Raw genomic sequence first — 270417 nt, forward strand, 5'->3', positions numbered from 1 at the left:
TGCTTCTGGATTTGCCTTTGCCTGTCTGTGTGCCTCCTGCCCGTCGTCTGCCGAAGCTGTGGGTTCACTGCCGCGCCACGCTGCTCTGGCACACAGCAGAGTCACGGCCTCATTTGCACCAGCATCTTTCCGCACTCTCAGCCCCACGACTCGGAGCCACACAGCACCTGTACCTTACTCCAGCAACACCACCGGCAAGGAAAACCAGGGGCCGAGCTCACCAGGCTTTCTCTATCACCAAGGGAGTGGGGGGGAAGCAGCAGCTACGAAGGGCCCTGATGCTACAATTTTAGTCACCAGCTGCTACCTCAAACCAAATCCCCTTCAACCTTATCCCATCCTCACCACCGCCACCACTCCTCTCTCGCTCCTCCCTATGCCCTTGTCCTCGGCGGCTCCCCTCACCTCCCTGGCCAGTATATGGATAGAAGCTCCCTGTTTCAGCTCATACAAGAGCAGGTAAGCGAGCAAGCAGGCAGCGGCAGAGGTTTCTATGGTTACGGGCTCCCGGCCACCTCTACTGTCTATCCAGGGATTGAGTCGCGGAGGCTGGGGTTGAGAGGTTGATGTCAGGATTGATAGCAAGGGGCTGTTTGCGCGGTGGGGGAATGAGAGCGTGAGGCGACGAGACGGATGCAAGCATCATGGAGCCGCGTGTGCCCCGAGAATGTGAGGTCAGATCATGAGCCACAGCCACTGAGGGGGGCCATCATGTCATGGTTATTGGAAAGGGGGGAGGGGGGGCGTGTGTGAAACTGGATGGATGGATTTATAAGATGAATGGATGTATAGATGGATTGTTTGGTGCATTATCTATTTTTCTTCATCCTTCAAATGAAGCAAAAATCCCTAAGATCCTGGTTAATTGTAACTGCTGCATTAGCAGCATTTTGCAGCAATCACGCTGTATGCACATGGATTTGTGTGTCTGCTGCACCTGTGAATTTTTTTCCTTGTGATTCTCCTTGTTTTTTCCTCTTTACCACATGCCCCACATCATATCATCTCAGGGTCACGCAAACAAAGAATTTGCGAAATTATTCAGCTCTTTCACGTCCATGGGGCAGTGAAACATCTTTTTCCTCTAAAATAATGGCTATTATTTTGACTTTAAACTTGTGTCTTTTTTTCCCAGCACTGCTGTGAAAAGCACAGCGTCAGTGGCCATATTTAGGGTTGTGACAAATGTTTCTCCTGACATCTGGTTTCTTAAGAGTCCTCTACCCAAACCGACTCTTTCACTGTCCAATCAGATGTGTGTGTTTGCATTGAGCTTGGTCTACCATCTCCAAAATTTACAAGGGTTAGGGCAAAAAAACAGACTTGAAGGCAGATTCTGCCCAAGTAAGCACGAGTATATTTGGCCTGTGCTCCCTGGAGAATTGTGTCGAGGGTGTGTGTGTTTGGAGTATACATTTCCAGCTCTATGTCTTGTCTTGTCTTTAACTCCAGGTTTTAATGTGTCATGTGTTTTCGATGATTAACCGCCCTACTGGGGGTTTGGGCTGACTGACAGATAGATTGGCCAATCATTCAGGCGAGGGTCAGCAATTGATTACCTGCTATAGGGTTAAGGGGTCGCGAGTGGCCCATCTGCAACACATTGATCAACAGACCTGAGAGCCTTAGGCAGGTGTGTGTGTGTGTGTGTGTGTGCGATCATGTCCACACAGTTGCATTTTTATGAATGTGTGTGTGTGTATTTTTTATAGCAAGTAGAGGAATCCCTTGTGGGTGGAGTGAGAAGATACTCTGTGGTCACACTAGTGAGTCACTTACTGTACAAACACATAAGTGATAACAGCCATTTGCTGATACTTCACCAACACATATTCTTTCACAGACACATTTTTAATGCGGTCTCAAAGAGGCTGACTCAACTGTGTCAATATAATTTTTCGATTTGTAGCAAGTCCTCGGGCTGGAGATGAAGCCAATATTTCCACACTTTAAATGCTTGCCTGCTTTATTGATTGTAGGGCTTACCCTGCTCATGCCTGTATGTTCATATAGACAGTTTGCAAGGCCACAGTCGAGCAAAATGCGGTCCTATTAAGCTGAGGTCTAGACCAAATCACTCACACTGGCTGATGACAGGCTTTTTTTTCTACCTCTGGGACTCCATACGGCAGCCTTTGATTTAGAAAAGGGCTCTCTAATTAAACTAGAATGAAGTCAAACCTGCCAAAAGATTTTGGACTGTGAACAAGAAAGCCTGTTTTTTAACAAAACCTTCTGCCCGCCTAAACATTGGGCACATTTATTCTCTTCCTTATCCAGGATTTTTTTTTTTTTTTTTTGGAGCTCTGCCCTCCAGGTTGAAACTGTCACATTCACTGAAGGCTTCCCACAACAACCAGAGTGTCCCAGCGGCCACTAAGCAAAGCCACAAAACACCTGGTGGTCAAGTGCTTTGCTTAAGGGCATCTTAGTGTGGCCTTTTTGTTAAGAGAAAGGGATTACTCAGTCACTGTCAATGCTTAGATGTTCAGAGTGTAGGGGGTAAAGGTGCAAACTTACACCTTTTTTATATTGAAAATATATATATATAGATACACTTTATACATTTAAGGTGTGACTGGCCCAGCATTTCTTCAAAAACACATTAGATTGTTGGCAACTTTGATGCTAAAAAGAAAAGTTTGAGGTGCTTCATACACTGCAGGTCTAAAGAAGAATGGGCTATTGCAGCCCTGTCATACTGGACCACATGAAAATGCTGCAGGGGGAGAAAGAGAAAGCAACAGTGGCAACATTAGTGAGTTTATTAGTCTTTGTCTGCAGGAGGTTGCAATGCTGAGCTCAGGCTATTTCGGGCCTATGCGGGCTCACATATGCTCATGATCAGAATGCACACACACACACACACACACACACACACACACACACACACACACACACACACACACACACACACACACACAGACGCACTTGATAGTCCCTGACTTGCACCCTGATAATCTTTCTATCCCAGTGCCTCTGATAAGGCGACTGGATCGGTCAGCAGCACTCAGCCACTAACACTACAGGTCATATGTCCACCATGTGTCATTCCAGTCTTATCTGGCTTATTTATATCTCTCTCTCATAAGGACTTGGGTTTGTGATTACTATTCTGACATATTGAGAATAAGGCTGTTATATGATGTCCCCTTTCATAATTTTCTCACACTAGTTTGCATTGAGCTGTGTTTGAAAATGCCTCTGGCTGTTCTGTGTTTAAACGCCAGGAAGTGTATTTTGATGGTTGTTTGCGTCAAGGAAAGACATCCCTTGGTGTTTCTCTTTAGTGTAGTCTCCTCTAAAGATAGAGAGAGGGGAGTTTGGACAGCTTGGATCTTATGGCCTTCACCATAGCAGTGCCACAGTGGTAAAGTGTGAGCGTAATGATAATAATGATGATAATGGTTGTAACAGCAGGCCAGAACGTGCACTGTGGTAATTACAGAGTCAGTGGCCCGGTTGTTGGCGAGTCCTGAGGGCAGCCGATATGATTCAAAGGTTTCTTTTAATCTGATGCCATGCAAATGAATCTGTCCTGTAAATGCCTCTGCACACATGCACTTCCCTGTTCAAGCCTGACAGGCTGGTTCACAGAGACCAAAGAAGTCTGTAGTATTGGCTGTGTGCCATTGGCTTTTAAAAAATGACTAACAAAGTGATTTATCAAGTATAAAAAATTGTTGCAGACTAATTGTAAACTGTAAAAAAACAAAACAGGAATAGCCTGATAAATCAGTCAAAGTTTCGCAACAACTAAGGTGAATGCATTCCATATGGCCGTGTGTCAGTCTTCTTCAGGTGAGACACCCACTGGCGTGTACCGATATCATGGCTGGAGGGCTAAATCTTGAGCCTGTGTGGAACATGCTGATAAGTGGGTGGTGGGCTGGGGTCAGTAGCAGTCGCTGCGCTGAAGGTAATAGAGGTCCCCGGGGGTTAAACACTGAGATGGTTCACCTGCTGATGGCATTGCACTCCTCTTTGCCCTCATCCTCCTCCTCCTTCAACCCGTCTATATATTCTCATTCTGTGTCCTATCCGTCTATCATCTCCTCCCCGTTGCCCTTCAGCCAACCCAAGTTTGGCTGCTCTCTCTGCCTTAACACCTCCACCTTCCATATTCAATGGCCCGCCCTCCCTTTACCCTGCCCTTTTCCATGCCTTTGTCTAATCACCGCCTCATTCTTCTCTCATCGCTCTCTTTCCATCCATTTGTATTCTATCTTTCCTTTTTCTCTGAACCCTTTTCCGTCCTATTATCGCCTCTTCCTCTTCCCCCCCTTTGTGTCTTTTCTTTCGCCCAATATGTCGGGGCGGGGGAAAAAGGATGGCTGGCGGGGGGATGCAAGAAAGGGATGACACACAGGCGACCGGTAACCATGGCAACGCATGCAGCTTGTCAAAGTGTCGCCTTCGCCCGTGTTGGATTGCTTCCAACTGCTTCCCTCTCAGCGCCTTTTCCCCTCCTTCTTCCAACCCTCTTTTTCCTGTCTGTCTCTCCCCCTCTTGTCCGTGCATAAGTCTGCCTGTGAAGAAAGAGAAAAAAAGGCTTTTCTTGCCAACACTCATTCATCTCACTATACCCCATCTCGCTAATTGATAACCCTAATTGGCTACAAGAACCTACCCTCCACCTCCTTTTATCCCCAGACGGTCACCCCCCCCCCCCCCCCCCCCCCCCCCCATGCTCCTGTTCTTCCTGAATAAGGTCAGATGATGGAGGGAATAGTATCCATGCACTTATGACAGCTCAGCTTCAACACTCGGGTTTGGCGTAAACGTGAACACAGCCATATACAGCATGCCTCTGTTGCTGCCGCTGTATGCGTAGTGATGTGCTGACATATGGAGGCTGACAGTAATCAGACGTCCCCGGTGTGGCTCTCTGTTCCCCCTGTCAGCCCGGGCTGAGCCAGGAGCACATTAAAATCTGATCTATCTCCCCTCTATATGGCAAGTGAATGCAGAGCACTGGAGTGTGTCACAACCCTCTTATGGGAAGGAGAAGAAAAGGACTCGCTGGCAGACTGCTGGGTTATGCAGACGAACAAAATAGCAGACAGTGGGAAGGCATTTTTATTCTCTACGGGTCTTTGTTTCATCTCTGTCGCCTCTCGGCCCGTCTCTGTTCTCCTCACCCCTCTTTCCCTACTTTCTCCTCCTCCTACTACTATTCCATGTTTCCATATCTTCCATTCCATCACATAACCACCATGCTCCTCCCTCTCTCCTTTTTCCACCTCTTCACTCTGGTGTCTGTTTTTGGAAAGGGGGGCGTGTCATCCCTGTACCTTACACACGACAAACGCTGGCCATTTCTGCACTAGTTTGCTCATGGGGCCCTCAAGAGGGAGAACGTAGGCTGTGTGTTTCAACAAACGTCCATGGAACACACAGTTAAGGGGATTATCTAAAAATAGACCTGGGGCCCTTTTTTTGTTTCCCAACTTGGTTCATTTTCTTTCACAAATTTGGTTTTGTGTGCGTTCCCTACCTATCGCGTTGACAGATTTTACTGAGATCCCTGACAGGGAGTGACCAAAAAGGAGATATCAAGTATTGTATGGATGTTAAACAATGTATAAAATAATCGATTTTGTGCTGTCGAGTCATGTTCGTCCACGTATAGCACTGTGAAATTATCATAACAAACAAATTCCTTTCACTACATCGACCAGCAGTGGGAATTCAAGCATCATCCAAACTAACCCCTTAGTTCCTGCCTTCACTGTGCACTCCCAGGTGAATTAGCACGTGTTTTCAGTTAATTAAAAAAAAGCGGATTAAACAGAGTAAAGGGGATGTTTGTGTTCAGCTAAAAACTGCAAAATTACCGCAAAATACATCCTGAATACAGTTTGTCAGCGAGGAGCTGTAGTAAAGGTTACAGTCTCAACTGATTCCCAGCTTAATCTTAGTTGAACAGTGCTTCAAGCTTTCGGCCTCCTGCAGCAGATACAGCGTAGCAGCCATGAAACACATGTGTCTAACCGTGTCAGAGCAGGCCAGGTTCAAACCCAGACGGGATTGTTCTCGTGGAGTCATGACATGGGGCAAACCATGATCCAGCAGCACTGACTCCACCCTGACGCAACATCTGAAAGCTCACGCTCCTCCCTGGAGCAACAAGAGGGATGTTGGTTTACTATCTGAAACCTAATGAGGCGACGTTAGCATTCAGGAAACAGTCAAAATGGGAAGCAGCAAGGGCTCTTCCCATGTGGTCTCTTTGTACTGCTGCAGTTTGTCCTCAGGCACATTTTCACAAGCGCAGTCAGATGTACTAACTAAGGAGAGCTGGCATGAGGAATTAATGCTCCATTGCAGAGCCGTTTGAATGCATTTTAGGAGGAGAAGGTATCAGAGGAAGAAAAGCAAGTCATAAGGAGGTGAAGCTCCCGCCCTAAAAAACCCACATTACTTAAACCAAGCGTATATGCACACCCTATACTTTACAAGCCATTTTTAACCAAGTGCTTTCTTAAGGCAGCTACATTTTTATGACACTCTTCCACTTAAATCAATTATGTGGAGCGGCACTGGCATCATACATCAGCAGTAATAACCAACAAGGCTGTTGGTCTCTGTGAGTGGGTGTTGATTAAATATATAAAACTAAAGTCATTTTAAAAAGCTGAAATGTGACCAAGGATGGACACAAAGTAAAATGAATTATCCAACCAGAAACAATGCCTGATAAGTCAACCTCATTTAAAGCTGAAGGCTTTCTTTTCTTTCTTTTTTGTTCCCAGGGAAACTGCGGGTCACTGCAGTTATTACTGTAGAATGACATGCCAGTCTTTCCTCTCTCTGTCCCCTCTGCTCCTAACAACAGCAACAACAACAACAACAACCATTCTCATTTTTGCCCTGAGACTCTTGCTACTTTAATGAGGTTAAATGAGGCTTTTCCTGAAGGCAGGTCTTGTTCTTTCAAAGGCAGTATAGAGGCAAATAGGCAAGACAGCTTACTTGATACCGGCGTCACTTTTTGAAACGTACATGCCCTCAGTCCTGCAGCTTTCATTTGTCTTTACCCATTGTGTTTCTGTGAAAACGTCTCAGCCGTCTGTTACTGTTGCTTCTCCCTCAGGGCAAGCTGACACTTCATCTCTGGCAGCGCTGCTAATGAAAAAAATCAGGATGCATGACCATAACATCTTTAGTACAAATATTATCAGTGATGCTGTTTATTGTATTTTATTTAATCCAATAAATACTGACAGTGGGCTGCTTTTTTTCTTTCTTTTAGCTGGACCCAGAGAACACCGGTTTCATCGCAGTGGAGAACTTCACCAGCTTGGTGGAGCACCATGAGCTGCAGTTGGATCCGTCCAAACTGGACATGCTGTTAGCCCTGGTCCAGAGCAATGAAGAGGGACAGGTGTGCTACCAGGAGCTCATCGAGCTGGTGAGTGGGTAAACCAGACAGCACATTACATCCACACATCTGGTGGACGCAGAGGGAGTCATGTCCTTCAGCACAGACACCAAATGTTTTACACACACACACACACACACACACACACACACACACACACACACAATTTTGTCGGATTTTCAGAAAGGTTAAAGAATTGATTCAGACAGTCAGTATTCTCTGCAGTGGCCAAAATTGATCAGGTCGTTGTCCTGCTAAAGGAGGATCAATCTTTCCAGTGAATGTGTCAGTAAATCCAGACTCTTAACCCCATAAGCCGTGCAGACCAACTACTAGAAATACGAGCACACCATGCTGACACAGCCAAAGCGTTGAAGCAATATCATACCTTTCAAAACACACTTATATGTAATGGCAACAAGACCGATTTGGTGCAACAATGTGTTATTTGGTGATGTGAGGACCTTACTGTATATACCATTGTTAACATCAGCTGTAGATGCCTTCATTTATGGCAGTTTTGGTCTTCTGCCTCTGATTTGAATGTGAAGCCAGTCTCGTTATTCTCTACCTTCTTTACCCATCTGTATTTACAATCATGCTCCTGATAGAAATTCCTATAGAGCTTTGTATGTGACCGGCTGATTCTCTCTATCTTTTTGCTCTTCGCTTTCGCTCCCCATGGAGTTGTGCTGCCCACGGTTTGTCATGAAAGCCGCATGAGGCCACTCCATTTGGAATGGATTTTGTTTGGTGTTTTTTTTTTTCCTAAGCCATGTAATGTTCCCCCTTTTTGAACCTGCCTCCTCAAACCCTGTTATCTCATTTCCTTTTTGTTCATTCTACAACACTTGTGAGCATACGTTAGGTGTGGAGATAAAAAAAAAACAATCTTACCTCGCCTCCTACAGCATCTTGGAAACACTTTAAAAAATTGCCCATCAGCCAAATGTAAATTGCCTTCGATTAGCCCAGCGTTGCTAGTAGCAGGCAGTAATCTGAGGTAATTTGACAACGCCCAGCCTCCCACTGATATCGACCCTTGGGTCTGGTTTTTAAAGATTGGTATGATACAGGCATGTGAAGTGCCACAGACGATATCCACACCGTTCTGAACATGCATACAATTTGCATATATATACCACCACTTTGGAACATTTTATTATTAATTAATGCAGCCACCCACTTGCTGTCTGCCTGCCGCGCTACTCCCCTCTCCCTTATTTATACACTCTGTCTCAACCACAGACAGACACTCATTCATACACATGAGAGCTGCCAGTTCAGATTTGCTGACTAATTTGGAGAATATGCTAACCTTGATGTGAATCTGGCCCTCCCGTCGTGTAGTGCCTATGCGTGATCACTGCAGTTCTGCAGGATTGAGCTCAGGGAAAGTGGGGGAAAAGTGCCGCATGTAGCATGACATTTTCAGGAGCAGGACGCCAATGAATACCTCCAGCCTCCTTTCTCTCTAATACGCTCTGACTTTTTGAAATTATTTTCACATTATTTTCTCCGGTTTTCTTCTTCCCCTTCCTTTTTGTCTGACCCTCACACTCCATCTCCATTCACCTCTCTGCATCTCGGGCAGATTTATAAGTAGCACTCTGCAATGTTTGTTTGGATTTGGAGAGTTCAGTTTCTGCCATTATACCATTGCCAGAACCCAAAGTCTGGTGTCTGTATTGATTTGTGGTCTGGCGTCAATGGCAGATGTGACTCCCCCGCTCTTTATTAGAAATGGACATGCCTGTGTGTCTTTTTCCATATGTCTGTAGTGTATTCGTGTTCAGTCCATGTCTTTTAAATTATTTCAGCCCACACGCTGTTCACAATTCCTCTCAGCTGTGCCTCCAACTGGTGTGTACACAAATGTTTCTGATTTGCTCTACATTCACTCAGTGCAGCCGTGAATCCATTCCTCTTCTCTCGACCTTGGTGGGAGTAAATGTTTGAATCACACCATCAGCAACCGTTTTTCTGTGTGGGTGTGGGTGTGTACAAATTCTTGTTCAACCATGTACCTTACATGTACATGGTGATCTTAGCTGGAGAATTCCATCAGTTCAGCCAGAGGGGTGAATAAGTAAAGCTCTACTAAAACCTCTCTTGGGGATATGTACACCCACACATACACTAAAGTGCACACACACACTCTCGTCATCATACATACACACTCAAAGAGCCACATAATCCAGCACACATTTTTCAAGCATTTTTTTCAATGCTGAGGTGTCAAAGTTCACACTGATGGGCGTTTTTTTGGAGGGGGGTGGGTGGGTTCTGTAATAGAAGAGTATCCGTCAATGAATTGACGGTAAACCTAGGTCAACCTGAAGTTGGATATATTCCTATGTGTGTAATTGCACGTATTGATCTATTTAGCGAGGGTCCTCTGATGCTATCACTCACAAGCTGTGTAATTGAAGAAGTGTGTCATTGGGTGGTAATTTGGCTAATGTTCAACACAGGTCCAAAATGGTTGCCATGGTTAATTACAAGGGGTGGAGGTTGTATTTGAGTTTATGGAGGGGGGTTCTTTTTGTTCCGATTGAAGGATTTTGCTTTGAGCCTAATTTTTCCCCTTCTTCCTGAGGTTTGTGCTTATATTTTGTTCGGGAAGACCTCAGGGAGGTATAGCCAGAGAAACACTTATTTCATGTTTTCAAATGTTGTGCTTTAAACTTGGCGAGTCCTTTGTCACACTTGAAACAGTGTTGTAACAAAGAGAGTACTCATAGAGACCAGGAATTAAATGTCTAGAGATACTTTTTAAAGTTTTCATTTTAAGTGCAGACACTGCATCTGTGGTAACTGATGCTACCTATCAATACCACACCTCACAACAGGCTTTCTGTTTTGAGATACAGTAGGTAGGCAACTCAAAGTGATGCACTTTGCTTAAGTGTCCTGAAGTGAATTTTTTTCACCCCCTCTCTCTGCATCTTCTCTAGTTTTAGCACCACAATGATTAAACCATGAAGGAAGGCTGTGTCCGCAAACTGCTGAGGGGGGAAAAAGGTGGACTCTCATTTTAAAAGGATTTGGGCAAGAAAATAGAGTATCTGGGTCAGGGTAGAGTTTGTGTATATGTGTGTGTGAGAGAGAGAGAGAACAAGGGGGGAGGGTGGGGGGGATTTTGGTCTTCTGAATGACTCACAAATTAAATAATAATAAATTACTATTATGCTCATGGTGAATCACTATACTACTGTGTGCTTAGTTAATGGGCGGAGTCCTCTTATATTCTGGTATAAAGGATTCAAATCATAGTCATTTATGGCTGTTCTTGTACATGAAGTTCGGATGCCCGAATGGCCTTTAAACCATAAATCAGTATTGTTACTAATTATTATTGAGCTTTGAGGTATTGACCATGTAGCGTGGCTAATTAATCCATCAAGGACAATTGACTAGAGCTGAGAGCAGCACGTACAGTTGGCAACAAGCAGCTATCAAAAGGAGGAGGAAGGACCCTTGCTGTTTGGCGTACACACAAACACACACACACACACACACACACACACACACTGCTGTCTCTCTGGCCCATTCAACCGTCCCTAAAGGGCAATACTATCTTTATCTGTGTGCTCTTACCGAAAGCATCAATTATTCCCTGGCAGACGTTGCCTCGTCAGGGAACTTCCACCGTTACTGATGCACAAGTCACAGGTTTCCCACCCTCCATTTCTTTTTACGTGGTGTTGTGTGATATTTTTTTTCTCAGTGCACCTTGTCCCGTTGCCCGCCCTCTACGTGTTTATCTCAAGTTTTTTGGCTGCCCGTGCGTGCCTTATTTTGTGTTCGCCGTCTCTCCCCCTGTCGCCACCTCAAAAGATCATGTAATGCTCACTTTAAAAGGCGGCAGTCCTGTGTGTCTCAGAAGGCCAGGCAGAGTGACATCTAAAGCTTTGTCCTCGTCTCCCAGGAATAATCTTTTCACAGAGGCGGTTGGAACGAGAGAGGATACGGCTCAAGTTGGAAAGGTGTGAAGTCTTGTCATCAGGAAAACACAGATAAAAAGAAACCTTTATGGAGAGAAGAAAGCTAACGGCAAAAAAAAACACAATTATATGCATTTAAATCCCTTAAAGCTCCCATATTATACACTTTTCGGTTCTATTATACACCATATTATATGGTCTTAGTGGTCCCTAATACGTTTTTCTTTAATTGTTTGCTGAAAAAAACTTTCAGATAATTTATTGTACTATGCTGATGTTCAGCTAATCTCACAATGGCCTATTTTTAAAAAAAGAGTTGCAGGTCCCCTCGTAAATATACAATCTTTGAGCTCCCCCCGCCCCCTGTCCGGAAGCGAAGCCAGATACGCCTCGCCCTCTGTCTGTCAGGGCCGTGGACCAATAAGAAATAGGGGTGTGGGCTGCACAGTGGAAGCTTCTGGCTTTACGGTTTGTGAGGTCAGAAAAGGGGATAATTCTGACTGGAGTGTTTTTGGGGGGAGGGGTGGGGGTTTCAGAAAAGGGGAGAGTGAGAAAAGGAGAGATTGTTATTTTTTTTGATATTTTGGCAGTCTCTAGGCACACCGTGGACGCATGGATATGTTGGAACACATTTAAAAAGTGCATTTAGCATAATATGGGACCTTTAAGCTATCTCTATTCCCCGTACCTCTGTTATATAAACACATCCTCCTCTTTTTTCATTGTCTTCCTAACAATATGAATACATTTGAAATGAGTAAGGAGATGTCTCGCCTTCACTGTCAATTGGTGGCCTCCAGAATCTGTGATATGAGCGTAGCCAGGCACACATATCATCTCTTAATTCCCCCCTTCTCTGCCTTCTAATGTGTCTCTTCTCCTCTTCTTCTTCTTCTTCTTCTTTTTCCCCCTCCCGCCTCAAGTATAGAATAATTGCATTTTCCAGGCCTGATTTCCATACTAAATATGCATCCCCTCCATCTGTGGGAGAGCCAGCAGGCCAGCTCGACGTCATTGTGGTTATCACTGTGCAACAGGCCCTCGCACCCTCGCCATACAACCACCAGTGTCATAATTACCCACAGTTAGGCTAGTTACCTCGTCCTGCTCTGCCGATTTCCAACAGGGAATAGCACTTTTTAATCTTTTTCCTATTTTTTGAGTGATTTCCAATAAGAGGAAACGAAAAGGCAGCTGCTCATTTTGTGAAGCAATCTGTTAATTATTTCTTTGTTACTTCCTCATTTGTAAATAGTTCTCCAGTTTATTTAGCTCATTAGCTTTTATAGCTATAGTATTGACCCGCGGTTTCTTTCACTGTGGCCCCTGCTGTTTCTACATATAATGAGCACGCAATAAGCAGCAGGACCCGGCTAATGAATTACAAATGGTATACTTTAATGATGGGTTGCACTTCCTACGGGCCCCCTCTTGAGGTTTCAGTACATGTCATATGAAGCTGTCACATCATACATGTCTGAGGTTACTGTTATGATAAAGCGTTGCATAAGGTCTTCTGTTGCAGCTTTACACTGTTAACAGTAGCAGCTGCTGCCTACATACTCTCTTTCTTCCTTCACTGCTTTTCCTGGAAACTATTTTTTTGTGTCACATTACATGACAACGCATACTTTTTTAAATGTACTGCATTTATAGATAATTGCTTGGTCAGCCAGTTTTCTTCAAAGGAGCTGAGTTGTTCAAGCTACACTGGAGACTTGTGCATCTGGCATTGCCATGTAAAGTTTACCTGCAAAGCATGTGCCTTTTTTGTCTTTAAGGGACTGCAGATAATGAGTCCAAAGCCTAAAATATACTTGCTGTTTAACCACGTACGACGCGTGTTACTCATAGTTAAGGGACGAGTAATCATGTCATGTGATCATGCACATGTGTGTGCGTAGTTAAAAGCAAGAATTGTTGGGGGCTTAAAGGAGCCCAGTCAGACGGTATTTTAAGGGGCAATTTTGGTGAAAAAATGAAGTATGTTATCCTGATCGTTCTTGCCAATGCTACCAACATAGTGGCATTTGGATAGTTTTCATCCTAAGCCTCTGTTAAAGAACTTATCAAGAGACAGTCCCGATGGCCTGTAGGCTGCTACAGAGCTCCTGCTCGCTAAGCAAACCTGGAGTCTGCGATAACATAAATACACACACAAACACACCGGCTCTCTTTTTCCACAGAATGGTTCTTCTTAGCAAAGATTTGTTTTTCAATGGCAAAATCACTTCAGCAGCCCATTTGTTATGAGGTTTGGGCTGCAATCAGCCCTGCAGACAGTCACACTTATTTTCTCTACATCAAAAAACACTGGTACATTAGTTAGGTTTATTATCAGCAATAAATATCCATCTGCACTTTTACCCTCAAAAGTAATCACCAGTTGTTTATACATGTATCATGACTTTAATTATTATTATTTCAACTGCTGATAAAAAGACAACACATGCAGCTAAAAGAAACATGTCATGTATATGTGGAACCTTGAGGTAGCAAATAAGTTGAAGTAAAGAAAGAAATCAAGTTATATAAAGTTTTAAGTAATTCAAAAAAGTATCCATTCATTGAATTCAACAATGTGCAAGAAGGGCAACAAGAATACATCTATAAATAGCATTCGTAACTAAATTGGAACTACATAGTTCATTGAAGCACATCGACCATCAAAGCATTGTCACCCTTTGTCCTGACTATCTGACCATAAAAGTAGAACTCTTATAAACCATCATACTATTATCCCTCATGAAATCAGTACTTGCTGGCTCCTGATCTACATTGATTAGTCACACTGATGAGCATTCCTCAGCATCCTCTTAGCATAAAGAATCTTATAGATTTAATTGCCAAAATGAAACATTTCAGCAGCAGGCGATGTTGAGATGTGTTCGCCCTGGTAAGGTGTCCTCTAGCTGAGGACAGTCATTCTAGTGAAACAACTCCAGATGGAGTCTTTTTTTAAAAAGACAACAAGGAGCGAAAAAAAACAGCAAGTGAATGCTAAGCTGTCTGCTGTTTCTTTGAAGTGTCAATAAATTAGTCTGTCAGCTGAAAAAACAATCCTGTTTCATATATTCTTAAAGCATTACTTTAACATTGGGAAATATGCTTATTTGCTCTCTAGAAAACGTTATACCACTTGGTCCACTAAATATAAGGCTATAGCTATCAGCTTGTATAAACGATAAGATGTGGTTTCACAGGGATTATGTCCCAATTATGTGGAAACTTTTCAGCTGTTTCTCCCGTTTCCATGTATTATGCTAAGCTAAGCGAACCAGTTCTTGGTGGTGGCTTAATTTTTTAGGATGAAGACATGAGAGTGGTTTCAATCCTCACATCTAACTCTCGGCAAGAAGGTCAATACGTTTATTTCCCAAAAATGTTGAGATATTCCTTCAAATCAAGTTAAGATATGTCCAATCATGGCAACTCCACACATATAAAGACTAAACGGATGGATTAGTTTTAGCGACCATCTGTTTTATTTTGGAAAATGAACCTCACCGTTTCTTTAAGATCCACCAGATTTTGCGCTGAACTCTTGAGGCTTATACATTCATGTTTTTTTTTCACCTCTTTTTTCCCCCAGATGAGCAGTAAGCGCTCCAGCAGTTTCCGACGGGCCATCGCCAATGGCCGGCGCACACTGCAGAGGGAGATCCTGCTGGACGAGACGGGGCTGGGTCTGTACAAACGGTTTGTCCGCTACGTGGCCTACGAGATCCTGCCCTGCGAGACAGACCGACGCTGGTACTTCCACCAGAACCGCCTGTGTCCCCCGCCTGTCTTTATCGCCATCGTCACCATAGTACAGGTGAGATGTAGGAGATGACGCCATCAACTGAACTGAACATTGACTATTATAGGCTACTGACGCAGCCCACAGATTTTTTTAAATAACCATAAAATGTGTGGCCGCAATCATTTACTTGAGCGTGTGCTACTAACCCACCACAACACAGACTTTAGACTGTTCCTTTGCCTCAGTTATTCGCTTCAGAGCCACCGCAAAGATTTTTTATGCCTTGATCACACACTTTTTACTGTTAGCTCAATGTGAGCTGGTAACCCATTTGGGAGTCAGCAGCGGCTTAGTGGGTCCATTTAATGCCCTTCCTCCGAGCCGAAACCTTCAGTCAAACTGCATGCAGGGATTTTCTTATTTTTTAGACACTGACTTTTGATCTTGGAAAGCTGGTTAGTAAGCACTTCGGCCACAACAGTAGCATTAAATGACAATTTTTTTTCATTTATGAAAAAAAAGAAAGAAAAAAAAAAGAGCCAGTGTTGAATGGTCAGGGATTAAGCGGTGAAAATAACCTACGGGCTCTTAACAAATCTTTTCCCCTGAAATCATCATAATTCCGAGGAGAGAAAGCCAAGTGCCCGCATAATGCCTCCAAACGGCACTGAATGGTCTGTAATGACAATGAGGATGTGATAATAATGGCTCGCATTTATTTTAATTCACAGAGACAATGAGACATTATTCTGTGAATAGACATTAATGGGATTGAACCAGATGGAGTGTTTTTTTTTTTCTTCTTCTCCTCCTGGCATCAACTGAGGAATACAGAAAGAGAAGAAAAACGTCATGTGTCTTTCATAAAGCTCAGCTCTTTTGGGGGGTTTAAGCATGTAATGGGTATATGATAAGTTAGCTGTGGTTTCTGTTGCAGATCATCGTGTTCATGTGCTACGGCATCATGCTAAACAAGTGGGTGCTGCAGACCTACCAGCCCGACTTCATGAAGAGCCCTCTGGTCTATCATCCCGGCCACCGCGCGCAAGTGTGGCGCTTCTTCAGCTACATGTTCATGCACGTTGGGTAAGTTGACCAAGCCCTCCACTTCCCAAAAGTTTTTTTTTTTTTTTTTCAGGAGCGCTTCAGATCAAATCTTGTTTGGTTGTTGCAGATGATTAACCTAGGGAACAAATGTGGTTTGCTGTCATGTGAATGTTGAAATCCATCTCTCTTCTTAGTTTGGAGCAGCTGGGGTTCAACGCTTTACTGCAGCTGATGATTGGCGTTCCTTTAGAGATGGTCCACGGCATCTTACGAATAAGCCTGCTCTACATGGCAGGAGTGCTTGCCGGTGAGTGTCCTTTTTTACTATACGAACCGGTGATTTCCTTAATAGGGACAGTTTTTTTTTTATTGTACACTTTGAATTAAAGCTTCTCCAAATGTAAAGGTTAACCACTCAAACCTTTTCTCATTACTATTGTTTTAAAAACATATTCAAGGAGGAAATAAGATGTTTCAATACTCAAGTAGCTGGTGACGTTACAGCTCCACTTTTTAATACAAAACAAAACAAATACAATTATAGTTAGAATTCTTAGCTTTTGTTCACTTTTACGGTGAAGTACAGTACGGTTTACTTTTATATTTACATTAGTTCATGTATTGTATACACGTGTTTATTTTCAGTGTTAGCAGTTTTAGTTAAATTGCATTCTTATAACAGATATTCACAGTCATGTTTAGCTCAAAAGTGTCAATGTGAACACATGTACCGACGTAGCAGTAGTAGTAGAGTTTAGAAATTCCAAGCAAATGTTCAGTTTTGCAATATGGACAGGTCGTTCAATTTCTAACACCATGACACGAAGAGAAAAGGCTGTTTGTGTGTACGTGTTTGTGTGTTTTTGTCAGTTCACAGGGGTATCTGTACTGACCTAGTTTGTTTGTGGTTACTGTTTACAGTCTATTCATCAGAAAAAGAAAAAATCTGTATTGTTGGCACCGTTGCCATTTATCATGAGAAAGGGTCTTGTATTGCGTTTCCTATTTACCGTTATTTTCAGCATCTCAAGCAACTCTGAATTCGGTAGCATCTTGTCCTCCAGTTGACATCCATTAGTCTGTTTGATAGTTTCTATAAAGCTCGGCCCTGCTGGTGGTCTAAACATTTGTCAAGAAGATGCAAGCGGCCAAACCAAACGCAGCGCTCAGAGGTCGAGTCTCAAGCCTTTGTTGACAAGAAAACCTCATTAACTTTCATCCTCCTTCAATCCAGTGTGGAGATTGGAAAATGTTAAATCCACACTGATTGCTGGATGTGGTTTGTGAAGTTTTTTTTTTTGCTGTTAAGGCGTATTTATAAAAGTCATATCGACGCCGCTGCTTAAACCACTCTTCCTTTTCATCTTCACTGTAAACAAATTCCATCTCCGATTTCGTAAATCTCTGGCTAACCCTTATTTGATTACTGTCGACAGCAATAGACTATAGTGAGTTGTATTTATTCATTTTCAGTAACTTTTTTTTAAAAGGTTTTTAGGCTTCCTTCTCAGTGTGAATAAAGTTTGCAAATTTCTTCTCCCGTCCTCTCTCTGCACATACAGCACTACAATGGAGTTAAAGCTGATCAACACGCTTTCGTACTCTGTATCATTCAGACCCGAACTCCTTTACACACACACACACACACACTTGCATACACACACACACTCTCTTAGCACTCATGAGTTATTGTGGCTTTGATTTATTTGAGCCATGATGACAGAGAGAGAGAGTGAAAGAGAGAGGGAGTAGCGCACGGTTTCTCTCTGAGGAATAGGCCTAAGAGCAGTTTGAGATGCTGTTTAGAGATTTAACTTGTAGCCTAAATCAAAGAGGAGTAGAAAATCAGCCAGAAGTTATTATTCGTTCCCTCCGATCAAAAAATGTAACTTGTGTAGTTCGAGATGAAGCCGAGTGTAAGTGTCTGGAATTAAATTAGAATTTTACTGCAGAATCTAACTCGTATAAACACAAAATAATTAAAAAAAAATAATGCAAAACAATCAAAGAAATATTTTCATATACATACCACCTTTCAGCCATCCAGTCTTCCTTTCTCTGAGCTACTTAAAATGTGTTTCAGAGATTCACGTCCACACACTTTTAACAGTTTTTTCCTCAGTCTTTGTAAACCTACAACTGCTTGTGAATGTTGAAATGTGCCCAGTGTTTATGATTACTTGGTCAAATTAGTTTTTGTTTTTTTCTTCGTTTCCACATTTTGTTGCCCATGGCTGTCCCATGTTTATATTCATGCAGCCTTATTCCACCTCACAACCTCAGTCATGTTGGTTGTTGCTATTGGCTACCATGTTGCTTGTTATTCCTGTGTGAAAGCGGAGCTTTCATTTTAGGCTTCACTCACTTTATTTATGGAACAACGTACTACAGGTATTGGGCCTTTTTTCATGCATGTACCTCAACAAACTGCAAGGGGTTCCACACCGCAGGGCTGGCTTACAAAGCCAAAAGAAAGATTTGGCCTCAAATAGTGCACGAGAATGTTCTCACAGATATACAGTATATACATACAGCATATATATATACTGTATACATCTCACATAAATGAACAGTACACACATTCATTTTCAAGGAAAAACAAGTATTAAAATTAAAAATAAAAGATACATTAGTTTCAAAAGGTTTCTGGGTATTTTAGGTTAACATCTGTATACCTTGTATCTGGTCTGATTTTGACTCTTTTGCAGTGCTTCTGTATTCAGTACATCCTTGGAAAGTGTATTGCTTGTACATTTTGTCCTCGGATGTGTGCTGACAAAAGGAGTAATTCTGTAATTTTTTCCTGACGGTGCTCTTCAGACCACCAGGGTCCTCGTCCTTGCTCATGAATTACATCTATGGATAGTCAGAACTTCTATGTAAAATGTTGAGTCATGTTCAACATTTCAGCCAGGAGGATTCCTTTACCATCTTTTCGTCTTCTGGCTCTCCTTCCTTTCTGCTAACTGCATTTTCATCTGCTTGGGGACATCAACAGGTGCCAAAGCAACATATTGTTTTTTTTATAACCTCGTATCCCTGCGTGAGCCTCAGGGTGTCTCTCCTCCCTGCAGCCTTACATTTGAGATGATCCCAATCTTCCTGCAGCCTGTGACTAAACAAATACCTGGGTTGAACCATTAACTTTGAATGATAGGATTTTTGCTGAAATATCAACAAATTCTTGGTTATAAAGAAATGTGTGTAATCCTTTTATTGAGAGAAAACAATGGTTGGTGTGTGCCATCATATGTCCATTGATTGTCATCACACTCTCTCTCTTTTCTTTTGGCTGCCTGTTCTATGATTTTAAATGGTTTATTTATTTTAAAGAAATTGGAGAAACAAATCTTTCTAAAGATATTTTTTGGGGGCATTGTTATGCTTTATTGATAGTAAAGCATAAAAATCTTTCTAAAGGGGACAGAGACATACATAGAGTATTCACTTAGCCAAATAAATGATACATTTAATTTGCGATGCTTGTCTCCAGGTGGGCTTTTATAAAAGACTAATGCATACATAGTGTAATAAAAAATACAATAAAATACAAATATATCAAAGTAGACATCATAGAAAAAAAAATAAAATAAATTGTCTAGAAAGAATACAAGAATTCAAATTCCTGAGGCATCTCAAACATTACTGCTGCATGCATGATTATTTCATCAGAAATATTTTTGTCACTGGTTTTAAAGCTCTCTGAACACATGTCAATTGTTCTCAATTTCAATTAGTTGATACATTTTTTTATTTCCAAAAATAGTGAAAAAGGACCCATCACACCATGTCTTACTTAATTAACCAGAAGTCACAAAACCTAAGATCTTCATTTCACAGTGTGATACAAGGTAAAGACGAGCAGCCAGTCTCTCATTTGAGAAGCTTGTAGCCACTGTCCCTGGACTAATAAAAGTAAAAAATAAATCCCATATATGCACCTGAGTGACTGAGCTGTAAAACCCTGAGAGGTTTCACGGTGTCACTGAGCGCCTTAGGAGCCCACTGTTTGAATTATGCAGCAGGTTTTTTATCCCTCCTTGTGTCCGGAAGCCAGTTTACAGAATAAACCGTTTTCGTGTAATAAACTGGCCGGCCCCGTGTCAGAAGGCACTGTGCTCACACTTGCTTATTGCAGTCCTCAGTCAAGAGGAGGAAGAGACATGTGGCCCGGATGTCGATGGCTGCCTGTTAAATAAATAGCAATCAAAATGTGATGAATGACTATGTGTCAGCATAACCTCATCGTTGAAGGCCAGTTGATGTTGTCATTACTTAAAAGTGGCACGACAAGTTGCATGTAATGTTTAATCCTTCAGCCTTTGATTAATGGTGTTTGCTATCAGGCAGGAACGTCAGCGGTGTCAGCTTTCTGCCGCCACCCTGAGACTAGCTGTGTTGCCGGCCCTTTTTTGCCTCATGATTGTTTCTGCGTTCTCGCACACTGATAAAAGCCTATTCTATTTTTAAATGACTCAAGGTCCCCAGCCTTATTTTTTTGCCATTTTCCACTTTCCTGTTCTATAACAGACTTATGCTTTTTAAAAGAGCACTGCACATTTGTAGGCAGGGTAATTATGATTGTATCTGCTGCCAGGGAATAGAGAGCCTTGGTGCGTGGCCAACAGAGACTTTGTCTGTCATCCATTTTGCTGATGTTTAATGTTTGTTTCGGTTGAGGCACACAAGCTGCAAGTTATTCTACTAGAAAATCTCTGAATCCCAAAAAATACAGGTTTGTGGTTGAATCCACAAAATTAAAAGCAATACATTTATTTGATTAGTTGGAACACATGAGAGCTTTATTACTTTTATGTAAAATTTTAACAAACAAAGTGAAGGTTTGGCATTTTCATTTCACAATTATACTGGCTAAAATATATAGACTGGATAGACTGGTGAATCGCATCCCTGAGGCGATTCAAAATAAATCAAGAAATCAAAATAGGACTGCATGTTAGCAAGCTAGACCGATTTTTCAAGTCAATCGTGAAATTATATATGATAACAATACGATAATAATCCTAATAATGGAAATTCACCACAATTAACACATTTTCTTTTTCGTCATGATTTGTGATTTACATCCTCCCACCCCAAGTCCACCTACTATCTTTTCCGCTGAGCTCTCAACTGCATTTCACAGTCTTGTGAATGCAACTGAATTGCATTTGAAAGCTCTGTGAGGCTCAGGAAAAGCTTGTTGAGTTGACATTGAATTCAGATGTTTTGTATATTATGATTATAAATGTGTTTTAAATGTTTTATTAAATTTCCTGATCCGTTATAGTCCAGGAAAAAGTTTGATTGGAGCTCAAAAACACTTTCAGTAAAAGAGCTGTACATTTACAGCTCTGGACAAAAATTAAGAGACCACTCCAAATGTTCAGTGTCTATTGCTTTACTATTTATAGGCATATGTTAGAGTAAAATGAACATTTTGAATTTATTCTAAAAACTTATGACAACATTTCTACCAAATTCCCCCCAAAATATTGTCATTAAGAGCATTTCCATTAAGTAATGTAGAGATGAAGATTGAAGAAAAATCCAGACAGGTCTCTTCATTTTTTCCAGAGCTGTATATACTTTTATGGATAACAGTGTCATACTCACAAGGACATAGAAGAATGTTAGGTGACTGAATGAAATGTGTGTTTAAAAAAAAGAATTGCTTGACTTTGAGCAGACAATCGTCTTCTCGATCAAAGTTGCCACACCTTCACACTGCATCTGCAGCATCAGCAACCAAACTCCGTTAATGAGGGAGAGATTGAGATAAGATGACAACAGAGGGTAGAAAAGGAGAGAAGAAGCAGAGAGCAGAGGGCCTGGATAAATAACACTCGGTGACGGGGGGTGTGACTCCGTCTCTGACTCTTCGACTTTGGCTCTGACTAACTTGATCCAAGGGTGTGGAGATATTTAACGACATGCTGCTGATTTGATTGGCTCAAGGTGAATCTTGGAGGCTTTTTGTAGAGCAGGAAGTGTCCTCCAGCGAGGACCGTGGTAGCTCTGGAGTCATCTCTGCAATTCTATTTTTTTTTTACTCAAAGGCCAATGGTGGCCTGTGCGGTGATTGTCACCCTGTCACCGTGTCGGTATATAAGGTCAATTATTAGTGATTTTCGTACAGCACCGAAGAGTCTGGACCTGTGTTTCTGCTGTACTCCCCCTGGTGCTTAGCTGAACTGAGGATACAGGGTGACCTTGGTGTGCTGCAGAGGCTGCTAGTGTGATTATGGTAATTCCCCACCACCCCACAGTCAACTCTTCCTAGGTGACACCGAGCTCACTTCCTCTACAACAACCCCCTGCGGCCATCACTGATAACAACAGAGCGGATGATGAATATTCCCGCCGTAATGCAGCCTAATTGAAAGTAGCCCATTTGTGTTGAGCAAAGCCCACTGTGTTTGTAGTTCTACATCTACTGCAAATGTGCTAAACCAATCCAAGACTGCAGTAATTGTCAGACGCTCTGTTGGGGTTTGAGAGAAGGCTATTTCTCGTCTCACTCTATATTACGTTTACTTAGGTGGTTAATTTCAAGGTTCTCACATGAAGATGCACCTCCTGCAGACATTGGCCTTTATAACCTTGAGCGAAGAAGTGATTTGATGTCCTTTTTTGTCGGGTTGATGGAAGAATTTTTCAAATTTCCATCCAAGGTCAAGCCATTGTGGTTGTTGGCTGCAAAGCAGTGGCAATTGCAGTTGGATCGTGACAAGAATGAATTTGTTAGTATTACATCCTCATCTTCTTGTGGAATAAACATATTCAGGGGCAATTAGGCATATTTGGATACACACTTGATAATATTCAAACGCTGTCTCTTTGCTTCTGTGGTTATATGCAGGCTCATATGCCCACACACACTCACTCAGATCAGATATGATATACTGCACTCCACTCAATGGTCGGTGCTGTGCTCAGCGGTCTCCTCTCAGCAGCTCTGAGGATGTGACTTGTGGAGACTATTGATTTTTCCTGATGCCCCCTGGGCTCTTAAGCTAGCATAATATTTTCCCCATGTGGCAAATTTGGACAGGGCAGAAAGCCATTAAATAATAAACAGAATCAATCTGTAAGGAAACCAAGGGGCAAGGTGTGTTACAGTGGCCGTGTTGGCCCACTGTGAAACTGAATAGTAATTGTTCCTCCAGGCCAAAGCTTGGCATCAGTGACGCAGCAATCACTTTGTTTTCTGTGTTCCAGGTTTGTGGATGAAGAAAAGAGTGATTAAATCTTGTGTTTCAACTTTGGATCAGAATTCTCATTTATTGAAGATGTCCGTCTTACCTGTCTTGTCTGCATCTTTTGTCGCTTTTTCAGGCTAGTTGACAGTTTGGATGCTCCCCCGCAGCTTGACACTGTAGATAAGTAACATTTAGCACACTCTTTTCCCTCCCCCTTCACATTATCTGGGGGGTTTTGGAGGAGATGGATGGATATGTTAGATTGGAGGAGGACTGATTGCTCCACATTAAGGAGAACATCAGCAACGGAAATCATATTTCAGAGGGGTCTATCTCCTTCCCATGTGGAAAATATCTTTAGTAGAGCTCCCCAAGTCTGACAGCACTATTATACTTTGAAATGGACGCCACTCTATTAAATGACATTTGAAGCGATGAGTTTTTCAAATAGACTGTAAAGAAGACAAAAGACCATGTGACTGATGGACTCCCTCTGGCTGAGTCACCCTGACATTTACGCACTTCGGTCACCTGCTCATATAGCAAAACTCAAGTAAATTGCTTTCCAATATCAAATATTGTCCAAAAATTTGACAAAATGAACAATTTGAAGATGTCACCTGTTAACGAAATCTATTTCTCTATGATTGTATAACATATTAATGCTGTCATTCTATTCACCTCACATTGAACTCTGTTGTACAAACACTGTGGTAAACATGTTTTTCTTAAGAAGTCCTCGTCACACATCAAGATGTGAAACACACAGCACATGTTCAAGGACTTCTTGCACTCGAATCAGTACAATTGTATCACTCAGCCCCAAGGGAGAAATGACTCCCATATTCTGTTATCAGAAGAATAACACCTGTGCTGAGATGATTTTCTGGGAATATCTCTCTCATTAAAAACATTTCTGCTTTCGCCAGCAAAACAAGGGCTGGACACACAAACCGAGTGTATACGCCTACACAATTTTTTGGACCATATAACCTCTGCTATTTCTGTTCAATCTTTGTCTCAATCCATGTATGCTTAACAATGTAAAACTTGTGATGCATTGATTGATTCCCTTGTACGCTGAAACAAGTAAACTTCACCTGCTTTTGAAGAAGCCTGACTCAAATCCTTTTATTCAAACACTTGGGTAAATAATTCTAGTAACATCACCTTTAGCTCTAATTGTGATGGCAGATATTTTGTTATCGGTGCATACATCAGCCGAAAAGATGTCGTAAGTATGTAAAAGTTTATTTTAGAACTGCAAAATGTCTAACTAAGATCATGTCTTTGTCACAAATCTTAAACAAATTTACAGTACAAAAGAAAGGGATCTTGATCCAAAAAGTCTGTTTCACCGTGTCTGTGTAATGTCTGATTAGCAGGTTTTTACTCTAGTGAGAAAAAAAATGTAAGCAAAAGGAACAAACAACAAGCTCATCATAATAAGCCAATACAACAGAAACTAGTACAGTAATTGTTATTTAATAATTCGGCAGCAGAATAAAACAAAAGACAAACATACCCAAACTGTAGCTCTGATTGCATGACTGCAATGTGTATTTTCTGTATCACTATTCCTCACACTTTCACTCTACCAGCCTTTCCATCAGTCTCCCTGGCTTCTTATTTGTGCTTAGTAAATAAATCTGATCAGGCATTTCCCCAGTTTATTAGCCAGCAGAGGCAGCACTGTGACTGCAGGAGTGCTGACTACAGCACATCTCTGTGCAGGGCCACAAGATTTAATGCATACAGGATAGATCTGTCTGACTTAATCATGCCCAAATAGAACAACCCCAACCACAGTATCAACGCACAGAGATTTCCCTCACTGATACTGTGAGCTGAGCCGGAGAAATGCTTTTTCTACACAATCAGAAATTAGCCTATCTTTTATGAAAATGGACGTTTCCGAAATGGTAATCCTAACAGAATCAATGAAAAATTATCCCACAAATTATTTCATGTCCCATGGAACAACATGACAGAATAACTTTGTGTGGTCTTTCCTCATAGCTTATACTTAATAGACTGAATAAATGAATAAAAACACAGCGCTGGGTTGCCAGATTTGCTTGTGCCCATTACTGGCTACGTCACCTGAATGTATCACACATTGTCTTTTAATCGTCCTCTTCAGAGTACTTTATCAGCTGACCAACCAAGAAATGCAACTTAATGCATATTAATGTTCTCTTGATAATATATATTTTTATATTTTCCTGACCAAATCAAAATCAAATCAGTTTTATTTGTATAGCCCAAAATCACAAATACATTTGTCTCAGTGGGCTTTACATTTCATACAATATGATACAATATGACACCCTGCCCTTAAAGCTCACAAATTATACACTTTTCTGTCAATATTATATGGTCTTAGAGGTCCCTAATACGTTTTTCTTTAGTTGTTTGCTGAAAAAACCGTTCAGATCATTTATTGTAGTATGCCTCTATACCTTGATGTTCAGCTAATCTCACGGTGGCCTATTTTTGAAACAGAGCTGCAGCTCCCCTTGTAAATATACAATCTATGAGCTTCCCCCGCTCCTCTCTGGAAGCGACGGGTCCATAGCCTGAAGTAGTAGCCTGTCCACAGTGCCTGTACTGAATGTTAGCACGGAAGCTAACAGCTAAAAATATCACGAAAATCAGTGAAAAAATGAGCTTCAAAGTTAGACTTAAACTCTATTACCTTCCTATGCTTTGTCTGGCTAAAAACGAGGCATTTTCAGACTGCTGTGGAGAATATAAAGAGCTTGTTATGGGCAAAATATCAATGCTTTTCCCGAAGCTAGCTCGGAAGCTAACAGCTAAAAATATCACGAAAATCAGTGAAAAAATTAGCTTCAAAGCTAGACTTCGAATCTATTACCTTCCTATGCTTTGTCTTGCTAAAATCGAGGCTTTGTCAGACTGCTGTGGGGAATATAAACAGCGTGTTATGAGCAAAAGCTGGTTGCTTGTCCCAAAGCTAATAGCTATACACCAGGCAGGCAAAAATACCAATAAAAACAATTATTTTAGTTTCACCGTTTAAAAAAAAGCACAAGTAGCTTCCTATCCGTTGTGTTATTAAAAACGAGGCATTAATAGACTGCTGTGGTTAAGATAAATTAGTGGAGTATGAGCAAAAGCATTCTGTGTTGGTGTATGTAACATTCAGGCTGTACTATGGGCATCTTGTCGCTTAGCAACATGGCTGTCGCTCGGAAAATTTTCCATCGGATCTCGGGGCCGTGGACCAATAAGAAATGGGGTGGGGGGAAGCATGGACATATAAAGAAAATATGGGGATGTGGCTGTGCCGACTGTGACGTAATAGTCGGTGAGAATTCTGACTCGAGTATATTGGGGGAGGGGTGGGGGTTTCAGAAAGGGGGAGAGTGAGAAAAGGAGAGATTGTTATTTGTTTTGATATTTTGGCAGTCTCTAGGCATACCGTGGACCCATTGATATGTTAGAACACATTTAAAAAGTGCATTTAGCATAATATGTGACCTTTAAGGCCAGGACACACCGGCCCGATAATCGCCGTCGTAGAGTCGGGAGGGGGCGGGGACACGAATCTGTTTGGTGTGTGCCGTGAAATCGGTTGTCGTAGATGTCGTCGGGCTTCTCGGTGGCGGGCAGTCTTTCAGTTGGAGCAATTTGATTTGTGGAGGGCTAGCGAATCAGTGAAGCCCGGAAGTGAGGCGGGTAGCACAAACAGCTAACAACAGTTAGCCATCGTTTTAATGTGTTTGTTTGTTTCGTTCAGCGAGTACTCACATGCATCAACCCTTGTTGACTGCTCGACACCATGCTCGACACTCTCTGCTAAAAATGGTGCTCTTTATGGTCCATAAATATAAATACGTATTTCTATCTATGTTTATGGTCTAGAGAGCCATCCCATCATTTCCGGCTTCCGTATTTTTTCGGGCCACAATACAGATTAGCGCCGCCTGCTGTTATGGAGACATTACGTCCCGCGCAAGCGCAGAGCGTACGGAAAGTCAGCAGTCGGTTTGGTGTGTTCTTTGCACTTTTTCGGCCGCGACGGGAAGACTGGAGCTCCCTGTAACGGCAGTCTCCATTTTCGGGTAGTCGGACTGGTGTGTCCTGGCCTTTACACCCTTAGCGGCTGAGAAAAAACTCCCAGTAAAAACCCTTTACCCTTTATTTAAAAAAATTTAAGAAATCTCAGGGAGAGTCGACAAAGTAAGGGATCCCTCTCCCAGGACGGACATACTGCAATAGATGTCATAAGTAGAGAAAATCACGAAGGAATTTGATCATTGACCAGGTGATTACATGGTAATATTAAAGTACAGTGCAAATAGTGTGGATGCAGGAAGACTTCAGATGCTGCCAGAGGATCCACACCGTCTCGTCACCACCAGGGAAAACTAAGGTTTCCAGCGCCGGGATTACATCCCACGTCTCCAGGTGGCATCCTTAACCACTGCAACATCTTCAGCATTGATGGTCCATTCTCAGATGTTACCAGAGGGGGGACCAGATCCACACCGTCTCGTCACGACCAGGGAAAACTGGAAGAGGACAGACAGGCAACCAATGAGCAAAGCAAAAATGTATTTAAAGATTGAACAAGCAAGCGAGTAGAAAGAGTACTATCCTGATGGACGGTGAATCAGTGCTGATGTGAGGCAATAGCAGGCGGGGAGCTTCCGTTCCTAGGACAGCTGATTCTGCACAGAACTCGGAGTCAGTTGAGTAGCATGGAGAGTGCTTGGTAGACAGAGGGAGAGAACCCCCGGGGCATCGCTCAGCCAATCATGGAAGATAGACAGAGGAGAACAAATGTCAGAGAAATGGTATCAGTTATGCAATTAGCGTCGGCAGGACAATTTTTCAGTGGGAGGACAACCGGTACTCAGGCCCAGACAAACTGAGACCGAGGCAGCTCCTCAGGCTGTTGATAATAACGCTATAACAATGTTAAACAATATGAACACAATTAACATTAAATTACATTGATTTACACTCTACCGTTCCCCACCGACACACAATCGGGGCCAGCCCCCCAGACCCAGAGCCTGCCCCCCAGCAACCCGCCCCCAGAGAGCAAGCCCCAGTGTGGCACTAGTCCCGAGGAGGACCGGGGCCATAGATAGAGAATAGACAGTATAGAATAGTGAAATAGCCAAATGCACCGCTGCCACGAGGAGCAACCACAGCCGAAACCCCTGGAGGGGCGGCCCGTACAACCCACTCGGGCCCGCCGGACCGGCCATGCCCAGCCCATGAGGCAAGGCCAGAGGCGCCAAGCACAAGACCAAAGCCTCTGAGCAATATCGTTTTATTAATAATGGTCAGATGACTGTGTAAAGTGAAAGGAGTCGCTTGTTGTTAACCCGTAGACAATAATTACTTGACTATGCATAAACCTCCAGCTCTACAGAGTCTTTCATCTCATTGGTTTCAGACCACAATGGGTTAAGTTTAGGTTACATTTCTCATAAGCAGGCAGCCGTTTCTAGCAAAAAAAAACTCTAAAAAAAACATTGTACATTATAGATTGCAAATACAGTATGTGGTGAATGTAGTGGAGCTTTTAGTAGCTACAGAGACTAATATTCCTTTCAGGTGTTGATGAAACCAAACAGAGCTCATTAAAGAGTGAATATTAGATTTACATTCATTGGGTTGCCTGAGGTATAGCTACATACACCCAAATTAATATTTTTTGTCAGCTAGTTGTGTAAATAGACAAGTGCTAAAATGTCCACCATACCAACATGTCAGTGTTGTGTTATCCTTGTAATGGTCTCCCCCCAAACCCCCCCCCCCCCCCCCCCCCGAAATAATACAGGTTTAACTTTCTAAACGTAAGTAAAACTTTGGCTATTCAAACCGAGAAGTAGTTACTTTAAAGCATATATAAAGACATATCATGAATATGAGAAATGGGCCCCAGAGAAAATTGTGTATTAATATTTGATAGAAAGCAGTGGATACCATAATCTTATAAATTCACCCTTAAGCACGGTGTTGTTTAAGTCAAACTTCTTTGTACTTACTGTGTATTTAAACTACATCATTCACTTTTTCCCAGGGATTTAGATAGATTGTTAATAGCTTCAGTAATCACAGTTGATAGATAGACATATAAAACTCTAGAAAGCAGACATTTAAAATCAACAGGTTAGTTAGTATTTGTGCAGAAGCATATTTTGCAAGAGTAAAGGATTTCTTTCATTGCATCATGTATTGTGCTCTTGCACAGCCTCCACTGGGGTGGCTGCAGAGGCACAGCCTAAGGCACTGTCAAACCCCTGGCTTTGGATCAGCTCTACCATCCCTCTTCTGCCCCTCATCCTTGTGAGATTGAAAGATACAGAGTTGGCCTATACCTTAAGGCCATCCTGGAGTAACAGTCATGGCGTTGAAAGTTTGGTTTGATTTGACAGAGGCTCAGCTCTATGAGCTGCATTGGGGATTATACAGCGCTAGATGCAGACAGAGTATAGCCCTGTAGATTTATACCGAGTGCATCACTTTTACCGTCCACACTGCAGTGCACTTTTGGATGTTGCAAGCTCACAATAACATTTGATTATGTTGATGATGACTTCAGGACAACAACACTAAATAATCTCTGCATGAGATATGGAATGCGTCGGCTTTGGCGCTAAAATAACCGTACACCTCACGTCTTCGCTCCTGCTGAGTGTAAGAATCCTAAATCTTAAATCCCCCAAAGCAGGAGAGCCCACATGACCGGCCTGTTTAATATTCATACTGTATTTTGGATCCTCTCACCAAAGCAGAGCCAGCAGGAGGAGAGTGGTTTGTTTCCTCCCTGTGGAGCCAGTCTCTTCCTTCTAAGCCGGAGGTCTCTGCGTGTCTCCTCGTCTTCATCCACAGATGTTGGTTTCACAACCTTGACAAGTGTCTCCTAGGAGGAGAAGGCATTGTAAACGTTTGATCGATTCACAATGTATAACTTGATGGGAGCGATGCATCGGCAGAGCATACCCACACAACCCTCCGGCTGTGCAGCTCCCTTCAGCTATAAGGAGATACAACTTATTGCTTTTAACTTGCTTTACTGCCCCGAGACTTTGCACCCACAGCCCTCATAACATCATTTCATGTTCGCCACATCGAATGAAAGATATACGGAACAAATATAGTATTGATCTAGAAACTAGGGGATGTTGACTAAATAACTGAACCCTAACCCAATATTTGAGCAATGCTACATAGATAAAAAGATAAGTTAATGAAAGAAAAATGTAAGCTAATATTCACATAAATTAAAAACAATTGTATCACTTAATTGAACTAAATCTTTAAGACCAACTGCAGACCAAAACCACAAATTTACCCCAGACAATATCTCTCATGCATATATAGGCTATATCAATATTTAATCAATATATCTCCCAGCTCCTCTGCATTGAAAGAGTAATATAACTGCAGAAAGGTTGTGAAGCTCCAAAAAAGACTGACAGACGATGATCTCGGATCATTTAAAGGTCACATATTATGCTAAATGCACTTTTTAAATGTGTTCTAACATATCCATGGGTCCACGGTGTGCCTAGAGACTGCCAAAATATAAAAAAAAATAACAATCTCTCCTTTTCTCACTCTCCCCCTTTCTGAAACCCCCACCCCTCCCCCCAATATACTCCAGTCAGAATTCTCCTCGTTTCTGACCTCACAAACTGGAAAGCCAGAAGCTTCCACTGTGCAGCCCACACCCCTATTTCTTATTGGTCCACGGCCCTGACAGACAGTGGGTGAGGCGTATCTGGCTTCGCTTCCGGACAGGGGCGGGGGGAGCTCAAAGATTGTATATTTACGAGGGGAGCTGCAGCTCTTTTTTAAAAAATTGGCCATTGTGAGATTAGCTGAACATCAGCATAGTACAATAAATTATCTGAAAGTTTTTTTCAGCAAACAATTAAAGAAAAACGTATTAGGGACCACTAAGACCATATAATATGGTGTATAATAGTACCGAAAAGTGTATAATATGGGAGCTTTAAGTTTCCAATTTGCTCCAATTTAAGTTTTTTTAATTTTACTTTGAAGAGATCAGAGACCACATAGCCTGCACGCTATGCTGTAGAATTGCAATTTTTCATGGAACCCAAAAAAAAAAAATGGGGCACAGTGAATCTTCTCAAATCTTATGCTGAAGCAACAACCTTCATACGCCCCATAAATCCAAAAAAAATAGCCCATAGGTGTCGAGGAGAGATGAATGACTCAGGAACGCGCGCTCTGATTACCATCTGTCTTACAATGATCGTCACTGCCAGCGCGGGCTGACGAGGCGTTCTTTGAGACACTATTTACTCTGTGCTGTCCCACATCTCACACACACACACACAGACATAATCCAAATGTTACAACATGCATTATAGATCTGAGATCACAACTCTGGCAAACCCCAGCTGTGATTAAAAAGAGGCTGTTTTTTTTTATCAGCCCCTTCCGCTCTCCCTTATCAGCTCATTTGCATAATTGACGCCGTCCCCCAACTGCCACTGATTTCTCCTGCTTTGAATTCACCACAATGGTGGATGTGGCAGCAGGTGAACTGTGCTGCATTCAGGATTACATATTTTTTACAGCTTTTAAACACTGTTAAAACAGCTGCTGGCTAAAGGCTGTACACTGAATTTGTTTAGCATGTCACTGTTATTCTCATTACAGTGAACTGGCCAAACATCACACTGAGATATTCCCTGCAAAGCAATTAAGACAGCGATTTTTAATTGTACCACAATAACTTCTAGTTAGTACCATGCTTCATTTATCTGTTGGCCTCACCATCAGTCATGTGATAGTATGACGATTAGTAGATCACCAAAGATAATAAATATATAAAAGAGGTGAATGTCCACTTCTCAATATAAAGCAGCACATACAGTATGTATCACAACTCTAAACTTCGTTTTAGAATTAGTTCCATTTCTTAACATGAATCAGTTTCTTAACCAAAAATAAAAGCTTGAATTGACTGTAGAACAACCTCAAAAATAAGTTCTACTATTTCTATCTATCTACTTGCATATTCAACCTTTTTCCATTGATGTGTTAAGATGAAACAGTTATAAAAGCTTGAACAATATCCGTTTTAGCTTTCAGTGCCTAAATATCGGCACGCAAAAGCGTTATTGGAGACTTTCTATTCTGCACTGACATTTAACATTCAAACCTTATTCAAATCTACGGGAAAGAAGAAAAAAAAGTTTTTAAATGTTTTAAACAATTCTACTTATACATACGACTGGAGTGGTTGAGGCCCACATAATGCAAAGAGAAAACACTTCAAAAGCCAATGGATCTCAAGAATATAGAAACATTTATTCTTGGATTTCATACACTTTGCCCGTTTTAATTAACTACCAGAGTATGAAGCTGCTAGCTATTTATGGAATCCCAATCAGCAAGCTATTACAGACATATTGTGTGTGATTCAGCCACAAGGAATGCTGTTTATCAGGTGGACTCAAACTGTGTCCCAATCCAACACTACATGCTGTTTCCACACAGATTATGCCATGTACTTGTAATTGTCATAGGACTGTTCTTACATTAAGTATGTAACAGAAAATGATACTATCCAAGCAAACGGATGTTAAAATGTTTATGACAGACTAATGGTTAAAGGACCCTTCATCACGGCTAGAGTCCACCCACACATGTCTTTTCGCTTTACCTAATTAGTGCGCCACTCAAAACTGTGTGGGAGTGTACAGATTTGATTGACGGCTCCCTCAACCTCTCGTTAGTTTTGTTGCACCTCTCAGGGCGAGACAGTTGATGTTGTTATAATCATTATTGGTCCACAGAGTTTGGTGACATCGCATACTTAAATACACACTTCAGCCAGAATAGATGTCTAATTAGCCTGAGCAATTGAAAACACCTGTGTGCACTTAATCAAACAAAAACGTGTGTGCCTTTGTCGCTGTCTCAAACACTACTGGACTTTTCACAACTGTCATTTCAAACAGTGTATTTAGCGACCATCCATATCAGCAATCCGTATCCCAGATTACATTTTTCTCATGGTTATAACGAGAAATCTTCATATAGCCTATATGTTCATAGCGCACAAATTGGAAAATGATCCTTTTCAGCAAGGTTCATCTGTGTTCTCCTGGCTCTACTCTGATCAGACGTCATTTTCAGATGGACTTGTCCTTTAATTGCGGCCTCCTAAAGGAAAATCAAATTAAGAAAAAGAAAAACCTTTTCAGTTCTCCTCCTATTTAATGTAATAAGTCAGTTGCAGTTTAAACTCACTGCTTGCATGCAGGAAGAGTCTAAACAATACAGTGCATATTACATTAAAGTACACGTGCTCGGTTGTGCAAGATGTGAAATAAAAGGTCATGTGAAGGTCGGCTGATGTAGCGCTGTCCCTGTGAACAGAGGGAGATTTTTTTATTCAGAGATTGTTTTTGTTTTGCAATGCTCAGAAGAAGGTGACTTCTGCTGCTACGTGATGAGTAATCTGACTCTCCTTTTTGTTTTTTCTCCTCCTAATCTAAAATGCTGTCCTCTTCCTAACAACACACACACACACACCCTCTTCACTGCATTGCGTGCTCTCTTACGTCTACTCTCCTAATCTATCTGTGGGTCTCTGTCTATGTCCCCTCTGCAGGCTCGCTGACGGTCTCCATCACAGACATGCGTGCTCCGGTTGTGGGGGGCTCTGGGGGGGTCTACGCTCTGTGCTCTGCGCATCTGGCCAATGTCGTTATGGTAACTATCCCCATCACCGCCTCCATTGTTAGATCTGGTTTTCCCATACAGACAAATTGTCAGAGCTGTCCGCACGCTGGGAGACCAAGGCACCACACACTGCCACTAACATCCCTGGGCTTCACTGTTTTAAGTGTTAGGTGTTCTGTTTTTTTGGTACTGGGTTTCCCTGCTACAGTAGCATCACACTGATGTGACGAATTGTTTGTAGTGCCCAGCAGATTTTTGAAAAAGTGCCCTTTATTATACCATCTGACCTCTTTGATCGTCATTTATTTAGCTAAACCATACCACTTTTTTCACTGTTTTCATGTTTAGCATCGATGAATCCAAAGTGAACTGGCGTTTGCTCAAGAGCTTTATCTCCCCCTCCCAGTATTTGTTTGTATAGGTTTCTGTCACAAGGTTTCTATGTGAAATGCCTACCACGTTCTCTTCAACTCTCGAGGCAGTGATACATCTAACGAATCACTTTAACTAATGTCACTGTTTAATGTGGGCACTGGATATGCCAGCTGTCATAGAAAATCAAAGTGTGCTGACGGGCTCAAAGCAAACACAAGAGTAACTGTAACTGTGCGCTCGTAGCAGCTAACAGCTAGACAGTTTATTTGGTCTGTTAGGCTTGATGCCTGTTTGTTGTCGGGGAATCCCTTCAAGGCACCTCTTAGTTCTGCTCTAATTAATTCTTCCTTTATTTCTAGTTTGCCTTTTTGGAAGGAAATTTTGAAACCCTGTCCAACTCTTGACCAAGTAGATTCCTGGCCATCTGCCATGGAGCATCTTTTTACTGTTTGGCTCAACAGACTCTTTCAGGCTCAGTGAGTTTTGGAGCACTGCTGTAAACGTGACTCCCTTGAAGTGCTGCAGCTCCGGCTGAACTCTCAACATACATCTTGGAACCATCTAGCGCATAAATCTAGCGCAAACAAACTTTTGACATTGCACTTGAAATCTCCTTGTTTGTTTATGTAGTTCTTAATGTTGTTAGGAAGACAAAATATAAAAAGTAAAGGCCAGCACTCTTTGAGTTTCTGATTGATCCACCGCACCTCACACACCCACACACACGTCAGCAATTCTGGATTCCACTGTCAGCAGTGTGATAACAAGATGTGTCACTTACAAAAAAGGATTGGCTGCTCTTCAGTTAAAGATTGCCCATTGCTTCATGTGAGAGTGGAGTCACGTCACTGCTGTGTTGACCTCCTCTCCACTTCGCAACATAAATCATTAATTCCTAGAAATATTGTGACAATACCAGCACTGCCACTCCAACGTAATAGTCAAGGCAGGTTTTTATTTATACTACTTCGCTGTCTTAAATTTTGCATGATGTTTCTTCTCACTTCTGTGAGAGAAGTGGAGAAACACACAACCAGGAACGTAGGGAGGGATGTGACTGGAACAATCTTTTATTACAGGGGAGTGAATATGCTCTTCTCGTTCAGGCTGCCATTGTTCGTTTCCTCCCTGGAGAATCAAATGGGGCTATTTATCGGCCCATTCTCCGCTTCTGTTAAATTATCCTAGGCCTAATTAATAAAGTGCCACTGGGTTGGAACCAGTAAGTGAAGAGCAGCTAGGTGTATAATGACGTCCGTGGGTGGTGTAATTGCTGCCTCTTCTCTCATATGAATATGGATTGTATTTCTTTCAGGGTCGCAATATGCCCAGAGGGTAGAAATTGATAATGAACTGATGTTCAAGCTGTACTACGTAACTTTGTAACAGGAATTTCTGGTCTCTTTATTGACTGCTCCGACATGTCTAAATAATTAGCTGAATAGTTATCCAAATTGTGTTTTTTAATTTTTTATTTGTGTTGCTAGTAATATAGTTCCAAACCCTGTCACTTCCTGAGTGCCTGTGTGATTAGGGAGCAGTAGGGGGCAGGCTGTAGACACTCAAAATAGTATTTAGAAGTCTAGTCTAGTGACAGTCAAGTTTAAGTGGAATAGTTATTGTGGACAAAGTGCCAGTGAAAAGTAATATAGAAAAATAACTTAGATGTAATATTGTCATATAGGCTACTATATATAAACAATGGTTGTTGTTGTTGTCATGATTTTTTTTGTGCTGACAAGACACTTTGTTGCAGAACTGGGCCGGGATGCGCTGTCCGTACAAGCTGCTCCGCATGATCCTGGCGCTGGTGTGCAGTAAGTTCTCCAGATTTCCTCCCAAAAGCTGCACGTTTCTGCTCCTGCTGTTGCTGTTTATGTTGAATTCATGGCAAAATGATTATGTAGGGAGTGTTTTATTTCCAGCATATTGTATGTCCCCACGCTTGTTCACAATTCTAGATAGTATCAAGATAGATTGTTTATCATCAGATCTAAAAACCTCTTAAAGGGGGAGGCAACAGACTCCAGCCGTCTTTGTTAATGACCGTGAGAGGCTCCAACAGTTGGACGTGTTGCTTTGTTTAGCAAAGCTTTTGAGTCATACTTCTTGTCCTCTCTCTCCAAACGAGGGCCCATACACTGTGACTTTCATTACTGAGCAATATGTTCCTTCCATCTGTCCCCAGCCTGCCGCCCCCAGAACCGAGAGAGCACAGAGTCTTTGTTGGAATGTAATATTTCTCCTCAGCGTTTTTACAAACAGGGAATTACTAAATAAAATGTGACACGTTTATTGTAGGGGCACCGTGAAGACTGTATTAACATTTATTGTGACTTTATACCTTCCGTGTTGACGACTTATTCAGATGAATAGACTTCTAGTAGATAAACAACAAATGTCAGATCACATCTGAGAGCAGTTTTTCAGAATATATTAAAATCCTTTTTTTTTGTTAGCAGGGACAATGCACAGCTCATTAGCAGTACCAGAGTTAGCTATAAGCTAATTTTCATCTGTAGTCCCTGGGCAGGAAACAGAGGATAACATCTCTGTCAAAAGGGAAACCTAACACAAAAACAATAACATAAAATTTCACAACAGTAAAACACAACAACACAATACGACAATAAAATCACAACATTAGGACACCACAACAACAACAACATCACAACAGTAAGAAACCAAGACAACAGGACATCACAACATTAAGACAACAGTCTATGCATGATGGGTACATGCTTGGGTTAATTTCAGCCATTTAAAACCAGCAAAGGTGTTCCACTCTCTAATCTTGCTTGGTACTGAGTTCCAAGACCTTGTGGCTCTCACTGAAAATGCGGATGTGCCAAACTCAGTGGATCTGTGCTGTACTACACAGTCCCCCTTTTGTGACCTTCTCTTTGTCTGCAGAAGTAGACTTTGATATACTTTAATACAATGCACAGTAAAGCTCCTTCTTTAGGCTTTGGCATAAAGTCAACTCAGTGCCAGTCCCTGTTCTTTATTCTTGGGGAAATAAGCTATATTAGTTTTGATGAGTAAAAATATAACATGATTTAGTCAGAAAGCCAAATAAACTGCAATCAATGGATTGCATATTTATCGTACAAACATGAGAGTTGTGTCAATCTTCACATCCAGGTCTTTAAAGTCGCAGTGTGTAAAGCGAATTTGTGGGTTTTCAGAACATACTAGTAGGTAGTAAATTTAATATAATATTCATTAGTATCTTTTACTTAGTGTAAAATTGCATGAAAAATAAAATAAAACATTTTGCAACCTTTTAGAATGAGAAGTTGCAGATGAAAAATGAGTTGAATCTGTCTTAACGTCTCTCCTCTCTGCTCCACAGTGAGTTCGGAGGTGGGCCGTGCTGTCTGGCTACGCTTCTCACCTCCGCTGCCCTCCTCGGGGCCCCAGCCCAGCTTCATGGCTCACCTGTCGGGGGCCGTGGTGGGTATTAGCATGGGCCTGCTCATCCTGCGCAGCTACGAGGAGAGCCTGCAGAAACAGTGCTCCTGGTGGGTCATTGTCTTCTCCTTCATCACCTTCCTCCTCTTTGCCATCTTCTGGAACATCTTTGCTTATGAGCTGCTGGGGGTGCAGATACCACCTCCTCCCTGATGAAGGCCCCCCCCCATCCCCACCCCTGCATTAGGCTCCAGCTCCACAACATACACACTGACTCCAACCCAAACAAAGGTCTCTTTGACCAAAGTGAACCTTTTTTTCATTTTAAGTTCCACCGAAATGAAATGATATCAAATCATTCAAAACTAAAAGTCCACCAAGAATCCTTTTTTTTTTTTATCTACAGATACTTTGCAGATTCAAAGACATACGTCTCTTTTATTAAAGAGGGATTACAGTAGCAACAAGTACAGGTGAAAGTTCCTCAGATCCATTTTGAGGAGCGTTATGTCTTTTTATATATGTGTTGAGATCTCATCTACATTACCAGCACTAACCTCTCAGTGAGCGTTCATCCCTTTGTGCTCTTTTATCTTTTTCAGAGGCTTTTTGAAAAGTCCTTCCTTTGAGTGCGTCATTCATACATGTATAGGCCTCAAGGTGAGACGGATGTGAGTTTGTGACACAAGCCTCTGGTGAAAAGGAGCTAAATGGAGAGTGGGAGTGTGTATTGTGGTGGTGACAATGCAACACACATTGCCAAGAGAAGGTGTTTTATAAAGGTGAGAGATCAGGATCAGGACCCTTAAACTAACAGGGTTTCTGGGTTTTGCTTAAAGGCACTAAAGAAGGTTACACAGCAGAATCTCTAGTATTGCTGTGCCATAAATCAGCAGAAGGAGAAGAATTTGAGGAACAGCTCATTTTTTCTGGGGGGTGCATTGAAATTCTTTTAAAACACAAGCCAATAAAATATGATTCCCAGAGTTTTAATGTGTCATCCTCATCATCTCAATGTCAGAGGCAACACTGTCATTTTTTCTTTACTGGGTCTTTTAAACATAGATGACATTATAGCTACACTGTGTATACAAACAACCTAGTTCACTCAACATCGACAAGACGTGAAGACCCGAATCGAAAGAGGCCACGTGATGGAAACGGAAAAAAGAAAAAAGGTTTAGGAGAAAAAAAAATTGACAGCTACTGTTCCCTGGACAGTCATCACTTTAGCGAGTGACACAGTGTCAAAACCCTAAACCACCAACTTGCTAGGCGCACCGTGTAAAATATGCCATATCATGCTCTGTGGCTAACAGCGAGACAAGGACACAGACGCGCACGCACGCACACACACACACAAACCCTTCTTTGTCAGCAGCCACCACCTGATTCTGTGGGTCAAAGTGGACAAAACTGAAGAGAATACTGCACACACACACACACACACACACACACACACACACACACACACACACACTGGCCTCTGCCTGTTTTCGCTCTGACAGACTGAACTGGGGAGGGCACGGATGTGTCATCACCTTGACCTCTGACCTTCGTGTCCCAGAGGGCATTGTGGGTCTCCCTGTCGGGCCCGGTCTATACCTCAGTGTCTCATTCTTAGGGACTGTATACTTTTGTAAAGGAATGTACCTATAAAGAAAAAAAAAGTGTTATTAAGTTGTCCCCTGTTTTTTAAGTTGATAGTGGATGTGTATATTGTATAACCTAGAGTATATTTATTTGTATTTTTTTTTTCTCTTTCAAAGGGAAAAAAGTTTCAAATGGTGCAAAATGAATGCTATGATTGTTCTTCTGATAACTCCTGTACGGCTTTGATCCTCTTAAAAAAACAAGTCTATGAGGCAGAATCCCCTGGTTTGTTCGTTTACCGCTGTAGACTCAAGCTCACTTGATTTTATAAATCTTTTAGTGCTTTACAAAATAAGCCATAGAAAGAACTCATTTGAGAGGGCAAAAGCAGAGGATAAAAAGGGTGTTTGTTGTTTTGACACCTGCTGATCAGTAGCTTCAGTGTGTGTGGTCAAAGCATTTCTTCGTTGTGAATATTTTTACAGGTGATTCACCTAACCTGTGAATCTATGGACTATTTGAGATGTGTTCACGTAGCTAGATTCATCTGTACAACTCCGCCAACTTGTTTGCATTCGACACGGCTTTGTTTTTTGCAAGCGCCCACATCTCTTGTAACCTTCCCCCGGCAGCACGCCAACACCCACACCGCAGTTCTTCTTCTGCAAATAACGAATTATGGGCAGGGCTCCTGTCGCATGCTATCTCCCGACGAGTGATTCAAGCTTTTGGAAAACCCGAGGCGAGGATAGCAATTACATTTACTCATGCTATGTTCCATTTTCAAGCCTTTCAATCAATAATTCATTTGAATGTCCACTGGCTGCCTGGCTTTGCCAATTTCTATAGTTTGGTCATAAATACAGTCCTCAGCATTTGCTCCCACATGAAACTGTCAGTAGTAGCAGGACGACTCGGTGTTAAATGAGGGAATCTGTATGAAATAGCCAGAATAAGCCATTTTCAAATGCATCAAAAAGGAGAAGATCAGCCAATACAGTGACAGTAATGGATCTTTGATAGAAACTCTTGTGTGTACTTGGAAATATTATTGCTTGGGATAGCACAGATACATTGATGAATAATGCACACTTGCCCTGTTAGTCTCTAATGGAGATAAAGAGGATGCCAGAGAGGAGGTTAATGTGCATCTTTAACTTAAAATTCATAGGAACCCACAAGGGTTGTAAAAAGAGCTAGTAAATGGCTATTTTTTCTGTAGAACACATTAACTGTGAATATTACCCCTCCTGGAAGAACATGCAGGAGTAAAATCAAAGGCTTGTGAATTTGTGTTGCGCCTTAAATTCGTAAAAAGAAACTAGGCCTATTCTCGACTGAGTTGACAGACAGTGTATAAAGTCTCTTTTTAAGCTGACAGTAGCATCGTCGACAGGATCGAAAATGAGTGTAAGGGGTGTTCAGGAGTAGTTTATTACTTAAATCTCCTGGACCCAAGTCAACCACAGCACCCTCTGAAAAGCTATCACTCCTGCACTCCGCAGCATCTCCTCAAGGAGACGAGTGACAGAGGCCTGACTCAAATCCTCTGGCTGGTGACACATGACAGTTTTAGGGTTTTGGGCAGGAACAACATACAGCATGGCTGTAAAGCAGCAAGTGTTGGTCGCTGGTGTCACAACACCCCCAGTTTCAGCTCTATTGCACCAGAGCCCCAAAACGTTAAGAGCGTAAACAGGACAGAATATCTTCCTTCTTAATAAGTGGATCTGACAGGCTGCATGATGTTAATTAAATTGCCGTCTTTTGAGCAACAGATTTGTTTTCAACAGTGTGAGGAAGGCACAGTGAGGGATGGTGTGAGCTGAATAGGAGCAGATTATTAATGTGATTTGTCATTTTGGGTAATCCGCATAGTTACCTTTGATTGGTTTCCATACAGTCTTGACTGCGGTATAAAATGATTTCTAAAATGTTATTGCCAACTTGAGTCTCACTCAAATACGGACCCTGTTAATGTGACTGCTCCCAGAATGCTGTTCATTTCTGTGCTTGTCTGATCCAAAACACAGCAAAGCTTCTTGTTACCTGTTCCTGTATTTCATCATAGGTGGGCCATTGTTTTTTTTTGCACTTGTGTAGTTATGACATGTTAAACGTGTGCCATATTCTCTACTGCCATGAACATTCTTTGATGCTTTTTTTAACCTCCCTATGCCAATCCATTGTGCTGTTACGCCCAATGCCTTGTTATGTAGTACAGTATATGAGTCCAAGACCGAGCACTGGGAAGAGCTTTGCTCTTAGCTACATGGTATATTCTACATGATGCAAAAAATCCACAAGAGAAAAAAGCTGCAGTGCAAACAACTGAAGTTGAACTATCAAGTAGTCCAGATTGCCTTTTCTTAGTTTGTATTGCTATAAAGCTGACTACTGTAGCTCTAGAGATGCAACAGTCATTGGACCCTTACCAGTAATAAAATATACCACTAGTGGTGTGTTACTGCAGAGACCTGAAATGCTGGTTCAGGAGTTATAGGGCACCATAAAAGTACAGAAGATTTGCCTCAGTTTCCAAATTATACTGGATATTTAACCATTAAAATAGGGTCTGATTTGAAATTTGTTCGAATTAGCCGGTAGATTCAAACGTAATAAATTGTCTGGGAGACGAATAACCTACCGTGCAGACAGAACTATTGTCATAGTTCAACAATTTATCCAGCCATCCATTACACACAAAAAAGTCAGCAGTGTGGATTAGTGAACTATGATTTTTGTCAGCCACAGCTGGAAACAAGCATGAAAGAGTTAGTCTGTCACAGTATTCAGCGTTGGTCCATAGAGACAAGGTTTTATTTTATTGGATTTTAGCAGAGAAACGTAACTTAAGTCTCACTTTCACAGTTTCTAGCTCCGGTTCAGATTCCTTTCATGTTCACTAACACTACCTTAAACCGCTCGAGGTCATGCAAATATCACAGGTGACTTCTTCAAAACTGAGTCGACAAAGAAGAAGAAAAAAGTTCATTGCTGTGCTGCTATTTTATTTCTTATTTTTCTTTAGCTGCTTACTTGTATCAATAAAAATGGTGCCAAGCTTACGAGGTTCAATCTCTCGGACCAGACGAGGGGTAGAAGTAGAACCAACAACAGCGTTTACAAAAAAAGAAGCAGAAGCTATTTTTCTCTCAGTCATGAGAAAACTAAATTTACATTTACATATGGATAATTTATATCAAAAGTCCTCATTAATTATTTCACAATCTATTGTACTTTTTAAATGTTCTGAACGGAACCATTTTATATTGTATATATATGAATATATTTTATTTTATTTTGTACTGTTCATTGTATTTTGCTTTCATTTAGAAACAATATAAATAAAGAACAATACTGTGGCGACATTCTACTGTTGTTTTTTTGGGTGTGTCATCTTTGAGCTGAAAAGGTTTTAGTCTTCTACTATAGTAAACTGAACATTTTGGAAATATGGGTCGGACAAAATATACATAATTTAAGACGTGACCTTTGGTGACCTTGGGCTTTTGATTAATTGAAGAAAGAAATTAGCAGATTGATTAATAATCAAAATGATGGTTAGTTGCAGCCCTGATCACCATTTCACTCAGCCAACTAAAGAAAAACTGAGCTATCTGAGCTTAAAGCTAGCTGAGTGACTGATAACAAGATCTTGAAGATGTGGTTGGAAGTTTTTTTTACATAATACAAAAAGAAATGCTTTCTTTAATATATAAATGTTTTTATTTTGGAAAAATACAAAAAATGGCAATCAAGTGTAATGTTAAAAAAATATGTATATACTGTGCCATGGTTGTAATTATCATCTAGTTCTGAGCTTCTTTGCTGGGGTCTGGTCGGCGTCGGAGCCCCTACCCTCCGTTTTCCTGGCCTTCTTCACATCAACATCCTTTAGAAGTGGGAGCTGCTGCTGTTCAGCTATAGTCATCGCCCACAAACACAGCTCCAGCCTGTGGGGCGTCCAGTCCCGATGGGGATCCGCTGAGAATGAGAGGGTTGGAGGGGGGCAGTCATCAGAGACAAAGTACATTTAGAGTGGCTTTTTTTATGCACATCGACAGAAAAAAACATTTAAGTGTCAAAGTGAAAATGGATTTCTGCAAAGTGATTTAAATTGAAATAAAAAATATATTTAAACTGAAGTATCTTTTTTATTAATAAAAAAATGTCAATAAAGCCACATAAAATCCCCTTTGATTTAATATTGTAAAACAAAAAAAGACATGAAATGTTTCACCTTTTCATAGGAACTGTAATAAAACAGAAGCTAAAAATAAGCTGAATTTAAATGAAGGTGAGAAAGACATTACGGGCCGGTTTCACAGACAGGGCCTAGATTAAGCCAAGAGTAGGCCTGAATGTGGACTAGTTAAACTGGGACGTTTAAGTCACTTTCATGGATATGGTTTAAATTTGGCTTAGTTAGTCTGAGACTATGAAGTCCTGGAGTAAGGTAAGTAAGCCTGATTGTAAACACCTGCCCATGAGCACATGCTGCTGTTCCAACGGTGATCATAAAAACCCGGAGTGGAGCAGAAACACCATTGCTTGTGAGAAAAAACAATGGCAGAGGCTAAAAAAATCCCGTCAATAAACGTTAATGAATTTGAAAAAATCTCTTAAAGAAGAATAGTTTGAAACCATCCGGTTATTGAATCTAAAAGCCATACTGCTGGGACTGAGCAAATAAATAGTTGGGCAGCAATTTGCAACAAATTCAAATCAAATGTTACTAAGAGAACAATACACCAACTTCAGGTTATCTTCATTATTAACAGTATTTCACATCTTTCTCATTTATAATTTTGACATTATATTTAATGATTGTGAAGGAAGTTCTGTTAAAGCCACTACGAGTAACATTGCACGTTGGTGGCCCCTTTGGACAAAAGCGGTAGTATTTTTACGACGCCAGCTGTCGTGAAGCTGTTTTCTAGCTTGTGCCGGGCGTGCGAGATCCAAATGATCAGGAAGCAAGCAATATAGTGCATGTCCGTGTGTTGAAAGTGTGAGGGCACCGGACTCGTTCCAGCTCCGTGAGAGTGGTTAGTGACACAGCATCAACTAATGCCAGTCAGTCCTACACACACCTGATTGCAATGCAGTGTCATCTCTCACGGAGCTGAAAGACTCTGTGTCCTCACACAAAGCGAATGAACGAGAGACGGCAGTTAGTATGGATCACGATGAGCTAATGTGTTTATGTTGTTGTAAATAATGACTATTTCAGATGAATAATGGTCATCTGATGATGCTGGTGAGGCAAAGTAAACTTTGTTTTAGTAGGCTACCGCTCATTCATTTAGGAGTAAACACTGCAGTCTTGTTCACTCCTGTGAAATTGTGTACACGTTGCTTGGCAACACCCTCCCGCCCGCCTATCACTCTGTCTTTTAGCTTTTCGTCATTGAATTCTCTTATTTTTCTTTGATAGTTCAGCCCTGTTATCAGTCATTATGACGACAAATAACTGTCTCAAACAAGGCTCCCGCTCCCCTTCCCTCACCTGGAGGGATAGCCTTCTCAAATCGCGTTCCTGCGCCACACTGAAATCTGCGACCAATACGGATATGTGACCATAGAGCATGCACGCTTGAACCGAAAATCGGACTGGGTGTGCGACCAGACCAAACGCAGTAATAAAAACTATATAAAAACGTCTTTCTTTGCACTGATGGTCTCGTTTGCTGTTAAAGGTAATTTATGATTATGAGAGGAAACATGAGGCTGTTTAAAAGCTATTTAAATGTTACTCGGAGCTGCTTTAAGGTTGGAGGTCAACTCAGGTGGAAGAATATTTCAGGAGACTTTGATGAATTATGAAGCAATACTTATTACAGACTTGGCCAAGGAGAACCGGACTGCAACTCTTGTGATTTGCACTTCAATTCTGCCAGACTCATGCTTAGAGCTGTGTATTAACCTTGCGCTATCTCTAACACCTCCCCGGCTCGGGCACCAAGTGTACCAATGTTTTGGTTCAGAGCTGAACACAGTGAAGCATAACAGAAGGAGATGAGACTTTATCTATACAACTGACCTAAGTGTCTCCTAACAGGCTCCAAGGCTGACCTAGAGTCTGTGAGACAGACACACAAGATAGGCATATATGAACTATTAATCTTTACCATTAATATTACAACTAAAGACCCAAAATTCCCTCACAATGATAACTGCACTGATAGACTCTGGAAAAACCCGAAACTCGCTTTAAAGAAGAGCTTGCCACAACTTTTCAACAAAGGACAAAAAAGATGACGTTGCATGAAAGTTAGCCCGAGTTTTCCATGAACAGAAAATGCAATATCTGAATATCATGACATGAAAATGAAAATTCTACAAGTGGAATTGGACATGAAGTTGGAAGAGAGAGCTATGATTCAAACAAAATACAGTACTGAGACAATTGTGATTACTAATCACAGTGAAGATATAAGTAGAATAAAAGGTGTTCATGTTGTGTTTTGTCATTTTGTTATTCATGTGTGTCAGTATTTTAAATCACAACAACCACATTTGAAAACAGAATTGTTTTAGACTCTCATTTTATTATGCTGAATACATCTTCAATTTAAATGCATCCATCTAATAGGCTCAAGCAAAGTTGTTATTTCCAGTGCATTTTCCATATTGAAAGGGGTCTTAAATGTAAGTTCATCAAATAAATGTTTTGGATAAGACCTATCCACAAGAACTCTTCTGGCTGGCCTCTGCAGTGGGAGTTGGTCTTCATTTAGATATTCCAAATAGTCCATGCTCCCTCACAAACACCACTAAACTGAAGTTAAACCTGCCTCTTTGGAGGATTAATTTAAGATCAAATTTAAACCTAGAGTAGCTCTAGTCGTCCATTTTGCAATTGTCTTTGTTTAATCCAGAATATCTTTAATCTAGGACTATTTTAAACTGAGTCTGTGCAAGTGGCTTTGAATTAATCCAGCTCAACAGCCATTTTAGTCTCGGACTAGGCTTAAGCCTTGTCTGTGAAACCGGCCGTACAAGTTACAGAAAGAACACATGTTTTAATCCTTGATTTATAAAAATGGTATTCTGTGAGTCTGTTTCAAATGTGTGATGCATAAAAACTGAACGCTGCTTCTCCATGTCTTGTTTCAACCCTGGAAACACTGAGCAGAACTATCCCTGCTGATCTCAGAACACTGAAAGAAATGTATTCTCTTCTGAGTGCTCATATTATATTTTGCATTAGCATAAAATAACATTATGTGTTCTGTATTGGAGGGCCCAGTCACCAAAGTGGACCGATGCAGATAATAATAATAATAAACTTTATTTATATAGCACTTTTCAAAACACAGTTACAAAGTGCTGAACAAATAAAAGCACAATTAAAACAAAGAGCATCAAATACATGTGATGTACAGACAATAATGAGCCATATGAAAACAAAAGGATAAAAGACAGGAATAAAAACAAAAGGCAGGCTCAAATAAAATCTAGAAAAGCTCTAAAAGTGGGTTTTGAGGAGAGATTTAAAAATGGGCAGTGACTCAGCCGACCTAATATCCTCAGGCAGGTCGTTTTAGAGCAGGGGTGGCCAACCAGTCAGAGACAAAGAGCCACATTTTTTACTGTGTTACTGCAAAGAGCCACATCGTACACACGGGTACACACAATGGCGATTCCAGGAAATTTTGACTGGGGGTGGCCAAGGTGGGCCACAGAGTTAGTGTGGGGTGGCCATCGCACCCCTGAATGAATAGCATGTGATATGCTGTACAACCAATTCAAAGATGATTTATAATCCCAAATGCCCAAATCATGTTAGTATCCATTGTAATGTTTGTCAGAAAACTAAACCCCTGAAGGGGGGTCTGGGGGCATCCCCCCCCAGAAGATTTTTTTGTGTTTTTAACATGTAATCTAAGCATTCTGGTGCATTCTCGCAAAGATAATAAAGGAAAAAGTCAATATTTATTTCAGCTCAGATGAATAGTAAAATTAGCAAGACAACATAACTTGCTAGCAGCCAGATGCCTAACAACTGGACAGAGGGACGGATGACCACTAGCTTTTGACCAAATATCTTGCTAAAAAAATAAACCTTTATTTATGAAAGTCTGCCCTTGCTAAGAACATGTTACACTCGCTAACTACAAACTTAAATTTTTTTATTCAGATTTCAAAAATTTGCTGGGACACGTGCCTATACACATGCATGGGTGGCACGCATGTCACAAGCACACTTATGCTGTTTTCAAGACCTTTGCTGACCAGAGACCAGTTCTAGTGGCCACAATCCTACCATTAATTTAGTAATTGAAAATTGCAAACTGATCTCATATCAGTGGATTGGAGTGTTTGTGTGATGAACTTGGCAACTACCTATCAAAAAAAGTTAAGAAAAAAAAAATACACATCATCTCTGAACTAGGATACATATCAGGAAAAAAATTTAATAAAAAAAAATAAAATTAAAATAAAAAATAACATTTGAACTGGGGGGGGGGGGGGGGCACTGGGGTGGCCAGTAAGATTTTATGGGGGGGGGGGGGCGTTTTTATTTTCGCGGGGAGCTTGCACATGCATGCACAAGCATTATTTATTAAAAAAAAAAAAAAAAAACAGGGGGCCCTACACTAGGACTTGAAACGGGCCCCCAGATCGTTAAGGCCGCCCCTGTGATAATGACAGGACTGGACTAAAGACGACAGGGCAGTCATTTTCAACAATGAACATTGTGTGCACTGCCTCACACACAAACTCTCAGTTCAACCAAGTCCACAAACAAAAATATAACAATTTAAAATAGCGTTTTTCTCTTACTATGTATGTTGCTTTGTGGGACTTACTTTTAGCATGGAGAGAGCTGAAGTGGCGCTGAAGATTTGAAGCCTTGAAATGCGCAAATGACACCTGGCATATAAGGCAGAATGGCTTGGCATACCGTTCAACAAAAAATATGAACTCTCCCACTCTGTTTTGGAGCGAACTTGACACAAATAGTTTACTCACGGAAAACCTCCCTCCAAGCTGAGCGGGCAGTTTTATGTTGCGTCCGCACCAAACGTTTGCGAACGTTATGTTGCGTCCTCAATTAAACATTTGCGAACAGGCATACACATAGGGCCTACACATTAATAAAATAAAAAATTCAATAATAGACAACATGTAAAACGAACGTAAGAGCCGCATGAAACGTTTGTGAACATGCACACACATAGGCCCACACAAAAAAAAAGTATAAAAAAAAAAAAAAAAAAAATTATAATCACATAATTTGATATGAACTGAAGAGCCGCACGAAGCTGGGCAAAGAGCCGCATGCGGCTCGCGAGCCGCGGGTTGGCCACCCCTGTTTTAGAGCATGGGTGCCCGTATGGAGAAGGCGCTGTCCCCTTTAGTTATGAGCCTGGACACTGGGAGGAACAGCAGGCTACTGCCTGAGGACCTCAGGCTACGAGAAAGCACATAGGGGACTAAAAGGTCTGAGATATAAGCTGGGGCCAAGTCATGTAAAGCCTTAAAAGTAATCAATAAAATATTAAAACCAATCCTAAAACAAACGGGCAGCCAATCTAAAGACGCTAAAACAGGTGTGATATGGTCATATTTTCTAGATTTTGTTAAAAGCCTGGCAGCTGAGTTTTGAACAGTCTGTAGCCTTTTGAGTGTTTTCTGGTTCAGGCAGGTAAAAAGGCTGTTACAATAATCAAGTCGCGAGGAGTTGAAAGCATGTAACAAAGTTTCTGCATCACTAAAATTTAAAATTGATCGAATTTTTGAAAATGAAGATGTGCTTGATGTGCTCCTTACCACCCTCGCACCCCTGTCATCATCTCACCTTTGTTTAGTTCTTCAGTTCTCTCTACCATTCGGTCCAGGTAGAGAGTGTAGTGCTTGGCTGTGTACTGGATGGGCTTCAGTCCCGGTACACTCTCCATGGCTTCGTCGGACATGAATGCTGCCTGTCCTGGAGCCCCCGCCGCCAACACAGCTGGAGCAAAATGGACAGTCAGCCCCAAACAAAGGTGAATGTACAACCAAGTGAATACAAACTATTCAAACAGAGAGCAAGGAGACCCTGACACTCAGTCCACCGGTGTAGGGACGGTTTAACTCTGCGTATTTACTGAGAAGGCAATCAATTGGTGCTTAAAGAGAGAGATTCTCATAGATATTCTAAAGCTTTTCGCTATTGGATAACTACTTTAGAAACAGAATAGAAGCACTGTGCTTGCTTACCTGAAGCAGTGGCTGGGCCTACTCCCTTCAGGGAGCTGAGCTCTGCGATTGCTGCCTGCACATCAGGAAGAAGGCTGAAGGCCTTTCTGGAACATTTCTCCACTGTGTCCTCACTGTTGGAAGCCACCAGCTGCTGCAGTCTCGGCCTGAACTTCCCTCTCTGCAGACAAAGCACACACTCAAGGACACAGCAGAGTCTTCTTTAACAGCTATACTATAAGTTTGCAAGAGCATTCACCTGAGGCAGTCCGAGGCAGTGTTATATTATCTGTGTTGTAGTGTCTAGACGCTACTTACAGTGAGCTTCCACTCCATCAGTTTCACTAGCTCTGACAGAGTGATGTGTTTGTCAGGCTCGACTTGTAATGAGTGTGGGCAGCTCCTCTTGGTACCTGACCCACAGAGACAAACATTTGTGGATCGGTAACCATTAATCTTGTTGTGTTGAGATACAGGGATAACCATAGACAGACTTTTTTTCTATATCTTCATTATTATAAAAGACAAAACTGTAAACACTAATAGGTGAAAATATTTGACAAAACAATCCTGTCTAGACCTCCAACTTGCTTTTTCAGATCTTTTGACTTTATCATGTGGCCTTTTTATCAGCAGATGGAGTTGCCACACCGTTTCTCCAACTCTCACTCATCCAGTGAGCCTGAGTGTGCTTTTATAACTTTTGCCATGAGGAGAAAGGGATTTACCACTTCTCGAGGTTCAGCAGCTTTCCAGGTTTCTTGCCTTTGGTCTTGGCCTCCACAACATCCCAGTACTTCTCATGCACCCCTCTCCACGGGACTGGGTCCTCGCATGTAAAAAGAGCACTCATAACAGCAGCAGACAGCTCACAACACCCCCCTGCACAAACACAGACAAGCATGTTTGAAAAGCGCCTATTTTATATGTTACCCTTAAGCTGCCACACATTGATTAAAACACCAAAAATAAATGCCACACTCACCTTTGATTAGTCACATTAAACGAAACAAAACCACCAAGGGGCCGATTATCTGCAGTAAAATACTGAATGAGTTGTAGTAAATTGTGACGACGCTTCCGTTATTTGACGGCAAATTCCCGCGAGAAGAAAGAGCAAAATACTACTTCCGGTATCGCAAGCAGTAAGCAACAGTTTCAGCAGGTTTGTCAACCTTAAATAGCCTAATCTGTATTTAACTTTGTATGGACACTGTCAGCCATTACGATACATGTTTTTTTATTTTTTTTATTGTCTGACGTACTTTTAAAACTTGTGTCCTGAGGATTTCGTCTTTGCAAAGGCTCTCTGCAGCTATATTAGCGACCTAGCATTAGCATCACATTCCAGTCGTGTTTATGGTGCGAGTTGTGGTTGTACACTACACAGCGAGTTAAGCCATTTACAGCCAACAACGCCAGCACATGAGTCAACACCGCAAGAAAGCGTAGCTCCAATTTAATCGTTTTAGGAGCAAAGTTAACCACAGCCCTAACACGAAATAAACGGTGTAATGTTAGATATCACTGGAAAATGCTATTGAAAGTGTGTTAGCCAGTGCATATGTCAATTGGGTGAGTTGATTCCGTTTGTTTTGTCTTTGAACGCATCATTGTATATTCACGTGATCGCAAAGCAGCGAGGTAGGAGGTGATACACAACGAGGCAGAGTGGAGACAAACAGAATGGAGAATCTGACAGCAATTAAAACTCAAAATAACAATATGTTGAAAAGATGACACCAAAGTAGCCCCCATTAAAACACAATGGTACATCTTCAAGGAGTTTATCTCGTATAAAGGGGTACATAATGTGCAGTTCCATGTAATAGTTTTAAACAGTAAGTGCAAAGAATAGTTTGGTATATCTCATATGCTGTTGCTAAGATTATATTGTTCTTTTAATTCCTCTGTGTTTCAGTACCATTTTATTACTATTTATTATTTATGTATTTACAAGTGTAGTAAAACAACATCTTCAGTTGATAAGATTAATTATATCATCTCAGTTTAAATCCTGAAACCAAGTGTACACCAGTCAGTGTTAATATTACCTGTCGTACATAACATAATGTTTCATTAGATCTTTTTATTTTTATTTTTTTAAATCTATATGGACTGTTTCTGAAAGACATTAACATCTGTCCTAAATGTAACTCCAGACAGTATCGTGCTGTGTGTGTCGGTCACATGCCAATCTCTCACTGGCAAGTTGGCTCTCATGGGAGCACATGAAGAGGACTCTGTGTTGGTGCAGACCTTGACGAGGCTGGCGGTTGTTCATCTAGTAAGTACTACTGCTGCCTAAAGTGTTAAATTGCTATAACACCTATTAAGGGGCTTGAGAGGTGGCATATAAAATATGCCACCTCTCAAGCCCCTTACAGATTACTTATTTTGCTTGACTGCCACCCTCTGGTGTATTGTAGAACTGCCTTAAAAAAATATGACATTGTCTTTCTCGGATATCTTTTGTATCTGTGTTGTAAAAGTAGCAAATTCATTTACCGTTTCACCTGATGCTTTGCGCCTCTTAAATTCTTTCTGAGCTCTAATAAAATCACTGTCGTCTGCTCTAGGAACATGGAGAAGATGTCACGGGTTACCACAGCCCTCAGCAGCAGCGCCGTCAGTGGCCGAACTATGTTCTGCCACTTGGACGCTCCTGCCAACGCCATCAGCGTGTGCCGTGACGCCACACAGGTGGTGGTAGCCGGCCGCAACATCTTCAAGATCTACGCACTGGAGGAGGATCAGTTTGTGGAGAAGCTGAACCTGCGCGTCGGCCGCAAACCCTCCCTCAACTTCAGCTGTGCCGATGTCATGTGGCACCAGATGGAGGAGAACCTGCTGGCCACAGCTGCCACCAACGGGGCGGTGGTCACCTGGAACCTGGGGAAACCTTCTCGTAACAAGCAGGACCAGCTGTTTACTGAGCACAAACGCACCGTCAACAAAGTGTGCTTCCACCCCACTGAGGTGTACATGCTGCTGAGTGGCTCGCAGGATGGGTTCATGAAGTGCTTCGACCTGCGCAAGAAGGAGTCTGTCAGCACTTTCTCAGGTAGAGAGAACACATCATGTGATACACATCAGTGTTTAACTAGTAACTAACTACTGAGTACTTTTCATAATATAAACTTTATCTTAATATGTTTTTACAGTGTTTACATTGAACAAGAAAAAAATCACTAATGTGCTAGACCAGAGGGGTATACTACGAAGCGAGATTAAGGGCTGAGCGAGGTCTGTTGAGTCTAAAGCGGTCTAAAGCCAGAGTTTTCAGTATCACGAAAGGTGGCTCTCTTTTTACCTGGCTAGATCACCGTGGTAACAGAGGCTGCACGGCTAACCTGCTCAGACCAGTTTTTGTTTCAGAGTTTGAGCTTAAATTCGGCTCTTAGAGCGCTGCCCTTCAAGGAAACTACACATTTAGAAATCCCGCGGACCTGACTATATTGTCTGAGCGCTACATTCTCACTGAGGAAACTGTTACATCAAAACTTATTGATCAGTAAGTTAATGAACAAAACAAAGCCGTGACATTAGGCTTACAGAGTGAACTGTAACATCGCGCCGGGGCTTTTTGCCACATGCATACAGTTATTGAAAATGTAAAATAGCCCACACCTATACTGTATGCAGCGCCACTCTATGCTCTCCTCTCAAATGATTTTACCTGGCGATATACACACACTGGCTCTTAATAAAGCGTTCTATAAAATCACAGGTTGCAACATTATTTCACTGTAGGCTTCTTTCTTTTCATCAGTAGCGATTACAGTTGGGACGTGACAGGTGACAGCTGACAGCTGTCACAGTTCGGACATCGTTGCAGACTCGCAGGTTAAGCTTCTCACAGTAGATTCATATTTGTCCGAAAAATCCAGACTACAGGTTTTTTAATGTAGGCCTATTGGTATTTGTAAGATTCAAATAAAAGGCTAATAGTCTAAATCAAAATTGTATTCATTATGATGTGGCCCAAAACTAAATGATTTTCCATAGGCTATTCATTTGGGGACAGTGTCAGACTTAAATTACATTCTTAAGTGTGGGACTATAGGCGTAGTGCTATAAATATAACAAAGTAGCCTATATAGGCCTATATATTAGGCTAAATGGTATAGTGTTTAAATCCGAGTTCAACGTTTCATTGTTTTATAATGTCACGTTACGCACTGCGAGAACGATCGGCAAGATAAATATATAATTTCAATGCTGGCAGCATTCCACTCTCCTTAGCCTATTTGCAGTAAGAGTTTTTTTCGGCTCTCTGTTTTCTGCTGTAATAATTCAGACTGACAAACTCTTCCTCTTGAATGAAGTTGGCGACACACTTTTGTTTTACTCAGCTGCTCACAATCAGTCCGTTTGTGTAAAGTTAGCGGCAAAAGATCAGTCCAATCTGTGCGGAAGCGGAGTCAAATGACGGTCAAACGCCCCCTCTCATGGGGACGCGCACAGAGCCTGAAGCTGAAACCCTCGTTCAACATAAGAGGTTGATAACTGCCTTCGTGATACCGGTTAGCTCTGAGCGAGGGTATGTGTTATGTTGAACCAGATCAAAAAAAGAGAGCCGGGCTCTGTTGAGTTTGCTTTGTAGTATACCCCTCTGGAGTAGTGTTGTTACTGTTTTTATTAGGAAAGGAACTATATGGGTGTTAGACCTACAGTATAAGGGTTTTACAAAGGCTGATGCCGATATTTAGAGAGCAGGTCGGCCGATGCATGATGCCCATATCAAAGTGTTTTGGTTTTGGTTTGTCTTTTAGCATTTGATAACAATTTAACAATTTAAAAACAACAATTTAATAATAAACTCACATTTAAACTCAGATAAACATGTTTTAACTAAATGTAAACAAAGAAAAATATTTGAAAATAAATAATAAAAATAAAGTCTGTTGCACGTAGCCTTCCTGTTGGCTCTGTAAACTATGCCATAAGGGACTTTGGGATTTTTGATCAGCCGTCTGTTATTATTGAAATAGAAACAATACAAGGTATTAATATAATATCAAGGTATTAATATAATATTTGCCTGTAAAAAAGAAAAACATCGCTCGACAGCAGCTACACTGACCTGCTGCCCACAGTGTCTGCAGACATTATAGGCTTATTTTTTTTAATCGGCCTCATGAGCGCAGATATTGGCTAATGCAGATTATCTCAAAAGGCCATTAATCTGTCTATCTCTAGATCTTATCACTTCATAGATTTTTTTGTCCCACTCCCTGTCTTCTAGGTCAGTCAGAGAGCGTGAGGGATGTCCAGTTTAGCATGAAGGATTATTTTACATTTGCTGCATCATTTGAGAATGGCAATGTCCAACTATGGGACATCAGGCGGCCGGACCGCTACGAGCGTATGTTCACCGCCCATACGGGCCCCGTGTTCTGCTGTGACTGGCACCCTGATGACAGGTAAGAGAAAGTGACACAAACCAGCTGAGAAACTGAACGTTCTGTTTTCTAAATGCATCTCGGGTCATATTTTGTCCCTTGCTTGAGTAGCAGATTTAAATTTTTTAAATTTAATTTGTTTAAGTCTTTCTCCCTTTACTTCCGTTTAAGGGGATGGCTGGCCACTGGGGGCAGGGACAAGATGGTGAAAGTGTGGGACATGACCACTAACCGGGCCAAGGAGATCTACTGCGTCCAGACCATCGCCTCAGTGGCTCGTGTCAAGTGGCGGCCTGAGAAGAAATTTCATTTAGCCACCTGTTCCATGATGGTGGACCACAACATCTATGTGTGGGATGTCCGCAGACCTTTCATTCCCTACGCCACCTTCGAGGAACACAAGGATGTGACCACTGGTATTGTGTGGCGCCACCAGCACGACCCTGATTTCCTGCTCTCTGGCTCTAAGGACAGTACGCTCTACCAGCACATGTTCAAGGACGCCACTCGTCCCGTAGACAAAGCCAACCCTGAGGGCCTCTGCTTTGGACTGTTCGGTGACTTGGCCTTCGCAGCCAAGGAGAGTCTGATCAGCAGTGACGTCAACAGAAAGCCTTACCCTGGAGGAGACCGCCGCTACCCTATCTTTTTCTTCAAGAAGCCCGACCCCACAGAACAGTTTGCCCATGTGTCCAGCGCCCTCAGCGTCTTTGAGACGGACTTGGACAGTAACCGCATGGACTGGTTCGTCAAGACGGCACAACTCTACCTCCTGTGCGGGAAGCCCTTTGCTGAGCTGTGTGATCACAATGCCAAAGTGGCCCGGGAGCTCAAAAGACCTCGGGTCAGTCAGATCAATACAGGAACAAATCCGTACTGAGTGCTGGTTTGTTTTTGTTTCTCTGATGTTTTCAATTTAAATTGAGTGATTTTAATTGGCAGATTATGGTAATCATATAATTAATAGACCTTTCACAGCAAAACAGTGATGGATTTCAAAATAAGTCTAACTTTTCTACCCCTAAGGCTGCAACTGATTTATTTGTGTTATCTATTAATCTGCCAATTACTTTCTCGTTTAATTGCTTCGTCTAAAAATGTCATTATGAATCACTAAGAAAGCAAAAAATATATACACATCAGAGAACAGAAACCAGTGAGTTTTGGACATTTTAGATGAGAAAATGTATTCAAATGATAAACTGTTGCTTTTTTTACTTTTCGATTTACTAGTGAATTAATTGACAGTAGCTTTACCTCTAGAATGCTTGTTACACAAGCATACTGTAAAATCTTTTACCGTAAAATGACATTGATATTTTAGCTGTAACCCATCATTTTGTAACATATGACTTCCAGCAGTAAAGTAGTTATGTTTGGCATGTAAATAACAATTTTTTTTTTTCATTCTGTTTTTCTCAAAGGTTTCAACAACATGGACCATGTTGAGAATTATGTTCTCTGACCCAGCAAACCTCTCAACGCCCGTTCTGAACCACAGCCTCAGTAAACTTGGCACCTTGCCTTTGATGAACAGGTAAATTAGCTTTTTAGTGTACATGTATTTACAAAACAGTTATGCCAGTCATCCCCAGGCTGATATCTTATTATGATGAACATTGCGCTTCCAGTTTTGGCCTGAAGGAGATTGGTTCGGGGATGGGGACGGAGAGCAGACTGGAGCGCGGTAAAGGTGAGAGCAGGCAGGACAACATCCACCTGGAGCCTGGGAACTCGCATCTCAGCACAAATAATGAAGGTGAGATTGGCTTTAAGAACTGTTAGTAGCCAATATGTCTGTCAATATGCTCTTGGTATGTAATATAATTCAATATCCAAATATCCTCAGAAAATGAAGAGACGGAAGGCAGCGAGGGCCAGGCCGAGTATATGTTCGGCGATGCTGAGTTAGATGACGACGAACTCTATTCTATGGAGCACGACAATCAAACTGGTCAGTCACATGGCCATGTTTGAGGAAGGCAACAGAGTTACTGCTTTCGTCATGGTAGCTATTTATAACTGCCTCCATGCTCAGCGCTGTCTAATTTTAGCTCCCTGGTTTGTCATAACAGAAGAGCAGGAGTACACGCTGCCCCAAGAGGCCTTCCAGCTGCGCCACGAGATCCTGGATAACCCTTTGGCCCCGGAGCACCTTCAGCAGGACAAGGCCGACTCGCCTCACGTCAGCGGCAACGAGGCCGAGGTCACCTGCCTGACGCCCATAGAGTCCTTCTCTCTCATCTCCATCTCCCAGCCGCTGTTCAGCGCGCACCTGCCCGCCAGCTTCTTCTGTCCCATCGTCAGGGAGATGCTGAGCTACTACGCCGAGCAGGGCGACGTGCAGATGGCCGTGTCTGTGCTCATCGTCTTGGGGGACCGGATCCGTAAAGACATCGATGACCTCACCCAGGTCAGATGGAAATACAAATGGTGGTGTCTTGAAATACAACAATGTTTGCTTTGTTTTCACCATTTTATGAACCAGAACTTTTCTTAGTTTTCTTATCGGCATTCATGAAAAAGCCAAAGGGGAACTAAAAAACTAGGCAGACCACGTAGGAAACCCTGAATGAGTTGTGTTTCCTCTGCAGGAGCACTGGTACATGTCCTACATAGACCTTCTGCAGCGATTCGAGTTGTGGAACGTCTCCAATGAGGTCATTAAGTTGAGTACGTGCAGCGCCATCACCTGCCTGAACCAGACGTCTACAACGCTGCACATCAACTGCAGCAACTGCAAGCGGCCAATGAACAACAAGGGCTGGATTTGTGGCAGGTATGCATTTCCAGTTTACTTAAGTATATACTATATAATTTAAGTATTTTTATGCTTCTTATGTTTGCAATAATTTGTACTTTCAAGTGCTTTTCCATGACAAGGCTGTGTATACCCTCATTTAACTTAACGTCACGATTTCCACACCAATGGAGTAGATTGTGGCATGAAGCAATTAAGTGCTTATAAGAGTGAAAAAGAAAACTATTACTGCAAAAGGTCTGCATGTAACACTTTCAATCTGTGAAATTACTGTAAAACAAATGTTACATTTTCTACAGACTACAGTGCCTCATTGCATTAACAAACTTTATTGAACTAAGTGTACAGTATATTTGTTGTGACCCAATTTTGGAGCCGCATTCATTCTATTTCTGGCCACTAGGGGGCAACAGCTGGCTGCAAAACACAATTTATCCCAAGTTTTCACCAGTTACATATATAATATATGCAGCCTCTTCACAGACAGACAACATGTTAATTTAAATTCTGAGGGGAGCTCTGACTGACTATGCTCCATCTCTCACTCTAGGTGCCACCAGTGTGCCAGTGTGTGCGCAGTGTGTCACCATGTGGTGAAAGGACTGTTTGTGTGGTGTCAGGGCTGCAACCACGGAGGACACCTGGAGCACATAATGAGCTGGCTCAAGAGCAGCGCCCACTGCCCCGCGGGCTGCGGCCACCTGTGTGAGTACACCTGAGCCCATCACAACCACCATTCACACAGCCGGGGCTCTGCGTGAGTGGGAATCAGTCCTCTCGCCGGCCTGGATCTCACACACTGCAGACAGACGGAGATGTCTTCATTCCTCCACACGCGTCTAGATCTTCCGTCATTGTGCAACTAAGAACAGCTCCGTGTGTGTTTTGAAGTGAAACAAATTAAAGGTCTGGCCTGAGGAAGACGTTCATACGTGCCATGCAAGAGCAAACTCAATCATGTGTGAATTCATGTATTTGAAATGGTGAATATTCTGTCACCTACATTTACTAGAAACTAGCTTCACTTCCTGTCAGTGTAAACACAGCTTTTCGGATGTATCACAGTCAGTGTAGAACAAATTCATCTGAGCTACTATTCATTCAGCTGCACATATTCAACGTATATTCAACCTGGCATTTGCCAGCACATCCAGTCTTCTGCTCTGGTTTGCTGAGTGGTTCCAGTGGAGCAGGATAAAAGTCTTGCTCGAGGGCACCTGAGTGAGAGGAAAGTACACTACTTATTCATTTTTTTCCCCAGCCGCACTCGACTCTCATGGGGCACAAATCCCAACTGGCAACCTTCCATCATCTCTAGCCTCTAGTCCGCCAGCTAGGCACAATGAGAGCTGCTCAGAGAAAAACACTAATTTGCTTATTATGCTTTGTACATCACTTCTGGTGAGATACACAACAGACAAGACCAGTGTCCAGAACAACTTCTTCTTCGCTGGATTTTGACTGTTACTATAAGAATCCCTGTTACCTCCTGGCACTGAGCAGCCTGGTGGGACTGGTTGCAGGAATTTACAGTCTACTTGTCAGTTTTACTGGCAGATGTCACGACATGAGTTATTATCACTGAGAGATGGAGAAAATATAATCCGTCCAGTCCCACTACCAACTCTCAACACTGATTGTGTTTATTTTGGTGCATTTACTTGTCTTCCACTCTTGTCTGCCATGAAGTGTGTAAATCATCACTAGAGGATCGCTATCGATGGTAGTCCTGTGCCCCTTGACCTTTTATTAAACTACACTCAAATTTTTGTGACGCAACAAGTATTATAGCTTTCTCAGAGTTCAGAATGCAGACACATTAAAAATCTAAGTGTCCTGTCCTCTCATATAAGAACTGGCCGGCCTGAGGCTTTTCTATCTGGATCAGCTGCTGAAGCCAAACCCAGCCAACACGTGGCCACAGTTGTTGTTAGGCAGCAACTGTCATCACATTGATGTTACCGCCAAGGCCTCCAGGCACAGTGGAGTGTTTCCCAACAATCGGGAAGGGAATCCCTGTTCCCGGGGCTCAGTCTGCATCGAGCTGCCCTGTAGTGTTGGCAATTTAAATATTGACTGAGCAAACATCTGGACCGGCGTGTGGGCAATGCATCACACGTTAAGTCCAGGAGTGAAGTGGAGCAACATTCACTGTTGGATCAAGACACAGGCTAAGAAATCATTTTAGTTAATGTCCTTATATATCCCACACGTCACAGGAGTAATTTAGTCACAAAAAGATCAGTCCAATTTAAAAAGTGTTTTATTGAAAGAAAATTCTTAATTCTCAATATGCATATTGAGTTAATCTAAGCACCGCACATCAGCACATAGTTATGAATAATTTAGCAGTTTTCTGCTATTTACAATCTCAAGAGCAATTTATCCTGATCACCTCTGGGATGAGCAGAGTAAAACATGTTTTCTTAAGCACTGGTGAAATGGCTCTTCCCTGTTATTTATTTTAGACTACATTTAACTGGTACTTTACCATTGAACTCTTGTGTACAACTGACTATGGAATCTCACCTAAAAAGGACTATGCTGCTGTTGGGGATTTCCTTTTTTATTGTTTGGTTAATATTATCCGCATCACCACTCAGCTTTTCACCTGTCTGTTAACACTCAACTGTGGGACTGTGGCAATAAATTTGTTGATATTCTTTTCAAACTGCTTTTGTTACTTATATTTGAAGAAAACAATGGTGATACTGTATATTATAGTGTTACTGTTTATGTACACGTCTGTGAATTTGAAACAAGCAGAAAAAAATGACACCGTATTGAAGTATGTAGTCTCAACATTCAGGCAAAATAGTTTTAATAATTCATGTTCAAACACAACCATGACTTAACATTTTAAGGACCTCATTTCCGGATTTCATGGAAGATGAAAGCCAATGGATCCACTGCATGATCAATAACCATTTGATTGAACCATTGAGTGAAATCTAAAACTGTGCAATCAGGCATTTGTACTTAGAATTCAACAAACTTCTATGTTTCTCTTAAACTGTGGCAATTGGGAAATAGTATTACTTTATTTGTTTAACTGCATCAACAAATAACAATAACAGCACAGTGGATCAAAAAGGTCACATAACATATTGCTGTAATTGATTAACGTTCACACATTTCTCTTCTGGGTTCTTCAGATCTTAAAAATGCATTCAGCAGGACATTCAACAGCATACAAATAACATTTCATTTAAAAAAAAAGTATAATCTGCAGAACTTCTTAACTTTTGATTACTTTTAAGAAACGTCCCTCCTCGGCTGTTGGCAGAAAAAAGACTTCAACCAAATTTCATAGGCGGAAGAGTACAGTTTATAAAGAAACATTCACAGTATTACAGTAGCCTTTGATCCACGATCAGTCCTTCATCTTCTATGTGCATTGTCACAACCCAACTACAGGAGTCCAGTATACACCAGCACAAGCGTGTTAGGGTCAGGTACCGTTCCTGCTTGCTTGTCATTTCCTTGCAGTACCTGCGGTGTCCACGTCTGGCGAGCTCTGGTCCTTCAGCCAATCCCGGAGGAGTGGCAGGTCAGCTGCTTGCTCCGGTAGGGCCGGCCTCGTCTCTGGCCTTCTCTCCCATTTCAGTGAGATTGTTTAGGGTGGTTAGGTCACCCTCCGTCAATTACTGGCCAAAGCCTTTTGGAAAAAAGTAATTTAATTTAATTTATTTCTGAAGCCACAGAGCTTTGCCAGCATTGCAGGTTTGTCAGTTCTTACCTGTAAAGTTTAAGGCCGTTCCCAGCTATCTGAGACTTTTTCAGGGGCACTCAGTCGCCTCAGACTCTGAAGCACCGTTTGCATGGTCCCCGCTGTGGTGATGAAAGAACCAGACACCAGCATTAACGTCAGACTCCTGACGACACAAAACAACTTAAATCCCTTAGCATTACCCCCTCTTACCCAATTCTTCTTCATAGGACTCCAGCTTCTTTGTGAGCTCCACAACACTGGAGCGTGTCAGGCCCTCCCCAGCTGCAAGTAGAAGTTAAATCAGTCAAATCAGATTCCTATTCTTTCACTAAATTTCAAAGTGGCTTTACTGACTCACCTTTAACACTAGTGTCACTGTCTGCTTTATCTTCCACATTCCCATCAGTAGTGAGAAAGGACAGCAGTTGGGTGCAGCAGGCCCTGGACGCTGCCAGTGTGGCGCTCATGTCCTGAGTGAGCCTGTGGTTCTCCACCAACTCACCATGGACCCTCCTCCACGCCATCTTGTCCTCCATCAGACATCCCTCCATCACGGTACGCAGCTCCTTCTCCTGAGACACTTGGCTTTGCAGGCTCTCCGCCTCCTCACAGCGCTGCACAGGGACACAGTTAGTTATGTGGGCAAAGGGCTCACAATGAATGAGAAATATGTGTATGGAAGTTACAGAGTGTATTGCCTATGGAGTAACCTTGTGCAGCTGTATGGCCATCTCCTGCATCTCCGCCTCAAGCTGGTCGGCGTAAGCCTGTTCCAGAGCATCGCTCGGTGGTCGAGCGCTGCTGTGCCACCTGGCAATAGCCGAGGTCATCTTACGCTTGGGTCCAAACAATCTGAAGAGCGAGAACGGATTACGCATTTCATTAGGAAACAAACACTGAATGCTGTAGTGACTGTAAAAGAGGGGTCGGAAGTCTCTCCTTACGTGATCCCTATTTCTTTGAGATCGTTTTCAGTCAGGGTGAGAAATATCCTCAGGTCAATGTCTTGTTCCTCAAGCAAAGGAAGGTACTTAGAAAAGCCAATTTGTTCCAAGAACGCGGCTAGATCCTGAAAGGAAAAGAAGATTTAAGAGCTGGGCAAGAATAAACCAGCCACACACACCATCTCATTCCTGATACACGACAAAAGTAAGCAAACGTAGACATGCCTTTGGACCGGCGTAGGAGGGTGGAAGACCAACAAGTGACCGCATCCCACAGTTCATTGTACCACTGGAATGAGCGGTGTCGTTGCCTCCGTGGCGACTCTTGCCTTTTAAATGATGACTCTTGTTTACTCTGCGAGAGCTGCTCTTTTTGCACTGGTCAGAGTCCTGGTGGAAAAAAGTTTCAATGTGTCACTGCCACAGCTAATTATAATCTGCCGTTTGATCCAAAAAACAGTGGGATTTCTGTGTTCACCTCGTTGCTCTCCACGGAGCCCTCCCATTTGAGACTGATCACTTGAGGCAGGCCTTCGCTGCTGCTGCTGCTGCTCCTCATGGTGGGCATGTCATTGTCAAAGAAAGGACTCTCGTCTGCAGCGTTGTAAAGTGAACTGCTTTGTCTCATCAATGATCGTACCAAGTGCAGTATTTTCTTGTGGTGCATTTCAAAGACAAACTATTTCACGTCACAAAAAAGATACTGGTAACCATCTGGACTCTCACCTCTGCTGCTGTTGCTCTGGCCGTCCAGCTCGTTGATGGGTGAGGTCACATCCCGGTAGCAGATGCCCTCACTCTGTTCGCCGACATCGCGAAACGTCACGTAGCCTGGCGGCACAGCAGGAGGCTCTGTGAGGAGAGAAGTATTATTAACAAACTGCCATCCTGCAAACGATTGTAGTCATGACTGGCTGTCTCAATATACAGTTTTTCAGCACTCTGTCTCAACCAACCTCCTTAAAACACAGATTGATTGGATTTATTTTATTTAGAAACTTTAGTTTAAATGGACTCTTAACGTCTATGTATATAAACAGTTTGGCAGACTGGATGTCTGATGTGACACTACCACACAGTTTGCTGGTGCCTCCTACTCGGAACTTGGCGATGGCCTGTGGCCCATCGTGGATGCTAACGCCTTTAGCTCGGCTACGACTCGGCCTTGTCCTCGGGGGCGCGCTGTCCGAGTCCTCAGAGGAGCTCAGGTCTTCGAAATGTCCTGAGTTAAAAAGGTTGGAACATGCACAAAAAAAAGTGTCAGAAAATTAAATACAAAGAAAGGATAAATGCATATATTTTAAATTGAGCTGTTTAAACAAGTACCTAGTTTGCTCCTTGGAGAGCGGGAGTCAATGAGGCTGACGATCTTGGTGTAGCCGTACAGCATGGCTAGGGCACGGGCGGTCTCTCCTTTAGCGTTGCGGTCGTCTATTTTAACTTTCTGTAAATGATTGAAATGCAACATATGTCAGGACCATAAGGTTTTACCTCATCTTTGTGTAACGTCATCACCCATCCTCTGTAGCGTGCACATTCTTCTGGTCCCGCAGCTCTGTCTTTCAATATAAGAGAGCGTGGACTGTAAACCTACTCACCTGATCGAGCAGATACTGAACGATAATTTCATGTCCAGAAGCAGCGGCCTCCATCAGGGTAGTGAAACCAGTCCCTGGCTCCCTGTGGAAGAAGAGAAAAAGTCATGAAAAACTGTCTGTCAGGAGGGTTGCAGTGTTTTTAGGGATGAATGGAGAAACTCACTTGACATTGGCGTCAGCGTTGTTATCCAGCAGGAACTTGACCATCTGCTGGTGTCCTGTGCTTGTGCAGTGGAACAGAGCGGTCCAGCCTTGAGAGTCCTTAAGCTCCAACTCAGCACCTTGCTTTTGGGATTAGAAAGACATCAAAAAAATCCTTTCATACTCTGCAAAACAAAATAACCATTAATGAAACACCTTATCAAGGAAATAACCAAATAAATTCCATCTTTATGGCAGAGCATCTCTTAAATCCACAGATGCTGAAACTTAAGCTTGTGAATGTGTCTATTTTGATTCCTGATTTGGTAATAAAACTCCTCACTGCTGGGATGTAAGGCGGCTGAAACGTTCCTTGTTTTTGAGAGTAACATAGCAAAAAGCAAACCCTCCTGCATCGCAAAGACATTCATGACATTTGCTTACTGTTGGCCCAATCCTCATGGTTTCACTATGTCACTGTAAAGCTTGAAAACGTTGCATAAGGATTTACAAGTCTAAATGTCTGTCAGCAGCCTTCCTTTTTGTACCTGTAGCAGAAAGTATGCGATGCTTTCATTGCCACAGCTCGCCGCCAGCATCAAGGGGGTCAATCCTTTGGCAGTGGTAGCGTTCACATTCACACCGGCCTCCAGCAGGAGATTTGCAATGTTGTCATGGCCTATGTAAGCGGCGTACATCAGCGGGGTCCATCCTCCGATATTCTTGCCGTCAAGGTCCACCTCACGCCTGAACAGACACAGGATCATAGCCATCAAATAACAAAAGACTTGGACAAAGGAAACACATCCGGTGACACTATTATTATGTGGACACCCACTTTTTGATGCATTCTGCCACCACGTCGTACTGTCCGATGGAGCAGGCCGTGTGGAGGTCCAGAGGGACATTTAGCTCCTCGGGTCGCACCAAGGAGTCGCCCAGCCACAGGGAGAGGCTGGCACCCAGCTGCTCCGATTCACTGGCTTCATCACTTAGCTCAGACATTTCCTGCCTCTTTACCACCGCCACCCTTCGCAAACCTGGCAACAAGAGGGCACCCTCACACTGAGCACCAAATGCAAAGATGAAAAGTTCAGCATTGTAAACCCCTATATATTTATAACTTTTACTAATAAATACATGTTACCTGAATGGCATAACGCAAGAGACGTTCAATGTTGTGGAGTTTAGCTTGCCATAAACAGACATGAAAGCGAAGTAATACTACAATACTATCTTCTCACTTGCAGTTGCTAGCTCAACGTTAGCTTTGCGAGATAATGGTAGCCCTGTATGAACTTTTCCCCACCACACATTCCTAATTAACTATTAATACAAATTAATTCGTCAAACAGTCTAAAAACACCTGGGTGACGTAACATTACACTAGGAAGCCGAATGTCAAAGAGGTTTTAAACTTACAGTGAACAGGACGCGTTAGTTTGTTTTCTCGGCAGCTGAAACTTTTTTTTGTTTGGCGTGTCGCACTCAATTATGCTCGTGTTGAAACAATACCCCGCCTTTTCCTGTTTGAAATGCACTGATCGAATTGATACACTTTTTCAACAACACTCTCTATGAAAATATTTGAGTAGCAACGAATGTGATTATTTGATAGATACTTTCACTTCCTTGTGTCTCTAAATTCATTTAGAAAAAAATCTGAGAATAAGAACAATCACACTTTAGTTAGACTGCTCACAAAAAGACCTGACAGGGTCACAAAAAGTAGTGATAACTTTATTATAAGCCAAATAGATTGGGAGCCACAGATATACGGTAACACTATGATGAAGGAAAACTGTTTACAAAACATGCTCTCAACTAGCAATTGTGTTTGGAGGGGTGACAAGAAAGTCACAATGGAAAGAAAGAATTGCTACCACCCAATTAAGACTTCTATACAAGTATGACACAGGCTCGCTGTAAAACTACAAACAAATAGTAACTAGTTTGTTATAATTTTCCACATTTCTACTTAAAAAAAAAAAACAATGCGAACAAAAACACAAAATGCTGCTTTATTTGGAAATATGGCACAAGCAATCAGCATTTTTTTTTTAAATATCTAAAAAAAAAAAAGGGCATTGTAAGTGTCCGGGCAGATTAAAAATCAGAGGAAATTGAAATGAAACTCCTCCTTTGACGGAGTAAAGACGAAAGATGATGTCTCTCCCTGAGTCTGTGATGTCTGACCCGTTGCTCCAGTCTGCTCCTGGTTCTCCTCCGTCGCTGCTGTCTGGGCTCTGACTTCAGCTCTCCGGTGGAAAACGCACTTCTTTGGGGAATCGGACACGACTTTGACCTGAGATGACGCCATTTCTGTTGGGATAGGAGAAATATGTCAAGTGACGCCGGCACACATTTGAAAATGGATCTACATTGCTGCGGTCCACTCACCGCTCTGAATGAGTGTGAGCTGCCTGCTCTTCTCTTCCTCCATCTTCTTCCTGTAGTCTCCGGTCATGGCTCTCATCACCTGCCTCTTCTTGGCCAGAGGAGCTTTGGCGCTTCGCAGAGTCTTCAGGGCACGAGAGGCTTCCTCCTCTGCAAATACACACACATATGCATTATTTTACCTTCCTTTGTTTTAAAGGTTTATCCTGCTATACTAACATTATATTTTTACTATAGTTTAACATCATACTCTGTTTCGGTGTGCCCTTCTGGGACCTCATTCCTAATTCCAGCTGCTCCATGCACCAGTCCAGCTGTCTGTTCAGCTGATCCTCTACACTCTGAAAGACATTCAGACATCAAATCAGCCAATCAACTAGAACGCACCAAGATTACGTCAAAAAGGAAACAAACATTTCATCACGGACCAGCTCTGTATGCTCTATGCCCAGACCCCCGTCGGCTAAACTGGGCTGCTGCTGTGTCTCTGTGTCATCTGAGGGTTTCTGCTTTCCAGACTTCTTCTTCTTCTTCTTCTTGCAGGCTCCTGACGGTTCAGGCGGAGAGTTGACCTCCTGTAGCGGGGAAGGCGTTTCCTCTTGCCCACCTGTGGAAGAGGTTTCCGGCGTCTCTGTCGTCTCCATGTTTTCCACAGTCGAGGAAGGAGGGATTTGAAAGTTGAAGGCGAAAGCTGATCTGCCCCCCGTAATAGGAACCTGGCTTGCTGCTGGTTCGGGCCTGTTAGATGGTTGGGAGGTTTCCACAGAGTCAGGGAGGAACTCAAACCTGAAGGTGTTGTCACTACGGGTCCAGAGGGGCTTCTCAGTTCCGCCGTCGAGAAAAGCGGAAGAGCTTGGCTTAGGGTCAATATCTGTTGAATGAATACACACACACATACTTTATGGTGATTGTCTACTGGAGGGGGGGGGGGGGGGGGATTAATTGCCTCAAAGCTTACTTTGACTTTGATTGAACTGATGCAAACGACAGTGTAAAAAAAAAACACACAAATTAAAACAAATTAAGCCCACTGTTTATCATTAAAATCAAATTATGAGATTGTATTTCCAGACAAACTACCGCCCCCTCAAATTAATAAATGTAATTTACATTTTATCCCCAGTAGCCTAGTATAACGCACACGTGCTTTCAGAAAGGCTAGTAGGATATAAGCCTAAGCTTATGATGGGAGAGACTTAATAATCATTCTAATATAGCCTACCTATAAAGAGTATACTTTGCTCAGTCATGCTGCTCGTTCTTCCAGTGTTGAAGGCTTCCAGTTGGGAGGCGCAGTTTACTCTGAATTACTGATCCCGACCATGATCCCGTAGCTTCACGGACACGGACATCCGCAGGGAGGTAAGCTCAAGTTTGAGCCTGCTTATTAGTAATTAGTTAATACGTATTATATCTGCATTGTATTTTCTTCGTTTAAATAAAATCGTGTTGTGTTCAGAAACTTACCAAAGGTGTCACTTGATAATTGTTCCGTGTGCTATTTCCCCTCCAACGCTTGTCGTTCCGCCCTAGTCGAGTGAGTAGATTGCTGATAGACCGATTGCTACTATCTCGCATAGCCAGACCACACTAATGGCTACACACCTTTTATATATTATCTATGCTACACACACTTTTCTTTATATGTCCATGATACACACACAACTTGTCCATTTGTATTGAACTAAGTTGTCGATTACTAATTGTTTTTATCATAATTAACTGAAATATGCATAGGCCTACAGACTGATCGGAAGTTTTCCATAGGTAAAAGAGAAACAAAAACCAGGAAAATAGATAAACCAAGGATACACTTGCAAATCAATGTAGCATAAAGCTGTGTTTATTATAGCTGTGAGAAATTAAACATTTAAAACAATTAAGGGGTAATCCATATGTCAACAGTTAGGCTATTAAGGCAAACATGTTCATTATAAAACGGCTCTTCACTGTTTGCTTCAAACTGAATTGAGACCAGATAAACAGGGAAGGGTATTTATGGACGATGAAACTGGACGATTTTGGAGCTAAATATGTATTATATATTTATTTCCATGATAAAATACAATGGGTTTGGCTCATATAATTTTAACAGAATGTGTCCTGTCTGAATAATGGATAAAACGTATCCCATTTCATCTCCTGCCATTGACCACGTTTCTACCCCTCTCATCACTGAAGGCAAATATGCTTTTCTACACATAACAGCACACGTTCAGAAGAACAGCATTGTTCCCTTTGATGAAAAAGGAGGGATTTGATCGGTGGGGAACCATGTTTTTAAGAGATCATTTGATTAAAAGAATAAGGGTGTGGAATCAATAGGTAATTCCCAAACCGTGCCGACTATGATGAAGCCTGGTTCAGGTTCAAGACTGCATAAAAAGGTGCATGATTGAATAAAAAAAATATAAATAAACTCGTCGATGTGCTTCTTTTTCCATTCCACTTCAAATGCAGAGGCAGTGATGCTCTTGTCTACTCCACTAATCACATTCCGTCTGGGATTTCAGTCCTGACCAATCCCGTGGGCTCATGGGCGGGACTTTGAGCACCGCTCCTCTCAGGCTATAAATAGCACCTCCTGTTCCCTCCAATCGTCAGTCAATCCACACGAGAAGAAGCTTCTTTTTCACGGAAACAAACACAAAAGGTAACTTGAAAGCTTTAAAGGTTAATATTGTGTTTTATTCCTAGTCATTGTTAATACTCATCAAGTGTACAGTATACTTTGATTTCCAGGCCGTTAAGCGGTTTTAAAATATGTTTGGACCAACGTTAATCGTCAGACAATTCACAACAAAACAGCGCGCGGTTTAGCAGCAGTTGGCTAATTGTTAGCTTCATTTCAGTTGCTTTATTAATTACAACTTAACTTATCCAACATTAGCATCTTATTAACAATTAATGTTAAATTGATGTTTACTTTACTTTTATGGTTATGGGTTCAATTATCTCAGATGGCAGTGTTACTGTTGATGTAAGCCTCTGGTGGTGCGCTGGCGCCATTTTGCAACCGTCTATGCTATCTTTAAATTGTGTTGCTAACGACAGCAAAGAAACGTGTGTGTCCCCAGCAGCTTAATGGTGGCGGTGCCTGTTTTGGTAAATTAAAACCATCTGCGATTTTACAGATTATGTTGTGTTTTGCATGTTAAGGAGCGTCCTACTGCTAAATTAATTGTCATTAAGATAACGTTGTCTTTCTCTGTACTTGGAAATGTGAGTTGTGAATGTACCAAATACATATATTATTAAATTAAGACGTGTCTCATTAACGAGTGTCGATGGTATAGCAGCAGTGTATACATCACTTGGGCAACATGTTGGTCCTGTAAAGATTAAAATAGAGGGCAGTACTTGATTTAATTATTAATACGATACGATGTTTGTTCCATCTTTTTGTTTGTGTTTATTTTCAAACCAGCAGGAGAACCATGGCTCGTACTAAGCAAACCGCTCGTAAGTCCACCGGAGGAAAGGCGCCTAGGAAGCAGCTGGCCACAAAAGCTGCCAGGAAAAGCGCGCCATCCACCGGCGGCGTGAAGAAGCCCCATAGATACAGGTATATTTCAGTTTATACTAAGGCCTATAATACTAAGCAAAACAATGACACACAAGAATTATTTTTGGCAAACAAGTGAGTTATTTTTCAGTTGGGTTCGCATGTATATTTAAAGAGTAGAGGGAAATTCCTACTGCACTTTTGGTGTAGTTTCCACGACTGGCTTTGAAATATGTAGTGTCAAAATGTGCAATTGTCTCCGTAGGCCAGGAACTGTTGCTCTGCGTGAGATCCGTCGGTACCAGAAATCCACTGAGCTGCTCATCAGGAAGCTGCCCTTCCAGCGCCTTGTTAGGGAAATCGCCCAGGATTTCAAGACGGATCTGCGTTTTCAGAGTGCAGCCATTGGAGCTCTGCAGGTGAGGGAGTGTTTCATATTCTAACACTTTTATATTTGTGGATTCTTGAACAAATATGTAACTTTGATTTTATTCTCTCCATGTAGGAAGCCAGTGAGGCATACTTGGTTGGACTGTTTGAGGACACCAACTTGTGCGCTATCCATGCTAAGAGGGTAACGATCATGCCCAAGGATATTCAGCTGGCCAGGCGAATTCGAGGAGAGCGTGCATAAATGATTGCTTTGATTTTATCTTTTTAGTAGGGGGGTGGGGGGGATTGATGGGGTTTGTTTTGTAAATTTCAATTATTACCAGCATGTGTACCACCTTATGTCATTTTTAGTATCAGGCATGTTTTTTTGTACTTGTCATTTCAATCTTGACTTTCTCACTGTCCTGTTCATTGTAGAATAGTCCTCTGTAAATGCTGAAAAACAAATATTCCACCGCCTTTCTCAGGTTTGAAAATCTATTTTAGAATCTGCATCTTCTAATCCTGTGTGTGCATGTCATAGGATTTCTTATTGTGCTGTAAATAAACTATCCGCTACCTCAAAGTTTTGGTTTGTGGTTCTTCTGATGTGTTGGTGGTCAGTATAAAGGTCCAGTTTGTATAATATTTTGGAACATCTCAAATAAAGTATTTTTTTCCTAAGAATTTGCCTTTTAAACTTGCAGTGTGTAGAATTTTGGGTTTTATTTCCTAGCAGACTTTGTAGAAAATAATTATAATATCCATAAGTATGTGGTGCATAATGGCTGAACACTTTTTTAGAATGTATTTCCCATAGAAAGGGTCTCGTATGTCCATATTTCTCCATACCTAGGCTTAGACCAAGGCCTTGGTGCCGCCATGTTGGAAGCGTCATAGTTGGAATGTCATCAGGTGCATTGTTTATATTTTAGAGTTGTCCTTGAAGGCCTCTAGCTTATTATTCAAAAGGGGTGGGGTTGCATTCTAGAACTTTCTTGATGTCATTACACACTGCACCTTCAACTGAAATTTCCATCAAAATAAACCTAATATAAAAAAAAAAATTGTGGATGTGTTGGAAGATTTAGTATAGAACATGCATATTCTCAACTTGATGTGGTGGATGCCATCTTTAACACGCTTGCTTTGAAGACTACTGTAGCTCATTTGAAGGGTCTTTCACCACTTGATGCCACAATATACAGAATGCGCAGTGCATACTTTTTTCTTGAGTTATTAAAATCTAATCGGCAGTGAGATCCTAAGTAACTTACTGGATCATAATTGCACCTCATACCTCTGTAGCTGGGTCTGTCCAGTCCACTTTAAGTGGATAGTACTGGAAGCACACATTCCGTAGAGACTCCCTGTGACTAGTCTACTTTCATGTACTTGAGTGCAAGTTTGGACTTCTAAAAGTATCCCTATAAGAGATTGTACAGAGACCAAAATGAGATGAAACCAAAGTCAAGTGATTCAAATTAAATCATTTTTAATTAACACATTCTGGTCAAACAGACTGAAAAGACAATGTAATTCATTTTGATGAAAAAAGGCATTTCCGTTGCACAGGACGAAATCAATTCAGCTTCAGTCTTAAAGCAATGGGTTGGTGCCCAGAAATAGACACTAAACGATAAATAAATCTGAAATATATATACACATCTTAAGTCCCACTTTTGTTAACTTTGCTGATTTGGGGCTTCTTCCTCATCACCTGAATGAATGTTGGGTAAATGCTCATGCAGCTGTTTATCCAGCTTCACATCAATGTCTGTCTCGCTTCTCAATGCACACCACAGGATGAAGACGCAGCTTAACAGGCTGATGGGGAGGACCTTCCACCAGGGACGCTTGTACTGGCTCCCCAGGGAGCGGTCAACTTTCCAGGTTTTGTGACTGGCTTTACTGGTGGAGAACTTGATGGGCACATTGTTCACCTCCTCATCTGTGGACTTGGCTGAACTCTGAGAGCTCAAGGACAGAGACCGCACACTGCTCCATCTGCTAAAAAAATTACAAATGCAACAGTTCAGACTTGGCTGAAAATAACATTCCACATTTACTGGAGCAGAGTGAGCAAGTCTCCACTCTCATTGTCACTGTTCTTTTATATTTAGATGTAAAGGGATCAAAAAGTATTTTACATGTTATATACAGATATTTATTTATTTATTGGTATCTAAATATCAATGTATTAGCTTCAGAAGTCCTGTTTTTTTAATACTTTTAAATAATACTAGTCCTTTCAAGTTGGACACAGTGATGATGCAATCTGGAGACAGATCCTGCAGATGTTCCGTTGAAAGTAAATTATAAAGGCAAGGCAAGTTTATTTATATAGCACAATTCAGACACAAGGCCACTCAAAGTGCTTTACAGGGGCAAGATTAGAATACATAAAACACATTATAAAACATTTAAAAGCGAATAAAAGAAGCAAATAAAATAAAAATTGCAGGTTAAAATGGAGACACATTATAAAACATTTAAAAGCTAATAAAAGAAGCAAATAAAATAAAAATTGCAGGTTAAAATGGAAACAAAAAAGTCTTCAGACTCGATTTAAAAGAACTGAGAGTTGCAGCAGACCTCAAGTTTTCTGGGAGTTTGTTCCAGATTTTTGGTGCATAATAACTAAAAGCTGCTTCTCCTTGTTTAGTCCTAACTCTAGGGACTGTAAGTAGACCTGTCACAGACGACCTAAGGGCTCTGGACGGTTCATAACGTATCAGCATATCAGTAATGTATTTTGGCCCTAAACCATTTAGTGCTTTATAAACCAACATCAGTATTTTGAAATCAATTCTTTGAGTGACAGGAAGCCAGTGTAAAGACCTCAGAACTGGGGTAATGTGATCCACTTTTTTTTATAAAAAATAAATCCCTGTGTAAGCCACTGGCCGTAACCAACATTTTTTTCATCAGCCTTGTAAGCAGTTCTAAATCATGATGTAATATAAATATTACAAGAACCCTACGCAAAGTCATGAGGTCACTGTCAGTGAGTGGACCAGCTCCGGAATGAGTCATCATCTGATGACGATATCAAGCCTTGTTGCCCTTAATTCAACCTATATGTTAAATGCGGCTTATCAGAATATTCATTTTAGAAAAATACTATACTTTTGATATAAAAATGGTGCCCTTGTCTGTTTGTATGGGGAGGGGGAGAATGGTTTATTAATAAGCAGCTCTCCAGACTCATCTAAACGCAGACTTTGTACCTATTACACTGATTTTTAAAAGCTATTGAAAGTCTATAACCACAGAAAACGCATTCACAGTGACAACATAGCTTCATTATCTAATTAAAATCAGTAGGTCATAGAATGGTTCTCACACAAACTCACCTTGCACTCGACGTTGCGTGGTGGATAAACGTCCCCCGGCTGAGAGCAGCGCGTGTCAGACCGCTGAAGACTCGAGCTGCTGCTGTTGTAGACATGTCGGACAACTATTCATCTTAGGAGATACGACGCCAGGTCAAAAAAGCCGAGGCTGGGATTTCTTCATGGGGATTTCTTACCAAACGTTAGGTCATGTAAGACAACATTGTGCAACCGTGAATGGTTTCCGGTGCAGCTATTGAACGCTGGTGTGGACAGTTCCACTAAGATGACGAGGGAATTGAATCTACCATGCCATTATAACAAAATCACTGTGATTGTTTTGCAGTGTATGCTACTATTGTCATTAACGTAATGTGCAGATTAAACCTTTAATTTTTTATTTCACAGAAACGCCAATATATTTCACCTATTTCATTGCAGTTCTGGAGCTTTCCATGATGTTGCAAGATTTATTTTTTATTATTTTGTGTTAGATTGTCCTGGAATGAGGAATTGTCTTTTTTTTTGTTACAATATCCTACATGACATTCACTGTATGTATTATTTTAATTTCTTTATATGTCCATGTATTTAATGCATGGAGATTTAAAGCCGCGAGGGTCTATGAAGTCGACGCACCATGCATCGACCAATCACAAAGCAAATAGAGATATCTGTCCAATCACCCTTCATCCGCTCGACTTTACTTCCTGGTTGAGTTCCCATGCTGTTTGCGTTGAACACGAACACTAAAGATCTGCACGTCTTCAACTTTACACAGTTTAAGTAAGTACATTGATTAATAACATCAATAATACAATAAAATAAATGTTTCGGCTTTGATTAAGATTAATTGAGATTTAATGTTTATGTGGTGGCTGGAGAGACAGTACAATATTCGTGTTTTTGGCTGCGGATAAAGTTGAAAATAAAGGTCTTCATGCAGTTAAACCTCTTTTATAACTCCAAGAGTTAAACGGGTAGTTTAGTAAATCATTTATTTCAGTTGTACTTATACTTTATATTTTTTTATTGTATGATCTATATAAAACAGTGTATATGTGTTTATCTTTTCTGTAGTGACGTGCATATGTTTTTGCTTCTTAGGAGTAAATTATCTCATGGCGAAAGACAAATCCATAAAACCAGACACACATGCTTCTAAAAAGAAAAAGTTGAGTTCGGATGCCATTGAGGTTCATGCTGAAGAAATTATGGACACCAAAGTAAAAAAGAAAAAGAGAAAGCTGGACATAGAGGTGAGCAGCCCTTGGACCTGTACCTGTTTTTAGATGACACAATCTGTAATTATTAAAGAAAATAATATTTTTTTTTAAATATAATTCAGGACGCCCCAGTACAGGTACCTGACATGACAGTTGAAGCAGATGATAAAAATCAGAAAAAGGAAAAGAAACGCAAAAAGAAACAAATGGCTGAGCAAACTGAGGTAAGAATGTGAGCTGTTTGACATGTGCATACTTTTATACTGTTGATCTGCGTTGCTTCGTAAAGAAAACGTTTTACTGGTGCTGAGCAAGTCTTGTACATCCCTTACACCAGGGGTGTCAAACTCATTTTGGTTCGAGGGCCACATACAGCCTCTCTGATCTCAGGTGGGCCGGACTAGTAAAATAATGGCAAAATAACTCCAAATCCCTAACTTTGTTTTTCAGTAATATGCTTTATCACTCAGCCTACATTTGTAACCTACATTATCACGGATCACAAGGGATCTCTGTACCCCCCAGGAAATGTCTTAGTAAAGGTTGCTGCCGGCCATGGGAATAGGAGGTGCGGCGCGCAGCGCCGCAGCAAAAATTTTGGGGGTATTTTGCTCAAAGATGCCAATGTGCACTAATGAAATAAACAACTGTTTATTTGAATACACAAATACAACAGGCACTGACCTTACAGTTGTCCAATTTTGTTTACTATATGTACAGGGACACATTTTGTGCAAACATGCAGACTGTACAAAATACAATTAAATAAAAGTGCAACTTCTACTGTTTTGATTTATTTTTAAATACAGAGGTTATTGGTTGTTTTGGAATTCGTTTTTCCCAATTTAAAACATAAAAATAAAGCAGCATTGAAAATTAGGAAATAAATCTTGTAGGTCTACACTAGCATGCTCCTGCTCGTTTTGCGCACACAGAGCCGCAGACACACCACGCTTGCTAGTACATTAATTGTTCAGCACTAAAAATAAAAATAGTTTTATTTTTATAAAAAAGTAATAAAATAAATATACTAAAAATATTTTTTTTTTTTTTTTTTTGGTTTTTACTTTGCCATAAAGCACTGTAGGAAACATTAATAGCGGTGAAGCAGGATTGCCATTTACCATTTCCCACGTTGCTAAAATGTGCTTTTTTATTTAGGCTGCCCCCTAGCGGCAGGAGTGAGCATTTCGGTTATTTCTTTAAAAATTCATAACTCCTCACAGGAATGGGCTAGAGACTTACTTTTTTTTTTGACATACTCAGAAATTTATGCTCTACAGGTCGCGGGCCTGATCAAATCATCTCGCGGGCCGGATCCGGCCCGCGGGCCGTATGTTTGACACCCCTGCCTTACACAAACAGAACATTAGCGTTCCCCCCTGAGGCTCAGTCCTGATAGCGGACCCAGTTTGAATACTATGTCTTTCCCCTCTATGCCCCATTTCATCTCTGTCTCTCTCCACTATAAGGCATTAAAAATGCCCCCCCCCCCCAAAAAAGATCTTTTAATAAAAAAATGCCACAGACCTTGAATAACATTTCATAACAGTTGAATACACCTTTAGATAGAGCTGTACAATCCGAAACCGACAAATATTCTTTCAAGATTCAAGTTATTTTCTATTTTTCAGTAGCAATATTTTTATTTTTATTTTTTAATTTGCAAGAAAAGTTATTTTGTTTTCTAATGTTTAAGAGAACTTTCTACTTTTCATTTCAAGCAAAGCTTTGATTTTAGTTGGAACTATTCAATAAATAACCATACATAGTTAATTGTTGCAAAACTATATAATAGTTCATTAATCTTTATAGACGCAAAATGTTCAATTAATCGTGATATTGATTTGAGGTCAAATCACTTTTCAGTAAATGGTATGCATACACCTTCAATAATTCCACATAAAAATGTCCACAACAGTTGGAGTCCTGGCTTTTACATTGTCAATTAATGAGAACTGTCTTTGCCCTAATGTCACAGATATGTTGTTAACTATTATCTGTGCCATGAACCATGTGCAGTTTGCTTTTACTTGAGGGGAGTATAACTGTTTGTGGAAGGACGTCAGAGGTGAAACGTGTTGACTGGCCTGGTTTGTCACATGTTGCATGGTTACTTGCAGCTGGTACATTGATGAATTTTCCTGAGGGTCGACCTTTGAAGTGGGGTCCATCTATTTTCTGCCCTAGAAAAAGCCTCAGTTTGTCCCAAAAGGTTTCCCCTAGGAAGCTGTAAATGAGCGGGTTCAGGCAGCTGTTGGAAAAGGCCGCCAGCCGGACTGCGTGACCCGTCAGTGGGTAATCCTGCCACAGCGAGCCGCTGTCTGCGTCGCCTCTCAGAAGGTGTACCGTTACGAACGCGTTCTCTGGGAGCCAGCAGAGGAAGAAGACCAACACGGCTGCTGAGATCATCCGCAGGGCTTTCTGCCGACGAGGCCTCTTCTGCTCCCTCTGGCTCCACCTCAGGACCTGTGCTATCCTCCAGTAGCACAGACCCAAGATGCAGAAAGGCAGCAAGAAGCCCAGCGTCACCTCCAGCCACTGAACCTGTGTCAGGTTGGCGAAGCAGAAGTGGAGCTCTCCGGCATGCTGCCTCTGAGCTATGACAAAAGGAAGCAGAGCAAGCATGGACGAGGACAACCAGATGAGGCTGCAGCAGAGTCGTGGGCGCGGCATGCTGCGACCCTTAAGGCCGGTCAGCGCCACAAAGCGGTCGTAGCTCATCCAGGTCAAGAAGAAGACGCTGCTGTACATGTTGCCCTGCTGGAAAAGGTTCATGAAGGTGCAGAGGCCGGGCATGTCGTAGTAGCCTTGCTTTATGTTGAACACCTCGATCAGGGAGTCGGCCACCAGGGCGAGGTCGGCCACAGCCAGGTTCACAAAGTAAAGGTCTGGTGCGGTCAAGCGGCCCCTGTGGTGCAGGTTGACCAATAAGATGAGGACGTTCCCGACGAAGCCGACGGGGAACAGGAAGACGGTGTAGAGGCAGGAGAGGAGGAGGCTGATGTAACGCTGCTGACTCTCTGAAGCTGCCTGTGGAAAATCCACATTGACCGCCCGGGTGTCATTTAGATGAGGGGTGAAGTTAAACTCTGGGATGACTCTGTGTTCCACGTACATGGTCCTGTCCATATTTCACTTTGGTGATGTTTTGGCAGTGGCTAACCATTAGGTCGCCATAGTTAGCAGATATGCAGGGGGTTTTAGTCCCTATGGAGTCTGAGGTGCCATAGGTTTCCTATTTCTTTGGTCTTGGATGTGTAGTGCAGATGGTTCTGGACAGAGAGGAGAAGTGATCAATTATCAATGAATGGCCGACATATAAAACTGAATATATTAAACATTAGTTAATGGGGGAAATAGATTGGGTTAAAGTGCTTTTTCTAGTTTTTCGTGTGAGTGATTAGACCCAACTATAAAAAGTGTCACATATCACTGCTTTAAGATAATCACACAAGATCAGTTAAAACTATGCATAGTTTATTACAATCTTAGAGCTCAGCTCTAAGATTGTAATAAAACTATGCTCTCTCTTGAAAACATTTCAGATTTCCTGCAGTTTCAGAATTTATTTCAGAGTGAAGATTAAGAAAGAATGCTATAAAGTGAAGATGCATCCTTATTTGAGTCTTAACAGTTAATTTTGAGGATATAAAATTTTAAAAGTGGGGTGCTCTAATCTAGGGGTGTAAATCCAACCACAGTGTTCCTCGTTTGAGTCCAAGCGGGGACCTGTTGCATGTTGGTTTTCTGATATCTGTCCTATGTCAACCATCTTATAAAAAGCATACAATTGATGAAAAATGCTTTTACAATTGTGAAAGTTGTTTTGCTACAATTGCTTTAGAAAAACAGTTGATTCATTTACAATTGACAAATACAGTGACTATAGTTTGAAATCCTAAAGATTTAAACAAATCTATTTGTGATTTCATATAAAAAAAGCTTACCTGAAGTTTATTTGCTGTGCATTGCGGACCTCCGATCCTCCTGTATGTACGGTGTTGACTGTGAAAGCAGGTGTAACAGTAAAACTATAGTTGCGTTGTGGTTCCGCCCACCACCTTACACTCAGAAACACAAACGAACAATGCAGGCTCACACACACAGACGCACACAAGTCGCTTCTTTTTTGCCAAACCTGCTTTTCATCATACGCTGGTGGTCATATCGAACATCACTTATTATATGAAATAAATTGTATTAACTGGAACAAGTGGCAGACTTGTCAACACTTGCACCGAAGCGTGAACATGACTATGATTGTAGAATGTTAAAATATATAAATATGGGAGTTGGGGGAATCTTCTTGAAGTCTGACTGAAAAGTTTATTTACACAAAACAAAACAGGGATACAAGGACGGACAGGGATAGTTTTTAACTTAATCTTTGCTTGCCCAAGACTCGAAAAATGGTTTAATTTGTCAGCCATGTTGCTTTTATTTAGGTTTACAGGCACCTGTTTGAGTGTAGAGGATTTACCGAGTTAATGCTGCAGTGCATCACATCTTGCATATAATGATTTACTGCCTGATGAAGGTCTGGTACTGAAGTGTTTCAGCAAATAAACAATGTATTTTGCAAGTCACCGTTTGCCGGAGGCTACTTTCTTTTTTGGATTTACTCTTCACTCTCCTACGCACCTGTCTCAAGAAACGGATGTGCAAAGTTTTTCCCTTATGTAATGATTGTGCGACACATATGAGAGGTCTCTGGTTTTCAGTATTGCCGCTATGATTGCACAAAGTGTGAATCAGGTCTGACATTTAACATTACGCCACACTTATGCAACACAGGCTCCCGTATTACTTTTCCTACTGGTGCCTGGTTTACTGTTGGTACCGATACAAGATGTGGTCTACGCAGGTCGCTTATTCCTAGAAAAGTTGCCCAGCAGTTTCTTGAAACGAGTTGGAAAGTTCAGAGTGTCACTTGTTGGATCTATTAACCACTTTAATAATATGAAGATTATTGACGCTGTTGGCCCTGAACATAGAATATGACTTATGTTCCTGGACTAAATGTTTCCTATGTGGCATTCTGGGGATTGCAGCTGTTTTTCCAGGCATTCGGTCTAAATGGGCTTTTGTGCAAATTGAGTCAAAGTAAACGGAGTCTGTTTTCCAAGAGGAGAGGTGTGTCCAAAAGCAGGTTCAAGAGATTTACAATTTCACTGACCATAGCTCCCTTTTTATTACTTGTTGATTACAACAAACTGCATATCAACATATTGACATAGTAACAATAAGGACTGTACCAGCAGGTTGCACAGTTCTGAAGATTTACAGCATATCTTACTGTATATTTTTTGTAAAAAAGAAACACTTCCATTTTTTATAACAAAAAAGAGGTACAAAATGGTAAAAAAATTATGAAAACGTTGTGCAAACTTTGAATCATAAAAAAAAGAAACTGCATATGTAAAAACATTTGCTTTTGGGAAAAATAAACGGCAAAAGCATTTCAAAAGTTAGCCAAAAAGATATGTATCATTCATCGGTTCTCAAGTCTTTAATTCGTAGCATCAGAAGAGGTCTTTTCTCTCACATATTAGACAGTTATCGTCCTCTATGACTCTATGTCCTGCAGCGTGTCTGTGATCTCGATGTGGGGCGCTATGATGTTCCTGTTGGGCTGCGTGCGCCCCGGGCTTCGACAGCAGTCCCTCAGCTGCCTGAACGCTCCGTGGAGACTCTCCCGACACGGCCTGTGCACCAGCAGCACCAGCAGCAGGCTGGCGCTGCTCCCCGAGAACAGCACCAACTCTGCCACACTCAGAAACACTCGCTCTCGGTGGCTCAGCCCCTCCCTCTCCAGCTGTGCTCCCCTCACCAGCGCCACGCCATAGAAAAGTTGGCAGAAGAATGTTGCCATGGTGACCGTCAGGAAAACAGGACCCTCCTCGGAGCCAGACAGGAAACGCCCTTTAGACTTCCACTGCCGCACGCAGCCGCCTATCACAAGCCCCAGTTGGAGGACGTAGGGAATCAACAAAGCCAGGGTCAACCTTGCAGCTGCGTACGGAACACCAGCACTGACTGGATCCATGAAACAGTTGCCCTCTTCCTTCAGACCGTCTCTGGGTCCGCGGATACCAGCCAGCACTAGAGAAATCAAGACAGAGGTCAGTATCACCAGGGCAACGCAGACGCCGGGCTTCCTCAATAGGGCGTGGGACGGCGGATCCAGGGTTAGGACGTAAGCCATGAGCACCAAGACCAACAGTCCGCAAAGAGAGGCCGTGTTGACGAAGAAAGAGAGCGCGGCACAGCCCAAACCCGTGGTCACCAGGTAGGCCGGCCTGTAGGCCACCGCGTGCAGAGACAGGAGCAGGAGCAGCACCTGGAAGCCGCAGAAGGCCCAGAGAAGGCAGTCGAGCCAGGCCAGCCGTCTCTGCCCTCGGTACGTCTGGATGAAGCTGTAGAGGAGGAAGCAGGCTGAGACAAAGCCCAACGCCGCTAAAAAACTGTAGATATAGTTTGCCCTGGAGATGATGTCATTGGCGGCGATCAGATCTAGCATAGCGGTAGAGGAGACTGTTGAGGTGGAGGTTTCCATGGTTGCAGAAGTGTCTGAAACCGGAGTGGTGGTGTTCATCTCAGTGGTTAACGATGAGTCCATGCTTTGATTAGACTGGAAATGAAAGAGAGAAAACGCCCACTGATGAGATCCTGTCCACTTCAGCATCACGCCCCTCCACATTTCCTCCCATCAACAAAAATCTACAGAACTATCACATCATTGGGGTTCAAATAGAAATACCCTGGTGTCTTTTTTTGAGTGCACAAAATAACTGGAAATACATGGTTTAGAATTATCTTCTTAGAGCTACTAAACTCATTGATTCAGCTGTTTCTTTTAATCCATTTTTACTTCCTCTCAGCCTGTGAATGACTAAATGGTAACGTACTCTTACAAAATGTAGTACATTAAAATAAACAGGATCATAATAGATTTCTAAATACAGATATATATTTACACATCTGGCTAAAAGGGTTTACTTTCTAAAGTTTTTTCTGACTACACGTCGTTAGCCAGTCTTTGTCTGTCCCTTTGAGGAACTCCCTGCTCGGTAAAAACACATGGTTCCACTTACCATTTTTTTTTTTGCTTTCGTCACACCCTCGCTTTCTGTTTTGTATACACCAGCTCGACGCTGCCGATCGTCTCAAAGCTCTGAAGATGATGCCCGTTGCGTGGCCGCAATTGCTCGTTGTGAAGGACTTTTTCTATTCTCTGTGGCCAATACCCTGCAAGCATATTTTCAGAATGACTGCGTGTCCATGTGATCAGAATCTTTCCCTCCCTCCTCTCCCTCCCTCTTTTTTCATCACTGCAGACTGAGGTCCGTTAAATCAGAGGAGAGCATACTGAGGCCCTTGTTTAACTTCCCCTGAGAGTAAAACACAGTTGTGCTGTGGTTACTGGCTGCAGCAGTGAGACTGCTTTAATGTAGTTCTTTATTTCTATTTAAAGTTCATTTTGAAATTGCTTAGTTCAAATCTTTTCTGCAGAAAAATGGGGGGGACCTACAAATTTTCACCTTATTACAAAGTGAAATGTTGTTTTCTCTGCAGTTTCGTAGTCATGAAACTGTTATTAATTTTAAACAGTGCAAGCCTGTGCTATGGATAAACATGTGTGCACCGAATGCAGCTCTAAAGCCACAGTAAACTTCGGCACGCTATGTAAATGTGTGACCTCATAAAGCTGTAGATACAGGAAACGTCCCTCTGTGCTGCAGCGCTACAGGAAGTCATCAAACTGAAAACTTGCATTTCGCTGTCGCCTTTCTTTACACTGTAGATTTGAAGAACAATAAAAGGTCACATTTATTTGTCATACAGAAGAATGTTTGAGGCGAATGGGAGATAAGCTCTGCGCTGACGCAGAAAAACTTGACAGGAAGGGACTGTTAATGTAAACAAATGAATTAAATTATTGTTCTAATCTTATCATCCAATCACAGTCAGTATGGGTTATTTTGTTTTTTTTTATTACTGTTTTACCCGAAAACATAAAATGATAAGGGTCTACAAAGGAAGGTCTGCTGATGTCGATAATTACCCACAAGCCTTTTTGCTTTTGCTTTGGCCTGACAGATTTCAGAACCGCCCCATGGCCTGGAGGGGACACAGGAGCTGGTGGAGGGAGAGGAGGACTTGAGCCCAGAGGAGAAGCGGGTCATGGAGAGGAAGATGAAGAAGATCCTGAAAAAGGAAGAGAAGAAGAGGCTCAAAGCTGAGGGAGAGACTCCAGAGAAAACTGAAGCAACTGGACCCACTGCATCGGGGCAGGCTTTAGATTACCTCACCTGGTAAGAGCCACAACCGGATAGGCCTCTTGTCTGTTCTGTCATCACCCCTTGCATATAAACCCCTAGATCCAAAGCAAAACCCCATGTATGTATCCACTTACCCAGGAAGCAAACAGTAGATGGCTCAAAAACAACTGCACCTGCGTGCAATATTCACATTTACTTTTCAGGTATTTAAGCCATGATATGGATCCAAGACCAAAAGTGTTTCACAAACTGCCCCTCTTTGGCCTGTTGTCCACTGCTTATGGCACTAAATATAACAAAATGTCCTTAGTAACATTTCAGAGCGAAAAACAAAACAAAACAGGGAAACATAATCAGGAACACATGAACAATGTAATACAATGAAATACAGCCCTCAATACATGACTGCTACTTTGGTAAGAGGTATTGCATCAACTCTGGTAATGGATGAGGCTTTTGTATGTGGTGTTGAATATGATGCATACATTGAATTATACCTTAAAGGGATTCCTGACTGATTATGCACATACGGTCCAGTTGACTAGTCATAAGAAGTAAGACCCAGCCTGTAAAAGCAGCTGTATAATATCTTCTGTGGCTCTGAAGGCGCGTCAGACAAAACAAAATTTGGTTCACTTAGTTTGGAAGTTTCTATCAGCCTCAGGCATTATAACACTATGTCACTAAGTCCCTTTTCAAGGTCATGTTTCTGTGATTCTTTCCTGTCCCCTTGTTATGTACCGGTACATCGAAGGACAGAATAAAGTGGACACTAAATGCAACCCAGTATTAACAACACATAAAACAAACCAAACGTAAGATTCAGAAATTTAGTATTTGTTGCAGACTATTGCACTCAGTTTTATGATTTAATTCTGCAACCTCCATGCCTTCAACTCGCGCCTGTGTTTGTCTTTACAGCTGGGCTGAAAACCGTTCTGAGTGGAAGTTCCAGAAGATCAGGCAGACGTGGTTACTGCAACACATGTTCGACTCAGAAAAGGTAAAATAAGCCTGAGAGAGCGCACAATGATAATGATAACTTGTGGGGGTTTTCTCAACTATGGTTTAGGGTGAGGGAGGTGCAAATATTAGAGCTGTGTCTTCCTGTTTGATTAGTTTGAGTTACACCCACTCTGTTCTCCATTCAAAAAGTATAATAGTATGTTTTTTAACACTTATTTTTTATTAGTATTTTGTGAATATAGCATATTTGAGCAGTTACAACCTTTTGTAGAATACAAGAAGATATCTAAAAATTATTTTTAAATGTCACTATTTCTTTAATACCAATCATTATGAACTGCCCTAAAATACATTTAAATAACCTTGCTTGTGCTGCCTAGAATTATTGTTTTCAGAAGTAGAACATATTTAAAATAAATACTTACTCGCTCATTTATTAATTAGAGTATTGAAATGGACATCAATCAGGATTCAAGCAGCGTGATCATTATAAATCTTCATTTTCCGCAGATTCCAGATGAGAAGTACTCTTTGTTGCTGGAGTACCTGGAGGGGCTTCAAGGTGGAGCCCGAGACACCACAGCGAAGAAAGCCTTGGCCCTGGTTGAAGAATCAGGACAGGCACCAGAGGACAAAGCTGTCCAGCAGAGGGCGCACAGAGCCAGAGAAGTCATCCAGCTCCTCACCTGAACCAAGATTGTTGATCTGTGGACTGAATTACCGCCCTGGTCTCGCATAGGAGGATTTAAACTTTATTGTTTTACACATAAATATAATTTGGAATGATTCTTTGGTGAAAGGACCAGTTATGATTACATAACCAGTATTCCTCACGTTATGTTTGTCTAGGTCCCTTTTTCTTTTTTTGTAATGACTATTGTGTATTGCCAGATGACCAAAACCATTTTGTAAAAGATTAAACTTTACAAGTTTTTTTTTACACAGTTGGTGGTTTTAACTACTTTTTTGAACTGTTAATGTTGTAAAACAATTCAGAGGAGGCAGAGTTTCACCATTATAGATGGATGAGTATGTAAATCCCTAGAGATGAAACGGAAAGCTTAAAGACTGTTGGAGCTGAAAGTCTCAGGAATGTTCGCAGTCGAGACATGTTTGTGCGTGTCAAAGCCCCATAATGTGTGAAGTCACTGATGAGATAACTTTTCTTATCCACTTAAAAGTATTAGCATGATACACTTTTTGGTGTAGAGGAATATGGACCCTTACATTAATTAAACCCTCACAAGTTTGTGCTGTGGTTATCACATTGGAACTTATATACTGTTCATAAAAGCCAATGCCCAGTACAGATGTACAGTATGTATAGGAGCAGCTGTTAGAGGATCAGGGATATATAGGACTCCTGCACTAGAGACTAATGTTTTGACTCTTAATTCAGGTTACAACCTTTTCAGGAAGGAAGCAGAGTGTCTATATGTGGGTGTGGGCTGGTGACATCACTTCCTGGATTTATAAAAATACACCCAAATACAGTATGCATAATATTCCAAAGACATTAAAATGTTATTGTATTAAGCCAAGCATAAATAACACCATACCCCTATCTGTTAGAGGTTGACATCACTTTATGCCTTTAGGTTTGAATCTAATGAAAACCAATTATTTGATAAAATGCTTTTTTTGTTATTAATATATTTTTTTAATCCAGTTATATTCCCTGGTCCTTTCTAGAAAAAAGAAGGGCAGAGGATTGCTTGTGATTTAACCTGACATGGTTTGTAGGGACCCGATATTCTCTATTGTAACAAAAAAAGTTTGTTTACCTGCTTAAGACTTAAATGTTGAAACATGATAACATTGAATTTCCGTCTTGAAACACCTTTTTATTTCTCCATATCTGGCGAGTTTACAGAATTCAAATTATTAGGATGAGCCTTTCTGATGAAAGTCCTGGAGAGAGCACTGAATGTCACAACTCCTCTGACAAATCTGAAAAGTTTGTCATCCACAACTGAGTTCAGTTTAGTTTTTTTGTCCATTCTTGAAATGCTTAGTGCCAGCAACACCGCCAAGCATTGTCCAACCAAAATCTTTATAATCCAGTCATGTGCTTTATATATTGAGACGGTGACCTGTTCTGGGAGATATTCACTGTAGATCAATGACGCCAGTGTCTCCCCTTTGGTGTTGATCCTTAACTGTGACACTCGCCGTGCTTTTCACTTCATCTGCGGCACCTAGAAAAGAGAATGCGCAAAACGTCATTATCACCAGTTTAAAAAAATATATATATTAAATGAGTGAATTCAGCATTGTTGATTTCACTAACTTTGCTTTGAATCCAAAGGAATGTTGTGTTGCGTGAGGAGAGCACGCAGTCTCTTAATCTCGTCTCTCTTTTTTTGCAAATCCTGTATGACATTTAAAAAATATATAAAGTTTCTGTCACAAATTTTCAACAGTATTTTCATGATATACATTATTTTGCAGGCTGTGTTATTTCGAAGATAACAAATAGACACACCTCTTCACATATCTGTAAAGGGCTGTGTGTTTCTAAATCAGCTGCGACATCTGGCAGCTTTATCTTCACTTTCTGGCTCTTCAGAAGACCAGCATCCTCAAAAATATCCCTCAGCAGATTATTGTATCCCTGCAACAAACATTCATTGTGTGTTAGTAGACAAATCCATTGAATAAATGACTAAAACTGGAAAATAATGGTAAAATAAGATATATCTTAAAGTACCTTGAAGATGCAAATTACTGTATCATTCTCAAAGCAAATGGAACAAAAGGACCTATACATTTCATTAGTTGTGCTGTTACATCTGCTCCTTACCTGCTCAGTAATGAGACCTTCATAGCGAGCCTGCTCCGCTTCATTCCATTCCCCTTGCAGCTTTTCATTAAGTGTTGGGTACACTAAAAAAATAGGGAATACAAATTATGAAAAAATAATTATTATTAACACTGACTTACCCTGCTGACCTGAGCTGTAAGATTTTATCTTACCTAAAAGAGAATGAGGGTGGCAAACAAGTGGGGTCTCAAAGGTTAGCGAATACACACAAGTACTGGGCTCTGAGACTTGAGCAAGTTTGCTGCTGGCACTGCAGACAAAAATCGCCTACGGAAAAATTAAAAGAAACACCATTTACATGTGTTGTAATGTTCATCTTTGAAATGTAATTGTGACAACGATCCTGGGGGAGTTGTATGTCTGATATGTTGATAAATTAAATGTTGTCTTAATTAAAATGTAATTGATGAGTTCTTTATTTAAAGATCTCCTATTATACTACTTTTCTGGTCTTAATTTCTTGTTAAAAACTGCTATAGAGCAACCTGACACGAATCACATCACAAAAAACCATGTAGATTTTCAGGACACTCTTCCTCTCAACCTAGCGAGCACAGCAGTCTGCTCTACACACTGCCTTGAGCTTCTCCGCCCCTCCCCCCCCCCCCCCCTCCTGCAAACCCCACTCCGTTGTGATGGGTTACCTTCCTTCCGGAACATTTCCAGCAGCGCGCGGGGAGATTTCTGAGAGAGGAAGGTGGGGGCATGGCCGGAGCTTGCCTGAGCAGCATTACCATACATGGAAACATCCGGGGACGTGACGACACGATACCCGGAAATTTTAACAAGTGAATTCTCGACCGGCTGCCCTAGTGTTTAGTGTTCTACATAACCACCCCAGACGGTAAGCAGGGAATACGTCTAAATGCATGTACGTAATTATTTGATACGCTAGTATGGTTAAACATGACTATAAATCATTATAACAACGTTTATAGGTCATAAAAGTCGAAAAGTATCATAGTTCCTCTTTAAGGTTTTTATTCATTTACAACTTAAGTGTTACTTAATTGGTCTTCTATTTAAGAGAAAACACAGACAAGAAGCCAGTGGCCGCTGACCTTTGTTTGTCTGTTTTTGGTCCCACAAGTATCCCCGTCTCTCATCCACATGCCTGAGAAAGTGTTATTTTCCATCTCCCACTCGTTCCAGATCCTGTTAGGCAACACACAACAGGCTGCTTTCACAAAAAAACAAACAGCTTAATGACTAATCATTCACAAAATGATACTTAGCCTTGAGTTGAATGTAAAGCATCCATAAACATTACCCAAGTATCCCGCTGTATGCATTCCATCGAAACGACTGCTCATGTTGGGTGATGTTGTGAAAGGGACAGAATTCATATTTATACCTGCAAAATGACCAGGCACACAAACACTCAGTTACGTTTTTTTTCCACAGATGCTCTGATGTGACACGCATGAATTAACAATCAGCGTTCAAAACTGCACGATATGCAATGCAACATAAAATACTTACGTAGACTCTGTCAAGCTGAAGCATTTTCCAGCAAGCCGATGAAGATGTGCAGGGCCTGGAGGAAAACATTAGTGTTGATGACATGATATGTGGTTGATCGACCCAAAAAAATCACTTGATTTTAGTCAACATCTCCTGGTTAACCCTTTTCCCCCTTCACACTGTTTGATTTACAGTTCAAATGAAACTCGGCTTTTAAATAATGTTAACATCTTTTACCAGACACCGGAGATGGAGGCACTCTAGGCTGTAGTCTGCTTCCCCCAGCCAGAAAGGGATTGTTCAACCTAAACACAGAGAAAACAGTCAGGAAAGAAGCTAGTGTAAACATATGGCAACTATTTTGACAGAGTTCCAGCAGTTAAACGCAAGTTAGATTTAAAACTTTTTTTTAAATGTCATTGTCATTGGCATTTGTAAATGATATGCTACCAATTATTTTGAGGCTTTAAATTGCAATGTCAGGAGCAATTATTGATCCCATGTCTTGTCCCAAAAAAACAAACATTGATTTAAAGTATTTTAACCGACCACCGATTGTGGTCTAATTTTTTAATAAAAGTATTTAATGCCTTTTAAGACATAATAATCTGTAAGAAACCTTGTGACGGGTGTTCTTGGCTTTACGTACCCAAATGTATTTGGCTCTTCAACTATCTTCATTTTACCGGCGAATCCATGGTTCACTGTAAAAAACAAACAAAAAACAGATCGACATTAGACCCAACTCAACTCATACAACGCTAACACACATCTGGTTTGTTATCACTGTGATATAAACTATTACAGTCAGCTCCATATAAAAGCACTTACTGAAAAGACACCCCAAGATCATCCATATCTTAAATAAACGATGAATTCCGTTACAGAAATAGCGCATGGCTGACTTTTAATCGAATGAAATGTGTTACTGAGGAGTTTTCTTCGTTTTCTTCATTGCTACATTTTCCGGCTTTGTTTGTCTTTTCGTCAGGTGACACCCCACGTGATCAAAATAAGATGTGAGCATGCGCTGTTTTACCTTACAGGACTGGCGATGTGCTTTATACACGATTTAAAGTAGCCAAAGCCAAACTAAACTGTATTTTTTAAACTATACAGCTCATACGAGTTGTGTTGGGATAGGGATAGTGTCCTTGTAACGTATGAATGGTGTACCCGTGGATAAAATACGAAGCGTTTACATTGCGCGAGAACAATTCTGTACACATGCTGGTGTCAGTGGAGTAGCTAGCTAGCTTCACGTGAGAGTAAAGCACGTAAATTGTGCTGGTTAGTTTGACTGCAGGCACTAGCTAACTAGCTGTCAAAACATGGGAAGAAAGAAACAGGGCAAGTTTGTGAACCCTGACAACAAGAGCAAAGACAAAAGGCATAAAATGAAGGGGAAATCCTTGGAGGCCTTTACAGACGAAATGCACACTGCTTTTGAAGGTAATATTTCCTTCTCTATTTATTATGATCCAAAATTATACTTCTGCTCTGCATGTGTGCTACAAGACTAATAGTTGACCAAGTATTAAGGATTTACTGTATAAAATGCTAAATTATAAAATTTTAGGAAGGACACAATTACCAAAGTATCCAAAGTAGCAGTACACGATTTAGATGACATTCTTGTATTCCTATTCCTACCTTAATGTTATCCCCTCAAATTATAATGAAATGGTTGATCAAATTCTCTTCTAATGTGCTGATTTAAAATATGAAAGTAAAGTTAGTAAATAGTAATGAAAAACGAAAACCATGCAAATCTTGGTAACTTGTGCTCAAGTGAGAGTAATCGCATGCCCATCTTAATGTGCATTGTTTCCTCTGTCTCTGTGTTTTTCAGCAAGCCACCACCTCGAGGAGGGAGCAGAGGCCCCTCAGGTGAAACTGCCTTGTCCACTTGCCATGTGGGAGTTGGGTCACTGTGATCCCAAACGTTGCACCGGCAGAAAGCTTGTGCGCAAGGGCTTTGTGCGCAACCTGCGCCTTAATCAGAGATTTAATGGCCTCATACTAAGTCCAATGGGAACAAAGTATGTGTCGCCATTGGACAGGTGTGTAAAGCTGTTTCCTCTAAAAAAGCACTGACTAAACTCACTGCTATCCTATATGAAATTAGTACAATTATTGAGTATTAAACCATAGCTAATGTTTTGTTAGAATGTTCTCTAATACATACATTTTTATTGTGATCAAATGATGATCAAATAGTTTGTGATTGACAAACTTTTGTGTGGACTTTTTCACACAGAGAGATTGTGGCTCAAAATGGTTTGGCAGTGATTGATTGCTCCTGGGCCAAACTAGAGGAGACTCCCTTCAATAAGATGGTCGGAACTCATCCCAGGTTACTGCCGTACCTTGTGGCAGCAAACCCTGTCAACTATGGCAAGCCTTGCAAGTTGTCTTGTGTTGAGGCTTTTGCTGCCACATTCTGCATTGTCGGTAAGGCTTTAGTTATGGTTATTCAGGAATATGGTATTGCATCCTGACTGCTTTTAGGTTCCAGTTACAAGTTACGACAGTGAAACTCTAACCTACGGCATCTGATTTTGCAGGTTTTGAAGAGCTGGCCATGCTATTGTTGGAGAAATTCAAGTGGGGGACAGTGTTCCTGGATCTCAATAAAGCTCTGCTGGATCGCTATGCTGCATGCAAGTCAGAGGAAGAAGTGCTCTCTGTAGAAAAAGACTTTCTCTCGTCTAATGCAGAGGAGGATGAGGAGGAGTTTGGTAAGTAAGGAAGAAGAAACAAACAAGGGTCCCTTCCAGTGTTTTTTTCCAGGGTTTAACATATTAAACCAAGACAAGACCAAGGCCACTTTTTTTCTCACTGTAAGCAACAAAAGCATTTTTAAATCAATAAAACCATATCCAAATCACTATTGATTAAATTAATTAACTTATTTAGTTAGTAGCCGAGTGACAAGATTAACAGGAGCCCTGTCGAGACCCAGACAAAACCAAGACTTTAGAAGTTGAGACAAGACAAGACCGAGACCTTTAAAAAAAATGGTCTAACCAGTCTTGAGTACTACAACACTACTCACCAGTCACCACAGCAACATTTTTATTGGAAAAACACTGGTCTCACAACCCTTTTGGGATGGGGAAATCATAGTAATATTTGATGGAAATGAAGTTTAGCATACTTTTACTGGATTTTAATTCATTTGATTTTAGTGTGAATTACTGAACAAACTGGAAATGTGGGCAGTGATTCAAAAGTCTGGAACCAGGGTGATTATTTCCAGCAACTCTGGAGTATTGCCCCAAACACAGTGAATTATGCATTTTTTCTTCCCAACAATTAGCTAATCGTCATCTTGTTCACAGATCCATTTGATGTTAACTCCGGAGTATTATGTGGGAATCCCAACAGACGTCAGTGGTAAGCATAATACTGCTCATGAGGGCATTAAATGTATAATTTCTTTCAGAGTTAGGTAATCCCTCCAATGAACTGTTTGCAAATCTTGTAGTGATGTATTGATAATTGATATAAAATCAATTTTCTTTTTGTTTTCTTAGTCATTTGTCACTTTTAACAACTTTTTTAAGTTTACGGACAGTGACCTACCATCAGCAAAAATCAATAAAACAATATTTTCTGGTAAAATACCCCATTCTTAAGAGTTCCAAGTTAATTTGTTCTTCATTTATGTATGTAGTGCTCCGGAAGATGACGGTTCCAGTGAGGACACGGACACCTCAGAGGATAACGAAGATGGAGCAGAAGATGAAAAAACAGACAGCAACAATGAGTCAACAACCGTAACAAATCATCATGATGATGATAAAGAGGAGGAAGTGACTGAATCAAATTCATGACAATAAAATATATTTCAACAAAGAATATAGCAAAACTTTTTCAACATTCATGCATAAACTTAAAAGCTAATTTCGGCTATCCAGTTTTGTATCCAAAACGTAAACATGTTCAAAACATTGTATGCGTTTATGTAGGCCTATAAATAAAGATATGAATATTTGATTTTGCATATTGAGATTCTGTATTGTCACAGTTTCAGTTGGATACGTGTGGTTTGGTGGATTTAGAGATGATCGATTAATGCACAATTGTGGGGCTGCGTGAATTCAAGCTACTTCCACACAAAAAGTTTAAACTGTTATAAAAGACTTGTTGATACACCTCGCTACAGTTCTTAATTAGTCAAACTTAGACAGACGGACGCAAAGATAGGTTGCAGGCCACGTTTGCAGCGGTATTTGAATATCAACAACAGCAGCCGTCTAACTCAGTTCCTATCAGGAAAATGAAGTCGAGTAGGTTGTAAATGTGGCGAGGGGGGCGGACACAGCGGGACTCTCCTCCGCTGTCCTGCGGTAACATTGTTGTGGAACGACGTCACAGCTCGAAAATGAAGGCGCAGAGGCAGCCATTACTGGAGCTTCTCTAATTATTTTATTCTAAATAAATACTCGCGGAAAACTCCCATGGCAAGAGCTACAAGTCAGCTGGTAAGTTTTGAAACTTTGATGAGAATAACAGCTCGAAGCCGGTGCTGAAAATGTACGATGTGGCGGCTGTTTGACAACAAATAGTTAGGTCGGGCCTTCATGTGAAGCCGCAAAAGACCGTTCAACGTTACGACTCACTAGCAACGCTCGCTAATGTTGGCTAACACAACAGTGTTTGCTACGTCAACCAGTGTTGTACAACACCTGTCTTGATTCATGACTAATGGCTTGACTAATTATTAAGTATTGGTTGAGCATTTATCAGTGCATGATATTAGTTTTACACGATGTGTGAGCATTTCCCCTTGGTCAGTAGCATTATCTGTTGGCTGACGTTAGCTAAACATGTTCGCGCTTTCTGAGCGATGCTCCTGCCTGCTAACAAGCTAACGTTAGCTTTACTGTGCTCCACCTTTGGTTAGAAGATAGCTTTTTAAGGTTAACGTTGTGGAGCTCTGTTGTCAACCCATTAACTTTTCAATTTGGACATTAATGTCGGCGCAGTAACTTTGAACAAGATGAAGTAACGTTATGCTGTGTAAAAATGGTACATAGTGTTGAAGTTACTATATGTTACCTGGCTTGCTAACGTTAGCTAATTGACTGGCTGCTAGCGTCAAGTTTATAACTCGCTGTCAGTGTGGGCCGGCATTATTTGACAAGGCAACAGGAGCTAACCTTAGCCTAGCAGTCGTTAGTTAGCAAAGAAAGTTCGCACAGGCCTGTTGTTACCCGAGTACTCAGGGTTGGGTTAACGTTAGCTGACATTTTCTTACAACCATTACGTGGTTGACCAAAAAGAAATGGTCAGTAGTTAGTTATACGACCAGTTGGCAACCATACAGTCAAGTCCGGATAAGGCAGCTAAATGGCCACACCTTGGTTTGAATGAGAAGAAGCTAGGGCCAACTGAACTAAATAACCTTAACTGAGTGGTAAGCAGCAATCAGCAATGAGTGTCACAGCCTTTCAGTGAGTTAAAAATAATTACTTTGGTACAAACACCCAACAGTTACTTGTATAGAACAACTACTGCCACCTTTGAGTCTTCAACAATCATGTGGTGGGTTTCTCGTCAGTGTTTGATTGCGTTTGCTGCCATGTCAGTGTAATCATGTTCATACACATTTGATGAGTTCAGTGCAGTAGTGGGTGGTAAGTACAGCTGTCACATGAAATCAGTTACTTGGACATAGTTTTTACAACTTTAACACCGAAGGGTGGGACCACCAGGTTCGGAAGCAGCTCTTAAATAGTGGCTGCTTATCAATTCTAGACTTTGCTCCTCAAGTGGTCTCATTGAAATTGTAAATTTAAGTTATGCTTTTCTACCAAGAGTCATAGCTACAGATAATTTATGTCAGCAACCATGGGAAGTGGGTCTCCTCTTTATGATCCCGATATGCCAGGTCTCCTCCAATGTTATACACACATTTTCTTGCATTTGCTCATATTGTAGTGTTGTTGTAAATACAAGACAAAAAAAATCACAGTTCAAAGTGTTGAACAGGATAATATATATATATATAATGTGTGTGTGTGTTTATGCACTTTTTTTCTCTTTATTTTTAATTTTTACTACATTGAAACCTACAACCAAGAAATCAACATAATATAACAAACATGAGTCAAATCACAACAACCATGACAACAACATAACACTATCATTACCATGATCAACAGCAACTATGACAAGAATAATACAAATCACATACAAAAAAATTAAATAAATGTTATTAGGAGCGGATCTCACCGTATATTGTAATATTTTATTCCGGGCATTCTTGATGGCCTAAGATTTCCTGTCATATAAGATTTGCACTGCTTTAGACTAGGATTTTTATTTGAAACAAGAATTACAACTGCATCACCCTGCTGATTGACATTCAAAATGTTCCCTCTCCTTTTCCAGTATGATGTTGTGCCCATTCAGCCCAGCGTTGTCATCTGTTCCTGCTCGCATCCATCAATGGTAAGAAACCACCCCGACTCCTGCTCGCCACTTGCTATCCCAGGCGCAAGCAGTAGCCACTGTCCCAGCATGGAGGGCTCAGCCTCACAAGCCCGTGCTGTAGGAGGGTCTGCAAGCAGCCCGGGTTCAGACCTCCGCACACAGCCGGCTGTCCAGGTGCCTCAGCCACGCAAAAAGAAGCCAGAGGACTTCAGATTTGGCAAAATACTGGGAGAGGGCTCATTCTCAACGGTATGTAACTTGCATTCCACATTGCTTTTGAATTGTACCTGGGTATATGTTGCTACATGTATGCTAGCATTCTTTTGATTAATGTACTTGGATGAGTCATCCTCATTTCATTTCAAGTGAATTGACTAAACAGGCCGTGAGAGCTACTAGATTTTTTTCTCAATTCAAACAAGAAAGTAAGATGTTAATTCTGTTCTTTTATCCTTAGGTTGTCCTCGCAAGAGAGAAGGTAACAGAGAAAGAATATGCAAGTAAGTAATAATTCACTCACCTTTGGTGAATTAACTTTATTTCAAGTTGGAAAAGTTACTTAGTGTGTTTTTACTATTATATCCTGAGATTTCCCTTTCTCTCCTCCAGTTAAGATTTTAGAGAAGCGCCATATTATGAAGGAGAACAAAGCCCAGTACGTGAAAAGAGAACGGGATGTGATGTCAAATCTAGATCACCCATTCTTCGTCAAGCTCTACTTCACATTTCAAGATGATGAGAAGTTGTGTATCCTTTTAACAAGTCCAATTTTTCAAGTCATTTTGTATACTAATAATGTATAGTTTGTGTGTAAAACAAATCTAACATTTATAATAATTGATATCTACTAATTAATGTTCCTTAACCAGGTTCTTTTAGATTTTGGTCTCAGCTACGCTAAGAATGGAGAGCTCCTGAAATACATTCGCAAAATAGGTTCATTTGATGAGACCTGTACTAGATTCTACTCAGCTGAAATAGTTTGTGCTCTACAATACTTACACAATAAGGGGATAATACACAGGTAAGACTTTCTGTTATTTCTGTTCTTTTTATCCTTTTTGCTGTTTTCCTTATCAATTTCAAACCTTTCCCAAACCCATAAATTACAATTTATTTTGTTAATTTCAGAGATCTGAAACCAGAGAATATTCTTCTGAGTGAAGAGATGCACGTCCAGATAACAGATTTTGGGACAGCAAAACAGTTATCATCAGACAGTAAACAAGGTATTTCACAATCCTGATTTGAATTGCACTTGTCAGTATTAAGTATAACAAGTGAAGTGGTCAATGTTGCATTTTGCTGTGAGCACTATGAAGTTATTCATCTTCTTACCATATCTTCTTACCATTTATTTTCATCGTTTGGCAGCGAGAGCAAACTCCTTTGTTGGAACAGCACAGTATGTGTCTCCAGAGCTGCTAACAGAGAAATCAGCCTGCAAGAGGTAATTAGGTTTGGTCATCATTGTGATAAAATTCCTAGTAGTTTTTTTTTTTTTTTTTCCTACTTCACATTTCTGTTTTTCGATTTTAGTTCTGACCTCTGGGCCTTGGGATGTATAATCTATCAACTGGTGGCTGGTTTACCACCGTTCCGAGCTGGGTAAGTACTACTGTGATGTTATCACACCTCAGTTAACCCTTGTTAATTCACAATTCAGTAATGGCTAATCATGTTGAATTGCTATTCCTATTAAATTGTAATGTTATTTTATGTGCCAAAAATGCTAGACGTGAGAATATCCTTGTACCAATAATGTATAGAAAACATTTTAACAATCATTTTCTTAACAGTTTCTCTTTTTTCGTGTGTGTTTCATATGTTGTAGAAATGAGTACCTAATATTCCAGAAGATAATAAAGCTGGAGTATGAATTCCCTGAGAAATTCTTTCCCAAAGCCAAGGATCTCGTCAGACAGCTTTTGGTAGGTCATTAAGCGCCATGATTTATATACATAAGATACATTCAAGTGCTTATCATTTCTGTGGATGTAATGTTATATATTAGTTGTCTGTACTAGTCATGATTATTTACCAGGGCAGTGCTTTTTTGAACTGAATAATTATGAATCTGTTTCTGTTTTCTCCCCTCAGTCACTGGACCCTTCCAAGAGGATTGGTTGTGAAGAGATGGGAGGGTACGACCCTTTGAAGCAACACCCTTTCTTTGACAACGTCTCCTGGAGTGATCTACACATACAAACACCCCCCAAGCTCACCCCCTACCTGCCAGCCATGTCTGAGGATGATGAGGACTGCTATGGAAACGTAAGTATTTTATTACAGTCCAATGATCAATTTTGGTCAATTGTTTCCTTATTTATTGTTAAAGACCTATGTTGGATGTCTTGTTGAACGAGAGACCCCTTTCCTCCAAAACCCTGAACATACCGCTAAACTTCAACCAAACATCTCACCTATCTCATTTCCAATCTCAGTACGATGACCTCCTAAGCCAGTTCAGCAACATGCAGGTGGCCCAGTCCAGCTCGTCACACTCCCTATCACCACATGAATCCCAGCCCCCACAGAGGTCCAGCAGCAACATTGAGCAGTACATCCACGACCTGGATAATAACTCTTTTGAGCTGGACCTGCAGTTCACTGAAGAGGAGAAGCAGCTATTGCTGGACAAACAGACCACTGGAAACCTCTGGTAAACCCCTGCAATGTTTCTTCTTGGATTAATGTCCTGCTCATGACCTACAAAATGTGGAACAAAGTTCAATTATAATTAAAAATATTTTAATGTAAATAACAATCTGGGTGTTAATAAACAATCCTGTTTATTCACACAGGCACCAGTTTGTGGAGAACAACCTGATTCTGAAAATGGGCCCAGTGGATAAACGAAAGGTGTGTAATAAGTAATCCATATATTTTATACTACTACTTTTATGTATTTTATTGTTGTATATTTATTCTATTTATTTTTTTAAATATTTAGGAATTGATATAATTTCATTGTTTCATCTTCTTTATAGATTAGATGTTCTTTGCCAACCAGTTGGGTTTTGTAATGGTTTCAAAGTGAAACGTGAACAGGTTTTCTAGTTAAAGCTCAGCATAAATTATGGTGTTGCTCTGACTGCTAGGATATAGGAAGTAATGGGGAATCTCTGCTGTGATGAGGCAAGTCTCATTGGCCTCATAGCCCCCTCTGTTGGTGAACTAATGTCTTGAGAAATTCTGCATTCCATTGCAGGGTCTATTTGCTAGACGGAGACAGCTGCTTCTCACTGAAGGACCACACCTGTACTACGTGGATCCTGTCAACAAGGTCCTGAAAGGAGAGATTCCATGGTCCCTAGAGCTACGCCCTGAGGCCAAGAACTTCAAAACCTTCTTTGTTCACACGGTACACAACAATTTATTTCTAAAGTCTCTACAGCAGCATGTTGAAACATGTCCAATGTTTTAAATTCGTCCATCTGTTTTCTATTTTAATATAATTTTCTGTGATGTTTGCAGCCTAACCGAACATACTATTTGATGGACCCCAGCGGAAATGCTGACAGATGGTGCAAGAAGATCCAGGAAGTGTGGAGAAAGATCTATCAAAGGCACCAAAATCCTGGCCTATAGGAGCAGCATTCCTCCTGTGGCCACTCCTCTTTAGCTCTGAGGCCAATCACTGAGCAGAGTAACACCCTCTTTAGTGCCCTTCATCACCGCAATGTAAACAAACTCTTAGAGACGCTGGCATCTAGACCTTGTTTGTTTTCCTGAGTAGAACCACGGAAAAAATACAACTTTGGATTCAGGGTTGCTTTGCTTGTTCTTTGTGCTCTCTGTGAGGCTTCTATTGCATTTTTCCATGTATGGATGATAAGACTGCCACCATGCACATCTGCTTTTTGTACATTCTGCAGGGTGGGGGTGGGGAGAAGGGCAAGCTTGTCCTGTAGATTGACAACAAGCTTGGGTACCGCTAGGACTATCTCAAATGCAAGGACTGGTTTCCTGCTTCAATGATACCATAACACAAAATCTAGCTTTTGTGAACCAGAGCCTATCCTGATATCTCAATTAAACCATATCCTAATCCTACATTGTACGTGCAAGCTGTAGTCAGGCCCCACTTCTACTGCATATACTCCATAGTTGTAACAGATACTGTAAACTGATTCAATCTCACATGTTTATCATACTCAAATCCTATATATATATTTTTGTCAGAGCCCAAATGTTCCCACGGTATTTGATTTGTTTTTTTAGTATCTTGGTACTTGCTTATTGCAGTCCAATTAAGGTCTCAATGTAACAAAGCAGAGTGCCGTTCTGCAGTGAGACACGGGTCTGAATCAGTCTGTGTACAAGTGTGAGCCTTCCATTGCCGTTACTGAGGATGTATTGCTAACAGAGGGCGGGTAAACATGCCACTAGCTTGGACTTCCTAATCATAACTTGCTTATCTTTCCTGCATGGCCAGTTTTGTGGCTCAGCCCTGTCCGCTTCTCTCTCTTAGGGCACTGGAGATATAGTTTATTCAAGTTTAAAGGTGGGTATTTTTGACTGCATTGGCAACCATAGCGAATATTATTGGATGATTTGGCTGTTCTGTACCATTCACTGGCTATTTCTTTGTGGTGTGAGTTCTTCAATTTATTTTTCTGTGGGATAGTCGGCTCATCTTTAGTACGTCCTATTGAAAACAAAATCTCATGTGCTGACCACCCCATGCTGAACAGAAAACCTTCATCAACAGAGATACACACACATACTATCATTCTCGGAAGCAATCACAGTAAAGCTGTTGTCCCTGGACAAGATGGCAAACCTGCCTCATCGGGCTCAATGGCCCGTCTTTTTATTTTTGTTTTCATCTGACGTTTGGCCCAATAGAAATTAAAGCGATTGATTTAACTTGTGCTTTTGTTTTAGCAATATGTGTTTTCATAATGCTTTTAATTTTCTGACATATTACCTTAAGGTCCTTTCCAAAGGCCCTCTTCCTTCAGCTGATTCTGTGTGTGCAGTGTGTGACTGGAGTATAGGTGAATAGGACCCTCTGGCCCTGGGGCCCGGGGCTCGATGTGGTTGGATGTCAGTTAAGGATATCTATCTGATCCAAATAACCGATGAAATTGCTGTATCTGTCTACAAAGTTGAGGAAGCACTAGAGAAGTGTTTCCTCTAGTTAGAAAAATTGTTTGAATCAAGTCGATGGCAGTCGGTTACATTGTGTATGGAATACTCTACCTGGCTTGTAACTGACTAGAACTGTGATGTACAGATGATGTATTATTAAAATCTGAAGCAAGTAATGCAATGATATTAGGATACAGTTTTTGTATTTTTATTCTTGTATAAGGTTATTTGATGGCTATTGTTTAGCCTCTAGTTCATTCTGTGTTATTTAAATTCTAATATATGAATCATATTTGGATTGAAGTCATGTTCAGGGGCCATGTTGTGTATGTATTGAGATGTAAAGCCTTTGAATGTGAATAATTATTGTAAACTATAATATTTTACAGCTTTTTTCTTACTATATCATACATTTTCTATTTGCTCAGTGATTTAATCATATTCTGATAATTTAATGAATCTGTTCATTCTCTCTCTGATTATTTGTGCGCTAGGTCAGTAGATGTTGAATGATGAATTTTCCACTTAATGCTTGGTAGTCCAGTAATTAAAGCATGTAGGGGTTTAGGCATACAAATAAAGCCATGTGTCCTGTCTTCTGTTAACAACCACAGTCATGACACATTGAAAGCAGCATTCAGTGGCAATGGCATCTCACATTTTGCAGCATGTAAATAAAGTACCGGCCCATTATCAGTGTTTTTTTGTGTCGTGGCTATTACTTCAATGCAAATATCACAGGAGAAAAAGGTTTGGGATACTTAAAAATGTAAGATGTAATAGCATGTGTGTAAAAAATATATATTTTATATAGGGTGACTGCCACCAATGTAGTGAAATGTTACTTTGTTGCTAGTCTATGTTCTGAAGAATCAATGCTCCATCATCCAGCGAGTACCTCGTAATAATATTTATTTTTATAGCAAATTTCATTCAAGAAATGCAGTTTACACTTTTAAATAGGCATAACATGAACAGACAATATAAGATGATATATAGTAGAAAACGCTGCAAGGACAGCAACGTTTTTTTTAAAGACCAGCTAAATAGAAAGGCAAAAGTATTAAAGGCCTAAGTCAATAAAATAAATATTCGTAAAATATTTAACCTGTGAATACATAAGATAGAAGCCCTAATTGAAAAACAGCATGACTCCGTGTTCAGTATTCACATACGAGGTGCTGCTGGTAAAAGATGTTAAAAATATGTTTTGTGCCTGCCTCTCTTCAGGACGGTTGTTTGTGAAATAATTTATGCAGGTGTCAAAGTGCCGGTGGAGTGGGTTAGTAGGAGTGGCTGAGGCGCTGGCAGCCTGCTTTACATGAACCGTGGACTCCCAAGTTAGTGGCTGCAGCTTCGATATTTCCTGTTAGCCGCACAGCCAGCCGAGCCGACTCAGCCGAGGGCGGAGGAGACGAGGAGAGGGATGGCAGAGAACAGCTCCGAGACGAGCGGCTCCGTTCACCGGAGATGTTTGCCCCATTCTACGCTGGAGAGAAACAACTCCGACGGTGGTGCGGCATCCAAATGGATTCGACTTAACGTCGGCGGGACGTATTTTTTAACAACGAGACAGACGCTGTGTCGAGATCCCAAATCATTTCTGTACAGACTGAGCCAAGCTGACCCCGAGCTCGACTCCGACAAGGTAAATGCTAAACGCTAGTCGAGCTAGTTAGCAATGTAGTTAGGACGAGCGCAGTCAGTTAACAACATGTTATTTCCCTCTAAAATACGATTATTTACCCACTGACTTGTTAAGCAGTTTGGAGTACTAATGACGACACTCGTACGCTTGCCTTCTCACACCCATAGCTTTGTGCAAATCGTTGTTTATACATACTTATTACTAACTCGAATGCTGTGGCTTGCTAGCATTAGCCCGGTAAGCTAACTCTAGCTAGATTCCGACAGTCACCACATGACAAACGATCTAGCTCCTAGCTTGTGTGTGTAGCTGTGCTTTTACCATCAAAGGTTGCCAGGTCTTGCAGGTGCCTCAAGCGTTGTTTAAAGTGTTGCCACTTTAAGTAAAAACGTAGGATATTAACAATTATCTTTTCACAATTTGCTAATTTAAGTTGTTACTTGGGCTGCAAACTTTCGCTATCTGAGGCCGTTACATTGCGTTGCACTCACCGAGGTGTCAAATAGTGACAGTAACCATAATGTTTCTTCGAAACTGGATCGAATTTACATTTGACAACAGCTACAGTAAGGCTATATATTTGACTTTGTTTGAACTCTGTAGATAAAAGTAACTCCATTTTGAGTGACTGAATATACTTAAAATGTAATATAAACTTTGGTGTGTTATTTCACTCTACTTTTAACAATCAAATAAGTGCAGAATAATTTTTAATCTATTACTTGGTTGATTGGATTGTAGCATAATAATAATTAAAGTGCCGTAATGTAAAACATTTTTTTTTTATCATATTGGTATGCTTATGAATCGATATCCATCCATAGGTATTTTCTGGCCCATCCAGTGATTTTAATGTCTGCAAGCTATAATTAATGTACCAAATGACCTACACATATAAGACTTAACTGCTTGATTAAATTTTTTCCCCTTTCCTCTCTTGAGGTTAGTCGGTTACTTGGCTCTGTTTGCTCTGCAGTATTCAGCCTGTGTGCTGGTGGTGAGGTTCTCTTAATGAGTAGCCTACAAAAGTCATTGCCAAGTTGGGTGAGGTGCTGCTGACATCTGAGAGTTTGGGATGAGGTCACTCATCTCCCTGAATCAGTGCTCCAGATGCAGTCTTCCATTTGTCCATCTGCCAGTTTTTAACAGAAGCGTGAGGGCTCTAAGGCCCCCCAGCACTGTCAAACACAATGTATTTAGTGTATGCATACATAGTGTTGCGTGCTCTGCTTTTCAGCAGTCATTTTACTGGCCCATTATTCTTTGTTTTCATATACTTGCCCATTTTAATCTTCATCCCTGCTGCCCCCCTTTTTATGCCAAGTAGAGGCCATGGCTCATCTCCTATTTTCATGCAAATACTTTAATCTGTGAATAATCAGCTTGCTTTTTTGTCAATGTATCCTCCTGTGGTGTGAGCAACGGATCAGTCCATGGCAATCCCTTTACCTAAGTGTGTATCAGCCGTTACTGTACCTCTCTCCTGAAAGCAGTCTAGCTGTTCCCAATACAGCAATGTTTATTATGAGACATTATTCCATTTGTCACTATGATTAAACTGTATATGCATCTGAGCCTTTTTTATTATTTTTTTGCGTCGCACAACCCTGCATGTTTAAAGGAATACTAACACATCAGCAAAGAACTCTGTTTTTGGAGGAACGCAGCACTGTGTTTTCCAGCCCAGGAAATGAGTGGTTCAGTTCGCAGTCACGCAGTCTGATGCGCTTCACCGGGACTCTTGAGTAGAACTGCATTATTCATGTTGTTGACTGGAGCCTGCTTTTGCACATTGGGGTAGTTAAGGGAGAAAGTGGAGAGAGTGCTGTGATGTGCATGGCCGTAATAGCTAATGGTCTTGTATTTGATATGTACAATATTTTAATATTCTGCTCATCCCAGAAGTTTGACAAAATCCCTCTTCCATGCTCACTTATTCTTACATTTAGAAGGACAATGTTACCATGTTTTGTTAGGCTTAAGTGACTACTTCATGAGATCCTAATTAGCTGTCACTCTCAAAATTGTCAATTTTCCTATCATCAGCAACAAGCTAAGATGCACATTAATGGGCAATGGCATCTATCCCTTTGGCAGACTCCTGCACTCAAACTACTCAGCTCATGACCACTCAAGTAGAGACCAAGCTTTCTAGCTTTGAGAGCTGCATCAATTTTTCAAGCGCCCCATCACAAAGGATTCTTGTCCCTCCTTATTCTTTTCATATTCATATATCCATTTGCTGCCCAAATAATTTCTCTCTGCTGCATGTGTGAGAGAAACATGGCTGCATTTCATGCTGGATTCAGGTTGTATGTCATGCCTGAGCACACTGTGGGAGGCAATGTAAATATTTAACGGTGATATCTCGCCTTCCTCCTGCTCTGTCTTCTCGCAGAGGATGCTCAACAGGACACTGCGGAGATCAGGTGCGACTCAAGGCCGATCCCTTCGACTTTAACGGTCTAAAGCAACTTTATTCACAAAAGCCATGCACCTACAGAAGAGCCTCACCTTTTGTGTTGCAGTACATTAAGATGTCAACAGCTGGATTATTGTTCCACATTAAACAGTTTTCAAAGAGACCATTTTTTTTCACTTCCAGCCTATCTTCTTTCTACTGCAATGCACATTTCTCTCTCTGCCTGGAGAAAACTCCAAGTTGCAGTGATTTCCTGGCTTGCCAGCTTAGCTGTGGAGCTAAGTAAGTGCCTCTCATCATGACAGCAAAGCTTTTAGGGGACTTTTAAAAGGAGCTGTTCGTTCACTGCCTGAAGCACTCGCCCGTCATACATTTTTCTGCAAAACTGCACTGATGGTGTTGCCTCGCAGAGTCGAGAAAGGGTTGAAAGGTGTGAGTTTTTATCCCAGCCCTGGTGAAATGTCAAGCAAATCTAATTTAAATAGCAGTGTTGAATAATGAGATAGTTTCAATATAATCAAGCCACGATGTGTGTATTTTTTTAAAGATTAAGGCCCTGCTTTACTTTGCCTTTACTGCTCGTACTCCAGAGGGACTCCTGGCTCCTACTCGACAAGGATCAGACTTCCATTTGGCTCAGTAGCTACAGTCATGTGACTCAGAAGATCTACTCTAACATCTTTAAGAAATAGAATAGTTTCCTCAGTGGGCTTGTACTTCAGCAAAGGCTGAGCAGCGTTTGATAATGCTTTCATTCTTTTTATTCTTGGCCTGAGAATATTGGAAAGGACGTCTGTATGAAATTAAGCAGGCAATATCCCTGCTTCTGTCTGGCTTGAATTAGGTGATGGCAAATTTAAGTGTACACCCTTGTGTACACTTAATTTAAAAATAATTCACAAGAAACTTAAAGACTGACGTTGAGAGTAAATGTGTCTGCAGAAAGCATTATTGGGCACCATGAGCTCAAAGGGTGAGTCTTATCGTGGTATTTCCTGTGGGAGGATATGTATTGTGTGTAGGAGGCAAGTGATAAGGTTAGTACTCTGTACTTCCCTCTACAGTAAAGCCCACCCTTCAGATTAGCTTTTGTTTACCCCAATTTTAGGCTCTAAAGTCTGAATATAAAGTCTGCTTTGACTTGGCTATGGCTTTGTAGTTAAGTTTTTTTTTTTTTTTTTTTTTCCCTCTCCTAGGCCAACCCACAAAATCTACACTGAACTGACCTTTTTCTGATGGTGTTGTAGGCAGTGTTGTTGACACTCGTTATTTTTTTAATTTTTGATTTTTTTTCATCTGGTGTCTTCGTTTTGAAGTGGTTGGCCTTGTCCCTAGAAGTTAATTTGTTTTTATTTAATTAATAAACCTCTAAGGTATGAATGAAAAATTAAGTGCCTGTCACTGTAGTTTAAATTCCCTTCTACACTGTCAAGAAAGACCTGTTCTGTTACCCTTCACAACCTTGTTATTAATAGATAATGAGCTAGTTTTGTTTACCATCACAATCAAACTATTACACATATTTTGAGCTTTCTCAGGCTGCGTTTCAAGTGTTACATACATTTATTCCCTCCTAGATCCTAAGTTTTCGTTGTCTTTTCCTGCCTGTCCACAGTGCATCCCAGCAGCCCTCCACCAATAAAGGAAGTCTTGAATCTTATATTCCCTTGCTGTCTCTGCCCTTGTGTTTGTTACTGGGTGCTCCCAAGCCTGGGGCCCCCAGAGACCAAGCCTTTTGTTTTTTATTAAAGACACTGTCCCCTTTGTGTACATGAGCCCATATCAGAGCACGCATAATCATCTTTCTCTGAACTGGGTCACTCACTGTCACCCGAGTCCCCCACTGATTCCCACAAATAGTATGTTGTGTTTGCTGATGCTGATTGTTTAGTGCATTATAGGGTAACAGTGTAGAGGGAGCCTTAACCATTGAACTACTTGAATGCCCTTAAATTAAGTTGAACAATTTCTAATAACCAAATATTGCACAAAAATCACCTCTTTAACTGAGTTATTTCAATGTTATTTAATTTTTCAAGCTCAGATGGGTATATTTTATACCTGGGCCTCCATAACTTCTTGTCATAACAGTGGTTACAAAGTGGTCCCCTGACAGCACATGACTACTGAGAAAAATGATAAGTGAATGTAAAGTTGAGTAGACCTTTTGTCAAAGCTTTTTGTCCTGTCAAACACTGGTGTTCGCAGTGATACAAGTAATTGTGGGAACAGAACCATCGTTTACCTTTGAACTTATAAACTACCATATATTATAAGCTATAGTCATGTGATGGTCAAGATTCAGGTTTGCAATATTTATTATTTAAATTAATTAATTGATGCGCATCGGGCAAATATGTCCGTCAAGTTCACTTTATCTAAACATACCTTGTGTGTTCAGATACAGATATTACTAATAAATAAAATAAGTAAGTGACTGGACACAAGTCCCGTAATGCACCTTTTCAGCGTTTACTCACCTTAACACATTTGTTTTTTTAAATGTTTAGTGGTTCGTACACTATAAGTGGCTAACTACTGGAAATAAATATACAGTTGGTGCATGGTGGCTTTGACCATGAAGTGAATAATAAACAGAGGGGCAAATCTTTAACTTTCAATGTTAATCATCCATTATGCACATTGCGATTTGAAAGTTGTTCAGCGTTGGTCTTGTCTGTGTCCTCTCCTTCATACAGGCACACCTTTGTTGTGCCTTAAACTTCAGTGACTATGGAAATGTAAGGAACTGAAACAGTGAGACCAGAATAGAGCTCCGAAGGGATATTTTGTGATTTGGGAAAGAGGTCAGCCAGCTAAGAGAGTTCCAAGATTCATTACAAAAGAAAATGCACTGGGACCTTTCCTCATTATTGCAAAGGTTAATGGGATTTTTAGTTGAATCCATGTCTGCACGTGAAGACTAGGTGGCTCGTTTACACCAAGTAGAGCGGGTCGGGTCGGAGCGGCTCAGAGCGTGACAGCTCACTTTTAAGAATCTCGGTGGTGTTTCCACCGCCGACCCTACCCTTACTGGTAGGGCGGGAACAACTGTGGTCAAGCCGGCGGTAGGGCTGGCTCGAATGCCATTTTCCAAGCTTCGAGTATTCGTTGGTTTTTCCGAGCGAATATTCGGATATTCGTTCCAGAAAAACACACCATCAAACCAACATTAATAATGCCAATGTACTCACTGAAACCGAGTGTGTGTGTGAGCCGAGACAGCAAGCTGCGTAGTTTGTTGATGCTTTAATAACTTTCGAATGGTAGTAAAGTCGGAGTTCCTTACTTTTCTCCGTGGAGGCAAACAGCTGTTTTTCCGTTCCAAATCAGCTGTCCTCCACGCCATCGTAACCCATACAGGAGCTTATCAATTCATCAAGGAACATGCATCTTTTCGGCGATTTATAAATCCATACAAAGATCCAATATTGATAGTCTTTTGTGTCCATATTATATCCATTATTGACTGCCTATTCCCATGATGCAAGCAAGTCACGGTTGATGATGGCTGAATGTAAACAAACAGCTGAGCTAAGCTAACGTTAGCATTACGTCAAGCATTAGGCTACATTTCCTTCCGAAATCGCGCTAATGTTGTGGTAGCCTGTAGAGTAGGGCCCGACCGATATTGATTTTTGGGTGCCGATGCCGATTATTTTCTGAGAAAAATTACGATAACGATTAAATCGGACGATTATTATTTTTTAAATCCCATAAATATATATTGAAAAATTTTACTTTTTTGATCCCTTAAATATATATAAATACTTGTTACTGTCAATACGTGTACAGGAACTTTTTATTTATTGAAATATGCATTATCTAAAAAAAAAGTAAGTGTTACAAATATGTCTAAAGTGACATGACGCATTTTTAAACTCAGAACATTAAGCATTTTATGTAACTGCACCCAACCCTCTGGAACTCCCTCCCTCCAAACATCAGCATCTCAGACTAAATAAACTCATTCAAAAGTCAACTCAAAACTCGCCTCTTTAAGAAAGCATAATTACACCGGACTCCACTCCAAACCTTATCTTTAATTTGTCTGTATTTTTTATTTTTTTCTATAAGTATGATTTTCTATATGTTTGATGTAAAGTGTCTTTGAATGACCTCCAATAAAGCACTATATAAATTCTATATAATAACTATAGTAATATCAACTACTATTAACAGTCAAGAGATGACCAATGACTCTGCTATTGGTGTTAGGGGGAACTGTCAAGTGTGAATTAATCTAATGTATTACAACACACCTGCTGCTGCTGTTAATAGGCTGTAAGGCTACCTCTGGGGCAGCAATGCATCTCACTCAGCATGATTGCTGAAAAAAAAAAAATATCATTTTGCCGATTTTCGGAGATGTGCTATAATCGGCCTATTAAATCGGCCGGTCAATATTTCGGTCGGGCCCTACTGTAGAGTTATTAGGAACACAATCTATTCTTCCTCCATCTCTCTCTCCCTTCTGCGCTTGGTGCCGCTTTTAGTTTTGCCTCACTCGGGTAACATCACGTAGCCTACTACAGCTGATATCACCGGTTGGCGTTGAAAGGGCACCGGCCAACTAGGTCAAAGTTCAAATAATTCGATAATATATTTTAAATTAACGTCTAATTTGTATTTTACAATTGTTTTATAACTTGTATATCCAAATATTATTTGCTGACAAAATATACTGCAGTTTGAGCTACCTTTGCAAAAAAAAAAGAATATCCCGAATACTAATTTAACAAACGAATACTCGGATATTCGAATAATTCGGGCCAGCCCTAGCCAGCGGTCTCTCGTTTTTGCTTAGTCAAACCAGCCGCTTCTTTATTTATTCCCCCGTGTTGTTGTGAGCAGAGACGGCTCGGTGCAACTGATAGAGACTGTGAGCGAACAGCGCTGGCTGCAGCAGCTACGTGACTAGCAGTGGGACACAGTGTAACCAACTGATTAATTTATTGACGAGGAAAAACACCACACAATAAACAGTGCTGTGCTCACATTTTCGCCAAAACACAAGACTCTCTTCACTCTTGCCGAGATGACTACACATGGCGGAAATGATTCTTTCGACCAATCAAATGACGGCAGTTTGTAGCTCTGCCTTTTCAGCCCCCTTTCAGGCGGCTAGTACCCCAACGGAGAAGTACTGAGATTAGGAGCGGCTCAGAGCGGTAAGGTGCGCTTAAACCGTACCCTACCCAACTTTTGGCAAATGAAAAGCCAAACTACCCGGACCGAACCGCTCCGATCCGACCCGCTCTTCTCGGTGGGAACGAGGCATAGTGAATGTGCACGTGTTCTTTAGTGTAGACTAGTCTGTATGTTTTGATTTTGGTCATAGCCTGGAGCGTATGACAATACTGCTGTGTTCTTGGGTAAATAATGAAGTGAGCAAATGCTGCTAATTTGCCAAGTTTTCTTCTGAGGACATATGTACACTCGACTGATGCTAAATCAAACATCCTGAAGCATTTGAGGATTAACACAAAATTTGCTCAAGGCGTCTCTTCCCTGCTGAATGTTTTTACTAAACGTCATGCACAGTTGACTCACTCAATGTTGCATAGTGTTAAAACAACGTTTAGTAATAAACTGCTGCCAACTGCAGTAGTTGAAAGAGCTGTTCAAACTATCTTTCATTATATCATGTGTTAGGCCAGCTATGTAACAGTCCATGCTTGGCTAATTGTAGGTTATAAACCAAGGGGCTTTCTCCTGGTCCCTACGGTGGATTCAGCCTTCTGTTCCAACACTTTTTCTGTTCTGCTCTAATTGTTTTAGCATCCTCTACCCCCCATGAGACAAAGACGGTCTAATCACAGTACTTACAGAAATAGGGGTATACCCGGCAGGTGAAGGAATCGGGATCAAACCCAAGGCCTTTGGGAGCAGTGGAGTGATATCCTAAAGCTGTTTTATGTGGGCAGCTCAGTGAGCACATGTCCCCCTTCTACCCCTGTACAGATTATTAGCACAGGAGCAAACCTCTTCATTATTATCCCTCAAGTGTTATTCCCTGATGCACAGATGTTCAGTTTCTCTCTGTGGAAAAATTGTAAATATGTGCGCAATGTGTTCCCTGTAGTGGATGCATTTAATTCAAATTGATATCAGTCTTCTCTATGTGTAGTTTTGATCAGAAATAGGACTATTTTCGAATGTGGAATTCATTAATTCTATTCCTCCCTTGCTTTTCAGGATGAAACTGGTGCCTATCTCATCGACAGAGACCCCACATACTTTGGGCCAGTGCTTAACTACCTGAGACATGGCAAACTGGTGCTCAACAAAGACTTGGCAGAGGAAGGTAAGGTCTCCTTGAAGAAATGTCTTGCAGAGGCTCAGTCCTTGTCACAGTGGACCCGGGTTGGATTCTGTTCTCGGCATTCCCCTCTCTTCCCATTTCATCTTCTGTCTCTCCACAATGTCAATTAAGGATTGAAAATACTTAAACATAATCCTTAAAAAAAAATATATCTTTCAAAGCAAAAACTGTTTTCTGTAGCACTTTAAACACACTCTCGACAAACACTATTTGTCTCCCATATTTAAATTGATTATTGTTGAAAATGTTGTCAAAAATAATGCTTTAATATTTGATCATTAGCATTGGCAATGATTTCAAAGGAAGAAGACACCCCTTTTTAAACACTACCCATATGGCCATTCACAATTTCAGTTTCAACAGAATGCCTGCAATACAAATAACTGAGTGGTCAAAGAAAAGTAGATTCTATCACATGTAAACCCCTGAAGTAGATGCCATTTCTCACAGCTTAACCTAATCTTTAGTATTAGTAGTAGCAGGATACATCTGCCGTAAATCCATAATCCTTCTCCTCTTCTTTATTTCACTGTCTTTAGGTGTGCTGGAAGAAGCAGAATTCTACAACATCACATCATTAATAAAGCTCATCAAGGACAAGATCAGGGAACGCGACTGCAAAACATCACAGGTATATGAAGTTGAATTTTGTATTTGTTTTAATTATATTTCACCTTTTGTTATACAGGCAAGTCATTGAAGCTGTAATCTGCCATTTCTAGTGGCTGAAAATGTAATTGCAGACACTTCTGGACCAGAGTACCTTCCAAAACCAAACATTAATGACAGTATGAAGTCAGTAGATTGACTGCAGAACTCTGGCCCAGGCATGCATGCTGCATTCGATTGTATGTGGAAGACCGGGAACTTCAGACACGGCAATATGTAATATGTGTTCCCTTTCTCTGGTGTGTTTGTCCCTCCTCCCCAGGTCCCGGTGAAGCATGTTTACCGGGTGCTGCAGTGCCAGGAGGAGGAGCTGACACAGATGGTGTCCACTATGTCTGACGGCTGGAAGTTTGAACAGGTAAATCTCTCTCCGCAGGGGTCACAGCAGAAAGTCCTCCTGTCATGTGCTTCACCCACCCCGCTATGCTCACATTGACCCAGAAAATTCCAATCCTCAAGATGGGGATTGGCTAAAAAGGCATCAGCAAATCGCATCTTTCTCATTGTCCACATACATGAACCGGGCATCCCTTCTGTGCTCTGATTGGTTGTTGCAGCTTGTCAGTATAAGTTACGGGAAGGCCCACCAGTCAGAGTTTCTGCTGATTGTGTCAAGGGAGGTGAAGGGAGAGGAGTCTGCTTTGCCAAACAACAGCAGAGAGGTGTGTCCCACAATTTTTTGCCCACGGGCTGGTCATTGCATGGTCCCCATGTTGTCCGCACACACCCTATTCGCCATTGTTTGTCCCAAGTAGACACATAGCCGTTTCCCATATTTTAATGTTCATTTGTATTGCTTGCTTACCAGTGAGGCTAAGAAAACATGGCACAGTTTTCTTCCTATAGTTTGATTTTATTTCACTTCACAATTTGTTCAATGATCTTTATTGTATAAACAGCATCCCAGTGTGTAAGCTTGTCAAAAGCCTTGTTTTTTGCTTTGATGTTGTCACTGTGATTAACTGTGATTTGAAACCGAACACAAATAGAGAAAAGACCATGTTTACATGAGTTTGTGTTAAGAAATAACCACACTTTTGGGTGTCAGGAGTGTGTATTATGTGTGAATAAACCTCCCCGAGACGAGGGATCACTGGATTTCCCATTAGGGCTGAAATCTCTCTAATCTCCTTACACAGGTCAGATGGGGAAACTCTTAGAAACACTCCTTATGCAAAGCCTAAAGCTCAGTCGTCAGCCCAGGAGAGTCTTTTGGAGAGATGAGCGCTAATGACCTAGGTTGCGTTCCGAATCGCATACTCTTTCTTTTTTCTATTCTACATCCGACGATAAAAATAATCTAGTTAGGATGCAGTAGGCATACTATTGGGACATACTTTACTCTCTTATTTCATCATAACATTGCGCCTTGATCTTGCCTCTTGCTTTTATATCCGTCGCATCCCCGTTTGTTTTCATCGTCGATGTGACGTCACTTCACGTGCGCACTGGATTGTGGGTCAGAATCGCCCAAATAGGATGCAGTTTTTAACACTAACAATCTTGGCCGCATGAAGTAGGACATCCGGGTACTTCTAACCATCCTAAATCTGGCCACAAGAATCCGGACATCCTAAATCTTTTTTCTACATACTATATAGTAGAAAGTATGCGATTCGGAACGCAACCTTACTGTCGTCTTTAAAGACTCCATGAACACAGACAATCTGTCAAAAGTGTATTTTAGGCTGAAAGTCTGAAGCTTCTGTGTGTTTTTAGTGTTTAGCACTGTGACATGTGGAATCCATGGCAGCTATATGAGATTATTTGGTCGTACTTTAGCTGCAATGATGCCTAATGGAAGAGAGATCTCGTAACAACAACAAGTCTCCGGCAGCACTGGCTAATGAGGCGGTGCATGTCTGAACATGCACACCTGGGTACAGACAGTGTACATGTAGCCTGCAGTGTACTACGTTTAACATCAGTAGTAAAGGCAGTTATTCAGGAACAGGAGTTGCTCGTGTTATTACCTTATTTTTTTGAAGGTGTGCATGACATTTTTTTATAAAGATGTCGTCCCTTTTTTATTTTTCCTCCTGTGTCTTTGTCGTTTGGTAAATGCTTATTAAAAGATTACGTGTACGTAGGATTATCTCATGCAAATTATTTTCCTGTTGCTTTTGCAAGCAGTAGCTTCACTGATGTCTTCATTTGGTTGAATTTGAGTGGCTTTGCATAAAAGCCTTAGGGCAGACTGGTAAGCCATTCTGCTAAAGCAAGCAAGAGAAGCAGAACACATGAAATGATCACAGAAAGCAGCTCATAGTATTTTGCAGTGATGGTATTGATTTTGATTGATAAGGCAGTCTAAGCACTGCAGAAAACCCTACACAATGTGTCGTATGGTACTGCTAACATTCAAATCAGAGGGCTAAAAAAAGGGAGCTGATGTTGATTAATGAGAGTGAGCTTTGCTTCTTATTTGCCTGGTAGGAGAGACCATACTTTGCGACACTTGATTGCATCGGTTCAGTTCCACATTTTCACTTTAAACCAGCCTGGTCCTATCAAGGCAAATCCACTGATCCCCATTGATTTTAAGCCAGCATGTTTACTTCCTGTGCCTGGGTCCCTGCACTTGTATTCAGTCACTGTCGATGACGTCTTTGTGATGTTTTTGTTTCATTATCTTTACCTTATTTGTTTGTACCACAATGTTTTTTATTTTTGTGTAAATACTTTGAAAACTAAGTTTTCTTTTTGCCCTTTGATGCTCATGGACATTTTTATTTTGGATTTTAATGCTGGAATGTCTGCAGGTCCTGGAATTACTGTTTGCATTGCATTTCACGTTATGTAATCACTTTAACTGACACAGGTAGCTTTAAAGTTTTGAATTGGCTTTTAAGCAGCCTATTTCTGTCTTTTTCGGAACAGGAATGTCCTATTGGCTTAGCAGTGATGGTGTACCACATTATTGTGTAACCAGGACATCCTGAGTTTAAATCTGACTGTGGACCATTGCGTTCCCCATCTCATACTATATTATATAATGTCACCAATTGCTATATATTGAATAAAGATAATTATTCATTAAAACAAACTTCCAAGTGGGAATAGGAAAAGGTTCTCGGCTATGTTTTTAAGTGAAACTTATTTCGTCAAATAAGAATTTTTATATATTATATTGAAAGGGCTTGCAGTGCAGTTGTAGGAGCCTGTAGACTCTCTGTGCTCCTTGATTGGTTGTCAACCTCTTTTTACATAACCCTAATGTCTCCCCGCTTCTGTTTTTCCACCATGAGTAACTCAATTTTTGCCTCTGCTTCGTCAGTCTTAGGCTAATTGTGCTCTGCTCTTGTGTGTCCTTTCAGCTGGTCAGCATAGGCTCCTCTTACAACTATGGAAACGAAGACCAATCCGAGTTCCTGTGTGTGGTCTCAAAGGAGCTGCACAATCAATCATATGGGACAAACAGTGAGCCCAGTGAGAAGGCCAAGGTAAGTGTGTGTGTGTGTGTGTGTGTGTGTGTGTGTGTGTGTGGAGAGGCCCATGTTTGAAAACCATCCATAGCAAACATCTTTGAATGATGGCCTGTGCTGGATGTTTTTAAATGCATTGCATTTATGAACATGCCACCAGGGGACCGAAAGCACCTCTGGTTTATTGATGAGAAACCTCTATGAAAGGAGAACATTGTGAATATTCAGTCGTTGGCTTCAAAAAAAACATCCTGCCTGTATAACCACAAGTGATCAGAGGATAAAGAAGATGAAATGTATAAATTAAAGCAAAGCAGAAGTTAATTCTGACATTTCACTTTGATATCCATGCTGCTGTTTATTAAGATTAAACACTATTGGTGCAATTTTCCAGCAAATGTAAAGAGAGTAGATCCAAACTGGGTCCGTGAGTGACTAATACAGGACGTTACTGTGGAAAGAATAGGTTTTTTGTCATAGTCACTAAATGTATTTGTAAATGTGAATCCCATGTGAACATAACCCATTAGTTCTCATTTTTCTTCTTGTTCTACTTTCCCTCCTTTTCCACCTCCCATTCATTTCAATTATTTTACGCCATGCATCTCTTGTCTTCTGTACTGTCTGCATGCTGCATGTCGCTCAGAGCGAGGACGAAGAGACGGAATATGAAATGAATGACTCTGATTAGTGCTTAGCACTTATGACTCACTGGTGAGCGCTCAAGTGCGCGTAGTCCCTCCGGCCACACCTCCCTAGTATGTTCCTCTCTTTCTTCCCCATGCTTCCTTGATGCAGTTTACACTACTGAAAACCTCTTTTGTATTCAATGTCAACTTGAACTGATAATGTAATAAATCCAAATTAAAGTGATGCAGTATACAAGACAAAGCTAGATTAAAAGCTAGATGGTTCCTGCCTAGGCAGCTCAAATAGCTATTTGAAGGTGAAGCTCTCTTTGAAACCAGATGTAGAGAGCTCCATTTGGTTCAGTAGTGTATATAAGACCCTTGTATTTATTGTCACGCTGACAGCCTTGGTTATGTAGAGCATGCTGAATCATCAGCACCAGCAGTTTGACTCATTGTCCCACATTCAATGACATTTAAAGGGAGGGAGCGGAGTTACTATGCTCCCTTTGTGCATTTTATTGTCAAACAACATAGTAGCAGTTGTAGTGTTGTTTGAAAAGCACAACTGTGTCTTTAAAGCCAAATCAGTGATGCATCCATCAGTCTGCTGTTAAAAATAAAATGTTCAATCTGAAGCACTATGACGCAATGAATTGTCACACCCATTTGATTGCTACAGCTAAAGGCAGTGATGTCAAACAGCAATATTATCATAATCATCTTCTTTTTTTAAAGTTCACATCATAAATTAATATATAATATTTTTAATGAGAGCATCATACTTTTCCACAGCCCAATGTGATGTTTCCAAACAGCCTTTGTCCCGAACCCCAATATACTGTACTTATTTGCTTTCATGTAAAACGGGGAAGCAGCAGACAATCACATTTGAGAACTTGGATCCACAGAATTATTTCAATTTTCATTCAAAATTCCTAATTACTCAATTATTTTATCAAAATATTTGCTGCTTATTTTTCTGTTGATAGATTGACGATAGTATTAGTTCTTAATCAGGGGACGCTTGGATCCTTTATTGACCTGTGGCAGCTGCCACTAGGACATTTGGTATGCCATTTCAACTCTGTGCTTAACAGTATCAAATATCCAATTAAGGTGATAAACAACCCCCAAACAATCTTTAAAATGTGTAATGAACAAGCGACTGACTATTCAATTTTAAACCAAAACTAAAAGGCAAAATAAATAATTATGGTTAACATTTTAATTTGGCAGTTACTGTCATGCAAGAGGTGAATTTTTCCCTTCACCTCTATGGAAATTGAGAATTATTCAGGAACCAAGGTTGATCCCAGCTGACACGCTTTCCTGCTTTTTGAGCTCAGCCAGGATCGGCTCTACAACCACTTACTGCATAGTCTCGGTGCTTTTTCCTCACTTGTGCAAGCATTTTTCTTTTTTCCCTTTCTTTCTCTCTCTGCACCCTATTCAGTGTGTTTGATTCAGCCAGCACATAGAGTAAATGTGCGTGTGCTGCTGGCTAGGAGAGTGTGCACTGTTGCATGAATAAAAACCTATTTGAATACTGAGACAAAGGCAACGGTGCAGTCGGGTATTGAATGACTCTTTGGTAAGATGTTTTTTTTATTCATTATATCATTTCTTCTGGTCTCTGCAGATCCTTCAAGAAAGGGGTTCCCGGATGTGAAGAGGACTCAGTATTATGAGCTCCAGGTGTTATGATGCAAACATATCATCTTTCTGTAAGAATGTTTGGCACAATGGAGATTTTAAAGGAGGGGTGTGCATTTATGTTGTTATCCTTCCATTTTAATTTTTATTTGATGTAAATGTTTGTTTACTGACAATTTGTGCCTTTACGTTTAAACTGGACCTTTTTTTTTTTCGTTTTTAACTTAGCAGCAATTTGTTTCTGTTTTGTTTTTTCTAATTGAAAGTAAGGAATTGCAATCTACATATGTTTGTATGCTATAAAATATGGCCATCATCATATAAGGCCTATGATTCACTCAGGGTCATCTATTGAGTTAATTCTTATATCCTCCAACTCAAGGGTTCTGGAAAGGGATCAGTGTGGTCTTTATAACTCAACGATATCAAACTCAAAATCATGCACAGATGTAAAGAAGGGAATTGTGCATTTATTTAGCGCATGTTAAAAGAGTTAAGCTATTAAATGTGAAATTCAACCCCCACACATACAAACCAATGAAATATATTTTTCGAGGTTTTCAACCAGTGATACTGAGATTTGTGATCATGAGGGTCCCAGGCAAATGACATGCATTTGCAAACATTTAACCTTGTTAAGAAAAAGACATTCCAAGTGTTCACTATCAGAAAAGGAGCGATCACATTCTCAGACCGGGATAAAAACTGCCGGGGATTTGATACTGTAGGTAAAGGAGCTTTAGGGCATTTAACAGGACTTTTATTGATGACGAGGAAGTGACATGCAATGAACGTAAAATGCAAAAGTCCCATTTCCACTGATACTTAGTAGCTTACTTTAGAGATACGGCAGACATATCTGCCTCAAATGGCAACATTACTTATTGTTTGAAGTAAATGTGTTGCTGGTGTTGCTGCTTGTGGCACCATGTATCTTGCAACCTTTAGTAACCCAGTTACCCACAGTTATGGCCTTGTGTTATGTGGTATTTAGTAATTATAAACCATCGATTTGATAATACTTTTTAAGTACTGGAAGCTCCTTTTAACCACATTGAAAATGTTTTTTCAAAGTAATATTTCTGCTTCTCTTCTGCAAAATTAGATTTTAATTCGTTGAAAGAAGTAAAGCGCTCTCTAAATGTTGTGAACTGCAAGTTTATATATCAAGTTTAATCGGTCTGACATTTTTCTTAGCTACTATTTTAGCTTGCGACCTCCTCATGTTCATAAGTCAAAAGTAAACTGCCAAAATATACAGAAGGTGTTTCAAATGTGAATACTGTTTTTCAGTGATATGTTTAAGAACAGCTGTGTCCTCCAATGGTATCCTGTTTCCTGTCAGGAAAAACCTCCTTGGGACAGTGGCATCATTATTTTTCCCACTGACTTGAGTTTTCCTTAACTAGTTAGTTTTGTATGTTTTTAAGTGGGCATCTTGTTGATTTAAGATCTTTTTTGAAGAAGAAGTATTTGTGGTGTGGGAGGTTTGGTGGACTGGAACTGTTTGAAGGCAGAGGTGAAGGATTTTTCTGTTCATATCCAGAGGATTTTGTTTTGATGTAAATAATCCAAATTCAATATTAATATTTAACTCTTAAAACAAAAAAACTGCACGTTTTGTACACTGTATAGAAAACACTACTCCAAGTGGGAGTTGTTTATACTGGATCTTTAAAAGCGAGAGAATCTTGATGATGTTGACTCCTGTTTTGCATTTGTCTGTACAGGACTATAGAGATTTGGGAGTTGGGCTTGAAACGGCTGATGCTGAACGTGGTGTCTTTCACTGAGAAACATGCCTGGAACATGTTTTGATAACCAATAACAAAGCTAACACTTGGCTGGCTATGAAGTATGACTGTTACATTTTTTTTTTAAATTTGCATTGTGAAAGATTCTTCTGAGCATTTTGAATTATGTAGATTTCGTAAACAGCATTACAAGCACCACAGTGGGAAAACAACAGTGCACATTGCTTACAAGCTTGTAATGTTGTTGATGTAAATACTGCATTTTAAAGACTTTCTTATTTCTTTTTTATAGAAAGTTGTTTTCAGTTTTGATGTGTGGTTTTGATAAGTTGGTTATTTCATTCACAAATAATTATTTAGTGTTGCCTTTTTTCCCAATGACCAAAATCCAATGTCTTATTTGTAATGTAAACATTAATCTTAGTGTCAGGAACAAGTAGGCTTTTCTCAATGCTGGCACACTGTACTTATAGACTTGTGACACACAAACCATTTACTCACATGTACACGTATACACTTGACTAAATCATTTTTTATATTGTGGGGGAAACAAGTATGGATGCATGTTTTTGATATGAATATAAACACATATGTATATACATACACAAGGGCTTTTAAAGTGCGAAATTTGACATTTGCAAAGAGGTTTAATCAAGTAGACTGGATTTCCTGCCAGAGCTAGGCTATGTTTACATTTGCTATAGTATTCTGAAGCCTTCCAATTATGTACTGTCTTGCACTCCCTCACACGTCGACCTTTTCGTCTGACTTGTGTGGCCGCACCAATGGCAACTAGCACTCCCCACTCCACATGAACTGATATTCAACGCAGACGTGCTGACTGATGAGATATTGAGCGTTGCAGACAATCTTTGCTTCCTGCCCTCTCTGACGGCAGAGACGCTCATTTTTAAAAGGATAAAACATACCTGTGTTGGCTCTGAGCAAAGGTTTATTTAGGTCCTCTTGAGACTTTTTTTATGTGATATTTAAAGTGTTTTTGTTTAGATTTGCTTGTAACCTCCATATGAATAATGCTGCTCAACTTAAGCAGCTACATTACCCTTTTTAATTGCCCTTCACACAAACAAGTTGTCTGGTTGAGAGTTTGGCATTGATAATCATTTCATGTGATGGACAAACTTATCAAATCTGTAGCCTAATACTTATAAGTGCCCAGTTTGTTTTGCATTCAAGTCATTAGCCATAGACCACTGTAATGCATGGTTGATAATGATCACACTTGTAATCTGAGGGAATGAATGTCATTTTTCCTCACACCGATGAAAAAGGTTCTCATATCACTACATAGATCACTTCTATACGATCTTATGCAATGTTTAAAAATATACACATTAAGTATGAGGTTCAGGGGATAGATCTGTATGGTCTTGCATTAGGTAAACTCAATAAAAAAAAAATTCAAGACTGTGTACATTTTTTTTATTTCTTGAGTACACTGGCACCGCTGAGATCATTTTAACTTCTTGCTTTTTCATACCAAATAGTAGGCCAGGCCTATACACACTTGCTTTATATATTTAGCGTAGTTGTAATATAACACCAAGCCTAGTACATCACACAAGCGGCCTTGCACCTCAAGACAGCAATAAATGTGGGTAGGCAAGTCATGACATCAAATCTAAAATGGATAAATAGCGACCTCTTGTGTCCGCTCGTGTCACGTCCCCAAATCACGTAACTATGGCATAGTTGCCTGGAAAGTGCCTGTTTAAATCTAGACTTTTTTTTATTTATTTTTTACCTTTTCACACGGCATAATAAAACATGTGGAAAATGTGTGTTTCACAGCCAAGCATGTCAAGTCAGGTTAAGCTTAGCTCTTGTACTGGTAATGTGAGATCTGTCAAACGTTATCGTTTGGGTTAACGTGCTTTGGTCTGAACGAAGATGTTGTATTAGAGAAGATAGATATCCGTCTGTTTGCTGGAATGGGAAAACTCGCGCCTCAGCCTTTGTAATGTATAAAAGAGATTGCTATAAACGGTTTAATTGCACCGATAGTCCCAATTATAACCATAATACGTTTTATTTTCTGAACAGGTAACATTACACAGCGGCAAAACGCTTGAGAGAAGAGCAACAACCGCAAAGCGACGATGATTTACACACCAACAACTTAAAGGTGCTTGTGGACCCTTACTTGCCAACAGCATACGTTTTACAGCTAGAATTAAATGGAAAATAAAAAACACAATCTTATAAAATCACTTGACTGAAACGTCTGCAGTAAAAAGCACTTTAAAAGGAAAACCGCTGAAAGGTATAAGGCGCAGCCTTATCTTCCTGGGGTATTTAGGCAAAGACGGAAGTAAAGGACGGATGCCTTTTTCGCTACACTGTCTCTGTCTTGAGTCGGAGCGGGTGTTTTTTCAGGAGGGAAACTTTGCAAGGTTTAACAGGATTTGAGCACGATTAATACATTTTGCTTAATTACCAGAGCCAGTGCAGCCACACTGAAAGGTAGGAGCACGCCTCGATTAAGCAACGTGTTCATTTTGTCGTGTATTAGGATATTTTGCCCGCTTCAGTTTGCGCCATTTTCGCTAGTTTGGTAAGGCACAAATGTGCGCCTTTAGCCCTGGCGTTCTTTGTCCCTTATTTTTAATGGATTTTGATGTGGTTTATTCCTGTAGAATATATCGCATATTTTTTTCCCATTCCAGAACATATTTTATTCAGCGTTAGAGGGAGATCAGTGATCACTTATCCCATCCAAATTGTGTCCAAATCAAGTGCAATTGCGCATATTTGTGCTGCATCAGGCCGTGTCCGACGCTAACAGCGCCAGCGCCTTTACAATACAGCCTGGTTCTGGCGCACATGAGTTAGCACACCAAGCTAACCGGTTAGCTAAATAAAATAGCTTTGATAGTCAGCTCCTGGACCGTTTGCGCAAAGACAGCAAGTTTAAAGTGAAACCTCAGCTGAAATGAAACTTGAATAGTTTTCCGTGGCCCTTAAGTTTAACGTCAACCGAAAGAGTAGGATAAGCTCTTTTTTTGTAGACATGTATCACCAACGGCTAACTTTGCTAGCCTCCTTAGCTTACCAGACATGTCGGGTTGAAAGACAGTTGGAAACATTGTTGCAAGGCTAATGGGAACTGGTTAACATTTCGTCTTAAATTGGCGTTAAAATGGAAAGTATATCGCCACTGCCTTAAAGTAAACTCAGTTAATGTTGCGTGGACATTTAACAGTTACTGTGGCTTACCTTCGTTGCTATAGAGATCACCAAGCATGCCAAAGGAGGGTCTTAATTGGAGCAGCTCCTAATTAGCTGAGAAGCAGAGTGGAAACAGAGGAGTAATATTAAACAATAATTGAATCCAGGTGGTTTAACTGATTAACCCAGCTTTCATCTATACACCTTTTTTGTTTTATCGTGCACATTTATCATACATTGGGCTTTCTACATGTATAGTGTCCTGTTTACAACTTGTAATACTGTTATAGGCTATTAATGTTACTTCCAATCACTTTACAGATGGCAGGTCACCGTCACTCACTAGAATCCTGTCGAAAGAGCCCACCCCCTTGTATTTAACAGGTCTCCACAAATCAAAACATTTGAAACTGAGCCTACGTTTTGTTCTCTCTAAGAGCTTAACGCATGCATCTTGTCATATCACTGACGTCTTTTCAAAATGTAGAAGGTTATTGTGCTTACATCACAGAAACTCCTAAACAAAATTAGGTCTGCAAAAAAGTCTTAAAAGCCATTGAATTAATGTATAAAAAATTAGGCCTTAATTGGTTTTAAAATGTCTCATCAATCTTACACAAGTCTTAAAAATAAGACGTGATAATTATTTTATAAATGGTTTTCTCTTTGGCACTGTAAATTAAATAAATTAGTAGCATCTTTGTATTTGTAATAATTCAACATACACCTTTAGTATTAAGATCAGGCAGATTAGCATTATCTGATGTTTGGAAATTATTTTAATTAAATTAAATAATACATCCTCTCTGGTTATGGTAAATCTAATTTCATTCTCTATGGCATTTATATATATAAAAAAAGGTTGTTCTGTTTAAAGCTAAATCGGTAATTGTTTTGGTGTGATTGTTGTTTACTATACAATTTGTTTTATTTATATATATATATTTTTTTTTTTGCAATGATGTATTCGAAAGCTAAGTAAAAGCACCCAATCCTAATATTCTCTTTTGTTTCTTTAATTTTTGCCACATCCAACCTGTTGTTGAGCATGGTTTCATATAATTGACTTGAAATTCTCTCTCATTGCCAGGAGTCCTCAAATCATGTCAGGCATTGCATTGAGCCGGCTTGCCCAGGAGCGCAAGGCATGGCGGAAGGACCATCCTTTCGTAAGTAGTACTGTACTGTTCTGGCTTATTTGAGAGGGTTTATATCTGATCTTTTGTCTAACTCCAAAGTGTTAACTGTTATTCTCCTATTCTTTTTTTTTTATAATTATTATTCTTTTTCAGGGATTTGTTGCTGTACCAACAAAAAATCCAGATGGAACCATGAATCTCATGAATTGGGAATGTGCTATTCCTGGCAAGAAGGGGGTAAAATGTTTCATAGTTTGTTTGCATACAGAACATATTTGCTTTACATCATGACCACTGCTGAAAGGGCTACAGTGAGCTTTAAAACAGTGGCATTTCTGTTGCAGATGCAAAAGAGCAATTATGGTTTAAGATGAGCTGTATTACTTGATACATTTATTGATGTTTATAATTTCAAATTGGTCCATTGCATTTAAAAAAAAAGTACTTGGCCAAGTAAGGGATTAAATAAAGTGTTTAATACTTGGGTAATTACTAGTGATGGCATGAACAGGGATTCCTTAACCTGCTTTTAAAGGCATACTAGGTTATTCTGGAGAATATTTGTTGACAAATGCTTTTTGTCAAAATCGGTGAATATCTCCTCAAAATCTGCTACCTGTCTGCGCTGGGAAAAAATTCTGGTGTTAATACAGAGCCTTTTTAAAATGGATCTTTCAATAATAACAATGTTATGAGTCATATTTGGTGGATACCTTCTGTTAAGATGTTGAGATGTTGATCCAATATGTTGTGTGTCTCCTCAGACTCCGTGGGAAGGCGGCCTTTTCAAACTGCGCATGTTGTTCAAAGATGACTATCCTTCTTCTCCTCCAAAATGTGAGTAATGGTGTTTCTAGCCCCTTTTACACAGCCAGTGAAAGCCGGGAAAATGCCGGCCTCTCCGCCGTTCACCCTTCTGTATAAATGATACCATTGCGGAACGGGGGACGAGAGGCGCAACAGATTGTTCCGGGAATTTTACTACCTTGGGGGGGTAGTAAAATTGCAGACACAATCTGTTCCGCCTCTCTGTATAAATGTGTCTGCTTGTTGTTGCGGAACAGGGGGGCGTTTGACGTTCCATAGCCTACGTTCTAAACATGCGACCATGGCAGCAGTTGAAGGACGTGTGTTTAACATTAACCACGGCGGCCTGATGTCCCGTAAATATCACCAAATAAAAGGAACGGCGTATAATCTAGCTGGTCATAAGGTCCGCTGGTCAATCAAAACCCCCACGCTTCATTTTCCAGAGTTTATGAGTGTATTTCTGCCCGGGGGAAGTTAAACAATGAAGTAGGAAAGCTAGGCCAGGCTTAGCTAGGCTGCGACCGGATCGCCGGCGCTATTATTATCCTGAAGTCTGAGCATATATCCACACTTTATTTCTGTCTACAGTAACGTGACATCACACACTGTGTATATGTGTCAGTGTGGCAGAGCACTGCCCTCACAAAGAGACTCGCTCACAGCTAACCAGTCACAAACACACACACCCACACACACAGGTGAAGCAGTGAGCGGAGTGATTTGTCAGTTTGGTTAACAGTCCCAGTGATGTTGGACTCGGTGCGAGATCAACCGGCACATCACAGGGACAGTAAAGGACGGCCATCTAACTGCAAGCCCCAGCACTTCTGCTCTCAATTCCCCCGGCCAGTGTTGTTTAAAGCAGCTGACCGGTGCGGCGCTAAATGTCTACGTCACACCTGACGCTGCTTACAGGCACCACTCTTTCATTCCGGAATGTGGAACGCTGTGTAAAATGGCACACCGATGCGCAAGCAAAGCCGGCATATAGGTGTGCAGTTGTTCCGTCAATGTGCCGCTATCTCTTTGTAAAAGGGGCTACTGAGACCCGTGATTACTACTTTTGGAAAAAGACCAGATCTTTATTTCTATTTATTAAAGAGGACCTATTATACTACTTTTCTGGTCTTAATTTCTTGTTTTACACTGCTATAGAGCAACCTGACACGAATCACATCACAAAAAACTATGTAGATTTTCGGGAAGCTCTTTCTCTTATTTTGGTGATCCAGCACGTCCTGTCAACACTTGAGTGTGTGTGCTTCGGCAATCTCCGCTCCCTCCGCCTGTGCATCGGCCATCTCCGCTACCCTCCCCCCCCCTCCTGCAAACCCCACTCCGTTGTGATTGGTTACCTTCCTTCCGGAACACTTTCAGTGGCGGGAAGCGCGAGCATGGACCTATAAGGGCGCGAGGCAGACGCGAACAGGGAAGTGACAGCATTACCTTACATGGAAACATCCGCGTGGTGACTTCACGAAGTTACATGCGACGTCACGAAGTTACAAAGGGTAGACCGCTTTGAACACGTGACTTCTCGACTGGCTAGAATAGTGTTTAGTGCTCGGCACAGACACCCCAGACGGTCAGCAGGGAATACGTCGAAATGCATGCAAGTCATTATTTGATAATTTAGTATGGTTAAGCATGACTATGAATCATCATAACAACGATTATAGGTCATAAAAGTCAAAAAGCATCATAGGTCCTCTTTAAAAAAAAAAAAAATTAAGAAAATAAAAAAGCATAGAATAAAACACTTTTCTTCATTGCAACTAGACAGTAATGCAAATAGGCCGAACTCTTATGTGTTCACCACAGACTATTCCTCACACGGACATTCCTCTGCCCCGCTACTTTGCTCTCGCTGGCGTCTCCCAAATGCTCTGGTTCGGCCCGTGGCATAGCGGGTCATCCTTGCTGCTGCAAAATGCTCATAGTTAATCTTATAACCGAAACGAAAGCTTCTCTCTGAAAAAGTGTGAGGGGTGCGGCGATGCGCTTATCTTGGTCTGTGAGCAGCCGGTTAGCAGTGCTTCACTTGGTTAAACATTGTGACATGACACAGTGAGACCTCGCTGGTGTGAGCCGCTGTGCAGAAAAACTCTGTGGCTAAAATGATAACCGGGGATTCCTCCAGGTTAACGTTATCAAGGGGAAAGGCTTCCGTGATCCGATTGCTTGTCCCGAGGCCTGGATGCACAGAACCATGTCCCTAAACTGACTTCGTGACTAGGAACTGTACAGTGAAACAGCCGCCTCCCTCGTTAGTTTCAGTCTACTGCCTACAATGTTATTATAACCACCACCTGCGCATGGACAGCGTTTAAATAGAGCCTCTTATTTGTATTACCATAAGGGCTTCGATGTAAATTATGAAATCTGAACATTACGGCGGCAGTGGTGGTGCGTAAAGGGACAGCGCAGTTGGCATCTCTCCTCAGCTGCAGAAAAGCCACAGTAAAAGTCGATAGCTCTGCCGATTCATGCCTCTGATAGTCGACTTGCAAAATACTGAGTCGAGGCTTTGAGCTTTCAGTGCAGGGGATGTTGAGTGATTTCCCGTGCCCCTCTTTTCTTTCAACACATCGTTCTCTCTCCCAGCGCACAAACGCTTGTCCCGGCCACTTCCGAGTGCACAGCCAGTGTTCCACCTGAAAAACCAGGAGAGAAACAAAAGATGGACACAGGCCATTAGGCTGAATGATCGCTCTGGTAACAGTCATTACTGGATGCCAAATATTAGACCCCGAGTATAAGACGACCCGACTTTTTACAGCCTTTTTCCAGGGAAACTCACTACATCAATATACAGAAAAAAATCAAATTTTTCGGGCATATTTCGAATGGTAGAATTATTCGTGATTAATCCACAGCTGCCCTGATTTAATTCTGATTTAAAAATTGTAATCGTTTGACAGACCATATATATTTATATACATACACACACACACACACACACAATGTTTTGCCCATACACGTAGTATAAAACTACATATTGAATTTGAACCATGCAACTGAAAATTTGTGGAGGGGTAGGCTAGTAATTCATAAGGAAGTAGTTTGCGGATGGCTTTTATACATGATTTTAACCTGAAGAAGTTGAATTTTGGGCAGTGTTATGAACAGTTGACCTGCAGAAGTCGTGGTCTAACAGAGGGATATTCAAGAGATGAAGGCCTGATCCGTCTTTGCGGTGTGGTAGGCAGTGTTTATAGTGTTCCCAATATGCAGTGGACTCTCGGTATTGTCTCGTCTTGATAAAATGTTAAGTAGGCTTGACGGCAGTTTGCCCACCACGCACTTGGCTATCGTACATTGTAATGGATGAGAGCTTTATCCATGTTGTTCTCATACGGGGAGCTACTCAATTTTTTCCTTGTGTAGCCTCACCGAATACCACAGCAGTCGGCCTGTGACGGTGGAAAGTGCACCCACTTGTCGCTCCCCCTGTCGGAACACCCGCCCCTCTTTTTCTGTCCACTCGCCTCATTACAAATATTTATGCGCGTTCATTGACTCCCGTCTGGGTCAACACAGGTGAATACCGAGTATTATAAACAATGCCTACACTGCCTTTGTATTACAACTCTTGTATGCATATTTCAGCAAACCATAATGCAGTCTACAAAAACACAGTGAACTGTGTGGCCCGGGCCGGCCAGTGACTGGCCAATCAACTTTCCCCGCATATGATTTTACTGGCCATGGGTTATGTTGAACCCTTGTATCATTTCTGAAAGCTCTGAGCTGGCTAAGTGTGACGTCCAGTTGAAATTTGTTAAATTAATCATAAATGTCCTCTGTTTTAGTATAATGTCATAAAGACGCAGCATCATTTATAACTAGTGCTGTCAGTTTAACGCGTTATTAACGGCGTTAACGCAAACCCATTTTAACGGCGTCAATTTTTTTATCCCGCGATTACCGCTCGTCATAGCCTAGCACACGTGGTTTTTTCACATGCTGTTGCATCAACTAATAATGTTAGAACAACTGAAACACCACAAACTATACATATGGCTCGCATTTAAGTTACTGTCAATTCAAACAGAACATGTCCTACAGCATAATTTCACATTAAAATCATTTAACTGGCAAAACGGCAAAACGTCAAGTCAATTCTGACTTTTATTTTGAAGCAGAAACCGGAACCTAGCACTTCCTAGCTCAGCTGCGCGAACTTCACTAGTCTTCCGTGTGTGAGTCTGGGACTTCGCGGAAAAGAACAGAAAAGAAAGCCTGTCATTTGCAAAAGTCCTACTCCAGGGTTCGACATAACGTATAGCCCGATGGCCCGGGGCCAGTAAAATCATATGCAGGGCAAGTTGATTGGCCAGTCACTGTCCCGCCCGGGCCAGTGACTGGCCAATCACAGTTCAGTATCTTTTTGTAGACTACATCATGGTTCATTGAAATGCGCGTTGAGAGTCGGAATGAAAGCAGTGTTTATTTAAGACTCAATATAATAAACCTAATATAAAATATATTTTTTAATGAAAGGCCAGTGGACAACCGATGCGTGGGTGTTTTGACAGGCGGGGCAACAAGCGGTTGCACTCTCGCTCCGTTGGCAGAGCTGCCTACCGTCCGCCTGCGAGTCGACAAATCAATCGACTTGCTTTGCCCCCTTTCTTTCTTCCCACAGCAGAGGTTGAGGTGCAGAAAATGATAACTGCGCTTTTCCTTTATCTGCCGCCGTAATGTTACAGTATTTTCATCCAAGCCCCAATGGTAATACAAATGAGAGGCGTTATTTAAACGCTGTGAATGCGTCTCCGGTGATTGTGTCGGTTGTAGACAGAAACGAATGGAGGGACTCCGCTCACTGTACAGTATAGTCGCGCAGTTTGGCACTGTTTTTTTAGGCTCGAGACATTCAATCAGATCGCGGAAGTCTTTCCCATTGAAATCGCTAACGGGGAGAATATCCCCGGTTATTATTTTAGCCACAAACCACAGTTCATCTGCGCGGCGGCTCACTCGCTGGCGAGATCACACGGTGAAACGCTGCTGTGATCGGACGAAGGCATTGTGTGTTTCTAAGGTGATTTAACGTCATAGTCTTAGACGAGCGTTTAACTTATGCTGCATATTTTGCACTGCATTGTTTTTTATCAATAGTTTGAAAAAATGGTCCCACACCGGACTCTTATGTGAAGCTGACACTTCATGGAGAAGTGACACTCCTGCAGCGCGCTCACGACCAGACGTGAACTCACATACACGGTGAAATCTCCCATTAAAAAAACGGCATAACCCACTGATTTTCGGATTTCTATTCTATTTTTAAAGTCAACTTGAGCGCAAGTGGAAAACCGGTCATTCGGTCGACACATTCACATCCCTAATGCATATAGAGAAAGTAATAAAAACAGCCTACCACACCACAAAGAATGATCAGACCTTCATCTCTTATTTTTTTTTATGTTTGATCATGACTTCTGCAAGTGAACTATTCATTAAACTGCCCAAATTCAAGAATAAAAACAACCATCAAACTACTGGACTTTAAAATACTGGCCGACTCTTTCAACATACTTTTAGTTGTAGGCTTCTAATTCAACATGTTTGCCTGGTTTTATATTATGTATGCGCAATATCAACATTTCATATAATTAACTAAAAGAAAAATAACCAAATCTAAAGGGAATATCTATACTGTTACAGAATAGATATTCCCTTTAGATCTGGTTATCTTTCTTTATTTTTCTAATACAGGTATTATAATTATTGACACTAAATTATGAAGAAAAAAAAAGTGTGTGCAGGGCCAGTGAAAATATACAAGGGGCCAGTAAAACTCGGATCCACTGGCCCGACGGGCCAGTAGGAAAAAAAAGTTATGTTGAACCCTGTACTCATAACCCTGCACGCGCACCAAAACCCCCATGAATGTTAGTGGCAGCCGCCAGTCATTAATTTTCACTTTAATTTTCGCTACGAAGGGCGACTGCCTCGGCTGCAGCAGCGCCATGGCAACCACCTGTGTCCACTCCACACACAGTCTGAAATAAGCCGTAGATGAAAGAGTCCCAAAACATTTAGGCCTACAACAACCAGTTTAATTTAGCCTTAATACTAATTTGTTTTATATACCCTATGTTGTTTTATGGTTTGGTTTTTAAATTAAAAAAATAAGTTCCAATTATGTTTGTGAATGGTGTTATATTCGGTGGGGGGGATTACATTGTTATTTGCACTGAATTGCAAATTGATATTTTAGAAGAAATACACTGAATTACAATGGTGTAGACTCTACTTGTAATTCAGTGTATTTCTTCTAAATATCATAATTAGAATGGGTGTGATAATAGCATTTAAATGAGAAAAAATAATGGTACAAAAAAAAATCAAGGGATATTCAGGCTAGAATAGATAAAAATGCGATTAATCACGAGTTAACTATGACATTAATGCGATTAATCGCAATTAAATATTTTAATCGTTTGACAGCACTAGTTATAACCGATGGATAACTCTACGGGAGTCTACGAAAGGGTTACTATAGTAATCTGAAGGCAACGTAGATCAAATGCTAACCTGTGTTGAAGATTTCTTACTACAGATGAGCAGTGCTGTTTGTGATTGGTTGAATAAATTGTGTTGATCCCTTCACAGTAGTAGCAAACAGTACATTTTCCTCACATCATATGTGTTAGAAGTCTTTTTAAGGAATAAACACTGCAAAGGCATCTAAAAGCAATTATGAGATGTAATCAAAACATTATCCCAGACCGTAGCAATCACAACGAGCAGTGCAAATTAGGGGTGTGAACGTTTACAAAAATGTCTAAAACTTTTTCGTGTACATGTTTAATATGGGGGGGGGGTCGTTTTTTTGCCAATGCTGTTGGAGTGACAGTGTGCAGTGAGAAAGACGGAGAGAGATCTTGATTACATAATTTTGATTTTTGACTTCAAAGTGATCATAACTAGCCTAGTGATCTCCCGCTTGGCCATTGGGCTCACAAGCCGACCAGATGATCGGACCAGCTGTTTGAGACGGAGATGTAAACAAAAGTGAAACTGAAGGAGGAGGAGCAGTTAAATTAATAAATATTGTAGCCAAACACAATGTGTTGCGTTATCTGCTTTAGTAGCCTGCAGTACCTCACATCGCCTACCACTCCTGGAAATAATAATATTAATTTGACAAACTTTAAAACGTGCACACCCCTAGTGCAAATACGCTGGATAAGTCATTTCTGGCTAACAAAGTAAAGCTTGTCAAAATACGATGTATCCACCCCTGTTGTGCTTAAGGCTAGCCTGGTGGAAAAGGTGTGTGTGTATAAGGGCTCTTGGTCATTTCATACATTCATTGCAGGAGATTATTTGGATGTGAACTGATGGAACAGTTTCCTAGATACGTTGTCTTCTGCTCATTTCACAGCATTGCCAGTTATTATTCGAGAGAGGAATGATTTCAGAGCTGTTATCGCACAGCACTAAACTGGTTGTATATATTTCAGCGTGCTCAAAACATTAAAACATATTGTGTAGTGTACAAAACTGACCTATTGTGTGTTTCTAATATCCAACAACAGCACAGGTGATTGAATTTCACATTAAAACAATATTGAGAACTTTCAGTGCATACCGCGCAAAAGCCTGCTGACATTTGAGGAAATTGTCTGACATTTTATAATGGATCTGCAAAATAATTGCACTTTACATTTTAATGTGTTTCAGGTAAATTTGAGCCTCCACTCTTTCATCCAAATGTGTATCCATCGGGCACAGTATGCCTATCTATTCTAGAGGAGGACAAAGACTGGAGACCGGCCATCACAATAAAGCAGGTTTGGATTGCCAAGCTTGACTCACATTACAGGGCGTTTCCTAAAACAGTTTGATTCAAGTTCATCGGAAGTTTAGAATATTCCTATCACTTGTGTGTGTGTGTGTGTGTGTGTGTGTGTAAGTATTCTAGAAAGCATAAAAAATCTAATTGTGTGGGTGTTTTCAGTTATCTTTGCGTAGTTATTTGAAACTTGTTCTAAATAAACCATTAACACGTCAACTCAAAAATCCTTAATTTTGTCAGCTTATATATTTTTTTATTGAATACTAAGATATAAGGGACACAAGTTTTTGAATGCTTCAGTTAGATATAACCCGATATGAGTCCATTAAACTGACCTCAGCAGTCTTATGAAGAAGTGCAAAACAGATGAGTTGGTGGTTTTTAAAACCTTATTTTCCCATTGGTTCATTTATCTTACAGATCTTATTAGGTATCCAAGAGCTCCTAAATGAACCAAATATCCAGGATCCCGCCCAAGCAGAGGCATACACAATCTACTGGTGAGTGACTCTGGATTTATCTTTTGTATTGGGACATTGAGATGAGAAATCGCTAGAAGTGACCTGGGGGGGGGGGGGAAGGTCAATTGTAGACAAACGGTGCCAAAATCAGTTCCTAGGTTGAGACTGAGGAGAAAGGTTTGTACTGTAATACCATATACATCTGAATGCAGTGTTAATGTGATAGGTATGGTAGATTTCATATTTATCAACCCTTTGCCTAAATCACATGGAAGTGGCTGATAAAGTTCTAGTCATTAGACAGTGAGACCTTTAACAGGTTCTGAATCTACACAGCAACAAATAATTTGTGGTAGAAGTTGTACTATTGGCGTTACTCTCATACAGCTCTGTTATATGAGTTCACACCCAGAAACCCGTCATTCATTAATGCACTGTGCCCTGCCAAAGAGCATTTTGGTTGATGTAACATACAAAGTCTGTTAAACAGCCACTCTTTGCAACTCCCTATCACCCAGGCAAAAGTAAATCTATTTTGTCCAAAATAAATCTGTTTACTTATCTCATTCTATCATTAGTTAAGCTGTTAAAGTAGATTTATATTTTACACAGAAATGGTATTTGCTCTTGTCATCACATTGCTAACCAGTCCTGTTAGCAAAGCAGCTCCTGACTTATGTCAACACGTTTGCAAGCTTTGACTGAGAGCAGGATCATAGTAACCTGGAAATCCAGACTTGCTGCTGGCAAATGCTCAGCCTGTTTGTCTGGACACGATCCATTGGAGCTCATTAACTGTCGGAAAATTCTGACCTGACAATCAAATCGTTGCATCTGATATGGGCATAGGGCTCTGGGGTGGCCTTAACCAGATGACAACAGTGCTGGGCATGTGCTGTCGAAGCCGTGATAGTAAACAACAAAGATGAATGCTTTGGCCTCGACATTTAATGATTTGGAAGACAGCACTCAAATCTTTCATTAGCAAGAAAGAAGAATTTTCTGTTTTGCCGAAGAACATGGCAATAGTTTAATTTACCAGTTAACCCTGCCACTCACTAAATGAACAGGGCTAAATTAGTCACCTTGTTCATTGTTCTGATCTGGTCGTAGTGCTATCCAATTACAAGCAGTGGCATTTGAAATGAACGCATAGGTGCTGCCCCTTGAGTTGGGAAGGTATATTGATTGTGGCCCTATATTGCTCTAGATGTGGGTCTGGATTTCCAGGCTAGAATCATAGATGATCAATGACAGGTTTCATACCCATGAAGAGACCATCCTAAAGGATATACATGAATCATGACCTTTATTTATTCTTCTGTCTTTGTGTTTGTGTACCTATGGAACTATGTACAAAAAAAATGTCAGGGCAGCTTTACAAGCCTGTCTAAAGTACTTTTCCAGCTTTACAACCTGGAAATTAAATCGAATGGAAGACAGATTTGAGAGGGTTCTTGCATTTTCTACTTTTGTCATTTTGATTAAAAAAATTTCAACCTTGTTTCTGATATGAGTAAGTGGTCAAAGTGCATAACTCCTTCTTTTTCAACCCATTTACAGCCAAAATAGAGTAGAATATGAAAAAAGAGTTCGAGCACAAGCCAAAAAATTCTCCCCCTCGTAAGGGCGAAGACTTACTCCGCTGCGGCAGAAGGAATGGGTTTAACAAGGATCACCTCCCCGCTCAGTCTCTCAATGAATGTGCTCCTCTCACATCAGGACTTGCTTAAAGACTTCTATTTAAACTCCACACATTCTGTGCCATCCGTTCTCCTCCGACCTATCACTTTTTTGTTCTTAATTGCCAGTTGGCGCATAATGCTGAGAGGGGATGGGTGCTTCAGCACCCTGGTCATTTCTTTTTAAACATTGTCTTATGTGGTGCAAGGGACACAGCTCGGTACCAGTTTCATCAACTCCATGCAAGCTGGCTGTCATCAATGTTCAAGGAAGAAATGTCTTCGTTTTATTTTGCTCTTTCACAGGGTCTATTTTCTTTATGTTTCCCCCTTTATTTTCCTTCAATTTAATGTAAAATTAGCTTATTTCATTGTCAGTATTTCAACTGCTGTATAATGAATGGCACTTTTATACTGTTATATCTCACTAGTGTCTCTAGATGGCTCTGTCTAATTCTTTCCCAGGTTTTCTATTCAGCATGCTGTAATATATGATAGAATCTGCTGCCTTGGCTGTCGTTTTGTTATTCAGAGTGTTTGCTATGGAATAAATAAAAATGGCCATGATGACTGAGGCAGGTAGGCTTACTTCTGTATCAGACTTTAAGGTTATATGGTGCTTTGTTCATGTATGTGTTGGCGTAAATAAAACTTTCTACAAAATGTTTGTATTTTCTTTTATTAAATGTGCGAAACATACACAAGCAGTGTTATACAAAAAGTTCAGCTTGGCCACTAAGGTTTAAAAACGGCATCATAAAAAGTCCATTACTATTTTGATAATATTTCAATTATGGAAATTACTCTTACTCTTGATGCAAGCAAACTACATTATTACATAATTGATAGGCAATATAATCTAAATTATGCAAGATGCTGTGGAAACATTTTACAAATTCTAAGTGTTCCAAAGATGTCATTATGGCCAAATATCTGCTCAAACAAAATGAAAGATTTACAGTTCTGTTTATCTAGAATTAGTTTGCATGTTATAAAGCATTACATTTCCTTGTTTAAATGTGTTGAAACTTCCCTATACAAGCTCTTCATCTTATGCTTCAGTGATGGCATCCACTCTGATCGTTCCTGTTGGGTAGGACTTAGTTGAGAGGACCCCTTCATGCTCTGCTGGGACTGGACTAGTCTGCTGGAAAGCGCTCAGGGTGCAGTACTCATTACAGTACCAGGGAGGGTCCCTCTCCAGGGATGTGTGGCTGCTGAGCCAACACCCCGAGTCTCCCTCTGCAGGGCTTCTTGGGTGAAAGCTGAGGGTCGAAGACTTGAATGAGATTCCTGGAGCTGACAGCGGAGCCATGGTGCTCACGGCATATGGGATGCCCAGGAGTGACCCATCACAGCACAGGTCACTTATATTGCTGTATGTGCTGCCCTCCGTTAAGTGGTAGTGAAACCAGGGCTGACACTCTTCCTTCTGGACAACTGCACACTTGGTCAGCGTGTCAATTTGGAGCGTTTCCTCCACCTTCATCATCTCTGCTGGGATTTCTTGTGTAACCACCCAGCTCTACAATCACAGTCTTGTTTAGTGACATTATCACGAGGTAGTTGGTAGTACTTTGTGCCACGAGCTTAACTTACTTTGAAATCTCCCTGGCAATCACTGTACAGGGTGTGGAAATAGGGCGCTGGAGTTGGGATGAAGGCACCTTGCCTCCACCTGTTAGTGAGAGAAATGTGGAGATATTCTTTAGTTTGTACTGGTTGTAGGAAAAGGCATTTGCTTCACCATGGTTTTGTCATTAACTGAGGAGTCAGAAACTGGTGGAGGGCCTTACTTTTTAATTGGAACGTAGCAAAGAACAAACAGGAGTGGCATCATCACACAAAAGGGGATGAACACCTTACCCAGTCCAGAAACAAATGTGTTTGATGGGACATCTGCATGGACTGACAGATGAAAAAGCATCATTGTAGGCCAGGACTCAATTGTATTAATCAACTAGTAGGGGTAGACTCACCATTCACAGTTGTCTCCGTCCTCCAGTGAACCTCAGTGGACCAGTCACTCCACTGTCCCTTGTAATAAGCCTGATTAGGACTGGAGCGCACCCTGGCAGAGTACTCAGTGTGCGGCACTAAGTCATGATCATCCATAGAGAAATTCATTGTGTCAGTGTTAATTTCACGTGATGTCACCTGAAAGAAAAAAAGAAACAGTGTAAGTAATCAAGCTATGTAATTGAGAGAAATGGTGTGTATGGAGGCCCATTTGTGCTAAATCTGAAAAACCATTTGTCAAAGTCAATATACTGTAAAATGTAACTACAAAGATTGATTACAACAATCTATGACTTTGCATTCGCTTTATCTATTACCATTTTAAAATATGACTCTTCTAGGAGATCCTGTCATTAGTTTTTTTTTTTGCTGCAAATAGCTCGACAGCCCCAAAAGCCAATTCATTGTTGGTCATTTTAACTAATGCATTTTTTTTCTGAGAAATCCTCAAATTGAAGTACTGTATTGATTAAGAAGTTACAGCTTTGTTCAGTCCTCTTTATGTTTGGAAATCCAGCGAAAAAGTAAATTACTTTCTGAAATAGTACAATGGCAAGTTCAGCAAAATAGTCAAATTCTGTCTCATTATGTAATATGACCCATTAAAGGGCTTTAATTTGTTGCAATTTTATAACTGAGTTTTACACTATGGTTGTCTCCTTTGTAGTAGGGGTAGTAGTATAGCTGATACATCAGGGCTTCGGTCAGACTGACGGAATGGTATTCCTCGTATGTACTCTTCCAGGTGAAGTGGAATTGACTTGAGTTGTGGTTAACTGTGAGGCAGCACGGTGCATTCGGTTTAACTGATGAGAGGACACATGAAAGGCAAACATAAAGTATATGAATGAATATGTATTGATAATATTGCTATGAGAGCAGACCAATGCTTTCCTTACTCTTATCCGCGGGTGCATATTGTTCATCCAGCAGCTCACAGAACTTAGACCCATTAAGTTGTTTGTGGCAAAGCTTGATTTCATAGGTATCCAAATCCCCAAAGCTCTCTGAATGATATTTGTCATCACTGGATGTGTTTACTGAACAGAAGTATTCAACATTGGTGGTTGTCAGCATGCATGCAAACTCCTCCCTGCAAAAAGGGTACAAGAGAAACGGTAAAGAAACACTATTAACATCACATTCAAGTTCATCTTCTGTTCGAATATGCAATTACACAAGGGCCTCACTGTTGATCTGTTTCCTTGAAGGTGAGCCAGTAGGACCTGTTGCTGTCTGAGGTGTTTCCTGGTGCTGCGATCCTCAGGGAGCAGTTGATGGTGGACAGGTGATCGTTCACACAGTGAAGATCGTAGTCCACAGCTAAGAAACATACAGGCAATGTTTAATTGGTAACACTTTACAATAAGGTACACAAAAAAAGAGTAGTTACCCTTTTTAAAAGGTAAATTTACCTTTTAAAAAGATAAATTTACCTTTTAAAAAGGTAAGTTTACCTTTTAAAAAGGTAAGTTTACCTTTTAAAAAGATAAGTTTAACTTTTAAAAAGATAAGTTTACCTTTTAAAAAGATAAGTTTACCTTTTAAAAAGATAAGTTTACCTTTCAAAAAAGGTAAATTTACCTTTTAAAAAGGTAAGTTTACCTTTTAAAAAGATAAGTTTACCTTTTAAAAAGGTAAGTTTACCTTTTAAAAAGATAAGTTTACCTTTTAAAAAGATAAGTTTACCTTTCAAAAAAGGTAAATTTACCTTTTAAAAAGGTAAGTTTACCTTTTAAAAAGGGTAACTACTCTTTTTTGTGTACCTTATTGTAAAGTGTTACCGTTTAATTTGTCAAGAGATCAAAAGACAAATTGTACGAGTGTCAGTTGTTATAATCTCTTAACTCTTGAGGTTTTACGGTAGCCTATACTTTAGAAATCGTGAACCTAACCCAGAAACAGACTTTAATTTTCTTATGCAATTTTTACTTACTTAGTATAACCTTTTTTATTTATGAATAAAGCATTTATTACCAATCTGAAATCGAATATTTGTATAATGCTTGCTTTACCTCAACAGCAATTTAGGCATAGTAAGTGTCTTACCGGTACCGTATGGAGCTGGCAGTCAGTGCAGTCATTTTGAGTAGTTTGGGGGAGACGTCGCAGTACTGTTTCAGTGGGGGCCAGAAGAAAAACGTTTTTTTTCTCCACATACAGTGGCTTGCAAAAGTATTCATACCCCTTCAAATTTTCTACATTTTGTCATGTTACAACCACACACGTACATTTATTTTATTGGGATTTTATGTGATAGACCAACACAAAGAGGCGCATCATTGTGAAGTGGAATGAAAATTAAACGTGGTTTTAAATTTTTTTTATAAATAAAATACTGAAAAGTGTGGCGTGCAAAAGTATTCAGCCCCCCTGAGTCAATGCTTTGTAGAACCACCTATCGCTGCAATTACAGCTGCAAATCTATTGGAGTATGTCTCCACCAGCTTTGTACATCTACAGACTGAAATTTTTGCCCATTCTTCTTTGCAAAATAGCTCGAACTACAGAGGCAGCATCAGATTGGATGGAGAGTGTCTGTCAACAGCAATTTCTCAAAATTCTCAATTGTTTTTAGGTCTGGACTTTGACTGGGCCATTCTAACACATGACTATGCTTTGATTTAAACCATTCCATTGTAAATCTGGCTGTATGTTTAGGGTAGTTGTCCCTCTGGAAGGTGAACCTCCACCCCAGTCTCAAGTCTTTTGCAGACTCTAACAGGTTTTCTGCCCTGTATTTGGCTCCATCCATCTTCCCATCAACTCTCACTAGTTTCCCTGTACCTGCTGAAGAAAAGCATCCCCATAGCATGATGCTGCCACCACCATGTTTCACTGTGGTGATGGTATGATGTGCAGTGTTAGTTTTCCACCACACATTGCATTTTGCATTTAGGCCAAAAACTTCAATTTTGATCTCATCTGAACAGAGTACCTTCCTCCAACCCTTGCCAAAAGCCATGCATAGTCAGATGAGACCAAACGTCAGGAAGTTTTTGGCCTGAATGCAAAATGCTATGTGTGGCGGAAACTAACACTACAAACCACCCTATACACACCATCACCACAGTGAAACATGGTGGTGGCAGCATCATGCTATTGGGATGCTTTTCTTCAGCAGGTACAGGGAAGCTGGTTAGAGTTGATGGGAAGATAGATGGAGCCAAATGCAGGGCAGAAAACCTGTTAGTCTGCAAAAGACTTAAGACTGGGGCAGAGGTTCGCCTTCCAGAAGGAGAACTACCCTAAACATACAACCAGATCTACTATGAAATGGTTTAAATCAAAGCATAGTCATGTGTTAGAATGGCCCAGTCCAAGTCCAGACCTAAAAACAATTGAGAATTTTGAGAAAGACTTGAACATTGCTGTTGACAGACACTCTCCATCCAATCTGATGCTGTAGATCGAGCTATTTTGCAAGGAAGAATGGGCAAAATATATCAGTCTGTAGATGTGCAAAGCTGGTAGAGAAATACTCCAATAGATTTGCAGCTGTAATGACAGCAATAGGTGGTTCTACAAAGCATTGACTCAGGGGGGGCTGAATACTTTTGCACGCCACACTTTTAATTTTTTTATTTATAAAAACAATTTAAAACCACATTTCCTTTTCATTCCACTTCACAATGTTGCGCCACTTTGTGTTAGTGTATCACATAAAATCCCAATAAAATAAATGTACGTATGTGGTTGTAACGTGACATAATGTGGAAAATTTCAAGGGGTATGAATACTTTTGCAAGCCACTGTATATAAATGCGTAGTTAAAACGTATATATCTATTCAATTCTATGCTAAACTGAGATTATTTTCACAGCTTTAGTTTGCTGCCAGACAGCCGTTTATTTTTGTATCACACCGCCCAATCAGCTGCTCGACTAAGTGCTTCTGCGGATTATTCAAGAGACACAAGAAAACAAAAATAAACATCTGTCTGGCGGCAAACTAAACCTGTGGAAAAAATCTCAGGTTAGCGTACAATTTAAGGGATGTTTAGGTTTTAAATTAGCATTTATATATGTGGAGAAAATCGTTTTTCTTCTAGACCCCTCTGCAACATTGCAATGCTGATATCTGCTACAGCAACATCTTCCCTAAACTACTTAAATTTACGGCGCTGACCGCCAGCTCCATAAGGTAACACACTCACTATGCCAGAGTACCCCACACAACCCCACTTCAAAAATACTGAACTATCCCTTTAAAATATGCCACCAACTACTCAACTCTAGCTATTAGTACAAAAGAAAGATGGATAAAAGGTAGTTAACTTTCCCCAGAAGGTTAAGAGTCAGATGGATAACAAAGCCTCCAGGCTATTTATTCTTACTTTGTGTGTATACATTTTTTAAAGCATATTACATTTGTTAATATTTTGCAGTAGGGTTCCCTTAGACAATAAAAAAAAATCTAAAAAAACTGTGAGTGACATAACCTGTCGTAGGACTTTCATGCATTGAGGTGGCGTTGGCAGAAAGAAGCAGAAACACAATCCGCAGCATCAGCTTCAGCCTTGATGGATCGCACCAATCCATCGCCCCAGACGGTCCACACATCCCCCCGGCCGTCTGGAGGTCTCGCTCAGGTTATGCTGCTTTGAAGCTCTCGCACAGACTGAGAAAGGGAGGTATCAGCCTTTCTATTTTGCGCTGATAGCTATCATTCACATGACTGTGGTGGGAGAGGATGTGCTTGTTTTTTTTAGAGCAGTTGTAAATGTAAAGTGTATTAAAGGGGAAAGGCTACCGCATCACAAAACATACTCTTGAGTCTCAAGTCAAGTCTTTTCATGAAGTGCTTTTGAACAATTTTACACATTCTTCCATAATCATGCCCTATTGTAATTGCTGTACAAACCAACTAAAATACAAAACCTGCAATTATCTATTCACTCATGGATAACCCTCTGAAAAGGCAGTTGGAAGAAATCCATGCCATCAGCATTGGGGTGAGATTAATTTTGATTGATGATTTGACAAGACACCAACAATAAACATGCAATGGATGAAACTGGAAGCTCTCACAAATAATGTTTTATCACCTGACTAAAAGACATCCACAGAGTAAACATCTACACATGTCTGCTAAACATGACATTCCTTGCGTCACACCTTTTCTTTTTTTTAACCATCCAAACGAAAATGTTCCGCTTCCTAGGTTTGCACTAAACTGACAAAACTCATACATTCAAACAACTATAGCACATGCATTTTCTGTCGGTGAATGTGCTTTTAAGCTCCTTCGAAGCACTTCAAAGCCAAAATTCCCTTCATGTGTTGGGGGACCTACATTTTTTTATGTCATCTGATTTGTTTTTGACCAAAAACAAATCTGATGACATTATAATTTTTTCAAAAGTGTTGTGCAATGTGCAGAGTAGTGAGAGGAGATCAGCTGAATGTTGGTTGTGTGTTGATTCTGTGAAAGATGAATGCTTAGGGTATTTTCCTCTGAGGTTTGTGATTTTGTTAATTAAGAGTTTGTAGAAATACTAACTGACAGGCCAGTGTGTCTCACTGTGGCAGGTTTTTTAACAGCATTTTTTATATAACTCTAAGAGTATTTGAACAGGAAACATGTTGACAGCCATAACCCTACAGAAAGCCACGCCAATGTGATAACAATGGTTTCAGTTTTAATTTGGGTTTCTGCTATCAAAAATATCTGTTCACGTCTGATCAACTTACTTCACCACAGAGCTAAAGTGAGGCCTATTTTTACTCACTGAAACCTAAATGACTTTCTTACCCCCCATGCAGTATAAACTCCACGTTGAAAACGTGCTTGACATCAGCAGTGGGTCTCCTGTGTGAGGTGGAAATATTTTCAAGTGATCATATTGTGCAAGATCAGAAGCCACTAATAGGGGTTGGCTATATCAGCAACTTGCTGCCAGTTTTTGCTCATCAGATGTGAGTTTTTCTTTAACTTTTTTAAAACTTTAAGTACTTTGATAAAAATGTTTCCTTCTTTGTGATAAAGACTGAAGATAACAGCAAGAGATGTAACTTTTCGCTCGAAAAAGAACACCTAATCTTGCTGATGATTATCTCAGTGAGATGATTGCGACAGCACAGAGTTGTATTTGTCCATTTTTTTTAAATAACTGAAAAAACATTGGCAGACGTGCAAAACTTGTATTAGTATCATTTAATAATTCACTGGTAGTGTTTACACAGTTGTCCTCAACATTTGAATTGCACAATTCCTTTACACATCTGGTAAATACAAAAAGACAGCATTAAACTAACAAAGCTTCCACTTCGATATAAAATCAGTGATAAAAAGTATACTGGACCTATAAATCAAGTCTCCTGTGAAGTTTTATTCTGTGGCATTTAAGAATTGTTACAATGCACCAGGATACAAAACGTGAAAAAGGTCCCTTTGGAATAGTGTGGGTATACAGTAGTATATTAACTTAAACTTTTAGTTTCTATCTAGATCAGGGATCTAGTTAAGCACTTAAAAAACACCAGCATGGATCACTCACAGGCCAGTTTGCCATCAAAGGACGACAGTGTGATGGCAAAGGCTTGCAGGGCACACAAGGGGAAACTGTAATCCATGGAGAATACGTCCTCCGCTACACGGCCAAACTGCATCACTATGTAATCCTCTGAAAAAGAGAGAGGTGACACATGAAGACAAGTCAGCCATTTTTTTAATGAGAGAATAAGAGAGACCAGTCTGCCGCATCTTACCATTGTCAGGGTGGATGATCTGGAAGTTCTTGACAGAGGCCTGGGTGACACGTCCATGGAAGTTAAGCACATACGACTGAGACTGGTCGTTCCAGCTCGGGGATTTGTTCACCAAGGTGACCAGTTTGTCCGTGTTTTTGTTTGCATGGCGGGCCAGTAGTGTATCGAGTTCCTGTAATACAGCCAAATGTCAGGTCCAAATATCTAGCACTTGGTGATTTTTTTTTTTTACTTTTCCAAACTTACAGTTTTTGGATGAGTGGGCACTCTTTCGTCGTTTTCCAACATGCCGGGGATGATCACCGTCATTTTCCTGGGCCCCTTGAATCCCAGCACGTTCGTCTCCTAAAGCATGATAGGCAATTGTGTTTCAAGCTTGACCTCTCGGTATACTGTGTTAAGTGGTATGTTGTGTGCATAGAAAGTTTGGACTCACATAGCAAATTGCTGCCAGCTCTTGCCGCACTGATTCACACTCTTTGACGAAAGGCTTTTTCTCTGGGTTTTCTCCTCCGTCATAGACTGTGAACTTTGTACCCAGAACGTTTGACCTGTAATACATAAGTCTTATCAGATACAGGATCTGAAATAGTCTATTTCTCATCTTGGTGAGAGATGAAAATGTCCAAAAGAATTGAATAGACCTTTTTAACAGCGGCCCTTTTTACTTGTCACTTCAAGCACCGGCGTTGCTAATAACATAACCATCCCAGAAGAACCACTGAGCAAGCAGGCAAAATACAAGAGCCCTGAGACTGGGACACCTAAATGGAATGCAGCCTTTTTTATAGGTTATTAGTAACACCTGTGCATTTATCCTGCCAGAACATGTTGCTGTAATGTCTGCCGAGATAACCTATAATAAGCCTTTTTCATTACAGACATTTTGAAATGTCACAGGAGGAAAAACAGAGGTGTAAATAATTAAATTGATGTTGGCTGAATTCAAGTCTCTGGCCTCGGTTTAAGGTTCTTGGTATTGGGCATGCTGGCTGGCTGTCACAACTTTCTGGGACATTTGAATTAAAAGGAGCCGTTATTATTGACATTAGTGCCATTTTCCTGTTATGAGAAGTCAAAACGCCTGACAGATTCAAAGCCTGGATTACATCAATCAAGAGACAATTTTCATTCCAGATGTTTTGAAACGTCCCAGCAAGAAAATCACAGTTGTATACATATAAAACTATTAACGAAGGCTCCATTCCGTTTCTGGAGTTTTGGTGTCAGGGCAAAAGTGCTCTGTATAAGCACTTCAGGACTAGATTTGCTTAGCATTACATTTTCAATTAACTGAAAAAGAGGAGCTGTGAAATCCTTGAACTAAAGTAACCTTTATTTATACAGGTAAATCCCATTGAGACCGAAGACTCTTTTGCAAGGGAGACCTGTTTTCCTTTCCCACGTTACCATTCACACACACATTCATACACTGATAGCAGGCTAACTATCGACATTCACACACAAGTGACATCATTATATTAGAAAAATCAGCATCACAAATTGAATCAGATAAAAATAGATTGCTTTTGAAGACTGACATGCCTTAGCTTTCCTATGTAGCAGTTTGTGTCTCTGGCCAGATTTGTCGGGTCCGTGGAGATGAGATAGTTGGATGTTTTGCACTTCTTCCTCTTTCTGCCTGCCATTAAAAACACCTAGGTGATGGCCCAATGAAAAAGAAAAAAACACGGAAACAGACAATGAGGAGAACTTATGTAGAAATACAACAGCACAAGAAAAAACAGGATCATATTAGGCCTATAAGAACATCAAATCAATGTGCGTGACGATTTGGTTCAAATTCTAACCAACCCTCTTGCCGTCCTCCTTCTCCATATGGAGGTAGTAAGTTGGGTACATGCCCTTCTCCATGCCTCTCCTGTCCCTGGTGATCCTACACTGGATGGTCACGTCTCTTGGGGCTGGACGCAAAGCAAACTTCTCCAGATCCTCCACTGACATCGGAGACGTTGACTTAAAGAGAGAGAGAGTGAGAATGATTCTGCGACCAATGCGACAAGGTGCAATACTCGCTTGATTTGACTTTTGACAGAATATTAACCAGTTTGGCTCTTGTACTAGTAATTTCTCACCCTTTCCATAGATTCACTGTCTGAGGAGGAATTCTCCCTGTAGTTGGAGTTGAGGGAAGCTAGACTCGGCGTCGATTTCTCTTTGTTTCCTTTTTTCCCCTTCTTCTCCTTTTCCTGGATTTCCACGTCTTTGCCCTCTTCACTTATTTGGCACCTGGCTGTGGATTTGAGGCACGCAACATGATTTTACAAAACAACTCTGCAGTGTGTATTGTTGATCATGAAGTGCGCTCGGCCATATTATCACTCACATAGTTCTTTTTTCCTCTTTGGCGTCTGAGGGATGGGCTTGTTGGATACGTCTTCCTCTTCATTATCACTTCCATCACATTTAGTCTTCTTTGGACTTGCCATCCCTACCAATGAATCCATCTCCTGGTCTTGTGTCTCCAGTAGTTGCTTCTCTGCAAAAGAGGTAACAGCTTTTCATATTATATGTTTTTTATTTTTATGTATACAATACTGAAACGTGTGTCCTACTTTCGCCAGCAACTGGATTTGTGTTAAACTTTAAAGTTGAACACTGCGAGTCAATGAAGACGATCTTTCTTCTAACACACAGCACATATATAATATTACGGAGGGAGTGCATATGATAAACTGAACATTATCCTTACTTTTACGCTCTTGTTTTGCTTTCTTGTTTGTCTTCTCTTGATCTTCTGATTCTTTCACTTTTTCTTTCTTCTTTGTTTTTTTCTCCTTTTTCTCCGTTTCATCGATCTGTTCCGTCACTGAAAAAATGAGTGAGCTGCTGATGAATATTTTCCAAAGTAAAGTGCTTCTAAGCTCTAACATGTGCATGCATTAAACTATAGCATCCACAAGTCCCAAAAACCACTTATATTTATATATTTGTTTTTAAATCATTACACCTTCTAAATATTTTAACCCATTCTTTAATTTGTTTTTGTTTAAAAAAAATGCACTTAACATGAGAGCCTCTACCGCAATTGTGTTGCACTTTGTGCAATGACAATAAAGAAATTATTATTCTGATTCTGATATATTTTTACATTAACCTTGCTTTGTGACACATACTACAGTATTTTAATAAATCGCATTGAAAAACATACACATTAGAATAAAAGAAATCTGCTTAGGATATTCTTACGTTTGGTCTTTTCCTTTTTCCCCTCTTTCTTCTTTGTCTTTTTTTCCACCACCTGAGCATCGTTCTCCACTTCACAGTTCCCCTCCAGCTCTTCATCCACCTCCAAGTTCATTTTCTTGGGAGTACCAAGCTTCTCTGACGGCATGTCGTCTACCGTCATGTCTGGTGCTATGTCGCATTCGCCCAATGTGATCTCATCCAATGGGTTATCATGGGCATGTTCAACTTGATCTTCAGGATAAAAATAAATAAAATGTGTATTTAATTTTATTTAAGAAACTGAACACAATTGAGCCATGCTTTTGAATTCTGATTAATTGTTTACATGTCTTCTGCTTCTAATACTTACCAGTCAGGGAAGCATTGCTCAGGGATTGGCTGATCAGCAGAGGCGTTTCATCAGAGTGGACGGCTTTGTGCTTTCGGTTCTTTTGACGATGGTCCCGATTGACCACCACCATTTGAGAATCTGCCCTCTTCTTTTGCTGCTTTTTCATCAAAAGGGTTCGCTGTGGAAGAACTGAGTATTAGACTTAATTCTAACCGGTCACTCTAAGCAATCTTCATATGCGTAACTACCATGATGAGGAAAATAGTGCTTCTTATCTCTAAATAATTCAACACTGCAATGATATCTCAAATATTGGCACATGTTGTTGGTTAGATGATGAGAGTGTAGGTGGTCCATTCATTGAAGGAACCACTTCATCTTAATGCACAGGATGGCAGCTACACTCAACTGTTGGGCAGCTATTGCCCCCATCATGCCATGTACACAGAAAAGGAACAAATATTAAAATAATTTTACATTAGAATAGAATGAAACAGTAAAATAGAACAATAAAGTAGCAATAAAAAGTAAAACTAAATTATATTTATAAGGAAGATATTATGTTACAGTTGTAGTTGTATACAAACATGTGTTTATTAGGTACTCCGGTGTAAGTAGGCTACTTCTACCAATGCTTTTCTGATGATCCTTGTGGTACTTGTGGTCGGTATAAACCAGTGTGAGGCATAAACAACACTGTGACTTAAAGTGAGCAGTAGCTCTAAACAGCAGGTGCTTCTGACACAGATGGCCATTACCTCATAGCACTCAAGAAAAGCTTCATTTCCTTGCAAAGCTCTACCTCAGTTTGAACAACTTGTTGGCTAATCAAACAGGCCCCAGTCTCTGTTACACTGTCAGCATGAACTATTATAACTATATTAATCTTAGATATGTTTTTGATGAAGGAACACAGCTTAAAATCGAAAGTAGCATCTCATTGTAAGGTACTTGCAGTGCACTGTAGGCCTAATTACACCAGGCCACCTATAGTCCTATGTGTAGGCTAGCTAATTAAAGTCTTAAATCCTTGTTTCTTTACCTGGTTGTCCAGCTTCTGTTGTCTTACATCAGGGTCCTCCATGTCTGAGTCAATGACTCACTGCTAATTATATTGTAGCTGGTCAGTGGATGATTAAAGGGATAGACCAGCTTAAAAGCAACAGGTGAAGTCCTGCGTCAAAGTTCAAAGTGAGAAATGTTTCCTAAATAAAAGAGCCATCGAATATGGACGCGGGTGTTTGATTGTGGCACCCTGCTCCATCTGACAGTCTGTGTCCACCTGCATGTAGCAGACGGCAAAGTGGATTAATGGGGGATAATGCTCTTATAAGTGCAGTGCGCGGCTCAGTCAGTAGGCTGCGCGGCAGGCTTTCCACGGCTGCCTTGGAGGGTAGATGCTGCTGAAGGCCTAGTGTCACAGCAGCAACGTGAGACAGACAGGAGGAGAGACGGGGAGGTGATGCCCTGCTCCCCGTCACTCCCTTCTTTTGCTCGAGGACACTCGGGCCAGGTTTATCTTGTTGCCATGGATACAGCTCAAACAGCAGCGATGGAGGCGTGAAATTTAAAATAAACTCAAAGTCCGCATCTTTGATCACAGAATCACTTCGTCCATGTGTTTATCAGTGGCCTAATATCAATCCTTCAAAGAGAGCTCTTTTGCACATGTTTGTAACGTTGGAATTATTTTCAACCTGTTCCACTGAATGCTGGGCTGCTGGGAGAGTTTAGTTTAGTTTTAGTTCGGTTATTTAGTCACCATGAGCTAACATATCTTGTCATTATAAAGGTTTTACTCAGAGCTGGTCTGAAACATGTCTGAACTCCATGGGACCTTTGGCTTTACAATGTTAACATAATCATGTAGGCTATCTATGGCTGCATGCTAGGCTATAGCCTAGCCTAGGCCTATGTCTTAAAATAATAGCACACACAAACACTCTCACTCTGACGTCCACTTCTAACCTTATTGTAGGCATAGGCCTATAATTTTAAATAAACAAAAAACATACTTTATCACTAATTTATTACCTATCCTACCCAAATACACACACAAACAAACCTGAGCTGTATGATGAAATATAAAATAGCACCAGGCCTATGCCATGGCTATGCTATGGCTTGGCTGAATAGTAGGCATATAGGCCTACTTGATGTTTTTATTTGATGAGGGAGGTGCATCAACATTGCGCTGTATGGTCTTGCTTATCAACATTACAAATTAAATATTTAGGCCTACAGTATTCCAAAATAAACTAGCCTATATAGCCTAGCCGACATTGACATCTTGCAATATTTGGCTATATAGCCTAGTCCAGAGCTGAAGTCTACATTTCGACTGCCAGATGAAATTAAATAAAAATGCACCACCGAGAGCAGGTATTTATAAAAAGCAGACATTTCAAACTTATATGACAGGGTAATGCTTATTATTTAAAAATAAAAACTTCATATTTCGTATAGGCTAGCCTACCGGTAGTAGGCCTACCTTTCCTACGTGAGTTTTTCATAGCACGCGCCAAACCGGAAAAAGATATATAACGTTGCTAGGATACAGCGAGGTAGCCAAACAGGAAATGGCCCAGCTTCACTCAAACCTGCTTTGGTCAATGTGAAGTTTCGGCAAATGCTTTGATAATAATTGATAACTTTTTAAGCCTTTTTAACCAAAAAAAGTATTTTTTGAAAAGTGTTTTGTCTTTCTTATATTTTAGTTACAACATCTGCAGTAGCCAAACTCAATTTATAATTCGGCTAAAAAAAACATGGATGGGCCATCCAAAATAAAGGTAGGATCTTTGAATTATTTTGATTAGCAATACCTAGTAAGATGTAGTTTACTTTACTGCATGCACGTTTAACTTATTTTGGTTTTCAATCGTGTAAATATACAGATGCATGTTGTAGCTTGGCATATAATGGGGGCATTGTCTTGTGCTGTAGGTACCACATGCCCTGCAAGCTAAAGTGATGCTATGGTGAGAGCTGTGTATACAATTAAAATTATGTTAATTTTGATTGTTTGCTACTTTTATTTTTCGCCTTGAATGACCAAAATGTCATATGTAATCCTGAATCCATTCCCTGGGTGTTTTCAGGACAGATGTAAGCTACCATGACATGGAGGAGATCGACAAAATGCAGTCCATTACTGATCTGGAGAGGTCTCTGCCCCTGTTTATGGCCAACAACACATCCATCAACCTTTCTATGCACACACACACACACACACACACACACACACACACACACACACACACACACACACACACACACACACACACACACACACACACACACACACACACAGTAATGACATATTTTCTCATAGTTGCTCTTCTTCTCTCCCATGACAGTGCTCTGTGCAGTGTGTTTGGAGTTGACATCCCTGAACCAAAAAGAGGAGTTCTGCTCGAGTTGTACATCCAGACTGTGCTTTTTTGCAGAGAGCACAGCTTCAAAAAGGAACAAACTTCAGCTCTCTTGTCCATTGTGAAGTCTGTCCATGAGGCTAACATAGGTAAGTGAAGTCACATTATTAGTAGTATTATTAGTCATGGTTTATAATATGAATGATTGCTGACAAAGTATATTTACACTACACATAATGTTTATATACTAAGATATTGAATATAATCAATGTATAGCCTATGTTGAATTTTGACATATTTAAATGGCTAATCTCAAGCCTACTAAAAAAATCATTATCTGACTCAAGGTCATGACTCATGTAATGGTCAATGGTCATTGCATCACCATTACTGACTCTGTCTCTGCGGCCGGGAAAATATTCTAGTTTATTATAATTATTATTATTTTATTATTATGTCAAGATAATTAATATAATTGTTCTCTAACTTTATGCGGGATGTCTCCTTTTTCCGCAGAGACTCCACTCAACAATATTGAACATTGTTTCAAATACTGCAAGGAGCTACTTCTGTGTCACTCAGTCAGGGTCTGTAAAACAAAAGTATTTTTTTCTCTTTATTTCCAAAATATAACTTTAACATCCATGCATATTCATAGCTGTGTTCCTCTGTGTTTGCCTGCTACAGCGGCCTCCCTTTAGTATCAACCTCTTCGGCTTAGAGGAGGTGCGCTGCATCTTAAAATACATCCACGACAGCTATGTGAGACACTACAAACTCTACAAATATATTTTCACTCCACAGGTAAGAATAGTGCAAATAAGTTCCAAGCAAGTTCTTTTATCATTCTTTTTTTTATTTATTATACTTAGATTTGAGTCCTGTAAAAGTATAACTGGAGAGAATAATGATCTTGTAACTGTTTTTATTTTTATACACAGCTAAAACTTGATTTGTCTTTGACTTACTCTGGGATCCCAGACCAGGATGAACCAACCATGGAGTGTTCTGATACAGGTAATAATAACAGGGCATCATCAGTTTTAGCATCCCTAAAGTTCTTGGAAATGTAAAAACGGAAATGGAGCATGGAAATGGTTTAAAGCATTTTCGTGACCAACAAAACCAAGCAAGTGAAAGTTAAGAAACTATAAAGTGGGAAATATTACCTTCACTTTCACAACTAAAACCTAAACCTCATGGCACTCGGAAAATGTGTTCGATTTCATGTTGTGTTGCATGGAGAATAGAATATTGTTAATGTAATAGAGGTGATTAATACTTTAAATAACTTTTCTTGCACCAGGTGTTGAAAATGTCCCGAAAAAAGAAGCAGAAGCAAAGGCAGACAGGACTCCTCAAACACAGGAAGCTTCAGAAAGTGCCTCACTCGGTAGGTTCACAAATCATAAGGGACTGTTCTGAAATTACCTTTGAAGTCACCCTGAATGGTGTGTCGTAACTGTCTCATTCCTTTACTTTCAGGTTCAAAACCAGAGCTGAAGGCGCTGATAGAGAAAGAGGTCAGAGAGCAGATGATGGTTGTGTCCGGACATCTCGATAAGCAAATGAAAATTATTGCAGATCAGCACAACAGCGCACAGGAGTCTACACAGCCCAACAACAAGGCCAAAAAATAATGGATGATAGTCCATTCCTTTTCCTTCATTTCAAACAGCCAGTTTGTTGATGAAAAAATAAAGCACTCGCACAAAATGGGATAGTTCAAACATTAGTTTTATTGAAAGTGAACCTTTTTGTTTTTTATTATACAGTACAATGTTTATCTGCAGTTGTATAGTTCCTGTACATATCTCAGATAGACACTTTAGGTTTAGGTGCAACTTATTAAACTAAAGAATGAACTAGGTAGTAGGGAATGGTGTTGGTTTGTTTTAATAGGATAAACAGTCACAAACAGCTAGCGTGAATGAGTTTCCTACTAAGGAATGTTTGCATGCCTCACAGCTTCAGTATTCCCGACCAAAAACACTCCCAAAATATTGTACTTTAATGTTCCACATCCTGCAGTACTGATTTGTAACATTGGAATATGGAAGTTTTAGCCTTGTTACAATACGTATATATACTATCTTTTAATTAATAATTACAGTGCTTTAATGCTCAGCTCAGCCACAAAGTGTATATAAATACAACAGTTGACTGACGATCCAAGAGTTAAATCCAAAATATACAAATGTACGTGTATGCGTTGTTTTATCAAATGATTGTGCAATGTGTCCTCTATAATAGATCAGAGTGACACTGCAAACATGATGACATGACAAGATGAGTTTCAAATAGCCACAAACTTTAAAAGGTCAGATAAGGAATATTAAGTTGTGCATTCTTATCTTAAACTTTCAGAACCGATATGTGCGTTAAGGCATACAAACGTCCAGGGGCCTGGAAATTTAAACAAAGTAATGCGAAAAGACAAACACTGACATGACGGCACATGCGAAATGTTTAAAAAGCAAGATGAGTGTGGTCAGGATCAGGAATGAGGTTGGTGGTTTATGTTTCAAAGTCCTCGAGGTCCAGCAGCATTATCTTAGCCGTGTTCTGGAAGAGGGCGGCTCGGTTCTGCTGCTCCCCTTTCTTCACCCAGTGCCCGTAGATGCGGAAGGCGCAGCCATCGATGAGCTTGCGCACACCACGGAAGGAATAAGGATCTCTGGCCAGCACCTCCCGAGTCAGCGGCCGAGCCCTGCGGTAGCGGCTGTACATCCTGATACAGGCCAACACACTGACGATCAGTACCTGAGGAGGCAAAACGGGAGAGCAAAGGATAATGGCCGCTTCATCACATACCACTGAACAGACACTCTTTGTTCAAGAATCAACATTTTATATCAGCCTTCATTTAAAAAACTAAGTGGACGCGATGACTCACCCTGAATGTTTTTCTGGGACTGAAGAGCCGCACTTCCTCCTTCTGGTACAGTCTGAAGAAAGGATGTGCTAAGGCTTGCTCGGCAGTCAGACGTGTAGCTGGCTCCACCACCAATAGTCTGGTTATCTGAGCAGCCCAAGCACAATGATTGAAAATAGCTTTACGGTTTTGTTAAAAAGAAAGAGGAAAAAAAGGTATTGAAGGTGCACTTTACCTTACATTACTTTACATGTCATTTAGCAGACGCTTTTATCCAACGCAACTTACAACTGAAGCACACATTCAACTAGCTAACTATCAGGAGACATTTAGGGTTCAGTGTCTTGCTCAGGGACATTTGGACATGTGGCAGGGAGACTGGGGATCAAACCACCGACCCTGTAGTTGCGGCTCCAGCACCCTATCCACTTCGCCACAGCCCCCCCACTTTACAGTTTTAAGGGAGGGGGATTTGTTAACATTTGCAGAGTCTGCAGTTATGTTGCAAAAAATACTTACTCTACATGTAATTCTTAGTATTGATTCATTCTATAATCATAAATCAAAACAAAATTATTTTGAGCCACCTGGAACCCAACGTGAATATGTTTGTAATCAAAAACTGGTGGCCCTGCTTCTGTTAATTCAACAGTAACTTTTCAGGTAGCTTTTTAACTTCAGTGTTGCACGGATCCAATTTTCCTTTGAAGAAAGTGTGTTTATTCAGATATGACAATATACCTTAGAAAATGTTCACTTCTCTGACACACCCAAAGTTAATTACAGTAGATTCAAACTCTAATGTTTATCAGTCTTACCAGATCTTTCACAGTGTCAGACCGGTCATCCCACTCTGGGGAGCTGAACTTATAGCGACCCTCCATGATCATCCTCAGCATCAGCATCTGTTTGCGATGCCAGAACGGCGGTGAGCCGGCCAACAAGGTGAAAAGGATCACTCCACATGCCCAGCTTTCGAAAAAAAGGCATCAAACCAAGTGGACACGAATTAGACGTACAAAATTCAGGACAACTCTCGCGATCATGATTTGTAAATGTGCACTGACATAAATGTTATTTCAGTATGGATGTTACTGACAAAATGGTAAAACATACAGATCGACCTCTTTGCCGTAGCCTGGGTGCATTTCATCCATTGAACATTTCAATATTTCGGGGGCCAAATAACCAGGAGTCCCACAGAGCTCTGGTTAGAACAAAGGACAAAACAGATCATTTTAACCTCCATCTATATACTAATGATCTTACCTATGTAAACAGAACATCAACACTGATGTTCAGCCCTATGTTACATTTTGGAGTATAGTACCTCTCAGTTTCTCTCCGGGTTGCAGCTGCACTGAGAAACCAAAGTCGGACAGTTTGAGGTGTCCCTGATCATCCAGGAGAATGTTCTCGGGTTTCAAGTCTCGGTGGACGATGTTGAGGGAGTGGAGGTACTGCACGGCCTCCAGCAGAGCTCGCACCATACTCCTGCAGAGCAATATTTTTTTAAATACAATAACTTTACATGGTGTCTTTACCATGTGGCTATAAGTTGTAATTATTTTTAACGCCATTACAAAATCAACAGAGCTGGCTATCCTATCACAGCAAAGAGTTACTTTTTAAGTTATTTATCCCACATGTGGCTTAAACATGCAGAAAAACGCTTATAAACCTGTAATAGGTTTAGGCCTACATGAACTCTGAATGGATTTAAAATGCTGCCACATTAAATGAGCCGATGGGGTTGAGCTAGCTCACCTGGTCTCCTTCTCACTCAGTGTAACTTTTTCTGTGAGGTAGTCAAACAGCTCTCCCCGCTTCATGCTGTAAAACGGAAAACAAGAGATAGATACCATCCCAGTGATTAGTATTACCTTACCTGGCTATTAACTTTCATATTTTATAAAGACCATTGCTTTTGTTATTTTTAGCTGTAATACTCACAGGTCAAACACCAGAAATATGAAGGTTATGGACTCATAGGAATCAAGGAGAGTAACTAAAGGGAACAGAACATAACAACGATTTTTTCAACACTCTCCAAGAGCAGAACAAATGAGAGTATCTTGCAGTGTGGGAGAGCAGGATTTCCAACATACTGATTGAGGAATGTCCCCTGACCATGTTGAGGACATGGATCTCCTTGAGCGTAGAGGATTTCACCTCATCCAGCTGCTGCACGGTCATCTTCTCCGCTGTGATCTCGATGATCTTCACTGCCAGCTCCTGACCCGTGTGTCTGTGCACACACCTTCGCACCACGCTGCTTACCCCCCTGAGATACAATTGATGTAGAAGACAGCGTGTTTTTGTTTTGTATTGTTTTTCCATAAGGAATGAACAAGTGTCGTTACTGTTTCGGTTACTCTGTTGAACTCACCTGCCAATCACCTCTTTGGGATCATACTTCTGGTAAAACTCCTTGGCCCCCACCCAGTCTGGTAATTCATCTCCAATAACGATGTCTTTTGTCATCGTGACAGAATATTAATCTATAACAAAAACAAACTGTAAAGTCACTTATTTCACATTTTAAAAGTGGTGCATTATGTAAGTGTAACGGGAACAACTGGGCTAAACTGTGACAAGGAAGTGCAATATATTTCTTTAGATAATCGTAGTTAGCAGGACATAATTGAGATGTTCCTGGCACATGCACATTCCTCTCTTCTCTGCTGTAATCAAGTGCCCTTGTTCCATAACGACAGCTAGCTGGCTGTCACTTCGATGTTGTTGGCCTTGGCTACAGCAACAAGTTCACTGACCGTAAAGGGGAAGCCGCTCACCATGTATGCACCCAGACAACACGAGGGAGAGGAATCAATAAAATAGTGCCATCTCAGCTCTGGGAATCCATCACGAGGTCATTACTTTGTGCGATTCAGCGGCCGGCAACTGTGTTAATAAAAGACCAAGTTACCGATAGTGTGAACCACCGTTAGCTAGCACCTGTCTGAGCACTGTTTACATTCTGGTCACATTCCTCGAAACATCCTGTAGCCGGGGAGCGTGGCAGTTCTGCCCCCACGAGGCTGGGGGGAAGACTGCATTGTGGTTGATTTAATAATATAATATTGTCAGGATTATTTTAGAGGCATTCGATTAATTCCGAGCAAATATATTTTCAGGAAAGTTATACAATTTGTGTTGTTAGTCTATTGTTTATTTTTTAATAATATCTTAAAACTTTCTTTTACTCTGCGGAGGTAAATTGTCGTCATTTCCTGTAGCTTCTCCGGATGCCCTGAGTTACATTTTCAGTCGCTCCTTGTGCAGGTTTGTAATGTTACTATTAATCAGAAAACGCTGTATACATATATATGCATGGTTAGTTTCTTTAAATACATATCATACGCGTGTAGTGAGGACCGGTGTTTAAATGTGCAGACCACCAGTCATTAAATACGCTGGACAAAGAGCGCCGTTCAGAGAATTAACGCTAGCATTAGCATAGTTAGCGGAAGCTAGCTTGCTAATGTTCGTTAAATCTATCGAAAATGCCAAATTAGAAATTGTTCGTAGCTTTTCAGGCAGTGGCTTGTACTATAATAGACAGCATAGCTGTTCTGGGACACGTATTTCAACAAAAACAACAGAATAACTGAATTCCGAGTCAGTGGCCCTGTGCTTGTAAGCTAACGCCGTGGCTAGCTGTCATCAAATGAATGACTTCTCAGCATGCAAACTGATCCGGCCTTTCTTAAAGATATATAAACGAAAATATCTCATGTTGTGTTTGATCTCTCGCAGGGGAAGGAAATATGTCGGGTGCTGGGGGAGGGAAGCGTCCCTCAGGAGGGGACAGCCCCCCTGGTCCACCTGAGAAGAAAAACAAGAAAGAGGAGAAGACCACCACCACTCTTATTGAGCCCATACGCATAGCTGGGGTCTCCTCAACGGTAAATTTTTTGGGCTTCACTCCCAACACCCCATTTGTCAATCTCATTTACTATTACTACTACCATTAACTTCCATAACAACAATTAACGTTGTTGCTTATATTTGTTCCCTTAATAATTTCCAGGATTTTATACATTCCTTCTCCTTGTTGTCTGTGTTTGTTCTGTACAGGAGGAAATGGACATGAAGGTCCTCCAGTTTAAGAATAAAAAGCTGTGTGAGCGCTTGGAGCAGAGGCAGACGATGGAAGACGAGTTACGGGAAAAAATTGAGAAGCTGGAGAAGAGGCAGGCCACCGATGACACCACCCTGCTGATTGTCAACCGCTACTGGTCGCAGGTACTTCTACACATTTAATTACACCCTTATAACCTTGGAAATTCAGAAATGTCTAAGCCACCAGGCGTTTAACAACAAATGCAACACATGTTAAAATGACCCAATCGTCTGCATTAACTTGATCATCTACAGTAATATTGGTTTTATGGGTTTTTCTGTGCATGTAAACGTATAAAATTAGCAGAGTTTTGCAATGGGCTCAACCTGTGGTTGTACCGCTGCATTGGTAGTCAAAAAGATTTTTTTTGTTCTCCAAAAAATGTACCACTTGTGATCATTTTTTCCAGAGGATTAACTCTGCATTTGAATCCTTGTGTCTCTTTCTGATCTGCAGTTGGAAGAGAACGTGCACATTCTACGGAAACGCATTGAGCCACACGTGACATCTACCCCTGCCGCACCCTCAACCCCTTTCCCTGAGCCCACACCGATGGATGAAGACAGTGTCAGTCTGTCCTCGCTGACTTCGGCTGTGCCTCCACCTCCGCTCTCTGACTCCCAGAATGAGGGGGAGACGGCAGAGCAGCAGCAGGAAGATCGTAAGGATGAGCCACCGCAGCCCCCTCCTCCTCCTGGCTCAGAGGAGTTGTTGACGCCCACAGAGCCGCCACAGGACTCAACAACAGGTATGCAGTTATTTTTCCTTACTAAACTCATCTCTGGAAATTCTCACTGACTACGTTTTAAAAGTGAAGCAGTATATCGATATGTACCAGGAGTATTCAGGAGTTGTTTGGTGCATTTTTCGGCGTTTGCTGCAGTTTGCGGCACATGGCCTGGTTTACGGCTATTAAACTAGCACGTGTAAATCTCATTTAAAAGAAGAGGTGTCATTTTTGGCTGACAAAAAAATACAAGGCAATGTTAATGACATAAAGAGTGTTCATTATCCTTGGATGGGACTAGAATTATTGCCGGAAAATAACCCACTAACATCTGACATCATAGCGCTTCTACCGCTACTAGTGTAAATTGCTGGTTTAGTCAGAATATGCAGATTGACATGTAAACGTGAATATTCCCGTAGTTGCTGCACATGTAAACATTATTTGGACTATTGTCTTAACCATAATATGGATATTAATCAGAATGTGCTGTGCATTTAAACATAGTCACTGTCTGCATGTATGGGCTGCTATGACTATAATTTGCTCTCTTGAATTGGATGAACGTTTTTAAAGGGTATTTTATTTCCACAATATCAGTTCCCCATCAATCTTTAACTTGAAAGCCTGTCTCTATTCTGTTGATGCTATTGTTTACTGTTATTGCTAACTTGTCTGACTTTTCTATAAACACGCCATAGATAATTTTATTGCTTATACCTACGATGTAAATGAAAAAGCATGTATGTGCCCCAAAATGCCAATAATTTGTATGATAGCGTCATAGCTTGACAAAGGTGATTATATGTGTATTCACTTCACTCAGAGTGACCCCTGTTGTTAAACTTAGTAACAACTACTGCACCTGAATCTATTACTGAATCTTTAGCTTTCATTTCAAGTATACTCTTCTGCCATAGAGCTTGTAGAAATTCATGCTATTTGCATACCTTTCTGTCTGTATTTGCCTTCCATATTAGCAAGAAATTAGGTGCTTTAGATCCTAATTATTACCTGCTCTGCCAATTTTAACCAACCTCCTCCTTTGTTCAGATGCATCTCCGCCCCCTCCCCTGAGTGAGAATGCCAAGGGCTATCTAGCCACACTGGAGCACAGCAGTGAGGAGGAACTTACACTGCACCTCCAGGACCGCATGCAGTTCAGCAAGGAAGCCATCTCCTGCTTGGTGTGTGTCTTTGACAGGCTGCACAGCCGCATCGACAACATGTGCAAGCAGGTCAAGGCTGCAGGTAACTGTGTAGACACTGTCACATTCATATATGATAAGCCAATGACAAACAAACATTACAAAAATAATAGTAAGAAAGAGGGACACCTTTTTTATCCTGCATCAAAAAGAAGTACCTGCTACTAGTTGGGGTTCATTTAACATTGGAGTTGGTTTACATAAATGTTAGCAGTGTTTTGTTTTTTTGACACCTGTTGGTGCCCCTCTAATTTGGCACCACTATCTTAACCTTTATTCACAGACTGTGAGGACGATAGACAGTCTGAAATCCTCAAAGTGAACCACACTCTGCTGGAGGAGAACGGCCGTCTGCGAGACCTGGCCACTCTCCTGCAGGGTCGTCACCACAAGATGTCCATGGAGGTACAAAGCCAGTTGCAATGTTTCTGGGCATCTGCTTGTGTGTGGCTTTGCCAGTGTGTCAGAAATAGTTTAAATATTTTATTTCAAATAAAACGTTTGTGGCTGCACATGAGGCTCGGTCCTCGTTGCAGCGGACCCAGGTTTGAGTCCAGCCCAGGTCGTTCTCTGCTTTTCATTTATCTCTCTCTCTAAATACTGTCTAATATATAAAAAATTACAACAAAAACAAAAAAACAATCTTTAAACAAAAACGTGTGTGTGTGTAGGTAGCCATTGATTGTTGTGTATACTTGTCGCAGATGACACAGCTGTTCTTATGTCTTTGCCCTAATTGCAGTACAATGAGTTAGTGGACAAGGTGACCAGCTCTGAAACAAAAGTGTCTGAGATGGAGACGACGGTGGAGGACCTGCAGTGGGACATTGAGAAACTCCGCAACAGGGAACAAAAGCTCAACAAACATCTAGCAGAGGCCATGGAGCAGGTGTGTTTGTTTGAAATGTTCTGTGTGCCACTTGTTTATCTGTTCCTTTTGCTAAAGTGTGTTTATTTGTGTGCTCTTTATCTATCAAAGAGGCGTTGGCTCATGCTGTTGTTTATAACGTATACATGAGTTGACAGTGATACAGCTGTAAGCATCATGTGTGTCAAGCCAGCTGCTCTTATTGATGCATATCGCTCTGTCCCTGTGTGCATTGATGGAGTAATTTTATTTGCATTAGCTATCCGAACATGAAGGAAATACTGTCTGAGTGATGTCATCGAATTTGTGCTGTGTGCTGTTGTTTTTCTGTCTTGTTTGTTGTGTTTTTTAAATTTGTATATTGCATTTGCCATCTGCAGCTAAAGTCTGGGTACAGCACCGGAGGCTCAGGTGGACTAACTGGAGGCCAGATTACTCTGAATATCCAGAAGGTGATCATTCGTAGTTAATAGTTGCTGTTCATTTTCTGTGACGTGCCTATTTATTTGTTTCTCCAGTGCTAGTTTGTAACCCATTGTCTTTGTTTTTATCTTAGTTTGAGAGTCTAAATGCAGAGTTGGAGCACAACCAGGAATTGGCCAATAGCCGCATGGCAGAGTTGGAGAAACTGCAGGCGGAGCTCCAGGAGGCTGTCAGGGAGAGCGAGAAGCTCAAGGTAAAGATCTCTGCTTGTTAGATTGGAGGCATTGATAGCGCTGCACCTGGTTTTCAAGAAGCTACTTCATGTTTTTGAGGCGAGTCATTATTTAAGTCCATAGCTGGTACAGTTTTATGCCTGTATGCTTAGCCTTTGCTGTCATCTCCTGATTTTCCAGATGGACTTGCGGAATATTCCAGAAGACGTTGTGAAGGAGACTCTAGATTACAAATGTTTGCAGTCCCAATTCTCCCTGTTGTATAATGAGTCTCTGGGTGTGAAAACCCAGCTAGATGAGGCACGGGCCCTGCTGCTCACCGCCAAGAACGCCCACCTCCGGCAGATTGAGCACATGGAGGTAAGCTTCTAAGATAAAAATAACAGTTATTCATCAGAAAAAATGTCAAAGCCCCTAATATTATTCCCTACTGCATCCTGACTGGTTGACCAAGTAGCTTAAACCTGGATGTGTGTATCATGAGCACTTCTTGGCAATATGGTCAACAATGTCTTACTGTTTTCAACTGTTCAGAGTGATGAGCTGTCCCTTCAGAAGAAGCTGCGGACTGAGGTCATCCAGCTAGAGGACACTCTGGCCCAGGTGCGCAAGGAGTATGAAATGCTGCGCATCGAGTTTGAGCAGAACCTGGCTGCCAATGAGCAAGCAGGTACCTTAAACACATGCCTCACATCTAGAAGTCTTTGAATAGGGAAAGGAAATCACAGTTTCGGAAATTAGTATGTACTTTATGGTATAAGTCTGTTAAAAGCTATTCATGTATTTTGTTAACTCATTTTAGTAAATTGTGGCAATTTGAGGATAATACTCAAAGTGTAGAGAAAGACATTTTTATCATCTGTTACATATATTCTCACTGCAGGAATAGTGTATCTTTTGTATGGTGATGTCACTCCTGTGCCTGTACAGTTGAGCCCATTTATCACCAGCGATAGTTGAATGACTCTTACCCAAACCACAGGTTGACTGCGCTCTCTTTAGCTTTCATTCCTTTTCTCTGCTCTCTCAGGACCAATTAACAGGGAGATGCGACACTTAATTAGCAGTCTTCAGAACCACAACCTGCAGTTGAAAGGTGATGTGCAGCGCTTTAAGAGGAAGTTGCGGGAAACACAGATGGAGATCAATAAGGTAGATGATGTGGTTTACCAACAAATGGTTACTGTGTGACATTCAGGCCTGTTCTGAGCTAAACTAAAATATTAGTAGTGATACATTTCCCCTCACCTGTTCAACTTTATTAATTTTGAGTAATCATTTTTGAGAATGGTTTTTGCTTTTATTTACAGTTGCGTTGTCAAAGTGGAGACACGGGAGTTGTGATTCAAGAGGAGACGACAAGCGACAGCATGGACGTGAAGAAGGAGGAAGACGAGGACCAGGAAGAGGAAGAGGAGAGGAGGAAGGAACTGGAGAGACAAAGGGCCCGGGACAGAGAGAGGGAGAGGGAGGTGGAGAGAGAACGAGAGAGGGAGCGCGAGAGAGAGAGGCAGCGCAGCGATGAGCTGAAGAGGAAGGATTCGGATACACTGAAGATGCTCAGAGTAGAACTCAAGTAAGCCCCCCCCCCTTTTTTACTACAATCCACTTTCACTTAAAATAAAGAATATGAGCTTTACATTTGCTGTAGAATATTGTTTGTCACAAAATGTCATATTTTCATCCCACTCGCTATAAAACAAAGATGAAGTCATGTACAATGCATTCATGGATTACACCACTGACTGCAAACAAGTCTTGTACTCTATGTAATTTAGAAAATGTGTGCACACTTGGAAGCACTCAACTAATGATGGGATTGCTAATGTTAATGTAACCTCTGTCTCCTTGAACCCACCAGGAAAGCCCAGGAGTCTCAGAAAGAGATGAAGCTCTTGTTGGACATGTATAAGTCAGCTCCAAAGGAGCAGAGAGACAAAGTGCAGCTGATGGCAGCCGAACGTAAATCTAAAGCAGAGGTCTGTTCTTTGGTGTGTTGTCCTTCTGTCATACTCTTTGCACATTTCTCTTTTGCGTGTAACAAGAAATCTCTTCTTTAGTTGCTAGTAAATACATAGTTAGACAGAAGTATCACTTAAATAAAAATTCCCAACCCCCATCTCAAACTGCCCAGGTGGATGAGTTGAGGATGCGAGTGCGAGAGCTGGAAGAGAGGGAGAGAAAGGAAAGCAAGAAGCTGGCCGATGAAGATGCTCTCAGGAAGATCCGAGTGGCAGAGGAGACCATTGAGCATCTGCAGAAGAAACTGGCTGCCACCAAGCAGGTACTGTATCAGTGTGTGTTCATCCTATCAAGCATATCCGCCCATGTGAGTGCAGGCAAAGCATTTGAGTCTACCAAGTACACATATGCTTTAACAGGGGAACGGACACATCCTCTATACAAATTCATATTTATAAATTTTCCAGTAGTGTGTAACCATCTGCTTTTACTTAAAATGATTTAAAGGTAGCCTATACACATGTATAACCTTTTACAGTTGGTCATAACAGCAAATGGATGTGTACAAAAGCTTGAGAAAAATGAAACCCTGTCCGCTTATTTAACGTAGATTGCTCATGAGGTAGAGCTGCAATATGAGCAATATATACATTTGAATATACCACTCACACCATAAAGAAACGACACATGAATCATAAGTCCCGTCATATTGAAAGATTCCTTACTGCACCAGATATGAATAAACAAACCGTCGTAATAAGAATAAAAGTAGTAAAATGAGTTTCACATTATGCTAAGAAAGAAGGTCTCCTAATCTTAGTTGACAGAAGAGGAATTGAAAGCTGACGGTGTGGCCTGAAAAAGGAAGAAACTTTCCCTTAATCCACGCTAGTTTGTCCTCACAGGAACATCTGCTAGAATCATTTTCATAACCCTTTATTTATACAATATCCCACCCAAAACGCATTATAGTTTTGACGGTGTATGTCTTTCTTTATTGGTTCTGACAGCATCGTTTTTTTTAAAGCTCTTTCCATATTTATTTTAACAAAAACCCCTAAACATTTTTTTTTAACTTCCTGTTAAAAGTGTCACCGCTCTTGCAGAAAACAGGCTGACAATTCAGAAATGCTTGTTCTGTGCTTTAAATCGTGTCAGTATCGTTGTAGTTGTATTTAATAAACAATTATTAATGTAGACTGAGTACATTTTATAATTGTTGATCTCTCTTAAAAGCGACTTAAAGATGTCGTAATCTTGCACAAACACATTTAAACTCCTGTCTGAATCTGCTACACCAGAGAAGGAGGGAGGTGCTGGGAAATGAGGATTTACCCATTTTGAGAAAAACATATAAAAAATGCAACAACTTAAATTTGGGTGAGCCATTCTGAGGAATTTGAGGTAAAACACCATCAAATCTGCGCTCACTTACTTGGCTTTGCTCTTTTGTAAATGTGGAAACGCTCTACTAGAATTTCCTTTAGTAATTCAGACAACTAGAGCTGAGACTAGCACAAGATGGAATATATATAATAAAATGTACTGCCTGGGGTTAGATGTTGGTTAAGTTATGTCATCATAATTCTGAAACTCGAGTTGCGTGGATAGTGGATACACCCACATTAGATAATGTAATACCGTCACGATGACATTCAGTCAACTGTTGACCTTAGCGCTCTGTGAAATAAGCTTAGTCTTAGAGGCTTATTAGTTAATATTGAATCATATTATCTGCACCTAGAGACTCTTGAGCATTTACTTTTTTATGGTGCAAACTAAGTCAGTAACTCCACTAAGACCACCCACAATTTGCAGAACACTTTCCATTAACAGTGATGCTGTTATTACATCAAACACAGGAAATGACACCATAATGTTAACGTGTATTATAACCATGTTTTGAGATGTACGACTGTTTTTCCACTGCATTTTAAGAGCATAAAGGAGACAGATGTTGAGTACTGAATGCCTGCCGGTCCTTACACTTGGGAGGTCTAGCAGAACCTAATTAACAGAAGGCAAAACACAGTTTGGACTGATGCTGGTTTTATTCAGCTCTTTACTTTCTTATCTGTTATTAAGTTAAATTACTCTTCACTTGACCATTTTGGGCTCAGATGCGTTTGATTAGCTCCTCTAAGTTCCTGGCTGCCAGAATTTAACCTGGCAGGGAGACCGATTGCCAAAACGATCCAATAAACAAGCTACATTTGAGTTCATATGGCTCTGGTTTATAAGCCCTAGTTGGCTTGTTAGTGAGCAGCTTGAACCAGAATGAAGCACATGCGGCAATATACAATTTATAGCTACGTTTGTTACACACAAATCAAACCAGGTGTAATTACATCAGGTAATGTGGTGAGAGCACACTCAAATTGAACATCATTGCATGTGTGGGTTTCTTCACATCAACAATGCTGCTATCTTGGTATCCAGAAGCAGTGTCATTGTCTGTCAAAGGCTATTCGTTGTTTTTGATCCCCGACACCTGTGTCTCTTGAGGAGGAGGAAGCCCTGCTGAGCGAGATGGATGTGACCGGCCAGGCCTTCGAGGACATGCAGGAGCAGAACAGCCGGCTGCTGCAGCAGTTACGGGAGAAGGACGACGCCAATTTCAAGCTGATGAGCGAGCGAATCAAATCCAACCAGATCTACAAGCTGCTGAAGGAGGAGAAGGAGGAGTTGGCTGACCAAGTCCTCACTTTCAAAACCCAGGTGACATGTCAACTTCTATACCTTGATAATGCGGCGTTGATGGCTTTTATTTATTATGTCAGTGCGCTGGAATACTAACTGTTAATGTGGCTGTCCCTCTCCAGGTGGACGCCCAGCTGCTGGTGGTGCAGAAGCTGGAAGAAAAAGAGGGCGTCCTCCAGAGCACACTCGCCGCTCTGGAGAAAGAGCTGACTGTCCGGACACAAGCACTAGAACTCAACAAGAGGAAGGTGAGGAGAGAGATCTGTCACCCTCGGTCGGTTCTGTAGCTAATTACTGGATGATTCAATTGCTGCCAGATGTTCCTAATATAACCTCTGGGCAGCATTATCAGATGATCTGGATAAAAGCATGTGCCAAAAGTCGGACTTCCATAATTTTGGTGTGTCTAGGTGCTCATGAAAAGTTGTGACATCCCAAGAATTTTCCTTTTCTTTCCAACGTTGTATTAATGAGATACATTGTGAGCAAACGAAACACCCATCGATCTTTATTCCCTAATTTCTTGAAGAAGTTTAGTGCCTACATATGTGACAAGTTTCTGTTGGGCACTGTTAAATAGGCCATCTTGTCGCGTACATAAGTACATTGCTTGAAATCTCAATTTTTTTACAAATAGGATCAACCGTAACGGTAAAACTAGAACATAACGGCAGGCACACACAAGGGGCTGCTTACTTTTAAGTGAAACCAGTGTTGGCCTGGAAGCTTTGAAGAGGATATGAAAACGTATGGTATGCTCCGGAGAACGGCCCCCAGGGAGGGAGAACACACACATCTGCAGTAAATAAAGGAAAAAAGACGCAGCAGCATCTTTACTTTGTTTAAGTTAGGACATGACTGAACCTCTAACGTTAAAGCGCGACGAATAAACTCGGAATGCCAAGTTGTTTTTTTTCGAGGTCACTACCACCGTGTTGCAGAATCTCATCATTAGGTGTTTTTTTTATCGAGCGTATCCGGTTCCTTCCTCTCCTGCAGGCGGTGGAGGCTGCCCAACTGGCAGAGGACCTGAAGGTGCAGCTGGAGCACACGCAGGCCAAACTTAAAGAGATCCAGGTCTCCGTGGCTGAGAATCGCACGGCCCGGGAGAGGGAGAGCAGCAACCTGAAACGAGCACAGGTATGTTGTATTTCAGCTTTCAGAGGGTGGGATACGGCTTCAAACTCTTTCCCAAACTCACACCAAATGTCTTCTTTCTCCTGATGGCTTATTTCTAGGAGGATCTGTCCAGGCTGAGGCGGAAGCTGGAGAAACAGAAAAAGGTGGAGGTGTACTCTGATGCGGATGAGATCCTACAGGAGGAGATCAACCAGTACAAGGTGAGAAAGACAACATTGTTTTTGTGCAGAGAAATATATGACTTTGATCGACATATGTTAGTGCCTAGAGAGTAATAAAAACACCTACAGCTTTCTGGCACAATCTGGGTCTGAATGTTGACATAACCATAACAGTCTAGTAACTGCGTATTATGTTGTAATGTAAAATACTAGCTCTTTTTTAAGTGGCTTGATCGGCTGGTAATGGTGGTTTTTCATTCATGAGTAAAGGCCAGATAGTGAGCTCAAAAGCTCCCCAGAAGTAGTCACTTAGGGCTTTGGGGAAATGAAGAATCTTACTTGCTACACCCTCAAGTGTTAACTGTACAATGGATAGAGAGGTAATGACGGTGTTGGCGAGTCAGTAGTTTGGCTCACGTACCATGTATTTCTCCGTCTACCAGGCCAAGCTGCGCTGCCCCTGCTGCAACACACGAGACAAGGAGACGGTGCTCACCAAGTGTTTCCACGTATTCTGCTACGAATGCCTGAAAATGCGCTACGACACACGACAGAGGAAGTGCCCCAAGTGCAACTGTGCCTTCGGAGCCAACGACTTCCATCGCATCTACATCACCTAATTGACAGAGAGACAGGAGCCGGTGGGGACGAGAGAAAACTGTAGACAGAACCAAAGGAGAGAGAAAGCAAGAGAAAAGACGATGAAGATTTATTCACAGACATTCTTGGGGATATCACATGAGCGTGTTTCCCCTCTTTGAATCTCTCTTTGGAAAGACTTGTTTTACCGCATCATCATTGCCAGTTGGTGATTAATTTGGTGACCAAACAGATAGTGACTTCTGACTGAGTGCTGTGCTGTAGTTAATAAACACAGTTGTTTGTGAACACAGTGATATTCGTACATGTTGAGCTGCTCTGCACTGTTTTCCTGTCTTTGTTATCCATGCCATGTTAAACATCCTCTCTTTTAACAAACTTTTAAATGTTCCTTTAGCCTCTTTTTTTTCTTCTTTTTTTAACGTATTGAAAGACTTTGAACTGCAGTGGTACACGGGGGTCTCCCCGAAGCGTTTCTTTAAACTGTTTTGTCCTGCTGCTTTTGGAAATCCTGTAAAGTCAGAGAATCAGAAATTTCAACTTCAAAATAAAAAGAAGCCATCCTTAAAAGACTTAAGGATCGCATGTTTAAAGCTAAATATGTTTCTAATCTATAAAGTGCAACAGCCAGAATCGTCCAACTTCCTCGGTTAAGCTATAGTATTAACAATGCCTGAGAGACGTCAGCTAACTTGGCTCCCAGTCAGCGCATACAGGAGAGTTTGGATCACCTTGGGCAAGGTCCTCTGTGTGTGTTCATCCTGTTACCATGGTTGCTATTGGAGAGTTTGACACAACATCTGCAGCTTATAGTGCCTCATTACCGATGAAATCACTGCAGTGGAAAGTCAGCTCATATGGGTGTCCTTAGCGGGCTGCGCTGCTCCAGGTCCTCTTAGCCCGCTTTCCTCAAAGGTTAGCCGTGACAGTCAAGTACAAAAACATCTGTTTAACAACATGCGTCTAACCTAATTGAGCCAATGAAACCTCTTTTCCTCTGTTCTGATGATGTGAAGTATTTACTGGGAGGTTGCTTGTGCGTCTGTTTGACGTTAGCCCTTGTGAGAAAGGCAGTTCACACCAACCAAGCGCGCACATACAAAGCTCCAGGCTGCAGTATATGTGGGGGGAAAAAGTTGAGCTGGCATTTGGGAACAGTTAAGTTAGACTTCCTTGAGAACAAGCTCTAATGTGGGTACAAAATAAGAATTTGATTAGTATTAATACACAGGCAGGGATTGTTAACTCGTATGAAAGCACATCAGTTTTTATAAATAAATGGACAGTTTTCTGTTTTTGCTAAGTGATATCTATGTATACCGAACAGGGCAGATGTTGTAGTAACTGATGGTCTTCATTAGTGCATGAGACAATGCTGTGACATGGGGCCAACCTGATAGCACACTCCGGGCATGTGTCCATTAGCTTTTTGTTATTGCATACTTGTGCTGCAGCAGCAGGCTACACCCAGCCCCAGGCACTAATAACACCAACCCCATGCGTCAGGGACACATAACTATTCAAATGTCAGTTTCCATCACTGATTTTTTGTGTGTGACTGCAGCAGAGGGTACCCAATTGAAGTTGAGATAACCTCTTTATCTGACTTGTTTTTAATTTAATTATTTTACTTTGAGCTGACTTTCCCCCCCAAGAGGCTTAAAAAGCAGAATGTTTTCTCTTAGTTCGAGTGTCATCTGTTTTTGCCTCAGTTGCTGTTCCTCTCTTTCTTCTGTGTATGGGACCCGCGCTCGTGCCAGAGAGTTGTGTTTTTTGGCAGGAGGGGAGGGGATGACGTCGACAGGCGTGGTAATAACAATGAGAACACCACCGAGTCCAGACTACACAGGCTCTCTGGTGGAGAACAAAAAAAAGTAAAGAAAAATTTGGTTAAAAAACCTGCAGGGTGTGGTCATAAAATATGTAATACATGTGAAACTCATACCTATACCTGAGGTGGTTTAAATTTAAACTTTCACTTGAACCGGGACACAATGAAACCGCATACTATGGTAGAAGGAGTTTCCTGTGAGTCGGGGAGTGCGCGCAGAGAATCCAAGCAGTACAGTACATAGGAAATGACTCATAGGAGTTGAACTGTTAGCGTGGGTGTGTGCGCTATTAAAACAAGGCGCAGACTCCTCCGGGTGACTCACTCTGATGCTCGCTTTTCCATGCTGAAACCCCAGCACGGATTCTTAATCAGATGAACTTTCGGGAATTGTGTAGCCGACAGCGAGCAGCTTTTCACCCGCAGACACCATGGCTTATTCAAATAACGCTCTCTGCGCGCTTTGCGGATTTATTATAGCGGCTGTGACCAATTTGTATGGCGTGAGCGCACAAAGAAGTAAGTAAAATAAGTTTTTATTCAAACTACAAATGTTTATTTTGTTTAAACCTTTTGCTTGATTAAGTGATTGAATAGCTTTTTCTATTCATTCTCTAAATTTGACAGTGAGCAATTGTTTATGCCATCCTTGTTTGTGATGGGAACATGGATCACAATCTCGTGGTCTGGTCTCCCTTATAATGGAGACACACCGCGGGTCTGCTTACAAAGCCGCTTCCTACCAGATGCATTTCTTACCGGTTCCGCATTCCGATCGCCTTATTTCACCCGGTCCATCCATGCCCTACGGTTGAAGGACAGGCCACATGGAGAGGGAGGACGGCGGGTGTCCGATTTACACAAATATACATTTATCTCCCTCTATCTATCTCTCAGTCTATTACATACACACACAAGAAGAGCTTCTGACTTTGTTTCCACAGCCGCCTGAAGTTTGGCTTGAATACCAGCGGAGAACCCCATACTCAGATTGCACTGGGAACATCAAATCTCGAATAATTACACAGGCCACGGCCCATTTTCCTCGGGCATTAGAGTTACCAAACGCATTTCAATACGAGTGAACTCAAAACATGCTCCATCTAGATTCTGCCCGTGTGAAACCATCCTTCTCAACATCTGGACATCAGCTGTTGCCCCCCCCCCCCCCCACACACACACACTTTTATGACAAAACACACAGTGCCCCCACACCCAGAAAACAACCCCATTGTCAGGCTAGGCGATGAGGTTGTTCCAAAGTCTTTACAAATTATGTCTCAAAACTGGAACTTGTTACACAGATTTCTCATGTTGAGCCTTAAGAAACTTATGTAGTAAATGATGCTGTTTCTGACTTTTAAACTATGAAAGTGTTGCCATTCATGGATGTGTGGAGAATATACAGTAACCCCTTAAAGTCATATGAAACTACCTCCAACAGAGTGGTTTATTTTCCTTACCTTGAAGTTGAGCTCAGGCTCAGAAACTATAGGCTGAAGGTATTGTAAGCAGTTTAATCAGCAGTTTCAGGCTGCTCCACTTCTCATATGTGGTTTGGTTCTGGACAGAGGTCAGCCAGCGGTCAAGGTTTAGTTCCTTTCCTGTGACCTTTCAGTGAACCCCGGAGCACAAGTCCATCTGGATGATTAATCGCTGAAATCACCAGGAGAAATGCTTACAAGAAACGGTGACACATTTTTGCTGTGACCAATGCTATAAAATGAGTCAGTCCAGCGCTGCCTGCATGTGGACAGTGTGGAGGGTAGAGGAGGGGGAGGAGGGGGGATAAGTCTCTAAGGGCCTGAGCATGTGGTTGTAACAAAACCACAGCCTTAGAGGTCAAAAATTCCTCAAACATGACTTTTTGAGCAGGTGCCTTTTGGCTGCAGCTGGTTAAATAATTACCCATAGGCCTACGTGACTATTTGACAAGCATTGTGTGTGATGTGTAAGGGGACCATGCTGTAAAGACCTGTACCTTTATTATGTAGGCTCTTGGATTAATTTTCATTATGGGTCGAAGGTTCACTTCGTTATTGGTGTGTTTATTTGTGATTATTGGAAAAAGTCAGTCAATTAAAGGGCTACTCCGATGAGTTACTATTGCACTTCCACGAAGCTCTAGAGCTCTCAAAAGACTGACTAAAAATAGAAAGAAAGAAAAGCATTGTCAAGATCAATCCTATTGTGCTTAAGATACACTGATAAACATTGGATTCTATATTTCCCATAATGCAACTTTATTGCATCTTTTGTTAGACCCTCCCTGCCTTCCAAATCAAATGTCAACCTTGTTCAGTCTCCATGCCAGTCCACCACAGGCTTTCTGTAAAAAAGTCTCAAGCACAAACTGACCCCCAGTGACATCGCGATCATCATTGACATCATTTATCAAACGACTGATTAATCGAGAGCCAATTAATAGACAATGAAAATGACTAGTAGTGGTGACTGTGAATTCACCAGTGGTAGAAGACAAATGTTCAGATTTATTTTTTCTTCTTTTTTGTACTTTCATTAATCATCACATGACCTTCCAGCTAAATTCTTAGGTTAAAAACCAGGGGGATAAAACGAGGGAATACATTTTTTTTTTAAATTAGCTTCCCCATGAGCAGCTACAACAAAAGAATAGTCCTTAACATTAATGCATCAGTATTAACAATCAAATGTTATGACTTATATTAGTAACAGGGGCTGCATACAGGCTCTTACTTTGTACTGGAGTATTTTTACAGTGTTGTGTGCTTAGAGTACTCTCCTTTCACCACTGAATGTCACTGTCACAGTGCTCAGAGTCAGACCATTACTGTATACTGTGCACTTGATTGACACAATCACACATAGCCTGTGTAGCTGTTTGTGCAGCGCTATGTTCAAACCAGGTCTGAATGTTAAGACTGGACAGTGAATGACATCATTATTTCATCCAGCAGCTGGTTGTTGCACTGGATGTATGCAGTTTTCAAAATTGTGCTTGTGTTGTGTCTTGACACAGTTTTGAAAAAAAGGTTCAGTTTGCCAGCTCTTCAGCTTAATGCCACAATATTCACTCGCACTGCCGCATCTTCCCACACATTCATTCATTTAACTCTTGGTTTGCGTCAAACGCAAACATGAAAGACACAACAAATGGTGATGACTCAGTTCAGGACTGTTGGTGGTTCCTTGTCACAATGGTGGACACACAAAAGAAGTTGTCCATGCAAATAGCCTACACGTGTGACATAGACAAGGAAGAAAGATTATCATGTCAACCATCATATCTGTTGAGACTATTTCCCTCTTGTGCTCTCAGTAGCTGTGTCATGTCTGGTATCTTGTCAGACACCTTTTTTTTGTGGAGGTGTTTTATGCAGCTTGATGTCACAATAATAACAGTCACTATCATACGTGACCTCGAGGTGTTCATGCAGACTCTCAACAAAAGCCAGGATGTTAAAACAGTCTCCACTTGTGTTGGTTGTCAACTGTGTGTCACATATTCAGGCTAATCCTTTCCTTGTCATCTGCTGGGAAGTGCACAGCCTTTTTTTTTTTCTAATTGTTCAGCTGTCTGGCCTCTGTGAAAAAAAGATAAAGCTTTCCATTGTGCTGTTCTCTCTCTCTTCGAGCTGAACAGCCGCCGATTTCTTTCTCACAGATGCATTTAGGTCTTTCTCTGGAAGCCGGTGGAACTCACACCATACACATTCACACGTAGCCTATACGCAGAAGCAAAACAATTCAACGGAAGCACTACTATGTAGAAAACACATCCTGCTCTTCACACGCTGCACGCCACACAAGCACTGAAGCTTTACTGAGTAATTCGCCTCTCATGCAATTAAGTTGCATCTGCAGTCTGACACAAAGGAATTTCCCAGGTTCATTTTATGAGAAGTAAAAACCGCACACAGCTCCTCATGTGTTGTTAAAAAAAAGTATTTTATTGTGTGAGTTTCTCCGACAAGGTCGTGGTTTATTTTATTTTTGTTTTATTCTATTTGCACAATCCACTACCTGTCTGCACTGTGTGTACAGTACAGGCTGAAAAGAAAACTGGTGTTAACACACAGCATAGAGGCTCTGTTAACTGGTATGTAAACAAAGGCTATGTAAACAATGGGGCCTTCAACAGAAAGCAACATGTCCGTTTACAGAGCCTAGGCTGTGTAATAAAACTAGATTTTTTTAAGTTAGTGTACACACAGTACATACAGGTAACAGATCTTGAGCAGATATTCACTGATATTGACAAAGATTGACTGCACCTTTAGATCCCTTTGGGGGCCTCCCTTCCCTTACAAATTAACTCTGGTGTTTGTCTTTGCGCAGGTCAGTGTGGCAACTCAGAGTTTTGGAACTCAGATTTGGATGTGTGTGTGCCTTGTGCATCCTGCAAGCAGTACCCGAAGACCCCATCATGCAACACATGTAAGGCAAATTCCTGAGAAAGTATATGTATGCAACGGTTGAGTCTCACACAGAATGGTATCCTTTCTTACTTTTTTTTCCAGTGTTGGGTTAACATTCTCACTTTTGGACAGGTAAAGCTGTGGAGGTGACGCCTGATGTGTGGAAGCTGGCTGCCATCACCAGTTTCTCGGTGCTGGCTGTGGTGCTGGTCGGTGCTGCCTTTATCATAGGCGTCATGGTGCATCGACGCAAATCAACCAAACTGCCTCTACGTGGTGAGATTATTCAACTTGAAATCTTAAGACTCGAGCTTTATAAATGCAGTAGACAAAAAAATTACAAAGAATGGCTGCAATACATTTTAAAAAAGTGTTCCATGTTGTTCGAAAAAGTTAATGGTTGTGACAAGTGTACTCTCCTCTCAAGCAACAGGAGGTGACAAAGTAGAATTTAAAGAGATGTGACGTGCAAAAATAAAGATTTATGTTTAGTTTCTCACACTGCATATAGCTGTGTAAGACATTTTCCTCAATATTCTATTTTACAGGTGTTTGGTGTTTAAAATATATATGTAGGCCATTGTATCATTTGTGGACTTAAAACTTCCTTCAATGCTGATGTAAGCTTATCGATGAAACAGATAACTTTGGGGCTGAGTAATCCTCCATGTCATGTCCCTTGGGAAAAATAATTCTTGGTAAACAGTGTGTGCAGTTCCATTTTTTGATATGTAAGCTTTTGCAGATCGGTGACATACCATCAGAAATTGCAAATAAAATTACTCTCATTGTCTGTTCATTTATATACTGAGAGACAATGGAGGTCTTTTATTTATTTATTTTTACAAAAGCACTTTGTCACTGTAGGAAGTGTCACAGGTGCAAACAATTACATGAATGATGGCCGAATTCCATTTAGCTGTTTCCGTTTCAGGGTCCTGGTATTGTGTATGCTGGCTCACTGTCACAGAACTGCTGTCAAGGCCTACTGGGACACTTGAACTAAACATGATGTCTGCTGTGAAAAAGGCCCAATTTGTTTTGTTTTTTTACTTTCCTCGGGTGAGAAAAATGACAATTTATGTCTTGTTATATTTACAGAACCCATTGAAGAAACCGCAGGGCCACTTTACCAAGCTTAAACATTTCAGTAAGTACAATTTCCACTTGGTCATTCAAGTCTAATCAGTCATTGTTACTTATTTCTGATGAAAGAAAAGGTGTAGTTGGATTCTACCAGATTGGGGTTGATAGTGTGGGGAAAACCAGCAATTACACCTGCTTATTGTGCATTTAAGAACTGTTTCAATTATATTTGTACATTTCTTTTATAGACCCTTTTGCAGTACAGAAAAAACACATTTTGGGAACAAAAACTGTATCCACATAGAATTTGAATAGATTTGGCGTATGATAAGTACTTAAAGGTCTTGTAGACGTGTGCGTTGGATCAAAAAGTCTGTGTAAGAACTCAACAAAAATTATGATCTAAATTCTTTGGAATGAAAATATAAATTTTACCTCAGGGATTTAAAGACTCAAATTAAGTAAATAAAGGGAGCACAAGTAATTTCATAACGGATTTTGACTTAAAGCCGGATTTAATAGTCAGCCCCCCTATGTCAGCAGTGTTTAATTAGATCCTAATCAGAGGGTGCTGTTTGTTGTGAATTGCCCAGTCAAACGTAATTTGAATGTAATGTAACTGAATTGCTTTCTTGGCCTCAACAGCCTCGTCTTCCTCTGGAAACAGATGTGATGGCAAAACCAAGGAGCGATGTGGCTCGGAGCCGGACGGAGGAACCTCTGGACCGTGACCTGCATACTCTGACTGCACAGTGTCTTCTCACCAGAACCGACCATTTTAATTTATTAGACTGTAGCGTGAAGAGATGTGCTCAGTTCAACGGCGACCACAGGACTTTACAACAAGCAATTCTCACACCTCTGTAGGAATAGTAACATTACATTATTAGATGAATCGTTTTCCGATTATGTTTGCCTTTTATATTCCAGTTAGTTTATATATACAGTATATATATATATATATATATCTGGAAGACCTCCATATTGTGGGTTTTTTACAGATGTTTGATTCAGAAATAAGGTAAAACTACAGTCCTTTCTTCAGAGAGATTGATGCTTTCCAAAATCCTGTAATGTGCTGTTTTCCAGCCAGACTCCAATGAATGTAACACAGCTACTGCTGCCTGCTGGGCTGCAGCTTGACCCCTGCCCTTCAGCAGGGTTGGACGGGGTCTATCTGTTAGTCCTTTCTTTTTACCACAACAACTTAAAAGATAAATTACATGTGAGTAAGACATACTGTTTGGCACATTGAGGCCATTTGAATGTAGCTACTTTTTTTTCTTCAAATTGTACAGTAGGTGAATTGTATTCTTAGCCTTTGGCCCTGCCAGTACCTTTGTGTACCTGTTCTATTAGTAGCCTGATGCAGTGACCAAGCTGTTGACGAAGGGAGCAAACTGTTCTTATTCACTGTTACCGGGTCTCCTGAGACCAACACAGACCTTCTTTTTTTAATTGCAGGTCATAACAATATTGTCATGTGTTTTTTTTAATGTTACTAGGCTTTAGATGTTAGCTGGATTATTCTCTATTCAAAACCTACACATTCATGTTACTGTCCCTGGAGTTTATGGGACAGGATGTTTGAAACACTAGTCACGCAATTCCCAAATTGTTTACATGTGGGAATATTTGCGAGGAATGTACTGTAGTGAAGTAAATGACACCTACAACTCTTTTTTTTGGTGGATCTACAGAATCGTGATGCTTACTCTTGACCTGTCAAAGTCTGTGACCTGGCAAGAAGATAAACTTTAAGAATTAAGTTTATTTCCTTATGCAAGAACCCCAATGGGCTGGGTTGTTGTTTTTCACTTTTTTACAGCTCAAGATGTTTCCTAGCTTCATAACATTCAGCACAGTATGTAGTTACTGATACATTTTATGATGGTTCTTTTCTTTTTTTAGATTTTTATATTATTTATTTTGAAGTATCTTGCAGGGTTGTTTAGCATCCATTGCAAGGGACAAGCACATGTTTAAAGGGACTCCAGTGAAGATTATAGTGAAGCTTCAACCAGGCCAGCCAACGATGTTACTGAGCAATACTAACACTTTCTGCTTATTTCTCTTGCTTTCTATTCCTTATTGTATATACTGTACATGCACTGGCATCCTTTACCTAATGCAATCTTATAAACTGCTTTGTGTACCAAATGTATTTTCACAATAAAACTGACAAGTTCCAATAATAATGCAAGACTCATTGATATGCAAACTGCTGCCTTTTCGAACATATAAGTATGTCAATATGTAAGGACACACACACCTTAAAAATCACTATGAGTTGGAAGAATATGGACAAGAAACAAACATATTTTGCGAGTCTTTTAATTTCAACTAGTTTTATTTTCAATAATTTGCTTATATTCTAAACTAAGTTCTAACAAATAAGTAAAAATCTACGTTTCAGAGTGACAAAATAGTTATATAAATATGAATTAAATAGTGAGCAGACATTTTGAGCACTGAAAATCCAATAAATCAGAACATGTGGCATATGTTTTTTTTTAAATTACATGATAGCTAATCCAGCAGTTTCCTTCCACTGGCATGGACTGTACAGAGATCCAACGAATACTTTTCATTCTAATATTTACAGAAACTCTGAGATTAACCAGGCTGCGATTGCGATGACAGAGAAGTGAGCAAGTTAAATGCGGTGATCAGGTGAAAAACATTGTGAAGTTAGTTTAAACTCAAATAAGAATGTAGGCTACCATGGCATATGGAAATGTGTTACAGCAAGATCATTGAAATAATATCGATGAATATACATGTAAGATTTCAAATATTTTGACAAAATGGCACATCGCTAGTTGTCATGGTTTTACAAGGCTTGTGTCCATGTTCTCAATCTGATGCCACTGTAATCCAAACAATGGTAAGACGAAACAAATGAGATGTACCCAGTTCATGCACTGAAATAATACTTTCAGCATATTGCTTAAATATCACAACCCGCAATATAACTGAGGTGAACTATCGAGCAGTCGACTTGTTGCCTATCAACACCGAGCAGGCGACAACAGGTCGACAGCTTCATTATAGACTTCCAGTCCTCCTTAGGCTACAAGTTTGTCATTTACAATTGTGCAAATATAACTCTGAAAACAAAAAACTGCAGAGAAACAACCATGTTAGGGAGGAAAAGCACACAATTGATAACTGTCTGAGTTCCTATAATTACAGTGTATACTCTATGATTAATCTGCATGAGGCATTAAGAAGCAGTGGCTAGGTAGGCAGGGCTCTCCATTGAGGTATTTAATATTTCTGACCAGTGCCAAACATATTCATACATGAAATGGGATGTATAAGGCATAAAAAGAAAATCCAATTTAGTATTTTATATAAGGAACAAAACATAACAGCCTGTTCAGTTTTGCTAGATTTCTGATCTGTGAAAATAAAACACCTCGGGTAACAACAGGCACGTTAGACGTTAAACTTGGCAAGAAAAAAGAAAAACAGAATAAGCAGTTGAACATTTTTCACAGAACATTAGTGGTTCATGAACTCAACAGTGAACATAAAAATGGTTCGTCCTCGTGTATCCATAAAGCCCCAGTTATGTTTGTAGTAATATGTGGCAGAAATTATGTATTTTTCCCACGTTTGTTTGAAAAAACAGTAATTCTTGTTGATTCATAGTATGTGAGGGTATATAATATTCATGGAGGAAAACTGAATTAATTTCAGCTCACTGTGTAATACTTTTTTCATGGAATAGTTTAATATTTTTTAACCATTTGTGGCTGAGAAAATCAAAAATCAGAAGATGCTTTAAAAATAAATCTCATAATTTAACGGACGATACAAACATTGTGGTTTACAGTGAGAGGTTTGTTCACATTTAACCAGTTGACTTACATATTAGGCACTGGCACCTTAACGTAACTGATGCTTCTCAAAAAGGTGCAAGCTGTGTCATACAGCGTGGGGCTGCAACCAAACGGTGTAACTTGTTACATGCACTATATTATTGAAGTGTTGAAATGGCACGAGTGAAAATAAAATGCTATGCTCTGGTCATAAACTTTCTACAATGTTTTACACATCAGGTGTGCTCCTTTTGAAGGTTTACTCTGTGTGCTGCCAATGGCCCTAATGGGGCTCTGCTTATTCATTCCTGCCTGTTGTAAATGAGAATGAAGAGAATACAAATTGGCCGACCAAGTTCCTTAAAGGCTACATGAGTTTTAGAAGACAGTTTATACAACATTCATAAAAAGTTTTCCCAATAAAATATGCACATAAAATGACAGGAATAAATTAATAAATACATCCATTTTAGCATACAATGTCACTCAACGGGAATATTATTAGCAGTAGGACTATTTACTTGATAATATGATTTCAGTAAATCACTCTGCAAATCACCTTTGGACACACCCAGAGGTATTTGACTTAATAACCGGCTTGCCCTATGTAAAATCCCAAAGGAACGTGAGCAGTCCGTATGACACTGACTGCAAAGCTGACAAAAAGGATTCAGAGATAAATATAGTTTGTATATTTTGTTTCCTAAGGAACTTACAGAGGCACTGAACATAATTATACATAGAAAGAGAGGAGAGTACTGTCTTACAAAAACATCAGTGTTATTGTTCTTACATGGACCTGGGCTTCACCTTTCTGTTCACTTTGGTTGGTTATTTCTTATTCATGGAGGAATGAGCAGCGACTGATATTTTCATCGCACACCCTGCATTCTGGGACCTTGCGTATTCATAGGAAACCTTCAGGCCTTATCAAAAGTGCACCGATAAACCCACTGGAGACTTTTCAGTCACGTTGCCGAGGTAACACTGGAAGTCCGTAATGAAGTGTGCATGTCTGCAAAGGAGATTCTATTAGGACCAAGGAGCACTTAATGAAAATAAAAATACTGTTTTACAATTACTGATAGAGGGATTATTAACAAATAAATAAAGAGGACCACCGGCCCTTTTCTGTAGTACACTCTAGAATCTGACCTCAAAGGAAAGACCCCATGTCCAAGTCCATAAACGTGTTAGCGTCCATGCTAAAAGAGGAGTCATAGGTCTGGGAGTTCTGGTGCATCTTCTGATGGTGCCGCAGGTTGGACTTGCTGGAAAAGCTCTTGTCGCACAGCAGGCAGGCAAAGGGCTTCTCTTTGGTGTGGATTCGCCTGTGACATATGAGCTGAGTGGACACGCGGAACGCCTTTCCGCATTCCAGACACTGGTAGCGCTTGGGCTCAGTGTGGATGCGGCGGTGGTTCTTGAGAGCCATCAGGTTGGTGAACTCTTTCTGGCAGACGGAGCAGAAGAAGGAGCCTGTCTTGTGGCTGTTCTTGTGGTTGAGGAGGGATCCTGCGTGGCGGTAGGTGCGGCCGCAGTGCTCGCAGACGTGGCTCTTCTCATCTGTCCCAGAGGAGTCCTTCTCTCTCTTCTGTAGATAAGTGACGCTTCCTGGTATATGGGACAAAGGTGGTGGAACCTGCTTGGGCATCCCATCCATCCCCACGGTCTGATTTATTCCTGAGTCCCAGCAGATGTTGTTGCCTGGTGGTCCGGCCACACCTTGTTGATAGGGGTCCTGAGCCCTGTGGTGCAGGTCTTGGTGCTGCTGGTAGCTGGCTGTGTTATGAAAGCTCTGCTGATCCTTGGAGTGCACCTCCATGTGGCTCTGCAGGTGTTCCAGCAGACAGAATGTCTTACCACACTCGGGGCAGCAGTGACGCCTCATCTGGGAGTGGATCTGTAGAGTGAGAGGGTCAGGAAAGGTCTGGAGACATAAGGTACAGTGGTGGAGGTTTTCGGAGTGTGTCTTTTTATGGTTGAGGAGAGAGCCAGCGTGGCGGTAGGAGCGCCCACACAAGTCACACCTGCAGCAGGGATATGTTCATATTAAATACCTAATATTGCACTGAAACTTAAATCATTTAAATAAGGCTGAATTAATGATCAATGCATGATTATTAATTACTGTAATCAAACATTATGTAAAAAAATAATAGCCTTTTTTAACGTATTCTAATGAAGATATGTACTAAGCAGGACAATTCACAGTTGAAAAAAATAAACTTCTCTGTGCTCTCTGGTGAAAAAACTAAATCAAACTTATCTTTGGCACATCTATGCTGCACTTACTGGTAACTTATCAGCCAACATATGCACCAATACAGATATATCCACAATAAGGCTTATGTTAAGGCCAATATGTTGGCCTGCTAAATATATCAATATGAGTAATAGATGAGGCAAGTTACATACTTGGTTCACGATGAGACAGTTACTCACATAAAGCACTTGTCCCCCCTCTCTGACTGCTGGACTCCGGCTCTCAAGGCGTTCTCCTGACCCCTGCGACAGCGATGCCTCTTTAAGCCAGACTTGCCCTGGAAGCTCTTTCCACATGCAGGACAGCTGAAGTGACTGGCCACCTGATTGTGGACCCTCTGGTGGTTGTGCAGGATACTGGCGAGGCGGAAGGCCTTTCCGCATGTAAGACACACATACTTTTTCTTCTGTGTGTGGATGCGTGTGTGATTGCGTAAAGCCATGGGGTTGGTGAAGGGCTTAGAGCAGAATGTGCAACTGAAGTGTCCCTTCTTGTGAGTGTTTTTGTGGTTCAGGAGCGAACCTGCATGGCGGTAGCTACGGTTACATATGTTGCACGTGAAAGGCCGCTCCTCTTTACTTGAACTTTTACGTGTTTGGGGATCACTGCTACCTGACGGTGCATCACAGGTGTGGGCTTTGAGTTGATCAACAGACAGAAAGGCCTGCTTGCATTCCTTACACTTCAAGGCTCTAGATTTTAGGCTCCTCCTTCCCCCGCCACCATCCTTTCCGAGGTCTGCACAAACATGGGCCAATAGCTGCTTCTTTCCCCTAAAGCCTTTGCCACAGTTTTGACAAGAGTGCTTTTTAAATGAAAAGTGGGTGCGCATGTGGTTCTTCATTGCTAGTTGATTGGGGTAGGTGTTGTTGCAAACGGAACAGTAATATTCACCCGTTTTATGGGAGTTCCTGTGGTTTACCAGACTTCCTGCGTGGCGATATGTGCGCCCACACTGGTCGCAGGCGAAAGGTCGTCGGTCGCCTGTGACCTCTGATTTGACTGAGGTCTCACACTTTGTTTGTCCCGCCTTTCTTTCAGGCAGCTTCTTGCAGCGTCGAGAAGAGCTCAATGCCCGACTGGCATTTGGAGTTGAGGACTGCATTCCCCCATCTGACTTGGTCCCATTCATCTGCATGAGGGCTTGGATCTGGTTGTTGAGTTCCTGGATTTTGGCATGGTTCTCTTTGTGCCTTCTCTCGTGATTCAGTAGCTGCTTCTGAATTTTGAAGGCTTTCCCACATTCATCGCAAGTATGCCTGGGGGAGGACAGAAGCCATACAGTTAATTCTGTGTTTGCAAAATAGGTAACAGTCTAAACAAGGAATAGAGCTAAAACAAGTAAATAAGACTCTAAAGCATAGCTTCTTTTGATGAACAATTATTTAAAATTTTCAATAAGCATTATCATTTATTAGTTTGCAGCACAAGAGAAATATGTCAGAATTTGGCAAGCATAAATAATGTGCATTCTTGCTGGAACTCACCTCTTAATATCAAAGTGGGACCTCTGGTGGTTTTTAAGGGCCAACAGGTTGTAGAAGCGTTTCTGGCAGATGAGGCATCTAAATACACCCGTTTTGTGGGACTTTTTGTGGTTAAGGAGGGAGCCGGCGTGTCTGTATGACCGCCCACACTGTTCACACTTATACTGACGATGTTTTGAAACAGTTCCTCTGACCTGCTTTGTGTCTTCATGCTCGGCCGCATCGTTAACTTTAATTTCCTCTTTCCCATGTGCCGACTCATCTCTTCTCTCGGCCTCACAGCCATGATTCTTGAGATGATGGTAGCTGGTGCAAAAGATGCCGCAGCTGCCACATATGATACTCTGTGCTTCCTCCTTGCCTAACGATCCATCGCTGTTGTCCATATGTAAGGCATTACTATTCGCTACCTTGTCCTCGCTGTGTAGAAGCTGATGAGATATCAAGTCCTGCCTGTTGGCAAAACTTTCCCCACATGTGCTACAGATCATCATCTCTCCAATCTCGTCATCTTTCATTTCTTCGTGGGAGGACATAGAGGACGGCCCTGAGCTTGCAGCAGTGCCATTGGACTGTGTGTGCCCTCTCAGATGGCTCCTGAGAGCCCTCATGCTTGTGTAGCTGTTTCCACATATAGAGCACTGATACAGATCTCCATCATCATCCTCCTCCTCCTCCTCCTCCCCCTCGTCTGTGTCATCTCCTCCTCCGCCGCCGTTCAGCTGCTCTTTGCTCATATTGTCATGGAAGTTTTGTTCAAAGTAACTTCGGTCGTGGCTACCATTGAGACCATGGAACTCTTCATCACTCCCTGGATTTCGTATGGCACAGTGACCAATACTGTCCCGGAAATTCATATCTCTGTCAAAGTCACTGTCAACTTGCTGCTGCAGAAGTGGGCAACTGTGAGACTTGATCCCTGCGATATCTGCAAACGTGTCACCACAGTCTGCGCACATGTGCCTCTGCATCAGGTGTTCATTGTGAGGTAGATGCACAGTCATCTCGGGGGGAAAGTCCTGATTAAACTGCTCATGGTACAAAGCTCCATTGCTGCCATCAGCTCCATTCTCCTGATCCATGCCGAGTGCGGGGTGTGTGCCATCCTCCTCCTCCTCCTCCTCCTCTTCCTCCTCCTCTTGAGGGGAGAAGCAGCCCTCCTGGTTATCCAGAGTTAAAGGTTCCGAGGAGAGCCAGTCTCCCTCAGTGGTGAGGCTAAAAGATGACGACTGAGATTTGTGGAGACGAAGATGACTTTTGAGGGCGGCCAAGTGGGGATAACTCTTCCTGCAGATGGAGCACTGGTAAATCCCCACCTGATGTGACCTTTTGTGGTTGATGAGGCTCCCAGAGTGCCGGTAGCTTTTACCGCAGACTTGACACTTGAAAGGACGCTCATCAGAATCTTCAGTTGAAGTCTCTTCCATTTCAGTTTCGTTGTCAGTGTTTTGTGTGTGCGTCTGGGGAGGATTAAGCATGCTTGCATCCATGAATGGAAGTTCTACCTGAGCGCTGTTGGAAGATGGGGTTTGATTATTGGAGCAGTCTGAGTACACATGGCCGTTACTTCCCATCTGCTCCTGTGGCTGATCAAAGCCTCCAAGATTATCTACTGACGATACTGAGGGAACATTATTTATAGGAGATGCATAAAAATTTGACTCGGGCGAAGCAATGCTGTTGTCGTATGATATATTGTGGTTATCTTGAAGCCCAAATGACATAGATGAAGAGTTATGCATTTGGATGTGTTCCTGGAACTCCTCATCATTGGGGAATAGAACCTGACACAAGTGGCAGAAATTCACAGGAGCATCCTGGCTCTGAGGTGAAAACTGGTCCATTGTTGGTGGGCCTGCATATGAGTCACTCATTGAACCAGGGTCCGTCCCGCTCCTTCCTTTGTGACTTCTCTGGTGGCTGTAGAGGGCGGCCATGTTATTGAACTGTTTGAAACACACTGTGCACTCAAACATTCCCATCTGATGAGTCTTTTTATGATTGGTCAGGCTTCGTAGGTGTATGTAGGACTTGTCACATATATCACATCTGAAAGGTCGATTTGCTGCATCATCATTAGTCTCAGATTCTGCATTATAAACTACCTCAGCTTTGTCCTCAGCTGGGCTATTTTCCACAGACATCCCCACACTGGCCGAATGCTCACTGACATGACCATTTTCCATTTCATATGTGGGATATTCCATGTCTACCTTTCTATATGATTGACCTTTCACACGCCTGGCAAGATGAACCTTCTCATGTGTAGTCAGCTGGGTTGACAGACGAAAAGATTTCCCACATTCTTCACACGAGTACTTTTTCTGTGAAGTGTGGCTCCGGAGATGACTCTTCAGGGCCAAAGCATTTGAGTTTTCTTTCCCGCATATGTCACATTCAAAAGAGCCCACTTCGTGTGTCTTTTTGTGGTTTGCTAGGCTACCAGCGTGTCTATAACCACGTCCACACTCATCACATTTAAATTTGCGTTCTTCTTCTTCTTGGAGGTGGGCATCCATGTGCTCCAGCAGATTGGGCATGTTGGGGCATACCATGCCACATTGTTTGCAAGGAAAACCTGTTGTTCTGCCAGGGTCTTGTACGGCCATTACAAGTTAACGATTGAAAGAATTGTGCCAGACACAGAGTGTATGAATACGCTGGAAGGAAAGGCATCAGATGCCTTTGCTGCCCATGTAAAAAGAAGATAGTTCTTTACAGTCAGGTCCAAGGGGTGTCCAGGGAGGTAGCACAGCAGTATATGTTGAGAGCCACTTCCACACTATCAGGAGAGTGACTTGAGTTTAAGAGAATCGGGAAAATTGAGCTGTTGAGGACAGAAGAGATGCAAGTTAGCTGTGGTGAAAAAATTAATGATGCTTGCCACACTATTCTTCAGATGTATTCAATAAGTCATATATAAATGATAGGTAAACACAGAACTTATCACACATAATTCCTACAGCTTGTATTCATCAAATCCGTTAACTTCTCGTCCATATGCTTCACAAGCTTTGATTCCTGAATTAGGTCTGCCAAAAATCGGGCAATTGAATGTTTGAATAAAAGCGTTTCCAGCATCATGTATAGGTTTATATTGACTGAAAAATGTTCACTTAGCTCTAAGGCACCAAGCCTGCTATAGCTGTGCACCCGCGCGCTAACCGGGCTAGCTATGTCAATAGACCGGGAGACCAACGCCTTTATGTACAGATATACCATTGGAAATGGTCGTATTCTCTGACCTCATAAACAGATACACAATAAACGTATGCATCTTCGGCCGATAATAAAGGGGAAGCTGACAGTTTTAACTACGGTTACATTTGTAGAAAAAGAGCAATGGGCTAACGTTAGCGCGCTAGCAGCTAGCATGATGATGGCTAGCTAAACAAACATTGCACCAAAAAGCCAAGAAGTCGTTTTTAAACACGTATACACAACGGCGGCAGATGCGACAAAATAAATACCTGCACCAATATGGATTCAATGGAATCCTCAGATGATGAATGTCCATTCACTATTTAAAACCCTTATTTTTAAGTTATAAGCAGCCCCTATTTTCAATTGTCTTTTTTTTCTTCCATCCCCGTTCCCACATTGCTCTTGTTGCTAGGAAACAGGAAATGTGCAGCAGAGAAATACGTCCCTCTGAATAGAAACTAGGTGGGCAAAAAGCGAAGGTAATACGAACTTCGACGGTTTAGGTATTAACAAAGCTCATTAAGAATGAACATTTAACGCACATAAATCCCAAACCAACCAACTGTCATTCTGCTGCATTTTTCGTAAAACTCATGCAGTGCATTAGCTTTTTTTAGACAGCTAAATTAGCTTACGTTACCATTGACTTACTGAACATTTTCTTCCCTTCCGCTTTGGCACGTTGGTTACCATTAATAAGCAAACTTGATTAGGACTACCAAGCTTTACTTTGTGGCTTCTACTATATTTGTAATGTATCGTATCTTGTTATTTAACTTAATTTATTTTTTTTACCATTAAGCGCATTAAAAGGTTGCACACTTGGCTTGCCGAGAGCTGTCGTCATCATGGTCCTAGAGCCGTCCCACTCCCGCAGGCAGCTAGTCAACAGCAATCACCGTGCCTCTCAGTAAATGCAGTCGTTTAGCTTCACGTTTTTTCACCCATTGTCCATCGACTATTGTTGACCTGATTCGGGTAAGGAAGTTAATTTGTTTCCTCTATACAAAGACGACTAATGTTGGCTAAGTCCATCCCGTATAATCACGGTCATGATGATGGTGGTGACACTGTCGAGGGAACTGGTGCAGCCGGTCCTAAAGCCAGCCATTTTGAGTTAAAGAAATGTTTAGCATGAAAAGCTAGAAAAAACGATTACGTACATGTCGCATCCGGTTGTTAACTCCATCGCATTGACTTGCGATCCTTGTTCCTCGTCTCCCCGCGGGCTTGGGGCTCACGTCCCTCATTCATACACAGCGATCTCTCTCATCTCAGCGCCAACTTCCTCCGGCACCGGTTAGCTTATTGTCCCAGAGGTCCTAATGCCAGCCATTTTGTGATCCTATGTGCACACCCACATATTTCTTTTATTATATTATGTTATAATATTCAGGTTTTTACTCTGGTGTATCATCAGCCACTGTCAGTGACAATCTGTTCGATATTCATATCACAGTCACTGGACTTTGATTTCTGTTAAAACAATCTTTCAGTCTCACATCTGTATGTTGCTAATCGGCAGTTTATTAACATAATTATTACAAAGATATTTTTGATCTAATGTCTTTGCAGATAAAAAGATGGCCTCTCCTCAGCCTGGTAGCCCTACTCCTGCAGAGCAACACACACCTCCTGCACAGGATGAAGAGAGCCAGCAAGAGGAAGAGCTGGTTAGGGATCAGCCTGCAAAAAAACGTGGCAGAGGTAGGCCTCCGAAGGCCAAACCTTCCTTCAAATGCACAGTATGCACCGATGCTTTCAGGAGCTTGTCAGCTCTGCGGAGTCACAAGCTTTCAGCACACGTAAAGGAGCGTCAACAGCAACACTCCTGTTCTCAGTGTGATAAAACATTCTCGAGCAAAGCTCAACTCTCGAAGCATGAGCGCACTCACTTAGCCCAGCGCCCCTTTCAGTGTCCCGACTGTCACAAGGCTTACAAGACGCCCACAGAGCTACGCAACCATAGCCGCTCTCACACAGGGGAGAAACCCTTCGTTTGCACAGAGTGTGGTAAGGCCTTCATGCAAGCAATATGCCTGAGAATCCACATGACACAGCACAGTGGAGAGCGTCCCTACTCGTGCCCTCAGTGCTCTAAGAGCTACCCCACCCTGTCTAAACTGAAGGTGCACATGCGCTCTCACACGGGAGAGAAGCCGTACTTCTGCGCTGAGTGCGGCAAGAGTTTTGCAGACCCTTCTGTGTTCCGAAAACACAGACGGAACCACCAGGGCCACAGGCCGTACGCCTGCGACGAGTGTGGAAAAACGTACACAGAGCTGAAGGACCTGAAAAACCATGAGCGCTCCCACACGGGAGAAAAACCCTACCTGTGCTCAGACTGTGGCAAAGCGTTCTCCCGCTCCTCCTCTCTGGCCTGCCATCAGCGCATTCACTCCCAGAATAAACCTTACCAGTGTGAGCAGTGTGGCAAGGGCTTCACCCAGCTCTCCTCCTACCAGTCTCATCTCCGCACCCACTCTGGTGAGAAGCCATTCCTCTGCCCCCAGTGTGGCAAGATGTTTTCCGACCCATCCAGCTTTCGTCGGCACCAGCGTGCCCACTTGGGTTTCAAGCCCTACCCCTGTGATAAGTGTTCCAAAAGGTTCCGGCAGCCAGCTGATCTGGCCGTGCACGAGCGCGTTCACTCCGGAGAGCGGCCTTACAAATGCCAGAGTTGCGACAAGGCCTTCGTGGCATCCTGGGATCTGCGGCGCCACATGCTCGTCCACACAGGTCTAAGGCCCTTTTCTTGCACCGAGTGCGACAAGTCCTTTGCTGAGCGCTCCAGCCTCAATAAGCACCGTCGTGTGCACTCTGGAGAGAGACCTTTCAAGTGCGAGGAGTGTTTGAAGTCATTTGTGGTGTCTTCAAGCCTGCGCAAACATGAGAGAACTCACCTGGCGGAGCATTCTGAGCAGCAGCAGCAGCAGCAGCAGCAACAACAGCAGGAGACAGAGGTTGGGTCGACCTCAGGCTTCACTGTCCACACAACTCTACCTCAGTTCTCCTGTACTCACTGTGATGCTACATTTGGAAGCTGGGATGAAGTTCAGGCGCATGAACATCTCCACTCCATTGACTCCCCTCCCCTAACTGTTACCAAAATTGTGCCACTGGGCTCACACGTGTGTGAAACCTGCCAGGCGGAGTTTGCACAGCTGGCAGACTTGCAGGAGCACGAGAAGCAGCATCCAAAGCCGAGGCCTCATGTCTGCAGCAGCTGCGGCAAAGGCTTTCTCAACAAATCTGGACTTCGTAAACACCAGAAGATCCACTCCACCAGCAAACCTCACAGCTGTCCCCGCTGCGGGAAAGCCTTTCGGTTTGCTGGCTACCTTCGCAAGCACTTACGGACTCACTCAGACCCTCTCCTGGGCCAGCCCGCCACAGTGTTTGGTGTTTTGTACCCCCAACCGAGCCTTCAAGGCAGCACTGCTTTGGGGGCACAACAGTTAGGGTTAGAGCCTTCCAGGCAGCGCTGCCTCGAGGGCTCAGTTGGGGGCACAAAAATCCATCGAACGCCCGCCACACAGCTCTCCGACCTACACATTATCCACACGGACCCACTTCCCTCTCCTCCAGCCCCTGGTGAGGTGTCTCCCTCCACTGTTGAACCCAGCGCTATTTCCATGACAGTTCCAGCGACTTTACCTGTGACTGCCTTTCAGACTTTGCCAGACTACTTGGTCAAGGATGAGGGAATTTAAACTTTTTTTTTTTACTGTATTGGAATTTTAAACCCAAAATACTTAAGCAGTGGCCTTATATCCTTTGAGAAGACCGGTCTGTTCTAATATTGACAGAAATGTAATTTTTCAAGAGAAAGCTTCCTTCACAAAGTACAAAATACAGTCTCGTTCATGTAACTTGTTTGTGCTTTGTCACCGTGTTTTTTTTTTTATGGCGTGGTATTTTAAAGATGTTACATGTTATGTTTATGTTTTCAAATATACTTACTGTACTATAAGAAGTGTACTATGAAATAGTATCTTTTGTTAACACTTCCTTAAAATGTTGTGTTGCAAACTTTCACGCTGACCACTTAAGAAATCTCACTTAAAATGTTGTGATTTCAGGTAAACATGTTTTTATGAGTTTTAAAAAAAAATACATTTAGTTTTTAAGCTCTTCGGATTCTTTGAAATTACATTTTGGTGGAATGAACAATTTGTAACTGTTACTGTGTATCGCTATCACCATTGATTAAAAGAATGGTTGAGTTAAAAAAAAAAAGCAGAGGTGTTGCTATATATTTAATTGAGGAAATACACTTTTTTATACCAATAATAAAATGTAATCTGTAAAAAAAAAAAAGGGAATTATTTATGTTTCCTCATGTCCAGAACAAACGTGTGTCTGTGTCGTATTTCCCATGAGAACATTCACACAGGGCTGCTTGGGTAGAAGTAAAGTGAGGAAGTCAGCAAATCATGGTAAGACACTAACATATTTTGATGACATTTCTTGCACCCATAAAAGGTTAGCGGGTTGCAGCTTTTAAAAGGTAACACTCTTATCTGCTGCACTTCACTCCCATTTACCATTAAATACAGTACATTAAGAGCCACTTTGCATGCACAAACAGAGCATTCTGTCTGCTGTGACATTTGCAGATGCTTAAATGACTACCTTTTATGCTTAATGCTCTCATGTCAAGTTTTTTGGTTAGATGCATGCACAATGGTGAGATGTAACCACTGCAACGCAGAGGTTATATTGTCTCATTTTCTATTTACTCCACTGTTCACTATCTGTCTAACTTTTAAAGCAATAGTGCGTAACTTCTGTCACTCTTTAGATTCTGAGTAATTTCAACTTTATTCTGAGCAGTAGATTTAACAACTGAAACATTTTGTGGGCACTTCTTGAGGTCCTGCGCCAATGTCAGGGGTGTGACAAGTTTGTAAATGCTGCCATACTGTGAAATACAGAGAGAGTTTTGCGCACTATAGCTTTAAATATCGACAGATAGCTTTTTATTTGTGAAATAATGCTTAAATCTTGAAACAATCCCAATCAGAACTATATTAGCTTATTGTTTTGGAGGTTTACATGCTTTGTGAGATTTGTGTTTTGCTGACACAAGAAAGGATCAAGGTGTTAGCTGCATGATGGTGTTTCTGAGTCAGATTTTTCCTGTATGTTTCAGTCAGCGCAAAAAACACAAACTCAGGCACAGGAACAGTGTCAAACACACCCATGCACACTGTGTGTCAGCAGTTTTTATGTGTAACACAGAAAGGGAAAACTGTTTTCCTAATGATCTTCTCAGATGTTTTATGTTAATATGTTGTAATAGTTTATTTACATTATGAAATATTTGAAGGATGTTCATTCTGCCGGAAAATCAAAGTCAAATGCCAGTATTTTTTCTTGTCACTCATGACTTGAGTTGCTTCCAGCAGCGTTAAAGGGGGGGCTGACAGTTGGCTAGAGTTTCTGTTTATTCTTCAGCGAGATGGACTTCCTGTTGCAATGCTTCATGGTGTAGAGCAGCACTGCGCCAGCGTCTGTTAGAGACTGGTGGGAGGAGAAGAAAGGAAGGTATTTCAGAAAAAGTTCCGCTAAACAGGCAATATTTATAGTTCCAAGCAGTCTCATTTTTTAAAAGACATGACATGAGTTACCTGTGAGTCCGAAATGACAGATTTTCTCTGAAATAAAAAGAAGAGTTCAGTGTTGCAGTGAGGTGATGGAACAATGTGAGGTACAGAAACCTGATTTTAATAAAATACTGTAAAAACACTCACCCTTGTGAAGTTATGTATGTCGTTATATAGTGGCTCCATGGTTTTAACCCAATCTTGGTACGTCTGTTTGTCCTCTGCACTGCGATTATGCTCTCTGCAGACAGAAACACACTCACGTTGAACAGTAGGCTACAGTATTTGCCCAACCTAACATATACTCCACAGCTAGTACATTCACAGCATGCATTCACACACACGCACACACACGCACAGTGTCATTTGAAGAAAAAAGCACAAGTTAAACTCAAAATGACAATATTGAACGAACCAAGAAATTATATATGAAAAAAAAATAAAGAAAAAGGCTTGGGGTCATTACTGATAAACTTTCAAATTTGAAAATGATCTAAAAGAGTTCAACAAATCAGTTTAGCAGAATAATTAGATGGATCTCAAAATTCTATAATGTCAACTAATGACTGAAGAGACAGCCAGCCAGCTCTCACTTTGTCCTGGATTTTGTCTTTTTTTCTATGTAATAAATGTATGCAGCCTCATTAAAGCGATTTGTCAAAGTAGCTCTCTTTCACATGTTGCTGACAAACTGTCGGGCAGAATTTCCTACATCCAACCCCTTCCTGTAACTCACATTGCTCTCTCGATCAGCTTCATCTGCACCTCGCCTTCCCTCCTGGCGTCCAGGAAGCGTCCTCTGACAGCCAGAGCGGCGCTGGCCTGTGACGAGTTGAGCTGAATGATGCCCAGAGACAGAGAAGACAGGGCTGCCGAGCTGAGGAGGAGGAAGGGGCACACTTTCATCATAAGAGCACTTGCCATTGTATAAGCTGTGTAATAATAACACAAAGGGACCACTTTGCAGCCGCATCAGACTGCAAATTGCACGACCTCTGTTCAGTGCATGAGGCAGATGGACTATATTGAGAGGTTTATTTACTGTGACTCAATGTTTTAATGGATGAGGCATGCGATTTACATGGTGCAATCATTTCTGAAAGGTGTGAAGGCTCCGGTATGCCGGCAACAGACAAGTCTCTTTGGATTTTCAGGAGCACTGAAATCGGTATAAAATAGTGCATCTACCTAATTACAGTATTTGTTGTCCTCTGGGTGAGAATGCATTGTGGATTAAAGATGTCACAAGTAAATTAGTTGTTTAAACTTACAAGGAGGCGACAAGCACGCAAACAGTTTAGGACAACAGTGGTGTGCATGTGCATTTGTATTACTATCTTTGTAAAAACAAATTTTAACCTTCATTTTAAACTGTAAAAGTGATGACATTTTTGCACTGTAAAAACATTTTGCCCAGTCCTCGATACTTCAATCGACAGTTTAAAGGTTGAGACTTGGTTCAAAGTTTAAGTTTAGAGTTAGTGTGTGTGTGTGTGTGTTTGTGTAAATCTCAAAAGCACTGTGATTACATGGACATCATGATCACCTGTCATTTGTCACTTCTCGGTCTGAGGTGATCACTCTGAGCATGGTCTGTCCGTTCCTCTGTCTGTACCTGATCTGCAGCTGGATGGACACAGGGCTTCCAGAGATTGGAGCTGACACTGAAATGAAGGAAAGAACAAACATGTTACCTCTTGGACCATGGTAAATATGGTGTAACGGCCTGGCTTGGTTGGCTCAGATAAACCAACTCTGAACCATCTGATGCCCGTCATTCAGAATACAGGCTGCTCCCCTCAGGCAAGTCATCTCAAGGTCAGGCTGAACTGCTGCAGGATTTATTTGTGTCCATTAAATCCGGATGCCTAGCATGAAAGCTAAAACGACCATGGGCTGTGTGCTTACATTAACAGTTTAATATGCTCACACGGCAATAATGCAAACACATTGATGTTTAGCAGGCAACATTTACTAGGATTCATAAGAACTAGCACACAAAAAGTACTGAGGCTGATGGGAGTTAGTTTAGAAGGTATTTAGTAATGACAATGCAAAGTATTGGATTGATTAAAACAAGAAGGTCACCAAAGTAATACAACTGTATCCTGGAGAAATCCTGTAGCTAAAGCCCCAAATTGTAACAATATATTTTTGCAACTCATCCAATAGTCAGAGATGGATATAGAGATAGAGATATTTAAGCCTGGGAAAAAAAAATCCTGACCAACTCAATGACATTGCCTGGAGCTGCACAGCAGGAGCCACTAAAAAAAAATTAAGTGATCTTAGTTTAACAAAGCTATTTCTTACAGACAGAATAATATTTCTTTGTTTGTCTTGACAGTTTGTGCAGGAGGTATCAGCTTTTCTTAGAAAAGTTCAGCATCCAGATGGACATATTCCTCTCATACCAGAAGTGGCAGGACTTTTTCTGTCTTGCAGTGATCTCCAATAAAGACAGTTCAGTTCATGTCTGGTCTGGTGGCATACTAGTTGTGAAAACTCACCTTCTGCATCCTGTTCATTGGCTTCAAACTGGAAGGTGATCTCTGTGTCTGGGCCTACGTTCCCCACCTCTCTGGTCCCTTTGTGTCCGGCCTCCCTCTCTCCTCTCATGTTCCTGCACCAGAGAGAACATCAGCCAATGCTGTGTTACTAATAGGATTTTAAAGTGCATTCATGTGCCAACTAGACCACGAGAATGTGTGGAAATGTTAGTATTCGAGGTATACAAATCGCAGATCTCACAGTGATTGGGGCAGCAGTAACATGACAGTACAATGGGTAGCAATGGTCTTGTTCTCAATGATGTGTTCGAACTCTGGATGCAACCTTTTGGGACTTGCTATGACCACCTACGGGACAACACACAAAGACGACAACATCTGATGAGCCACTGTATGCTAAATGAAAATACAGCAATCGGTATAGTAACAAGATCTCTCTACTTACTTTCCCTCCGGTGCGATCAGCGAGTCTTCCCAGCTCATCCAGCCTGCAGTCTGTTCCCTCTATGGACAGCACAGACACTGTCACACTAATGAAAGAAGGACATTTCATTATGAACGTCAGTACAGCATAGCACACAACACCCCCAGCTTTCTGACCTCTTATTAATATCAGCTCTGGTTTCAGCCTCACAGTTATTTTTTATTGGTAAAGTATGTAAATGTATGTTAATCGTCTGGTCAGCCTTGTTACATTTATTCTAACGCTCGTTCCATTCTTGACATTGACGTGTGAGACATGTACCGACCCCTGTTTGGCAGCATATTCCCCCAGGTCCTGGTAGAAGATGGTAGACGAGAAGAGGGTGCGAGCGTCATTATCCTCGACCTCTAGATTCCCCAAATCTGTGTTGGCCTTCCCATCTGTACAGATAATCACCTTGCAGATCAGGATTGTATTGTTTTCAGGAGAAAAGAGAAAGAGGAAAAATGGAAGTATGATTGCTTCAGGAACATACAGAAATGTATATTCATTATCATCACAAAACTGAACACTTGAAACAGCTTAGAGAGAAAGAGCCTTGTTACTTTTTTTTCTGGTTTTATTATTCATTTATGACTCTACACACCTGCCACAAAGACTGTCACCAAAGCCTACACAGGTTACATCTACAAGGTATTATGTAATAAATGTCAACCGTAAAGGGTCTTTAAAAATGCTAATAAACCAAGCCTACCCTTGACCCTGGCTGTCTGGATGCCACTGCGATCGCCAGGAGAGCAGCCGGGCCGAGAGCCGTGGCCCCATGTTCTTTTAATCTTAATTTGCGAGAGAGAGAGAGAGAGAGAGAGAGAGAGAGAGAGAGAGAGAGAGAGAGAAAAAAAAATTACAACTGTTATTTATAGATTATGTGAGTATTATGTAATGAAGAGAAGAACCAATTGCTTGTACGCCAGTCTCTGCCTTTTCTCTAACCCCATGACTTGTCTCTGTAAGTAGTGCTTGGTGTGTGTGAGTGGAGGGGGACAAGGGTAACTGGATCCAATCTCTTTCAGGTAGTCACTGTCAATCAGCTCAGCACTGCTCAGGTTATGCGACGTGACATTTTCATGTCCGTGCATTGTCACCTGGTAACAGATTAAAAAACAAAGTTATAATCTTTATACAAGTGTATTGTGAACAAGCCTGCGACGTATATGTAGCTGTGCCTGTATCATGATGTACCTCATGGTTGAAGGTGATGAGTCCCACTCGTGTGTGTGGCTGTTGTTCACTTAGTCTCTGAACACACTGCAGCACGGCTTCCTGGACAAACTGGTTTAAATGCAAAGGTTTAAACAATACCATCAGCCTCACAATACCATCTTTGGACAGCTCTTTTGTGCCACTCTATATATAGTAAGTTTTGCCAGTGTTGACTGGGTGTTCCATTTTTGGTGTCAGAAAGTCAAAAGGACAAGTAGAAATAAGAGATAACTCACTTGGAGTCGGGATCTGTGGACAACATGCTCTCCATCTGACACCTTTAAAAAATGGAGAGACTGATCATTATAAAAATACAACCAAATGGTGTGTGTCTTGTGAGTGCTGGCTGTCACCATACAGCCTCACTACAGTGACAGTAAACAGACTAGAGTCGGCACCTGGGAGGTGATGCTCATGGAGCCTGAGATGTCGATGCAGAAGAGCAGCAGATCGTCAGCAGCACACAGGGGCTTTTCATCTGGACGGAGCGAAAAAATGACATCATGGCACCCGGGACGCTGCATTACGCTAGGGGAGCTGGTCTGACAGAAGTAACACGAATTAACCTGTAGGTCAGTGCAAGGAGAGAAGAGACACACATTTTACAAACCATGCTGCAGTCTGTATCCATCAAAACAATCCCCACAATTATCCATTGTGTTATTATCTTATGATCTGTAACGGTAATGCTTGACTGCCACTAAAGTTTTTTTTTTCTTTCATGCATTGTATTTCCCTGTAGAGTAGTGATGACAAGGAGATTTAGGGTTATTATTCACGTTTGGAATCAATTGCACTTGCTCGTGTGACCACTTATCAGTTTGAGAGGAAAGGTCAAGTGAAATGCAGCATGTAATTACCACATTGTCGTAGGAGGAGTCCGGCGCCGAGCCACAGCGGGAGCAGGACGCAGCTTCTCCTCGTATGGTCTGCACTGGAAACATGCAAATAGCCTGGTCATCATAAGCCAGCCAGACCGGGCTGAAAATTAAACTAGACGGCCGATAGTGAAGATTTTACGGTGATGATAAAGGTTTACTGACCTCTTTCCTCTGAGAGTAATTTTCCTAAACTGACAAGGACCACGTTAGGATTCCCGACCAGAGGCGCCTTGTCTGCTGAGCCTGAGTCGGAAACAACGTGAGCGTGAGAATAAAATAAGCATTTTGATGGTGTAATAAACAAGCCTAATGGGTGTGTGAAAGTGTTTCAATTACCTTTAGGTGATGAGACAGGCGGGTCTGAAGGGTAATTCTGAGGTGATGACGGAGATGAATGGGGTGTGGGTAACAGCAACAGATATTCCGGTTCTAACATTAACCTCATGAATGAAGGCCTCGGAGGAAGAGATGGCACTGAGGGTTTGAGAGCAGAACAGAATGAATTTGGGATGATCCGTCTATTTGATCAAAACAGCTTCAAATCTAGGAAATATAGTTTGTTAATGAATAAAAAATAAATGCAAAGAGAACAAAACAGCTATCCGTTTACCTGATGCATGGGACGACCCATTGCTGGTTTCAGCCGGCAGCTTCACCTGGCCCCTCGTGCCTTCTGGAGTACTGTATGAATAGTTTGGGTCCCAGGGATCTGTGTTTAGATCAGGCTCACTTTTAGGGAGGTCATAGCAGGTAAACGTACGACTGCTAGGAATGGGGGAAGGTAGAGGTGGGCTTTTCTCCGCAGGTTTCATGTGTGGTGGAAGAAGAGCTGGATGAAGCAGATAGGAGCAGTGTGTTAAAAGAACAATTCACCCAAACTATAGAAGACTGTTGTTCATTTGGCAGGCAGATCAACGCAATGCCTACATAACAGTGGGGGGGAAATCAAACACAGGGATTTACCACCCCACAGCTCAATCGCATCAAGTATCAAACTATAAGCTTAAAGGACTAGTTCAACAAAAGCACAACTTCCCTCCCTTGTTTTGAGCAAAACCACTGACATTAAACTTTTTATGGACAAAACACAACAACTGATATAACAGAAGCTAACTTTGCTGTCTCTGGTGGCCCTCAGTGGAGTTTGACTAAGAGGATAACACTGAATTGTGGGGTGAATTACTCCTTTAAGATCCATTTAAGGTATCCAACATAGTACTGTGTGTATATTAGAATGAAGGCTACGTCAACACTTATATTTCCACATTCACAGTACCTGTTTTTTGTGAAGATGTCTGCTGAGGAGCTGATAAAGGACTACTGATGTAAGGACCTGCCCCAGGTATATTGTGAAATGCTGTGTTTTCGTAGAAGGGAGTGGGCTTCTCAACCTTCACCTCCCTGCTCTTTTCCAACTGCTCAATCATCTTTGGGGGTGATGAGAGGGACTTCTGTGATCCTGCTTCTGTGGTGTTAGTCGGTGGAGGAGGGGGAGGACAGCGAGGACGCATCCGGTTAGCAGGAGGGAGAAGGGCTAAAAACATAGGGGAAGAAAAGTTTTATAAATCTACTGTATATCTATATATACTGTACATAGATATACTACTACATACAGTATACATACATATATAAATATATATATACATATATAAAATACACACACACACACACACACACACACACACACACACACACACACACACACACACACACACACACACACACACACACACACACACAGTAGCTGTTAATTTAACATTTTCTTGAGAAAGGAAAATGTAATGAGTGCTGAAAACACAAGCGGCAAAGTAATGAACTTTGTTCTACAACATGACTCTAACTGAGCAGAGCAAGGAATATTTTCTCTGACAGGAGAAAGATTGTGTGATTGCATGATACATAATGGTACTTTACAGTCACCCAAAAAGTTCTGATGAAAGGAAACATCAACCTGCGTGGACTTGTCTCAGCAATTGCCGCTATTCAAAACAAATGAGTGGCTATTTTGTGATTAAGTATTGGCCTTCTTTAATCTGTCTCTCAGCTTATAACACTTAATCACTTCCCACATTTCCCAGAAGCCCTTTTTGATGTCCTCCCACAGTGGTTAAAGTGGTGATGCTCATCAACTTTCAATAGTCTTACTTTAACTGCAGCATGGATAACCCTGTCAAGGGATACACATAGCCTACTAAACATCATTCTGTCATGAACAAGAACTTCTCCCCAGTCCATGAGGCTGATATAACAGAGCTGAGTTTGGGGGTAACTAACGGGATAACTAGGATGCGTAGTATGCCCTTCAAAATAAAAGCGCAGCAAAAAAAAGAAAAATCCACGACACACTCAAAATTGTCCCGTGACCCACCCACCAGTTAAGAACAACTGCTCTTGGAAATGGACCTGACATAAGGTGATAGATGCAAAGTAGATACCTGATAGTCCATTTGGTGGATCCTTTAAACTAGTGAAGCAACAAAGAAGCTATTTGTATCCGACACTTAAATCTAATGTGTCCTGTTGCCGTCCCCTTAAGCTGCATTGCAAATATCTGTTTCTCTGACTCGTGATCTGTGCTTTTGAGAAAATAATCAACTAAACAGCATAGATCAAAGATATATATCCAGTTAGTACCAGGGAGAGTTTGAAGTTAATCAAACCTGAGCGTTTGAAGACGATGGCATTGGATTGCTTGCCGTCCTTCTGAGTCACCGATGGCGGCACATAAACAAACCCACAGGCAAATTCCATTGTGTGTACCTGCCTGTGGGAAGAAATACATCACTATTCACAATGAGGCTATTAGCTTCCTTACCACAAACTACACATGATTACAATCCAGTCCAAATTAACTGTAGGCTACTTGCCAATCCAGCCAACATGTAAACAAAAAATAAGTAAATATAAGACACTTACACATGCGTAGTCCTTTGAATGTGACTTTACAGTAGACTATCATAAACATGAAACCCTCCCAGGTTAATCCGAAATGCCTAGACTCCTGTGTGACGTTTACACTAGTAGTTGGACCTGTTGGACATCTTGTCCAACAGGTTTCTTTCCTCTATGCTTAGTGGTCCGTGCAGGTTAGTCAGAGATGTATCTGCATATTGCACAAGTTAAACATTTGGTGAAGGTAGATAAAATGGGTGGAAGAATTGTATAACAGGGCAGTAAAAAGTCAGAGGTCAAGATGACTCATATGGATAATGACCTTTCAAAGTAAAAGTATGTTCAATTCAATTCAGCTTATTAAAGAAGGGGACAGTGCAAAATAATAAAACACTTGAATAAAATAGGTATGAAATGCAGGAGTGAGCTAAAAGTATACTTTATATGTGTAGACCCTTCAACGACCATCCTTTGATACTATCTTCTGTACATGGAACATACTGTAGTAAAACAATATGATTTTTTTTCTTGTCTTTGTACATTTTCTTACAGTATTTACTACTATTAAATACTTTTTAAATATTTGAAAGTTGTGGCACATAGCCACACATGTATTTTTTATAATTGTAAAATTGTAATTTTTGTTATATATATTATTGTTTATCTAGAACTTGGTCTTTTGTGCTAAAAAACATAAAAAAAAGTACACAGCCATGTAAAACCTTCTGTGAGGGTACTTTGAGCTGAAAAGGTAACACGCACATAACCACAGTGCTGACATGTTGAGGAGGTGCCATATATACCTGTTTGACCATTGTGGTTTTGTCATGATCCTGCTTGGGCCTCAAGCCCTTGGCTGCATTCCAATAGTAGTTGCACTTCCCCTCGTTCATTTACCCTCAGCCCTTGGTATGACGTAACAGCATACGTTGCACGGAGGGAACTTGAAGCGCGGAGGGAGACTGGGCGGGGGAGGAGCGGGGGATTTAAATGGAACCCACTTGTCCACTTGCCCAGTAGTCGCAATGGACCGTCAGTTACATAGGTAGTTCTGAATGCAAATAATACAGAATTATAACATTCTGCTAAGGTAGCCTATGTTGCAGAAAGCCATTTCCATAGTATACAAACATTGAATTTCGACACGGTAACTCAGATTATCAAGATATTGTTACTTACACATGTAAATTGTTTGCTCCGACATATTTTCTTATTTATGTTAGTTTCAACCAAAAACATTTGTTTTAAATAGTCCTCTAATTGGCAGCCATCGGTGTTATAGCAGCAATGTGTAAACTGCAATACATTCACTGGATTGTTCCTATGGAAATAGGATAGCCTAATTGAGGCGTTTTGGAATATATTTATATATATATATATTTGTCCTGCGGGTGGCTGCGATGTCCCTAAAAACATACAGTCTACCGGAAAATAAAAGGGGAAGAAGAAGACGAACTGCAATGCACTGTGGGTGGTATCCACCTCGGAGTGACCATGGATGTTCACTTGATCACTCAGCCCTCCGAGGGTCTATCTCACCAAGTTCACTTCAGTTTCCAGACAATTGAAACGACACTTAAGATGGCGGCGGGGATTCCCCCTAGGGCAAGTGAACGAGGGCATGTTGAACGGGTATTGGAACGCAGGGCTTGTGTTGTTTTTTTCCCCTTTACCCTTGTCTGTGTTCTGGTGTAATTGCAGGGTTGTAGTCAGGTGTGCTGGAGTCAGTTACCAGCATTCACAGCTGCCATCAATCAACAATCGACTGCTCTTCATATACCCGGCCCTACCTTCCAGACACTGCCAGATTGTAAACTCTGTTACCCAGTCAGCAACTTTCCAGCCACCTAGACCTTTTGTAGTTCTGCCTGCATTTAGCTTGTTGCTAAATTCTGTTCTTTTTTGCCACAGTGTCCCAGCCTGACTCCTGCCACCAGCTCCAGCCCTCGTCAGCCAGCTCTCCCTCCCTGGACCCCTCTGCCTGCCTGCCTGCTCTTGCCTGCCTCTGCTCGTCTCCCCGGATTCTCCCCTTGGCACTTCCCCTGGAACCCCATGCCTGTCAGCCACTCCAGAGCCCGGCCCAAAACCCCAGATTCCTTCTAAATAAACCCTCTTAAACTGGTACTGTCTCTGCGCCTGTGTCCTCCCTGTCCAGCCGTTACAGGTTTAGCATGTTAACATGCTTACATGTGCATTAAAAAACAAAAGTACAGCTGAGGCTGATCAGATTGTCAATAGCTTGGCCATAAACAAGTTGAAAATTAAATTTGACCACCAAAGTTAATTAATCCTTTTGGGATCATAACAATGTACTAGCTATCATGGAGGGGGAACTCAGCCCTGTGTTCCCTCAGATTAATAAATCAAAGAATTTCACTTGCTTTTCATGCTTTAAAAAAAGTAGCTTAGAAAATGGCCTACAAAAAAACAAAAACAACACAAACACATTATGTGTATTATGGAAGGGCCAGCCCTGATGCTGCGGGAATGTATGGCTAAGGGAAGACCGGGTGAGGGAACATAGAGATGACACGCATGGGGGGGAAAAAAACAAGACAGTTTTAAAGCAAAACAGTTAAACTTTTATTTTATTTTGAAAATCCACCCCCTCAGTCAAAGTTACTTCTGTGTGCTTCGCATAATACTTATTAAGTAAACATTAACCTTGTGTGAACCCATTATTGTAAACCTGTCCCTGGGTAAACCTCATTTTTCATTATCAGCTATGGCCATTACTGTGACGTAATGACTCAGGCATGATGGCAGTAAATAAATATCCTCCTTTCTTGTTCTCTTGTTTTCCTCTTTACGTGCACACATGCATGCAAACACACATACACACTCACACATACAGCTCCTGCACAAACAGTACATTTTTAGTCTGTGATAAGTTAATTCATATTGCAGAAGTACTCAAACCAAGTAGGATAAAATATCAAGGCCTTGACAAATCTTACATTTAAAAAACATGGCTGTGAACACATTGTATCTGTATCTGACTTAGAATCTGTTTTTGCAACATATAATATAATGACAATAATCTTTTAAGAAGACATGTGAATGAACTATTTGTGAGAAATACGGAAAGGACCAGCAGCATTGTGACGTCACTCGGCAACTTCAACATAATTTGCTGGGTAGAAGCCCTCCTTCCCTCCGCTCAGTGTTCCTCGAGACCAGCCTTGGTCGTCCTCCTCCTCCACCTTCAGGAAGATTTCACCTGGGATTTTAGGAATAAAATGAGTTGCAGAAAATAACAATCTGTCCTTAAAGCCACTACGAGTAAAATTGTCCGTTGGCGTTTGGACAAAAGCGGTAGTATTTTTTACGACACCAGCTGTCGTGAAGCTGTTTTCTAGCTCGTGCCGGGCGTGCGAGATTCAAATGATCAGGAAGCAATATAGTGCATGTCCGTGTGTTGAAAGTGTGAGGGCACCGGACTCTTTTCGGCTCCGTGAGAGTGGTTAGTGACACAGCATCAACTAATGCCAGTCAGTGCTACACACACCTGATTGCAATGAGTTGATGCAGTGTCACCTCTCACTGAGATGAAAGATTCCGAACGACCGCGGGTGGGAATCGAACCCGGGTCTGCTGCTGGGCCCGGCCCGGGAGGGGGACGCCTTACCAACTGAGCTAAAGGCGCCCCTATAAGTAGTGGTTTTTACTTTTACTTTGAAAGTCCTACTGACCAACACCATTATGGTTTGCCAATTGCCCACAGTAGAGTAAAAAGACATCAAAAATACTCGTACCGAATGAAAGAGATACATTTACTTTCCAAAATATCTCTGAGTGTGGCTTGTTGTCTTCACAGGTTGTGAATGATGGTAAGGCCACAAAACATCAAATTTAAACATCACTACCTAGAAATCAGGTAATGTAAACAGCCCGTCTGTCATCAATTTAAAGGGACAGTCATCAGCATACGCATCCCTGTTTTTGGTCACCTGCTTTAAAGGACAGCTCATCACCCTCCTCTCCCACGTAGTCGTACAGAGCTCGCACCTTCACACCCCCAATCATCACACTAACAGGGAGGAGACATGGATGTTTGAGCAGTCACAAAACATAGACTAAAATTTTAGTTAGCTATACAGAAAGCACTGCATCGGATAACTTACGGTTTACCCTCTTTTCTTCTCTGGTCCCTCTTCTTTCTATTGAGCTTTTTTATTGGTGGGACCCATTCCTGGTGGAAGAGATAAATGTTTAGGTTTCACATTTTATAACACTTTAAGCAGGTGAAACGGCTTTGAATTAATGAAGTGCAAGACCATACAACTATTCACACAACTTGTGGTTGTTTCAGTGCTTAGTGGGACCCTTTTCATACCAAAGATCTGAATACACATTGTTTCCAAAATGTTAACTTTTTACAGAGAAAGTCTTGTTTATATGGGTTTGAGACAATGTGCAAGACCATGCTCTTCTTAAATGAAGGTGGAAAAATAAATAAATAAATGGTCATTTCAGAAGATATTTCCACCTTAGGTTCCTGATGTTCCTGTAAAGTTTCTGCTGAAGGCTGTGACTTATCCTTTCACTGTTGTTTCAATCCAGTCGTACCAAGAGTGCGTGTGTTTTTTCCCTCTACTCACTAGAGGTGGAACATGGTAACATACCTGAACCTTTGGCCAGTCGGTGGGCATGCCGGGACCGTGGTTGTTCTTCCACCATTTGACATCTTCTTGCTCATCGATGGACATCAGTGTCTGGTGGAGCTCGCCGTACACCGCCTTCACGCTGACACAAGGTTGAAGGGGCCAATAAATACACAAAAACACCTGCTCTGCATTTAGCCTAGCCGTCACACGCACTGTGCTTTACTGCACCACCTCAGTTCATTTGGCAGCTGCTCACCTCTCGTTGTTGGTGACGTCCAGATGTCTGTGGATGGAGAGGAAGACCTGTTTCAGGAAGCTGATCCTCTTCCTCTCCTCCTCCTGCGACTGTTCGAAAATGGCTTCCATCTCCTCCATGTAGCGGGGCGTGTAGGACGTCACGTCTTCTAGAATTTTCTCGTAGTTCTCCCTACTCTGCAGGCGGCTCACAAGAACAAGTTTTATGGTGAGAATTTGCCATGCACCCCCTCAGGAGGAACATCTGCTGGTTTTCTTTAATGGCAGGACAATCTAAAATGTATAAATCATCTGCCGCTCTTTACTTTTTCCCATGCTGGGCACTATAAACATTGAGCAGAGTAACAATAACACATCTCCATACAAGGGAAATGCTTGGACTAGAAACTTAAGGATGAGGCTAGTGTTTAGAGTTGTTAGTTCCTCAACTGAATAAATACTTTTTCTGGAATGCAACATGTTTATCTGTTACGGCATGTTGTCATCGTGAATCAGTGATAGTGAATTATAATGTGCTGTGAATGAAGCCCTTATTAAACATGCATGACGCACATGCTGTGAAGCTGTGCAGTGCATTAACATTGGTCCTCACCTTTTCTTTCTCGCCTGTGACCTTCTCTCTGGCATCTGTGATTTTCTGCTTCTTCTCCGGACTCATCTCAGAGTTTTCATTTGCTTGTTTCTCTTTGTCGAGGGCTGTTGCCTCCCTCTGACACAACTTGTGATATGAACCTCTGGCTTTCTCGAGCTGTCGAATGCACACATTCACACACACATACGTATTATTTACTCAAAGGAAAAGTTTGACATCTTGGTCAATACTCCTATAAAGAAAAAAAACATAAACTTTCTTGCAGACATACCCTTAGTATTGTTGGCTACTTCATCTTCCATATTTGTAACTCAAAGTTGAATTTTGGGTCAGTTAAGTTTGTTTTTATGGAAGCCGAGAATAGCCATGCTTGAAATGTCTTTTATTGTTTTTATCTGTTGGTAACAAGTTAATTGTTTCATGATCTCGAGGAAACATGACAATCTGCCCTTTATCACTGAAGGTGGTTACCTCATATCATATGTTCATTATCTCTTGCTCTGGAGAGAACAAAGCAAGTCTTGTGATAACAGCAATAAAAAAATAATGGTAAAAGACGAGATTGACCACACTCTCATATCTGTTTGCTAAAGGTGAAGCTAGAGCCAGCAGCTGGTAAAGGCCCTTACTACAGGGGTGTATTACTATTACTTGAACTTCTGGTACCACCCCCCACCACAAAAAAAAAACTGAATGTGCCGATTTTACACTTTAGATTTTGTATGGATTATGGATTGGATGTATGAATAATAATACAATAATATCTAACTATTACTTAAAGGTCCTCATACAACATTTCTTTATGAGCTTTCACCTGCATCTGATACTGAACTAGAGTTATCTGCTTTTAGCCTCTGCCCACTACTCATAGAATATCCTACAGTGCACTTTAAAACTCAATATATTATCAATTGGTTAGCTTAAATCCCTACTATCAAACTAACCATCTCAACCTGCAGTTGCTTCAACATAATTTTGATTTAAAATGATAATTTAGTTTTAAATTAGTAATATGATCTATTAAGATTCAATAAAGTTTGAATAAATGAATCTTGTGGTCTGGAGTTTGCAAAGCAAGTGGGCCTTAAGTAACTACACCATTGCTGCTTACTGTGTGTGTGACAACCATTACAAGCCCTATTACCTTTATCAGCTTTTTGGACCAGGGCTTCTGCGCACGTGTAAAACTTGTGTTGTTGTCGTAGCTCTCCTTGAAGCCACAGAAGAGTTTCTTTGGAAATATGTCCTTCTGCCATGTCTTCACCCGCTCCCCTTCCTCTACGGCGAGTGACTGGGAGATGGTGGAGTGCAGGGCAGACAGGCGCTCAGTGGAGGTGAAGAAACATTGCCACGCCCTCATGAGCGAGCCATAAAGTGGCCCTGGGGGAAACAGAGAGAAGGCAGACTGATGGACGGCCGAACGGAGAGCACATGAGGTGAGTCATGGAAACAAATGAGAAATAATGACCTCCATCATTTGTCAACTGGAAAGTTTTAAACACAGCACAGATGCAGCCATTTATTTTATGAACTTGATGAGGGCTAACATCATCAAAAAGGCCTGGGACTGTTTGCTCTCTGATAGGCCATGCGAGGCTCCCTGTCATATATACTCACGAGAATCCACTATGGACTTCCACTTGCTGCTCCACTGGCTGAGCTGCTGGGCGTAAGCTTTCTCTACCTTGGCTCTCTCCGTGAAGCATGCCACCAGGTCGTTGCAGGCCTGGAAGGACTGGTCAGTTCGGTGCACTGTGCGCACATAATTCCTCGGCTGTACGGGAGGGGAAAGATGGGCGATGATGCGTGAGAATAACAGGCCTGCAGAACTCCACCCCACCAGGATGAGGTGAACATTCAGAAACACACGTGAGCACAGTTTTGGGTTTAGCTAGCAAGTCCTAGGGTTGTGTTGTATCCCTTAGATTTGAGCATTAATAGTATCCTCACCATCCAGAAGCTCAGTTTCTTTGCATCCTCGTTTGGATCTTTGGGAAGGGCCGCCATCTTGGGGAACGTGTCTGTCTCAGAAGGCAAGACATACAGCTGTTTTTTGTTGTGCGAGAGAGTTGCTAGACTGGTTACGAAGCCTAACAAGTGTGTCCTTTATTGGAAGACAGGTTACACTGATTATCATGCAACAGGTTGGGTGTCATCATTGTGCGGCGTGCAGATACTTCCTCAGAGATAGAGCTGTTGCCCCTGCATGGCTGGGCATAATTGGCAGCCTTGCAACCTTACAGTGTGTGTGTGTGCGCCTGTTGCTAAGCTTATTGCCATAACAACTTAGACGATGGTGACGAGGTGTTATTTACAATGTTCAGTGCTTGGATACATTCAAACCCTGCGTGCGTGAGTAAGGGGAGGGCTGTAGCAGTGGCAGACTGGAATTCACAGGGGTGGGATCTGCCAACAGGAATAGAACAGCTGCTCCGGCATTCTTCCTGTTGCCTTCCCAAAATAAACAGCAGGGAAAGGTCATCATTCCCTTTGCTCTGACTAATACAAGGCCTATTAGAACCAACTGTCTCCCACTCTCACTCCTAACTGCCATTCGATTCAGAAGATTGTGACCGCAAGGGCGCCAACAGAGGCAGGGTTCTGATTTGGCAAACACGTGTGAATGCCGATTTTACAGGAATAAAGAGAATTCTTTTTAGAAAGCATGCAGAGCAAAGCATGCATTAGGGGCAGATGGCTGATTAAACAAAGACGGGAGATGCTTGCACATACATGCAAAGGACGCCGTCGCTTTAGGGCCTATTTCTGTCTGGGTAACACACTGACAAATTGCTGGCTGAGTTATATGAAAGTGACTAACCACACCTCATCACAAGACCAATCGTGACGGAGAGTCAGACTCATGGAGGAGTTTTCTTTCCCTCAAGCTGGCAGGTTTTCATGCTCATATTAGCATTTACATTCATCATTTTCTTTCAGTTTGTTGGAAGCCTCTGCAAATGGAAACATGGCAGTGTCTCCCCGAAGTCTCAATTTAAGATTGACTTTTTTGGACTTTTTGCTGAATCTGTTCTCGTCCAAGCAGATCAACGGAAGAGAAACAGAGACATCCTCTCATTTCATCACACAGGAATATATTTCCAAAGTAATTATAGGCTTAAAAAACACAAGCCAGCAAGACGCAAAAAGTAGCAACCGAGCAGCCATGCCTGGGAGAAAGCAGCACTTACATTTCTCTCTCTGAATCACCAGTGATTACTCAAGTGACCACTTGTTACAGTAGTTCAAGGGCTTGCCGAGGATTTCTCTCCATTTCTCTGTCCGTCTCCCCCCCTTCTCCCAGTGTGTCTCTTTTCCTCTAACACATCCCTCTCTCCCTCTCTCTCTGGCTGACCCAGTTTCCCCCTGGCACTTAAAGTTACACACACACGTTTGTTGATCCTGAAAGTGGGCGTGGGACAAAGACACAATCCAAGCAAGCAGAGAGAAAGTAAGTTAAACAAATCAGAGCATTTGCATGGTAATCACTCACACTGCTAATTGGTTTCAGGGCAAACAAGAGAGGGAGAGGAAACAAACTTACCTCGCTGCTGCTTTCCTCCCTGTCTGATGTGATATTTTAGTTGACAGTCATGCCAGGGGAAATTTTTCTTTCTTGTTCTCCTCTGCTCCCTACTTCAACCCCATCCTCTGCTTCTTCAACCCACTGGCTTCGTCCCTTTCAGGACGTGTAGGCTTCTCTTTGACCGTCAACCCTCTCACTTTGCCTTCACTCTGCTATTAGAAGAAACAGCTGGAAGAATCCCCCTCCTTCTCACTCTCTCCCCCGGCCCATCCCTCCCATGTGTGTGTCTCTCTCGATATGGTGCTAATGAGATGCCGAACCCTTCATTTTGACCGTCGGCTGGTAACAGAATTGTGTCAGAGTGGCACAGGGTCATGTGAGCTTATTAGCGGGTGTGTGTGACTGCCTGGGTGTCATACGTTAGCCCCTGTGCCCCTTTGTGAACCTGGCCTTCTCTTTTGTGGTCAGGCCTCGTAAAGAGAGGACAGTATGTTCACCCAAACAACACACTGTTCAATCATTGTGCTTCTGGTCAGGAGCCAGAAGTTAAAAAAGGGAACACGAATGTCATCCACTGTAGCAGTTCAATTGCTGCTGCATCTTTGTTTTGTGTTTTTTTGTATATAATTAGACTCTTTCAAACATCGACTCATTTCTTACAGCTCCCCCAGAGCCACAGTATCTTAACGACCACCCACCATGCAAGAGCTATTTTTTCCTCATTGGTGGTTGCTGAGATTTGAGATCAACTTGGATGTGTTTTCCTGTAGGTTTTATGATGACACAAATTGGAATTGGAAGTTCCCTTTACATGAAATAAAGAAAAAGGACACCCACTACAACTTTGAAAAAAGGCCAATTTGTGTCTCATGTTCTAGCACACTTTTTGACAAAAGTGGTATTGTTTCTACGAGAATGCAGGATGCATCGTGATGAGGTAATGTATTTATATTTTAATTTCCTTTATGTATCCTCGAAAGATCAAATGAGGGGTGACCCTCATTTACAATGATGTTGAGTAATATATACGGGAATATGTCAGATTAATATTGGTAACATGATGTTGGTGAAGCAAAGTGAACTTTGATTTTTTACAATTCAGGAAACACAGGTAGTTATGGTCTGCCTGCCGTTAAACATTTTTTAAACGTAAAATTTAGACTGTTTTCCCCATATATGATGTCACAAGGGGAGAAGCCAGTCCCCCTCATTACCAACCTATCTTACCACCACCTCTACCTGTGTTAAGCCACATCCCCAGATACAACTGGTAGTTAGAGTCAGGGCCAATCAGAGCAGACTGGGCTTTTTGGTAGGCGGGGCTTAAAGAGACAGGCTCTCAAACTGAGGTTGCGTTACGAATCGCATACTCTTTCTTTTTTCTATTCTACATACTACATCCGACGATAAAAATAATCTAGTTAGGATGCAGTAGGCATACTATTGGGACATACTTTACTCTCTTATTTCATCATAACATTGCGCCTTGATCTTGCCTCTTGCTTTTATATCCGTCGCATCCCCGTTTGTTTTCATATGGAGGCTTCGTCGATGTTACGTCACTTCACGTGCGCACTGGATTGTGGGTCAGAATCGCCCAAATAGGATGCACTTTTCAACACTGGGGTTGCGTTCCGAATCGCATACTCTTTCTTTTTTCTATTCTACATACTACATCCGACGATAAAAATAATCTAGTTAGGATGCAGTAGGCATACTATTGGGACATACTTTTCTCTCTTATTTCATCATAACATCGCGCCTTGATCTTGCCTCTTGCTTTTGTATCCGTCGCATCCCCGTTTGTTTTCATATGGAGGCTTCGTCGATGTTACGTCACTTCACGTGCGCACTGGATTGTGGGTCAGAATCGCCCAAATAGGATGCACTTTTCAACACTAACAATCTTGGCCGCATGAAGTAGGACATCCGGGTACTTCTAACCATCCTAAATCTGGCCATAAGAATCGGGACATCCTAAATCTTTTTTCTACATACTATATAGTAGAAAGTATGCGATTCGGAACGCAACCTGACTGTTTCGACTTTATAAAGAAGAGATTCCGGAATGGCACTGTGAGAAATATAAAGTTTTTTTTGGATACTACACCATGAAAACTAACTAACCCTAACCCTAATTGTATTCAAACGAAACACACACTAGTGTTATCTAGTGATGGTGCTAGTCACTACTTGATGTGCCCAAGTAATTTGAGAGGTTTAAGTCTTCTTTCTGCCTCAACCCACTACAATAAAGGTGAATGGAATTTTGCTTACGGATCTCACGTCATTGTAAAGCGCCATTTTAACATAGGGGAGAATGGGGTAATGTGAGACACTTTTTACATTTGCTTCCCTCTGAATGATCCCAATAAAACAAATGCAGAAAAATATTAATCAAAGTCTCAAAAGATGGAAAATGACAGCTGGGTCTAGTCCTGTGTAATGTGAGACACTTTTTACATTTGCTTCCCTCTAAGGGAGCTAAAATGATTTATCAGTCAAATTTACACATTTCCCATTACTTCAGGATGTTTCCTAGAAAAGGGCATTAGCAGAATGTATTCATGACAAAGGGCAGTGAAAATATGTGTCTGAGTTTACCCCAACTGTGGGGTAAACTGAGACAGACCTGAGAAATCAAGGTGAACTTACCTTTTCCACTCTGAAACTACCATAACAACAAATCTTGTAAGAGTTACAATCCTGACTGCTAGCTTGACAACCAAATATTCCCAAACTAATGTCGGATGAGTAACAACATCATGGGGTTTGGTCAATTAAGAAAAACATTTTCTAAACACTTGAAAGTAACTCTGATCAAATACACCATATAATTCATATTCAATAATTAACATTCAAATGACAGATATAACCAGTTAGATTAAAACACAGTCTGGGGGTCAGAACACAGGACCCTTAGAGCCAGCTAGTGTGTGGGGGTCAGAGCAAAGAACAATCAGAACCAACTAGAACAGCCTGGGACTCAGAACACAGGACTAGACCCAGCTGTCATTTTCCACCTTTTGAGTCTTTGATTAATATTTTTCTGCATTTGTTTTATTGGGATCATTCATTGAATAAAGACATATTACTTAGAGTCTATTGGTGTTAAAGGTCACTCTCCTGTCCCCCACATAAATACGTGCCAAACCATGCCCTTGCTGACATCCCTTCAACCGTCAACCCCCACCTCCAGCCCACATTGTCTTTTGTCTTATTCAAACTAGTCTCCTTGCTACCTCAAATATAATGGATTCATTAAAAGACGGCACAGACACTGTCTCACTTTACCCCACAGCATTTGTCTCACTTTACCCCAATGCCACAATTTGAGAAAAAACTACCTCTCTCAGCAAATCAGGCTAATCTTCAGTTATCATCATCACATGATTTCATATGTTGGTAGTTCATCAACATGTATGATAGAAGTTTTTCTACCTGAATCAATTTGCTTTGGCACAGCAATCGATTAAGTTGACAGCTAGAAAATGTACTTTTACAAGCAAAAAAGAAATTTTTGTGAAAAAAACATGCTTACAACATCACCATGAGGTCCTCTCTTTCATGGCCAAGGGGAAATGAGAGGGACTTCAAAACATATATCTCACATGACCAAAAATGTGTTCCATTGCCTAGATACAGGGGGTGTCTCACATTACCAGATGGCTTACATTCCCCCGTTCTCCCCTACATCTGACATCAGTTTTCCCATAATCATTTAGTCACCCTCCAATGAAAATAAAGATGGGTGACACATTTAAGGGAAAACCCTCATTCAAGGATCAACAATAACATAACAAATGCGGGTGTTTGATGATGGTATGGCCTACGCAGTCAGCACATCTCAACCCTTGACCCTTGAACACCTACAGGGGAGATTTTGGACCAATGTGTTAGACACCGCTCTCGAACACCAACATCATGGAAATTCTAAACGAAGGACTACATTTTGGGAGAGTGGTGTTCATCCCGGCAGTGATTTTCTCTGAGAGAAGAAAACTGGCAGCCTGTGGCTTCATCCCCCCACAGAGAAAAACAAGCCCTGACATCTGCAATGTCGCTAACTATGTGCAGGCTACAACTACAGAAATATAAATAAGAGTCAACCTGGCCCCAACCTCAAGAAACAACAGCTTTAGGTTTACAGTTTTCTCCCATGAACGTTAAACTATCCGCCCTGCTAGCGAACAATGTAACGTGTCTTCTTTCAAGTTGTTTCTCATTGTTTTTCATGCCCTACAGGCATCTTTGGGTTTGCTGCATGAATGAGGCCACTGCTTGCTTTGAATTAAGCCATCTCATCTTCTCCCTTCCCCTGAGCTTTACTCTTTTTGTCCTATTAGCTCACCGAGCCTGATGGGAAAATAATCCTGGACCTGAAAACAATGTTGTGTTCAGCCACCGCAGGGCTGAGAACGGGCTGCTGCCAAATGACTCCACTCAAACACAGCACTTTAAATTGGATCATTATGTGAATCTGTCACAAGAGGGAATCCATGGAGCAATGAGAATCACGACAGGGCCATTGTTTATTTTAGCATTTATTTCAACACCTTAGTTGTACCTCTATCATATTGTTTATCAGTATATACTGTATTTTATTTAAAGCAAAACTTTATATTTTTTATATAAATTTACATATATACCTTTAATCTCTGCATACTTACTCATACTGTATGTAGTCATATTCATTATGCATTTCACTAGACCTAAAATACTCTTTTAAATCATTGAATGTAATGCTTTTTTACGCTACTGCTCAGTCCTGTCACTTCTCAGAATAGTCCATTGCACTCAGCATGAGAATACAGAGTCATAACTTTAAACTCACACAGAGAGAATACACATTAACTTACATGTGTCAGCTTCACTGGGGTCACCACATGGCGAGCAGTAGAGAAAAAAAAACAAAACAGAAACAAAACAGAAAAACAAAAAGCTTCAAATAATTTTTCCACACTAGTTGGAAGACGGATATTCTTAAAAATGTTTACAAACTTAATATTATTATCTTTATTATACTATTTATATATATTTTATGTTATCATTGTCATCATCATCATTACATATTGATCTATAAATGATGTGTTTCTGTCTTACAGTTCAATTCACTGCAGGGAATGACTTAACTGTCATGTGTAAAAAATCCCAGGGCGTTCATGTTCACATTTAAATAACATATACAGCTTTTACTTCAAGTTTATCATTCAGAAAAAAAACTTTTGAAAAGTGGGTCAGAATTTCTTTTCCAGGGGGAAAATGTGGAACATGGAAAAAGATTGGGATAGTCAGCTATTGAGGGGAAAAAAACAATTATAATTTTTGACTGTTATAAATGTGTTTTGGAAATATTAGAAATAGAGAGGTGTAGGTCAGGGAAAGCATTTGGCCACCAACACAGGCTAACGAAACACTCACACGCACAAAAACCAGACACACACACAGACTCACAGAGGTTGAAGGTTGAGGAAGTCAGGCAGACAGAGAAGCAGTAAAAAAGCCCTTTTTGATCGCACCTGCTGTGTGAGAAAGAGAGAGCAGTCAACATTATGGCATCAAAGAGGATGGCTCCATCCTTTGACCTGTGCTGTGGCCATAAACACCAGTAAAAATTGAGAAAAGAGGTCATGCTGCTTGAAACAACACGCATATCCTTTTCAGTTCCTCAACCGAATTTCCCTACCTTCGTATTGAATAATCGGGAAAATAATAAAAGGTAATTTCACAAGAATGATTTCTCCACATTTGTATGTCCTCGTTATGCACCCAAATTGAATTGAACAGTTATAAATACCCTGACCAGTCTGAAAATGAATGATTGCAATCAGCACTTAGTACAAAACAAATGGCTCTACCAATAGTGAATCCTGTTTAACATGTAAGACATATTAAGTGCTCGCAAAGTACACACATACAAAGCTTATTGGGGCAACCTTTGTGGGAGATATGGCAAACATATAAAAGGAATACTATTGTTGTCTATCATTTTCTTCTATCATAATTTACAAACAAAACATTTTCTCTCATATTCTGACTTTGGCTCCAGTACTCACAGCCGTTACCTACTCTGATCTGCTTAAAGCTACACAATTGATGTTGGATGATACTCTTACGTGTTTGTTTTCACCAGTTTTTCTGGTGAAGCCGCAATAACAGTAACACGTTATCTTGGCTTTGCCTTAAAGCAGCAACTTTTCAACTTTTCTTTGAACTCAGACTCAAGTTTTCTCTGCAATGCTAAGCAGCAGATGGTGTGAGAATCCATCTGTCAGAGTGTGTGTGAGAATATGAGTGTGTGTGTGTATAGGTGTCTGTCTTTTACAGCACAAAACGGTCTGTTAATTAAATGCCTGTCCATCAAAAGTTTTAAACGTATATTTTAGTGCGTCATTTTCATGAGATTCTTAATTTATTCTTAGCCTTTCTCGAGCCAAGAGTCATTCCAGAACATTTCAATACCTAAACAGTATTTTCTTCAGAACGTATAGAAAGTTTGCAACAAAACCCTTTCCCCCACACATCCAGCCCTTAGTCCTTTGAACACAACCTGTTGAGGTCCACTGTTCTTCTGTTATTGTTCATCTTTGTCAAACTGTTTCTTTCACCTTTGAATCACCTCGTCACTCTGTCAGTCTGTGTCTCGGGGAGAAGTAGTTACATGCAAAGGGGAGGAGAGCCGCCTGGGGAGAAAGGGAGGGCAAATAAAAGAATAAGGATGGGCGGATGTGAAATAGACAGAGCAAACTAAATCATGTTGATTAAACAGGTTAATAAAGAAAAAAAGGGATGGAGAGAAGATGAGATAACTTATAAAATGATATACATCTTGTGAACAAAAAGGGGATGGTCCGGCTAACTTGTACTGAAGGAATGAGACACTTTTGACTTTTCCTTCACCCTCCGGTGCTGTCTTTGTGACCCGGTTGTCTCTATGTGTGTTCAAAGTCTATTAGTCCTCCCTCACCTGTCAGTGAGTTTCTTCAGCGCCCTCTCGATGTTCATTCGGTGTCCCACGCGTGTCACTCCCAGGTCCAAGAAGTCGTCCTTGGTGAGTGAAGGCAGATGCGATCCGTCTATCTCATTGTCCAAAAAACGCTCCCTGTGTTCGCCCAGGTTTAGGTAAGCCAGCCAGTCGGCCACGTCGTACTTGGTCCAGAAGGGCAGGGGCTTAACTGCAAAGGGTTTGGCTGGAGGAGGAGGGGTGAGATGGGGGTAGTTGAGGCAGGACGGGCTGGGGGGCAAGTGCATGGGGGAGGAGGCTCCGGAGAGGAAATGGGTCGGGGAGAGAGAGCGGGAGACCAGTAGGGGGTTTGCACACGGGATGCCAGATGGTGAGAACAGTGGAGGAGTCGACGTCTTGTAGGCCTCTCCAAGAGGGAGGCCAGGCGATGGAGGAGTGAGGGGCCCGGGGAAGTCGAAGGGGTTGCTGTAGACTGGTGTAGTGGGAAGGATAGGGAGAGAGGAAGGTCTGGGAGGGCTGGGGTTTGGCTGTTCACTGTTATAGATAAGGGGACTGGGAGCGCGGCGCCGGGCGACCGAGGGACGCATCTCCTTAGTGGGACTGCACTGGAAATCGAAAGTCTGTCTGCGCATCTTGGATCGATGCTTGCTCGGTGATGTCGGATATGGGCTGTAGGTCGGGGAGTAAGGTGGGTGTGTAAGAACGGGGGAGGTAGGCATCTGTGGAGACGGGGAGCGAGTCCAGTTGCGCTGATTGGGGACTTGCGGGGATGGGGCGACAGAAGGAGTGGCTGACAGGTTTGGTGTCAGGATCTGACGATGCTGCGGGGAAGAGGTGGGTAATGGCGAGGTGGAGCGGCCAGAGGGCGGGCTGTGAAATGCATCTGTGTAGTCCGCAGAATACCTGAGGGAGAGAGAGATAAAAAATTAACCTATGAACTTCACTTTCACTTGTACCAAGAAGCAGATATGCACACTTTCATTTTAAAGTTCACCTAATATGAAAAATGCACTTTTTCATGGTTTTTCAACATTGTTATGGGTCCCTGGTGTGACTCAATACTCCCAAAGTATGAGAAAAAACAACAATCTCTCTTTTCTCCACCTGCACCTTTCTGAAAACCCGTGTTCAAAAACCCCAGTTGGATTTTTTCCCCCCATATGATGTCACAGGGGGAGAAGCCACTGGCACTGTGGGAAATATAATGTTTTTTGGACACTACACAATGAAAACAGTTGATAGTAGAAAACCCAAATTACAATTTTGAACCTGAAAATGAGCATAATATGTGGCTGTTAATATCAAGGGCTGGTTGATGAAAATGAACAAACCTATGCACGGCGGGAGACTTTGGAGTGTGGCTCCAGTCATCCATGCTCTTCATGCCACTCATCTGTTGCAGCTTGGAGCTCAGCTCGGTGATGATGCTGGCTTTCACGCCTGAAAGAGGTGAGTGAAGTCTGCGGCCCTCCAAAACCAAACTCTGCACTCCACCTCCGCCTAGGTCATTTTCGCCAGCCTCAATCCAGCCCAATGAACGAGGCTCCATGGGCCTCTCTAGGCAGGCGGCCAGAGCAGAGCTAAAGCCATCCTCCATTTTGGATCGACTCTGCCTGCGCTGCCTTTCATCTGCGAGAGCTCCGTCCATCCTGGGATCGTCTGGGTGACTTTGCCTCTGTAGCTGCAACGGAGCAGGGTTGGTGCTGTTCTGCCTACGTAGGGCTACGGGCAGACCCCTCCCACCCCCCTCCTTGTAATGGGTCATCTTTGGAAACACAGGATTTGCCAGTTTGGCACTGTGCACCTCAAACGTTTGCCCACCTGAGTAGGTTGTGCAAGGATCCTGATACTCAGCTCCTCTCTCACCCCCGCGCCCGTCTCCGATCCCTCCCCGTCCCAACATTTCTATGTGGTGGTCACTACTGCTGTGACTGTCCAGCTCCTCAATCCCAGAATCCACCACAGCATCTTGCCAGTCTCCACTGGTAGAGTAATGAGTGCTGTCAGCGGCTCTACCCCCCGTCTTGGGACCGGCCATGATGACGCTGTAGTCTGAGGATGACGGTGAGGTGGTGGTGGTCGAGGCAGCGGGAGTGGCTGTCATGGTGGTGGTAGCGTAGGTCATTGTGGTGGTGAGGGCGGCCGTGCCTCTGTCCTGGGCCGGGCCGTGAGCGCTTAGCGAGGGTTCGTTGGAGCTGCTGTAGTAGGGGTGAGAATGGGACATGGGTTGGGGTCTGTGTAGCGACGTGGCAGGCAAAGCAGCAGCAGAGGTGGTGGTGGCGGTGGTGGTGGTGAATATCTGCGTGGACGGATAGGACGGAGAGAGAGCCGACTGCGTGAGGTTGGCCACTTCGCTGTCGTAGGAGGTAAGGCTGGAGGCAGCGGAGTCAGCGCCCTGTGACGAGGGTAGGGGAGCGTTCGAGGGCCTGGGAGATGGGAGAGGGGGCACGGGAGGCGGAGCAACAGAAGCAGAAGCAGCAGCAGTAGTGTGTTGACTCCGGTGTTGTTGATGTGGCTGAGAAAATTCCTGGACCCGGTCTCTCTTCCCATTCGCAAACTCCAAAGGAGGGGGCAAGGGATCGGCAAAAACAAACTCGTCGTCTACGTCTATAGAGGGAGCTGGTGGAGGGAGAACCATCAGTCCTAGAACCCCGCCCGCTCCCGACCCTGCCCCTGCTCTTGCTTGCTGCTCCATAGCTTGGTGTGTATGCGTTGAGGCTGTGGGGACCGTGTACTGAGGGATGTAGCCGGTGTTGGGAGCGTTTTCCATCTGCAGAAAGGAAGGTCTGCGGGGTGGAGCCGGCTGCGGCGGAGGCTGTGTGGACGGAGCGGGCCTGCTGTCGTACACCTCCCTGTCTCTCTCTCTCTCCCTGGGGCTCTGCGGGTAGTTCTGGGTCGAATACTGACTAGTTCTGTCCTCTGAGAAGCGTACCCTTAGACCCTCCCTGGGCCCTCCCTCCTTTTCTCTCTCTGTCCTCTCCCCACCACCTCCTCCCCCTCCTCCTCCCCCTCCTCCTCCACTCCCTCCTCCTCCCCCTCCTCCTCCTCCTCCTCCCAGACGTAATATTCGTGGCGACTGTGGCCGGCTCAAGGACGCAGGCGAGGTGGTGGCGGTGGGAGAGCTCAGGTGGAGGGACACTGGGGAAGTGTAATTAGATTGGGTGGGGGTAGCGAAAAGGGAAGGAGTTGGGGTCTGAATAGGAGTGGGAAACGCTCCCACCGTGGAAAGCTGGCGACCAAAGTGTCTCTCCTCTCTGCGAGTCCTGCGGTCGTCCTTCAGGGCCCTCTCTCTGGCGGCCAGGGCCAGGCCGAGCGGCGACGAAGGGTCCAGGACTTTCCCTGTAAGAGGGTGAATGAAGGTGGTGGTGGGCTGGGCGCCATACATGGAGGGAGCCGACTTGGGCTGGCCGTCCTGACCGAGCACGGGAGAGGAATATTCTGGCAGGCCGAAGGCTGGGGGCATGCTGCTGGAATGGTGGACGTAGCTGTCTCCAGAGAACATGCCCTCGTCTATAGACTTGGAGGGTCGTAGCCGAGGGGAGGGCACGTCCATTTGTGAGCCCTGTAAAGGCTGGATTCGTGTCCCGAGTGCTCCTCCTCCTCCCTGATTTGCTCCTCCTCCTCCTCCGCCTGCCTCTCCTTGGAAGTCCTCCTCAGACGACAGATAGAAAGAAGCGCTCTTTCTTCTCATGTCTCGGAAGCGTTCCCTTTCCCTGCGCGCCCCTCCTCCTCCTCCTCCTCCTCCTCCCCCTCCCCCGAAGGCCGAACTAAATGTCAAAGTGTAATCCATGTGTTCCAAGTTCTGTTGGGGGGAAACAACCGTGGTCGAAGGCAAGGAGGTGGAGGAGGTAGGGGGCTGAGGTGGCGAGGGGGTGAGCGGAGAAGGTAGATTGGTGTTTGGGCTGTCTGAGGTCGCGTCTACTGAGGTGTGTCCCTCCGCGTCGTGGGCGGGCTCTGCTTCCATGCTGCTCCCCTGGCTGCTTCGGCCGCTGCTGCTAGTGGAGGGCGCTTTGACGATGATGGTGGGTATGGCGATGGAGCTCTTCTCTTTGGCCGCGCCTCCTTTTCCCCTGTGCTGTCTAAGCCCGTCTTCCACTTTTGACTGCTTTGTCAGGCCTCCTCGACCGCCCCTCCTCGCCGTCCCCCTGGGAACCCCTCCGCTCTGCTCCCGATTGGCCGCATGGGGGAGATGTTGTGGCGCTTGCTGTTGGGCCTTAGGCTTAGCGCTTGTCGGTGGCGTGGCGCTGCTGTAACCTCTCCGTAACCCGCCCATTTTGCCCGCACCTCTCCTGGGAACCTCAGGCTCCCTGGTGCCCAGTCCTTCCGATTGTCTGCGGAGCGTGGGGACCATGGCCTGTTGGTTAATTCCACCAGGTCCTCCCCCCCTCTCCCAGCCTGCCTGAGTAGATTGACCGGGCTGGGAGTGGAGCTGGTAGTGGGCTTGAGATACAGGGGGTATGGGCATAGCAGGCCCTCGCCCAGGGTGAGGACCTGCGGATAAAGGCGGCTCTGGGGCGGATGTGTTAGGGGGTGGTGGGATTTCTTCCGGCCCCGGCACTGACAGGCTGCGAGCAAGCTTCATAGAAGGTGTGTGGAGGTACTGCCTTTCCTCCTCTGTTACACCTGAGAGCAAGGACACAGGCGGTTACCAACAGACACTTCGAAAAACAAAAGAAAAACAGAAACTTGTATATTGAGCAGAGAAAAAATATTTTCATTACGATTGCCATTACCAATAGATTTTTGACGCATCATGACCGCATGCTGACCGTGACCTGGTTGAAAATGAGCTTGGTTGTAGCCAAAACCCGGTCCGTGCTGCACCATACTCACTGATGACTGCTGCTCATAGGGTTGCTTCAGTGGTTTGAAAAGGGAGCAAAAGAGAATTTGAAAGAAAGGAGGGAGGGGAAAAAGAGAGAAAACATTTAGTCAGATATAATCAAATCAAGCCAACATTAGCAGTACAATCTATATTGAGTTGATACAATGTATATAAATGCAGAACTAGACAGAACAACTAGGGCAGTCCTTGTGTTAGTGTGTCAGGCAAGCAACAGAGTGTGGATGAATGGACACAACCTGACTCACATTTAAAAAAAATGTTTTGGTGTGGGTTGTCTATTGTCAATCTTTCAAGAGCAGTAAGGGCGAAACACACAGCTATAAAAAAGACCAAGCTGCTTAATAGATAGGAAACATTTTCTTGCTAGCATTAGTCACTTGCAGACTCAAATATGTTCTACATCCTAAAGCAGTGGAGAAGCTCTGTTTTATATGTGAATCTGGTGTATCAGAGCTGGGTGAGAGGTCTGTATTGGCTCAGTTTATGTTAATATTTTTCAGGGATGGAAATTTAGTTCCAAAAACCAGCAGAACCCCATGTTATGGTGAGGTCCAAAAGTAAGAGTACTTCCTTCCCAATCCAAACGGTACCTCATTGGAGACGTTAGGAACAATGCTCTTGCTCCGGTCCTTCTTGCCTCCGTGACCCCTCTGGCCCTGGTTGTCTGGTGTAATAGTGTGCTGGGCAGCGGCCAAGATTTCATCCAGTTTATCTAAAACAAAGACAGAAAGAGTAGGCAAATGGCAGAAAAGAAATGTGAGAGGAAAGAGAGATTAAATGAGAGGTGCTTTAAAGGTAGAGTCTAGAGAATGTTTGTTCAAAATCAGTGAATGAATATCTCCTCACAATCCACCACCTGTCCATACTGTGTGTGCACTGAAAAACAAATCCAGTGCTAATAAAGGATATGTAAACCTTTGTTTACATATCCTTTTTTTACCCGTTTAGAGAGCCTAGGCTGTGTATTAACACCAGAAGTACGTACAGGCAGCAGATCGTGACGAGAGATATTCACTGATTTTGATTGAAAAAAGGGTTTTGACGATTGATCTCCAAAATCGCTGACTCCACCTTTAAATAAAGGCAGAAACAAAAAAAGGAGGATTTCAAGAGACCTCTCAAGGTTACAAAAAAAATCATCTTTACAGAAGACAAGAGTGGTGGGAGTGATTTCTTACTTAGGGCCATCTGATAGACTGTCCTCTTCTTATCAGGAGCCAGAGAAGACTCGTACTCTGGAGAAGGAGGAGGAAAAAAAGAGCATCAAACAGGCTGACTTTTAATTAAGGCTTAGGGGCTGATAGGGCTAATGATAAAGGCTGATATTCACCTGCTTTCTTTTTCCACGGAGAGGCAGCTGTGGCATGCATAATTTGGGAAAACAAAGGAGGTGTGACTAGAACTGTTTTGACCTCATGTGTGTATTGAGAAGATCAAAGGATGAAATACATTACTGACATGGTGGTGAACGGGATGGTGATGGGGACAAAAATGATAATGACAGCACAGAGATCCATGATTCTCCCACCTTTGTCCACTGTCGGCAGCACATTTGGTTCAGAAAAAAACAAAAACAAAAAAAAAAACAGTTTGTGCATCAGACAAGTATTATTTAACAACATTAAATAGCTTTTATATCTGTTATCTGTTGAATTATCACCTTTCTTCTATGAAGAAAACAGCAAAAGTCCAAATAAATCCAAATCCCCATCAAACTAATGCAAATGAAAATAATTGATAATAATTGCACCTATAGTGGATAATTGCTTTGACTCTCGGTTAATATTTAATGCTGTGTTTCCCTATTTGATACTGTATAAACATCCTGCAGAGAAGCTTCTAACCCACCCAAAAAGTTATGTCAAATTTGACCCCCCAGAAGAAAACTGTGTAGGACTCAAAATCTAATTTATTTTTTGCTTTTTCTTTCCAGACCTCCCCCTCTCTCTAATCCTTGCATTTAATGCTTTGTCCCCCGCTATCATCTTACCCATGTCTTCCAGCTCTGATGTCATTGACTTGGAGCGCAGGGCAATGGCAGGAGGAGTCAGTCTTTTAGTCTGCTGCGGGGCTGCCAAGGGAAGCCAGCCAAATGCAAACTTAATGTTTAGTTATTCTCGTATAAACATGCACCATCACCAATGACAACCACATTGTGAAGGCTTTTAAGGTGTAAACATGCAAAACATGCAATCAGCTTTATCGTCATAAACATACGGTTGGAAATGGCGTACGAGGAAAATTGGACTCTTACCTCTCTTACGAGCAGTGTCCTCCAGTTCAGGGTTTCGGGCAACCATCACAACTTTCACCATGAGACTGTTGCCGCCCTGTCGGATCATGTTGACCACCTGTCTGTGGCCGACCTTCACCACATTCTGCCCGTTCACCTGACAGGCACAAAGACACGGAATGACTGAATGCAGGATGAGCTGATATGTTGCATGAATATCACTTTAAATGAAACAAACATGTTAACAAAAAAAAAAAAAAAAATTCCCTTTACAAGTAGTGAACAGAAATACAGAAACAACAAAATTAGAGTTAATGACAATCCACTTGTGACCACTGGGTCACTTTGGTAATGCAGCTTTTCAATGTTTGGCATATCATGTTACAGTTTTCTAAGATTATTCTTTAAGCAAACATAACTTTGCACCAGCTATTCAGGGAGCCATTACAGTAAATCACAGTTACAAAGGCTTAGGCAGCTACATAAGTGACTCATATTAGGTTGAATATTAATCAGCAGTATGTGTCAGCTTTAATGGAGGTTTAACAATCGCCATATTTCAAGGCAAAATACGGGAACTTTTAAAGATATGAAATGCCCAGAATTTTGCTACATGAACTGCTGGTTTTTCACTAATGAGAAACAGTGGCAATACCTCAACCTCTCATCAACTCTGACTCCGATATACTACGTACTAAATACGTTATACATTTTACTGAGAAACCTATATGAAAACTACAGCCAGACAATGACCACAAAAATAAATAAAATGATTATGGGCTAGATTGGATGAAGCCTTGCAGTCTGCTGTATTTTATGAAGCGCAGCAGGCTGAAGTCTCAGTTCACGCTTCAATTATCTGCAGGGTGTGCCTCTATCCTTGTGCATGCACATTTGAGGTAGGATCGCGCAAATAATAGGAGGAGACATGTTATTAGAGGTTTATTCGCCAAAATCATGCTTTATGCCAGTTTTTGCAGGGAATATTCAACACCATTGAACAATTGGCATAAACATACTCTCTCTACCTGTGTACAATGAGCATATTTTGTGTCTATCATTTTTCTTATACTTTTTCTCTTTTTGTTTACCATGAATATGCTTTGTTGTAATAGTAACAGTTTTCCTCAGGTACAGTTGGCTAAAGTTAGGTAAATATTTTGTAACCAAGGTCACAACAGTATCATGTCTTTCCTGAGCATAGTGACCTCATAAAAATCCACATCTGATTTGCCCTGATAAACTCTGGAGGTTAAGTACCAGGTGCAGTCCAGATGCTGACTGCTTAATGAGCCTTTGTGAATCCGGCCCTGATTACACGCACATCATCAAACTCAATGAAAACAGCAGCAGCCCTTTTCATAGTAAATGGAGCTCAGATGTTTTACAAAAAGGCACTTTACAACTGCAGTATATTGTAAGGTGTTTCTGCTGTCCAGCCTGCAGATATCAATCACATGTCAGGTTCAGTGCATCCTCGAACTTACGTTGCAGTGTAGTTTTTTTTGATATATCATAGGTAAGTTAAGTTACTTTACTAGTCAATGGTTGGTTACATTGAAATTTGTCTTTTCGAATATCCCCTCTCAAGTTCCCACACTTCGGGTCAGAGCGCAGGGTCAGCCGCAGTACAGCGCAGTTTTGGGGTTAAGTGTCTTGCTCAAGGACACAATGGTAGAGATGGTGGGCACTATAGACGTCATACCAGCCTCTGCTAGTTTTACAACTAACACCTTCCTGTCCGGTGCCGGGGATCGAACCAGCAACCTCATGGTTACAGGTCGGCCACCTTTCCACTACCACCATCCTACCACCCCAGTGTAGTTTTTTGATTTATCCAATTCTGTCTAGCCTGCCAAATCTAAATCTTCTTAATTTCCTACATTTCCCACAGTGAGTTGTAACCATAGATAGTATATACAAGGTTGTAACACTCAGCTTGCACCTGTTGCATTCAAAAGTAGAATAAAGCACTCGCGATATTAGAATAAAAATGTAAATGTGTTTTCTAAGTAAAACTCAGGACCTCCATACTGTGTTAGGATTGCACATTAGTCCCGTATGCCTCTAGTCCTTACCTCGATAAGAAAATCCCCCATCCTCAGGCCGGCTCTCCAGGCCACGCCCCCCTCATCGACAGACTCCAGGTACTGCAGCGCGGGGAACGCTGGCGTTGGAGTGAACTCCTCTATGGGAGTCTGAGCTGTGGAGAGCAAGACAAGAATGGTGAGCACGACTGGACACAGATAACAAGGACATGTGTTTGCAAATGAGGGCTGGATGGAGAGGTTGTAAAGAGAGAGAACAACATGTGAGACTGAGAAAGCTGTAGAGACAGAAAATGATTAGGTGAGTTTGGAGAAGAGGCTCACCTTTGGCTCCCCTAAGCACAAAGCCAAAGCCCTCATTGTCTTTCTTCTGCAGGAGCACTGTCTTCTCCTTAATGATGTAGTCACTGTAGTCAGAGAGTAAAGAGGGAGTGAAGGGAGGGAGGGAGGGAGGGAAAGAGGGATGGAGAGACAGGGAGAAAAAGATAGAGAGAATAGGAGGGGAAGAAAGCCATATGACTTCTATAGCAACAGAAAAGTCTTATTGTCATGCAAATAAAGCATTTTCTGAGTGTGGAAAACAGCTATACTGCATCACATTATGAAATCACACTGCAGCAAAAGATAGGTTGGCCTGAGAATGGCATACAAAAAATATATACACTGGTGCACAAGAGAGGTTGATGGCAGGGGTAACGTTAGTGTCACAAAAGGAGGAAGTGTATATGAGATGACATTCCATACTATGGACTTATCCAGCTAGAGCTGACAAGCCCTGGGCTTGGGGGAACGACACATTAGAAAAATGTGCACATACACTTCACCGATAATGGAAACTTCCAAATGCACCTTAATCACTGCATTAGCTTCCACTGCCTCTGGCTGCTTTTGCTAAAGAATACTGCTTTACCGATTTCCAGCACACCACTACCGGTCATACATGACACTTCAAATTATCAACAAGAAGAAGTCAGACAGGCTTCTAATCTCCCTCCACAAACAGTTCCTCTGCTCAAAGACTACAGCCTTGGAAGGCGGAGAAGCAATCGCAGACATTGGTGATGCAATCTTATTTTGAGACTGTTGGAGTAGTGTAACAGCTGACCCAGCAAGCTCCTTCATTATTCTATTATCATGTCTTGGACTGTGGGCCAAGCTGCTTTACAACCCTTTCTCCAATATAGGACTGGTTAAATGGACTCCACACTGCCACACATAGCTACATCTCATGACTCATTCCTGGACTTGACTTTCTAACAATGTCACTTCACCCTAGTTCTGTTGGAGAGCCTGGGGCTTTAACAGAGCTGCATGATTTTAGAGGAATTTCCAGATATTTCTACGGCAGGCAGATACTTTTTTTTTGTTTTAGTTTGCGCTTCTCAACTTAACTCAAACTGACAATTGACAAATTAAAGTATTTGATTTCCTACATGGGCTGAATAGTGTGCGAACGTGCTTAGAATCCCAGTAGAATAATAGCTTTCTTTATGGTGATAGCTTAATTGCCAAAATAACGCATTCAAAAATGGTGGGAATCGTCAAGGACATAATTTCCACTGGGAATACAGTGTTTTGTCTCTCCCACTCTTAAAGGGAAAGTTTGGGTGAATTGTGTGTGGAAGGTTTTTTTGGCCCAGAGTTCAATATTTCAGGCATTGCTTGCTCTCAAGTAGCATACAAATTTCTTCCCCCTTCGCTTGAGTCAGCAGACCCAAAGCCAAAACTGTGGCGCTTAATCCAACCTTAGGTATCTGTAACCCAAACCTAAACACTACCACTTCATTGGCTGCCTGGCAATACGGTCTGCAGCCAGGCATTCCTCAAAGTAACTTGGCCGTGTAACCACCTGCAAAATATCAATGTATCATTTCAGAAAAACTAAATTTGAGTTTACTTTCAGGACTTAGGAAGCAGACTTACATTTCTTAAACGTGGCAAATATGGCAGAGGACCCCATCATTCTGACGGGTGTATACTGATACTAACACAAAAATAAAATCATGATATTATATTCCACACTGTACATATCAAGTATGGTTTTGTGTTATCCAATCCAGCCAGAGCATGTAATGAAGCATGGCTTCGGAATCACAGAGGTTCAGCAGTGTCATAAGCGTTGGCCTACAGGCACAGAAGATCCAGACTTTCGACACCAAGCCGTAACTTTAGCACTGAACAGACGATAGCTAGTTTCCCCTACTGAGGTCCATCCCTTGTGATTTCTCCATCAATGTTACTGTTTCGCCAACGCACGGCCGCCTTCCAGCCATCTGCTCCTCACACCTCATTCCTTTTTCTCTCACCCTGTCCTCCATCATGCTTTCCTTCTCTGAGGATCAAAGTTACACGGAGTGGGTGGACGGATCCATCGGGCTCCTCATCCATCCAATTCTACAAGTGCAGGAAACATGGTCTGCATTGGTCCCTCCAGGGTGTTGCTGGCCTGCAGTAACACACTGCATTCCCTTTTATATGCTTACAACTATTCAACTTGCCCATTGCCACATTGACCACAACTGCCTGGCCAATAAGGGGCCACGAAAAGCACCAACGTCCCTGGTAAATCTCTGTTGGCTAGTAGGAAACATTCTCTCTTTGAAATTGGCTGCAATGAAACTGGAAGCCTACTAGAGTAGAGAGCAGAGTTATTATGTACCCTCCTGAGTCATCCTCTCTTCCATCCACAATTACTGAGAAAAAAGGTACCTTTTTAACCATTCATCTGCTGAATGTACATGCAGATAGACTGGCTGTGATGTGGGGTCAATAAACACACCAGAAGTGAGGCACTTGACAGATGTTAAGGGAAAACGGATGGATGGAGATGTGGTAGAAAGATGAACAGTACATATACATAAATATATATATATATATATGCACAGGAGAGATACTCCCACTGCAATCAAGCCCTGTGACGTACATATGTAAAAACCACATATATTTTATTCAGTGTATATAGTTGCATGCACACACACACACACACACACACACACACACACACACACACACACACACACACACACACACACACACACACACACACACACACACACACACACACACAGATGGGCAGAAACAACCGGTATCTCCAATAAGAGCTCCAGAGTAAAAGAAAAACCGCACTCTTGTCGCTCATTGATCTCACTTTCATCCTTCTGCACCAATAAACCTCACATTTTGAATGATTTTATGGGACGTGACAGTAGCATTTGTGAAGGAACAGGGATAAATGCAAAGTCCCGGTGAATGAAAAATATCTGCTTAAAGAAACCATGACTCAAAGGGAATGACATACACTCACAATGTCTGACTGAAACGCAACAATATGTGCTCCCTTTCATGCACACACAATGCGTTCAGAGACACACGGGTAGGAATACAGAAATAAACATGCTGCAGAGTCTCCATTCAATAGCCACTTCCGTTCCCTGTACGTTCACATGCATAGGGGGAAAATCGAATTTAAGACACGCTCACATACACACACACTCAAGAGACACACACACACACACACACACACACGCACGCACACACAAACAGAATACATTGCTTATTAGTCTGTCTTTAAAAAAAGGCACGGCCTCTCAATAGCATCATCTACCTCTCCCCTCTCTCCATTGTCCTCTCCTCACATCCATAGCCAGCCAATGAATGAGGAAACAGCCGCTACCTGTAAATGAACCACACGCTCCTGTTTCTGGGGCCCAGTGACGGCCACGAAGAAGAGAGGGAGAGAGAGAGATCTCGCTCTCCGCATCCCCCCATTGCCATGTACCCCCCCTCTTCTCTCTCTCTCTCTCTCTCTCTCTCTCTCTCTCTCTCTGGTGCGCGCTCTCCACCATCACCTCCTCCTCCTCCCAGTCTTTCAGCGAGAGCTCAGCCGGAGAGAGCCGCGAGAGTGGAGGAGAGAGAGGAGGGGGGGAACGAGATGGAGAGAGACAGCATGCTGGTGGTGTGCACCCCGCATACTTCAGTCAAGAGAAAGGCAATGTGAAGGGAAGACGGAGAGGGAGAGAGAACACCGGCGATTATCACAATAGGGAGAGTGTGTTTAGATTGTGTGTGTGTGTGTGTGTGTGTGTGTGTGTGTGTGCTGGAACATGACAGGAAGAGGGTTTCAAAATAGGGAATATGTACTGTATTGCTGATATCGCGGAGTGAGGATGCGGGGGATGGGTCTAAATGTAAGGCAACATAGGGAGAGAGAGTGCTGGCATTTGCACATCCACTGACTGGTGGATCACAGATATGCATACATGTATATATATATATATATATATATATATATATATATATATATATATATATATATATATATATATATATATATATATATATAGAGAGAGAGAGAGAGAGAGAGAGAGAGAGAGAGAGAGAGAGACACACACACACACACACACACGCACACGCACACGCACACACACACACACACACACAAATGTGCAAACTTTCCACCCGATCCCTCTTCTCCTCTAAAACGTAGCTGTCATCAATACACAGGCTGAGAAAAACACTCTTCTCCCTCTCTTTCTCTCTGAAATAGTAATTGACATTATCCCTGCAGTGAGGGAACACACTCTGGATCACCTTGCTCTTAATTGAGCACCACTTCACCACAGTGCCGCAATTACGCTTTAACCAACTTAGCACAGGTAATATAACCCCGGTGGCTGCTATTACCATTTAGAACACAGGCGCAGTGGCATTAAAGTAAATACCTTTTTTGAATGACAGAGCAAGCTGCTCAGCACAAGTTTAATGTCAGCCACAGTGAGTAAGAGTGTGTGTAACTGGTAAGTCCTTCTCTCTAGCCCGGGGACCTATAACCAAAGCTTAGTGTTTCAGCCTCATGCTCATGACTCATCAGAAGGATGATGTATGTACATGCAAAGACACACACACACACACACACACACACACACACACACACACACTCACACAGGTCTATACACATGCACGCTAACTCTCAAGCAAACATGCATAAGCTTCATAATACACAGTTGCAGCTGCCCAGGGCTAAGATGCAGCTTCTGACAGATGCCAAGGAGGATGAGAAGTAAAGTTAACCCCCCCCCCCCCCAATCACCACCACCACCTCTAATTAAGCCATTATTTTGTTCATTGCAAACAAGCAATCAGAGAGGACAGAGAGCCATGTGGACGGAGGTATAAAAGAGACATTTGTGTTAGTCTGGTGGAGCCATAAAGGAGCAGCGCTGGAAATGACATGGCTGGCCATTTTGCTTACAGCGCTGTCGTGCTCACACAGCAAAACAATAGAGAACAAGCACCTTTTTCAGGATCAGCATAAAAGAGACACATACAGCACACAGGGAAGTCACGAGGGAACAATAGGTGAAACGACATGCACAAGAACCTCCTGCTACCTGCAAAACAAGAGCGTGTCAACTATTTCTGTCACCTAGACTGGCCTCGCAGGCCTATCTTACAGTTGTAAAGAAGAAGGCAGACAGTTCAGCTGCTGCCCACACTCTTGTGCCAATCCACATGAGCTAGAACGATATCAGAAGCTGCAGCCATTCAGGTGTAATAATAGCTTTATTACTCTATTTTCTATACTGGTATCCGGTTTGGGGTGGCAAGGAACTTGGGCCTGTCCCAGCATGCATTTGGAGAGAATTTGAGGACAGTTTGACACATTGCCAGAAAGACAAACAAATCCATCCCCATATTTGACACTTCTTTGTCTTCTTACCTAGGGCCATCGGTGCCATCGTAGGCTCCGACGGTGACGTTACGGAAAAGCTTCCTCTTGGCTTTCTCGCTGCGCGTCTCTGCAAGGCACAAGCAGCCAAAACATATGCTCAATTGAAACTCTCTGCTTCCGTCATGACACCCTCCCTCTCGTATCTTTATTCACAAATGAATCGAATAAACTGTATGTACACCCTGTTTTTTGTGTCCACCACGTGCCATATGGTTCGCTCGCTGCGTGAACATTGCAGCTGGGAAAATAGGAGAAAGGTGAATGTCTTGTGCTGTGTGTGTGCCACTGTCTGTTGTGAAAGGGCCTGCTGGTTAACATGAGGGTGACACGTGCTTGGTGTCACAGTAACTTAAAGGATAATTCCAGCCTGAGGGAGTTTGTATCCCATTTTTCAGCAAGCCCCTTTCTCTGCTGTTTTTTTCTGTGTGCTGTTTCTAATGCCTTGTTAACCCACCTATTGACACTGTTAACTTCATCAAATGAATCTCTATTATCAATAACAGATTTTCTTTCAAACTCATAATTAGAAAAACAAAATCCCTTTGTGCACCAGACTTTCAAATTTATTTTACAAGCCGCCATTGACAGAATAAGATTTCCACACACAATACCAAGGTGACGCTCCCACTAGTTCTGTCTTACCTGGGCGATTGCTGGGACCCGCCACCTCTTCCACACAGTCTGAAGGAAACCATCCAGTGCGACCTTTGACTGTTCCCTCCCAGTATCCCCCCTCTCCTACGCTCAACACTGACAGAAAGAGAGAGATGGACAGTTAAATAGACAGACAAATAGATACAGTAGTCATAGATTAAATGAATAGAAATAAATGTTGGCAGTTAATGGTGTAACGCACAATAGCACTCAAAATAACACTGTACAATCCACTGTGAATGGCTATGTATTGCTTTGTGATGACTGAATGTGTGTGCCGGTTCTTCTCATTTATTGTTTACGATCCTCTCTTCCTAAAAACATTTTCATTGATGAATTTAATAATTGTCTGTCAAATAGTTCCAATGCCATACGTGTATTTTTAATAACAGTGTTTTTATCTACAGATTAGTTCTCACCATTTGTATATTTTGGCACCATCTCACCTTTAACTTTGTCCCCTTTGCTTATTGACAACTCTCTGTCGCCACTAGCAGAGTGGGAACGAGTGGCCACGTACACCCGTCCCGGCACTGCACTGTACATGCGCTTCATCTGACCTCCCCCGCTGCCCGCCGAGGTCGCACTACAGGGGGAGAGAGAGAGAGTGATAAAGAGAGATAAGACCGTGTTACACCCTGTGGAAATAACAAGTGTGACAAAGTGAGACAGCACACAGCTTTAGAGGCTACATAAGAGTCAGTGGTTGAGTCATACTAATTAGTCATACCAACAGTACAAATTTGTTCTGCATTCTTGTATTTACTACCAATGTCTGGCATTCAGTGCATATTATATGTCAGGTACATAGACAATGCTAACAATTCAAACACAGTCAGTGTGCCTCTATTCTGGGCTATAATTATATATATTTATATACTATACTGTATATACTATATATAGTATACAATTAATAAAGTGTAGTTATATAGTATAATGAGTAAAGTAACAATGGGAAATAATGTAAAGCATTTGTAAGTAAGTAGCCGCTACTTAAGAATACTATCACTAATTTAAATATAGAAAACGTCACAAATACCAAGTACCATACATTTCGTGTTACCAAGGATTTTTTGAGTATACTTTTAGCCACACAAGCTGGCATGCCAAGCTCCAGGGATAGCAATGCTGATCTGATGGTCACTCCACCACATCAGTCCAGACTGAAATATCTCAACAAATGCAGGATGGATGAGGAGTAAGTAATAGTGTAAGTTTAACATTTTAATTTGTCAAATACTACCAGCGAAACTAATATTCTCCCATCAACATTAGGTAATGTTTAGCGCTAAGTAGAAAATGTTAGCGCACATTCTTAAATAATGTAGTCAACACATGTTATGCCATACCACACATCACATTTGGGAAATCTTTTGCCGTTAGAAATACTCCACAGTATGCAACTGAGACACAAATAGAATTTCTTGGGCATACAGCTGCTGGTAAGTGACCCTGTTTATACGTAGATAGCCTCAAAGGATCCAGTCAGTATAAGAAGAACCCACCACTCTCCCTCTCTTCATATACTCAGTGTATCTTCCCTTCACGTGCTCCTTACCCCTGTCTGCCTCTTGTCTGCCGGGGCCTCTCCTCCGTATCACTTTGGCCTCCTCCTCTCCCTCTGGATGGGGAGCGAGTTCGAGTTCTGGGGCTGCTGGAGCTTCTCATGCCTATGGAGGCCCTCCGCTGGCCCTGAGGAAACACACCCAAATCACATATATACAGTGTGTTAAAGCTGGACCTGTAACTTACTATAAGTCAATGATTGAGAAAGCCAAGGAGACATCAGCAAAGCACAATCTAACATGACAAAGATCACACACACGCATCCGCCTAACTGTCCTCAATACCTGTGCAGGGTTAGGGTTGGTTGAATTCTTGTTGGGAAGAGCCGGAGGGTCGGACTGCGTCATGGTGTTATCGCTGTTAGCGCGCAGTAAGGGGTGGGATTGAAGTGAGGGGAGAGGCAGAGTGTAGATGCTCTCTTTTCGCTTGGGAACGTACTTTGGTGATTCCAAAAAGGGCACTGAAGAGGGGGTGAGTGAGAATAACAGGAGAGGGTTTGGAGGTGACGAGTAAGAGGGAGTGAGAGGTGACGAAGGCCAGTGAAATGCAACGGGATGAAATGGAGGAGGATATTAGGTCGATTTTAAGGGAAGAAGAAGGGGAGATTGTACGGGGCAAATACCTGATAGTCATGGTCATCAGATCGATAGAGCATACATGCTGGGAATTGATTGTAACACTTGAAAGCCCCCTTTATAAGAGAAAGGTTGGCATGCGAGCTTACCTACGTCAGAATCTTTGTGGTTTTTGATGATTTCCCCGAGTTCAAAGTGACCAGACATTACAGCTAGCTGCGAATACAAACATACAAACAAAATGAGGTGTACTTCAATTGTTCTAGCTATGTACTCACTGCTATTTATCTATCTATCTATCTATCTATCTATCTATCTATCTATCTATCTATCTATCTATCTATCTATCTATCTATCTATCTATCTATCTATCTATCTATCTATCTATCTATCTATCTATCTATCTATCTATCTATCTATCTATCTATCTATCTATCTATCTATCTATCTATCTATCTATCTATCTATCTATCTATCTATCTATCTATCTATCTATCTATCTATCTATCTATCTATCTATCTATCTATCTATCTATCTATCTATCCATACATCCATACAAATGCAGTTTCACTTTGAAAACATGATATATTACAGTTTTTCCCAGTCGCTTTGGTGCTTTTCTCACATCACTATTAACATTTGCATAACAGTTAGTGCATTTCTCAAAACAATTAGTGCAAACTGCAAAACCTAGTGAATAACCTGCAAAAGTAAGTCACTTGCTCAAAATGGATAGTCTATTCCTCAAAAGCAAGTATTCATGTCAATGAAACTGCCAGTGTCATCAAAATGAGAAGTCTTGACACCATCGTTTATGAACAAGATAGTCAAATGGCTTTGTCATGTTTTCATTATGACAGTTTATTCTCTCAGTGTTTTCCAATGCAAAAAAAGGTCAGAACTCGGTGACACTACCTGAAAATGCTCAAGACAGCACTATACACTACTTGTACAGCCATTTGAACGACAGTAAAGTTACACATTGCTGTAGTTAGGGGAGTAAGTGAATACAAGACACTGAATACGTATGTTTCACATTTTTACTGTATATGCTCTTTGGCCACATATATTCATCTACATCACAACGGATATTATCCCTTGCAATGCAGCGAGAAAAGTATCTATGATAAAGAAAAGGTATAAAATTTGCTTGACAGAATTTGATAACTAGTTCAACAATTTTGTATGTAATGACTCAAGCAATGAAATGAAGACTATTAGTTTTATTGGGAACGACTATTCAGCATCCATAAGTATAGTTCATTTTGACTGACATGACATAAGCAAATGACAATGTTATAAAACAGCAGAGAATTGTATGAAAGCAACTGATACATGTCCAAAAGCATTTGCAATTTGTTCAGAGGAAGGAGAAATTGCTACTATGATGTGCTCAAATGACTAAATGTTGTGGAGGTTGAACTAATAGTTATGAGAATTTTCATTCTGATCTGAGAAAAGCACCAAAGCAACTGAGAAAAACTGTAATTGATAGTTCAACTATTTACCTGGACAGGGGTCTGACCGTGCTTGTTCTTTGCCTCCTTATCCGCTCCCCTGTACAGAAGAACGCGGACACAGCTTTCCTGATGGTTCAGAGAGGGAGATTGATCGGTTAGCACCTCTAGGAAAACCAGCATAATGATTACGGTTATAACAGTATCATTCAAGGGATCTGTTTCCATACTTGCCTTGTTGTACCGCACAGAAATGTGAAGCGCAGTGTTCCCTGAGGCATTTTGAGAAGCGGTGTCTGCCCCGTAAAACAGCAGGTGCTCCAAGTGCTGGGCAAAGCCATTCTGGCAAGCCTTTCCATGTCAAGAGTGTGATAGAAATATCCACAAATTGTCAGAATCAGAGATAAAATGAAGATGGGGATTTCTTTTAGGGCTGTTTTAGCACAATACAATAAGGCTGAATAGGGGACAAGATATTTCACAACACAAACAAAAAGAAGGAAGAGGGAACAATATGTCTTACATCCACTTTTAGATCCATAATTACTCTAACAGAAAAACAGGTCAGAGCCAATTATATTGCACCATGGTGGAAAAAGAAAGGAAACAAAAACACATTAAAACAACAGAAAGGAGCCTTCAGCTGCCTGTGAGGTTTCCTCATATTTTTCTGCAGTGACTAAAATAACACAAGATATGTAGAAGGTAAAGAAAGAAGAAAAAAAAACAGCACGGCAAAAACTAAAATAAAATACCATGACAACCGGCTCGCAGCACAAACGCAAATTGAACAGAATGTCACAGAGAATTTGTGTCGTCAATGCACACGTACAGTAGGAAAGAGATAATATCCAATGCTCTTTCTGAACTGAGACTAAGCTTGAGATGAACCCCCATTTGAACACAATACTGAGCGGTCACTATACTGTATCTACATTTTCTTATTATATCATGTCACATTCCTCAGAGCCCTTTGCTTCTGAAAGGAGGGCGGGGGGCGATGGGATGTTAGCATGAATGGTACCTTATGTATTTCTTCCATTCCAAACTCCTCTTCATCCCTGTGCTATGGAGAGAGAGAGAAGGAGGAGAGAGAATGGAGAGACGAGTGAGGAAGGCACAGAAGAGAAGAGCATGAGAAAAATGCAGAGACAGAGTGCGATGGTACATGACATCGACCACACAGAGAACATGGGGAAATGTTGGTGCATTGCATTAAGTTTACATGATGACAGACAAAAATGAAAGATGTTAGACATTAAAATATGAAAGGAAACCATGAAACCACATGGGAATCAATGGGTAGATAGATGTGTATTTGTATTCTGTGAGTTCATTATACATCTAAAAAGATTACACTCTCAATCGGTACCTGATGGGACTCGTCCCAGCCATTCTCGTCCCTTGTCCCCAGCCTTCCCCTGTAGTACAACAAGGTCTCGCAGCAGGAAGTGTCGCCCCCTGTCAGTACAGTGTGGTACAGCGGGGACAGGCCACAGCGGTCTTTGTAGTTTGGAGACGCTCCGAGGGACAAGAGGGCCTGGCAAAAGACAAAAGAAAAGCATTGCTTTTTGCATATTATTCTGTCTGTATATAGACAAACTGAGAAAGAGAGAAAGATACTAAGAACCCTAAGTCATTGTGATTAACATTTTCAGGTTCAAATAAATATATGTATAAGACTTTGTATCATTCTGTATAAAATCTGTGTAGATTCATTAACTAACATCTGATGATCTAATTTTTACTACCAGATAATGTTATCCTGCGTGTTGAAGCGAGGGATAGACCAAATAAATGCTTCCTGGCAAAGAAGAACTTTTACAAAGGCAAGTCATGGTAAGAAGTTTATCACCTGAGGAAGTGGCTGTGATTTGTGTTTGTTGAAAGCAATATGAGGCAGCTACCAAAAATCCTTTGTTTGGAAATGGAAATTGTTTCGAATTGTTACAAAAGAAAATTTGAGTTAATTTTGTGATCTGCATGCATTTGATTTTAATTCAAAGTCCTTACCAGCAGCCCACCGTGACTTTGAGCCCTAACAGCTTTGTGCATCGCTGTCAAGCCGTCTCTGCTTCTAAAGTCCAAATGGGCGCCGCCCTGAACCAGCACCCTGAGGCCCTCCACCGACAGGCCTGACTGCGCAGCCACAGTGAGTGGGGTCTCTGATCAATGGAAGGGGGGTCGGGATCAGGAAGGATGACAGGTAAGAAGGGTCAAACCCATCAGAAGATCCACTTATAGTATTTGATATTATCACTCAAGACCAATTCTAAAATCATTTAGTTGAAAGACAAGAATGAATCAAGTCAAAAATGCAATTTCCATACCGAGATCCAGTATGCAGAGTGTTGTGGCAAACTCACCTCCACTATCAGGGTCGTGAAAATTAGGATCAAGACCTTTATCGAGGATTTTTGCCATTTTGTCTATTGTTCCGGTCTGAATGTATTCCAGGAACTTCTTCAGGCTGGCCTAAGGATGGCAGAGTGGAAGGAAAAGGCTGTCAGTGAGTGGAAATGATGATATTCATTGAATCTTCATAAGACAAGAGAGAAATACCTTTGTGCAGAGTTTGGAGAGAGCTTTTTCATCCAGATTTGTCTGCTTATAAACTCTGGTTTTGTACCTAAACTGAGGATCAGAAAAGAATGTGTGTGAAAAACTGGGATTCATTATAATGCAGCATCTTGTAGTTTAGAGTATCAATGAAAGCATACATAGGGATGACAAAAATATTACTGTTTGTGCTACAAATCTGTACCTCAGATGGTGTTTTACAATGTGAACATTTTTAAATAATAAATGAGGATCAGAGGTGTGTTTGACCAGGATAATTGGGGCAATTTGGCTTAATAATTACAATGGAACAAAAATGTGCATATTTGGTGGTACACTACAAGAACTAGGTGTCTAGAAATGACTCTACAACAGCATTTATAATATACTGTACTGATCCAATTCTATCACCTACATGATTCAAAATGGCATCATCCATGTAATATATACATGCACTCATACATTCTGGTGTGGAGCAGAATATAGTCTCAAGGCCTCATCAGTGCACAGACATTTCCTAATCTGGAACCTTGTCAAGAATGTAAATACTCTGGTTAGAAGCCAAACACTGAGTGCAGGATACTCTTTCAGCCACACCCATCTCATGTACATTTACAGAAACCGATCCACCAGAGGGCACTGTAAGATAATTGAATCACAGCATAACAACTTCACATTGGCGCCCTCTCAGGCTCTCACAGCCCAATTCCCAAAGAAGTGGAGACATTTGATCTAATTTGTAGGTTATAATAAACAGAATGCAATTCAAATCCATGATGTGGATATTATTTTTTAAGGGCTTTCATTAATTCTTTAATGTTGTTGAATGTGGGAATTCAAATTTGAAAAACTACTCATACAGTAATTTGTCTGCAGATGCTGCTGAACTTTGTGGTTTTTACTTTTAGTTATGAACATGAAGGTTTAAAGCAAGATGCAGTGCCACAGTTGTCATGTCATGTGTGGCTAGCTTTCAGGATTCTAACTGTTACAATATGTGTTGTTATGGTAGTTTCAGAGTGGAAAAAGTAAGTGGATCAGTTTACCCCCAGCTGGTTCACTTTACCCCCTTGATTTTTCTGGTCTGTCTCAGTTTACCCCACAGCTGGGGTAAAGTGAGCCACATGACAACTTTTTTTTAAAAACAATCATATTTTCACTGCCCTTTGTCTTGAAAAATGTCTGCTAATGCCCTTTTCTAGGTAACATCTTGAATTAATGGGACATGTGTACATTTGAGTGATAAATCATTTTAGCTCGCTTAGAGGGGAGCAAATGCAAAAAGTGGCTCAGATTACCCCGTTATAGTATACTATATAAAATCAAAATACATAAATACTTCAGATTTCAGAATTCATCTCTGGCATCTGTTCAAAAAGTTATAGGGAGTGTTAAAGGGATACTTGGCTATGGCACTTCCACCTCCATACCTCCAGGTAAGGCACCCCTTTCTCAAAGGATTGAGAGTAGTCTTGCAGTGCCCGCTCCTCTTCCAGGAACTTGGCATCTCGTCCATCTCCAGCCGGCTGGAAGAGGCCGTAGTTGTAGACGTCCCACAGCGACTCACTGAGGGAGCAGATGATCTGCTGCTTAGCATTCCACACGGTGCAGTCCTGGTCAAACTGGACACACCTCTGAGAGACAAACACACACGCACACACACACCACACACAAGCAAGTACACAGCACACATACACACACAGTACAGGGCAGTGAGGCATCAAAGTTGGATATGTGCTAATATTGAATTATTTTAACCTACGCCTAATCTGGAGGCAAAAATAATAGCAATTTATGGTTAATAATAACAACAACTTTTAAACTTTTAACAGCAAAGTTTGTGGGTTATCCAGATCAATGGGGATAAAGAGATTTTTTCAATGTTTTGAGCACAACACAAATGGCCACTCACCTCCATGTTGGTGTTTTGAGAGGAAATCGAAGAAAAAAAAACACTAAAACAATCTATTTTATTAATTTGGGTCAAGCTGCAGGGTCAAGGGGAGCCTTTCGTAGTCTTGCTTTAATTAATGTTTCTCTGATATTAGTCTCACACAATAATATGAATACAACATGTAGTTAGTTTGGTTAAATATCTGGCCAATTGCATTTCATCTTTATGGATTGCTAATATAGCTTGGGGGTTTTAACCTCAGTTGGTGAATGAAGGATCTGTGAGAATGTGGGCTGTGTGGAATATGAATGCATTACTTTTAAATAATTAATCATCTGTCACTTTCATGGAAGTAAGATGACCTACAATCAGTACAATGTCCTTAAAAGTGTGTGCTATTGAGATAGTCGGTTCTGGCTCACATTTCTTTTCACACTTTCCCATTACTCCCCCAGTGGAAAAGTAAATATTCCACGCTATGGATAAATATTTCCCTTTTGTTATTCCTTGATCTCTTCATGCATAATGGAAGGTTTCTGCTGAACAATCAGCAGATAGAAAACCTATTTTGGCTCTTACTGTATGTCAGTGTGTGATACACCAGAGACTCAAAGGCCACAATGAAAGAATACCTTGGATGTATTTTGTGTACGTGGTATGCCTAACTAGATTTCACGGTGATTTGTGCACTGGCCACTTCCTCTTATTATTCGCTTTTCTTGCATTTCCACAGTAAGAACATCTTTTTTTTGTCTTATTCTTATTAAAATCTGGAGCCGAAGGACAGCACGCCCGGGAGTTGGGGCTTTGACAACAGGGCTGAGAGGCCTGGATGAGATGTATGCACTCAGGCTATTGTTCCATTTCAGAGAACTGTAAGTAAAATTGCACAGCTCAGCACAGTTCCATGTCCCCTCTGCCCCACTGGAGCCCCACCATCAACAGCCCCCCCTCCCCCACACACACACATACAGTAGGTTGCACTATTTGTAGTGTAGCCAACTATATTGGCATGGCAACCAGTTCATTAGTGAAGGCAGGCACCCGTTGCCGTAGCAATGTATTGGTTGGTGGTCCCTGGGAGGTAAACCACTTGATGTGGATGTGTGTGTGTGTTTGTTTGTGTGCGTGTGTGTGCATGTTTATAAGTGAGCTGTAAAATATGTGTATGTATGTGCAGTATGTGTCCGTGCGTTCTTATGGGAGTGGGATTGTGCAGTGCAGTGTTTATCTTTCCACAGTGTGTGTATGTGTGTGAAAGAGAGAGGAAGTGTCTAATCCCTGGGAGAGTGTGTAATGTAATTTATTCTGTATATTACAGAGGCAACCCCCATTGTTCGGTTTTATACAAGCAATGATTTTCTGAGATCTCGTCCCCACTCCTGAGAGTTATTTACACCTTCACTGTGCAATAATATGTTTTTTTGTAAACGCGTGTAAATTCCTCTTTGCTGATTCATTCCCAACCTCTCTCTCTTAATAACAACTCATTTCCTCCCGCATTCTTTTTAACAAGCTCCTAATAATCACTCACTCTCCTTTGAGCCTTTAATCCATCTTAATAACATTTCAGCTGTGAAGTTTGTCAGCGGCGTGCAGAGCCGAATATGATGCCTGAGACCTTAGAGCAACATAGACGCCTTCGACTTATTCCTAATTTTCCAGCTTCATTCACTTACACAGCTCTCCCCAAACTCATTAAAAAACCTTTCGGATAATTAGCAATTACAGTTATATTGAGGGCAGATTAGCTGACATGTGGAACAATCGGCATGTTCAGGGAGTTGAAAATGGAGAAAAGAAGATGGGGGGGAGGGGTTACAGTGGGGCACCCATTCTCACCTGGATGTGGCGTGTGTGTTTGTGGGCTGGCCAATTCTCACCTACCGCAACAGTGGAGCCAAGAGCTGCTGCAAGTGTGAATTGATACTATTTTCAGTTTTGGAAACTCATAATGACCACACCTGACCCAAGACATATGCTTACAGGGTGTTGTTGACTGAAGATGTCTGCACTCACAGGTTTCTCAACACAAGTCAAGCTCTGTATTTTTTTCCCTTCTTCCTTGTGGGAATCGTCCCTGGGCTTATGGGATGAAAGGAATAGAAATGCTTTGAAATGAGAGATGTGCTTGTACAGTTGTGAACACTGTTTGGCTAATGTAAAAAAAAAAACTATATGCATCGAGTACCCATGGGTTATTTTCAGCAACTAATTTTAAACAGACCATAGAGCCAACACTGCAGCAAATGTTCTATTGTAATTTAAGAATAGTTAAAGGGGAAACAATATCCAATCATTCATCTTTTATTAGGAAAGTCAGAGCGAGCTTAAAAAAACAACAAAGAGAAAGTCCGGGTAGAGAAATAGAGAATGAAAACAGCACTTGCCTGATATGCAAGCTGATGGGCCTCACTTGGTAAAAGCGGGGTTGTGTACCTAAACCTTTTTGCCATACATTTACCAGTATATTTTCTAGGACTGAATAATTGAGGTTCCCATTTTATACAGTTCTAGTAGAAATGATAACTCTCAACTAGTTTAGTTTTGTATTTTCCTGCAAAGGGATCTGAAACAGTAAATACATAAGCCAAATGCATCATGCCTTACAATTGTAAAGTGGCCTGCTCTATAGTTATTACTTTAAACTGTTCATACCAGAGACTTGGCTTAAACTAATTCCTCAGTTAAGTTTGATAGTTCATTCCTTAAAAAAAAAGAAAGTTATCCTCACAAATTTCTGACCCGTTAGCTAAATTTTTTGTCTTGTTCGACTTTTCTGAATCATTATATATTTTTTTCTTCATTTTGTAGGTTTAAATAAGTTTCAACTCGAATCAAAAAAGGAACTAGTTTTTTGTTTTCCTGAAATCTTTGTATAGTGTTTGGCCGCAGTGTCTTCGATTAGAACATGCACCTACTGTTTGTTTGATGTCAGGAATTCCAATGCGGAACACCATCATGGTCAGGTAAGTGTCCTCCAGCGGGGCGGCCGTGGTCATGCTACGCTCCATCATAGCTCGTCTCTTCTGCGGTGCGTTCAGGCCTGAGTGATGAGGCTGCTGATTGGCTGCGATGACATGATGCTGCTGCTTATTGGCCGACTGATGATGTGGCTGTGCTTGATTGGACATATACACATTAACAGCTCGGTTGCCTGGCCTCAGAGTCCGGTCTGTTCTCTGTCTTCCGACCACGATGGCCGCCGGTTTCACCAACTCGCCACCTTTCCCTTCCCAGGATTCTCGTCCTCTCGTCATCTCCTGCTCCTCCTCCAGACCCTCTAACCCTCCGTTCTCCGTGTCACCTCCGTCTTCCCCTGCTCTGTTCTCTCCTCCCTGCTCCTCTTCCTCCTCCTCATCCTCCCCATCATTGTCATCCTGACCGGGATAAAAGTGCTCGTTATTGCCCAGCATCCTTTGCTGTGCCGAGGTCACTGCAGAGAGGGCTGAGTGACATAGCTGTCATGGAGACACTACATGACTATCCCATGAGACTGGTGTCATCCTGAGAAACATGCTGTGGGAAAACAGGCAGAGAAGGGAGTAAAACTTTGCTCACTGAAACATGATGAACAACGTTGCAAAGTTAGAAAATGTGTCATTTCAGTTTGGTAAACGACACGTGCAATAACATAGAAACTATAGCCACTGGCAATACTAATAAGTCCACATGTGTGAATGAGCACAGAGCTGGTCCACATTTTCCATTTAGCCACTGGGAAGGCATCGGGGAATAGCAGACTGATGAAAGACAGGCTATATATAAACTCTGTGAATTTGCATCACAGGTTCTTTGCAGATGAGTGTGAGTTGGATATTAAATGTGGTTTCACACAAGGTCAAGATCATTGCTACTTTGTGCTAATGGAGCCACCCTGTGTCTAAGTCACAACCCAGGGCTAACAGCTAAATGTGGGCTCCTTAAAGGAAAATTCCACCCTCAGATATTTGTACACTGTTATTGACTCACTATCCCTCAGTACCTCCAGCCACATGCGTGAACTTGGTGGATGAAGTTCTGTGAAGCTCTAACAGCGATAATAAGAACAATATGGCTTGCAGTATACTCAAATATTGTATACTTTATTTGCAAAAGCCAGGTGGTGGATTTGCAACCAGAAACATAGGGAAACATTTACAGCTGTTGACATAATTGGAGAATATGCCAATTCTCAATCTCAATTTAATTTCAAGTATGCCACAAAACTAAACAGAAGGAAGTAAACAGCCTTAATTTAAAACCCAGCAACTGTTTTGGCTACATGGCATCTGGCTAATTGAGGACTTTGAGTGGATGAATTGCTGTACATGCTATAGATTTATTATCAACAAAAAGGACCTTTCTCTTTATCTTCACAGACCAGCATCAAAATACTATCATACCATTGATGATTAAGAATACTGTAGCTGAAACATTTCCTGCTACAACTGAAATAACATAAACAATATCTTGATTGACATCATGTCAAGTCTTCTGCAATTGGGCATTCATCAGCAGGGAGAAGAAAGTAATAATAACCAAAACACTTGACCGATAAAGGCAACTTACATCAGCGACAGCTATTTGATAACAGTCTAAAAAGTCTTTTAGGGTGGATTTTTGCTTTAAGATTGTTTCATCATTTGCACTGTGTCTCAGATTTGGCATACTGGCGCCTCCATATGTTCTGTCCTGGTTTTTCTGTGGTGAATTCCTGCTACAGGGGCTTTGCCATCATGCAGATCTGCACCATTGCCAACAGCCGCCTTAATGATGGTAAATGACGCGGGGAATCTCCCACTGTCTTATTTGGCAGTTTGGTGCTCTGAATATCTCATGAGTTTGGTGTCTGTAATAGATGGGTGTCAGAAGGCTCAGATGGACAGATGTAACTCAACAAGATAGACAACTCAAATAAGATATCATTCAATCACAGATTAAAAGCATGCAGATACTTAATTAAGTTAATTAGTTTTTCATAAAATACATAGAAAAAATGGCGTGAATGGAGGTTAAAGGAGCATTAGGTGATCTAAGACTTTTGACTTATCAACCTCTATTGGTGACCAAGGACATCGACAGGTGTCTGGCACAGCTTACAGTGGCCTGTAATAGACATAAATGATAATGTAGAGATGAAAAAGCTAGCCTCTAAGCCGGATATCTAACATAAAACATTTGATGAATGGGTCATATTCAAAATATTGTAACAACTGGGACTGCTTTGCTCTTTGATTTTTTTTGTGACTTGACAACAAAATCTGCTTGTAGGTTCGTCAATACGGGCTTCCCCTTTGATTGTTGCACAGCTCAAATTTGGCAGTTGGTCTATTTGTGTCTTTATTTGTTTGCCTTTGCCTTTCTGAGGACAGTAATAACAGAAAGAAAAACAACAAGGCAGAGGAGGTTAGCTGATTGGTTGAGGTTAATTGTAAAAAGGTTAGTTGTAATTATTAGGTAAGTTTACAGATCAGAATAAGGATCAGATTTCAGTTTTGCCAATGTCGATTATTGAAAACTGCCAGGGATGGTAACTCCAATGCAAAAACGTATGTACTGTATTAAACATGTTCAAAAGGTATGTATCACGTTTAGGCCAAAAACCTTCTAATTCGAAAGCTTACAAAGAGCAGCCCATCAGCAGTGTGTTTTGGAAATGAACACTATCATTCAAGTACACCAGGGTTGATTAGAGGAGGCTGATAAATGAACAAAGTCTCATCAAATATTGAACAACATTGAGTCTGCAGTATGCTAGATAAGGAACTAGAAGGACAGGGTGAGAGTAGACAGGAGCCTGATAATTGGGATGTAAAAGCGAAACGGCAAATACACAAGAGAGAAAGACGAAGAGAGTTGTAGTTTGCATAAAGCAAAGTAATCAAATCGAGAGAAGAAGTGGGTGGGACGTGGGGTTTCAACCGTGGCTACAAAAAGGATGAGAGCAAGTGGAGAAATAAGCCTTAATTAACATTAATGTAAGGATAAAACAGGATGAAAGGAGCTATAGAGATTTGCGTGAAAGAAATTCCTTCCTGATTTTTATACTGTATTCATTATTGTATATGACTCTTCTATTCTTTAACTATGACAACCCCAATCACCTCCTGAAACGCTCTCCTTGGCCATCATGGATGTCCCAACTCATCTTGTTTTTGCCTTCCACGTCATGTCACTCAACTCCTACGCTCTGCCATAACAATAGCTCAGATTTGGTCGGTTCCCTGTTGCTAGCTGGTGTGCTCTCCTTTCCCTGTGCTGGCCATCATCTCTCCAACTAGTCTTGACTTTTTCTCTCTCTTGGGAAAAGGGTGTGTGGGGGGAGAGGAATTAATTTGACTCTCCTGACAGAACAATCTTCCTGCATCTTATATGTGTCAGAGACAGAAAACAAATGTTTCACTGCCTTACACTGCATCTCATCTGAACAATGTGCTGTATTTTTCTATCATTATTGGAGGTCAGACTATAGGTTTCCGTTTGTAAGGTCAACAAGCTGTTTGACTACATATCAGTCTGTGAATGTGTGATGCAAAGGATTTTACAGTAGTTTGAGATGTTTAAAGTTTTCTAATGTGTTCTTAATGTATTGTTAAGTGGTGAAAGCATTAGCCCTCTGCTTTTTGTGTCACTGGACAGTGTTCTTCTAAAAGCATTGGACTATTTGATTTGACTAACATCTCCTGCTGAAGACTCTTCTTCCTTCTTTCAATAATTTCTATTGGAAGCAAATTAGGAAGGGATCTTTCAATGGCCAGTATGAACATACGGACATATTAAGAGAAACCAATCCTTAAACGGCCTTACATACACCATATTACTGGATGTTATTTTGCACATTTTTAGCACAAAAACTAGATGTGTAAAAGACATGTCCTACCAGTATGAGGTAACAGAAATCATTGACATACATTTTTTTCCAGATCGTATGAGCGCCAAATTCCAAACTTGGGAAACCAATCCAACAGCGAGACTTCCGATAGGGGAGAACGGGGTAAGTAGGCACACTTTTTACTCTAGTGAGAATTGCTCATCACCTAAACATCTTTCAATAGTCATTCCTACATTAAATTGAAGCTTAAGGTGTTGGCTTGAAATGTGTACCCCTCACTTTTTCTATCTTATTGTAATAAAGAAGAAATTAATCATCAAAGACACCCTTACACATTGTGACAACCAACCCCATCAAGGGGTTGGTTGTCAAACACTATGGGGTTGTTTGTCACAATGTTATCTTAATGGGAATAATCTTAAAAAGAAGGCAAGAAAGTAGAACTAAATTTGAAAGTTTAATTGCATTGTCAAGTTGACAAATAGGCCTACATAACTTACTGTAGCCTTGGCAGCTGGTCTAGTTTGGGATGCACTGGGTTGTTTTGATTTTGTTGCCCTTTTTTCTTTTGCATGCTAGCTGCCTTTTCCTGCTCTATTCTTTCCTTCTCTGGGGTGTCAGTGAGGATACAGCTTGACAATTTCTTTCGTTATTGGGTTCCTTTTCTGGCTGCAGCCTTGAGATAACATGTGACAACCAACCCCCCAAAAAATGTGACGACCAACCCCAACTTGAATTTCTTGCTAGCATCAAGGCCAACAACCATCTGACAACTAATTAGCTTGCTAACCACAATCTAAATTATAGTTTACCCTTCACACTTTGTATGGGTAACAAGTGTTTTGTTATAAACCCATTGTGTAAAAGCCTAGAAGAAAAATACTGAGGAGCTAAATATTTTCAATTTGACATGAAAAACACAAACAGTCGTCTCACCTCAAATTCAGCAGTCTAACTCCAAGAAAGACTATGTAGATGACCTCTGATCCCAATTCTGGATATTTACATACCAAAATTTCACAGACAGCGCCTTCTGGTTCCGAGATATAACGATTGTGACAACCAACCCGTGTGACAAATTACCCCGTTCTCCCCTAATTAGCAGCCATGTGGAGACTTAAAGATAGGAAAAGGACAGATCTGAGCCGACGTGGGTCCACAGACAGTAAGGAACTGGAGTTGAAAGCAAGATTAAAAATTGGGAACTGATTAATCACGCTAACGAGGACAAAGATGGATTCCCTCTTTTAGCACCTGGAAAGCCAAGATGGATGGATGGTCATATTTGCAGCTGGAGGTCACTGATGTCTCTTGCCTCTGCTCGACTGTCCTTTTCACAAGACCTTATTTTTGTGCATCGAGTTTTTTTGCAAAGCAAAGCAGTTGCGTTAATGACTTTGCGGCTCATTTGGTTATTTTAGTCCTTGGGGTTCCTTACAAGCAAAATATTATGCATGTTTTGGCTAATAAGTCAAACTCAAGTTTATTGCGACAAAATTAAGGATCAGTGGGGTTCATTTGTCATACGTATTTTATTGTATTTTAAATAAAACATTATTAAATGAATTGTTTTGCTGTTCAAATATCTTACTGTCTCTACGTACATTATCTATGTTTAGAGTTTTCAGAGACAGAGTGTTGCCTCTTAGCTGCAGGGCTTTTCCCTCATATTTTGGCCAATATTAAATTAATATTCATTAGTACAGTCCCAGCATAATGTACTTAAATACCTTATAAACGTACAGATAAACTCATACACATATTTATTCTTTTTTGTCAATCTTTCTATCTCTCCATTGCTTTCTCGCTCTCTCGCTCTCTCACTCACTCTTTCCCTATGTAGGACAGAGCATGTGTATAGATATATTTTCAGTGTATCGGTCCCCAGAAAGTAGAATTGGAGATCATCCAAGGAACAGATTGTCCCACTTTTACGTCTTGCGAAAGTGGAGCGGCCAAGTTCTGTCCTCTATACCCCTCTCTTTCACGGATCTCCACCCTTCAGCCTCTTTCACACCACCAGTGACGAGGCAGTGTCAAGAACACTCTACCTACTCCAACACAGGATGGATGGGATGAGTCACTACACTTGGGGGGGGGGGGGGGAACTTACTTTGATATGAATGGTGCATCAGTAGCCAACGGGTCTAGAGGTGTTTCTCTGACGTATAAGAGCTTATGGGGGGAAGGATCAAGCTTGGGTATGATCCGTCGTTAGCCTACTGCATGTAGCATGGGAACTACAAACAATATATTAGACAAATCCTTTGTCTTTCAGTGTCTATTGTTTTGTAAAACATAAAAAGAGGTATTGAAAATGTATTTAGTAATGTTATTGACTCTTATGCTTTCCTGTTGCTAAGACAAGACTTGGCATTTTCAAGTGGCAATTAATTAAATCTTGGCTTGATAAAATCAGATGAAATCCAAGTGCTTAATTGACAGTCAAGGCATCCTTGATTAATTTTACAAACAGATAACAACACCAGGACTAAATCCATCCTCTGTGCGCCTAGATATTCTGTCTTTCTCCTCGGCGGGGGGAGGGAATCCTTCTATCCATCCTAAACAGACGCCTTTTAGTCAATTGCATATCTGATGCTCATCAAAGGAAAAATGATAACCCTGCTGATCAGTAATTAAGTGGATGATTGAAATAATTACTCCCAGCTCTCCATTTCACAATAAACATCCTACTCCTTTTGATCTGCGGCCCAGCTCCAAACTCCCCATGGTCACCTCACTAAAGACAATCTTTTTTAGGAAAAAAAGCCACAGCTTACTTTACAGGTTACACACTGCTTGACTGTTCCAAGCCATACGAATGCACACCCACACTGTATGATCGCACCGACATCCCACAGTTTGGCCCTTTAAGAGGCACTCAAACACATCTGTCCTGGAAAAATGTCTAGCAGAAAGCAGCATTAAGTGCCAGACCAGTCAGCCTGATCCTGGCTGGCGGGCTCGTGTAGATCAAAGTGGGCTATCTTTCCCCTCAGACTGGATATAATTGGGTCAGGTGGAGCATGCGCTGAGGGCCTCACTTGGGCTAAACTTGGCTGGATGGGCTGGGAGACCTCAATGCAGCACAAGTTGCTATTTTTGAGACTTCCCCCTTCCTGTAAACATTGTTTGATACAGCAGCTTAAGCTTCTTGGTCTATCAACACAACAGAAATCCCCAATTCAGGGTTTCTCAACTATTATTTTTGTCGGGACCTTCAATGTTTTTCACACAGCAAAGTTGTGTGAATCTACGTATAGCATAGTTTTGTATTATATGTCCAAGCTCTAAACGTATGATACTTAAAAGGTAAACAATTGCCATGTCAACTCTTCTATTATAATCTACCAATAAATTGTTTCCATTTTACAAATGCTCCGAGACCCAGTCCACAAATCCTGTAACGCCTATGTTGCATGATGACTCCAAGATTGACCAACTTCTGCACAGAATAATGTTTCAAACCTTGTGAACATGATTTCCTCTGCACCTTAAGTATTTATAAAATATTAATGAGGCACACTTAACGTCTTAGAACAAACTTACAATGTCATGAAACAGAGACTTTAAAGGCAACTGTGCAGCAGGTTGCCTTCTGCTTTACAACAGAAGAAGGAGAGAAGAAGCACAGGTGTTGGGTCAAAAAACTCCTAATGAAACCAAATTCCTGGTGTCAACTTTTTCATGTACATCTTATACTTTTTTATACTAGTCCCAGAGCTCAAGACTTAACACCCCAGGCCTCAGATAAAATGAAAGCAGGCCACAGATGAACTATTTAGACATACATACGGAGATGAGCACAGGTTTAAGGCTTTGGGGTGGATTTTATTGCAGATAAAGAGCCATAAACAGTGTCCACTCGTGACAGCTTTACTTACCTTTCATGTCCATTGATTTAAGGTAACACTGAGAGACAAAAGTCAACAAGATACTAATAAATTCGGTTAGACATGGCTGGCAAAGTGAGGACCATGTCGATGCCTGTCAGGCCCCATTAGAGTTCGTCCACCAACCATGTAATGAGGTGTAATTGGTTCTAAAGACAGGAAGCCCCTTAATACTTAACTTTACACTTTATAATACACTTCTTACACTAAAAGATTTGGAAATATATGTTTATCCAAAACCAGTATGATTTATAAGCTTGAACCAAGGGGGCAAGTAAAACTATGAAGAACCCCTCAAATACAGTTTAGTATAGAGTGTATTCTCGCTTGTTGTCAAAATCCCTTTTTGTCAGTGAAATTTAACAGTGAATATCAGTTAACTGTCCATAGTGTGTGTGTGCTGAAAAAGAAATTTGGCATTAATACATAGAATAGGCTTTGTAAACAGGTACAGTGTGTAAACAAAGTGGACTGACCCACAGTAACTATAGCAACAATACTAATGCTTATTGTTATGAAAATTCAGGTAAATTGGTTTTGGTAGTACTGTAGCAAGTGTGACAATAAGCCTGTTAATATTTGAATAGGTGTTGAAGCCAAATACTTCATTTGAATAAAAAATTTAAATAAAATGATAAATTATAAGCCGATCAGTATAGCTTATCATATCAATAGCATTGCTACTAGCTACAGTGTGTTAGTTCAAGCCCATTTGTTTACATACCCAGAGCTGAGGCTGTGTATTGATACTAGCTTTTCTTTCAAGCCCACAAACAGTACGGATCATGACAAGATATTCACTCTTTTTGACTTAAAGTGATTTTGGCATCAAGCGTTCTCGAGAATCGCTGACTCTTTCTTACCACAATATTTTTTGGAAATTATAAAGTTTTTTTACACCTTCATCTCGATACTTTAATCACATTCACACTACCTTGTTATGTCAAACCTTGTCCAAAAAAAGGTCATCTGACCCTGCTGGCTTGAAACAGGCTGCCCAGCAGCCCAGAAGCTGGTTTATATCAGCAAACAGTGAGGTTAATGAGGTGAAAATAATGTGCTATTCCCTAAAGGTGTCTGACCCCCAGTTGTGTTACAGCTCTGTCACCGTATGATTTGTTACTCCTGTTTTCATGTCATACTGTACATTGACATACTTAGACTCAAACTGGTGTCCTGCTTTAAAAGCTGCCAAGTACACAAGTATATACTACACGTTTTTAAAGTCCCTGTAATCATAAAAGCTATTGAGTCCCTTGTAATAGTGCATGTGTTGCAGTTTGCTGGAGTCTGTTTTCGGGTGCTTACGGCAATCCTCCAGAACTTTCCCATGGGGAGAATCTCCCTGTTTGTAGTAATGAAAAGCCTGCAGAGTCAGAGGAAATGGTTTCTTTCTCCTGTTACATCTTAATGAGCATAACTACGAGGCTCTTGTGAGCTCCACAAAAAACAATTGGAAGTCACAAATCATAATAGATGATCATTTCTATTTAAACATGAAAGGTTATCTGTCGATGTCACATTAAATGTCAGGTGAGGTCTGTGTAATTTATTTGCCTGGATTTTGCAGTGTTTGTCCTTGAATTAAAAACTAATGAGTTTTGAGTGGACAAGTGTATGGATTTCAATGGGCACGTGTGTATTTTGCCTATATACAGTATTGTTTTTTCATGTGTCCATAAAGCTGTGGCTCAGTTAAATACTCCCATGGGACTAATTAAAGGAGCATTTTGTTGTGGGTTTTACATTTCTGCGTCATAGATTCAGTGGTAGCTCGTAGCTCATCGAACGTAACTGTGCGTGTTACTCCACAGCAGTGAGCTGTCACTGGAAATATTCTATTAGAGCGCCTGTCTTTTGTCCTACACTCTTCTCTGTAGCGAACTCTGGGGAATTACTTGACCATACGGCATTGTCACATCTGCTGCATTGACCAGCCTGTTTATCGACTCCTGCCCTTCCTGGAGAGATGGGAGACGACAGAACAGGATGGTGTTGAAATGAGTGGGCAGTGGTGGTGGATATTTCCTCAATCAGAGAGGCATCAATCCAAGTCAGTGCATTTCACGCCTTTTATCTTCTACTAAATTGTTTCATTATCAAAGTCTCTCTTGGCATTTGACACGTATTACGTACTATCAACTCAGTCCATCAATTGATGAAGTCAACTGGTTTTCTTTGTTCCATTTATGACCAAATGATCAATTGTTCTACTGTGTTTGTAAGGAGGCCATTCATCTCAGTGTGCCCGCTCTACTCTAAATTGCCTAGTTTGTTTTCTTCCTTTTTCAAACAAATTCCCAAAGGTGATTCCCTCTCCAAGAGAAAAAATAAGCCTTTAAAGACCAGTATTGTTTGTTGTGCATTGCAACGTTTGGGGTAGGTCTTTGGAGGCTGTGCAAAGTCAATTATGTTGTATCTACAGGATGAAAAGCGCAGAGAGCTGGAACACACCATGCTGTTTAGGTGTGTATGTGTTAATGTGTGTATGTGTTAATGTGTGTGTGTGTGTGTGTGTGTGTGTGTGTGTGTGTGTGTGTGTGTGTGTGTGTGTGTGTGTGTGTGTGTGTGTGTGTGTGTGTGTGTGTGTGTGTGTGTGTGTGTGTGTGTGTGTGTTCTCTGGGGCCCTTAGACTGTTTCCACCTTTTCACTGGCTGACACCATAAATACTGTGAGAAGGTAACGATTTTGAGAAGTCCCAGCTGAAGGAGTGTGTGAACAGTCGGTGTTGATGCGCTCTCATTTTATGTAAAATGTAACAACGTTCTCTTAGTGTCTAGCTCAGGGGTGTCAAACTCATTTTGGTTCGAGGGCCACATACAGCCTCTCTGATCTCAAGTGGGCCGGACCAGTACAATAATGGCAAAATAACGTACATCAACTCCAAATCTCTAGCTTTGTTTTTCAGTAATATGCTTTATCACTCAGTCTACATTTGTAACCTACATTATCACAGATCACAAGGGATCTCTGTACCCCCCAGGAAATGTCTTAGTAAAGGTTGCTGCTGGCCATGGGAATAGGAGGTGCGGCGCGCAGCGCCGCAGCAAAAATTTGGGGGGTATTTTGCTCAAAGATGCCAATACGCACTAATGAAATAAACAACTGTTTATTTGAATACACAAATACAACAGGCACAGTTACAGTTGTCCAATTTTGTTTACTATATGTACAGGGACACATTTTGTGCAAACATGCAGACAGTACAAAATAAAATTTAATAAAAGTGCAACTTCTACTGTTTTGATTTATTTTTAAATACAGAGGTTATTGGTTGTTTTGGAATTCGTTTTTCCCAATTTAAAACATAAAAATAAAGCAGCATGGAAAATTAGGAAATAAATCTTGTAGGCCTACACTAGCATGCTCCTGCTCGTTTCGCACGTGCAGAGCCGCGGACACATCGCGCTTGCTAGTACATTAATTGTTCAGCACTAAAAATAAAAATTGTTTTATTTATTTTTAATTTTTTTGGTTTTTACTTTGCCATAAAGCACTGGAGGAAACATTAATAGCGGTGAAGCAAGATTGCCATTTACCATTTCCCACGTTGCTAAAATGTGCTTTTTTTTAATTTAGGCTGCCCCCTAGCGGCTGGAGTGAGCATTTTGGTTATTTCTTTAAAAATTCATATCTCCTCACAGGAATGGGCTAGAGACTTACTTTTTTTTTGAAATGCTCATAAATGTGTGCTCTACAAGTCGCGGGCCGGATTAAATCATCTCGCGGGCCGCATCCGGCCCGCGGGCCGTATGTTTGACACCACTGGTCTAGCTAGTGTGAAAATAGTTATTAAATAAATTTAGGTTTTACACAAGCATAACTAAAGAACATATTTTCTCCAAACTCCCAAACTGATTTCTCGCTAATGTAATCAAGCATTCTTGATTCCGTGCATCTAACGGTGTAATACAACAGGTCATAACCTACTTTGTAGCTGTGGGGGAGCGGATTTAATAAACCGCAATGTACAATTAGGATTCATAATGAACACAGAATAATCTACATCAAACACGGTCTTAACTAGTCACCAGTGAGTCAATTATAGCCATAAAGTTGGACTCAGCATGAACGCCTCATTTAGAGAAATGAACTTTTCCACCATCACTGCCCACTGCGTCCAGGAGAAAAATCTATCTGGATGCAAACAGTTTAGTCAGAATGACACCTTAGAGTCTTTTTGTAATTTCACTTCCATGATTCATATGAGACTCAAGCAAACACATCTACACAACCTTCATTAAGGCTGCCTTATGCTTCTGCATACCACAGCTAATGACACTTACATGCATCACAGCGGAACAGTCCGTTCCTTATAATCAGTGTAAAAGCTGTTCTGGAGTGATTTGTGCAATTACTATAGAGTTTTACTTTGAAGGCTTTGTGATCTGTCTAATTCTTTCTGTCCTACTTTGCCCCAACCTTAGCAGCACCCCCTTATTTTCTGGAACAGGCTTTTACTTTCACTCTCACACACAAAGCTGCTAAAGATCATTTTCTTGTCGTTGTGTCTTATTGCATTTTGTTCATCTCCAGTTCATAGTTCACACCCTCACACACACACATGCACGCGCACGCACACACAAACGGCTTCCAACAGCACTCATTCAATCATTATGTTGTATTAAGAACACTGTACATTACTTTGATTGTGAGATATGTACAGCAGCTTATGTAGCTTAATTCCAACCAAAACGTCAAGAGGGATAAACAGTAAAAAAGTAAATACCTTTTAGTGTGCAGTTCAGGCTGTGCTGGTCCTCGTTTTATCCGCAGTGACCTCCTTGATAAACGACAAAGAGAGTGAAAAGGGACCGAGATTACACAAAAGGAGAAAAAGATCCGCTTGATGAAATATGGATGAAGGACAAAAATAAGAAAAAAAAGTGATTTTCTTTTTCTCTTGCAAAATCAAATATTCATGCCTTCAAGTCTTAAATTGTGCATCGGTGTGTGATCCTGCCTGAGCCACTGTGTTGTGCAGCCCTCTCTTTCACACACACTTTCACCTATTCTATGCCCCGGTGTAGTCTCCTCTCTCCCTCCCTCTAACACACACATTCATGCACTCTCTCTCTCCTTAGCGTGTGCATACTCTCTCTCTCTCTCTCTCTCTCTCTCTCTCTCACTTCAGCTGCTAAATAGATTCCTCTCCTTCGTTCTCCTTCCTCTCTATGTACTTCCACTGTGTACCGACTCTTCAATCTCTGTGTCATTTTTTTCGCACCCAAGTGCTCTTCTATTCAACTATCCCCAATTTTCTTCATAGACCTCTTTTACCCCCATTGCAAATTCTCCTCCCTCTCTTATTATTTCAGTCACTCCATCAATCAAACACACTCACACTCGTCCTGTGATATGACTCCCTTCCCTTATATCTTCCCGTCTCGCCCGTGCAGGGGATAAATTCAGGCCACTTCGCTGTTCCCTCCCCTTGTGTCTTTTATTGCAGGGAGGTCATAATAACCATAATGAAAAAACTGTTCAGACTTTTTCCATTCATAACATCTAACTTCATTAACTGTGAAGTAGAAATAAAAGATGGGGACAGATATTGCAGTTAAGTGATCCTGAATAGTGTGTGTAATGCTCGAAAATCTGTCGAGAACGTGACCAATTTGGATGAATGGTTTATCATAGGATACACCAATAATACAAAAACATGTTTGGGCAGTCACCTCTTATCTGTGTTATCTTGCCATGCAGACATTTGTTTTTTAATATGGTGAGGTTTTGAGATGTTTGCTGCAGGGCAAAACATTCAAGCTGAGTAGTATTTTGTTTGCTATGCCCACTGCCTTGCAAGATTACATTGGAGAGACTCAACTGCAACAGAAATATTGTCCTAGTTTCTCTGCATGATCCAGATCTCAGATGTTTTTGATGCTTTGCGTAAACTGCCCCTTTAAAATAAAAATAAATATACTGATTGACCTGATGATAGCACTACAAACAATCATCAAATTCCATACTTTAATATTACTCCAACAACGTCGGTCAGATTGACACATAATGATTTGCACCTCCACACACCTCAGCTGATCTATGCATGAGGTGGGCGTGTTTTATGTTTCGAATGGTTACAGAAACAGTTAGTTTCCCCAATTTCCGAAATCGAAAAAGGTGTGGGGAAAGGTGGTTAATGCTTATTGATATTATCAATTAACAAATACACCAGCTTGACTGTTATTTTGAAGATTGTTTTTGTGTGGTATGCCTCTTAACTAATCAGCAATCAGGACGCACCTGTGGTGCTGTAATTTAACACTGAAATTGCCTTAAAACATTGCCCTTGCAGCTCGGATGAATACCGGCCATGCCATTCTGGGATGTATGTTGCATGTCCTACTTCCATCTATATTTTAACTCTAAGCTGTCTTAGTAAGGGTTGCAAAAATCCATACATTGTCAGATCTAAAAACTTACTGTTGGATGCGTGACGATACCAAGTAAGTTTATGTAATACTTTTATTTCAGTGAATTGCAGTTATGTAGTTTGAGTGTCTGAGTGAAAAACTGTCCTACGCTTGCTTTATGGGTTGCTTTTAGAGACCATTAAAGAGAAGGATGGAGGACATAGGAAGGCAAGCTTGGTGGAATTACATTAATGCACACAATACTGTAGTGCGCTCTGTAAAAAGGAGAAGTACATGAATCCTGCAAAAAACAGCCTCTTAATGACAACATGACACCTGCAATGTAACCCTTGATAAGAGCACTAATGGGTGCTCTCCTTTAATGGTGCACTACTTCATGCCATGGTGTATATTCACCACACTCATCCAACTACGGTGCTTCCACAGCCTTTCCTGCCCAATGTCCTTATTCTGAGACACTAGCTTTACTCCTGCTTTCTGTGTTAACCAGCCCAAGGCAAGGAGAGAAAAGTGGGTCACGGGCAGATGGCGCATACAGTAGTACGATTATGCTGGCTAGCTTTTTATTTATTTATTCATTTATTTTTCCTGTGAGTTTTAGCGAATGCAGTTACTTTGCTTGGGGTGAGTTGGAGTGGGAATACAAAGGAAAACAAAAGCACAACAAGAGGCAGGAGGAGCGAGAGAACTTATTGATCTATGAAATAGAAGGTGTGAAGCACAGGTAGAGTGTAGCTTTAAATCACTGGCTTGAAACGTAAAAAGATATGTCTGAGTTTTCGGTGCGGCCAACTTTGGAAAACCTTCTCAAATTGATGTCAGTATCACTCAAACAATACAATCACACTTTGAGAGTCACTACCTGTGACTGCACTCACAGACTAAGACTGCTTTTCAAATTCTTAGTCCTAAATACAGTATGACTGTTATTTACTGTAAACACCTACTGTCTGTGAGATACAGGCTCAAAGCATTCATCATTCATGCTTTATTTTCTCAAGGAATACCAGTACACTGCTGGACTCTGGTGGCCATTTCAAGTAACTGATTCAGGGACCTCAAACTATTTTTAAAGCGTGAGAAGAAAACTCCCCTTGTATTCAGAAGGTTTCCTATTGGCCATTTAAGGATATAGTTCTTTGAAAGTGGTTGCTCAAAAAGTATGTCGCAAATTTCGCACTGTGGATTCTACCTGTTTTTATCCTCCCCTTATAAAAAGCTGAGAATCATGAAAATATAATATGCAATAAAAGGAAGAAAACTAAAGAAGAAAACAAAACCATTTACTTTAGAAAAATAATTAGGCTCATTTTATATATCGGTGTTGCTAGAAGCTAATTTAATAGAGCAAGTTTTAAATTTCCCCATTGTACAAAATGAAACAAGTCATCTTCATTCCTGGGCGGGGAGAACATCGATCCTTTGAGTTACTTTGCTTGGATGCAACCCTGGTTGCACTTTGTCAATTATTGTTTATTCGATAAAAAACATGTTCTTATTTAACAAAACCATGTTCAAAAGCAGAAGTTGCTGACCACAGCTCAGTTTACCGTCAGTGTTCTTTTTTTTCTTTTTTTCTTTAACCTCATCAGCACCTTATCTCATTTAACGCCAAAACCCACAGTGTCCTGAAATGACTCGGGCAGCAAGGGCCAACTAATAATGTCCTATTTAGCTTTTGATTGTTACATCATTATTATTTTTTAAACCTGAACAGAACTCCTGTAGAGTAGGTGCATACAGGTTCACAAAATTACATCTGATCTGTAAACGGATAACTAGGGATTTTCACTAGTGGATTGTCATTTTTGGAACAAAACTATTGTTTGGTTTCCTCTTATTTGTCTGTTTCCCACCACTGCTGGAAACTGTGGTATCAGCGGTCAGCAACAACTCAACATAGCTCAACTGGTTTCTGCTTTCGGTCTCTATAAGGGTTGAACCACCACATTCGAAACAGTTCTTTCTTCCGTTTCTCAGAAACATTTTGTTTCAGTTTATCTATTACAGAAATTAAACATTAGGATTATATTCAGAAATACAGAATACAATGCACATGTAACATATAAAGACGAAACATTTCAAGTACTGAATCATCTTAGTAAACTACCAAGTCTACCAAAGGCTAAAATGACAAAACTTGTGTATATTTTGTAGCCCTAAATCTCCCATGAGTCATTGTGTGCCAGTCACTTAGTCTAATTGAACAATACTACCAGGTATTTGCGTTCAGTTGGGCATTACAGTACATGCATGTCCTGCTGCTTAAATTGCAAGTTATAAAAGACATGTATAAACTTCTGCTTTTTTCTAGTTAGATGACTCGATAAGTTGTCAACAACAGGGTAATTGTCACTAGTTTTGATTTCCTTGACCCTAATCGGGCTATCATTTATTTCCTATTTCAACCATTCTTCCAGTTGGAATGCAGTAATTAAGCGCATCTCTTGCTTTCATGTCTCGTTGTGTCTGTGCCTTTCTTGGGAGCTCTTCCTCACCAGCCTTTTTTTCACTGACTCACTTTTGTTTCCCATACAATAATGGGCTTGCTATTAGTATCACTTATGTCATGGTAAGTAGTCCTCTTTTTCACTGCTTTTCTGTCAACATTTATACTAAAGAAGGGAGTCTGACGAGTTTGCCAGACCCCCTTCTTTAGTGCATCGGAGGCTGGGCTGTTTGGGCAGAAAGATGCATCTGTATATATTGCAGTTTATAAATGTAATAAAAAGCGTATCCACTGCCCTCTCAGGATAACAGGTTCTTAATCTTACAGTTCTCTCAAGCATTTACTTTCAGTGTCTCTTTGTTCTTCCTTAGTTTATTATCACACATGTATTTACTTTGAAATCACACTGCCTGTCATTGTCTTTCTTACTATTGAATTGCATACAGTATTTCTTAGGCTTCTTGTTGCTTTCTGGTTTGCTCTGTCACAATTTGTCACAAGTTCTAGGAAGATGACTTTCTTTATGCTACATGGAACACAAATGAAGAGACATTTTTAGAGGGGAAGTTTTACAGTTAAGCATTCAGAAATCTTCCCCTTTGCAACACTTCTGGACTTGGCTCTCCCCCAACTTCCTCAACACGACTTAATACTCAGAAAGAGTCACCTAGTGTCTGGTCACGTATCAGTTGGCTTAGTCAGCGTGTTGCTTCTCTGGTCTGTTTTACTCTGGCAGGGCGATGGGGGGACAAAAACAGCTGCTGCTCTTGGCAGGTAAGAAGGTTCCAATTAATTAACAGTTATGTCATGTTTCTCAGCTGGAGTTAAGTGAAACTGTATTGTGTTTGTACACTGATATTGTATGCATTCATGTTATTAAACATTTTTTATTTGTTATCAGTGTAATTTGGTATATATAACACTGATGAAGAGGTTATGGTTTTGGTCACTGCAGCTGTTGATATTGGTGATGGAGACAATAAATCAAACATATAACATATAAAGCTATTTTCAACATTGCTAAGACATACTGAAATGTTCTAAAATGTTTCAGCATTTCCTGTACTGAATTGCATTTCACATGCAATTAATAGGAAAACGTTTTGCATACAAAAAAGCATGGAGGTGCCCTTTAGCAAGACACTTAAACTTCAGTGGTAACAAACGCTGATCAACACTGATCTATAAGGGGCCAATAGTGAGAGAGCAGCACAGCGTTTTTATTTACAAGATGCATTTTATCATCTCTAGACAGGTTGCTTTTGTTGTTGTTGTTGTTGTTGTTGTGTTGTCCTGCTTGTTGTTTTTTATATGAGACCAAAGACAAATCTCCACACCGTGGACAATAAAGAATTAACTAACTAACTAACTAATACTGTGGAATGAATTGCTATAAAGGGAGATTTGAAAAATATTCATAAAAAAAAATAAAAAAAATAAATGCAAGATTATATAAATACTGTACATTAATCTTTAATATAGAGAACAGGCATTATTCAAAAAATGTTTTTCATTATTGGCAGTCTATACATTTAAATACAATGAATCTGTATTTTTTTCTGCCGTCATTTGTTTGTGGAGGGAAATGTTACAACTCAACATTCATTCCAAATCTTAACTGTGCCAGTCAGCATTAGGTTTTTCTATAAACTCAATGATTTAATTTTACTGAATTTCAAATTCAGCACAAATAAAATTGTATTGTAAATTCAATATATAAACTATGGCTTAAAAATGTAAACAATTATGAATGTGCATTTACTTGGTTGATATTTACATTAATTCCCAGGAGGCAAACTAACCCTTAACTCATAGGATCAATTTAGAATGTTAATTATTAATTATTTAATTTCAATGATTAATCATGCATTGGATCAGTAATGGAAAAGATTAAATATAGTATTCAAAGAGTCAGACAGATTCAAAAGTATCACATAGGCATACAAACAAACGAGCGGGCTAAAAGTATTTGTATTCACTATGCAAAATATCATAACATCTAAAAAAAAACATTTTTGTATTGAATTTGTATTTTTCTCTTTCTTTTTTTAATCTTTTTAATCACTTATTGTCTCCCTCACCAATATCACCAGCTGCAGTGACCTAAACCACAACACTTCATCAGTGTTATATACAGAAAATTACACTGATAACAAATAAAAAATATATATTACATAAATACATACAATATCAGTGTAAAAACACAATAAAATATATGTTCCTAGCGATTGTTGTTGGTTTGAGTAACATCATAGCTACATAAGTTAACATGTTCATCTAACATTATACTGTAGACAGACTTATATCATGGCTGCTTGTACAACGCAGATAAACAGATATGGGCGTCCCAAATTATACCATTAAGCTGCCGTTCAGGATTTTATTGTATAGTGATATATTTTTCAAATTAACATAAGTATCTTTTTACCATTATGAATAACTAAAGAGACCAGGAGGAAGAAGTTGATGTAACGTGAGGTGTAATGAAAAGCTTTACAGCGGCACAACATAATCTTTTATTTTTCATATATATATTATTATTATTATTCTTAATATTTTTTTAAATTAACTATCACTTATGGTTGAACAAGAACAAATGTTTAGCTTCCATAAGCAGTCCACACTGTAGCTGAAGAGACTAAATAAAATGTGAAAAAGTTATCGGGGCACGGGGCACACTGTTCCAGTCACAAGCAATATATTTGAAGATGTCGACACCATTTTGAATTTTGATCCTGTGCCTGAAATGTCTTGATCTGAATGCAAGAAACTAAAGTCAACTATGGAAAGTAAATAATTTGTTTATATAAAAGAAAAACATTTTTATTTTTTTATTTTGTTACAGCGTTCGTGGTCCTAGCAAGATGTCAGCAAAAGCCGAAAGGTAATTAATTTTGACACTTGACGTGCAAAAGGAGTCAGCCAACAATCTTCCCTATATTACTTGATTACATGATGTGAATGTGTAGAGGTGGCAGCAATAACCACGTAAAACAGATCTTTGTATTTTATTCTAATTGCATAAACTGGGTCAAAATGCGTACATTGATACTTTACTGTTTGTCTTCCTTGCCTTTATCTCCTTAGTTTCTATGTCACCAACATTCAAGCAGATCTTCTCTGGGGACCTGTTTTACTTGAGCTGTGACAACAGCCTAAGTGGGAGCAGAGTGAAATGGTACTTCAACAATGAAGACGTGGAAATTCTGACTAATCAAACCTGGAAGACTGCGGGCTTTATCGCAACACACTCTGGTTCCTATCATTGCTTGAGCAATGGGCAAAACAGTGACAGTTTCTCCATTGACGTCCTGGGTAAATGTCCCATATTTAGTTTAAGTTAAACCCCAGAAAAGATGTAAAGAGAGATACACCACCCATACACATGGTATAACACATGGTATATTTATTTATTTACCTTTCAGAATACGCTCCCAGTGCCTCACTCACCATTAAGATGGGCCTGCCAGTGATGCTGATTGGTCAATCAGTTGTCCTGCAGCTTGTCAACGAGGACGGCCTGCAAGGATGGAGATGCTGGGTCTATAGGGGAACGCAGAAGATTATGAGAATTAAGCTGAGCCTAGAGGAGGGCAGTTTGAGTTTGGACTTTAAACCCAACATGCTGAATGTCCCCGAGACCATTTTCTGGTGTACTGATAGCAAGCAAGAAGACAGAAGTAACCAAATCACAATCAGGACATCAGGTATGCCACTAGTACTATGTTAGACTATAACATTGCCATGGCTAAATATGTACATTAAGCTTTAAATTATTTAAAGGCTTTTAAATTTTACTACATATTTAATTTTGTGTCTCAATATCATATCCCATACATACTGAATCTGTCTGTCAAGTAAATAGTTTCTGTTCGACCGCCAATTAAAATTTTAACATGCATTTAATGTGCCACGCTTAAAATGCAAGGTGGTATAAGCCAAAGGGCAGTAACTGGAGCTTTCGTTGGCCAAGTAAAGTCCCTTTTCCACAAGACTAAAAAAATAGTTACAGGCTGTCAATTTATCATTTGTTCAAGTCATATTTCTTAATACCATTATTTAAAGGCATAAGGCTTTTTTTTTATTCACGCAAAACAATAATCCCTCTCATTGATCACTTCTACCTCACTAGAATGTGTGGTGGTGTTTTAACTGTACAGTCCCCCCACTCTGGCTGTATTTTACATAGGTAACATTTGTTGGTTGTGTTTTGTAAACAGAAGAGTCAGACTTAACTCCACATCCCGACAGAACAAAAGATACCAAAACAAAGCAAAATACAGCCAGTTGTGCAGATAAACACACCACTACCACCCATTTTAGGGGGCAGAAGTGATTATTGAGAGGGATTCTTTTTGTGTGACTGACTCTATACTTTGTTTTTTTTATGAAAATACCACACGCTATGCCTTTAAACATGCAACAACATTTTTTTGGCCACTTGGGGGCAGTGGAAATATGTTGTGAACTCAGCATTGATTTAGCTGTAAGGTTTTTATGACAAACATTTTGACAGACACTGAAGCAGTTACAGAACAACATTATCATTCATTTAGTTTTAGCATTCATTAGAGTTATGTTTCGGCCACCTGGTAAAGTCCAATATTCACTCTCTTTTAGCTCTGTAGCTGCTAAATGTTCCACTATGCTCACCAGCTAGTTTCACACTGTTATGCAATAAATTGTTGGTGCGAAATATCGCTTGTAACTGCTTCATATGTGAATATCAAAAATAATTCTTTATTTTTACATGCATTGCTGAATTCACTGGTTAGAATTAAAGTATTATTCTATGTATGGTTATTAAAGGTGCTGTAAGCGGAATGGTTCTTTTAGCTAACTTCCTGTCAGTTACTGCAGTTAGCAGTCCCCTCGCTTCCTACTTCACCACATTAATGCACTGCGGTCTTCAAGCAGCGAGTTATCTAGCAGCGAGTTATCTAGCATCATCTCAGATCCAAGTGTGATAAAACATGATTAAAACCATCAAAACAGACATTGGGAAGGATTTTTACCTGCTCCGCCATTGTAGGCGAATAAACATTCACCCATCTGTTGCTCTGCGGGTGCACCGGCAGTGAGACGGGTGCCGGTTTGTAGCGTTCTTTCTTCTGATTGGATACTACTTTCAGGATCCCCGAACAATTTTATTTGCCGATTACGTGCAGAGCGGCTGACGGAGAGATTGGCGGTATGAAACGCGCACACTATACAAGTGATCACTGTATGAATATAGAACCATTTAATACGTATATTAACCTAAATATATCACTCACTAAAATTATAGGGTTAACACTAATCCAATCTTTATGTTCTTCTTTCAGATAAGGATGCAAGGCTAGAAATGAATCCTCTGCCTGCTGTAGTTGGGGAGAGCCTGACTCTGAGGTGCCATGTCGAGGGCACGGATCGAATAAGCCGCACAGTTTTCTACAAAGACAGTTTGGTCCTTCTCGAAAGCGTCAGTCCTACCTACGAAATCCCTAGTGTGACCGAATCAAACAAGGGAAAATATAAGTGTGATGCAACCTTCACATATGTGGCCCGTACCGGTGGGGCCCCTTACCAAGTGCTCTCTGATAATCAAGATGTGTTTGTTCAAGGTAGGCAGTGGCTGCTAGTGCACAGAATAAAGTTTCCCTGTTTTTTTGTATGCTTTACACAAGCATTTTTCTTTCTCTAGCAGACATCTTTTAAAGGCTGTTTCCTTATTTGTTCTTTTTCAGAGCCTCCTATCAAGGCGGTCCTCTCTGCAAACAAGGGTTTGTCATGTTCATGTCTAAATGATTCAGGTGATGCCTCCTATCGTTGGTATCACAAGAAGGACGGTGGTCAGCCATGGGCACGTAAAGGTTCAGGCAAAGACACAACGCCAACAGAGAGTGGTACTTATGCATGTAGAGCTGTGTGGAAAAACAGGAGGTCTTTCCTCAGCAACAGTTACATTTGTGAGTTGCTGCTTTTGTTACTACGGACTTAGAAATTGTTTCAATTGAAATATTAATACACTAAGATCAATTAAATATTCTCCTCCCAATTATTGTTTGTTTTAACATGATGTATGATGACGTGTAACATTTTGGCTGGGAGACTTGACATTTTTGACAAAAACTTTGATATGTCCTTTGAGTCACAATTTTTAACCAACATGGGGAGGTTGAGATTGAAATAGAGACATTTACCAGGGAGGGAGGGTCTAACAAATTACACTGAGGTTGCATAATGGGAATTGTAGGTTTCAGAGTTTTTTTATCTTCACCCACACGGGACTAAATTCAGGGTATCTCTGCATCTTTCGACCATACTTTTTAAGGTTAGCAAAAGCGCTTAAAGCAAGCGCAAGAAAAGCACTTTATAAATCGACTATATTATTATTATTATTATTATGAATGCCCCTTGACAAATGCTGAAAATGGAAACTAAACCAAAGGTCACAGTGACAGGCATTCATACAGCCATGTTACATATATTCTCTCTCTCTATCATTCTCTGTTTCAGGGCAACCCCCGGTCCCGAACACATCTATTTTAATAGCTGTGGTCATGGTGCTGATTGTTCTGGGCTTAGCGATAGCCACTGCCTCTTTTTATATATGGTATAAGAAGAGAAATACGACTGGTGAGTAACTACTACTTGATTTCCGCTTTTTTTAAGGACACTGAAGGCATCACATAGTTTTTTTTTTCTTTAGATCCAATTTATGAAGATGTGCCGCTCGGGGTGCGAGACAGAAGTGATGGCGGATATGAGGGGCTGCACAGGCCAGGCGGTGCCCAACGGGAGGACGAGTATGACACCCTCCACCCAGAAGCACAGGGCAAAGACAAGAGAAAGGGCGAATACGAAGCACTGAGGAAAGAGGAAATGCAGGGGGGGCTGTATCACACACTGGGGATGGAGGGGGCCGTCGGAGGAGGGGAAGGAGGGTATGAAGCACTGAAGAAAGAGGGAATGAAAGCAGGGGTGTACCACACTCTGGGAATGATGGGCACAGGTGAAGGAGCAGGGAGCGACAATGACAAAGAGCATGAGGAAGCAGAGAAAAAAATAAGTGGCTAAGGAGCAAAATATTAAGCCATGAACTGAAAGGTCAAAAAATCACAAATTGCAAACTAGTAAAGTGTTGACGCGGCCTTGGTCAATCCTGAAGTTCAAATTATACGATTAAACAAAAAAGGGCTGTGAAGAAATAGTCAGCAATTCAACAAGTCACAGTAAAAATAAGAAACAGCAAAACTAACAAAATAAAAATAAAGAAAGTGTAGCAACTTACTATTGTTGCCATTGCTTATTATAATACTCTAATAATGTTAATTATGTGGTATATTCAACAAAATGTAAATTGCCATTACCAGGCTACGGGAAGAGAAGAGAAGCTTTTTTTTGTAATTTTCTATTATTTGTACACGGATTGGAATCTGTTTGCTTTCTTATTTCAAATCTGATTGTCTATGTTTTCAGTAATACAATTAACCATGTCACTGTTAGTTACTATTTACTTTTTATAGATAGATCTACAGTATGGGAGAGTGGGGGGAGTTGTGCCAGTGGGGAAGTAGTGCCACCCCTTGTTTCTAGAAAACCACAGAAGAAATTGGAAATGTGACCACATATTTAAGAAGAGCCATCCATTTGACTCATCTTGTAAAGAAGTGAGACACATGGAATAAGATATAAGCACATTGACGCTAAAAAAAAAGTAAAATTTCCATGATCACTTTTTTTTATTATTGTGTCTGAACAGTTATAGACACGTTTGAAAATATTGGACACATGTTTTAGTGCTTTAGTATGCTACACTTTGAGTCTATACAGTTAGCACGATGTCAGCCCTAAACTGCTGCATCATGCTAATTATCCAAAATTTTGGGGTTGGGGTGATTTGTGCCAAAGGGCGAGGGCATGGGGTGAGTTATAAGTAAGTAAGTTTAATGTTATAAAAGCACAATTATAACAGTTTGTACTGTCCAAAGTGCTGTACATAGTCCATTCAGTAGGTGAAAAATTAAGGTAAAATAACAATAACAAAAATAAAAGACATAAAGCCCAGACATCCACATATAAATACAGACAGTAGTGCAGAGGTACGATAGTTAATGGGGAGGAAAAGCCAGGGTGTACAGATGGGTTTTGAGCCTGGATTTAAAGGCAGAAATGGAGGGGGAATCACATATGTCAGGTGGCAGTTGGTTCCACAAGAACGGAGCAGCTAGTGCGAAGTACATTTCTGAGAGTTTAGCCAGTGACATGGCTGTATACACTGGTCACCAAAAAGAAAGTGATTGTCTACAGTAGCTCAGAAGAGACTGACATCTCCATTCCACTTAACGACACCACTGATGAGAGTTCAGATGGCCAGAAAGCTGATGATGGTAACTTTGTCATTGTGAGCTTTGCTGGTAAAACCACCTAGATCTGCTAGGCCTTGTTTTAGAAATTGACATTCAATCTTTGTAAAATATTTACTTTAAATAAACCTTAAATAAGTTATTGTCTAATGGATTTGTCTTGCATTCTCTCCAAAGGCACAACTTACCCCGCACCGGGGGCAAGTTGTGCCACAAGACAACTTTTTTTCCGAAAGCTATATTTCTTGAACAGTTTATTTCAGATCCAGTTATTGTTGCCTGGGATGCACCACATCCTGAAATATACATACATATTTTAGACGGAGGCCTCACTTTAAAGTCACTTTGAGTAAAAAGTGGCACAGCTACCCCCACTCTCCCCTATATGGAGAGTCAATCTTGGGGCCGAAATTATTCCTGCTTTATATAAATGACATATATAAAGTGTCGAAAGTCTTAAGGTTGATTTTATTTGCGGACGACACAAACATCTTCTATTCGGGGAAAGATCTGAATAATATGGTTGAGATCGTAAACAGTGAATTGACTAAGTTACATGGGTGGTTAAACCGAAATAAGTTATCACTAAATTTAGAAAAAACTAAATTCATGATGTTTGGCAGGAGAGCATCAGATGTCGCTGTAAAAATCAAGGTAAATGGGATTGAAATTCAAAGGGTCAAGCAACACAAAGTCCAAGGGGTAATAATTGACGATAAATTAAGCTGGAAACCACAAGTTAGCCATCTCAGGGGCAAAATAGCCAGGAGTATTTCTATACTTTGGAAAGCACAACATTGTTTCAATCAAAAGGCCTTGCTTGTATTATACTGGAGTTTAGTTTCCCCACATCTGCATTACTGTGCTGAAATATGGGGAAACACTTACAAAGGTACATTGCACCCGTTGGAGATTCTTCAAAAGAAAGCAATACGAATTATTTACCAAGCCAATTACAGGGCACACACTAATAACTTTTTTATTGAAGGTAGAATTCTCAAATTACGTGATGTGGTAAATTACCACACAGTACAAATTATTTACAAGGCTTCAAAGAAAAGCCTTCCTAACAGTTTACAAGCAATGTTTGAAGACAGAGAAGTTTCGCATGATTTAAGAAGAAAAGGTAAATTCACTGAGAAAAATATACGGACCACACTTAAATCCTTTTCGATATCTGTAAATGGTATTAAGCTGTGGAATGGACTTGATGAAGTTGTCACAGGGAGTTGCAGTTTGCGCAATTTCAAAGCAAATTATGTTTCAAAAATTATTGAAAATTACAGACTAATAACCTGAGCACAATGTCAATGTCACTTTCATTACAATGTTGTAACAAATAATACAGGCCAGCAGACAGACTTGTTTTGGAATACTTTTGCAGAAGTGTTTAGACTACCAGTTTAGTAATGGAACAGGCCAAATACAAGGCCACTTCACACTTTATACACTTGGCATTGTCACAGAAAAACTGAACTGTGCTGAACTGATTTTAAAAGCTGAAGCAATTAGATTAAAATTGACTGTGTATTGGACTGCAGATTCTTAAAAAAAAAGTATGTGTATGTATATATATATGTATATATATGTATGTGTGTGTATATATGTATGTATGTGTGTATGTATGTATATATATATATATATACATATATAGCTATATATATATAAAAAATAATGTTTTTTGTTTTGTTTTATTTTTATTTTGTAACAGTAATCTGTGTATCTGAATCCGAATTTGATGAAAATGGGGGCGGGACCTGATAAGCCTTTGGCTTCTTCCGTCTCCCTTCGGACAACACAAAGTATGATGTATGAATATTTGCAAGAGAAAATTGTGTATTGTGTGGAATTGTCCGAAAGAATACTAAATAAATAAATAAATAAATATGTACTGTAGCTATTTTTTATATACAGTGTATAAATATATATGTTTTTTTGGGTTGTAAACCATGGCCATTATATATTGTGTTGCTTTTTGGTAGTTTGGCTATGTTCTGTACTATAATTGTTGTATAACTTAGCCTATGGGTTTTTCTTGTTTAATGTTTTTGGTTCCTTTGTTGTTTGTCCGAGGAGCCCCTTGGAAACAAGATGGGGTGTAATATTGTAAAGAATCTCATGCTACTTTTTTCATTCACATGTATTACATTTATATCCCAGTGATTATGCTGATCACAGAGCGTCATTCCTTTTGTATTCTATGAAATGTAATAAATCTATTTGGACTGATTTTGGTTGTTCTTCTACTTCTTTTATTTTTTTAAATTGTACAATCACTTCACAACAAACTGGAGACGTAAAGAACCTGTCTTCACGTTGAGGTAGGCCTACATGGCACATGCAATAATAAGCCTACAACTTCCTGTGTAGCATAATTACTAGCACAGGACAATATCTTTGCAAATTAAGTTTAAAAGAGCAGTGGCGTTATATTTTAGACTAGTACTTACCTTTGAAAGGAGTATGGTAGTGTCTCTTGTGTTTCAGACTTCGCCTGTTTTTACTAACATGCTGTTTTTCTATGGGTAGTTTTTCTAGCCTTGTTTGCTAGCTGCCAGCCTTTAACCTTTTCTCTGCCAGTCCTTAAATACATTGTTTTTAGGCAAAAAAGTCTGCTAGTCAGCCTCAAAAGTGTGCACAAATTTAAATCCAGGTGTTTAATCTGACAGCTCACGGTGTTTTGCGGCCACATAGAGAAGAAACTCCAAGAAGTGGACAGCCATAACCAGGTCAGGGGTCAGAGACTGACGTTAGAGGACCATGGCATGCTAACGGCACAACGGCTACATTGGAAAGTGTAGCAAGGCAGGGGTGCAGTGCTGCAGCTACATGTGGGACAAAACTGAATAAAGTCCAAGTAGCCGTCACAATTGACAAATACTTTGAGAAGCCACATAAAGGTGAGTTTTATGTTTAATTGAAGCATATTTAAACTTTACCTTAACTCTCCCAGAGGAGGTGTCAAGTGGGACTAACGGGGCTAACATTAGCCTGCCAGAGCATGACCAAACAGCTGAATCCGGTTGGTAATGTGATAGGCCTAAATATTTTTGAAATAATAAGAAGTCAGAAAATCAATAGGCTAGGCTATATTAATTTTATGTTGTTAATTTTAGTTTTAAGTTGTGTGTTTCTATTGCTACACAAATAGTAGAATATTGAAGTTGACAAATATTTGAAACACTTCAGTTTTTCGTTTTGAAATGAAAAAGCTTGTAGCTAGCTAATGAACAGTATTGTTCACTGTATTGACATTAGGCAGTGGGTTTTTAGTAAAATGTGGAACAGTAAAATACTTGTTCTTCCAAAAGTGAGGTTCTCGCCTTTATTCATAAAATATTAAAATTGGGAAAAGGTAACATACAGGCCTAAGTATATAAGGCTGTATAACGGATAATACATCTGTAAAACAACACTATAACCCAATAACTAAAATATAATATATTGAAATGACTTGAAACTTACTTTCATTGTAGAATATATAAAGTAAGTAGACCCTTATCTCTCATTTGCCTCACATCTTGCAAAGTGTTGCAGGTAAGAACAATTGCAAGTAGTTTTTTTACTGCAGTATTATTAGTAGCCTAGATGTCTGAGATGCTGATGTACGTATGCTGATGTATATCTCTCTCCTTCCCCTTCTCACTTCTGCTTTTTCGCACACACATTTGTATTGGTTTATCCCATTGAGGCTCGGCGCAAATGGGATCCATCTGAGCTTGCTGAGGTGGATCCCCAACACAAGGGTTACGCATGTACTCTAACTTGAACTAGAATTAAATCCTGGTAACAACTATTTTTCTCACTTCCAGCTGGTTGCAGAGTATTCCTAATGATTTTAGAGACCAGTGCAGGACAGTCGGGCTGAATGCCTGAGCGTCAGCATTTCTTACTGGCTGATAATAACTGGCGAGTCCCTTGTTCTGGTGGTGCCATCAAAATCTATTTTTCTACTTCATTTCTGTGCTTTTAGACTTTAGCTCTGTGATCAATAAGCTGTCTGGAGAGGAGAACAGCATTATGGGTAACATGAAACCACTGTAGTCAAAGGTTTAAAGACCTTATCATGCAGAGGAAATTTGGCTCGAACAAGACAAAACAGGTGCTCTTATGTGTCTAAATAAGTAAGCTGATATCCTCTAGTTTTTTGTAAGATAGTTAGATACGCACTAATTGCCAAGCATATCTATAGTTATTGTATAGGGATTATCACCTCTAGATTTTATTAAACAATATTTTCCACATGTACATAATAGTTTACAGTCAAGAGTAAAACATTTAACAAGAAATTGATGAAAAGTGACAAAAACAGTAAAAACCGTAACATTTAATTGAATCTATCAGTGAACTCCTCTCAATGAAACAGTATCAGCCAAAGTGATACTGCTACATAACACTATGATATATTTTTTTAAATCTTCAACCTTCATTTTGGGGTTAGATACATTACAACATCAAAGAACAATAAAACAAATTGCTCATGTAAAGTGAAATGTCATTGTTTTGTTCTCCATTATCAGCCTTTTCTTTCTAATTGGTGTTTAGCTTACTGACCATTGATCTTGCTGCACAATAAAACACATTGAAAATCAACCTTTAAAGAAGATTTTTCGGACGTGGTGGCTCTCTAGGGCTGACATTCTCATTGTGTTTGCACAGTATTTTTTTTAAATCTGACATGTTGCATAACTGGCACCATGCAACATTCTCTGCTCACTGTTTTTTTGTGCTTTGCCACTGTGACGGACTGGCATGTTTTGGGGTTATATGGTGACAGCAAAGTTGACAAGCTTATCCTAGTGTTTACACTAATAGCATAAAATGCCAGTACACAACAGTAACGTAGTAAAATAAAATTAATAAAGCATATGTTACATATAAAGCATATTTAATTTAATTCAGATGTCCTGATAGAAATTAAATGGCTCTAAACTAAAAATATTTTCTGATAAGAGAATGTTATTACTTCTTA

At 41.2% G+C, this 270417-nt stretch overlaps 26 protein-coding genes across 44 annotated transcripts; 12 read left to right on the forward strand and 14 right to left on the reverse strand.

Moving 5' to 3' along the window:
* Positions 1-420: 420 nt before the first annotated feature.
* On the forward strand, positions 421-38040 carry rhbdl1 (rhomboid, veinlet-like 1; the record flags this gene model as incomplete). Of its 2 annotated transcripts, XM_080049714.1 has the most annotated exons (8): positions 421-459; positions 7256-7414; positions 14924-15148; positions 16014-16162; positions 16318-16430; positions 33968-34068; positions 36170-36230; positions 37769-38040. In XM_080049714.1, 8 exons carry the CDS (start codon positions 421-423, stop codon positions 38038-38040), a joined length of 1119 nt encoding a protein of 372 aa, XP_079905840.1. The 2 variants fall into 2 exon arrangements, with proteins under 2 accessions (XP_079905840.1, XP_079905841.1); XM_080049715.1 differs by lacking the exon at positions 14924-15148.
* A 5163-nt stretch (positions 38041-43203) lies between these two features.
* LOC307266506 (uncharacterized protein) lies at positions 43204-50682 on the reverse strand. The gene is made up of 7 exons (XM_080048544.1): positions 50596-50682; positions 50340-50491; positions 50199-50233; positions 49930-50024; positions 49633-49792; positions 49232-49384; positions 43204-43407 (listed from the first exon to the last, which is right to left on the reverse strand). The coding sequence occupies exons 2-7, from the start codon at positions 50462-50464 to the stop codon at positions 43229-43231; spliced, it is 747 nt and encodes a 248-aa protein (XP_079904670.1). The 5' UTR covers positions 50465-50491; positions 50596-50682; the 3' UTR covers positions 43204-43228.
* Positions 50683-50748: 66 nt separating this feature from the next.
* On the forward strand, positions 50749-60388 carry wdr24 (WD repeat domain 24). Its single transcript, XM_080048799.1, has 11 exons — positions 50749-50776; positions 51774-51898; positions 52191-52675; positions 54860-55037; positions 55188-55860; positions 56441-56553; positions 56648-56775; positions 56866-56970; positions 57092-57429; positions 57611-57795; positions 58328-60388. The coding sequence occupies exons 3-11, from the start codon at positions 52195-52197 to the stop codon at positions 58494-58496; spliced, it is 2370 nt and encodes a 789-aa protein (XP_079904925.1). The 5' UTR covers positions 50749-50776; positions 51774-51898; positions 52191-52194; the 3' UTR covers positions 58497-60388.
* Positions 60389-60578: 190 nt separating this feature from the next.
* On the reverse strand, positions 60579-65652 carry anks3 (ankyrin repeat and sterile alpha motif domain containing 3). 2 transcript variants are annotated; one of them, XM_080048510.1, is made up of 16 exons: positions 65595-65652; positions 65011-65237; positions 64721-64919; positions 64195-64316; positions 64032-64113; positions 63760-63877; positions 63506-63655; positions 63160-63285; positions 62912-63027; positions 62659-62823; positions 62434-62558; positions 62200-62341; positions 61848-62103; positions 61700-61771; positions 61517-61608; positions 60579-61435 (listed from the first exon to the last, which is right to left on the reverse strand). In XM_080048510.1, the coding sequence occupies exons 2-15, from the start codon at positions 65175-65177 to the stop codon at positions 61526-61528; spliced, it is 1923 nt and encodes a 640-aa protein (XP_079904636.1). In that variant the 5' UTR covers positions 65178-65237; positions 65595-65652; the 3' UTR covers positions 60579-61435; positions 61517-61525. The 2 variants fall into 2 exon arrangements, with proteins under 2 accessions (XP_079904636.1, XP_079904635.1); XM_080048509.1 differs by having other exon boundaries at positions 65011-65212; positions 65595-65646.
* Positions 65653-66057: 405 nt separating this feature from the next.
* On the reverse strand, positions 66058-68026 carry cUnh8orf33 (chromosome Un C8orf33 homolog). Its single transcript, XM_080049299.1, has 5 exons — positions 67792-68026; positions 66998-67440; positions 66820-66910; positions 66573-66719; positions 66058-66494 (listed from the first exon to the last, which is right to left on the reverse strand). Exons 1-5 carry the CDS (start codon positions 67817-67819, stop codon positions 66286-66288), a joined length of 918 nt encoding a protein of 305 aa, XP_079905425.1. The 5' UTR covers positions 67820-68026; the 3' UTR covers positions 66058-66285.
* Positions 68027-69173: 1147 nt separating this feature from the next.
* On the forward strand, positions 69174-71144 carry h3f3d (H3 histone, family 3D). Of its 2 annotated transcripts, none has more exons than XM_080049389.1 (4): positions 69174-69222; positions 69997-70134; positions 70340-70493; positions 70580-71144. In XM_080049389.1, exons 2-4 carry the CDS (start codon positions 70007-70009, stop codon positions 70706-70708), a joined length of 411 nt encoding a protein of 136 aa, XP_079905515.1. In that variant the 5' UTR covers positions 69174-69222; positions 69997-70006; the 3' UTR covers positions 70709-71144. The 2 variants fall into 2 exon arrangements, with proteins under 2 accessions (XP_079905515.1, XP_079905516.1); XM_080049390.1 differs by having other exon boundaries at positions 69175-69222; positions 70000-70134.
* Positions 71145-71961: 817 nt separating this feature from the next.
* On the reverse strand, positions 71962-74001 carry uqcc4 (ubiquinol-cytochrome c reductase complex assembly factor 4). 2 transcript variants are annotated; one of them, XM_080048883.1, is made up of 2 exons: positions 73803-74001; positions 71962-72453 (listed from the first exon to the last, which is right to left on the reverse strand). In XM_080048883.1, the coding sequence occupies exons 1-2, from the start codon at positions 73895-73897 to the stop codon at positions 72132-72134; spliced, it is 417 nt and encodes a 138-aa protein (XP_079905009.1). In that variant the 5' UTR covers positions 73898-74001; the 3' UTR covers positions 71962-72131. The 2 variants fall into 2 exon arrangements, with proteins under 2 accessions (XP_079905009.1, XP_079905008.1); XM_080048882.1 differs by having other exon boundaries at positions 71962-72456.
* A 497-nt stretch (positions 74002-74498) lies between these two features.
* On the forward strand, positions 74499-85202 carry chlsn (cholesin). The gene is made up of 6 exons (XM_080049660.1): positions 74499-74567; positions 74889-75040; positions 75130-75231; positions 83111-83325; positions 84214-84295; positions 84769-85202. The coding sequence occupies exons 2-6, from the start codon at positions 74903-74905 to the stop codon at positions 84946-84948; spliced, it is 717 nt and encodes a 238-aa protein (XP_079905786.1). The 5' UTR covers positions 74499-74567; positions 74889-74902; the 3' UTR covers positions 84949-85202.
* Positions 76997-78139, reverse strand: LOC307267274 (G-protein coupled estrogen receptor 1-like; the record flags this gene model as incomplete). The annotated part of the gene is made up of 1 exon (XM_080049555.1): positions 76997-78139. The coding sequence occupies one exon, from the start codon at positions 78137-78139 to the stop codon at positions 76997-76999; it is 1143 nt and encodes a 380-aa protein (XP_079905681.1).
* On the reverse strand, positions 80212-82246 carry LOC307267348 (uncharacterized protein). The gene is made up of 2 exons (XM_080049657.1): positions 82105-82246; positions 80212-81641 (listed from the first exon to the last, which is right to left on the reverse strand). Exons 1-2 carry the CDS (start codon positions 82105-82107, stop codon positions 80577-80579), a joined length of 1068 nt encoding a protein of 355 aa, XP_079905783.1. The 5' UTR covers positions 82108-82246; the 3' UTR covers positions 80212-80576.
* Positions 85203-85322: 120 nt separating the features above from the next.
* On the reverse strand, positions 85323-89518 carry gnptg (N-acetylglucosamine-1-phosphate transferase subunit gamma). The gene is made up of 11 exons (XM_080049659.1): positions 89378-89518; positions 89196-89250; positions 88784-88851; positions 88565-88619; positions 88353-88436; positions 88144-88237; positions 87235-87349; positions 87062-87144; positions 86744-86872; positions 86549-86630; positions 85323-86456 (listed from the first exon to the last, which is right to left on the reverse strand). Exons 1-11 carry the CDS (start codon positions 89442-89444, stop codon positions 86368-86370), a joined length of 921 nt encoding a protein of 306 aa, XP_079905785.1. The 5' UTR covers positions 89445-89518; the 3' UTR covers positions 85323-86367.
* A 77-nt stretch (positions 89519-89595) lies between these two features.
* Positions 89596-92541, forward strand: tsr3 (TSR3 ribosome maturation factor). The gene is made up of 6 exons (XM_080048704.1): positions 89596-89998; positions 90399-90609; positions 90807-91000; positions 91114-91287; positions 91891-91945; positions 92226-92541. The coding sequence occupies exons 1-6, from the start codon at positions 89878-89880 to the stop codon at positions 92383-92385; spliced, it is 915 nt and encodes a 304-aa protein (XP_079904830.1). The 5' UTR covers positions 89596-89877; the 3' UTR covers positions 92386-92541.
* A 375-nt stretch (positions 92542-92916) lies between these two features.
* pdpk1b (3-phosphoinositide dependent protein kinase 1b) lies at positions 92917-100780 on the forward strand. Its single transcript, XM_080049529.1, has 14 exons — positions 92917-93036; positions 94949-95239; positions 95448-95490; positions 95600-95737; positions 95870-96014; positions 96122-96219; positions 96365-96440; positions 96530-96598; positions 96825-96921; positions 97091-97264; positions 97435-97652; positions 97795-97852; positions 98202-98354; positions 98468-100780. Exons 1-14 carry the CDS (start codon positions 93013-93015, stop codon positions 98579-98581), a joined length of 1698 nt encoding a protein of 565 aa, XP_079905655.1. The 5' UTR covers positions 92917-93012; the 3' UTR covers positions 98582-100780.
* Positions 100781-101456: 676 nt separating this feature from the next.
* kctd5b (potassium channel tetramerization domain containing 5b) lies at positions 101457-120020 on the forward strand. Its single transcript, XM_080049082.1, has 6 exons — positions 101457-101735; positions 110356-110464; positions 111022-111113; positions 111414-111509; positions 114469-114594; positions 116848-120020. Exons 1-6 carry the CDS (start codon positions 101514-101516, stop codon positions 116875-116877), a joined length of 675 nt encoding a protein of 224 aa, XP_079905208.1. The 5' UTR covers positions 101457-101513; the 3' UTR covers positions 116878-120020.
* A 940-nt stretch (positions 120021-120960) lies between these two features.
* ube2ib (ubiquitin-conjugating enzyme E2Ib) lies at positions 120961-134369 on the forward strand. Its single transcript, XM_080049166.1, has 7 exons — positions 120961-121099; positions 122895-122973; positions 123097-123180; positions 123708-123780; positions 131449-131558; positions 131984-132063; positions 133588-134369. Exons 2-7 carry the CDS (start codon positions 122908-122910, stop codon positions 133649-133651), a joined length of 477 nt encoding a protein of 158 aa, XP_079905292.1. The 5' UTR covers positions 120961-121099; positions 122895-122907; the 3' UTR covers positions 133652-134369.
* Positions 134370-134382: 13 nt separating this feature from the next.
* Positions 134383-140319, reverse strand: LOC307267002 (interleukin-21 receptor). Of its 2 annotated transcripts, none has more exons than XM_080049168.1 (8): positions 140167-140319; positions 136916-137048; positions 136625-136818; positions 136371-136531; positions 135686-135863; positions 135503-135605; positions 135306-135384; positions 134383-135231 (listed from the first exon to the last, which is right to left on the reverse strand). In XM_080049168.1, the coding sequence occupies exons 1-8, from the start codon at positions 140285-140287 to the stop codon at positions 134758-134760; spliced, it is 1443 nt and encodes a 480-aa protein (XP_079905294.1). In that variant the 5' UTR covers positions 140288-140319; the 3' UTR covers positions 134383-134757. The 2 variants fall into 2 exon arrangements, with proteins under 2 accessions (XP_079905294.1, XP_079905293.1); XM_080049167.1 differs by having other exon boundaries at positions 135503-135614.
* Positions 140320-142216: 1897 nt separating this feature from the next.
* LOC307266811 (tubby protein homolog) lies at positions 142217-147060 on the reverse strand (the record flags this gene model as incomplete). Its single annotated transcript, XM_080048919.1, has 12 exons — positions 142217-142350; positions 142436-142607; positions 142682-142780; positions 142872-142986; positions 143981-144093; positions 144251-144412; positions 144532-144689; positions 144783-144935; positions 145149-145265; positions 145646-145876; positions 145995-146154; positions 147019-147060. The coding sequence occupies 12 exons, from the start codon at positions 147058-147060 to the stop codon at positions 142217-142219; spliced, it is 1656 nt and encodes a 551-aa protein (XP_079905045.1).
* Positions 147061-148692: 1632 nt separating this feature from the next.
* Positions 148693-150990, forward strand: cfap119 (cilia and flagella associated protein 119; the record flags this gene model as incomplete). The annotated part of the gene is made up of 9 exons (XM_080048546.1): positions 148693-148768; positions 148923-148957; positions 149078-149143; positions 149336-149499; positions 149867-149937; positions 150038-150154; positions 150292-150367; positions 150657-150743; positions 150836-150990. Exons 1-9 carry the CDS (start codon positions 148745-148747, stop codon positions 150988-150990), a joined length of 795 nt encoding a protein of 264 aa, XP_079904672.1. The 5' UTR covers positions 148693-148744.
* Positions 150991-151125: 135 nt separating this feature from the next.
* On the reverse strand, positions 151126-169799 carry phkg2 (phosphorylase kinase, gamma 2 (testis)). 3 transcript variants are annotated; one of them, XM_080049417.1, is made up of 10 exons: positions 169668-169799; positions 154615-154726; positions 154334-154509; positions 154179-154233; positions 153993-154058; positions 153556-153719; positions 153342-153432; positions 153044-153197; positions 152247-152372; positions 151126-152113 (listed from the first exon to the last, which is right to left on the reverse strand). In XM_080049417.1, the coding sequence occupies exons 2-10, from the start codon at positions 154707-154709 to the stop codon at positions 151868-151870; spliced, it is 1173 nt and encodes a 390-aa protein (XP_079905543.1). In that variant the 5' UTR covers positions 154710-154726; positions 169668-169799; the 3' UTR covers positions 151126-151867. The 3 variants fall into 3 exon arrangements, with proteins under 3 accessions (XP_079905543.1, XP_079905541.1, XP_079905542.1); XM_080049415.1 differs by lacking the exon at positions 169668-169799 and adding an exon at positions 155021-155198; XM_080049416.1 differs by lacking the exon at positions 169668-169799 and adding an exon at positions 155000-155198.
* Positions 155465-166962, forward strand: rnf40 (ring finger protein 40). 4 transcript variants are annotated; one of them, XM_080049477.1, is made up of 20 exons: positions 155465-155510; positions 155985-156133; positions 156306-156473; positions 156808-157099; positions 158132-158329; positions 158570-158691; positions 159029-159175; positions 159535-159606; positions 159711-159830; positions 159991-160170; positions 160345-160480; positions 160841-160962; positions 161121-161386; positions 161672-161801; positions 161945-162094; positions 164278-164490; positions 164595-164720; positions 165472-165612; positions 165711-165812; positions 166217-166962. In XM_080049477.1, exons 2-20 carry the CDS (start codon positions 155996-155998, stop codon positions 166391-166393), a joined length of 3000 nt encoding a protein of 999 aa, XP_079905603.1. In that variant the 5' UTR covers positions 155465-155510; positions 155985-155995; the 3' UTR covers positions 166394-166962. The 4 variants fall into 4 exon arrangements, with proteins under 4 accessions (XP_079905603.1, XP_079905604.1, XP_079905606.1 ...); XM_080049478.1 differs by having other exon boundaries at positions 164281-164490; XM_080049480.1 differs by having other exon boundaries at positions 161672-161789.
* LOC307267171 (tumor necrosis factor receptor superfamily member 12A) lies at positions 168542-175882 on the forward strand. The gene is made up of 5 exons (XM_080049418.1): positions 168542-168723; positions 172525-172623; positions 172737-172880; positions 173706-173754; positions 174336-175882. Exons 1-4 carry the CDS (start codon positions 168636-168638, stop codon positions 173744-173746), a joined length of 372 nt encoding a protein of 123 aa, XP_079905544.1. The 5' UTR covers positions 168542-168635; the 3' UTR covers positions 173747-173754; positions 174336-175882.
* A 178-nt stretch (positions 175883-176060) lies between these two features.
* On the reverse strand, positions 176061-185720 carry znf646 (zinc finger protein 646). Of its 4 annotated transcripts, none has more exons than XM_080049195.1 (4): positions 185638-185720; positions 181271-184097; positions 179963-181042; positions 176061-179547 (listed from the first exon to the last, which is right to left on the reverse strand). In XM_080049195.1, exons 2-4 carry the CDS (start codon positions 183877-183879, stop codon positions 178674-178676), a joined length of 4563 nt encoding a protein of 1520 aa, XP_079905321.1. In that variant the 5' UTR covers positions 183880-184097; positions 185638-185720; the 3' UTR covers positions 176061-178673. The 4 variants fall into 4 exon arrangements, with proteins under 4 accessions (XP_079905321.1, XP_079905320.1, XP_079905323.1 ...); XM_080049194.1 differs by lacking the exon at positions 185638-185720 and adding an exon at positions 184741-184862; XM_080049197.1 differs by lacking the exon at positions 185638-185720 and adding an exon at positions 184741-184862 and having other exon boundaries at positions 179386-179447; positions 179936-181042.
* znf668 (zinc finger protein 668) lies at positions 185386-189222 on the forward strand. The gene is made up of 2 exons (XM_080049199.1): positions 185386-185452; positions 186050-189222. Exon 2 carries the CDS (start codon positions 186058-186060, stop codon positions 188185-188187), a length of 2130 nt encoding a protein of 709 aa, XP_079905325.1. The 5' UTR covers positions 185386-185452; positions 186050-186057; the 3' UTR covers positions 188188-189222.
* Position 189223: 1 nt separating this feature from the next.
* Positions 189224-198140, reverse strand: LOC307267018 (circularly permutated Ras protein 1-like). The gene is made up of 21 exons (XM_080049198.1): positions 198078-198140; positions 197822-197925; positions 196438-196695; positions 195772-195990; positions 195498-195635; positions 195324-195404; positions 195141-195214; positions 194679-194846; positions 194517-194558; positions 194260-194349; positions 194011-194162; positions 193772-193853; positions 193343-193473; positions 193039-193123; positions 192835-192941; positions 192594-192706; positions 191630-191747; positions 190820-190960; positions 190231-190324; positions 190108-190134; positions 189224-190000 (listed from the first exon to the last, which is right to left on the reverse strand). Exons 2-21 carry the CDS (start codon positions 197910-197912, stop codon positions 189911-189913), a joined length of 2301 nt encoding a protein of 766 aa, XP_079905324.1. The 5' UTR covers positions 197913-197925; positions 198078-198140; the 3' UTR covers positions 189224-189910.
* Positions 198141-200612: 2472 nt separating this feature from the next.
* LOC307266554 (protein kinase C and casein kinase substrate in neurons protein 1-like) lies at positions 200613-207230 on the reverse strand. 6 transcript variants are annotated; one of them, XM_080048599.1, is made up of 11 exons: positions 207052-207230; positions 206699-206909; positions 205458-205528; positions 205125-205281; positions 204652-204887; positions 203508-203663; positions 202917-203092; positions 202679-202799; positions 202178-202245; positions 202004-202083; positions 200613-201273 (listed from the first exon to the last, which is right to left on the reverse strand). In XM_080048599.1, exons 3-11 carry the CDS (start codon positions 205512-205514, stop codon positions 201161-201163), a joined length of 1164 nt encoding a protein of 387 aa, XP_079904725.1. In that variant the 5' UTR covers positions 205515-205528; positions 206699-206909; positions 207052-207230; the 3' UTR covers positions 200613-201160. The 6 variants fall into 6 exon arrangements, with proteins under 6 accessions (XP_079904725.1, XP_079904727.1, XP_079904726.1 ...); XM_080048601.1 differs by having other exon boundaries at positions 205458-205553; XM_080048600.1 differs by lacking the exon at positions 206699-206909.
* A 6411-nt stretch (positions 207231-213641) lies between these two features.
* Positions 213642-241020, reverse strand: LOC307266509 (SH3 and multiple ankyrin repeat domains protein 1-like; the record flags this gene model as incomplete). The annotated part of the gene is given in 28 exon segments (XM_080048547.1): positions 213642-213716; positions 214001-214900; positions 215329-216989; positions 217035-218620; positions 218731-218854; positions 219434-219555; positions 220022-220078; positions 220174-220200; positions 220834-220914; positions 221098-221233; positions 223155-223279; positions 223449-223531; positions 228844-228922; positions 229498-229605; positions 229956-230095; positions 231068-231201; positions 231360-231535; positions 231800-231866; positions 233160-233237; positions 233343-233459; positions 234133-234174; positions 234481-234648; positions 235122-235273; positions 235475-235583; positions 235671-235742; positions 237098-237301; positions 240483-240992; positions 240994-241020. Coding segments are annotated over 28 exon segments (7137 nt in total). The 3' UTR covers positions 213642-213664.
* Positions 241021-270417: the final 29397 nt, after the last annotated feature.

This window comes from Ammodytes marinus (assembly GCF_949987685.1).
Source record: "Ammodytes marinus genome assembly, chromosome: 20".
Classification (NCBI taxonomy): Eukaryota; Metazoa; Chordata; class Actinopteri; order Uranoscopiformes; family Ammodytidae; genus Ammodytes; species Ammodytes marinus.

What these genes read in the sequence shown, in the direction of transcription:
- tsr3 (XM_080048704.1), top strand. Translation starts at nt 89,878, where the DNA reads ATGGGAAGAAAGAAACAGGGCAAGTTTGTGAACCCTGACAACAAGAGC. An exon ending in TGCCACATTCTGCATTGTCG is followed by an intron (nt 91,001 to 91,113) that starts GTAAGGCTTTAG and finishes CTGATTTTGCAG; the next exon opens with GTTTTGAAGAGCTGGCCATG. An exon ending in GGAGGATGAGGAGGAGTTTG is followed by an intron (nt 91,288 to 91,890) that starts GTAAGTAAGGAA and finishes TCTTGTTCACAG; the next exon opens with ATCCATTTGATGTTAACTCC.
- wdr24 (XM_080048799.1), top strand. Translation starts at nt 52,195, where the DNA reads ATGGAGAAGATGTCACGGGTTACCACAGCCCTCAGCAGCAGCGCCGTC. An exon ending in GACTGGCACCCTGATGACAG is followed by an intron (nt 55,038 to 55,187) that starts GTAAGAGAAAGT and finishes CTTCCGTTTAAG; the next exon opens with GGGATGGCTGGCCACTGGGG. An exon ending in ACCTTGCCTTTGATGAACAG is followed by an intron (nt 56,554 to 56,647) that starts GTAAATTAGCTT and finishes TTGCGCTTCCAG; the next exon opens with TTTTGGCCTGAAGGAGATTG.
- LOC307266506 (XM_080048544.1), bottom strand. Translation starts at nt 50,464, where the DNA reads ATGAGTGCTCTTTTTACATGCGAGGACCCAGTCCCGTGGAGAGGGGTG. An exon ending in CTGCTGAACCTCGAGAAGTG is followed by an intron (nt 50,234 to 50,339) that starts GTAAATCCCTTT and finishes GCTGATAAAAAG; the next exon opens with GCCACATGATAAAGTCAAAA. An exon ending in AACTGAAGAACTAAACAAAG is followed by an intron (nt 43,408 to 49,231) that starts GTGAGATGATGA and finishes TCTCATTCTCAG; the next exon opens with CGGATCCCCATCGGGACTGG.
- znf668 (XM_080049199.1), top strand. Translation starts at nt 186,058, where the DNA reads ATGGCCTCTCCTCAGCCTGGTAGCCCTACTCCTGCAGAGCAACACACA.
- uqcc4 (XM_080048882.1), bottom strand. Translation starts at nt 73,897, where the DNA reads ATGTCTACAACAGCAGCAGCTCGAGTCTTCAGCGGTCTGACACGCGCT. An exon ending in CACGCAACGTCGAGTGCAAG is followed by an intron (nt 72,457 to 73,802) that starts GTGAGTTTGTGT and finishes TAATTTTTTTAG; the next exon opens with CAGATGGAGCAGTGTGCGGT.
- cUnh8orf33 (XM_080049299.1), bottom strand. Translation starts at nt 67,819, where the DNA reads ATGACTGAGCAAAGTATACTCTTTATAG. An exon ending in GCAAAGTATACTCTTTATAG is followed by an intron (nt 67,441 to 67,791) that starts GTAGGCTATATT and finishes TTCATTCAACAG; the next exon opens with ATATTGACCCTAAGCCAAGC. An exon ending in GAAGGGCACACCGAAACAGA is followed by an intron (nt 66,720 to 66,819) that starts GTATGATGTTAA and finishes GTGTATTTGCAG; the next exon opens with AGGAGGAAGCCTCTCGTGCC.
- h3f3d (XM_080049389.1), top strand. Translation starts at nt 70,007, where the DNA reads ATGGCTCGTACTAAGCAAACCGCTCGTAAGTCCACCGGAGGAAAGGCG. An exon ending in AAGAAGCCCCATAGATACAG is followed by an intron (nt 70,135 to 70,339) that starts GTATATTTCAGT and finishes TTGTCTCCGTAG; the next exon opens with GCCAGGAACTGTTGCTCTGC. An exon ending in CAGCCATTGGAGCTCTGCAG is followed by an intron (nt 70,494 to 70,579) that starts GTGAGGGAGTGT and finishes CTCTCCATGTAG; the next exon opens with GAAGCCAGTGAGGCATACTT.
- anks3 (XM_080048510.1), bottom strand. Translation starts at nt 65,177, where the DNA reads ATGTCTGAGCTAAGTGATGAAGCCAGTGAATCGGAGCAGCTGGGTGCC. An exon ending in CCTCCTACGCCGGTCCAAAG is followed by an intron (nt 62,559 to 62,658) that starts GCATGTCTACGT and finishes TTTTCCTTTCAG; the next exon opens with GATCTAGCCGCGTTCTTGGA. An exon ending in TGGCCATACAGCTGCACAAG is followed by an intron (nt 62,104 to 62,199) that starts GTTACTCCATAG and finishes GTCCCTGTGCAG; the next exon opens with CGCTGTGAGGAGGCGGAGAG.
- rnf40 (XM_080049477.1), top strand. Translation starts at nt 155,996, where the DNA reads ATGTCGGGTGCTGGGGGAGGGAAGCGTCCCTCAGGAGGGGACAGCCCC. An exon ending in ATGCTCAGAGTAGAACTCAA is followed by an intron (nt 161,387 to 161,671) that starts GTAAGCCCCCCC and finishes TGAACCCACCAG; the next exon opens with GAAAGCCCAGGAGTCTCAGA. An exon ending in TCCTCACTTTCAAAACCCAG is followed by an intron (nt 164,491 to 164,594) that starts GTGACATGTCAA and finishes GTCCCTCTCCAG; the next exon opens with GTGGACGCCCAGCTGCTGGT.
- LOC307267171 (XM_080049418.1), top strand. Translation starts at nt 168,636, where the DNA reads ATGGCTTATTCAAATAACGCTCTCTGCGCGCTTTGCGGATTTATTATA. An exon ending in TGGCGTGAGCGCACAAAGAA is followed by an intron (nt 168,724 to 172,524) that starts GTAAGTAAAATA and finishes GTCTTTGCGCAG; the next exon opens with GTCAGTGTGGCAACTCAGAG. An exon ending in AACCAAACTGCCTCTACGTG is followed by an intron (nt 172,881 to 173,705) that starts GTGAGATTATTC and finishes TTATATTTACAG; the next exon opens with AACCCATTGAAGAAACCGCA.
- gnptg (XM_080049659.1), bottom strand. Translation starts at nt 89,444, where the DNA reads ATGCGCTATTTCTGTAACGGAATTCATCGTTTATTTAAGATATGGATG. An exon ending in GCCTCCATCTCCGGTGTCTG is followed by an intron (nt 88,620 to 88,783) that starts GTAAAAGATGTT and finishes GTTTTCCTCCAG; the next exon opens with GCCCTGCACATCTTCATCGG. An exon ending in CCAAAAACAGACAAACAAAG is followed by an intron (nt 87,350 to 88,143) that starts GTCAGCGGCCAC and finishes ATTTTTCCGTAG; the next exon opens with GCGATTTTTGTCTGCAGTGC.
- phkg2 (XM_080049417.1), bottom strand. Translation starts at nt 154,709, where the DNA reads ATGACAAAAGACATCGTTATTGGAGATGAATTACCAGACTGGGTGGGG. An exon ending in ATATTTCTGGTGTTTGACCT is followed by an intron (nt 154,059 to 154,178) that starts GTGAGTATTACA and finishes TCCGTTTTACAG; the next exon opens with CATGAAGCGGGGAGAGCTGT. An exon ending in ACCCGGAGAGAAACTGAGAG is followed by an intron (nt 153,433 to 153,555) that starts GTACTATACTCC and finishes TGTTCTAACCAG; the next exon opens with AGCTCTGTGGGACTCCTGGT.
- pdpk1b (XM_080049529.1), top strand. Translation starts at nt 93,013, where the DNA reads ATGGCAAGAGCTACAAGTCAGCTG. An exon ending in TTACCACCGTTCCGAGCTGG is followed by an intron (nt 96,599 to 96,824) that starts GTAAGTACTACT and finishes CATATGTTGTAG; the next exon opens with AAATGAGTACCTAATATTCC. An exon ending in GCCCAGTGGATAAACGAAAG is followed by an intron (nt 97,853 to 98,201) that starts GTGTGTAATAAG and finishes ATTCCATTGCAG; the next exon opens with GGTCTATTTGCTAGACGGAG.
- znf646 (XM_080049195.1), bottom strand. Translation starts at nt 183,879, where the DNA reads ATGGCCGTACAAGACCCTGGCAGAACAACAGGTTTTCCTTGCAAACAA. An exon ending in TCCCACTTTGATATTAAGAG is followed by an intron (nt 181,043 to 181,270) that starts GTGAGTTCCAGC and finishes GTCCTCCCCCAG; the next exon opens with GCATACTTGCGATGAATGTG. An exon ending in AGGGGGGACAAGTGCTTTAT is followed by an intron (nt 179,548 to 179,962) that starts GTGAGTAACTGT and finishes TCCCTGCTGCAG; the next exon opens with GTGTGACTTGTGTGGGCGCT.
- LOC307266554 (XM_080048600.1), bottom strand. Translation starts at nt 205,514, where the DNA reads ATGGCGGCCCTTCCCAAAGATCCAAACGAGGATGCAAAGAAACTGAGC. An exon ending in TCACAGGCGAGAAAGAAAAG is followed by an intron (nt 203,093 to 203,507) that starts GTGAGGACCAAT and finishes AGCCGCCTGCAG; the next exon opens with AGTAGGGAGAACTACGAGAA. An exon ending in AGAAGAAAAGAGGGTAAACC is followed by an intron (nt 202,084 to 202,177) that starts GTAAGTTATCCG and finishes CCTCCCTGTTAG; the next exon opens with TGTGATGATTGGGGGTGTGA.
- kctd5b (XM_080049082.1), top strand. Translation starts at nt 101,514, where the DNA reads ATGGCAGAGAACAGCTCCGAGACGAGCGGCTCCGTTCACCGGAGATGT. An exon ending in CCGAGCTCGACTCCGACAAG is followed by an intron (nt 101,736 to 110,355) that starts GTAAATGCTAAA and finishes CTTGCTTTTCAG; the next exon opens with GATGAAACTGGTGCCTATCT. An exon ending in AGCCCAGTGAGAAGGCCAAG is followed by an intron (nt 114,595 to 116,847) that starts GTAAGTGTGTGT and finishes TGGTCTCTGCAG; the next exon opens with ATCCTTCAAGAAAGGGGTTC.
- LOC307267002 (XM_080049167.1), bottom strand. Translation starts at nt 140,287, where the DNA reads ATGTGTGGACCGTCTGGGGCGATGGATTGGTGCGATCCATCAAGGCTG. An exon ending in TTCAAGGAAACAGATCAACA is followed by an intron (nt 136,819 to 136,915) that starts GTGAGGCCCTTG and finishes CCCTTTTTGCAG; the next exon opens with GGAGGAGTTTGCATGCATGC. An exon ending in ATTGCCAGGGAGATTTCAAA is followed by an intron (nt 135,232 to 135,305) that starts GTAAGTTAAGCT and finishes CTGTGATTGTAG; the next exon opens with AGCTGGGTGGTTACACAAGA.
- ube2ib (XM_080049166.1), top strand. Translation starts at nt 122,908, where the DNA reads ATGTCAGGCATTGCATTGAGCCGGCTTGCCCAGGAGCGCAAGGCATGG. An exon ending in GGCGGAAGGACCATCCTTTC is followed by an intron (nt 122,974 to 123,096) that starts GTAAGTAGTACT and finishes ATTCTTTTTCAG; the next exon opens with GGATTTGTTGCTGTACCAAC. An exon ending in TCCTTCTTCTCCTCCAAAAT is followed by an intron (nt 123,781 to 131,448) that starts GTGAGTAATGGT and finishes AATGTGTTTCAG; the next exon opens with GTAAATTTGAGCCTCCACTC.
- chlsn (XM_080049660.1), top strand. Translation starts at nt 74,903, where the DNA reads ATGGCGAAAGACAAATCCATAAAACCAGACACACATGCTTCTAAAAAG. An exon ending in AGAGAAAGCTGGACATAGAG is followed by an intron (nt 75,041 to 75,129) that starts GTGAGCAGCCCT and finishes AATATAATTCAG; the next exon opens with GACGCCCCAGTACAGGTACC. An exon ending in AAATGGCTGAGCAAACTGAG is followed by an intron (nt 75,232 to 83,110) that starts GTAAGAATGTGA and finishes TTGGCCTGACAG; the next exon opens with ATTTCAGAACCGCCCCATGG.
- LOC307267018 (XM_080049198.1), bottom strand. Translation starts at nt 197,912, where the DNA reads ATGGAATTTGCCTGTGGGTTTGTTTATGTGCCGCCATCGGTGACTCAG. An exon ending in CCATGAGCATCACCTCCCAG is followed by an intron (nt 194,559 to 194,678) that starts GTGCCGACTCTA and finishes CATTTTTTAAAG; the next exon opens with GTGTCAGATGGAGAGCATGT. An exon ending in TTACAGAGACAAGTCATGGG is followed by an intron (nt 193,854 to 194,010) that starts GTTAGAGAAAAG and finishes TCGCAAATTAAG; the next exon opens with ATTAAAAGAACATGGGGCCA.